Here is a 238,037-nt window from a genome sequence, read left to right as displayed (position 1 = left end):
GCGGGTAAGAAATGGGGAAATGATTGGGAGGGACCTTGTATTGTTAATGTGGTTGTCGGTAAAGTGAGTACCCATGCATTAGTGGAAAGGGTGTGAGCAGATCTTAATTCGGACAGCTTTTTAGGTGATGTGTCTTGGCAGCCACAAGGTCAGGTGGTTATCTCCTGTATCCATGGAGACATATCTACATACCCCGTTTTAAAAGCATATGTATTGGTGGGACTGATAAAGTGCCTCCTCGTAGTGGGGGTGGTGGATAGGCTATCACATCCGGTAATTCTGGGCTGGGATTGACCCAAGTATAAACGATTAATTAAAAAGGCAGTCCTGATCATACACGTAAACGTGGCAGACAAACAAGGGGAAACGATTGGTGAGATGTTCCCCTTACAAGGAAAAATGGGACGGAGCATCAATGAGATGAGGTTGGGGTCTGGTGGGAGAAAGCTCGGCTGGTATCAAACGGCAAACAAAGGGAGTCTAACGCAGTGTGATCGGGAGGGCGAGGTTACTGGGCCATCCAAGGCAGAGGTTAATCCAGCCCCTCTCAATATACCAGACATGTGGGACTGGGTACGGGACAGCCTGTAACACAATTAATGATTCCCCAGTGTTATCAGCCCGAGGTCATGAGGCTTGCGCATGATATGCCTTTTTCGGGACACCTGGGAACCTAGTTTTATCATATTGACCTGATTTTATTGAGTAGGACTTCATAAGGATGTGTCGAGATATGTAGCCAGATGCCCAGACTGCCAGCGAGTAGCGCTGGGTCTAGTGCGCCCTGCCCCTTTGGTCCCACTGCCAATTATTTTCACTCTCTTTGAAAGCATTGCAATGGACATTGTAGGACCTTTGCTACCTACTGATTCTGGGATATATGCATATTTTAGTACAGGCAGTCCTCGTACTTAAGACATAATTGGTTCCTGAAAGTCGCGTTGTAAGTCAAAGCGTCGTAAGTCGAAGCACATTTTCCCATAGGAACAATGTTATAAATTGGGGTTACATTCCTGACTCTTCAGCCAGATAATATAGTTTTACAAAAATGACCTGTTATATTGTACTCATGCAAATATTTATTTAACTGTTTACACTCAGCCCGGTGGTTACACGTATATTACTCAGACCCCTACCTGGCTTGTTTAACAGTACAGACTAGGGGCTTTCCAAAGACGTATTCAGTGTGTATGCAGTACTAGCAGAAAATACGATCGCCTGAATTTAAGCCTCTCATCATGTTTAACAGAGTTCACAGCTTAGGTTTCGTTTTGAGTCAATTGCTCTTATCAGACATTGTTAATGGCAAATAAAAAACAAAACCAAAAAAAAAACAGTTACATGCATAAAGCAAAAAAAACGCTAGACTAAGTCAGGCAGACCACGGCAGATACTGCAGTTCGGACACCAGGCATGCGCACATGACGCATGGCTCAGGTCTTGCCTTGTCGTAAATGCCGTATCGATTCCGTAAAGTTGAAGCAGGGTAAAAATGCAAAAGAGTCGTAAGTGCCGTGCATCGTAAATTGAAGCATTGTAAGTTGAGGATCACCTGTATTGGTGGATTATACAATGTGAAACCCAGAAGAAGTTCCATTGAGGTCTACTTGTGCGTCCACAATAGCCAAGGAATTAGTACAGATTATATCTAGAGTAGGGACCCCAAAAAGATATTAACTGATCATGGAACTAATTTCTTGTTTCAAAGTTTAAAGCAAGTATACAAAATACTAAAAATATGTCCCATCCGGACGTCTGTTTATCAGACGGACGGCATGGTGGAACTTTTTAATCAGACACTGAAGCAGATGCTGAGACGATTCAAAAAAATTGGGCAAAGCTTTTTATTTACCTCCTTTTTGCAGTGAAAGAGTTGCGACAGGGTTCCCTTTCAATTTGAAGACGACCACCACGACATTACGTATCGGATATGCCTGCCCATTTGGTAGGTATTGCTGAGCTCTCTATAGCGGAGCTGCCAGTAGACCCCTTGCCAGGATATTGCACTCCCAGTCCCACCCACAGAGGGCATAAAACTATCATCCAAAGGAAGCCATTTCTCTTTTTTCTTCTCAAGACAGTATGGTAAGAGTCGGGTGAAAGAAGCTTGTTTGGAGAATGCCACGAGGGCCAGATGGCCCAGGTCCTAGAGCTCTTGGCTAAACAGGCGCTGGCGGTCCAGGCCCCGTTGTAGTCCCAATTGCCATACCCCCCCCCAGGGGAGTTCAGGGTGGGTGGGAAGGGTTGTCTCAGCTGGTGCAGGATGAGACGCTCTCCATAACGGCCTCTGGGGACAGGGACTCCTTCTCCAAATTGTAGGTGGGCAAGACCCCTGCTGAGGAAGAACCTGGCTTCAAGGTAGCCTCAGAAGGCAGTGCCCCCCAACAGTTACCCAGCTTGGTTTCGGCACTCATGGATGTCTGCGACGTTCCTGCAGGTCCCAATGGACGGAACCGCCAATGACTGCCACCCAGACCCCTTGGTGCTCGCCACCGTGCAAAATGGCTATGCGCTTCAGTTACACTTAGGACTTCCTCCCTTTCGAGGCATCATGAATACTTTCATGACAGACCCTTTCCAGGCCTCAGTACTTCAGAAGGAAGTGGCCGCCTTGCTGTGCAAGCAAGCCATTCGTCTGGTAGACCCTACCTCCCATGGAGAGGGGTACTACACGAGGCATTTTCTGGTACCCACAAAGGATGTCGGCTTTCACTCCATTTTAGATCTGAGGCTCCTCAATGAGTTCTTAAAAGAAAGGTTCCAAATATTGATGCTCCGTCACATCCTTCAGTCCATCCGGCTGGGTGACTGGTACACCAACGTGGACTTAGGGAGGCGTAATTTCATGTTCCTATTCGTCCAGAGCACAGAAAGTATCTCCGCTTCTCTTTTCAAAGAAGTGTGTACGGGTTTGCTGTGGTGCCATTCGGCCTCTCCCTAGCTCCGTTTATGTTCTAAAAGTGCGTGGTTGCTTTCCTGGCTCCCCTGTGGCTGCATGGGATCAAAGTAATGAATCTCGATGACTGGTTGATCAGTTCCCAGTTGCGAGAGGGAGTACTGGCCCACACAACAGTTGTGATGGAGCATCTGGTCAGGCTGGGCCTCACCATAAACGATGCAAAGTGTCGGCTTACACCAGTGCAGTGCACTACGTACTTGGGGCTCTGGCTGGACTCCAGTACGATGCGCACATACCTGTCAGACGTCAGAGTTGTAGCTATCCAGGGTTGCCTCTCCCTGTTTCAACAGGGATCGCAGGTCACCCTCAGATTGTGCCAAAATATTGGTTCTGATGGCCGCAGCTATATCAACCATTCAGCTGGATCTATTTTGCTTGCGCCCCCTACAAACGTGGCTCAATGCGTTCCACCTCAATGCCAAACGTGACACAGTCGGCTGACTATGTCTTAAGCTTGCTCAGCAGCCCTGCGCTGGTGGAGGGTTCCCTCTCACCAGCGAAAAGGTGTGCCAATGGGAGTAGTGCTGAACCTCCAAGTGGTCTGGGAAAACAGAGGAGTACACCGGACCACTGGACATCCCTGCACATAAACATGCTGGAGTTGCAAGCAGTACCCCTTGCTCTCCACCACTTTCTCCCAGTGCTGAGTGGTACACGTGTTGACCCGGACAGACAACACGACAGTGGTGGCATATGTCAACCATCAGGGGGGCCTATGGTACCCGGAGTTGCATCGCATGGCCTTCAAGCTATTAACATGGGCCCAGAGGAACTTTCTGTCCCTACAGGCGATGCACATTTCCAGACCGGTGAACTGGGCAGAGGACCTCCTGTCCAGGAATGGTCCGCATCCATCAGAGTGGCGACTCACTCTGGCGTCAGAGTGGCAACCCTCAGATAGTGAAGCGCATTTGGGAATCATTTGGGAAGGCGCAGGTCAATCTCTTTGACACATTATCCCCTATGGTACTCCCTCCACCGCTTAGGCGGTCCACTCAGCGTAGACGCCCTAGCGCACAAATGAACCAAAGTGTTTTTGTATGCTTTCCTGCCTATACTGCTGCTCCTGGCTTTTCTCGAAAATATCTGATTAGAGAAAGAATCTGTTCTGCTAGTGGCCTCCAAGCTGAAAGGGACCGCTTGCTCGCCCTAGGGCTATCGGATGTGGTTGTGGGTATGCTGCAGAGCAATAGGGCAGACTCCACTAGGTCTTTATATACTTGTAAGTGGAAGTATCTTCAGGCTTGGTATCTGGCTAGAAGCCATGACTCCATATCTTGCCCTATGCCAGCCATCTTACAGTTTCTGCAAGAACTGCTTGATGCTGGTAGGTCACTGCGGCAAAGTGGTGAATACGTGCAGGTGAGTGCAGTGCAGAGCGGATTAATCACACAGACAAATGATTCACAGGTGCAAGGGTGTTTATTAATGATTCTAATGTCCAGAGCCTTATGGCAAAACCTGCAAACAATAACAATGATGGAAGTGGTACAGCAGCGTGTATCACTCCTGTTTGTAAATCCCACGGGTTTGACCCACAACCGAAAGTCCCGTCTTCTCTCACCCACACAAAACACAAACACAGACACAGTAACGACAGTGCGTGATTTTAGGGCTAGTGGTGCAAAGACAGTTCCTGAAGTGGAAAGGTGACTTGTGATGTCCAGGTTTTACGCTGGCCTGCGGCTGCAGCTCCGGATCATGTTTAGTATTCTTAGTGAGAAGACAAACAGCACAAGACACACAGTGTTAGTAGACAGACTGACAGAACACTCCTGGCTTTTGGTATCAACAATACTGCCTCCTTCTAGATCATTTGGTATAACTACATGCAAAAGAACAGATCACTTAAACTACGACCCCCTATTTATACCCTCGCCCATGACCCCTAGGTTAACGATCGCATCCGCTCCTCCAATCCTCAGATGCCATGCCGTCTAGCGCCCGGGTCAGTGAGCTTGGGTGCCGTACCTCTGCCCCCTTCCTAAATGGCCGACTTCCACCTACCCTACAAGAAACAAATAGTCTTGCCGTTTGCTTAAGGGTACTCTGTTCCTTCTTTCTAGTGCCCTCACAGGTCGGGAAGGAGATCTAACACCAAACATCATTCGATCTCTGTCATAGTCACCTTCCACCTTGAATGTGTATTTAGTGGCTATCTGTGCTTGCCATGCCACCATAGATTCGATATCTCCGGGTGTTTATTTTTGGGCTCCTGTTTTCTTAAAGGCGCTCGACGATTACACACTCCTAGGAAGACTGTTCTCCCCGAATGAAGCCTCAATGTTGTACTGGAGGTTCTCACAAAGGTCCTGTTTGAGCCCATACACTCCATAGAGCTGAGGTACCTGTCTATGAAGACTCCTCTTGGCTATCACCTCCGCTAAGCGGGTCAGTGAGCTGCAGGCGCTGGCTGTGCACAGCTTCTACATGCGTATTTGGGAGGATGTAGAGATTGCTTCAACAGAGGATGAGAGATTGAATTTCCTCTGCCCAGTGCGGGCATTGAGATGTTACATGCATAGGACAAGAGCTCTGCATCAATCTGACAAGCTCTTCATCTGTCAGGTAACACGGACTCCAAGACAGCCCCTCTCTAAGCAACGTCTGTCACATTGGGTTGTGGATACAGTCTCGACAGTGTATAATGGTTCTGGCTTGCCCCCACCTGATAGCCGCACACTCCACACTCTTCAGAGGTGCTTCGATGTCTGATATTTGAACTGCCGCTAGCTGGGCTACTCTGCATACTTTCTCCAGGTTCTACCGTCTTAATGTGGCAGACCCTGCCTTGCCTTCTGTAGGCACAAGGGTCCTTGAGTGTGTAAGTTCACACCGCTAACCATTGGGTTAGACAATGTTTGTTCATCCCTCATATGCTGCCATTCCTTCTCTCTCACGACGGCTCTGGTATACACTATCCCATACATAAAGTCTTGGTGCTCATCTTCGAATTGAAAGGGAATGTTAGGTTACTTACCATAACCCTGATTCCCTGAAAGAGAAGACAACCACCAACCGCAAGGTCGCTTCAGTTGCCCTCATGGGTTCGACGGAAAAAAAGAAATAGCTTCCTTAGGATGATGGTTTTATCCCCTTGGTGGGTTGGACTGAGTGCATTATCCCTGGAAGGGGCCTGCCCAATGGACAGGCATATCCCATATGTATTATCATGGTTGTTGTCTTCTCTTTCAGGGAACCAGGGTTATAGTAAGTAACCTGACATTCTCTCTCTTCGAGCTCTTGTACAGCTGACAGCCTTGATCTGGTGAGAGAGGGGTGGAAGGAGCATAAATCTTTGACCAGTAAGGAGTACCAATAAAGATTGCCTGTGCTTGGGACAGCAATAGGCAGCTGTAGAAGACAGCTGCCAAATTTATTTTAGTTGCATACCTGTACTGGGACATTGTTTAATTTAGCTTAAGGGGATCAGGGCAACCGTACAGTCCGTAGTGAGGAATAGAGGAGTCTCATTCATATTCGCACCTTGCAGAGTAGCGGAGGTAGGGACAACCTGTGCAAAGCACCATTTGTTTTGTAGTTTTGTTTAGTGTTTGGTTTTCTTTTTTTCTCTCATCATTTGTTTCTTTCACTGTTTTGTTTATTAAACTGGCACTTGCATGTGCTGAAAAGAACTGTGACAAAAGAATCAAAAGCACAAAGACTACCACTGTTGCTAAAATAAAGAAAACGGTGCCCCTGTGGGCCGTCACAAATACCATCTCCATGTGCATCAGTGATTCACCCACACACCCCCTTTCATACCTCTATATTTGACAATTTATTGAAAGTGAAACTAATGATCTCAACGCGTTACAGGAAGTTTAGTCACAAACTAAGCCACAGAGTCAGTTACTCCAGCAACAAAAACATAGAAAAATAAAGTACACATGAACCTGTACAGTAACTCTGTCAATGAAGCTGTACAGTAAATTTGTAAATTAAGATGTACAGTAAATCTGTAAGCACAGTGCCCGGAACCTACAATCTTTTGCAAAAGTGTGAATCAAGCAACAAAAGTGTTAAGTAAGTCATGAAATCTGCTGACACCTCACCCTTTTATACTCTAGTTTAATTAGGCTACTGTAGTTCAAATGTTATTTTAAATGCCTTTTCCCTTATTGTTTTACAGTGTCAATAATCATTCTGAGTGGTTGTGGGTTCTTTTACTCCAATAATGAGTCTGTATAATTTTTCTCTAAATCTGGCTGCTGAAAAGTGCCAGGACTGAACAGCCTTCCTCATGCAACTCAAGTCATGTGGTAATATGACCATGCAACTCTGCAAGTGCCACCTACTCTAAATGTATATAGACTGATAGACTATGTGGGTAAGGCAAGGTCACATAGAAACCGTATGCAAAGTGTGACATATGGACATAAGTATGTACAGATTCCACCCCTACTACTGTACTTCCCTGTTGTCAGGGGTGCTCAAGCATCTACACAGCATCCATGGAGTAGGCACCTATAATAACCTTAATCTTAACCAGGACATATATGGTTCTATTCAAGTTTGCCACCTGACTCAATATTTACCCCTAGACCAGCTTCCTGCAGATGCATCTTTATTGTATATTCTAACACATTGATTAGATGTTGATAGGAGTTTGCCTTCGACACCCTCTAGACAATCCTTTTACATTTGGTTATCACTTTTTTCCTTTTTGGTTGACCTTCATATATTCACTTTGACGCTACAATTCACATTATCTGAGTTTAGGTTTATAAATTAGCAAGAGAGTCAGGGTGGTCTCAAGTTAGTTTAATTTGGCAACTATTCAACAACTGAAAGTTACATCAACTTGTGATGAACATGGGTCATTCACTGCTACAGAGGTACAAAATGTTCAGTGTAACACACATTTAAACATTTTCTTTGTCAAATGGAATATCTTTAAACCAAGAGAAGTAAGATAAACTAATATACATATTTTGAAAAGTGTGTTTAAACTGGTATCTTTTAAACTGTGAAAGCAGTAGATTATCTTTTGACAAACCTACCTTTTATGGTCTGACGCAGCCATAACTAGAACGAATATTAAAAGTGTAAGAATTCTTAAGATGTGTACATGCATTTTTTTTTTTTTTTTACTGTTTATGGTATATTTTAATGCAAAAATGTTGCTGTTCATTTAAAGTTCTTAATAAACATATTTTTGTGTGTAAATTTGGAAAGACATGTGGTCACTCTTTTGTAGTACCTCTGAATCAGAAAATGTATGCAGCATATGGAGTTTAAAAGTGAATACTGTGTTAGGGTCCATCACAGGGTGTGGCATTCTAGAGTCTAGGGCCACTGCAACAAGCCCTGTCTCACTATAGACAGTGATCCTAAAAACTCTGTATTGGACAAACAGAACCCCAAACCACTCTGAATGACTGCAAACATCATAAAACACTATGAGAAAGTGACTGATGATACTTACCATTTAAGTCTCCGATTTTCTTAATAGTTCTTTTTTTTTTTTTTTTTAAATCATGTTAACCCTTTGATAGAGGACTACAAGTACCAGAAGGCATTGCTACGTGAGTTAAAGAATAAGTAGCGGGGTTCCGAAAATATAGCGTTACACATTCCCACATGTTGCTACAATTGCTTAAATAGCGTATCTGTAATTTTTATTTTCATTGTTAATATCCTGACAACTTTATACACTTATAACTTTAAACTCGTTTTCAAAGCTCTTTTCAAAATGTTCTTGCTATATGTAAAAGATCAACATAATCTCACAGATAAATGAGCTATCTTTTATACAAGTTTACAACAGTATTTTTTGCAGTTTAATCATACTTTTTCTATGGTTATACTACGTGTTTACCATGTCTAGTAATATGTTTTACCATAGCTTGTTATTCTTTGCAATGCTTACCTATGACTACCCTGTGGTTTCGCACATATGAAATAAAACAAAATGCAACATATAAAACTAAATAAAACTAAAAATCATTATAAAGCAAACACTGAATGACATTTTTTAAATTGGTAGGTAGATTCGAGCAAATGCTGTTTTGGTTTCAATTGAATGACTCGCCTTTGCTTAGTGTTTAAATACTGAGAAACTCCAAGCTTGTTGTGTACTGGAGCCCTGCGTCAGTGCAATGGGATTGAAATACAATTTCTATTGTTTTTTAATGGGTATATTGCTATGTGTGCAATTATTATGACAGCCCACAATAGTAGAGCTCTCTCTCTCTCTCTCTCTCTCTCTCTCTCTCTCTCTCTCTCTCTCTCTCTCTCTCTCTATATATATATCTATATATATATATATATAATATATATATATATATACGCACACACACACACACACACACTATTTTTTATCTTTATTGTATTTTTATAGAGGGCATGGGCAGTATTTACTGTAAATAGGTAGTTAATTAAAAAGAGTGCTGGACTTCGGTTACAATACCGTTAGTGCCGCTAATTTTTTCTGTGCTTGGACTATTTATTTCAAATTGTTAAAAAAAAAAAAAAAAAAAGTGAATAATTAATAAAAAAAAAAAATGTATATAGTTAAAACATGATGTATACTTTAGTTTTATTGATATACATATATTTGAGTTATTTTATTAATGTGCACTGTAATAAAACGAAATAAAGCAACATTTTTGGCAGATAAAATTAAATAAAACAAATTTGCGAAAAATAATACAAACATTTAAAAAAAATAATAACAATAATAATTGCATGGGGCTCTACCTATGACGTTTCAACTGGTTTACAACTAATAAGCTGTTATTACACCATGAGAACCGACACTATGTTAACAAAATATATCCATGGCACTCACTTGAATAACTGTTGTTTCCATTTCATATTGTCCTATATAGTATAACAATGTGATCTGTTTTAATGGTCTAGGGGTGGCTAACCCTTGTCCTGGAGCGACACAATCAAGTGTGTTTTATAGGTAACTCTTAATAATCAATTTCTGAAGAATGCAAGTTGTTGTTGATCAATTTAACAAGTGAAGTTGTTCAATTAAATCAGGAGTGGGCAGCTCTGGTCCATGAACTGCAGGGTGTTCAGGTTTTTGTTCCAAATTATGTGTAAATTACTTAATTGAACAATGTCCCTTCTTACCACAGTCAAAATGAAATTGTTCCAAGTCTTTAGAAATTGATTATTTAGGGTTACCTATAAAGCCTGCTGGATCGTGGTATTGCAGGACTTGGGTTGGCCAGTATTTTCCTGGTTTATCTTTAAAGCAACAATTTTCTATTTTTTTCCACTAATCGTACAATGCATATTTTATCACTATTTGCACACAGTGATGTTAACTGTCGAAATATTTGTGAAAATTACAATTAAACGGTATTGCAAGTATATGTTTGTATGATATTTATTACATTTTATTTATGAATATATGTGTTAGCTAAATGCTATACCAAACAAATTTCGCTTACAGGTAAAGAATAAATGTTGCGATTCATTCAATTATACTTTACGAAAATTACCATGTATGTTTTAATTTTAAGAACCATTGTGTTTCGATGTAAATTCATCGGTACATTTCCAAGAGATCTTAGTCTGCACTTGCTTTGTGTAGCCGGCGAACAAGCAGTTAAAGACTGTAGGCGGTCCCTTCCTATCAGAGATTGTGCCGTTTCATTTACCTTTCGTTTGAACTGAAGACCGGCTTCTTTGTGAACTCTTTCAAAAAAGACGAAATGGCGGCGATAAATACAAAACTACTCATCAGCCCTGTGCAGAGAGTTCGCTCCAAAAGTGACACTTCTGGATTTAGGTCCAAGATACTTCGGCTCACCACCGCAAGTTCTGGTACGATACCTTTTATTTTGTTTGTATAAACTCGAATTGAAATCTTAACTGAGAGCCGACTGTTAATGAAAAATGTACCTTTTTAATTGGTAATTGCAGTTATCTGTTTTCTTGTGTAGTTAGATAGTGTGTAATTTGTTTTTATTGAGTATGACTGCATACATTAGTGCCCTAGCAACGAAACAAACGAAATTACATGTGTTGCAAATTGAAAGGCAAAGTGCTTTGAGACAGTCATGTATTAACAGGATGAGAGTACTTTGTTTTGAAAAGTTTAATAATTTCGAAAATACTCAAGGACATTTTTTTAAAATAATTGTTAAGAGATTTTGTATGTGACTCTCAAAGGCATAAAACCATTATAAACTAATTCGTTTTTTGTACAATTTCTTAAACTTTGGATGAAATTATATTAGATTTTTTCATTAACATTATATACTAAATGTGGGTCACAAACGTGTATGCAGTTTCAGGAATACGATGCCATTTTTCAGTCCTGTAGGCTATACACTTAAGAAAATAGAGAAAGGGGTTAGCAGTTCAGTTGAATAACATTTGAATATTTCAGAAGTAAACGAAATGAGGTTTTATAACATTTTATGTGACCTGTTGTCTAGTTAACTCTTAAGGAGTGTTTTTCAGTGGGACCTTACAATACTTCCTGAAAGTTTTGTTGCAAAAACCATTGATGTTTGGGCAGAATACAGTACATTGTTTTATCTGAGTGTATTAGAGATTTTTATTTTTTACACATTTTTAGCTCTTTGTCTTTCTATCATTTGAAAGTCATCAAATGTATTTTTAGTAGTAGAGACTTGAACATTTTATTTCAGGACACTAGAGAATATTAGATCTTCCCATCTCGAAATCAAATTCTGTAGAGTGGAAACGATTGTGTGCATATACATTTCTGTACTGAAAAAGTAATCGCATACACAGAATATCTTACCATCAAAGCAGTATTTTACAAACAGCAAGAACAGAATAACGCTAAAAGTCTAACTATTATAAGCAGAAATTGCAATGCCATAAACGTTTATTCTCAGGATGATTATAAGCAATAATGGACAGTTTTCTCAAAATAATTAAGTAAAATAGTAGTTCTCATTTCATTATCAGTAATGAAAAAAAACTAATTTTGTTCAGCATTATCTGCTTATATCCACTCGTTAAGACTCTAAATAGAATATAATAGATTATATATAGTATTATATAACAATATATAATATATATATAGTATAATATATACTATATTATTATATATACACACACACATATACATATATATATATTATGTATGTATATATATATATATATATATATATATATATATATATATATATATATATAGAGATAAAAAATAAATCACAGAACCATTTTGTTTAACAAAATTCAATCTACATTTTTAACTCAAAGTAGCCACCTTTTGCCGATATAACAGCCGAACACACTTGTGGCATTCTTTCTACAATGGAAATCAAATGTTGTGCACTTGCAGGTTGCTTTGCTTTCACCCTTCTTTCCAGTTCACCCCAAACCAGCTCAATGGGGTTTAAGTCTGGAGACTGTGCTGGCCATTCCATGATTTGAAGCCTATAGTCTTGTTCTTTTCTTCTAAGGTAGTTCTGACATAGTCTGGAGGTTTGTTTTGGGTCATTATCTTGCTGTAGGATGAACCCCTGACCAACTAGACGTATACCAGAGGGTATTGCATGGCACTGCAAAATGCTGTGGTAGCCGTTTTGGTTCAGGGTGACACTCGTTGTGCAAGTCGCAGACTCTGGATCCAGCAAAAGAGCCCCAGACCATCACACTTCCTCCTCCATGTTTGACAGTTGGTGTCACACACCGAGGAACCATCCTTTCGCCTACTCGACGGCGTACAAAAACCCTGCATGATAAACTGCAGATATCAAATTTTGATTCATCAGTCCATAAGACCTTCTTCCAGTCTTCAGTAGTCCACTGGCTGTGCTTCATGGCCCAGGCAAGCCTCTTTCTTATTTTGCCATCTTAGCAATGGCTTTCTTACTGCCACTCGACCTGTCAAACCTGCAGCTCGAAGTCTTCTCTTCACAGTTGAAACTGAGACTTGCTTTCTTCGACCAGTGTTAAGCTGTGCTTGAAGCTGTTGTCCTGTGCGCCGCCTATCATGCAAGCTGTTGACTCTCAGAAACTTGTCTTCTGATTCTGTTGTGGCTTTGGATCTGCCAGACCTCTTCCTGTCAGAGTTTCCTCCAGTTTCCAAGCGCCTTTTGATGGTGTAGGAAACTGTACTCGCTGACACCTTGGCTTTCTTTGCAATTTCTCTAAAGGAAAGACCTACAATTTTAAGGGTTATAATGGTTTGACTGTCTTCTTTTGTCAATTGCCTTTTTCTCACCATTATGATAGCAATATACTACTTCCTGCCGTACAAGACTGTCCAAATAATGCTTAAGAGGGTGTAGTAACACAGTCTGTTCCAACACTGCTTTTATACAGACAGAGGGTTTGTAAGTAATCAACAAAAGTTGGGACACCTATAGGAATTGTTAGCATCAACTTTCAAGGCTTAATTTACTTCCATTGCTGCAGAACAGCTGTAAGTTGTTAACCCATTACTTGTTCCCTGAAAAAGGCCTTTTTGTATCACTCTGAAATGTACATTATTTTTCAGTTTTTGGTAACCTACACTTTTTTTTTAACCACTGGCAGTTTACCGCTTACCTTTGTACCATTTCAGGTTATTCACTGGACTTGAACTGCTTAAATTTCAATAAAAACTGGAAAAATGCAGGTGTTCTAAAACTTTTGACCAGTTTGTGTGTGTGTGTGTGTGTGTGTGTGTGTGTGTATATATATATATATATATATATTATATATATAATATATGATATATATATATATAATATTATATATATATATATATATATTATATAATATGACACTCTGTCTCATTTACAAAATTTTTCACTTTATGTAGTGATTAAAAAAACAAACAAAAAAAAAACACACAAGTAAAATATAATCCCTGCCCTGTCCAATGATATGCATTTCCAACCTGTCCGACAAAGTATGGTGCATTTTTGTCTCGTTTACTCAACGACAGGCCCACAAAGACGCTGTCCTGTCCTAAAAAATGCACCATAATTAAAATATATATCAACACTGAATTAACTGATTATTAACGATGGTGAATTACTTTGCTCAAGTACCATATTCCTGTAGCATTTACCTACGGCTGACTTGCAGCCTCCCTCAATCCCCTCCGCATTTGGGCTCCCCTGGAACATCTCCAAGATAACGGCCCCATGGTTTTCTGGCAGAGGAGGACCTCCCCCTGTCCCGCGAGCTCAAGTGAATTTCTCTTTTGCTACAAAACAAACTATTTAGTCTATTATAATTACTCTAAAATGTAAACAACAAACAATAATTTGTTGAGTAAAAAATATTTAAATCGCTGTTTTTAAGTTTTTTTTTTTTTATTTTTTTTTTATTTACTGTAGTTTTGATTTCCCCAAGAGTCCTGTTTTGTCCAAGGCTGGCAAATTGAACAATACAAAATAATGTTTTCTATCTACTATATAAAATCGTGAAATAAAACATGAGTGAAATTCACTATTTATGCTTCGGTTAATGAATTCATTTTTTGGGCTATATATCCCAGTATTTTTATGCTAATTTTATATACTAATGTTACCCAATATATTTATATACTCCATATAAAAATTAAACATTTACTTATTGACAGCTGTCAATATTTCTCCCCACGTTTTGTGTTTTAAGTAAGTGGTTAAATTTTGATTAATTCAACCAGCTATAATTTCTTCTTTTTCAAATCCGGGCACCAAGGCAGTTTCATACTCATTCATAAAACAAGAAAATAGAGTGTGCTCTGCATCACAATGATGAACAGCTGGATGCACATAATGTTAGATGTTTACATTTGATTGACTTCATATAGTTTCACACTTCTTGAAACGTACAGTTGCAAAGGATTTACAGTTTTGTTATGGTGCATTGCTGGACACTCGATTCGGGATAAAAAAGTATGCTGTTTTTAATCATACTCCAGATTCATGAAAGCACACGTTTTACTAGTTAAAAAGCAGAGCTCTGTAAGGTATTGAGAATGTACTACACAAAAAATAAATGATAAAAGAAAATCTGTGCACTTCCCAAGATTGTGTTTTGTTCATTATTATGTTATCTCTCCTATTTGTTTCATAATGCAGAGAACTGCTATTTGAACCATGTTATAGCTACATTATTATTATTATTATTATTATTATTATTATTTTTTTTTTTTTTTTTGGTGTAAGAATTTGAAACAGCAGTGGTCATTGAAATGTCTGTATAAATTAGCAATTTATACACTAAAGACATGAAAGGAGTTAGAATGTGCACCGTTGCATTTGAAAGTATTGCAATTTTAAACCTGTTCCGTCACAGTTCAGTTTCATTCTGTCTAATCTCATCCTTCCTGCTTTACTGTACTTGACAACTGTAAGTGCCCGTTCATATGAATGAGATTTGTATATTAAACATAAACGCCCTAATTAATTATGCAGTGCTTGCAGAAGCAAATTCCGCTGTAAATGTATTCTGTTTAAAAATATTGCCATTTTTGTTGCCTTGTTTTTTGCTCATGTTAACAGATCCACACTTGAGTTCACCTGTAATGATTGCACACAGCAGCTTCTGCAGCTGTTCCTAGGTGAAACAACCTCTGGGAGTATTGTACTGGAATTTGTAAACTGAAATAAAGTAGTCCTCGGACAAATATCCGAATGAAGATTTTTTTACATGTATTCTTATGCAAAAAGATAAAAGATGTCTGTGTCCATCACAGATAATTTACTGCTGCTTTGAGTGGGGGGCATGTCCTGCCGGTGCCCCATTGGCAGATGCGGTCAGGGGGGGGGGGGGGGGGGGTTCTCCTGGGGCCACCCTGACTGTCAGACCGCGCTCTGCTGAGTGTTGCTGTTCACTCTATTTGCTAAATAACAGCTATTTGTTTTTATATATATATATACCTTATATATATATATATATATATATATTATCACATTAAATATCAGTTGGGTGCTACAATGTTAAACCTCTAACTTTTTACTTTGACTTTAATCACTTTGGCAGGGATTGTCAGAATTGCTGCAAATTTGCATGTTGACATGCAATGCTGTCCAAAGTAATTACACATGTGATGTTGCATCACAATTTACGAGGCTCTAAACACCAAATACTGTTTCTTTTCTGCAAAAAACCCAAACTGGAGCGTTGAATGATGCCAGCTTGTTTGGTTAATGAGATGTGGAGATATATATATTTTTTTAAAGTTCCCTTTTTTTCCAAATAATTAACATGTGATTTTTGCTCTCATTTACAGGCTACACAGTACTGAATTTCTGCACCAAACCAAATAAGGTACAGTGCTGAGGCAGGGCCTTTCGAAGATTTTTGTAAAAAAAAAAAAAAAAAAAAAAAAAAAAAAAAGTTAATAATAATAAAGATAACAGGCTAGCATCTGGGACTTTTTAAAATCCTCTCAGCAAGGAATCCGACTCCTGAGGAGTGTGCTTTTTACACAAGCCGTGTGTGTAACTGATGTCAGGCCACTGTGGGAGCTTGTAAACAATTAAGTTCAAATTCAATAAAAAAAAAAAAAAAGGCTTTATTGGCAAGACAAAACTAAAATAAAGTTTTGCCAAAGCACTTACACAGCAAACATACATACAGATACCCGCCCCCTCTTAAATAACAAACATAACTGGAAACTCACTCTCCTAGCAGGGTTGGCAGTTTCTTTGAGTCAGGGATGTTTGGAAACTTTTACCTGAGTTGTACATTTTGGAAAATATGATTCCCTTATTTTTGAGTATTTGGTGCAGTGCAACAGGAAGTGCATCTCTGGCACAACCTCTCCCAGGCCACAGTGACGCACAACCTGTTTTCTCCGGTTGCTCTGTAATGCTTTCATATAGAAGGCATTTCTGTCAGACTGGGTGAGATGGATCCAGAATTTGGCTCTTTTTTTTATATTGGCAGCATTAGGGGGAAAACGCCCAGTAGCTATCACCGCTGTATTAATGCCGGTGGGAACTGACGTGTGGTCACATGGTCCTAGAGCAACAACCAATAAGAAGAGAGGGATTTATGATTTAGATTTTATGATTGGCTAAATAACAAAAAAAAGTAGGCGGGTGTGGAAGGGTGGGGAATTCACTGACACCGGAGACAGAAAGTTAAAGTTCTTAACACCACTTGGGTGCCCGATTTATTCTTTACCTCAAGGTGGCACTGTGGTACTGCTTCTACCAACAGTGGTATTAGCCCGAGTCTTGTTCACCTTTGGTGCACGCGCAGGTGTCAGAAATTATAATCCAAAACAGATGGTATAAAGGAAAAAGAGAAAACAAAACAAACCTACATTCCCTTGTTCCCTCAACCTGAACTATGACACAGTTCGGGGTTCTGCCCAAGTTTCTCTCCGTTTCTAAAATAAATTATTTTTGTTTGTCTTTTTGTTCTTTTCTTTATTTTGTCTTGGTCTCATTCCTCTTCAGTGGCGGTCAGACCGACAGCAGCACTAGTTTATAGGCCCAGCAATCCCCCCAAGAAGAGAGGGATTTATGATTTAGATTTTATGATTGGCTAAATAACAAAAAAAAGTAGGCGGGTGTGGAAGGGTGGGGAATTCACTGACACCGGAGACAGAAAGTTAAAGTTCTTAACACCACTTGGGTGCCCGATTTATTCTTTACCTCAAGGTTTATAGGCCCAGCAATCCCCCCAAGGGGCTGCTGCCCTCTTCCTGCAGCACCATGCATATGTCAGACGGTTAGCCCAGATCTCCCGTCACAGCGGTTTAAAGCGGCAGTTGAGCTGGTGAAAGGGGAATGAAAAATACAGTACGTACTAAAAAAAAACAAAAAAAACAAGTACTTAGAAAGGCCAAGAGAGAAATAGAAATAAACATTGCTAAGGGAGCTAAAACCAATTCCAAAATGTTTTTCCAATATTACAACAGCAAGAGAACATTCAAAGAGGAGATTAAATGTTTAAGAGATACAAATGGCAAAATCGTAGATGAAGAAAAAAAAATAGCAAATATATTAAATGATTACTTTTCACAAGTTTTTACAAAGGAAGATACTGACAACATGCCCCACATGTCATCCAGTTCCTGTCCAGTTTTAAATAACTTTAGCATAACTGAGGCAGAGGTGTTAAAGGGACTAGGAGCTCTTAAAATAAACAAATCCCCTGGGCCGGATGAGATCCTCCCAGTAGTACTCAAAGAAATGAAAGAAGTAATTTACAAACCGTTAACCAAGATCATGCAGCAGTCTCTTGACACAGGGGTGGTACCGACAGACTGGAAAATTGCAAACGTAATACCCATCCACAAAAAGGGAAACAAAACTGAACCAGGTAACTACAGACCAGTAAGCCTGACTTCTATTATATGCAAACTTATGGAAACTATAATAAGATCCAAAATGGAAAATTACCTATATGGTAACAGGGTACTGGGAGACAGTCAGCATGGTTTTAGGAAAGGGAGATCGTGCCTAACTAACTTGCTTGATTTTTTTGAGGATGCAACATCCATAATGGATAATTGCAAAGCATATGACATGGTTTATTTAGATTTCCAGAAAGCTTTTGACAAAGTCCCGCACAAAAGATTAATTCTCAAACTGAACGCAGTTGGGATTCAAGGAAACGCATGTACATGGATTAGGGAGTGGTTAACATGTAGAAAACAGAAAGTACTGATTAGAGGAGAAACCTCAGAATGGAGTGTGGTAACCAGCGGTGTACCACAGGGATCAGTATTAGGTCCTCTGCTATTCCTAATCTACATTAATGATTTAGATTCTGGTATAGTAAGCAAACTTGTTAAATTTGCAGACGACACAAAAGTAGGAGGAGTGGCAAACACTGTTGCAGCAGCAAAGGTCATTCAAAATGATCTAGACAAGATTCAGAACTGGGCAGACACATGGCAAATGACATTTAATAGAGAAAAGTGTAAGGTACTGCACGCAGGAAATAAAAATGTACATTATAAATATCATATGGGAGATATTGAAATTGGAGAAGGAATCTATGAAAAAGACCTAGGAGTTTTTGTTGACTCAGAAATGTCTTCATCTAGGCAATGTGGGGAAGCTATGAAAAAGGCTAACAAGATGCTCGGATACATTGTGAAAAGTGTTGAATTTAAATCAAGGGAAGTAATGTTAAAACTGTACAATGCACTAGTAAGACCTCATCTTGAATATTGTGTTCAGTTCTGGTCACCTCGCTATAAAAAAGATATTGCTGCTCTAGAAAGAGTGCAAAGAAGAGCGACCAGAATTATTCCGGGCTTAAAAGGCATGTCATATGCAGACAGGCTAAAAGAATTGAATCTGTTCAGTCTTGAACAAAGAAGACTACGTGGCGACCTAATTCAAGCATTCAAAATTCTAAAAGGTATTGACAGTGTCGACCCAAGGGACTTTTTCAGCCTGAAAAAAGAAACAAGGACCAGGGGTCACAAATGGAGATTAGAAAAAGGGGCATTCAGAACAGAAAATAGGAGACACTTTTTTTACACAGAGAATTGTGAGGGTCTGGAATCAACTCCCCAGTAATGTTGTTGAAGCTGACACCCTGGGGTCCTTCAAGAAGCTGCTTGATGAGATTTTGGGATCAATAAGCTACTAACAACCAAACGAGCAAGATGGGCCGAATGGCCTCCTCTCGTTTGTAAACTTTCTTATGTTCTTACTGCAATTTTATAATAAAGATATAAACAAAACACGGTGGAATTATACAGAGGCAGCTGGCGGGCCACTCCTTCGGACCCCGAAGGCCACTTTTGGCCCGTGGGACATAGAATGAGGAATGCTGGAATAAACTAAGAATAAAAAGTTTCGGATACCGGTTTACTCAACCTCTAATTACTCAATGGTGACAGGTCCTTGGAACGTATCAGCAGCAACCACACATAGGGACACACTGATAAATACAGCAACGGTAACAGCGAAGAAACATCTAAGGCAGCGTTCCAGTCAAAGTACAGTATTATTATTATAATCTGGAAAGACATTTTAAAACAGTGCACAGCGATTATTCAATCCACTTTCCGATGAGATCTACAATTACAGAATAGAAAGTAAAGAAACTGAAAACACCCCTGAGTAATCGGGAGCAGTTGTTAACTCGGGCAACTGGGCAGGAATCGGTAGTTATTAAAGAGTCTTTTCGAATGATATGGGTTTTACTCAAACATAAGAAAGCTTTGATGTGGAAATTGTAAAGGAGTGCTTCATTGAATCTGCTAAAATTATTTACACTAACTTTCCAAACAAATAAAAAATATTGAAAGAGATCAGTCTCTTGCAGCTATTGGACAGTACAGCTACAAGGCGATGCGAGGCTCTTGGTTCTGATGTATTTGAACAGCTGATAACTGACCTGAACGAGGCACCTTGCTTCAGTATAGCACTGGATGAAACAACCAATGTCTTCAGGAGGTGTTTCAGGAGGAGATGATTTGTTTACTGCCTCTTGAAGGCCACACGTGGGGGCAAGATGTATGTGTAGAAGCTGACAGATTTCTATGCTGTTGGAGAATTTTAATTTTTACACTTGCTAAAACCATGCAAGGCTTTTATTGGTTGTTTGGTAACCAAATTAATACACTTATCATATATAATCATAGACACAGGCAATTTTTCGTTAAATTTAGTAAACATACTTGTTCAATAAAATTGCTTCTGGTGAACAAGGCACACTGTCAGTCACATTCATGCTGAAATGTTGCTGCAGTTTACTTCAGTATCCAGTGCATTTTTACTACAACGAGCAGTTTAAAAGATGCCGAAAACTAGAAATCATACCTAATTATCGGGTTAATGAGTTTGACACTGTCCATCTAGGTGATAGACTAACTTGAAATAAATTTTAGCCTTTTATTTTAATTGAGTAATAACGCTGATATGAATCCGTTCCTTACAATGGCCTCCTCTATCTGTGCACTCGTCATCAGCCATTGCCTGGTATGTTGCCTGTGCTTTACCAATCAGGCATGGTCCCAATTGGCTTGCCCAAAACTGTCAGGGCCATGACACGGTGGTAGCCAGCCGCTCAAATGCCACCAAATATGCTTCTGGGTCATCCTCCACCATCATTCTATGCGTCCTCACTTTTGGGGCCATCATAACGGATGCTGCTACTGTTGTGGGCGGTATCGCTAGCCTGACTCTCTCGATCAGCGCGGTGTACCGCTCCTCTCTCCGTCTCTCCTCAGACTCCCGTCTGCTGTCCAGCTGCTCCAGCAGCACCAACAGTGCTGCATAGTCCATCCCACTTCTAAAACCATGTGTGGCAAAGTGGTGAGTGTAGTGCAGTACAAACACACAGACAATTACTTTCAGGTGCAGGGGTGTTTACTGGTAATGATAACAATGTCCAGAGCCCTAAGGCAAACACCTGTAAATAATAATAAATGCTGGAGTGATACAGCGGGTTTGACCCGTAACCAAAAGTCCAGGTTTTCACTCTCAAAGTAACACCCACACTAAACACAAAACACAAACACAAGACAGTGAGTGAAATTAAGTGCTAGTGGTGATTACATTACTGTAATGCTGGGGTGAAAAGTGTTGTCCGGGTTAATGCTGACTTGTACTCCAGCTCCGGATCGTGTTACTGTAGTCTAAAAGACAAACAACAGTTACAGCCCACACTTTACAAACACAAAACAAACACTCATGGTTCTCAGCAACTGTTACTCATTTCAAGGTTATCTCCAACCGTTTTAAAAAAAGAAAAGATCACTTACACTACGCCTCCTAATTATACCCTCGCCTATGACCCCTAGGTTAACGGCCGCATCCGCTCCTCCAATCCTCGGATGCCACGCTGTCTCCTGTCCGAGTCGTTGAGCTTGGGTGCCGTAGCTCAACCCCCTTCCTAAATGACAGACTTCCACATACCCTAGGAATAAATTGTTGTGCCACTTAGTTAAGGGTACTTGATTCCTTTTACATAGAGCCCTCACAGGTCGGGAGGGAGATGTAACACCAAGAATCGTTCGATCTCTGTCACACTGACATATCAGCAATTCAAATGGAAGGGAGGTACCTCACGCTGTCTGTGTCTGTCTCGGGCACACCTCTCCTGAGTACTCTGCAGTGGCTGTCCTCAGTCTTTTTTCGCCAGAGTATTTTTACTAGATTTTCACGTATTTCAAACCTAAAATGTTATTAGATCTAAGTCCTAATAATAGATAAAGATACTCCGATTAAACAAATTTACATTTATTTATCCACGAATGATTCAACATTCAATATCAATGTGTGAAAAAGTATGTGAACCTTTAGATTCAGTAACTGGTGGCACTCCCTCGGGCAGCAATGACTTCAACTAAGCGTTTCCTGTAACTGTTGGTCAGTCTCTCACATTGGTTTTGAGGAATTTTGGCCCATACCTCCTTACAGAACTGCTTCAACTCTGTGACATTTGAGGGCTTCCTTGCATGGGCAGCTCACTTCAGGTCCTGCCACAACATTTCAATGGGGTTTATGTCCGGACTTTGACTAGTCCATTCTAAAACGCAGAATTTCTTCTTTTGCAGCCATTCTTTTGTAGATCTGCTTGTATGTTTAGGATCATGGTCTTGTTGCATGACCCACTTTCGTTTCAGCTTCAGCTCACGGACGGATGGCCTGACATTCTCCTCTAGAATCTTCTGATACAATGCATAGGTAAGTCAAAAAGTTCTACCTTTGACAAGTCTGTCCAGAGAACATTGTTCCAGAAGTCTTGTGGAGCATCTCTGTGCTCTTTGGCGAACTTCAGATGGGCAGCAATGTTCTTTTTAGAGAGCAGTGGTTTCCTGCTGGCTATCCTTCTATGAACACCATTCTTGTTCAGTCTTTTTCTGATAGATGAGTTGTGAACACTTGCATCAGCCAAGGTGAGAGTGGCCGCAGATCCTTGGATGTTTCTCTGGGGTTCTTTGTGACTTCCTTGATGACTTTCCGGTTTGTTCTTGGAGAGATTTTGGTAGGACGACCGCTCCTGGGTAGACTGTTTGACAGTGGATTGGTGGAGCCCCAAATCCTTAGAAATGCTTTTGTAACCGTTTCTAGACTGACGAGCATGAATAACTGTTTTTCTGAGGGCCTCAGAGATTTCTTTTGATACTTATTATATATATATATATATATATATATATATATATATATATATATATATATATATCTCGCTAGTCGCGTCGCCACCCCCAAAAGTTATATATATATTATATATATATATATATATAATCGTCAATCTTTTTACAACACATGAGATCAATTAAATACCGACAGAGTAACCTTTTGAATATTCTAACGATTAATAATATCCCCATAATACCCCCTCCCATCTGCTTCCCCAAAAAAGTGAATTAAGAACTCAACATACTCATAATGGGACCGCTGAGCGAAAAATGTTTCATACAGTATAGTCACGATGCCCCCTCCGTTCCATTCTTGCATGAAATTTCAAACATATCCATGAACATTATCAGATAGCCTTAAAACATCCAATACCATCTATTTGTCCTTTAGATTAGTGTCCAGAATAATTCTGGGTTTAAAAGGCATGTTATATGCAGATATGCTAAAAGAATTTAATCTATTCAGTCTTGAACAAAGACGACTACGTGGCGACCTGATTCAAGCATTCAAAATTCTAAAAGGTATTGACAATATAGACCCAAGGGACCTTTTCAAACTGAAAAAAGAAACAAGGTTGATTAGATTCTGGGATCAATAAGCTACTAACAACCAAAAGAGCAAGGTGAGCCGAATGGCCTCCTCTCGTTTGTAAACTTTGCTTTCTTATGTTTCCTGGCTGGTCTAATTTTGTGGCCTGTATTTTGTTGCTCAGGGTCCAAAGGTGGCTGGCCATCCACCTCCGGGTTTGTTTTTTCAGCTTTTTTCGAAGTTTTGGGATCAGTCATTGCAGCTGAATTACACTACCTGTTGTATGAGATGTGCTGTTCATTTTAATTAGTTTTATTAAGATAAATACTCATAAATAAGGCTATAAATCCAAGAACAGAGAGGAGCTTACCAATAACATGTCTACTCCATGTGATGCTCACTCACGCCCCCGAGAGAACACATTTTAACCTAAATATAATTGCACATAAAAATAAATTGCACTATAAATGCATGATTAGTCACATATACAGTGTAATACATTTATTCATTTTATTTTAATATTTGTACCACGAAAAACAATAATATACAGTTTGCGGCATTTGGAAATGTAACTTTACCGTACCACCCTTTGTAAACAAGGTAGTAATAATTCACACCAAGGTGTCTCACGGTGCTGCACAATATGAAAAAACTAAACCATGAACAATAATAACAAAACAAAACCAACGATAAATAGTCAATTAAAAAAAAAACAATTCCTAAGATCATAAAAACAATAATTACAAAAACATTAAAAGTTTTAAGAATAAGTCCACAGGATCATTGTAAAAAAGCTGCAGAGAACAAATGTGTCTTAGGAGTGGATTTAAAATTCAGCACTTATGCGGCGTCTCGAATGCAGCTGGGCTGAGAGAAGGGGCAACTCCCAGAAGAGTAACACATCTTGGAATCAAAGGCTTTAGAAGTCCAGATGCATAAGGACCAGGGTGATATGTTTGGTCGTCCGTGAGTCTGTCAGATCCCTTGCCACTGCACTTTGCACCATCTTAAGATGACTCAGAGAACGAGTAGGAAGACTGGCAAAAAGAGCATTGCAATGGAGAGGCTACAAAGGCATAGCAAGGTAAAACTAACCACTATGATTAAATAATAATAGATAATAACAAAAATACAGTCTATTATATTTATTAAATTATTAAAAAGTGTTATTAGAACAATGTGATTTTCTGTCTGCAGCAAAAAAAAAAAGCTTCATCATAGCTGCTAGTTTACAATTGATTGAAAATCCTATTGTCTTACAGGTAATCCATATAAATGGAATAAAACATTCACATGTAGTTTGAAAATGCACATTGTTTATGTACATTGAATTGATGCTGCTTGTGATACTCATTGTCTTAAAACTACCTTCGAACTCCTGGCAAGCGGACAAACCTTTGAACACAGCCCTAGCATATAACAACACAAGCACGGTGCTCTCTTCTCTAAGAAAGCAAGGAGACTGTGAATAAACTTTATGAACACATTGTGAACAAGTTACTGAACAAACAGCACAGTCAGCTTTACACACATAGGCTACCAGATAGGTTTTAGTAAAATGTTTACACAATACTGGAAGCAGTACTTCTTTCTGGGGTTGTTTATGCTGTCTTTCAGTGTGGATTGCACAGACTTTAATTAGGCCAGTTGGAGTCTCACAACAGCCTGCTCTAAATTTAGTGGTTGACATTTGTGGTTTATGAAGTGGTGGTGGAGGTTGGGGGGAGGGTTAAACAATTCGCAAAAATCCAAGAGCAAAGGTATGTGATGTACTTGATGCACAATAATATATCATTCATTATAGCTTTTAATATATAGGTAGGGACATGGGGTTATGGGAGTCTTCTTTATACTAAGTCAAGAGAATCCCCATTTGGAAGATCTAGCTTTCTGTTTAAGGGGACAACCCCTTTTTGCAGGCATATGTGTCTCGTTTAAATAAAAACACAGATCAGATTCATATCTCACTTCCTGTGAATAACCTATCAAAAAAACTAGCTCTAGGCAACATTTAAAATGGTCTGAAAAGTAACTAATAAAATTAACAAACAAAAATGATATGGAAGTAAAACTTTAAAGATGTATTGGTTCTCCATCTGATACACTTTCATGGATGGACCAAATCACTGAATTATCAGTCCAAGTATGCTTTAAAATAAAATGTGTCCAACACAACATATTGAGACCTGTATGATGAATAGATGTGCATGGTGTGGTTCATTTATGGAATTCCTTTTTTAGCTACAATACCTTTTTAAGTAACAATATCCATGTTCATATTCATTTGGAATTGGAATTAACAAGATATAACCACTATCAACATCTTCCCAACTTAAATATATCTTAGCTCATCTTCTCTATTTACTAACTATAACTGTGGCCATAGGCACCGGAGGCGGGTGGGCCAATGGACCACTGCCCACACACTTTTAAAACAGGGGGGCCCTGCCCACCCACTTTTTACAGTGAGAGCGAAAAAAAAAAAAAAACTTTAAAAAATAAAATGCACTTAATCTCATTGCTCTTCCAAAACACAGTGACACAAATAAGTCAAATACATCCACAAATTAAGCATTTTAATGAATCCTATGTGACAAACTTCACGATGCCATACGTTGGGATTGATTAAACCGGCTTCTGTACTACTAGGTCTGGGTGCAAGTTAAAGCACAAGATGTTGCTTATAAATATCAATTCGAACTTCCGTATATTCGCGGGTGCTGGAAAGACAATACAATATTTTCAAAAAGGGGTGTTTAACTCTCTGACAAATGTAGTGATTTTTATAGAAATGTACTTTTTAAATGGATAAAAGTATATATATAAAAACATTTTAAAGTTGCTTTCCCTCATTTTTTTTCGAATACGCAAGCCGAGCTAACTAACAATCTTTGTTTTTTTTGTGCTGAAAGAAATGAAGAGGGTGGCATGTCTAAGAAGAAAAATCTTTGTCTGAAGAGAGTGATTCTGCTCCAGTTGAACAGAATACCATAACAAACCCTTCACTTTGTCTACCACCAAAACAGTAGGTAACCCGTTGGCTGTAGATTGTGAGCTACCTTGTTGCAGCATATCACCTGAAGCAAATAGATTACCCACAACTAATAGATTACAACAAACTGCTCACGTATATGGATCTGGCGGGAAATCAGGGTTGACATTTTTCAATTTTGACTGGTACAAACATAGATTGATGCTTGTGCTTTATGTAAACAGAAAGAAAGCCTTCTGCACTCTGTGTAGATTTGCTACAGTCAAGAAACTGAACTTTTCGAAATGCAGAGATGATGGGTTTATTTCATTTGGCATGAATAATTGGAAGGATTGTCCAGCAAGACTTAATGACCACGAGAAATCGAATTATCACAGGGAATCAGTTTATAAAGTACATGCTTACACTTGTAATGTGAATGTGGATGTTCAGTTGCAATGACAGAAAGAAGCCAAGCAAGCTACAAATCACTCTTGTTTTTTAGAACAACTGAAGTGTTTCCAGTATCTTATGAGACAAGGGCTGGCAGTTAGGGGTCATTCAGATGATCAAAGCAACTTGCAGAAGCTACACAAGCTTGTTTCAACAAACAACAAAGGAATGGAGCAATGGCTGAATAAGAAATGCCACTATAATGCACATGATATTATCAATGAGCAGATTGTAGAAATGTACCACCAGGCCTTTTCTAGCTTGTGTTTGGCGTCCGTTATGTTGATGATACAGACAAGGTTGCAGAAGAGTTTGTTGGACTCTATGATTACTCGAAGACCGATGCAATGTTTCTTGTTAACACAATAAAAGACATACTGTTAAGAATGGGGTTAGACCTGAAAAACATCCGTGGACAGACATATGATGGCACCAGTGTCCTACAAAGTAAATCGGCTGGTGTAGTTACCCTAATGAAGAAAGAAAATCCCAAAGCATTATCGATTCATTGCTTAAATCACAGCCTAAACCTTATTTTGCAAGAAGCCACAAAGAGTTGCTTAATGGTTAGAAGTGCGTTTTGAAGCAGTTCATGAAGTCCACAACACAATCAATGCCTCTTCAAAAAGAATGGCCTTATTTTAAACCATGCAGGCATCATTCCCACTAGACAGCCACGAGTCCTTGAAACCTTTGTGTCAAACCCGGTGGACAGCAAGAACACCAGCTATTAGGTCAATGCTGGAAAATTATCAAGCAATCCTCAATACTCTCGACGCTATTGTTATTGAAGGTGGAGAAGCGGAAGCAGTGAAAAAAGCTCCAGGACTGATTTCTCTTATGGAAAAATTCAACACCTTTGGTCTGAAAGTTTGCCTTCAAGTTTTTTTTGCCAGTGAGGAGGTAGCTGGAGCATTACAATCAAAGACTGTTACTGCTGAGACTGCCGTGCCTTCGAGAAAACTTAACTTAAACTTAATAGAATGCACTCTGACACCTACTTTGCTGAACTGTATGCAGATGCTTCAAAAGATCTAACCAACCCGCCATCCCTGCCAAAACAGATTCAACGGCTACCGAGACGCATTGATAATGGAAGTGTACCACATGTGTTTACATCTCCTGAAGGATACTTTCGGCAACAATTCTTTCAGCTGCTAGACATTCTTAACTGTGAGCTGGATAGGAGGTTTAATTGGGAAACTCTGAAAGTACTTAAGCAAATTGACAATATTGTGATCTCAGATGCCAATGGAGATTTTGTTGAAATTCCGAATGAAATCTGCAGTTTATCTTCTGGTGACTTTGATTTTGATTGTCTCCATATTGACCTGAGTATGCTTAAAGATTTGCTGAAAACATTCATTCAGAAGCATGAACAAAGTGACGAAACTGTCCACTATTGTGAACATGCTTGGAGCTGCTAAGGGGTCATGGCAACTCCTTGCAGAAGTTGATAAACTCATTCGCCTCTATTTGATAATCCCTACTGCAGAGCAAAGTTTTTCAGCAATGCGAGGAGTTAAAACATACCTGAGATCTACTATGACACAAAAGTGCATGAATAATTTAATGTTTCTACACATACATAAAGACATTACTGATGCTTTGGACCTTGTACAAGTTGCCAAGTCTTCTTTTGGATTTAGTGATACCAGGAATAGCTTTTTTGGAAAATGGGATTAACTGAATTGGACTGCTGAACATTTTTAAACTTTTGTTGCATGTATATAGTTCCCACTAGTTCTGCATTTTTTTGAGTGTTCTGTAAATACCGAAGATTACCCCACCTACCGACAAGACAGAAGACTAGCTGATTAAACAATGAACTAAGCTAGACTTCTGCGTTACTGTAAGCTACCTTTACAATATGTTTAATGCTTGATTTGCTTTGAAAATTACTTTGGTTAAATATAGTATTGTTTTATGTTATTAATACAAAGGGACCTCTGATGTGGACACATGCGTATTGTTTTTATTTGTTAAAAGGTGTCTAAAATAGTCTCTTGTATTTCTTTCCTAATTTAAATATAAGCTGTGCATAGATGGTTGAACTATTCGGCACAGTTTTTTTTCTTCTATTAAAACAAAACGATGTTTTTGTTATTTTGAAGAATCAATACATCGATTAGGCTACAGTTAAAAGATGACGACGTGACTAATCTAAAGAAAAAAGTTTGCCAAATACACCAGTGGTGCAAGTGAGAATGTGATTTTTCTTTCCAACGAGGTGACAGAAGTTATTTGATGTAGTAGCTATACTCAGTTCTGTCATTTTGTGTAGTAGTGAGTGCTGATCAATGATATTTTGAAGTGACACTGCAGCAGGTAGCTATTATAACGTGGTAGTTAACTCACTCAGAAATTTTTCGTTTGGTTGGCCTCCCCACTTGTGCAGTCCTTCCCGCGCCTCTGAAAAATACTTTATCATACTTAAAGTTGGTGACACCAAGTGCTGCTGGTCGAATATATGGTAAGTTTAAGTTTTGCCTCAGAGCTTCAGTTATATAGGGTGCTATGTGCAAAGATATACACACATTAAGCACACCCCTATGTACCGATTCAGCACTGAGTTGCTCATTTGATGTCACTAGGTCATGTGATTACCATTAACACCCAGAGACAATGGATCGAACCCTTAAGCAAAGCGATTTTTTTTTTTAATCAGACATTGAAATAAAATCTGACAATTAGGTGTTCTAATTAAATCTTTAAAACCACTGATCTCATCTTCCATAGTTATATAGATCCCAAATAATAATTTTACATTTTTTCAATTAATTCTGTACAACGTTAAACGGCATGTAACATTTTTGTTCGATGGCATTGGGCATACAGGTAAAGAAGCCTTTACTTACTTGCTTTACTGTATCTTATATCTAGAGGGGGGCGAGCTGCTGTTATAGGGTTAAAAAAAAAAAAAAAAAAAGGATTTAAGTTAATACTGCATCCCCTCAAAGAAAAAGACATTAAAAAATGTGAAAGTCCTAATTAAAATGAGGATACTGGCGATTCCAACTCATTGTAAAACAGTGTTATGCTGTTTGTGTTCTCTGCTTTGTACAGTATAAGTTTGGATATACTGTAAAAGTTATGCCTGTAAGTAACAAGGCCTTACCTTCCAGTGACTATCCAGCTGTGCTGAAGTAGGAGAGGGGGGAGCTCAGACTAGTAAGTTAGTTCTGTTCAATTATCTAATGTTTTGTTCTATGCATATTATTTTTATTCGTAAATTTTTGCTATAAAAGTCTGTGTAATATTTTTTGATGTTTTCAGCAGTTTATTTGAGACCATTTTTAAATTTGTGTAGGATTTCTATCTTTTCAAGGTAGGCCCTTTAGCTCCGTTGCGACCAAAGGTTATTTCAATTAGAATGTTGGTAATCATGGTTTTGTTACGTGTTGAACATAAGTGGTTTCGCTAAATTAGACATTTCTCAATGGCATAAAAAGTCTTTTTTTTTTTTTTTAAAGCATAAAGGTCAATTTTCCCCATTCTCTGCTTCAATTGAAAAAAATAAAAATAAGCTATTTTTTAAAATAAACGACGATATTCATTGTTGATTTGACAAAAAAAATTAAATCGAATAATAGCAGGCCTAATTATAAGTAAAAGCAAGCATTCATCTATATTTATTTGTCTTTCTATAATAATAGCAAGGTACTTAAATCAATAATCAAATAGTATAAATAAAACATGTAACTAGGATAACTTTTTGAAAAAAGTGTGTGTATGTATATATATATATATATATATATATATATATATATATATATATATATATATATATATATATATATATATATATATATATATTGTAAGGTAGCAGGGAGGGGGTTAAAATCCTTCCTTGCTAAAACTTGTGAGAATGCACCTTTGGGTCTAATTGTTTAATTGCTTAATGGTTTAGTAATTCCCTGCACCTGGTGGTAGTTGTAAATTATAGCCAGGTGCAGGGTATTTAAGAGAGACAGGCAGTTTGTTCGGGGCTGCTGTGTGTAGGGAGGCAGAAGTTGTGGTCTGCTTCCAAGCAGTCAAGGTAAAGTGCTGTGTTCAACTGTGTGAGTTTTGTGTTTGAGTTACAGGTAAACAGCTTAGCTGTCCTGGTTCAGTTAGGTTTCAGACTGTATAGTTGTATATAGTGCTCCAAGAAGGAGCTAGGTGTTTGTTTGTTTTGTTTAATTTTTGATTTTGTGGTTATTAAAAGTGTGCGTCAGCGCTAAGAAAATTCCATTTCTGTGTCCTGGGTCTACTTTGAAAGGGGCAACGAACATGAAAAGTGAAAGGATCTTTTACAATATATATATATATGTTCAAAATACAAAGAGTATTATGATATCACAATCAGTCATTAGCAATCGGTTTAATATATTCTCAGTGCTATGGTTAGCGCGGAATCCTGACTGAAATTTCTCGAAGATGTTACTATTTCAAAGGAAACTATTAATTTGTTTAAAAACGACTTTTTCACTTTTTCTGAACTATCCAGATTCGATTTCTTAAGTAGGTTTCACTAAGGCGTTTTTTAAAGAAGGAAACCTTCCTGATGACAAACAGCTATTAACTATACCAAGGACATAATTGGACAGCTTGCTAAACACCTCCTTCAGGAGACTGAACATAAGAACATAAGAAAGTTTACAAAAGAGAGGAGGCCATTCAGCCCATCTTGCTCGTTTGGTTGTTAGTAGCTTATTGATCCCAAAATCTCATCAAGCAGCTTCTAAACTGCTCGTTGTAGTAAAAATGCACTGGATACTGAAGTAAACTGCAGCAACATTTCAGCATGAATGTGACTGACAGTGTGCCTTGTTCACCAGAAGCAATTTTATTGAACAAGTATGTTTACTAAATTTAACGAAAAATTGCCTGTGTCTATGATTATATATGATAAGTGTATTAATTTGGTTACCAAACAACCAATAAAAGCCTTGCATGGTTTTAGCAAGTGTAAAAATTAAAATTCTCCAACAGCATAGAAATCTGTCAGCTTCTACACATACATCTTGCCCCCACGTGTGGCCTTCAAGAGGCAGTAAACAAATCATCTCCTCCTGAAACACCTCCTGAAGACATTGGTTGTTTCATCCAGTGCTATACTGAAGCAAGGTGCCTCGTTCAGGTCAGTTATCAGCTGTTCAAATACATCAGAACCAAGAGCCTCGCATCACCTTGTAGCTGTACTGTCCAATAGCTGCAAGAGACTGATCTCTTTCAATATTTTTTATTTGTTTGGAAAGTTAGTGTAAATAATTTTAGCAGATTCAATGAAGCACTCCTTTACAATTTCCACATCAAAGCTTTCTTATGTTTGAGTAAAACCCATATCATTCGAAAAGACTCTTTAATAACTACCGATTCCTGCCCAGTTGCCCGAGTTAACAACTGCTCCCGATTACTCAGGGGTGTTTTCAGTTTCTTTACTTTCTATTCTGTAATTGTAGATCTCATCGGAAAGTGGATTGAATAATCGCTGTGCACTGTTTTAAAATGTCTTTCCAGATTATAATAATAATACTGTACTTTGACTGGAACGCTGCCTTAGATGTTTCTTCGCTGTTACCGTTGCTGTATTTATCAGTGTGTCCCTATGTGTGGTTGCTGCTGATACGTTCCAAGGACCTGTCACCATTGAGTAATTAGAGGTTGAGTAAACCGGTATCCGAAACTTTTTATTCTTAGTTTATTCCAGCATTCCTCATTCTATGTCCCACGGGCCAAAAGTGGCCTTCGGGGTCCGAAGGAGTGGCCCGCCAGCTGCCTCTGTATAATTCCACCATGTTTTGTTTATATCTTTATTATAAAATTGCAGTAAGAACATAAGAAAGTTTACAAACGAGAGGAGGCCATTCGGCCCATCTTGCTCGTTTGGTTGTTAGTAGCTTATTGATCCCAAAATCTCATCAAGCAGCTTCTTGAAGGACCCCAGGGTGTCAGCTTCAACAACATTACTGGGGAGTTGATTCCAGACCCTCACAATTCTCTGTGTAAAAAAGTGTCTCCTATTTTCTGTTCTGAATGCCCCTTTTTCTAAACTCCATTTGTGACCCCTGGTCCTTGTTTCTTTTTTCAGGCTGAAAAAGTCCCTTGGGTCGACACTGTCAATACCTTTTAGAATTTTGAATGCTTGAATTAGGTCGCCACGTAGTCTTCTTTGTTCAAGACTGAACAGATTCAATTCTTTTAGCCTGTCTGCATATGACATGCCTTTTAAGCCCGGAATAATTCTGGTCGCTCTTCTTTGCACTCTTTCTAGAGCAGCAATATCTTTTTTATAGCAAGGTGACCAGAACTGCACACAGTATTCAAGATGAGGTCTTACTAGCGCATTGTACAGTTTTAACATTACTTCCCTTGATTTAAATTCAACACTTTTCACAATGTATCCGAGCATCTTGTTAGCCTTTTTTATAGCTTCCCCACATTGTCTAGATGAAGACATTTCTGAGTCAACAAAAACTCCTAGGTCTTTTTCATAGATTCCTTCTCCAATTTCAATATCTCCCATATGATATTTATAATGTACATTTTTATTTCCTGCATGCAGTACCTTACACTTTTCTCTATTAAATGTGATTTGCCATGTGTCTGCCCAGTTCTGAATCTTGTCTAGATCATTTTGAATGACCTTTGCTGCTGCAACAGTGTTTGCCACTCCTCCTACTTTTGTGTCATCTGCAAATTTAACAAGTTTGCTTACTATACCAGAATCTAAATCATTAATGTAGATTAGGAATAGCAGAGGACCTAATACTGATACCTGTGGTACTCCACTGGTTACCACACTCCATTCTGAGGTTTTTCCTCTAATCAGTACTTTTTGTTTTCTACATGTTAACCACTCCCTAATCCATGTACATGTGTTTCCTTGAATCCCAACTGCGTTCAGTTTGAGAATTAATCTTTTGTGCTGGACTTTGTCAAAAGCTTTCTGGAAATCTAAATAAACCATGTCCTATGCTTTGCAAGTTAGTTAGACACGATCTCCCTTTCCTAAAACCATGTTGACTGTCTCCCAGGACACTGTTACCATATAGGTAATTTTCCATTTTGGATCTTATTATAGTTTCCATAAGTTTGCATATAATAGAAGTCAGGCTTACTGGTCTGTAGTTACCTGGTTCAGTTTTGTTTCCCTTTTTGTGGATCGGTATTACGTTTGCAATTTTCCAGTCTGTCGGTACCACCCCTGTGTCAAGAGACTGCTGCATGATCTTGGTTAGCGGTTTGTAAATTACTTCTTTCATTTCTTTGAGTACTACTGGGAGGATCTCATCCGGCCCAGGGGATTTGTTTATTTTAAGAGCTCCTAGTCCCTTAACACTTCTGCCTCAGTTATGCTAAAGTTATTTAAAACTGGATAGGAACTGGATGACATGTGGGGCATGTTGTCCATATCTTCCTTTGTAAAAATTTGTGAAAAGTAATAATTTAATATATTTCCTATTTTTTTTCTTCATCTACGATTTTGCCATTTGTATCTCTTAAACATTTAATCTCCTCTTTGAATGTTCTCTTGCTGTTGTAATATTGGAAAAACATTTTGGAATTGGTTTTAGTTCCCTTAGCAATGTTCATTTCTATTTCTCTCTTGGCCTTTCTAACTTCCTCTTTGACTTGCGTTTGCAGTTCTGTGTACTCTTTCTGCGTACTTTCTTTTTGGTCCTTTTTTAATGCTCTGTAAAGTGCCTTTTTTCGCTGAAATATTTTTTATAATTGATCTATTAAACCATTTTAGCAATTTTAGTTTTAAATTTAGATTTGTCTACTTTAGGAATATAATTGTTTTGTGCCTCTAGTACTACATTTCTGAAGAACAACCATCCTCCTTCTGTGGGTGTTTTCTCTATTTTACTCCAATCTACTTCTGTTAGTCTCTGTTTCATACCTTCATTGTTTGCTTTTCTAAAATTGTAAACCTTAGCTTTAGTCATTACTTTTGGGGATTTAAAAAACACTTCAAATGAGACCATGTTGTGGTCTGAGTTTGCCAGTGGTTCTCTGACCTCTGTTTTAGTTATTCTATCTTCGTTATTTGAAAAGACTAAATCAAGGCATGCCTCCCCTCTAGTGGGTGCCTTGACAAATTGTGTTAGGAAGCAGTCATTTGTCATTTCCATCATTTCTATTTCATCCTTCGTGCTACCCACCGGGTTTTCCCATTTTATTTGGGGGGAAGTTGAAATCCCCCATTAGTATGGCTTCTCCTTTGCTACACACATTTCTAATGTCATTGTATATCAGATTATTGTGCTCACCGTCTGAATCTGGCGGTCTATAGCATGCTCCTATTATTATGCCCTTTGAATTTTTAGCGCTACCCCTCCTCCTCTTCTGTCTTGCCTGTCTTTCCTATACAGTGTATACCCACAAATATTATATTCGTCCCCATCACTCTCAGACAACCACGTTTATGTAACTCCTATCACATCATAGTTACCTGTTAGTGCAGTAGCTTCAAGTTCTAGAATTTTGTTTCTGATACTTCTAGCATTTAGATAATTACATTTAATGGTTGTCTTACCTGAGTTGTTGTTCTTGTTTTGATGCGGTCTCCCTTCTGTTTTTTTGTTGATTTCTCCCCCCTTCCTTTCTAGTTTAAATGCTTCTGAACCTGCTCGAGGATCTTTTCTCCGAGTAGACTGGTTCCCTTGTTATTTAAATGCAGTCCATCCCGTCTATACAGATAGTCCTCGTTGTAGAATGTGGTCCAATGATCAAGATAGGTGACGCCTTCCCGTGTGCACCACATCTTGAGCCATGCGTTTTGATTAATTATTTCCAGCTGTCCATATGGTCCTTTGCAAGGTGCCGGTAGTATACCAGAAAATACCACAGTTTTGGTTTTCTCTTTTAATTTCCTTCCTAGCTCTCTGAATTTGTTTTGCAGGGATTTTGGTCTGTCTCTTCCAATGTTGTTTGTACCGATGTGGATGACTACTACCGGGTCGTCTCCTGTTCGCTCTAGGAGTCTGTCCACGTTCTCAGTGATGTGCTTGACCGAGGCTCCCGGAAGGCAGCACACTGTTGTAGTAAGGGGGTCCAAACTGCGAACTGAACTTGCTGTGTTTCTCAATATGGAGTCCCCAACAATCATGACCTCCCTAATTTTTGCTGTCTGGTCACCACTGTCAATGGGATCCTGGATGTTGTTCCTTTCATTCTCTTGTTGTTGGTTCTGCTCATCAAAATTCTGAAGTGACTCAAATCTGTTGGTTGTTTTGATTTCTGGTGGTTGTGTTTGAGGAAGTTTCTTTTTTTCCCTGCTTCTGCCTACCTGAACCCAGCTGTTCTGACCTTCTATCTCCCTGGTGGCTTTCAGTCTGTTAGGGGTGATGCAGACTTCCCTGAATTGTGGGTGTGCCAGTTCCTCAAGATCCTGTTGCTGTCTCACTTCTTCCAGCTCCATTTCTAGCATACTTACTAGTTTATGCAAGTCCTGGATCGCGCAGCACTTTATGCACACTTGGTTTAGCTCCGCTGGGTTTTCTTGGATTTCCCACATCAAGCAGGTGTCACAGATTACTGGCTTGAAGACCATGTTGAGGGTTTTTTTTGAAGTTTAGTTTCTTCTGCAGCTGTCAAACTGCTTCTAAACTGCTCTGTACTTTTCCACGCCTGTACTTCTCCCACTCTTTGTCGCTTCCACTCGCTGTCGCTGGGAAGACTGCCTCATTTTACTGTGTTGTTCTGCTGTGCTGTTGGCTCCTCCCCTCGCCCGTGTCTCAGAATGGCGCTGAATTTGAATCAGCTGCTCCGAGTTTCAGCTTGTTTGTTATCAGAAAAACACACGCGGCTGTTTGACTTTGAGCTGCTGCTGTGTTTCCCCAATGTCCTCTGTTTTCTGATTAAAGCAATTCAAGATGCAATTTCTCCTTTCTGCTTCTAAACTGCTCGGTACTTTTCCACGCCTGTACTTCTCCCACTCGCTGTCGCTGGGAAGACTGCCTCGACTGGTTGGTTTAGGATCCAAAAGACACATAAAGGATTTAATATGCATAACTATTTTATTTAAGTCTTGTAAGTTAATCAGAGTAAAATAATGGAATTCTGTTTCGATTGTTTTTGGTGGCACACAGAGCTCAAAATCATTTTGTGGAATTCGATCCTTAATACTGTATTTTTCCATCAAAATAATTATGGAATTCTTCACACTTGATAGGTGAGGCCACAATGCAATATTCAGGGGAAGGAGGTGAGTTTATTAATCTATCAATAGTTGAGAAAATGACTCTAGCATTGTTCTTATTTTCTGCAATTAGACTGGAGAAGTAAGCACTTCTTGCTGACATTAATGCTGCATTACTTTGATAGGGAGTGCTTTAAAATATCGTAATGTATTTGTAGTTTTGTATCTCTCCATTTATAGTCTGCTTTGCGACAGTTTCTTTTTATTTGATGTATATCGTTATTCATCCACGGTGTTCTACGTTTTACAGGGACTTTTCATTTTTACATGATCATTTCTAGTCCTCGAGATATGACTAAATCTAAAGCATGACCGTGGTTATGTGTAGGCCCTGTTACATGCTGAGTAAACTCAAAAGAATCTAATAGACTTAAGTCCATAGCTGTCAAATCAGATATAATATCAGTGTGTAAATTAAAATCTCCAAGTATTAGAATCCTATCATATTTATTGGAAATTATAGACAGGAATTCTGAAAATTCTGGTAAGAAAGATTGTGTTTGTTTAGGTGGGTGATAGATATTTTCCAGAAGTACAGGGAGTTGACCATCAAGTATGAAGGATAAAGATTCAAATGATAAAAATTCCCCAAAACTATTCGGTTTACAATTGTAGATATCAAGGAAAATGCTAGCTAGTCCACCTCCCCACCCTCCAGCACGTGCTTGCTGGATAAAAGAATAGCTGGAGGGTGAGGCTGCAATTAAAGATGTATTATCATCCACACTATGCCTGGTCTCAGTCAAAAATAAAAATCCAAGTTTATAGTGAGTGATGAGATCATTAATTAAATGACTTTGTTAGATAGGGACCACACATTAAGTAGAGCTGCATGTATCAGTGGGGCCAGGATAACTTCCATGCACTTCAAGAAGGCATGGAACTGGTATGCTGTTTCCTGAAAGGCAAACCACAGGTACTTCCTGATCTTGCCTTATTCTCGCGTCAGTTTGCTGACTAGAGATGGCTTCGGCCCCTCTTTGAGATTGGCAAGCGGACATTACTCTCCTACCACTACCCCGTGTAGTTGGTTCTCTCTGTGTTTGAGCTGTTGTGGTGCTGTAGGGTGACCCTGCGGGCTCGCGGCATTGTCCTCTATGCCATTTTACTCGGCCGAAGCAACCAAAAAAAAACAAAACTGCTTGGGCCTACGCGCCTCTGTCACAAAGACGGCTGGAGTGGGGGACGTCAGACCAGAAACAGGAACCAGGAAATAAGAGATGGAGTTTTGGGGAAGCTGAGCGCTTGCTTGCTGAACAGTAAATAAAAAGGCTGTGACAAACAAAAACACAGGACACGGCACTCGTCGCCAAAACAAAAAGACAAACAAAACGGACTATATAGATAAAACACGGTGAGCCGATATTTTTAACTACTATTATTATTACCTCCATCTTCAATCCCATTCTCCACTCACCGAACACACAACCCCAAGTGAATGAAAACATGCTGCTTTTATGCAGCTGTACTGAGACTCGATTGCTAATCAGTCATTCAATTGGAGTCGAGGTACAACTGCACGTGAATTAATAAAGTGCAATTCCCGTGCTTACATATTATTACTTTTTACTTGCATGTCAAGTGCTGTGCAATTATTGTGCCTAAATACAAATATACATTTTAAACACTCATGTTACACAGACCCATTTATATCCCGTGTACCAATGACTATACACCTACATTAACACACAACACAAAATACACACAGGGGCGGGCACTTTGCCACAGCCCCTCTCAAGGCTTTCTTAGTGCAGCTGCACCGACTGAATCGGCTACATCAGCCCGGCATTGACCACGCTTATCCTCGGCACTGACTTCGACTCCGATTACTCAACACAGGCTTGCAACATCTTCGAACAGCTACACCTACATCTTGGGGCGAATCTCTCCTCCCGCTGTACCACTGGCAGTGGAAATGCAGACATGCCGACAGCTCCCAGACTGACTCCTTCAGCCCACAGAACTCCTGCAGTGAAATTGCTGCAGGGAAAGGTGGTCTCCTGACCTCTCCCCCCTTTTTCATAGCCGGCAGCTCCCTCTGGTGGGGCTCCGACCACACTGACCCCTGCGGCCAAGCAGAGCTGACTGCGACCCCAGGCGAAGCAGTTCTAGCGACCCCAGGCAGTGCGGAGTGGCTGGCATCCTTGAGTGAAGCGAGGCAGGGAGTCAGGACAAGCTGGGGTGTAGGTTTTAGCCCACTTCTCGGCCACTGTGGCCGTGCAGTTCTTCAGTGCTTCAGTGCTTCCCTTAGCAGCCTATGCACAGGCTGCTGAGGACCGACGGCATCTAGTCCTGGTCCTTCTGGTGAAGGGAGAGGCAGCTCTTGCTCCTCTCCCCCTGATGGAGGCAGGGGGGATGGTGGGGGAAGTGATACCAGCAAGCATTCTCCATCTGATGGTGGAGACGGAACCAGCAGGCACTCTTCCTCTGCTGAGACTTGGGCTGTGGACGCTCCGACTCCCCCTTTGTGGGCTGTGGAGGTGAAACCGGCAGGCATTCGTCCTCTGCTGGCAGAGGTGGCAAGAACAGTACCTTGGGCTTTGGTTTCCCGCGGACCCCCATCTGGACGCTCGATGCTCACGGCCCCTCTGACTGGGCGCTGGACGCTCACGGTCCCCCCCCATCTGGGCGCTGGATGCACAGACTCCTTCCATGCCTCTGCATATTGCCTGGGGCAGATGGCCAAGGTGTGCCCATATGCCCCACAGCTGGGGCACACCTCTGCCACGATGTTCTCTTGAAAAAAAAAAAAAACACCCAACTGTCATCCCCGACCTCCTCCGGCTGTTGCTGCTGCAGCTTTCTTCTCCCACTCCTCCTCACCTTCCTCTCCTGGGCCAGTTCCTCTTCTCCCTCTTGGTAGAGGCAGACAGCCACCACGTGCCTGTAGAGCCCGCAGGCAAGGCACCAGTCTTGGTCCTCCAGACCACTGAGGAACTCCTCCAGCCTTCCATTTTTGGTGTTTTTTTTTTGTTTGTTTTTCAAAAAAAAAAAAAAAAAAAACACTGCAGTTCCCGATCTGGTCTGCATCTAGATTGCGCTGGTAATCCCATGATGACACCACGGGTCACAAAGACGGCTGCAATGGGTGACGTCAGACCAGAAACAGGAACTAGGAAATAAACAAAGAGATAAACAACAAACAGAACAGTAATAAAAAGGCTGTAACAAACAAAAACACAGGACACGGCACTCGTCGCCAAAACAAAAAGACAAACAAAACTGACTATACAGACAAAACACTGTGAGCAGATATTTTAACTACTATTATTATTACTATTATTTCCTCCGTCTCCAATCCCATTCTCCACTCACCAAACACACAACCCTGAGTGAGTGAAAACATGCTGCTTTTATGCAGTTGTACTGAGACTCGATTGCTAATCAATTATTCAATTGGAGTCTCGGTACAACTGCACGTAATTAATAAAGTGAAACTCCCTGTGCTCACATATTAATACTTTTTACTTGCATGTAAAGTGCTGTGCAATCCTCATGCCTAAATACAAATATACGTTTTAAACACTTGAGTTACACAGACCCGTTTATATCCCGTGTATCAATGACTATACACCAACATTAACACACAACACAAAATACACACAGGGGCGGGCACTTCAGCCCCGCTCAAGGCTTTCTTAGTGCAGCTGCACCGACTGAATTGGCTACATCAGCCCGACATTGACCACGCTTATCCTCGGCACTGACTTCGACTCCGATTACTCAACACAGGCTTGGAACACCTTCGAACAGCTACACCTACATCTTCTGCACCATCTACAGCCCGGCATAGACCGCGCTCCCTCTCTCCCTCCCCTGCACACCATGGTCAACCTCCCCTCCACCACAGGTGCAGAAGCTCAGGCGCCTCTCGGGAAGCAAGATGGTCAAAGCCGAAGCGGTACCATTTGAGGGAGCGTTCACCAGGGGACAGGCAGTGACCACGCAGGTACCGCTCTCCTGCAGTGAGATGCAGGAGACCTTACTCAAATCGCAGGGTAGACTGCCACCTACCACCGGGCAGCGCCAAGTTCCCCAGTCTCGCTCCCCTTCCCCAGCGCATAGACCTCATTACTCAGACGAGCTGTCCTTTACAGCATAATGTCAGACGTGTCTGACCCAGCCACATCCATTGGGGAAGCCACAGCGGGGGGCTCCTTACCGCCCCTCGCAAAGGGAAGAGTTCCTGGCCCTTATGCAGCGTGCAGCTGCAGCCATGGATGTTCACTGGTCAGCAGAACAAGAGGGAAAGGGAAACCGTTTTCTAAAACAGAAAGGGCACCCACAGCAGGTGAAGTATTTATGAGGTGAGAAGTTACGTTTGTAAATTGGAGACCAGCATAAAATAATCTATTTATGGAAATTTGAAAGTTTTATAGAAATATTATTAATATCATAATTACATGAGTATGAAATTTAAGCCACCTAAATTATTAAAGACATGGGCAGGAATAAAGTTCCATAGGCAGGATTCTTAAAAAACTGTTTTAATCCATTTAATTTTAAAAGTTTTGTTTAGGAGTAGAAGTCTAAAAAGTTTAGACCCCCCCAGATTTATAATCATTCATTAAAACAGATTTTTTTTTTTGTATATAGTGGGTTTTGTTTTTCCAAAGGAAATTAAATAATATTCTATCAGTTTTTTTGTATATTTCATCAGAAACATCAAGCAATAGTGCCGTGTCGCTCAATCTGGATAAAGCATCCGCCTTAGTCATTATTCTACCCCTCAATGATAAATCTCTTGTTTTTGTTGTACACTGATGAGTGGGTGAAAGTTTAGGAAGATTCTTGAGAGTTGGTCTTTATTAATGTTAATTCCCAGGTACTTTACATTTTCTTTTACAGGGATGCTCAATTGCAGTACAGTCATAACAATTTACAAGTGAACTGTGACATAAGGGCCTTATCGAGCGCTATATTCTGCAATTTTTCTGACTTTGGATAACATTTTAAATCTGGAAACTCTTGTTGTTTTTTGGGTTTTTTTGCTAAATTGCTTTGCCTTTTACACAGTTCTGTGCATGGGTAACATTTTGATTTCATACTGATGTCGGGTTTTAATGGTGAGTTTTACATAGTGCTACAATACATACTGGATTTAGAAGCAGGTACTGTATTACAGTCCAGAATGATAAGTGTGAGTCGTCACTTTTTGCAAGTGACTTATCATTCTGAATTAAACTACTGCTATTGAAAATATAGTACTGTACCAACAAAACCAACTACTGTACATCTACATGGAAGCCTACATATTTTAAAACACAGTTTTAAACAGCAATGTATTTTTGAAATTGTATCTTTTTTGTGTTCCCTGAAAAAATGGACAAGGGTTGGAACCGGTCAAAATGAAATAGACAAGCCTGAATCGCACGCACACGTGCATGTCTATGCGGCGCATATGTAAACTATGGGGAGACTTGAGTCCAATGAATTAAATGAATATAATGGTAAGGATTGTGTGGTAGTGTGGAAGGGTGATGCACATATGTGTTGGTGTGGGGAATAATGGGTTAGCAGGGAGGGGGCTAAATTGCTCTTTGTCAAAACACGTGGAAATGTCACAGGTGTATAAATAGTGTGATCACGGGTGTTAGTTAAAAAGGTTAGTTAGGTGTTATTTCTAGTTAATGTTGGTGGTGGAGGGGGTGGGTGTTTGTGTGCTGTGCTCTGTGCTTTGATGTTTAAATATATGACTAATTGTCATGGGTGTTGAGGAGAGTTTTATGAAGCTATGTTTCATTGAAAGCGGCGGTTCTGCCTGAAACCATGGTAGTTATGTGTTTTGTTGAACTGTTTATTTTGACCACATGCCGGTTTTATTTTGTTCCTGTGTTTTGCTTATTGTTTGTAAATGTGCGCATTTGCACTTTACTGCAGCTCTTCTGCATCTGAGTCTCCCTTCCTGGTTGAAACAGCTTGCCAGTGATGCTGTCACAGATGGCTGTTGTAAACAAAATATAATTTTATAGTATAAAGAAAACAGATACATTTAACAACCATTTTTTTATTTGTGTGTTTAAGTTGTTAACTATTTTTTGTCTTTTTATTCCTAGTTAGTAAATTCCATTGGGAGGGATTAACTAGGGATAGTAACATATAGCAGTTGGGTAGTTGGTCTGGGAAAAGAGGCAGAAAATAGCGTTTGTTAATACATTTTACCTATTGATGCATCATGTTTTCTTTTCTTTGCTTTTGTTTTGTAAATAGTTGTTTTTATTCTGTTCTGCCACAAAAATAACACTTGTTGGTTATTTTTACATTACTGCTTGGAAATCCTTGCATATCCAGGCATATGATAGTAAACATATAAAAATGATTATGTTCAAAAAGACGTTGCAGAAATACTAACAACAAAGCAGAAAGCTAGGGAAAGTAATGCAATGTGTTTTAAACCCTACAGCCTGTTCAGTAACACTTTAATTTCAAACCAAGCAAATAGTTGGCACTCCAACACAATTTATACGAGTAGAAAAATAGTCATTGTGCATCACGTACATCAGTTAAACAGGATGCTGTCGCTAAAGGAACCTGTTTTATTTTCAATAAGGTGTACTTCAGCCTTTTGTATAATAAACGTACAGACACTCCAAGAGCAAGCCCATCAAATACTGCACTTCTGTTGCGCCCATAAAGTGAAGGGAAACAAGCTACATGGAGTACATTCAAGCAATAAAATAAAATGTCAGTCTACAAACTCGACTTCATTCTGTACGAGCACAGACCTGTGTTTTATAAGTACAACTAATCATTTAACCTAATTTCAAATATATTGAAGACAATATCACTTTTACTTACTAATTAACCATCACCCACGATTTGAGAAGTTCGTTTCTGAATGTTGAAGTAGGAGTCCAGATTGTTTTTATTACCATTAACAAACCATCACGCATTCTGTATTTATTTCAATATCCTGCATATATGTTGCCACCCTGGGAATTCAAAAGAAAAAAACCCAAACACTTTGTCACTTTATTAGTGTTGTTGAACACGTTAGCTTGACAACACAACATTATTTTTATAAAGATATAACGGAGGGCAAAAAATATATTTTAAGTAAACTGGTTAGGTAAATTCTTATGTTTAACTCATTTAAATTTAACAGCTTTCAAACATCGACACCTCCTTTTAATAAAAAACTTGAAGCAGCCAGTGATAGCACTAGCAGGAAGGGACTGTAGTTAACTTGGAACCATCATGGAGATCGTGACAGAGCCTGGGTGGTTACACAGGTATGGCTCACCTTGCAAGTGTTTTCTTGTCAAAATGTACTGATTGTACATCATGTACATCATTGCCAATGCTTGCACATTAAAATAATATTGTTATCTAAAAATAAAATTACATACAAAAATAGAAACTAGTATGAAGGTAATGGAAAGGAAGCCCATGTCATTTAAACATCAGCTTAGCCAAATCGGCAGCAGTTGCACTCCATGCCTGTATAGCTGTCAGACGTGCCTTATTAATCCTGGCTGTGGAGCATTCCAAAAAAACAATGCTTCTGAAGCCCGAAAGCCAGGTAGCAATCGTAGGAGGAGTAGGGTCTATCCAAAGCCGTAAAATGGATTTCTTGGCTGCAGTTAATCCTGCCAGGAGTATCCTGCTATGGTGTAGAGAAAGGCCCAGGGAGGAGTCATCATTCAGTAGAAATACAACCAGATTTTTTATGATCTGAACCTCCGTCAGCTCAGTAATAGTTTGAGCTACACTGTGCCAGAACGCATCCACAATCGGACATTCCCAAAACATGTGTAGGTATGTGCCCACAGCACCAGTCTGACAAACTGCACAGAGCGGACTAGGGGACCTTTTCATTTTAAAAAGTATGGTTGGAGTAGCATATGCTTTATGGATAAGTTTTAAAGTGTATTAATTGGTGAGCTGGGTTCTTGGAAGCTAAAAAAATATTGTTCCAAACATTGTCCCAATCAGGAGAAAAGCCCAGCTTTTCCATTTCATGCTCCCAAATTTTTGTAACTGGCAGAGTATTACATGCTTGTTTTAGCAAGTGTCCATAGATAGTTGAGACTGTCCCTCGTGAACAGCTGTCTGTCACCAGCCAGTGTATCAAAGGATGAGGACCTACATCTGAGTCCCAAGGAACCCCATAGGCACGTAAAGCAGACCTTAGTCTTAAATATAGAAAATAAGAGAAACCTGGGAAAGAGAAGTCTTTCTTGAGTTCCTGGAATGTTTGAAGGCCGTTACTGTTAAAATATCTTTAAAACTATGCACACCGCTATTTGACCAGACAGGGTATATAAAAAGCTTACCTCCTGTCAGTAAATGATTATTATTCCAAATAGGAGACGAATGAGAAAACTTAAATGAACCGCCCATAAATTTTTCCACATCGTACCAAGTTTTTAATGAATTTGTAACAATAGGGCCAAATTTGAAATTTAAGTTTTTCTTGGGGATGCCAGTAAATAATAAGTCCTGTAGTCTATGTGGGTGAGCTATAACTGCTTCCAAAATGCGCCAGGCGACCTTTGAGTCTATTTTCATTTTAATCGGCTATCCTGCCTTGTAAAGATAAATGTAAGGGAGACCATCTCTGCAGGTCTTGTTTAATTGTCGAATAAAGTAGTGTAATTAACTTTTTTTATACCTTGCAGAGAATGGTGAATCTGTATTCCCATATATGTAAATTTATTTATAAGTTGGGATTGTAGTAGGGAGTACTGCATTCTTTGCAGCTAGATTTAGAGGCATTAAAATTGATTTAGCCCAATTTAATTTTATAACCAGACATACTGCCAAATTTAGTAAATAGTGCTAGACAACAAGGAGTTGATTCTGAAATCTTTGAAAGATATAAAAGAATGTCATCTGCGTAAAGAGAAATGTAATGGTTTGAGCCTGCGGTTGTTATTAGAGAGATATCTGTACTTTGTCTAACAGCTTAAGCTAGCGGTACCAACAATAGAGCAAATAGCAATGGGGAGAGAGAGGACATCCTTAACATGTTCCCTGTTGAAGTTTAAAAGGGGAGGCTTGAGAGCTACTAGTTATCACAGATACCAATTAATTGTTATATAGTACTTGCACCATATGAGTAAAACCTGGACCAAATCCAAAGCATTCCAAGACCAACCAGAGGTAGTGCCACTCAATTCGATCGAATGCCTTTTCCACATCCAAGGAAAAAAACTGCACAAGATTCAGAGTGGGAGGCAGCATCACAAATGACATGTAGTAATCTGCGAATATTATCAGAAGCTAGACGCCCTCTCATGAAGCCTGTTTTATCAAAGTGGATCAAACTACCAATATATTGTTCTAATCTAGAAGCCATGACCTTAGCATATAGCTTTGCATCTGTGCATATAAGGGAAATTGAACAATAACTGGAACATTCACTTGGATCTTTATTTTTTTTTCAATAATAGTGAGATTAAGGCTGTATTTTGGTCCCTATGAAAGAGCCTGTTTCAATAGCGTAGTTTATAGAGTTCAATATAAGAGGACCAGCTATATCCCATATTGCTAGCAAGAACTCAGGGAAGAGGCCATCTAAGACTTATGCTTTTGCATAGATTTAATTCCCTGTTCTTCTAAGGTAATAGATGCATCAAGAAGTTTACTTTGATCAGGATCCAGTTTAGGTAGATTTAGTTCACTTAGAAATTTTTTACAAGCAGCGTGATCTGTAGTGGTTTCTGATGTATATAATTTGGAATAGTATTCTTGAAATGTTTTATTAATTTCTTTAAGTTTTGTAACCAATACATTATTTACAGTTTTAATCGTGCTAATTGCTGCCAAACATTCATTATGCTTTAGTCTCAGAGCCAGTAACCTACTATCCCCATGGTAATAATAATTTTGCTTGGTGCGATGAATGAGGAATTCTGCTCGCGACAACGTCAGGGCTTTAAATTCGGTTTTGAGAATATTTAATTGTTTTTCTCTGTCATCAGAAAAAGCCTGCTTCTGTCCTTTCTCTAAAATTTGAATTTGGGTTTCAAGGTCAATAATTTGTTTGTTTCTAGAGTTGTGTATATGGGAAGAAAATACAATGCAATTATCTCTCAGAAAACACTTAGTAACTTCCCATAGAACCTGAGGATTCTTAGCAGAACTGAGATTAAATTTAATAAATGTAGTTTATTATTAAGTTGTGTAATAAACTTTTGTAAAAGAGAAGAATTAAAATGCCATCTCTTTGCACGTGGAGGGTGTATTGTAGGTAATATATTACACAGTACAGGGGAATGATCCGAAATTAATATTGGCAGTATGTCAATTTTTGTCACATATTCAATAAGAAAACGGTGAATGTCCTCAGATTTAAGATGAGATTCCTGTATTAATGCAATCAATATCTTTTTACGGTGCAAAAAATCTAAACACTTTGTGCGTTTAACAGGAGTATTTAAGCCACAGACATTCCAAGACAGAATATTAATATCAATCATCATGGTGGATCAACAAACAAAAACCTCTCTCAGGAAAACAAACAAAATTAAGACAGGCCTAGGGTGTATTCTGCTAGTTGCAGCAAAGAGCACATTGTGTGAAAAGATAGTATACCAGTTAAGATAGATATCGGACAGATATGGTATGCAAAACAGTACAATATAATTGTAGGCAAGCACTGGCAAATAGAACAACAATAAAGAACAGATTCGTAGAAAGTAAACCAGTGAGACATAATAACAATAAACACAAGGCAGTCTGCAGAGAGGTAGAAATTACTCTCATCTGCCAAAATCATAAAACTTTGCTGAGTCATTACCCCTCAACACAGCAAGGTAACTCTCTGATCTCTAAACCCCCGCCCCGACTCCAAGTCAACCACAAGACAAAAAATGTCTGTATATCGGCTTATTATTTTTTTAACCTTATACACCTAGACCCGGAGGGAAAAAAAAGCACTCTACAAATGCAACCACATTAACAAATAATTTGTTAATAAGCAATGAGCAATCTGTAATGTCAATGTTGTCAAACCTTAAGTTCCGGTTAACTTCAGACATTGCTTCACAGTTCAGATCCCTTGCTGAGTTGCGTCAATTACCGAAATAGGACACGCAGACTCCAAAGAGACTGCAAAATCTTCAACTTCCATAGGTGTTTTAACAGCCAGTGTTTCCCGCATGAAACACCTTAACCAGAGCTGGATAAATCAGGAAAGACTTGATCCCCTTCTGAATCAGACATTTCCTGGCTTGTGCCATGTCTTGTCTCTTCTGAGCTGTGACATTGCTGTAATCTGGGAAAAAGTGAAGTGAACAGCCACCGTGCTGCAGGGTGGAGCTAGTCCGTGATCCAGCGAGAATGTCCTGGCGGTCGTTGTAACGCAGCAGCTTGAAAATCAAGATGCGCGGCCTATTTCTATGGCCTTCCTTTCCGCTGTAGATGCGGTGGGCTCTTTCAGTCTCAATAGATCTGCCCTCCAAAGCTGGAATCCATTTAGGAAGATTGCGTTGGAGGAATTTGATAGGGTCATTCTTCTCTTCGCCCTCGTCTAACCCAACAAGCCTTAGATTATTTTGGCGCTGTTTCTCCTTGTACTGGACCAGTTTCTCCTGCAATCTATCAACAGTGAGTCTGGTTTCAGCTGACTCCTGTTTGACCGCCCGAACAGTTACCTGCATATTGTCAAACTTTAGAAGTAAATGTTTTCAAATCCTTTTCCAAGGATCCAAGCCTCTCTGTTAAACCGTGAAGTTCTTCCTGAATCACTTGTCTCATTAGGGGCTGCAAATCCCCGAGCTGTTTCAGCAAATCCTCAACGGTAGCACGCAGCTGTGACTCGAGGAGGTCGGTACTCATATCCTTTAACTTTTTCTTTAATGGTGAGAAACTCATGTCTTTATCACGTTTCATTACCATCTCCGATATTTTAGAATAACTTTTATTGAATCAAGTGGCTGAAAAATGCCCAGATAAAGTTTAAAGGAAAAAAATAACTGTCGGGTGGTAGGGAACAGCAGACTCAGGCGTCCTTTCCTGTCTGCAGGTCACGTGATCTCCCCTGGAAGTCCGTATTTTTCTTTATTGGTTCGCATGCTTACCTGTGTACTAGTTATATGACCTCTAGTTATACCATATCTTAAAATATATACATGGTCCTATTCTTGGCTAGAGTACCTTCCATGAAGTTCTCCTGAGGTCAGTTAAAAGGAAACCATTATGTAAATTTAGTTGAATGCAAATTCACATGGGAATAGTTAACAATTAATTCCAAGAGACGGCTGCTAATGTTCAAATACTCCTGTCTCTCTAAATCACCTACTGCAAGCCCGATTTTAGAATACAGCTAACTTTACCCACAAACTCACATTCATTATTCTTTACATTCATTTTGAGTATGAGTTTTATTTACTGAAATTCAGTTCTCATCCTGTATTGGTCACTCTGCTCCCACCCAAAAATGCTCAAATGAGGATCTGGTAGTTATTTTTTTCTGCAGATTTGATATCCCTCAATGATATCATCGGTGACGCTTCGCTGTTTAACAAGCCTGTTGAGTAAGGGGTGGTGAATCAGACCCCAGCAGTCCAGCCACAGGAAGATAGTTGGATCACACCAATAAGTAGAGTGGGCAGAATAGGGCTTGATCACGTTATCCACTATGAGAAGGGCAGTGTGTGTGAATCGTGAATGCAGCAGTTTTGAAGTCAATGTAAGATTATCTCAGTAATCGCCAATTGTTAAATATATATTTATGCTGTTGTGACATGGTAGTGTTGTGGGCCTAGGTGGTATCGGCAGGCAAGGAGACTCAGGCAAGGAAGCTATGGTTTAAGCGTGGCGGCACGTTTTAATCAACAAACAAAAGTAAAAGTACAAAACCAAACACTACTGCTCACAGAGCAAAAACAGGTCATACACACAATAAACAGGAACAAAATAACCAGCTCAAGGGCCAAAACTTCATCCACCAAAATTACAAAGACAGACAGACACACCCCTTTTCTAAATGGATTTTATTGCATAACAGCTTATTTTTAAGACAAGCGGCCGTTGAATTTCCAGACTTACCGTGGGGTTTGGTTGTGCTTTGCCTACACATACAAACTGCTTTTAAAATAAACACCCAACCATTTAATCTTTCAGAATCCCTGTTTTTTTCACATTATTCTGAGAGTCCATTACATAAAAAAAAGTAATTTTAAATATTTTTAGGCGGTATTTCAAAGCCTTTACCACTTACCAATAAAAAAAAGTCCATTATTGGTTAGTGCTATCTGTCAGGAAGGCAGACCTCTTTGAATTGTTTTCCTATCCTGAGAGGTTTTATGAGATCTCAGGGTTGGATTAAGTGGTGCGCACTGGATGTATTCAGGGTGCAAATTAACCGATGGCACCGGCCGCAGTTGCCGTAGTGCCCAAGCTGCTTGCCGCAATGCCTCTCAAATAAAAAATAAAAAAAACATACTGCAATAGTTCCCTGTAAATCAAGGGAAGTAATGTTAAAACTGTACAATTCACTAGTAAGACCTCATCTTGAATATTGTGTTCAGTTCTAGTCACCTTGCTATAAAAAAGATATTGCTGCTCTAGAAAGAGTGCAAAGAAGAGCGACCAGAATTATTCCAGACTTAAAAGGCATGTCATCTGCAGACAGGCTAAAAGAATTGAATCTGTTCAGTCTTGAACAAAGAAGACTACGTGACGACCTAATTCAAGCATTCAAAATTCTAAAAGGTATTGACAGTGTCGACCCAAGGGACTTTTTCAGCCTGAAAAAAGAAACAAGGACCAGGGGTCACAAATGGAGATTAGACAAAGGGGCATTCATAAAAAATAATTTTTACACATTTTTAAAACTTTTTTATTTTAATTTCACATAGTAAAACTATTGATAATAACCTATTTGGGGTTTTATTTGTTGAAATCTAAAAATTTGTTAGACCACTCTACAATAAGTAAACATTAATGTTCATGCAAATTGCCAAAAAATATATACCAAATCAATGATTTATAAAAGAAATTGCCATTAAAAAAAAACAACAAAAAAAACACAATTGCTAAATAAGTGGTTAATCCCTGGTTTATCTGGCCATAACAAAAATACATATTCTTTTCTCAGATTTTATTACAAGCAAAGAACCAACTAGTACAAACTGTGTCTTAAACTATTTGTTATCTACTGTTTTCAGTACAGATTGTAAAACTGAGACAGAAAACATTATCGTTATACCAGATAACTGTATAACTTGAAGTTTAATGAGCAGAGTTTTTGAAACCAACTTACAGCAAATCAACATTTGTTGAATGGTGGCCAAATACTGTTATAGTAACACTTAAGACCCAAAGTAATGTGCTCTACAAGAACTACTGACTGATAACTTCTTCTAATGTCATGGGATAGCAATCCATGATGATGACATCCTTATAAAGGAGCACTTAGCATGTCCTGGAAGACACCTTGCTTTTATATTGGCAGGTGTTGACTGCAGATTTTATTCTTGGTATATTCTTGGTATAGTTACCTTCTACAGAGCTTACTTATAGCTTTTTATACTGCAGTTTGGTCATGCATAGCCCATTTACCCCATAACGCCATTAAACCAGTACTGGCAGCCTTCTTGTTGTAAGGTGTAACACAGATTGCATGGTCTCATCTTCCAACTACAGAATTACAAAGAAAAAACTGTGGAATGCTTTTCCTTTCCCCAGCTTATTATATGCACTGATTAGATACAGTATTAAAGGACTTTTTTTTTTTTTTTTTTCCCAGTCAACCTGGAAATCTGGCTGGACTACAGACAGTGTTTATTCCATCATGAACCTACACAGTGGATTGTAAAATTAAATATTTAATGTGTTTGTTTGTGTAAAAGATACACAGATAAATACATTATCTGAAAATCAAATGAACTGAAGTACGATCTTGTAAATGCATGATTTAGAGAAAAAAAAGAGAAAATGGAATTGAGATATAAAATTTATGTTTTGCAAAACTTGTTTTGCTTCTTTGTCCGTAATAACAACAAATGATTCCCACACCACAGCCTTGCATTTTTCTGTGAGCTTTTGTTCATGGAATTTGTTTTTCTTTCACGTCATTCATAAACAAATCCATTAGTCCTAATTTTAAGAATGATCTAATGAAACCCCTTCGATATGGGTCACGTATCTACTGCTGCTCTCTGCAAGCCATGTCATGTCCTACTAGGGGAAGCCAATCCACGCAACAGGAATTATAAACAGTGGGCCCGATATTTGAAAGGTTTGCGCATCGCGCAGCGGGGTATGCGTGTTGCAAATGGCTGTTGTGCCGAAATTGTGTCAAGTTGCCATATTCAAAATGTCCTTTTGCGCATCACAATCAATTCTGCGATGTGCAGAAATAAAATATATGCATCGCGCAATATGGGGGGAGTGGCCGACAATATGCGTGATCCTGGTCTATTCAAAGGTATATGCCAAGCACAAAACCAGGTTTGTGACGTGCAGAATAAGGATTGTAAAAGGACTGTGTTAACTCTGTGCACAATTCCATTCCAGCACTGACTACAAATAGGCAACAATGGGAAACGTGGGTAGCATGGAGCGTGTCCGTCGACATGTGGATGTGAATGATGCAAAAGACACCCAGCAACAGCAACCCCGACATAGGCCAAGATATGCTGAAAGGGTGTACCGGCCCTCTCACATATGAGGAGCTCAGCAATGAGCAAATCGTGTCCAGGTATCGTCTCGACTCATCTATGCCACATTCTGCATGATGACCCGGCCAGAACAGACCTGATCAGTCATGCCTTGTCTGATCAATTGGTATTGTCTGTCTGTATGTGTATCCTGGCTACCGGGACCTTCCAGAAGGTAGCAGGTGATACAGTGGGGATCACCCAGTCAGCCATGTTCTGCCACCTCGACCGATTCATAACCGCGTTGCTGCGATGTGCTGACGAACAAATTAAATTCCCCAGTACCGGAGCAAACAGTGAGGAGATAGTGCAGGGTTTTTTATGAGGTCGCGCACCTGCTACGCGTGGTAGGTGCAATTGACTGCACCCATATTGCTATGCGGGTAGCTGTTCCAGTTGTCCTGTTCTATCAGGATTCCAGTTGTATTTGGAATACTGGGAAATCTGAATAACTATTCCATGCCATGTAAACAGTGTATTCCGAATTAATCCATCCGTATTCTGGATACCAGTATTCTGAAAATGTGATATCGACTACCCACTTAGTATTAGGATACTATCAGAATACTAGCCCTTCTAGACACCTTATTCAGAAAACCAGTTTTATTTTTCTAGACACACGAGTCGTCATTTTATAATCTATAATATATGACAATGGCTTGTGTGCCCAAGAAAGCCTTTGCAAAAACTGCACAAATATTAGTGCTTGAATGACCCCAAACCATAGTCAATTTGCGGCAAAAACATACAAGCAATAAGCCTTTTTTGGTTTCCATAACATATATAACATGTGCATATCATAGTGACGTTTATAGCATATTCCCATGCCCAACAGACGAGTGTGGACATTCATATGCACATAGCGCAATCAAATTTGAATTGGGCGAAAGCCCTAATTCGTCTGAATATACCAATATCTGCGCAATAACTGCGATGTGCTAGTTCCAATAACTGAGCACCGCTGGCTCAAATAGTGTCAGAGTAACAGCCCACTCTGGAGTTGGGCACAATAGTACAAACGTACAATAGTACAGAACCCCCCCCCATCCACACACCGGATGGGTGGATCAGTTATGTGTTTTATTACTGTTTTGATTGTGATATGATGGACAGTGGTAGTGTGTTTACATATACAGTTATATGTGCTCCACAGGCATATTGGCATCCAACGTGCACCATCAAAGTATGGAAATGAAGATTGAGAGGATGATGAAGAGGGGAGGGGGGTCCTGCCTGTTATCTTTGCTGTGTGTTGCCACACATCTGTAAATTAATTGTATAAATACGTCATACACCCATCTTGTGGCCTATTGTTTTATTTGACTATTCCATGCTGTGCATTACGGGTGAGGGGTGGGCAGCTGCAGTTAACGTTTTCTTAAAATCAGACTGGTGATACGATCAACCAATCAAAGACCTGTATTTTCTCTGCAGCAGTCCAATCATAAGTTAGCTGAGGCAGGACAAACAGTTCTGTTAACTTTAATTTTGTCCAGTTTGCTTAATGTCGGTGTTGCTAATAAAGAAACAAGGACCAGGGGTCACAAATGGAGTTTAGAAAAAGGGGCATTCAGAACAGAAAATAGGAGACACTTTTTTACACAGAGAATTGTGAGGGTCTGGAATCAACTCCCCAGTAATGTTGTTGAAGCTGACACCCTGGGATCCTTCAAGAAGCTGCTTGATGAGATTTTGGGATCAATAAGCTACTAACAACCAAACGAGCAAGATGGGCCGAATGGCCTCCTCTCGTTTGTAAACTTTCTTATGTTCTTATGTTCTCATGTTCTTATTACAGAGACTGTTCATTTATTAAGAAATCATAGTAGGCTACAATTAACATTTTAGGGGCGTATTTAGAATTAATTATGATTGTTACAAAAAAAATGGCATAACGAAAAAAAATCATTCCGGCAACACTCAAAACCTTACAAACTGGGCTTAATCATGATGTTCAACTGGGCGAGTAGTATGAATAACATAACGCATTTCTGTGTATTGTGTATATAAAAATGCTTGATTGATGTTTACTTTGCAGGTGAATGACCTTGTTACCTTTATAAATCAGAGTGTGTGCTACCACAGTTAGACTTTGTCACGGCAGGACTTATATATATATATTAAAAAAAAAAAATCATTCAGAAAAAAAGACAGTATCCAAAGCCTTTTTTTAAAACATTTTACTTCACTTTTGCTGTGTTGGATCAGCTGGCCTTTAAAGAAACCTATATAGTATTTCCTTGTGATACAATACTGTCCGTGTTCAATAAAACAGTGGTGTTATTAGTTCATTCATTTGAAAACTCGGCGCCTAAGCCAATTGTGTATTTGAATGGTCCCTATGTATGTGTGCACGATATATTGTGTGGTCTCGTCTGCTGTCATATTGGTACGTACTCTGGCAACACCAGTGATAGCAGTTTGTCGCATTACTAATGGTGACTGTCCATCATTCTGCATTTGCTTGGCTGTTGTGTGCAGTTGCTATATTGGTAGTGAATGCGCAGACGGTTTTGCGAGCCACAAACAGATTTGCGAATTGCTCAAAAAACTGCTATATTCCAGTGTCTCACAACTGCTTTGTGCCGTTTTGGAATATCTCTCATTTTGTGCCAAAGCACTATTTTTTTGCAAGGCACACATTTAACGAAGGGATTGTGCGAAGATAGGGCCCAATGATTTTTACTACCAAAGAGAGCTTCTTTGATAGTAATCGACTGTGTGTGTGTGTGTGTTACCGAGTAAACAAAATCAGACCCGACCCGAGTGTTGCGTGACAGTTTTGTACCCGAAAACACTTTCACTAAGGGGTCGGGTCTCGGGTCAGGGTAGACCCTTGAGACCTCTACTCATGTACATTGTGAAACAGCAAAAGGACGTCCTTTTTGCAGTGAGATTTTAAGGGCAGGGTCAGTCGTTTTCTCACGGTAAAAATAGTTCTTAGAACCCATGTTTTCAAAGAACAGCCAAATAATGCACTGCATTGGCACTCGAGGGAGGGGCTTCCGAGTTTTTTTTTTTTTTTTTTCCCCGTAAGAAATTATCCTATTCAGGCTTTGCAGTCTTCAAGAGAAGCTGACGAATAAGAGGCTGTTTTCACACCGATGCCGGCAATAATTTCCATAGACTGTAAACCAGCATTAGATTATATGTGGACTAAACGACTTCTGTGTCAGTTTGCGCAGTGCCGCAGTCCTTCCCATTCGCGGCGAGCACAAGAGAATTCTATGCCTAACCCGACCTTGTTTAAAAGCCTGACGGTTGTGTCACCAGAGAGCAGGAAAGATTTTAATTTTGTTTTAAATGTTATTGACATCTGAGGGTTGTGGTGAGATGTATCTCTTGTGTCGAGTTTAAATATTGCATACTCACTAGTCAGTTTTATAAGGCGCTATTTAGTTTAATAAGTAGATGCCGCTGCTGCATATACAGTATATTACATTCTCAGTGAGACTTATGTGGCGATTTCTCAGATGGCTTTTGAATATTCCTACTGCGACTGCTTGTCTCGGAGTTTTCTTTGTTCCATTCTCTGACAAAATAAATACCACAGTGTAGTTGCCAATTTTTCTGTAATTAGTAAAAAAAAAACTGTTGAGCGATTTAAATACTGTTTCAGTTGTATGTTGACATTTTTACCTACAGGAGCACTGCTTAGATAATTGTTACTATTAAGGTGTAGTAATATTAATAGATCAGGTAAGTAAGTTGGTCTGTTATTTCATAGCTGTGCGGTAAGACAATTATTACCGCACGGTCATGTGCTCTTGTTCAGACAATCACAGCACTTAATTTATCCAAGCCATTTTATAAATGCATAGTAGTCATGGGAACAGTGTGAAATGATGGTGCAGATTTACCATAGTAAACTTTTACAAGGTAACTAATAAAAAAAAAATAAAAAAAAAAATAAAAAAAAAAGATTTATTGATTTAAGAGCATAGCGTAGTAAATTATAATGACTTTAGTTCCTCTGCTGCCACATCTGTGTTGTAGATTATGTCAGCTGCCATCACAGGCTCAAGTGTCACAACTTTGCCAATGGGCACAGCTTTGGGGAACACTGTTAAAACCTGTCTGAAAAGATTCATTATTTCTATTTAAATGTCTTTTCACCATTTCAGTAAAATATAGAGAAACAATTCTGTTATATATACTAAAAAGCCTGACCCGTAAAATGTTTTTAGTTTTTATTTATTTATTTTTTTTTACTGAAATTCTGGTCATTAGGGACACCTCAAATCTAGTTTAATTTATTTTCCTTTTTTATTTATTATTTAAAGCAGTATGGTTTAATTTAAAAAAAAAAAAAAAAACTCTGACAACCTTCAGAGAAGGGAGCTAAACCTATATGAAAAAAGTGTAATGTTGCTCATTCAAATAGGAATATATATTATTAGATTAAGGACAAGGAAACTGCAGCTTCAACAAAACGGAATGGAAGTGACGTCTAAGACTGAAAAGAAGTGAATTCCTTGAGGGGCTGTGCCATTTTGTGTTATAATTAAGGTGTTTTTAATAGTATTCTCAGTCAGGACAGGGAAAAGTCATTACCTTTGTTTCAGGGCATATAAAAAAATGTCATTAAGCAAATTACATACATTAGTAATCTCCCACTGAGGATATTCACAGTGAGAGTATCTGTATTGATGGTATCAGAATATGGGGGAATAAAGGGGTATGTCACACATGAATATAATGTGCAGTAGTCTTCCTTATAAAAGTTTACCACAGAAACTGTTCATGGTAATCTTCCCCTGCGTTTCCCATGGTGATACTATACATTTACCACAGTTGACCATTTTTTTAATAAGCTTTACCATACCGCTCTGTGCTTTACAGTGCAGGGAAATTGTTACTAAGATATTTTGCTCCAAGGGTAATTTTGGAACATTTGGAACATACATATTTTGTTTATGTTTTCTATTTGATATTTAGTTGGGGCCAAAGCAAATTTTATTTTAATCTTTGGCAAAAAAAAAAAAAAAAAAAAAAAAAAAGTTGTACTAGGTATTCATTAAACTTTGTGTTTTGCAAGATAACTGTTGCCTAAAAAGCATTACCAAATAGTAAAATGCACTAATGACAAAAATATTATAAAATAACACTATATCTGTATGTATTTTTAAACAACAAAATGTGAATAAATGGACAAAACCTTGGAGACAAATGCATGAAATTAGACCTGCAGTGAGTCAGTATACAGTCAACAACATAGTCAGTCTGGTCTGCTTTTCTATTTAATCAATCCTAAAACACAAATAATTATGTGTTACTGTCACAAAGACGGCCGGAGTGGGTGGCGTCAGACCAGAAGCAGGAAAATAAACAAAGACAGAGGTGGAGTTTGGTGGAGCTGAGCGAATGGTCTCGCTCAGCATTTAATGAATTAACAGACAGACAGAAAATAAACGGTTGGAACAATCAAAAACAGGACACGGCACTGGTAGCCAAAATAAACAGAAACAAAACGGACTAAACTTAATAAAACGGTGCACGGATAGACACTGACAAACACGGTGAGTTTTGAATACACTGGTCCCACCATCACGCAATAGCAATTGTAAGAAGTGAAATTCTCACTCTCCTACTCTCTCTCCCGTTCTCCACTCACCGAACACCCAACGGTGAGTATGTGAAAACGTGCATCTATATATACTGTTGTGCTGGGATTCAATTACTAATTAATTATTCACTTGAATCCCAGCATGTGAATTAATAAAGTGCAATTCACACGCAACACATAACAGATAATATACACAGGGGCGGGCACTTTGTCACAGTTACTTAGCCTACTGAAAACATCTTAATTAGTCTTAATGTTTTCCTGAAACAAAATACAGCTTGCTTGCCATTTCCAAACTTGATAAACACAAGCATACTCTTGATTGAAGACTTGATATCTTTAGAAACAAAAAATACTTAATGCTTCCGTGCTTGACACATTAATTGAAAAAAGACAACTTGAAAGGCAATTTGAACTCCTTTGCCAATAAACTAAGCGGGGATGGTAAGGATGGTATTTAGGGGGCTTGTGGATAATACAAAACACAATCCGTCAAAAGCCATTTAAGTATTATTTTCATCTCGCTATTTTTTATTTTCTTACCAAAAATAATCATTTAGAAATCATCTCTAGTTTGTGTAGTTGCTATACTTGCTGTCTGTCCCGTCTCCATTCCGCTCTGAATGACTGGGGCTCACTGTCGGTCATCTCAGTGGCCTGTAGTACTGTAGTTTTACCCTGTTGTGACAGATGTCGTTGACTGAAGCAGTGCTCGAATGCTCATTTAGTTGGTTTTAGAGATGTTTTTATATGATACATTTAATACAGTTAACAGGTTAAAATAAACACAATAAATATTTGCATGTTTATTGCTAACAAGATGCAAGGAAAAGTTAACAAAATATTGTTATTCAATACTGTAGAAAAAGAAACAGTGTAGTTTTAATATACATTTGTCCGGGTCTGTTTAGATGGTTTCTGCAGTTTTCTGGGTTGCTGGTGTTGTGATCAGGAGGTGAATCTTGACTCTCTGCATTACCTCTTCAGTTGCAGAGCTGGGAAGTGAGAGACACCAGCTGCACTGATCTGTGCAGCTCTGAAGAGACTTGAATACCACCTGTATGTTACAGACGCTTACAAGTAACTTCTATTTTTTGAAGTAAAAAAACATGTTTGCATTGTGACAAGGTGGCTGAGTAGTGACATCCCAGGACCAGGAGGCTAACAGAGAAGCAGACAGGTACTTGTGGGTGAAAAGCACAGGGGCACGTGTATTTATTGCAGCCAAAAACACTTTAATAAAAAAACACTGCCCACAGAGCAAAATAAATGGTCAAACAAAAACAAATCTCAAACACAAAACTGATACCAACAAGTACCGTGCTTGTGCTTTCCAGCACGCATATCATTTGTTTACTTTTTTAAAATTTTCATTTTAATTCTTCCCCACGCTCTCACGTACATCCTCTCTGTACAATCCCACCCTGACCAGCAAAAGCTGCTGGTTTTTATACATGTGACCATCTCTAGATTAATAATAAATTACTCCATCTGGAGATGGTCACATTCTGCACAAGTTTTTAATATCTGTGGTGGACAGCGAATGTTTTAATTAATTTGTTGCCACCCACACATTCTCACAAGATATCTGACAGAGATGAGCTGTTACCATCGCCTCTGCCAGACCACATCTAAACTAAACAATAATACATTTAAATACAACATCCGTTTAAATAAATCCCACACAGTACATTTAAAGCACCATAAACCACACAGTGATTATACCTTTCCCCATGCTTTAAACTAAACACTAATACAAATCACCATTCTTAAATAATCCAAAAATAATACGTTCAATAATAATACTACAAGCTTTTACTGTATTTAGAAATAATGAATAGTTTTAATATTAATGTGAAGGGTCAATTTTAATTATCTAAATGATGACAGATGCCAATTCTGGTGTTTTCCCCACTTATCCACTTATAAAATAAAAATAATTGTCTTAGTATACCAGAGTGATTTTTTTTTTAATGATGCTGTGGCAGGAAATGGCGTTGCAGTGACGTCAGGCCCGAAGGCGGAACAAAAGCAGACAGACAGGTACTGCAGTTCAAAAAGATGCACTGTGGCACCGTTTATTAAAGAACACAAAAAAAAAAAAAAAAACACTTGCTCACCGAGCGAAATAAAAGATTTTAATAAAACAAATCTCGAACACAAACAATAACAAAACCTAAGGTCAGGCTGGGCAAGTGCCTTCACTGTTCCTTGGTTTTTAAACATCTCTCTATCTCCTCTCACTCTTGTACTCTCCTCCATACACCCACCCCAAAGTGCAGAGAGCTGCAGGTATTTATACAGGTGACCATCTCCAGAGTAGCAACAAATTAATCACTTAATTTGGGAGATGGCCACTTTCTGCACAAGGATTAATTAACGCAAAAACAAAACATACACAAAATAATACGGGCAGAGGGGGAAACCCTGTTCTAAAATAAACAAATACCTTTAAATAGCAGGGCTTTCTTACTGCCCTGCTACAGATGCACTTTAAAAATACAGTCCAGTGCTGTTGGAAAAGTTGCACAGGCCCTGTTAAGTGGCCTCCTGCTCACCAGACTATGCTTATGGATTACTTCTTGCAAAGTCATCTGAAGACAGTAGTGTACACTGGCCAAAATTATAACAGAGTATGTAATCATCACGTCTGACATTTGTAGAAGTTCATGTCCTACAGTAGCTAAGTGGAATAAAATAATGACTACAATATGTCAAAGCTTTTTTGTTGTCTAAATCCTTGTGCAGACATTTTGTCATAGCAAGCATTTGTCTTCCCATGCAGATCTGCATGCCTGTTATGGCGTATCTGCGCACATAGATTTAAAAGTCATTCTAAGGAAATAAATTGCATACAACACTGTTTCTATGTGTGGAAATAATGAAGTATCTAAGTTTGTTTACCAGGGTTAGGCCAGTTGCAGACGGAAGCTCCAGAGGCATGCTGAACTCGATTGAAATTAAGTACGCGTTAGAGCCACACTTCATTAGATTTGATTAACCAATTGGTTTCATACTGGTGAACCAAAAGCGCATAGTACTTTTTCCAAAGATGTCTTCAATAAAAAGGCATTGTAGACAAATGAATACATATGGTTATTTAACCATTTCCCCATCAGAATCTTAGTTGTTTGGCCAGGTGGCCCCGCCTCATGACCAAAATCCTCCTTGGGGCTATCATTGGCAGGAAACCTCGGTCTCCACTTTGGAGGTGAGGAGCTCAAAGGGACAGAGAAAACTGAAGGCCTAAGCGCTGGTGAAGGTCGATGCTTCACTGGACCACTGCAGTGCGTCCTCAAAGGCCTCCGCCAGCTCGACGGCCTTGTCCATTGTCTCGGGGCTGTGGCGAGTGACCCAGGTTCAAGTCTCTGGTTCCAACACTGTCAGGAACTGGTCGACCCCCACAGACTCCATAATTTGCTGAGTGCGCCGTTCAGCAGGTCAGATGGTCCCAAAGTTGCTGGGCCACGATGCAGGGCCAGGTTCCCTCAGGCCACTTGTAGGTCTGCAAACGCCTGAAGATAGCTGTCTTCACCTGGGGATAATCCTCCACTGCCACATTGCTCAGGGCCCGGTGTGCCACCTGTGCCTCACCAATCAGACAGGGAGCGAGTTGTGCCACCCAACATCCAGCAGGCCACCCTGACACTGTAGCCACCTACTCAAATGTGGTTAGGAAGTCCTGCGGGTCATCTTCCGAGGTCATCTTTTGTAGCTGGATTTTGGGCGTCGGTGGTGCTTGTCCAGCTGCTGTGGCTGGGACTTGGGCTTGTGCCTGGGCCATTACCAGGTTCTGTCAGGCATTGCAGTCAGGTGGGTTGAACACTCAGTGTCCCTCTGAGCGTCCTGTTCTTCTCGACGCCACTTACACTATTGCTGTGTCTCTCCTGATCCTCCAGGACGGCTTGCAGGGTGTGCAGGTCCATGCTCTTCCCACTCCTGACACCACCTTATGGGAGGATAGTGGGCAGGGCTTAAGAAAGGACCAGAAATAACAGCACACAGTAGCCAGAAGTGAAATTTAGTCCTGGAGCCCTTTACCAACAATGGTATCTGGGCAGGCTTTTATTTTAACACACAACAAAAATAAACAGTCCTATATTGCAGAAAACAAGCAAGAAAACTACCTGGAATACCAGCAAACTCAGGTTTCAAATAAAAAGAGTAAACAAAAACATTGCGGTTACAAAAACAATGATAAAGGAAGTATAGGGTTTCTCTTTGCTGCTGCAGTGGGTTTCCTCTCTGCCGCTTGGCTGCCTTTCAAGGAATAAAGAATAGTCCTGAGTTTTTTCCACCGGTGTAATCCACCAGGGTGTTCCAAAGCTTCAGGATTCTGTGAATTACCACAGGTTTTGTAAAAGCAAAACAACAAAGCACATCTCTTCCATGTTTTCAGTTTAGGACAGGAGACCAAATAGCAAAACCACGCTGCTTAAATACTGCCAAGTCCCGCCCATGCAATCAGTGCAGTGCCCCACGTCAGTCAATGGACAAGAACAACACAGCTAATTGCAATGATGGGACTCGGCGGCTGTATTGTTCCACCTTGGGCCAAGATGGCCGCCCGACCCAGAACTTCCGGTCTGGTCAGAGTTTAGCCTCCTGACCTAATCACTGTCATCCCTACACAGCGCTACTGGTGGTCGGGAGGGCGAATTACAACAGGAAGTCCTTTCAATCCTGTCACAATCTGTCAAGCTTTTTTAGTACAGTAAAGTGCTGCCTTTTTTATTTAAATCAATGTGAATGGCAAGGTAACAATATGAAAACACTGATATATGGATTAGTAAGAGTGTTTTCTACAGTAATAAGCAGTAACATTTGTTATTCAAATCTATGTGAATGGCACATAACAAGATCCAAACAGTTTGCCCGAAATGCACGTATTGCTTAACACGGTAAAAGATGCCTTGGAAATCAATGAGAACGGCAAACGCTGTTTGTCCAATATAAACGGCTGCCTGAAATAACCCTGTATGGTGTAAGTGGGTGACTGTATCAGTTTTTATTGCTTTGGTGTTAAACTACAGTTACAAAGTGATTCTATTAAATGTAATCTTAAACTGCAATTAGTGTGATTCTGCATCCCCATTGAAAATGTCACAAAAAAATAAGAAAAATAAAAATAAGAGACCTACTGCTGAGGTAATAGTTTTGCTAATGGGAAAACAAAATCAATTCCTTAACACATGTAAGACCATTTTCAAATGTAAAGGATTTAACTGATGAAAAGAATGAAAAAACAAAGGCTTACAGGTTAAGGTAGACAATCAGCCCAGTGTTTTAATCTGGAATTTTCATTCATGAAACACAAGACTGTAATAAACCTTCTAATCAAAATAAATATTTTTGTTATTGATGCTCATTGAACAGAAACAAAAGCTTCATTGGAGATATCAGAGCACTAGCATTCAAGCAGGCTACAAATTTGGTTAAAAACTGTCACATCACATCGAAAAATTTTATCTGTGTAACATAATGAAACTGGAAATGCCGACCCCATATTATCAGTTAGAGCTTCTTTGAACAATCCCAAGCAAGCAGCATTCATTTAAATACACGTTTAAAGCTTGCAAAGCAGAAGTTGCTGCAATGCATTTTACACGGCCCAAACATCAAACTGCTGCTCTTTGCATACTTTTTGATTAACTAACTCTGAACTTGGTCGGCATCATCCTGGGGACAGTGGAATGAATTAAATTCTGGCAAAATGGTGTGCTTTTGTCAAACAAGATGTCCACCAGACCTACATTGTTCTTTTTAAATTTAAAACCGCTTCAGTTGAAAAATTGTTTATTTGATAAACTCCAAAGTTGACAAGCATCATCCCTGTGCCAATATAATTGACTTTTTCAAAAATGGTGTTTGTGCATAAAACAATATGGCCACCTGACACATTTCTTTAAAAATCTTTCCAAATTTTCGGTCAAATGAAAAACTAGCTCATAAGAACATAAGAAAGTTTACAAACGAGAGGAGGCCATTCGGCCCATCTTGCTCGTTTGGTTGTTAGTAGCTTATTGATCCCAGAATCTCATCAAGCAGCTTTTTGAAGGATCCCAGGGTGTCAGCTTCAACAACATTACTGGGGAGTTGATTCCAGACCCTCACAATTCTCTGTGTAAAAAAGTGCCTCCTATTTTCTGTTCTGAATGCCCCTTTGTCTAATCTCCATTTGTGACCCCTGGTCCTTGTTTCTTTTTTCAGGCTGAAAAAGTCCCTTGGGTCGACACTGTCAATACCTTTTAGAATTCTGAATGCTTGTATTAGGTCGCCACGTAGTCTTCTTTGTTCAAGACTGAACAGATTCAATTCTTTTAGCCTGTCTGCATATGACATGCCTATTAAGCCCGGAATAATTCTGGTCGCTCTTCTTTGCACTCTTTCTAGAGCAGCAATATCTTTTTATAACTTTTTTTATAACTTTTTATATCTTTTATAACTCCTTACAAAGTGCAGATAGGTTAAAGGTTACAGTGGAACAGATATAGAAAACCATATGTGCTATATCCAAAAATCACCTTACCTGTGACATTTGACCTCTCTAAGGTCAAATATAAAACTAGTTTATAACTCCTTACAATGCACATAGGGTTATGGTTACTATACAACACATTTAGTAACCCATATATGCTCTGTTCAAAATGTACCTTGTGACCTTTGACCTCTCCTTAAGGTTAAATGTAAAATTAGTATATAACTCCTTATAGCGTGTAGATAGGGTCATGGTTACTATGGTGTTTAGTTATAAAGCATGGTGGGAATGAACTAATGCAGTATTTTGAATTGAAACTGCTTCATAAATCTGATTTATAGGAGGCTGTGTGGTCCAGTGTTTAAAGAAACGGGCTTATAACCAGCAGGTCCCGGTTCAAATCCCGGTTCAGCCACTGACTCACTCGTGTGACCCTGAGCAAGTCGCTTAATCTCCTTGTGCTCTGTCTTTCGGGTGAGACGTTGTTGTAAGTGACTCTGCAGCTGATGTGTATTTTACTCACACCCTAGTCTCTTGTAAAGTGCTTTGTGATGGTGGTCCATTATGAAAGGCGCTTTATAAAAACAAAGATTATTATTAAGATTATCTGTTGCTGAATGGTGCTACAGCTACAGTTTGCCAAAAAGCTCAGCTGGTACTGAGCTTGGAAGCCGTAAAACTGCCTGGCAGTTCTAGTTACTATTATGATGATGACGATGTCTAAAAAATAAAAAGGTTTGGAAAGATGAAGAAAGTTGCTAGGAAATTGGTTTTACCATTGTAATCATCTGTGGTGATGTACTGACTAATGACAGACTAGTTGTTGTTGTTGTTTATTATTATTATTATTATTATTATTATTATTATTATAAAGGTCTGTTTACTTAAAAAAGAAAAAAAAAAAGAATTCCAGTTCTGAAATAGCTAATCTGGCTGTTTTGCATTTTTATTTTAGGATGTGTTGCGTATTTGATATGTTCATGGAATGTTCAGTAAACCACTCAACTAGCCCCGTTCGAAGCTAACACAGTTTGTTGTGAAAGTTCACCTAGTTGAACGCACCTCTGATGTCATGACAAACTCATATCAGTGGCGGCTCACGTATATGGGCGCAATTTAAATTAATAAGTTATAGTAATGATCTAAATGAAACGGTACTATTATTAACATTACGATAATTGTTACCTGCATTACAATGCATTATTTCTCACCCCTGCTGGTTCATTATTGCACACAGTATGGCTTCCCCCTGCCACGCAGTAATTCTGGTAATTACTGCCGTTAAATGAATGCGGCCCAATGTTGAAATGTTATGTCAATACAGTAATATATATGGTTAGAGCTGCTGCCACACAGTGCCAGGGTCCTGGGTTCGAATCCAGCCTAGGGGTCTGTCTGTGTGGAGTTTTGCATGTTCTCTCCCTGTTTGGGTGGGTTTTCTCCCGGTACTCCGGTTTCCTCCCACCGTCCAAAGACATGCTGTTCAGGCTGATTGGTCGCTCTAAATTGCCCTCTGTGTGAGTGAGTGAGTGAGTGTGTGTGGTGCCCTGCGATGGACTGGCGACCAGTCTAAAGTGTAGTTGCGTCCTGTGTCTTCTGGGTTAGGCTCCGGCTCACTGCGACCCTCTAAATGGATTAAGCAGTTAATGATAATGGATGGATGGATGAATTTATAATACTTTTCTCAATTTCCACATTTCAACACCTTTGCTTTTGGCCTGTCAGTATACACTTTTTATGTTATATGTAGTAACGTTAGCTGGCTTCTCAGATGCAGTACAATGAAAACATTAAATACTTCATTATCCAGTCCACTAGACTAAAGTGTAATAATCATAGCATTAATGCTGGATGAATTCTACCGACAAATCAAGCCTCCAGCATTTCTGGAATGATAATAGTATCTTTGCCAATATTTTCTTGCAAATATTCAAGGATTATTTTCTACAGGGTCTACATGGAGCCAGGCTTTTATAGCTTGATAGAGTAATATACAACAGATCTTAGGATTTACAACCTGTTGCAAAGACAGCTTTAGGATCATTGCATTGACAGGAAGCAATATACAGTCAATTCTAGTTAAAACTAGCCCAGATTAGACAAATTTCGGATTACTACACATTTTCTACATGGTCACGGAGAAATTTAGTATTGTAAATTATTACTTGCATGAATTCACTTAACAAGAATGTTCATTTATTTCAAATTATTTTGGAGCTCTAGTTCGAACAGCTGAGTGTAACTAATATTGGGAAATGTATTAACTTCCAGATTAGTGCCTTTGTAGTGTATTTTAGTGCTGTTTGAGACTACAGATCCTATCATGCACTTGGAGTTGCCATAGTGCTCACGTGGTAATGCAGGTAATGCACCACCACTCAGAAAAAAAAAATGTTGCTGCAGAGTTCAACACTAGCACAAACACATTTTCAAAAGGCAAAGAAAACCATTAGTGCTATTAGCTTTTTTTAGAGTGAAGATTTCAAAAAGTGAATTATGAATAGGTCTTGCCGTACTGTATATTTTATCTAAAATAAAATGAATACACATTGCTGTAACAACATATGTACAGGATCAGCATGAACTCTGTATGATTTTCAATAGATCTCTTGGAAATAAGGGTTAAGTGATTGAAATAAAGAGCACACCTACGGTACTAGAAATCAGCAGCTCAAAACTATGTTTAATTGTACGTGAGAGAAATGTGGGTTTGTAGGTTTGAGGTTAGAAGAACTTCCAACATTGTGATGCATCTTAATTAAGTGTGTCTCTTTATTTTCTAATGAGAGACAGAACAGTTTTTTTTTCCCCAACAGCCCTGAACTATAGGTAAAAGCACAGGTGGATTCAGGCTTCTACTTGATAGGCTTGGGCAGCCCTAATTATGGAGCTAATGGCTGTATGTCATCCTTGGAGAGCTACATTTCCTGGAGGTGTTTATTGCAGTCAATGCAAGAGGAATTCAGTCGACAGGGCTTGTTAATCAGAGGAGGGGCCCCAGGCTTCATTAGAGAGAAGGGGAGAGAGAAAGAGAACACATTGCTTTTGGGAGCATCTCTTGTGGTTTTATAACTAGAAATGGAGACTCCTGGTAAGTACACACTAAGAGCAGTGGCATTTTTTTTGTACTCTGTGATTATTGGTAGAATGTATTAGTTCATAATTCATATGAAAGGTACAATATGACAACATTTTCTTTTTAAAGTATTTTATTTTTATAAACGCTGCCTTCATTTTTTTAAAGACCAGAGGTGAAACTGCTGCATATTTTTGTTCATTTATATTTGCATATTGTACAGCATATTAATATTAAATAGTTTAATATGTGTAACCACCAGCAATTACATAATTTAAAATATGCGGTACTAAAAATAGAATTTGTTTTTGGCATTAAATCGAAAATGCTTTACAAATCTGTTTCAATATAATTTGTAATAATGGTAAACCTTGGAAATTGTAACTTTTTCATAATTAAGTTTTTCTTACCAACACGATGTCACAAAATTATTTTATTTTGCAGGCAATCATTATTAAATTCTAATTAAATATTTAGTCCTGAGATGTGAACTGGAAGAAGTTCACTACAGAGCATCCTGTTTTAGGTTTACACTGTTTAGAAGAGGACAGCTATATGAGCAAGAATGGGAGCCTTCAAGTACTTATTTGAAAATGTTACTTTAAATTAATCTAACACACGAACAGTGAGGCCATTTGTAATAGATTGGAATAACAAGATGGGAATAATCTGCTTCTACAGTACAAATTGAGTGTAAATATTGTCTGATTCTCTAAAAAGCTTTTCAAAAGGGTAATTTGCTGTCTGCTTGCCTGTAATATTTAACGTATTTAGAAGTTTTTAGGATAAAAAGGTGTGTTATAATGATTACTTTTTATTTTTTTACTATAGCGATTTTGCATAATACAATCCACTGTACATACTTTGTTGCTATACAGATATGGAAAATATGCAAAGCAGCTTCTGGATGTTTTGGTCAGAGAATGTTGAATGCTGCAGAAAAGGTGTGCAGGACTTGTGCTTGAACCTGGTTGATACTACTGAAATGCTTTGGTACAAAATTGTGATGCTGTACTGCATCATCTGGTATTGTATATTTGTATTAGAAATTTGTATTTGATTTACCCCGGATTATTTTATAATAGACAACTGTTAATTTAACGCAAAAGAACAGCACAAAACTGGTTTATATTTAAACAGTTCTGTATTAAATAAATGTTTTGAAGTTTAAAGCATTTAAAAAATGTTATTTATCTTTAAAAAAAAGCGTGCTATCAACAGTAAATGCCTTTAAAATTCCACAAACAGCAAAATTAATGCAAGAGGGTTCGAAAGAAAAACAGACCAGGTGGTGGTGAAATGGAAACAGTCCACTTCACAAGAACATGGCAAGTATATTCAGACGAACAAATAGAACAGACCCATGTGCAGCTAACTCTTAACCAGATGAAACCAGTCTCACTCCAGCTCCGACTCTCTCTCTCTCTCTCTCTCTCTCTCTCTCTGATGTCACAGATCAAAATCTCGCTTTTCATTCTGCACAGCAGATTCCCCACACTCAAGCAAATAACACTACCTAAAACTCAATAATGAAAAATAAATCTCACATTAACTACAAAAATAAGTATTACATTGTACTAGTAAACGTAACATTTACAAAATCTAGTTAAAAATAAAAAATTGTCAGTACATACCTTGTGCATAAAAAAAGCAGCTTCAATATTTTTGTTTGGGAAAAAAAAAAAAAAAAAAAAAAACAGTGCACAAGAGAACTTGTGTTCATAACAAAGAAAGATGGCTTCATCCTTCCAAAAATAAAAAAAAAAGAGAATGCCAATCCAAATAATGTCATTCTCAATAAAGTGGGGGCACATTTACTCCAAATTTCCTGTCTTCTCTCTCAAAATAATCATAGGTTTTTCAATAATGTATTGTATGAGGTAATAAGCAGCTACAGTGCTGGAAACGTATACTATAGGCTACACACAGACAGATGGTCATTCCAAGATAGGAAACCGACATACTGCAAAAAAAAATTATATATATATAATTTTAGGATTAAATCAATCATTATAGAAGTGGTACATCTTTTCTACATCTAAATTCTTATTTTTTTCAGTACTGTACTGCATCAGGTAATAAGCAGGATACTGTAAAGAATGCAGCTAGCAAATACAATGCTGGGAACAAATGTATTATGCACACATAGATAGATACACAGTTTCATGACAATGACTACTGGCTAAACAAATACATATTTACGGATAAATCAATTTTGAAAGCCGCACAACGTATTTTACAGGCACATAGCTGTACTAATATTACTAGTACAACATTAAATTGTACACCTGATCTTAAATGCCTCCTTAAAAAGGGTTAGTGGTTTAACAAAACAAGAACAGCAAGACTGAAATTAAAGACACTGTCGCACAAGAAAGAAAACACACACTAAGACACACACAAAATGGCAGGATTTGCAAGACAAAGAAAAGATCCCAAAACAGTCTGAAATCCAATTAAAAAACATTTTCAAACAAATACCAAGACATTTTTTATTTTTATGAAAACAGTTATTTGCACCGTAGAGCACACGCAAAACTGAAGGATTAGCCTTAAAAAAGTCAAGTTACCCAATATCAACTCCAATATTATTGTTATTATTATTAAAGTATGTTTTAATGAATGATATTCTTTTTGAAAAAGTGTTATAGTAATATATATCTCTGAAAAGAGCTGAAGAGGAGTTTCATACTCGTTATGAATCCTCATTTGTGCCCGGACTCGGATGTACCCGTAGTCATTTGTATCAGGGATTTTAATTTACACCTTATGTATGCATTGCCTTTAGTTGAAGTGTAGGAATCAAATATTACAAATATTATTTTTATTCTAATGTAAACATTCCCAAATAAAGGTTTCTCATAGATATTTCCTAAATAAGAAAAAGAAAATGTATGAATGTATAAGAAAGCTGGCTGTTTTAACGTTAAAATATAACAAGCCATAGAAGTAACATTTACGATTCCATATGTATTTAAATGCCAGTTAAGTACTGTATAATACAATCTTCTTGTCTTTTTGGTTTTAAGCTTAATGTTAATTTGGAAACCTAAGTACTTAAGTGAGGATAAAGTTCAAAGATCTCAGGCACAAAACAATCTTGTCTTTGCCATGCAGATAAATACATTGTTGTGGGCATTAAGCTAGTCTTTACAATATTGTCTAATGCAATGCAAGCATTAGTTCTGTTCAGGCTTTTAAATCTCTGTGCAATTTGCTATTATTAAATGCCCTACTTTTCAAATAGAAAATTAAGCGGCAGAGAAATGTCACTTAGGCTGTCAATTTACTGCCTAATCCCACGACGGGTAATATTGATAATCACTTTACATGTTCATTTAGTTGAGAAATAGCTAAACAATCTCCCCAAATACAATATGCACTGTGTCAAGTGGCATGCACTGTATTTGCACTGTTAATAGGGCTAGGGTTTATTTTTCCACCTCAGACTACAAGTAAAATTATCTGCATAGGCTACAGTGGAATAATTCTCAGTATAATTGAACCAGTAAAAAAAAAAAAAAAATCTAAAATTAGAAACTAGATTTTATAAGTAGAGGTATGGTGGGTAAGTAGAGATGGTGGGTAGCCCTTAATTTTTTTTGTGCTTTTTTGAGTTCCCAGAATGGTTTTGAGTGTGGTTCTGACTGCAGATTAGATACTGTTGTCAGCTAATACAATATGCATGTATTTCACAATGTATCTGTTTGCATAAATTACAGTACAAGTTAATGTGTGATAGTGGGGTAGCATGTTTTGTGAGACGGAACAGATTGAGACAATTTCATTTCCCATTCCGGACAGGGATCAGATTTTTTTTTTTTTTTTTTTTTTCTTTTTTCATGAGCTGTTACAGGTTTAGGATATGCTTTCAATTCTCATACATTACATGTTATTTGAAATGCTGTGAAAAAGAGGGGCCTGGTGGCACTGCAGACTCACTCATTAGCTACTTATTATTACTCATTAAATATTAATTATACTATGTAATAGAATTATATTTATAGGTAAACTGAATAATTGTAACTGCTTTAAATTTGGGGTACCGGTATAAGCATACTTTCTAGGCAGTTTTGAGATTGGGTCCTTGAAAAAATAAATAACTTAGATATTGATTTTAATTTGTAGTTGAAAACATTAAGATGTACTCTCTGATGTACTCTATTACAAAGAACTTTTAGAAGATCCTACTAAAGAATACATACTAAAACTAAACACCATCATAAAATCATTGCCAGACAACATTCAATCTACCTTGTAAAATGTCATACCTGAAACAACTAGGGCAGGTACTTTTTACTTGCTTCCCCAAATCCACAAACCCAGTAATCCTGAGCGACCCATTGTGTCTGGCATAGGAACACTCGCAGAAGGAATCTCTGAATTTATAGAATCCTTACTTAAGCCATTGGTGACAAAAACAGATAGTTTCATCCAGGACACTACACACTTCCAAAAAAAACTTAAGGACTTTGGCCAACCACCCCAAAATTCTATACTAGTCACTATGGATGTAAAGGCCCTGTATACCAACATCCCTCATCATGATGGTATTCACCCTGTCTAAGATCATTGGTCTCTTTTTCTAAGAATTTTAAAGTTCCCCCTCATATCATTGGCAAACTAATTGAATTTATTCTTACTATTTCACCTTTAACAACAGATGTTATCAACAGATCATGGGAACAGCTAAGGTGACAAAAATGGCACCACAATACGCTAACCTTTTCATGGCCAATCTGGAAAACGAATTTCTAGAACAATAGCCTTACAAACCACAATTTTACTCACGATACACAGACATCTTTATTATCTGGACAGGAAGTGAAGGCTCATTACATCAATTCCACAATGCTCTCAATAATTCCCACCCCACCATTGAACTGACAATGAATTATTCAAAAGAAATGACACAATTCTTAGACACAACAATAACCATCAAAAACGGCAATATTACTTCATCCATTTACAGAAAACCCACCGACAGCCAAAAAAACCTCCACATCTATAGTTTTGATCGACATCAAAAACATAAATTTGTCATTTACAGTCAAGCTATTCGTTACCACCGAAACTGCTCTGAAACTAGTGACAGAAACAAACATCTTTGCAGTCTTTCTGATGCTTTCATCCAACAAGGATATTCTCCAAAACAGATTGACAGAAAAATGGAACGTGTCTTCAGAATACCAAGAGAACAATTGTTGGAATACAAAGTAAAACCTGAGTCTAATAGAGTACCCTTAATTGTTACATACAATCCAACCCTACCACCCCTCTGCAAAATCATCCGAGAATTACACCCAATTTTAGCTGAAGATTTCACCCTTTCCAGTATTTTCTTGGAAACACCCCTCCTATCCTACAGACAACCACCTAACCTGTCCCAGCTTATTATCCAGAGCAAACTACCAACTGACCTAAACAATGCACACAATGGAACTTAACCCTGCAATACCAACAGATGCAAAACCGGTCCCCGTATCTCTACGCAGAATGCTATCCTCACAGCACAAGGAAACTGAGATAAAAGGATCATTCACCTGCAGATTCAAAAATGTAATCTACATGATTAAATGCAGCAAATTCTCTGGTGGTATTTACATAGGAGAAACCAAACAACAAATTCGGACAAGAATGAACCTACACAGACACACCGTCGGCAACAAAATTACCAGAACTCCTATTGGTAACCATTTTAACACGCCTAACCATTCTCTGCATGATCTGACAGTTCTTGTTTTAAAGGGCAATTTCAAAAACACACAAGACAGGAGAACTTGGGAACTTAAATTTATAAAATTCCTGGACTCAAAAAACAAAGGACTCAATCGAGATACTGGTTTTCTACCTCATTACAATCTATAGTACTTGTTTATGTATGCGTATGTATGTGTGTGTGTATATATATATATATATATATATATATATATATATATATATATATATATATATATATATATATATATATATATATATGTTTTAAATTAGTGTTGTTGTTTATTTGTGTGTGTTGTGTGTGTGTGTGTATGTATATATATATATATATATATATATATATATATATATATATATATATATATATATATATATATATATATATATATATATATATATATATATATATATGGAGCTCTGGAAAAAATTAAGAGGCCACTGCAATTTTTTCTTAAATCAGCATCTCTACATGTATGGCAGCCATTCCAACACAGGCACACCTCATTCTACTGAATGAGGTACTGATTAGGGGATCACCTGAACCAAATCTTATTTAATGAGGAAAAGTATAAAAACCACTCCTGTGGTCATCACTATCCTCTTGCAATAGGACCAGCTAGATGGCAAAACAGTGCTAGTAGTACCTCAAAAGTAATTGGAATCAAAAAATAACTATTGACCATGCCCAAAGAGTTGAAAAGGAAAGTTTTGAGTGAGGAAAAGAAGGGTTCAATTCTGGCTTTACTGGCAGAGGGATACAGTGAGCGTTGGGTTGCTTCCATCCTTAAAATTTCAAAGACGGCGGTTCGTAAGAACAAGGTCAAGCAGAACACATTGGGGACAACAAAGCTACAGACCGGCAGAGGACGAAAACGACTCTCCAGTGACCGGGATGACCGCCAACTCATTCGAATGTCTCTCAGCAACCGTAGGATGACGTCAAGTGACCTACAAAAAGAATGGCAAACGGCAGCTGGGGTGAAGTGCACGGAGAGGACAGTTCGAAACAGGCTCCTAGGGGCAGGGCTGAAGTCGTGCAAAGCTAGAAAAAAGCCCTTCATCAATGAGAAACAAAGAAGAGCCAGGCTGAGGTTTGCAAAAGACCATAAGGATTGGACTGTAGAGGACTGGAGTAAGGTCATCTTCTCTGATGAGTCCAGTTTTCAGCTTTGCCCAACACCTGGTCATCTAATGGTTAAATGGAGACCTGGAGAGGCCTACAAGCCACAGTGTCTCGCACCCACTATGAAATGTGGTGGAGGATCGGTGATGATCTGGGGGTGCTTCAGCAAGGCTGGAATCGGGCAGATTTGTCTTTATGAAGGACGCATGAATCAAGCCAAGTACAAGGTTGTCCTGGAAGAAAACTTGCTTCCTTCTGCTCTGACAATGTTCCCCAACTCTGAGGATTGGTTTTTCCAGCAGGACAATGCTCCATGCCACACAGCCAGGTCAATCAAGGTGTGGATGGAGGACCACCAGATCAAGACCGTGTCATGGCCAGCCCAATCTCCAGACCTGAACCCTATTGAAAACCTCTGGAATGTGATCAAGAGGAAGATGGATGGTCACAAGCCATCAAACAAAGCCGAGCTGCTTGAATTTTTGCGCCAGGAGTGGCATAAAGTCACCCAACATCAATGTGAAAGCCTGGCGGAGAGCATGCCAAGACGCATGAAAGCTGTGCTTGAAAATCAGGGTTATTCCACCAAATATTGATTTCTGAACTCTTCCTAAGTTAAAACATTAGTATTGTGTTGTTTAAAAATGAATATGAACTTATTTTCTTTGCATTATTCGAGGTCTGACAACACTGCATCTTTTTTGTTATTTTGACCAGTTGTCATTTTCTGCAAATAAATGCTCTAAATGACAATATTTTTATTTGAAATGTGGGAGAAATGTTGTCAGTAGTTTATAGAATAAAACAAAAATGTTCATTTTACCCAAACACATACCTATAAATAGTAAAACCAGAGAAACTGATAATTTTGCAGTGGTCTCTTAATTTTTCCAGAGCTGTATGTGTGTGTATATATATATATATATATATATATATATATATATATATATATATATATTACAAGAGCCAATCAAATCGCGTGAAAGTTGTCTAATGGTTTCTGCAGTCACAGCGTTTTAAAAGTCAAAATACAGTAGCTGACTTCAGAAAGGCTCAGGAGAGTAAGTAAAAACAAGTAGCTTTTGAGTTAAGGTAAATGAAAGCAATACATTTTAAAAACAATGATTTGATGTATTGCTTTCATTCACCTTAACTGGAAAGCTACTTGTTTTATATATATCGGGAAGGCGAAGACAAACACACGCTGTCCTCCGAAGTGGGTGCCGTTGGCCGACCGCTTCTTTTACACACTGCAGGCCCACCGTAAAGCCACCTCAGAGCTACAGCGTCGGAGGACAACGCAGCTCTGGGTAGCTTACAGGCAAGCCCTCAGGCGCCCGGCCAGTCCACAGGGGTATCCAGTGCACAGTGAGACGAGGACATCCTGGCTGACCTGTGCTGCTGTCGAATGACTTTAATAAAATGACTTTTGTTTATGTAAACAAAGCAGAAATGATGGTACTGTCCGATTTATTTTGGCTCCTGTATTTTGCAGAGAAGACCATTGTCCATGCAAGTTTAAATTTAGGTTTATCTTTGCAGTGGCTTACAGCAAACCCTTTCTTCTAGAGAATGTTTATATATTTAAGTTAAAATTATATATTTTTGTTTGCAAACTCAGTTTAAAGGAAATACTACTTTTGCCCATGCATTGGGCTTCCTTGCTTGTAAGTTGTGGACTGAAAATATTTTTCAGAAACAGTAATATATATCTTGTTGTCTCGTATTGTCCTGTTGCATTTCCATATGCCTAACCCTATACAACCGGAGCCCTGGTTACGTGTAACTTCTTTATTTACGTTCCAAGTTCACATATTCATCAAAGTTAAGCTCAAGGTTTGTTATGACGGCTTCATAGGTTCTGGTGTTTTCTCTTTTAAAGTACAAAATACTTCCAGCAATTCTTACCTAATATATTGCCATCATTTGGTAGGTCTCAAACTTTTAGATATGAAAAATGCATACATTGCGGTAAAGGTGAATTTAAAAAAAAAGTGTTATGTTGGAGTTAGTTGGAGAAGAATATTTATCAAACACTTACAGATACCTCAATTTATACAGAATAGAAAGTGCAGCGTGGAACACTGTACAAAAGAAGTTTGCCAGTTTTGTTGTTTGTAAATACTGTGAAAAAAATACTAGTAAAAATCAAATGAACATTTAACATAATTTTTTCATATAGGAAAATCTGAGATCTACGAAGTGATGCTACTGGAAATACTTTGTTAGCTGTGTGTACTTTTCAGTCTTCAAGATCAGTGCATGACAAACCCCACAGCAGCAACAGACAATGGCAAGATTGACATGTCTAGCTGTTGATTACTGTTTCTGCTCTTTGTTTTAGTTGACGGGTTGGAGAAGACATCACTTTCTAACTCTGATGTGGTAATCACAGGATCTCAGACACCTCCACTCAAAGGAAAAGGCAAGCTTTCTTCATTGGGAAACATTTTTAAGCCTTGGAAATGGAGGAAGAAGAAAATGAGTGAAAAGTTTCAAGAAACCTCAGCAGGTACCTGTATTTTTAGATTTTAATCTTGTGAGGTATATTATAAGATGCAACTTTAAATGTCTAGGGTAAGGTAAATTAGAACACAGTTATAAGTATTTTTATTATTTACTGTATCTTAATAAAAAGTGAGATTGCAGTGCTATAACGTAAAAATGTTACAGCTTTGCAATCCTATTTTACATTAAAATTAGCTGCACTTCATCAGTCCTGCCACCAGGTTGAAAGAAATTGCAGGAAGCTCTGAGGACGTAAAGACAATCGTGCATTTTTTCATATCGTTGCTAAACTGCGCAAGGTTTGGAGTTATGTAAACTGATTGTGCACACTCATTCAAATGAGAGGAGTTATTTATTGAAGTAAAATCAATAGAGCAGGCTGTATAAAAAGTGTAAATACCCCACAAAGCACTCACCCTTTTTTAAGCGCACAGGAGATGATCAGTCAGTCCAGCAAGAATCTGAAGTGATCAGCAGCGTCCTTATTATAATCTTAATGTAAATATGCATTTATACTACCGGTACAGTAATTGTACACTTCCGGCTATAATGATTCACTACTCCAGCTATAATGATTCTCTGTCAAACTATTATATAGCATTGTTAATGTTGTATTTGTTAATATATGCATCAATGTGTCAAAACACCACAGTACAGTACTGCACGTATACTATTGCTGCGTTTCTTGCAAGAGGCAGAAAACTGAGTCCTTTCCTTTTATTTTGGATGCTCTCTCAGCACTCACACAGAATCCACAGCTCTGAACAACAACACAAGATATAAATACAGGATACAGGAACCAGACAGACCAGACCCAGAATTCAAACACATGGCCTCAAAGGCTACATCCCCCCTTAAAGTTCCAACAGTCTTGCCAATAGTCCTGGGCCAGGAACGAGGTATTAATAGACCCACGTGAGGCCATGTTGTCAGCGGCAATGCTGTCCGCGGACATGCTGACCTTTGTGAGACTGGCTTCTCCAGCTGAGGCAATCCTGGCAGCTTGAAAGCTTCCATTGGCAATGCTGGCAGCAGCAATTCTGACAGACAATGCTGCCAAGGCAGGCTCCTCCAGCAAAGGCAGGTCTGGCTGCGCAAATGCTGCTAAAACACTGAATTTCAGTAGTGATCTCTAACATAGCAGTTTCTAGCCAGATAATGCCCTCTGTATGCGGAAGATGCAGGGGGCAGGTTAACTAAACTGCATATTGCATTTACTTCTATTTTGTACCATACCATATTTCAACATTTTTATAGCTGGTTTTGGCTAGAGGCCGTTGTTCACCATGTTCTGCCTACCAACGATGGTAAAAACAGAGACACGGCAATACCACAGACGGTACAGTTCAAGTGCGGACAAACCCACCGGTGTTCAGAACAATAATCCAAAAACCAAAGGCGAAAGGAAAAGAAAACACAATAATCAAAACTATAAATAAAAGGTGCTGCACTTCAGCAGCATTGCCCCAGCTGTCGCTATCGGCACAGCCCGAGTCTCCCTCCTACTCCGACCGTTCCTCATGCTTCTTTAAAAATACACAGGGGGTATGCCCACGGTTTCCCCGCTATTACTATGCTGCTTTTTCATATTTATCTTTTGGGTTTCGGTCCCGGCCTCTCTCTGTTTCGACTCGTGACCCGAGCTTCCGTAACTTCCTGGTACGTTAAAAGAGCAGACCTGAGGAAACAGTAGAGCATTATCTTATAGGGCTAACAATCTCCCCAAGACCTACCTCCCAGCCACTCAGAGAGGGGGAAAGTCCACACACACCCTTTCCCCCCTCCCCGTGTCACTGCCATGAGTCACTGGCGGGTATTGGACGACTGCTGCCCTCTTTTGCAGCACTATGAACAGGCCAGCAGAGTCAACACAGATCTCCCCCTGCTACACTTGCATAAAGAAGGAAATATAGAGAGTGAAATAGCTCACAGCACTTGATTTTCAAGGTGTGGTATCCGAAGCATAATCAGAAGTACAGAGAAACTTCATCTGTAATTGACAAACCCAGGGCTGGAAGACCCAAAAAGCTGTCTAACAAGGATGAGCAACACTTGAAGATAATATTCTTAAAGAATAGAAAGAAGACAAGTGTTGTATTGACAACAGGACTGGCAGAAGGTGTCATTGTCCATCTGTCAATAGTCCAAAACACCTTTTACCATTGTTCCATAGTCCAATTTCTGTGTTCTTGTGCATATTTGAGCCTTTTAGTCATCTTCCCCATTCTTAACAGAGGCATTCTTACTGCAACACATCCTTTAAGTCCTGATTTCAAGAGTGACCTTTGTACTGTTGATTTAATGGACAACGACAACTGTGCCTTCTGCCAGTTCTGTTATGAATTCAACGCTTGTCTTTTTTCTATTCCTTAAGGATGTTATCTTCAAGTATTGCTCCTCCTTGTTAGACAGCTTTTGAGTCTTCCAGTCCTGAGTTTGTCAATTACAGATGAAGTTTCTCTCTGCTTGTTTCACTCAATGTTTTTCCTTCTTATTCAAGTCAAGGTTGTTATAATACTCTTGGAGGCTTTGAGTAAATTGTTGATGCTCATAATGCATCAGAGTAGAAAAATGCAACATGTCTGAGACTTTTGCACATCAGTGTGTGTGTGTGTGTGTGTGTGTGTGTGTGTGTGTATATATATATATATATATATATATATATACAGTACTGTGCAAAAGTTTATACAGTACTGTGCAAAAGTTTCAGGCAGGTGTGAAAAAATGCTGTAAGGTAAGAATGCTTTCAAAAATAGACATGTTAATAGTTTATATTTATCAATTAACAAAATGCAAAGTGAGTGAACAGAAGATAAATCTACATCAAATCAATATTTGGTGTGACCACACTTTGCCTTCAAAACAGCATCAATTCTTCTAGGTACACTTGCACACAGTTTTTGAAGGAACTCGGCAGGTAGATTGGCCCAAACATCTTGGAGAACTAACCACAGTTCTTCTGTGGATTTAGGCAGCCTCAGTTGATTCTCTCTCTTCATGTAATCCCAGACAGGCTCGATGATGTTGAGATCAGGGCTCTGTGGGGGCCATACCATCACTTCCAGGACTCCTTGTTCTTCTTTACGCTGAAGATAGTTCTTAATGACTTTCGCTGTATGTTTGGGGTTGTTGTCATGCTGCAGAATAAATTTGGGGCCAATCAGATGCCTCCCTGATGGTATTGCATGATAGATAAGTATCTGCCTGTACTTCTCAGCATTGAGGATACCATTAATTCTGACCAAATCCCCAACTCCATTTGCAGAAATGCAGCCCCAAACTTACAAGGAACCTCCACCATGCTTCACTGATGCCTGCAGACACTCATTCGTGTACCGCTCTCCAGCTCTTCAAAAAAATGTTGACTCATCAGTCCAGAGCACCTGCTGCCATTTTTCTGCACCCCAGTTGCTGTGTTTTCGTGCATAGTTGAGTCACTTGGCCTTGTTTCCACGTCTGAGCACTTCTGACCAGACTTCTCCGGACAGTAGGTGGGTGTACCAGGGTCCCACTGTTTTCTGCCAATTCTGAGCTGATGGCACTGGTGGACATCTTCCGATTGCGAAGGGAAGTAAGCATGATGTGTATTATCTGCTGCAGTAAGTTTCCTTGGCCGACCACTGCGTCTACGGTCCTCAACGTTGCCCGTTTCTTTGTGCTTCATCAAAAGAGCTTGGACAGCACATCTGGAAACCCCTGTCTGCCTTGAAATTTCTGCCTGGGAGAGACCTTGCTGATGCAGTATAACTACCTTTTGTCTTGTTGCTGTGCTCAGTCTTGCCATGGTGAATGACTTTTGACAGTAAACTGTCTTCAGCAACCTCACCTTTTTAGCTGAGTTTGGCTGTTCCTCACCCAGTTTTATTCTCCTACGCAGCTGTTTCTGTTTCAGTTAATGATTGTGTTTCAACCTACATATTGAATTGATGATCATTAGCACCTATTTGGTATAATTGTTTAATCATACACCTGACTATATGCCTACAAAATCCCTGACTTTGTGCAAGTGTACCTAGAAGAATTGAGGCAAAGGGTGGTCACACCAAATATGGATTTGATTTAGATTTTTCTGTTCACTCACTTTACATTTAGTTAATTGACAAATATAATCTATTAACATGTCTATTTTTGAAAGCATTCTTACTTTACAGAATTTTTTCACACCTGCCTAAAACTTTTGCACAATACTGTGTGTTTGTCTGTATATATATATATATGTATATATATATATATATATCATATATATAGATATATATAATAGATATATATATATATATATGTATATATATATAATATATATATATATATATATATATATTAGAGTTACATCATGTTATAATGTATTTATTTATCCATCAAAGCCCACATTTTTTTTGTCTTGCAAGTCAAATCAGTCTTTATTGTGTAGTTACACAGCCCTTCCTCCAATTTGACATGACAAAAAAGCAGCAAAATCAAAGCAAACAAGACAAGCTACAGTAATGTCAAAGTTAATCATTAAACAGTTTCAGAAACTGTGATGCATTTTTTTAAATAGCAAGTTTGTTAGCAAAGTCCAAGTAGGAGCCAAGAGACCTGCACCAATGGAATACGCATCACATTCCTCCTTCTGCTGGCTCCTCCGGCACATCATTCAACCAGAACAGCAGAGTACATAGATTAGCAGCCCAATAATAATAAATCAAATATGGAACACCAAGTCCTCCCTCCTTCTTGGGTTTACAAAGGTGATTTTTATTGATCCGATGGGACTTGTAATTCCACATAAATGACTTCACAAGTGCTTAAAAAGTGCTGCTCGAAAAAGTAACTTGTTAGAAATATTGGGATATTTTGAAACAAATATAACAACTGTGAAAGGAAGACCATTTTGATTGCATTAATCCTGCCCATTAGTGAGAGAGGCAGTGTTCACCAAAACTGTATATTTGTCTTTAATTTTAAAAGTAGTGGTGAAAAGTTTGCTTTGAATAAAGATTTATAATTTTTAGTAACTTGTATGCCTAGATATGTAAATTGTTCAGAAGTGATCTTAAATGGAAAACATTGTAATAAGTTGTTATTCTGTAACCTAACTGATATAAGTTCACTTTTGGACCAATTCATTTTATATCCTGAGAGATTTTCAAATGTGTGAATTAGTTCTATAATACTAATATGAGGCTTGGTTATGTATAATAAAATCGTGGGGCCAATGTCTGATTTGTAAGAATCTTAGTAAAAATGAAATTACATGTCCTCTCAACACAGCTTTTAGTGTTTCCCAGAGTAATGATGGGGAAGTTTCTTGGTTTTCATTAGTATCGAAAAATAATTGTAATCAATTTGAGTATATAGATTGTGCACAGGTGAGTAAAATGAGTAATCATGTCCTGTTGGATTTGTGATTCTCTACACATCGAATACATTTGAGTTCTTAATGAATGCATTTAATAACTTGGCAGATTTAGAAACTGGTGCTGTACGACGAGAAGATCTGTATAAGTATAGATCAAGTACGCAGTTAAAATCACCAATTATTAAGTTAGTTTTTGACATGTCTGGAACCAAAGCCAGCACATTTTTATAGAAAAATGGATTGCCAATGTTAGGGCCATAAAAATGAGTAACATCACTGGGGTTAAGTGTATTTCGCCTATTACAACACTTTTTTGTTTATAAATGAAAAGAAAAATAATGGAATTACATCTTCTCACAAGGCGAGGCACCTGTGATATTACCTTCATATTATTTACAGGCCTATACTTGGGTGTAGCAGAAAGAAAAGGCAGTCTGTTTGCAACATCTTATGATGAACAATATTTCAGTTAAGATCCTTGAAATTCCAATTCCTAGCCAATATTAGACAATAAAACAAGGAAATGCATTAATACATTATAAAATAGTTTAATATGGTTCCAGTTGGATAGTTTCTGGACTGGGGTGTTTACCTGTGTATCGTAGAATTTGTCTTATTCTTACTGTGACTGGCTCAAAGACAACAGGGCTAGCCAGAGATTGGCTAATGTTTGTTGGGTTGTTTTTTTAGTGTACGGTTCCTTAATAACTGAAGACATTGTATTCTGGGAGATGTATTTGTTAGTGTAAGTTTTAAGGAAGACGGGAGGGGAGGCAGAACAACTGTGCAGCAAAATTGCAATGTGTATTTTTATGCATTACATTTAAATTTAGTGTGTATTTCGGATTTTTTAATGTGTAAAAACGGTAGGTACGCAGCTTGTCTGGACTGCTGACCAGACCACGTATAGTTAAAATAAACAAGTCACAACAATTGTTTCGCAGGACAAGACAAGAGAAAGAAGAGTAACTAGTAATATGTAACGACTCAGAATGCGCTACTTTTTCATTAAGTAATAAGTAAGAAACGAATAATGTTACTTTTTTTCATTACATGCCCAACTCTGCAAACCCTTGCGAAAGTATTGACCCCCCTTGGCATTTTTCGTATTTTATTGCCTTACAACCTGGAATTAAAATTGATTTTTATTTGGATTTCATATAATGGACATACACAAAATAATCCAAATTGATGAAGTGAAATGAAAAAAATAACTTGTTTAAAAAAATTCTGAAAAATAAATAACGGAAAAGTGGTGCGTGCATATGTATTCACCCCCTTTGCTATTAAACCTCTAAATAAGATCTGGTACAACCAATTACCTTCAGAAGTCACATAATTAGTTAAATAAAGTCCACCTGTGTGCAATCTAAGTGTCACATGATCTCAGTATATATACACCTGTTCTGAAAGGCCCCAGAGTCTGCAACGCCACTAAGCAAAGGGCACCACCAAGCAAGCGGCACGATGAAGACCAAGGAGCTCTCCAAACAGGTCAGGGACAAAGTTGTGCAGAAGTACAGATCAGGGTTGGGTTATAAAAAAAATATCTGAAACTTTGAACATCCTACGGAGCACCATTAAAGCCATTATTAAAAAATGGAAAGAATATGGCACCACAACAAACCTGGCAAGAGAGGGCCGCCCACCAAAACTTACAGACCAGGCAAGGAGGGCATTAATCAGAGAGGCAACAAAGAGACCAAAGATAACCCTTAAGGTGCTGCAAAGCTCCACAGCAGAGATTGGAGTATCTGTCCATAGGACCACTTTAAGCTGTGCACTCCACAGAGCTGGGCTTTACGGAAGAGTGGCCAGAAAAAAGCCATTGCTTAAAGAAAAAAATAAGCAAACACATTTGGTGTTCGCAAAAAGGCACATGGGAGACTCCTCAAACATATGGAAGAAGGTACTCTGGTCAGATGAGACAAAAATTGAGCTTTTTGGCCATCAAGGAAAACGCTATGTCTGGCACAAACCCAACACCTCTCATCACCCCGAGAACACCATCCCCACAGTGAAGCATGGTGGTGGCAGCATCATGCTGTGGGGATATTTTTCATCGGCAGGGACTGGGAAACTGGTCAGAATTGAAGGAATGATGGATGGCGCTAAATACAGGGAAATTCTTGAGGGAAACTCAAGTCTTCCAGAGATTTGATACTGGGATGGAGGTTCACCTTCCAGCAGGACAATGACCCTAAGCATACTGCTAAAGCAACACTCGAGTGGTTTAAGGTGAAACATTTAAATGTCTTGGAATGGCCTAGTCAAAGCGCAGACCTCAATCCAATTGAGAATCTGTGGTATGACTTAAAGATTGCTGTACACCAACGGAACCCATCCAACTTGAAGGAGCTGGAGCAGTTTTGCCTTGAAGAATGGGCAAAAATCCCAGTGGCTAGATGTGCCAAGCTTATAGATACATACCCCAAGAGACTTGCAGCTGTAATTGTTGCAAAAGGTGGCTCTACAAAGTATTGACTTTGGGGGGGGTGAATACTTATGCACGCTCAAGTTTTCTGGTTTTTTGTCTTATTTCTTGTTTGTTTCACAATAAAAAATATTTTGCATCTTCAAAGTGGTAGGCATGTTGTGTAAATCAAATGATACAAACCCCCAAAAAATCCATTTTAATTCCAGGTTGTAAGGCAACAAAATAGGAAAAATGCCAAGGGGGGTCAATACTTTCGCAAGCCACTGTACATTCATACTATAAGTGTTTGGTACCAACTATCTGTAAATGTTGTATTTTGCTGACAGATTGGTTCCCACCATTCCAAAAAAGACTGCAAAACACTGCTAGGAAGCTGTGGCTAACCAGCTCCATGGTTTCAGACCCAATGCGACTGACTGTGTTAACCTGCCCAGTCACCAGACAGAATGTTTCCTCTGTAGAACAGATTTTACTGCAAATATCCAACTTCCCCTTATATGCAAGCCTTGATAATATTTTGTAATGGAGAATAAACTACAGTGTTTATTGCTTCTACACAAAATAACATCTAATTTTAGAATATGTAAAATGACTTATCTCTTTTATTTTTACAAGTGTTGGAGAGAAAAATATCCACAAGGGAAAGTCGGGAAGAATTAATAAGAAGAGGTGTTCTCAGAGAAATTCCTGATCAAGGTGAGTGCTGTGCTGTGCACAACTATTTAGCCTCTTGTGGGAGGAGCTTAGCAGTATTGCAAAGTGGTCGACTGACAAAAAATAAACAACCACATTTTGAAACTTTTCAATAAACTCAGAATATTTGTGCCTAAGTTATTATCAGTGCAATGACCTATAATTGCCATAACTGTTTCTATAAGCTTAGTTTTAGCAGTGTTTCTTATATGCTTATTTAAATTATGTCTCCAGGTGAGTGCAGTTCCTTGCAAGTTTTCAACTTTGTACCAATATTAACCCCCCCTCCAAAAGGGGTTCGGACATATCCCTGGCAATAGGGATAAAGTGTTGTCATCTGTACTGTGCATCCATAATTTCATCCTTTTGCCATAAATGCATTTTTACATATATCTAGAGAACTGCTTAATCGAGATACAGCTCTGCAAGGACATTAGTTAGTAAGTGTTACTGAGAATACCACAATCTGGCGTATTATTACAATTTGACAGACCTTAGCAGGCTGTAGAATATTTTCTTGATTTAAAATTTAAATTGTGTTATGAAGGATTCAAAGAAAGACCTAGGATGTTTTCTCTTCAGGGTGTAAAGTCGCCAGGTGTTTCCAAATTGGAGAAGTTGTCTGATTGTATGAAAGTATTTTTTTGCATCCGATTCATTTTACTTTTTTGGGTGTCGTCAGTGAATGAAAATTAACTCCAAACAGCTGACTTGCTCTTTCCCTTTGTTTTGCTCCCTGTTGATATTTTTTACCAAACTAATGATGTTGTTGTTGGACCAATATTGCACAGTTAAGTCAATAGCCAAAGAGCCCCTATCATGTGAACAATTACAGCAAAGCCACTGTGGCACTGTTGAGCAAGAGGTAACTGTTACTGGTACTTCATGCAAACTAACCTATACTACTACTACTACTACTAATAATAATAATAATAATAATAATAATAATAATAATAATAATAATAATAATAATAATTAGGGATGTGATTTTGTCACTGTAAAAATATGTAAAAATCATGACACGCTCACGGCTAAAAATAGACAATTTCAAGGAATGGTCACGACTACAAAGATTTTAACTTAAATATATTTATTCATGTAATATACTGTAATATTTTAGTATTTGTGCAAAGTAAATATATATTAAATGTATTTAACATGTATTTAATGTGTTTTCTGAACATAGATTTTTTTTTTTTTAGCATTACATTTTAAAAAGCAACCGTAACAGAATATGCTTACCTTTTAATTTTACCATGTATACCTGAACATTTAAATTCTGTTTGTTTTTTTTAAATAAATGTTCTGGTTGTAAAATTGAGAATTTTGCAATATCGTTTTTGTTAATGTCTATTTAAACGCAGTACGATTTATTTGTACACCACTTCGAGCATATTTTAACGCTCAGGACTGTCTTTGCCAGAACTCATGAAGGTCTTGTCAATAGTACTCAGGGGAGACGAGACGTTCAGGAGGCAGTTTCGGACTCCTGTAGTGATTTTGTCCGTGCACTGGGGCTTGCAACATATTCCAGATGACTTTTTAATAATCAAGAAAAACAAAGATTTCCTTTCATCTGAAGTTTTCTCGAATGAAGAGACGTAGTAGAGCCAGTGCTCTTTACGTTTTTAAACCTGGGTCTTACAATGTTCTTGTAACATATATATATATATATATATATATATATATATATATATATATATATATATATATATATATATATATATATAATCACTCTCTTAAGACTAAAACATAATTTCTATAAGTTATAGCAATGCGTCAGTATAAAAGAGACATTAAATTTAAATATATGCTTTTTAGTATATGGAGGTGTAGTATTGAAAAATGAGAACTACCTTCAAAAGGCAGAAACTTGTGAATGGTTGTAAAACAGCAATCAGTTTTTCAGGCCCTCAGAGCATGGATCACACTACTTGTAGTTAGCAAGTTGAGCGATATTGAATGGGGTCTTGCTCTGGGCTTATATACGAGTTTGCCTCCATTGAATACATCAGAAGTCCCAAGTAAATCTAATCATCACTCAGCCTTGACATTTCTTATCTTTAAGTTAATTATACATTCTAGAAGGATTGGCAGATTCTTATTGTATAAAAAATATTTGCAAAATACATGTGTGTTTGCCATATTTGCTGAAACATTTTAGATGAGTTTTTGTGCCATAAGATTCAGTACGCTTCAAAAATGAAACATTGGATTTAAGTTCACACCTTTTGATTTATTGCTCTGTAAAATAAAAGTAAATATCACTAATTAATAGAATGGTTGAATCCTGAATTGCATAATTCAATTACCTGTTTAAATCTATGGTGAGTATAACACTGGATCTTTTTGTTTTTTTCTGATTTCATTGCTTTGTAATAAAAGATATATTGAGAAATTAGTTTTAATTATTACTTGTATGTTTATATGATTGTAAATTTACATTAAAAACAGCATGAGACCAATGACATGAAATAACTTATACAGTGTAATATATGTACTTATGATGATATATTCTTATTTAAATATGTAATTATCAATTTCGGTGAATGATCAGATTTCTTAGTGGGCTTCAGTTAAAAACTGGAAAAGGCAACTGTGAGCCTTTCGGAAGCTAAACATTGGAGTGCACAAGATGACTTTCTTTGGAATATATAAGATTTCCATTGCATGAGAGTAGATGTTAAAACTTCATGCTGATTTGAACTCGACTCTCGCCAAGATAAACACCAACTAAGACGTAGCTTTACAGTAAACTAATGTGATCCATCTGCATCTTCATCCATTTGTGTTTCTTTCCATCTGTCGATGTAGATATCCTTATCCCTGATGTTGATGGCTGAAGTGTAATGCTGACTCCAGGGATCAGCTTATTTTGCCTCCCCAGCGCATCAGCACACACAACGGCTGTGATGCTGGCTTTGGGGATCACCCACAGTGTGGTCTCCCCAGCGCATCAGCATGACAACCATCTGGATTGAGCTAAGTAGGGAACATCTCTGTGTTTCGTCGACTAGTCCACGACACTTCTAGAGGGCTCAACGGTGATTCTGGCATCCCAGCATCACCCCCTCCGTCCCCCACTCAGCTCAGCCCAGCTTACTTACCCGTACATCAGCGCTGCTTTCTTTCTATTGTGCTTGAAATCCCCAGCCAGAATCTTTCCGTCTCAACCACAGCCAGTTGCTGCTCCTTTCTGCTGCTTCAGGTAAGTTCTTCACTATGCAGCGCAACTCTTGGCCACTGAACCCAACATCTCTGAGAAACAGAGTTGTAGAGTGTGCCACAAATGCTCGACAGCCCACCTCCACTTGGTAAACCCATCCTCTCTGTTCCGCTTCAACAGCTAGTTGAGCATATAGAAGTTTCTTCCTCTCATACGCCTCATCCACAGCATCCTCCCATGGCACTGTTAACTACCAGATGAATAAGGCATGTCGATTTATACCACAAGACAATGTCAGGTCGAAGGTTAGTGGTGGCAATCTCAGGTAGAAAAATAAGCCGTTGACCAACATCTGCCAGCTTCCAGTTGTCCAGGGCGAGGCTTGGTTTTAACACCTTTTCTTGGTGGTTGCTGTCCTGGATGGAGTAATATTGTCTTTTGTGTGTAATGCTTTGATGGAACTAGTGGCAACTTATTGGTCAGGTTACACTTGTCTTCCAATGCTAAGGCCAAACATTGCAGCACCTGGTCATGGCGCCAAGTAAACCATCCTTGGCTAAGACCCACCTTACATCCTGTCAAAATGTGCCTTAATGTTGCAGGTAATGAACACAAAGGTTCTGTGGTGATGGGAGAACATCATATGCTGATCTGATGAGGAAACTGATCCTGCTCTGTTCCATTGTCCATAGGTTTTGCCAGCCGATCTTGCGTTGTTCCACACTCTCCCATCTCATCAGCCTTTACACACCTGATCCTCTCCTCCTGCTTTTGCATCTCACTGACTACCAGCTTCCTCCGGAGCTGGGGTTGCCTTGTGCCATGTAGGAGGAACTGAACTAAGACCAAGACCTCCTCTTCCATGCTGAACTTGTCCTATAATATCACGATTCGAAGGGCAGCCTTAGCATCTTCAATGGCTTTCTTTGCCGCCCACTTCCAGTTTTTAACCCAGGTGCTGCCTCCCTTATGCATTTGTTGTATGAGTCTACTAATGTCATTTCCAGTCGGACCTTGGCACACTTAAACTTCTCAGTTAGAGCTGAGACTAGTAGCTGCAGTATTCCTTTACCATAAAGTCCCACTCTGCTGAGGCAGCATGGAACTCCCAACAATTTCTTGACGTATGAACTAATTAAAGCTTCAAGCTTCTCAACTGTTTTCAAGGAAACTTTGCACACAGTCAGTGGCCACAGCAGCCTTGGGAGTAGACCAAACAGAAAGCACCAGAGTTTGAGTTTGCCTGGTAAAGCACTGCTGTCTGTGCTCTTCAACCATTCCACTGCTTGTTGTCTAACTTCTCCCACACAAACTGTGTCCTTTAGATCCCCGTCATACCGTCTCCCAAGACTCTTCACTGGCTTCTCAGACAGTGTTGGTATTGCCTCACCATTAATGTAGAACCTTTTATCTGCTATTTTACCATTAATTATAGAGAATTGCATTAGTGCCTGTCACAAAGACGGCCGAAGTGGGTGACTTCAGAACCAGGAAATGATGAAGACAACAGACAGGACGGATGAAATGAAACAATGGTGGCGCCTGCTTGCGCCGGTTTATTGCAAAATGGAAAAGGGTTGAACAAACAGAAACAGGACACGGCACTCTACGCCAAAATGAAAGAGACAAACAAAAACAGACTATACTTCACAAAACGGTGCACGGACAGACACTTCCAGCTGCGATGCCGAGCAACAGGCAGCCCCAGGCGATGCGGGACCCTCTGCGACCCCAGGCAAGGCGGAGGAGAGACAGGCATCCCCAGGCAAAGCAGGACCTTCTGCGACCCCAGACGAAGCGGAGGAGAGACAGGCAACCCCAGGCGAAGCAGGACCCTCAGCGACCCTAGGGGATAAAAGAGAGAGAAAAGCAGCCCCAGGCGATGCGGAGCGGCTGGCAACCCCAGGCAAAGCAGTTCCAGCGAACCCAGGCGATGCCAGGCAGGCATCCTTGGGTGAAGCGAGGCAGGCATCCTTGGGCGAAGCGAGGCAGGGAGTCGGGACAAGCTGGGGTGCGGGTGTTGGCCCTCGTCTCGGCCACTGCAGCCGGGCGGTTCTTCCCAGTGCTTCCCTCAGCAGCCAATACAGTGACTGCTGAGGAATGCCAGCAAGTCCTGGTACTCTTTCTTGTACAGGCAGAGGCAGCTCCAGCTCCTCTCCTCGTGAGGGTGGGGGAAGTGATACCAGCAGGCATTCATCCTTTGCTGGTGGGGAAAGTGATACCAGCAGGCATTCATCCTCTGCTGGTGGAAAGGGACCCAGCAGGCATTCACCCTCTGCTGGTGGGGGAAGTGATACCAGCAGGCATTTATCCTCTGCTGGTGGGGGAAGTGATACCAGCAGGCATTCACCCTCTGCTGGTACAGGGAACCAGCAGGCATTCACCCTCTGCTGGTGGACGGGGATCCAGCAGGCATTCACCCTCTGCTGGTGGACGGGGATCCAGTAGGTATTCATCCTCTGCTGGTGGAGGAGGCAGAGGCAGCTCCTACTGCTCTGCTCCTGGCGGCGGAGGTAGGAGCGGTGTGCAGTCTCCTGGCGACGGAGGTAGGAGCGACGTGCAGTCTACCCTTATTACAGGGGACTGGTGTGGCTCTCTCTGCCTCTCTTGCAGGGGACTGGTGCGGCTCTGCCTCTGCCAAGGAAGGGGAAACCAGCAGGCATTCTTCCTCTGCTGGTTGTGTCGGTGGAGGCAGAGGCAGCTCCTGCTGCTCTGGAGACAGCGGTGGGACCTCAACCTCTGGCACTGGAGATGGCTCCTCTCCCTCTGGAGGCAACACCAGCAGGCATTCTTCCCCTGCTGGTGGAGACTTGGGCGGTGGACGCTCTGCCTTCCTCTTCCCCTTTCCCCTTCTCTGCCTCCTCCTCACCTTCCTCTCCTGGGCCAGTTCCATCTCCTGCCATGGAGGGGGTCGGTCGGGTGCTTTATGCCCGACCTCGCCGACGGCAACGCACCACTCCTCTCCTTTTGAGGCAGGTTTCCTGATCCACCTGTGGCGATGGTACGGCCTTCAGGTGGATCCACTCCTCCGTGGTCTCTACCTCACCCCAATCGAAGGCCTGCACAAAAAGAGGGTCTTCATATGAGCACACATCACGGAGGTGCCCATACTCCAGACAGGCGAGGCACCATGTAGCCCCTCCTCCTTTCAGCTCCCTCTGGTGCTCATGCCACCTCTTCATGTGCTCCTCCACTTTATCCATTATTTATTTATTTATTTTTTTATAATCCACAAAAAAAAAAAAAAACTCTCCCGGTCTGACGCTTGGAGGCGCTGTTAATCCCACACAGGACACCACGTGTCACAAAGACGGCCGAATTGGGTGACGTCAGAACCAGGAAATGATGAACACAACAGACAGGACGGATTAAATGAAACAATGATGGTGCCTGCTTGCGCCGGTTTATTGCAAAATGAAAATGGTTGAACAAACAGAAACAGGACACGGCACTCTACGCCAAAATGAAAGAGACAAACAAAAACAGACTATACTTAACAAAACGGTGCACGGACAGACACACTGACAAACATGGTGAGTTTTAAATACACAAGTATCGTGCTGGTCCCACCAGCACGCAATAGCAATTGTTGTAAACGATTTCTCCTCTTCTCTCTCCCGTTCTCCACTCACCGAAAACCCAACCGCGAGTGGGTGAAAACATGCTGCTTTTATGCAGCTGTACCAAGACTCGATTGCTAATCAATCATTCAATTGGAGCCTCGGTACAACTGCACGTGAATTAATAAAGTGCAATTCCCCGTGCTCACATATTATTACTTTTTACTTGCACGTGAAGTGCTGTGCAATCCTCTTGCCTAAATACAAATATACATTTTAAACACTTGTGTTACACAGACCCGTTTTATATCCCGTGTACCAATGACTATACACCAACATTTAACACACCACACGCAACATATAACGGATAATAAACACAGGGGAGGGCACTTTGTCACAGTGCCCATTCAATGTTATTGGTTAATTTGCCCAATAACTGATTGATGCAGGCTACTGTTGTAGTCATGGTTATCATGTCATCCATGTGTGCTTGAATTGGTGGTAGCTGCATTCCAGAAGCAAAGCACTCTACTCCCACCAACCATTTTGATGCCTTAATAATTACTTCCATTGCCATGGTAAAAGCCAGTGGAGAAATGGTACATCCTGCCATTATTCCAACTTCTAGGTATTGCAATGTAGTGTTGAATTCTGAAGTTGAAAAACTAAATTGCAAATCTCCACAGTAGGCTTTCACTAAATTTGTTATTGTCATCTGTACGCTGAAAAATCAAATGCTGCCTGTGACAGGATGACAGAGGTCTGAGGCTCAGAGACAGTGTAAAGGCAAAAATAAAGTTCTTTATTAAACAAAAAATAAATAAATAGGTTCGAACAGAAATAATAAGTGAATTCACAAAGTAAATGGTCAGGTTTCAAATATTTTAAACAAAACACACCTTTCTTCCAAAGACAAAACTCTCCAACACAAAGCAAACTCCCAAACAGAAAACACACCTCCCCCAGCCAAGGCCTCTCCCCTGGCTTTTATCCCCTGTGGCTGGAGCCCAATTAATCAATAATTACTGATTATTCAATTAGGGCTCCAGCCACATTCTCACATGTTTTCCTGGCAGGGAGGAATTTAACCCCCTCCCTGCCAGTTCCAAACACACTCATATAGACGGGGTAGTCCCCCGTCACATATCCCCCTCCCCCCTTGTGCCAAGCACACATGGCCCCAACAGCCACCTCAAGTCCCAAAGTTCTTTGTCAAGGTCCTGGGATAGGAAGACATCCATGGTCCATGGGGGCGGCCAAGGTGGAATATTTTGTGCTCCATCTGGAGTCCTCCCGGTGGGACTGAATCCTAGTGACTGGCTCCATCTGGTGGCGGAGACGGGAACGGCAGCCCGGCTCCCTCTGGTGGCGGAGACGGGAACGGCGGCCCGGCTCCCTCTGGACCCCCTGGCGACGCGGGACCCCCTGGCTCTCGGGACGGTAGCTCCATCCTCTCTAACTCTCAGGATGGCAGCACCTTCCCCCTGGGCGACGGCGAGCCAACAGCCAACAGCAACCCCAGGCGACGGCGGATCAGCAGCGACCCCAGGCGACGATGGACCAGCATCCCTAGGAGAAAGCACAGTGAGAGTTTCTCTAGACGATGCGGGCAGGCAGGCAACCCCAGGCGATGCGGAGCAGTTGGCCTCCCCAGGCGATGGCGAACAAGCATCCCTGAGTGAAGTGGTCGGAGCATTCTTGGGCGGTGCTGTGCAGGCATCCTTGGGCGGTGCTGTGCCTCTTAGCCGCCGGGCAGCTTGTCTCCGCACTCCCCTCAGCAGCCGGTACAGAGGCTGGGAGGGACCTCCAGCATCTTCTGTTGGCGGCGGAGGAAGAGACAGCTCCTGCTGTTCCCCCTCTGCTGGCGGCGGAGGGAGAGACAGCTCCCGCTGTTCCCCCTCTGCTGGCGGCGGAGGGAGAGACAGCGCCCGCTGTTCCCCCTCTGCTGGCGGCGGAGGGAGAGACAGCGCCCGCTGTTCCCCCTCTGCTGGCGGTGGAGGGAGAGACAGCTCCGGCTGTTGCCCCTCTGCTGGTGGTGGACGGACAGACAGCTCCGGCTATTGCCCCTCTGCTGGCGGTGGAGGGAGAGACAGCGCCCGCTGTTCCCCCTCTGCTGGCGGCGGAGGGAGAGACAGCTCCGGCTGTTCCCCCTCTGCTGGCGGCGGAGGGAGAGACAGCTCCGGCTGTTCCCCCTCTGCTGGCGGCGGAGGGAGAGACAGCTCCGGCTGTTCCCCCTCTGCTGGAGAGATGACACCAGCAGGCGGCTGTTCCCCCTCTGCTGGTGGTGGAAGACACCAGCAGGCGCTCTTCCCCTGCTTGGTGGAGGTGGCACCAGCAGGCGCTCTTCCCCTGCTGGTGGCGGTGGGAGCAACGGGTAGTCCTCCCATGATGATGGCGGCAGGACCAGCAGGTGCTCCTCCTCTGCTGGTGGTGGTGGGAGCAAGGGTAGTCCTTCCCCAAGGGTGGAGGTAAGACCAGCAGGTAATCCTCCTCTGCTGGTGGTGGTGGTGGAAACAGCCTCTGGGAGTGGCGGCTCCTCCTCTCTGGGCTCTGGGAGCAGCGGCTCCCCCTCTCTGGGCGATGGCAGCGGCTTTCCCTCTCTGGGCGAGAGCAGCGGTTTCACCCCCATTTCTTCAAGGTGGGGGATCTCCCCCATGTCTATCGCCAGGTATGCCAGAGTGATGAGACCCCGAGTGATGTCTCTCTCCCACTCCTCCCACCTCTCCCCATCTCGATGCCACAGTGTGTTGATGGCGATGGGAAGGTCGTGGAAGAGGTCCGCTCCAGGGTGCACCAACCACTCCCAGATCTCCGATGATGGTGGTGAAGGCGGTATTGGTGGGGTGGCTGCCGAGGACTGGGTTGGTAGCTGCTCCTGGTCCGGGTTGTAGGGGCATTCTGCCCAGCTGTGGCCATCCAGCTCACAGCGCCCACACCAGTCAGCTAGTGGCCCATCCGGACAGGACCTCCTCCTTCCTGCACCAGGTGCACCACGGGAACAAGCTTGCTGGGTCCTCCCACAGGGCTTGGGTTGGTGGTGGTGGCTGCTGCCCCTGCTGCTGCTGCTGCTGCTTCCTCTGCTGCCTCTGCTTTTTGCCCATTCTGCTCTCCACTCAACAATTCTAAAAAAATAAAAATAAAAAATAATATAAATAGGCACAAGGGCCAACAGAAAGAGGTTCAAACAGAAATAATAAGTGAACTCACAAAGTAAATGGTCAGGTTTCAAATATTTTAAACAAGACACACCTTTCTTCCAAACACAAAACTCTCCAACACAAAGCAAACTCCCAAACAGAAAACACACCTCCCCCAGCCAGGGCTTCTCCCCTGGCTTTTATCCCCTAAGGCTGGAGCCCAATTAATCAATAATTACAGATTATTCAATTAGGGCTCCAGCCACATTTTCACATGTTTTCCTGGCAGGGAGGAATTTAATCCCCTTCCTGCCAGTTCCAAACACACTCATATAGACGGGGCAGTCCCCCGTCACACTGCCCAAAGAAGTTCATGTGGCACTGAACCATATGCATTAGCCAAAACCAGGAATTTTACATGGAGCTCATTCCTCTCCTTTTTTGCTGATTGAATTTGTTGCCAGATTACGCTAATGTATTCTAAGCATCCTGGGAAACCTGGAATGTCTGCTTTTTGTACTGAAGTGTCAATGAAGCAGTTCTTTAATAGGTAGGTTGACAATCTCTGAGCAATAGTGCTGAAGAAAATCTTACCTTCTACGTTTAATAGGGAAATAGGACGAAACTGACCGATGCTTGTAGAATCCTTTTCTTTTGGTGTAAAGACTCCACCTGCTCGGCGCCATGCTCTTGGTACAACCTGTTTTTCCCATGCCACTTTCATCTTTCCACAGGATTTGTAGAACTCCAGAAGCACCCTTGTATATGCACAGTCATCCATTTGGTATTCTGGTGGATTGATATGTCTGAAGGAATTGACATAGGCTCCTGCCTTTTTGAATCTGTATGTGTTTCCTCCAAATATCTCTCTAGCTCAAACTTAGATGATTTTAGTGTGCCATTTTTCTCACTGGTGAATAACTTCTTTACAAATTTGAATGGATCGTTATAAAAGTTAGCTCTCGCACGCTTCTTCTTTTTGTAGTGTTTCCGTAGGTGCTCAGCTCTGCGCAATGTTGCAAGCTTAGCTTTTATGACCCTTTGTAACAGATTGAGTCCATCCTTCTGATTTTGTTCTGCTCTTCTCCATTGATTCCTCAGATGCCTTCTTTCTTTAACTAAGTATTCAATTTCCTGCTGCCATTTAGACTTTCCAGGAATAGTTTGTACTTTGTCCTTCCTTTTTTCAACTCTCGCTTCCATATGCGTAGATGATGTCCCCAAATTTATCCAGCTTATTATTATTATTATTATTATTATGATGTTGCACTTTACTGAAAGAAGTTAGCGAAAAGGATCAATGGCGGAATTTGTAAAGAAGCACAATTGAGATTGCAATAAGTTGTATATATAAATGTATAACAAAAAAATATATATTTTGTTGAAAATATCAATTCAACCATACTGCTATTGTCCAGCTGTCTGCTGTCAAATCAGACTAGGTACCAAGAAGAAAAAAATAATAATACTAGGAGTACAACTGTACAATTACTGCTGATACAGTGCTGTCCATTTATAAGAATAAATTATAAAAGAATCAACCACATGTGATCAAAACCACTGGGGCCAAATCATTCCTATGTAAAATAGTCAACCAATGTAAAATAATCAAGCAATCCGCTTATAAGAATCATTTTGGGGCAAACTGACTACATGTAATACGGTACTTGATCAAGTGCAATGATGTGTACAGCCAATAAAAGCTGTTTTGGAATTTGATTTGGATCACATCTTGTGTGATTAGGCATGTACGCAGTGTGGATAGTGCAATGATGCAGGAAACACTGCTTTGTTTATAATCAAACGTAACTGTGCCACTGCATTGTGCAGGTATGTTTTTTGTGTTATCTGTTAGTGAATGCAATCATGTAGTCCGCTTTTAAGAATAAACCACTTATAAGAATAAAAACACATGGGACGGATGTGATTCTTATAAACGGACTGCACTGTATATGATAACGATAAAACTGTTGGATATATGGGGATGTTAAAAAAAGTCCAACCTTTATTTTACAACGGAGTTGCTGGAGATCAGGGTGGTAAGCTTTTATCAAAACAAGACCTGGTTTGTCACGGGACAGCCCATCTCTGGTATGTCCAATAGGAATGCGCGGGCAGGGTCATGTATTTACTTCCAGTCTTTTGGATCATTTCCAAGTTGAATCTGGTGTAGAGTGACATCGGCAACTTCGCTCGCATCGCTCGCGTCCAGTGTGGATGCAGCTTAAGAGCTGGTGAGCTACGCAACAAAAAAGAGACGGTGGCACCCACAGCTCCCATCAAACTGTGCTACAAAATAGATCAGCTTCAAAATGATAAATCTTAAATATAACTATACTATTAAACAATTATAAATTTAGAAAACAGTGCAAACTGCAAAAAAGTAACCATAAGACATTATTATTGTATGGGGAGTAGTTTTATTGTATAACACTAAGGGAGAATTAGCTAAGGATTAGCATATACCAGCACTGAGCTCTGAGAAAGTCTGAAATGCGAAATCTATTTTGGAATAGACATTGACCCAGTCTGGGTCATAGTTGCACACTTTTGCACGTGTCTCTGCATTGCGCTTTGTATAATTAAGCTGCCATTAGAGCCACAGCTTCCATCATAGAATCTGCTTTGTCAGATATTTCTATCATTTTTTCTCTACACAAATCCTCACAGACAGCTGCAGCAGCCACTACAATGACGTCCATCAATCAACAAAGCATTCCTAAATTCCCGCAAATGGTGACCGTTTAGTTTTTGTTGACTCAACACTGAAAACTGCCATTGAGTTTAGGTATGCACACAACCAGGGCAGAAGTGTCGGCTGCTCTGATACACTACAAGATATACTATACAGATGGAATACTTGGAATAATTAAATTAGAAATATCACATTCAGCTGTCATTAAAAATCTTCATAAAGAATACAATATCGTACATTTCCGATAAATTTCTGGTAATTATTTTTATAATGCAATTTTTTTTACCATTTGATACAATATTACAGAGTTATCATAAATTGTTCCAACCCTAGGTAATGCTAATGTTGGCTAAGTCTTAGGAACCTGAATTTATTTAAACATTGCATGGGCATTAATTTGTTTTGTTAGTGAACATACTTTCCATGTAAATCACACTGCAGTTCAGAATGGTTCAGGGACACTGGTTTGTATAATTTGTGGGAGATATGTATGTTAGTTTCATATATTTTCTGCTTTCATAGTCAAGTGTTTTTTATTGTTTTATTTGAGTTGGTATTAAAATAGCAGACAAAATGTTACTTTATCATTTTAATTATGTGATACTGTTAACACAGAAACATCAAACAGACAAACAGTGCCTATCCGCATAGAGCCAGTCACAGAAGAGATTCAAGTGGACTTTGAAATGCAGGATTTCAAAGAGGGGAAGAAAACATCACCAACGGAAGACAAAAAAGGTAATGCAATAGTAAGAATAAGAATTAAGTTTTTGTCATGACTGCCTTTGGATTAAATACATGAAATATTCCAAGGACTGCCCAGTCTTAGTGTTCAAAACAATACCAATATTGCAATCGACGAATGTTCAGATAATCAAAAAACTGGATGATGATTGACATATTTCATGACAGTGAAACAACACAGAAGAAAAAACAGTTCCACACATACAAGCTGTTGAACACGTTGCTTATTAGTTATATCTCATATTCTATATACTTTGAACCGCTAGAAGTTGGAATGAAGCAAATTAACTGTTATTTATGCTAAATCATTTTAATCTTGGTATTGCATAGAGGCTGATAATAATATAAATTAAACGTGCATTGCTTTAAAAAAGGGTATTTACAACAACTTTGTAAGATAAGCATTTTAGGCAATTCAGGAGGTCTACTTTATCAATGAAAATTGACACAATTTTGATACCACGATTTAAATGTGCATTTTCAAAATTTGGAAGAAAAAAAAATACAATGATGGTATGATGACCTCAAAGTTTTAAAAAAAGAAAAAGGTTCCATTCTGTTGTCCCAAAAATCATTGTAAACATACTCATTGTTCTCAACATAATGTTGCAGTCTTCTCCTGGTTACTCTGTGCATTTTCCCATGTTTTTAAATATGCTTTACCATACGTCTCCTGGGTTTTATAGTGTTTACCTATGCTTTACCATACTTTCACTATACCTCATTATACTTTGCTTTTACTGTGGTCAACTTTCAAAAGGGTTCCCCTATTTAGAAAACAGCACATTTTGTACGTTATCATTTTGTCAAAATCCGTATTCAATCACCAATAAGACAATAAGATGTTTGTTTAAACATTCATAGAAAACAATTATTTGAAAACCCTTGAGTAAGCAACTACACACCCCTCCTTCTAAACAAACTTAACAAATCACTAATCGTGTGAACGGTGAGTTCGAATGGGGTTCGTGTTGGTGTGTCACGTATGCAGCCTGGAATCCAACTGATCTGTGGTGGACCCCCTTTATAAACACTGACTTCTTACAAAATGTGAGGGAGAAAGTTTATGAATAAGTAAAAATCTTATGCATTTATGGGCATGTTTATCAAGGTCTTCTCTCTACTGAGTATTTTGCTAAAAAATAATAAAAAGTGAAAATATATATAATGATACAAAAATATGTTTAGCAAAAGTGTAAATATTATTATTTTTTTTACATTTCTACTTTCCTTTCATGACTATAATGCTACCAATTAAGCTAGCAAAGTAATTTTAAGAAATCCTACCCTATGTGCATTGTTTGCTTGTTTTGCATTTTTGCTTGTTTTGGGGCATTGCCAATGAGTTTGCTGCTTACATGGTTTTTCCTTCTATTGATATCCTGCTATCTTTGCAAATGAATCATGAGAACATTGCATGTTCAAGTTCTCTGAAGTGACCTAAAACATTTGTGTGGGAGTTCTGTGGTTTGTAGAATGTGCTGCAGATCGTGAAAGATGTACTTTGTTTTTTTTTTGCATGTTGTTCTTTGTCACAATAGAGAATGTTAGGTTGTTATCATAATCCCTGAAATAGAAATGTAACCATAACCAAAAGGGTATTTACCTCCTAAAGACCCAAATCCTGAATACTTCGTACCAAAGCTGGTCTTTGACCCTGTAACACAGTCGTGACCCCACCCCCGAGGGATCAAAAAGACTACAGTTACAGATCTCAGCCTCATTTTTCCTTCAAGCCTGCTGTCAATAATGGACGCAGCAACCTTGAAGGTTAATGGTTACATTTATATTTCAGGGAACCAGGGTTGTGATAATAACCTAATGTTCCCTTTCAAGAATGAAGTGTAACCATTATCGAATGGGTAAGTATAATGATTGCAGAACAACTGGAATGCTACAGGGCTAAGCCAAGAGTCTGCCCTGTGCGTTACTATTCAGAACCCCAGTAACAAGTAGCTAGGGTAACAAGTTGAGGGAGAATTTCACCTCTTTGTCTGTGTTGTAAGGGTTGATTGGAAAGCCACCCTTAACACTCTAGTTCAAAACCAGGGTTTTGAGGATACATGTAATTTAGCCTGTAGAACCTAATAAAGGTATGGGGAGTAGCCCACACTGCAGCATTGCATATGTCCTTGACAGATGCACCCTGGAATAAAGCCCACAAAGTTGCAAGGCCCCTGGTGGAATGGGCTGTGAATTTTTCTGGAGTTGGCAAGTTGGCCAGCTCACAGGATGTCTTGACTGTGTCTGCTATCCACTTGGGCAGCTGCTGCTTAGACAGGGTAGCATAGCAGACAAAACAATGTTCAGACTGCCTCAAACTCTTTGTCCTGTCAGCATAATACTCCAGGAACCAAACTGGGCAGAGTGTATGGAGCTGTCAGACTGGAAATGAGGTGAATGGAAAACCTCTAATTCCACAGAATGGTTGACATGAAAAGTCTACGGCAAGAAGGCAAGATTGGTGCGAAGCATGACGTTTGTACTGGTCTCTGTATTAAAAAAAAACAAAAAAACACAGGCTTTCGCGATAGAGAATGCCTGCATTCGCTCACCCACTTTGCGGAGGTGATAGCAAGCAAGAAAGTTGCTTAAAAGATAGCAAGTTCAGCTCAGCTGAATGTAGGGGTTCAAATGGCGGCTTCAAGAGTGCATTAAGCCCCGCATTTAGCCTTCATTGCGGGACAATGCCCTTCATAGGTGGTCGAAGCCACCGAGAAAATTGCCCCTCCAAGAAGTGAGCCCCTGGGGAGACCGAGTCAATCTTGACATGGCAAGCTGCCAGACAGACATTTAACGTGGAGGGGAAAAACTGTTATTTACTGTTGCTATTATTGAAATATGTTTGTGTTTTATTGTTATAGTTTAATAGTTTGGCAGGGACGATGTTTGCTTCTCGTCTCTACCAAACTACATCTTGTGAGAATGGTCAGCAGCTAATGATTTATTGACATACTGCTGACCACGCGTATTAGAAATCTCATGCAGAATGTGGTTGAGGGATAAACTAGGTAATTGATAGCCAGTTAATGAGAGAGAGAGAGAGAGAGAGAGAGAGAGAGAGAGGGAAAAATAACAATTGCTACTCATGGTGGATTAAAACCAGCCCAATAGCTATTTGCCTTATTGTCTGTTTTGGCCACCATGACGTTTTGTTTTGTAGAAGTCTTTTGTTTGTTTGATTTAGTATTTCATAAATATGAGTGTATTTGCATCTCAACCTGCAGTACTTTCCTGTGTCTTCCTGGTCTGATGTCACCCACATACTGGGAATGTGTGGACGCTGCTTGGCATTCTATAGGGTGTCAGTGACCCTGTTCGAAAGCTCAAATGCAGCCGTTCAGGGGCCAGACCCAGAGCTGCAGGCTTAATGGGTCAGGATGCCATAAGGTCCCGTGCCTGGCTGAGCAGGTCATGGCACTTGGGTAGTCTCCACAGCTGGCCACTCAGGAGCTAAGGTCCACCGTGGTGAACCAGTCGCCTGACCTGATTGTGAACATCTTAAACCGCCTTCGGCTCAGATACAGGTTGACCTGACTGAGGTTGAGAATCAGTCTGAGGCCACCATCCTGCTTGGGCACTAGGAAGTACCTGGAGTAGAACCCTTCCTCCAACTCGAGGGGATCTATCGTGCGAATAGCCTTTTTTTTTTTTTTTTTTTTTAGTAAAACTGCTACCTGAGACACCACAGTGAAAAGGAGGGGGAACCGGGCTTGAATTGTTGAACAGCCGATCTGAACAGTATAAAGCACCCAGATATCTGTTGTGCACTAACTCCAATAGTCCAGATGGCTCCCTGAGAAGGGGCCATGGGCCTGTGTCAGCAAACTGCTAGGGCTGTTGTTTCACCTGTGGCTTAGCCTGTACCTTCTGTCTTTGTGCAGGGTAGCAGAACCTATTATGTACTCCTCACTGAGCAGCTGCGGGCCGGTCCCAAGCATTACCTCTGTCAGCAGGTGCAGCCAGCTGTGCCAGTTTTTGGGGCTGCTGGGCCCTGAGTTGTCAGTTTGCCGCTGGTTTACCATCTCCTTCGTGGATACCCTAGCACTGCAGCAGCTTGTTAACCACGGGACCAAACATATGCCCTGCAGTGACTGGGGCATCCAACAGCTGGGCTTTGTCCCAGTCAGGCACCCATGCTAAACTGCCTGCAGGCGGCAAACAGCGCAGCCAAGTTTTTGCCTACAGTCTGTCCACTTTGGACACACAGAATAGGTTTTTGTTCACCAGGCACAACTCATCAAGCTATTGTGGTGAGGGCCTGTGGTTTGTGGAGAGGGGCCGTACCAAATGCGACTGGTAGCCCATATGGAATAAAAATATATATTTTTAACATATAATAAGAAATGTATGAATCTTACATTTTCCCAACATCATTATTGATTTAAGTAGAATGTATTACAAATATATCATCAAGATATTTTATAATTTTTTCACCAAAATTGACCTTTTTTCTGGATATGAAAAATATGAAATAATATGTTTTATGTATTTAAAATATATAAATGTGTATATATGTCAAATATATCGCTAATGCTAAAATATCATAAAATACATGATGTATGCATTTGAAATATTTAATTTAATGTACTTGTGTACGGCACATAATAAAAAACAAACAATATTTTAGCCGAGCAGGGCACTTAAAATCAACTTCATGGATTAATAAAGGATTAATACCGGTGGGTGAACGATGTGACTCCTACCCCCTTCCCTGAACAATGCTCTCCGATCAGGTCAGCCTTGAAAGGAAAAAAGGCACAGAGATCTGAGATTGCAGTACTTTTGATTATTATTATTTATTTCTTAGCAGACTCCCTTTCTTAGCAACACCCCTGGGAGACGGGGTCACAGGACACAAGAGCAGCTTTGGTATAAAGTATTCAGGATTCGGGTCTTTAGGAGGTAGATACCCATTCAGGTAAGACAACCATTAAATGTATTTATCTAAATGCTAGAAGTATCAGAAACAAAATTCTAGAACTTGAAGCTACTGCACTAACAGGTAACTATGATGTGATAGGTGTTACAGAAACGTGGTTATCTGAGAGTGATGGGGACGAATATAATATTTGTGGGTATACACTGTATAGGAAAGACAGGCAGGACAGAAGAGGAGGAGGGGTAGCGCTATACATAAGAAACAGTCTTGAAGCCCAGGTGTTAAACCTGGACAAAGAAAATAAAACCGACTCAATATGGGTCAGAATAACGGACAAAAATTCAAAAGGCATAATAATAGGAGCATGCTATAGACCGCCAGATTCAGACGGTGAGCACAATAATCTGTTATACAATGACATTAGAAATGTGTGTAGCAAAGGAGAAGCCATACTAATGGGGGATTTCAACTTCCCCCAAATAAAATGGGGAAAACCCGGTGGGTAGCGCGAAGGATGAAATAGAAATGATGGAAATGACAAATGACTGCTTCCTAACACAATTTGTGAAGGCACCCACTAGAGGGGAGGCATGCCTTGATTTAGTCTTTTCAAATAACGAAGATAGAATAACTAAAACAGAGGTCAGAGAACCACTGGCAAACTCAGACCACAACATGGTCTCATTTGAAGTGTTTTTTAAATCCCCAAAAGAAATGACTAAAGTTAAGGTTTACAATTTTAGAAAAGCAAACTATGAAGGCATGAAACAGAGACTAACAGAAGTAGATTGGAGTAAAATAGAGAAAACACCCACAGAAGAAGGATGGTTGTTCTTCAAAAATGTAGTACTAGAGGCGCAAAACAATTATATCCCTAAAGTAGACAAATCTAAATGTAAAACTAAATTGCCAAAATGGTTTAATAGATCAATTAAAAAAAAATATTCAGCGAAAAAAGGCACTTTACAGAGCATTAAAAAAGGACCAAAAAGAAAGTACGCAGAAAGAGTACACAGAACTGCAAACGCAAGTCAAAAAGGAAGTTAGAAAGGCCAAGAGAGAAATAGAAATGAACATTGCTAAGGGAGCTAAAACCAATTCCAAAATGTTTTTCCAATATTACAACAGCAAGAGAACATTCAAAGAGGAGATTAAATGTTTAAGAGATACAAATGGCAAAATCGTAGATGAAGAAAAAAAAATAGCAAATATGTTAAATGATTACTTTTCACAAGTTTTTACAAAGGAAGATACTGACAACATGCCCCACATGTCATCCAGTTCCTATCCAGTTTTAAATAACTTTAGCATAACTGAGGCAGAAGTGTTAAAGGGACTAGGAGCTCTTAAAATAAACAAATCCCCTGGGCCGGATGAGATCCTCCCAGTAGTACTCAAAGAAATGAAAGAAGTAATTTACAAACCGCTAACCAAGATCATGCAGCAGTCTCTTGACACAGGGGTGGTACCGACAGACTGGAAAATTGCAAACGTAATACCGATCCACAAAAAGGGAAACAAAACTGAACCAGGTAACTACAGACCAGTAAGCCTGACTTCTATTATATGCAAACTTATGGAAACTATAATAAGATCCAAAATGGAAAATTACCTATATGGTAACAGGGTACTGGGAGACAGTCAACATGGTTTTAGGAAAGGGAGATCGTGCCTAACTAACTTGCTTGATTTTTTTGAGGATGCAACATCCATAATGGATAATTGCAAAGCATATGACATGGTTTATTTAGATTTCCAGAAAGCTTTTGACAAAGTCCCGCACAAAAGATTAATTCTCAAACTGAACGCAGTTGGGATTCAAGGAAACACATGTACATGGATTAGGGAGTGGTTAACATGTAGAAAACAGAAAGTACTGATTAGAGGAAAAACCTCAGAATGGAGTGTGGTAACCAGCGGTGTACCACAGGGATCAGTATTAGGTCCTCTGCTATTCCTAATCTACATTAATGATTTAGATTCTGGTATAGTAAGCAAACTTGTTAAATTTGCAGACGACACAAAAGTAGGAGGAGTGGCAAACACTGTTGCAGCAGCAAAGGTCATTCAAAATGATCTAGACAAGATTCAGAACTGGGCAGACACATGGCAAATGACATTTAATAGAGAAAAGTGTAAGGTACTGCACACAGGAAATAAAAATGTACATTATAAATATCATATGGGAGATATTGAAATTGGAGAAGGAATCTATGAAAAAGACCTAGGAGTTTTTGTTGACTCAGAAATGTCTTCATCTAGACAATGTGGGGAAGCTATAAAAAAGGCTAACAAGATGCTCGGATACATTGTGAAAAGTGTTGAATTTAAATCAAGGGAAGTAATGTTAAAACTGTACAATGCACTAGTAAGACCTCATCTTGAATATTGTGTTCAGTTCTGGTCACCTCGCTATAAAAAGATATTGCTGCTCTAGAAAGAGTGCAAAGAAGAGCGACCAGAATTATTCCGGGCTTAAAAGGCATGTCATATGCAGACAGGCTAAAAGAATTGAATCTGTTCAGTCTTGAACAAAGAAGACTACGTGGCGACCTAATTCAAGCATTCAAAATTCTAAAAGGTATTGACAGTGTCGACCCAAGGGACTTTTTCAGCCTGAAAAAAGAAACAAGGACCAGGGGTCACAAATGGAGTTTAGAAAAAGGGGCATTCAGAACAGAAAATAGGAGACACTTTTTTACACAGAGAATTGTGAGGGTCTGGAATCAACTCCCCAATAATGTTGTTGAAGCTGACACCCTGGCATCCTTCAAGAAGCTGCTTGATGAGATTTTGGAATCAATAAGCTACTAACAACCAAACGAGCAAGATGGGCCGAATGGCCTCCTCTCGTTTGTAAACTTTCTTATGTTCTTATGTTCTTATTCGGTGATGGTTACATTTCGTACTTGAAAGGGAACTACTTATGCATTTGCAATAAAATTTGGTTCTAGAATTAATTAATTGATCTTATAGTATAGAGGAACCTGTCCATCAGTATTTATTTCGTTTTAGATTTTTACATGTAAATACATTGTGTAGGTCATGGTTTCTGTTTTACAAAAAAAATACTGTTTAGAGTAATATATTTGTTCTATAAAAGACTATTTTCCTCATTGAAGAAACATCATGAAGCTTAAGCACTTCAATGGGATAATGGGCAGAGATATCCAGGAAGGGATTTAACCCTAACCCATTACTCTCTCCTCCCAGGAAAAATAATCTGCATTTTGATGATCTTTCTCTGCACGGTGTACCATATGGTACATGAACGGTTGCAGTGCCAAATAACACAGAGTTATCTAGGCATTGCTATCCTCCTATTTTTCTTAACCACTTGAGTAGGGGGTGGTCTGTGACAAGATCAAATGAATGCCCCCGTAGGTAGTATAGTAAAGAGCGAGTAGCCCATTTAATGGCCAAACTCCTTTTTGACTACGGAGTAGTTGCGCTCCCATTTTTAATATGTATATTTGTATTTAGGCATGAGGATTGCACAGCACTTCACGTGCAGGTAAAATAGTATGTGAGGATGGGGAATTGGACTTTTATTAATTCACGTGCAGTTGTGCTGAGAATCCAATTTGATGACTGATTAGCAATCGAGTCTCAGTACAGCTGATAAAAGCTACATGTTTTCACGCACTTGGTGTTCGTGAACGGAGAATGGGAGCTCCAGCATGGTACTTGTTTTCTGTCCGTCCACTTTGTTTGTTTGTTTGTTTGTCATTCTCTTTACTTTGGCCAACGCGCCCTTTATTTTATCAGACCAGGAGTGTTTTTTTGTTGTGGTGTGTTTGGGAGAAAAAAAAAAAATGGGGAAAAGCAGTCGGAGAAAGTAGCAACCTCCCCAGCAGCCAAAGCAGGTGCTCTGGTTTAAGATGACTGCCTCCAGAGAAATTCCTGATGAGGACTTGGATGCATTTGCGGAGACCTGGGAGAGCCGGCGGGATGGTGCCTCCTGTGCAAACGCTATGGGCATGGAGTGGCTGACTGCCCTCTCCCAGATACAGAAGAGGGGCAGTCTCCATGTCAGCGGCTGGAGCCAGAGCACCTGGAGGCCCAGGAGAGGAAGGTAAGGAGGAGGCAGAGAGGGGAAAAGGTGAGGAGGAAGCCGAAGGAGCCAAGTTGGTGCACCCTGTGCATTGTCTATGGGCATGAGAACAAGGACTGCCTAGAGGAGGAGCCAGAGGTGGAGGAGCCCGAACAACCTACTTATGAGTGAGAGGAGCCCGAACGTCCTACGCCTGAGTGGGAGGAGCCCTAATGTCCTACGCCTGAGTAAGAGGGGGGAGTCGGTGCATCCTCAGCCCAAGAGGGAGGAGTCGGTGCCTCCACAGCCCAATAGGGAGGATTCGGTGCGTCCACAGTACAAAGAGGGGGAAGTTGGTGCTTCCACAGCCCAAAAGGGGAAGGCAGAGTGTCCACAGCCCAAGTCTCCACCAACAGAGGAAGAATACCTGCTGTTCCCACCTCCACCAGCAGAGGGAGGATGCCTGCTGGTTTCACCTCCACCGCAGTGGGAAGAGTACTTGCCATTGCCTCTCCAAGATCCCCTCCTGCCGTTGGCTCCCAAGTATCCAGCGTCGGTGGGAGAAACCCAGCCAGAGGGAGAGCTGCACCAGTCCCCTGCAAGTGAGGGAGAGCCACACCAGTCCCCTGCAAGTGAGGGAGAGACGCACCAGTCCCCTGCAAGTGAGGGAGGGCCGCACCAGTCCTCTGCAACAGGGGGAGACTACACGCCGCTCCCACCTCCGTCGCCAGGAGACTACATGCCGCTCCCACCTCCGTCGCCAGGAGACTATACACTGTCTCTGCCTCCGCCACCTCCACTGCCAGGAGTAGAGCAGCAGGAACTGCGCCTCCGCCACCTCCACAGCCAGGAGCAGAGCAGCAGGAGCTGCCTCTGCCCTGCCATCTCCACAGCTAGGAGCAGAGCAGCAGGAGTTGCCTCTGCTTCTGCCACCACCATGGAAGGACTGCTTGCAGCTCCCACCTCCAGCAGTAGAGGGTGAATTCCTGCTGGTTCCGCCTTCACTGCCGTGGGAGGCCTGCTTGCAGCTCCCACCTCCACCAGTAGAGGGTGAATTCCTGCTGGTTCCGCCCCTTCACCGCCATGGGAGGCCTGCTTGCAGGTCCCACCTCCACCAGCAGAGGGTGAATTCCTGCTGGTTCCGCCCAAGGATGACTGCCTCACTCCACCCAAGGATAAGAACATAAGAACATAAGAAAGTTTACAAACGAGAGGAGGCCATTCGGCCCATCTTGCTCATTTGGTTGTTAGTAGCTTATTGATCCCAAAATCTCATCAAGCAGCTTCTTGAAGGATCCCAGGGTGTCAGCTTCAACAACATTACTGGGGAGTTGATTCCAGACCCTCACAATTCTCTGTGTAAAAAAGTGTCTCCTATTTTCTGTTCTGAATGCCCCTTTTTCTAAACTCCATTTGTGACCCCTGGTCCTTGTTTCTTTTTTCAGGCTGAAAAAGTCCCTTGGGTCGTCACTGTCAATACCTTTTAGAATTTTGAATGCTTGAATTAGGTCGCCACGTAGTCTTCTTTGTTCAAGACTGAACAGATTCAATTCTTTTAGCCTGTCTGCATATCACATGCCTTTTAAGCCCGGAATAATTCTGGTCGCTCTTCTTTGCACTCTTTCTAGAGCAGCAATATCTTTTTTATAGCGAGGTGACCAGAACTGCACACAATATTCAAGATGAGGTCTTACTAGTGCATTGTACAGTTTTAACATTACTTCCCTTGATTTAAATTCAACACTTTTCACAATGTATCCGAGCATCTTGTTAGCCTTTTTTATAGCTTCCCCACATTGTCTAGATGAAGACATTTCTGAGTCAACAAAAACTCCTAGGTCTTTTTCATAGATTCCTTCTCCAATTTCAATATCTCCCATATGATATTTATAATGCACATTTTTGTTTCCTGCGTGCAGTACCTTACACTTTTCTCTATTAAATGTCATTTGCCATGTGTCTGCCCAGTTCTGAATCTTGTCTAGATCATTTTGAATGACCTTTGCTGCTGCAACAGTGTTTGCCACTCCTCCTACTTTTGTGTCGTCTGCAAATTTAACAAGTTTGCTTACTATACCAGAATCTAAATCATTAATGTAGATTAGGAATAGCAGAGGACCTAGTACTGATCCCTGTGGTACACCGTTGGTTACCACACTCCATTTTGAGGTTTTTCCTCTAATCAGTACTTTCTGTTTTCTACATGTTAACCACTCCCTAATCCATGTACATGTGTTTCCTTGAATCCCAACTGCGTTCAGTTTGAGAATTAATCTTTTGTGCGGGACTTTGTCAAAAGCTTTCTGGAAATCTAAATAAACCATGTCATATGCTTTGCAATTATCCATTATGGATGTTGCATCCTCAAAAAAATCAAGCAAGTTAGTTAGGCACGATCTCCCTTTCCTAAAACCATGTTGACTGTCTCCCAGTACCCTGTTACCATATAGGTAATTTTCCATTTTGGATCTTATTATAGTTTCCATAAGTTTGCATATAATAGAAGTCAGGCTTACTGGTCTGTAGTTACCTGGTTCAGTTTTGTTTCCCTTTTTGTGGATCGGTATTACGTTTGCAATTTTCCAGTCTGTCGGTACCACCCTTGTGTCAAGAGACTGCTGCATGATCTTGGTTAGCGGTTTGTAAATTACTTCTTTCATTTCTTTGAGTACTACTGGGAGGATCTCATCCGGCCCAGGGGATTTGTTTATTTTAAGAGCTCCTAGTCCCTTTAACACTTCTGCCTCAGTTATGCTAAAGTTATTTCAAACTGGATAGGAACTGGATGACATGTGGGGCATGTTGTCAGTATCTTCCTTTGTAAAAACTTGTGAAAAGTAATCATTTAACATATTTGCTATTTTTTTTTCTTCCTCTATGATTTTGCCATTTGTATCTCTTAAACATTTAATCTCCTCTTTGAATGTTCTCTTGCTGTTGTAATATTGGAAAAACATTTTGGAATTGGTTTTAGCTCCCTTAGCAATGTTTATTTCTATTTCTCTCTTGGCCTTTCTAACTTCCTTTTTGACTTGCGTTTGCAGTTCTGTGTACTCTTTCTGCGTACTTTCTTTTTGGTCCTTTTTTAATGCTCTGTAAAGTGCCTTTTTTCGCTGAATATTTTTTTTAATTGATCTATTAAACCATTTTGGCAATTTAGTTTTACATTTAGATTTGTCTACTTTAGGGATATAATTGTTTTGCGCCTCTAGTACTACATTTTTGAAGAACAACCATCCTTCTTCTGTGGGTGTTTTCTCTATTTTACTCCAATCTACTTCTGTTAGTCTCTGTTTCATACCTTCATAGTTTGCTTTTCTAAAATTGTAAACCTTAGCTTTAGTCTTTACTTTTGGGGATTTAAAAAACACTTCAAATGAGACCATGTTGTGGTCTGAGTTTGCCAGTGGTTCTCTGACCTCTGTTTTAGTTATTCTATCTTCGTTATTTGAAAAGACTAAATCAAGGCATGCCTCCCCTCTAGTGGGTGCCTTCACAAATTGTGTTAGGAAGCAGTCATTTGTCATTTCCACCATTTCTATTTCATCCTTCGTGCTACCCACCGGGTTTTCCCATTTTATTTGGGGGAAGTTGAAATCCCCCATTAGTATGGCTTCTCCTTTGCTACACACATTTCTAATGTCATTGTATAACAGATTATTGTGCTCACCGTCTGAATCTGGCGGTCTATAGCATGCTCCTATTATTATGCCTTTTGAATTTTTGTCCGTTATTCTGACCCATATTGATTCGGTTTTATTTTCTTTGTCCAGGTTTAACACCTGGGCTTCAAGACTGTTTCTTATGTATAGCGCTACCCCTCCTCCTCTTCTGTCCTGCCTGTCTTTCCTATACAGTGTATACCCACAAATATTATATTCGTCCCCATCACTCTCAGATAACCACGTTTCTGTAACACCTATCACATCATAGTTACCTGTTAGTGCAGTAGCTTCAAGTTCTAGAATTTTGTTTCTGATACTTCTAGCATTTAGATAAATACATTTAATGGTTGTCTTACCTGAGTTGTTGTTCTTGTTTTGATGCGGTCTCCCTTCTGTTTTTTTGTTGATTTCTCCCCCCTTCCTTTCTAGTTTAAATGCTTCCGAACCTGCTCGAGGATCTTTTCTCCGAGTAGACTAGTTCCCTTGTTATTTAAATGCAGTCCATCCCGTCTATACAGATAGTCCTCGTTGTAGAATGTGGTCCAATGATCAAGATAGGTGAAGCCTTCCCGTGTGCACCACGTCTTCAGCCATTCGTTTTGATTAATTATTTCCAGCTGTCCATATGGTCCTTTGCAAGGTGCGGGTAGTATACCAGAAAATACCACAGTTTTGGTTTTCTCTTTTAATTTCCTTCCTAGCTCTCTGAATTTGTTTTGCAGGGATTTTGGTCTGTCTCTTCCAATGTTGTTTGTACCGATGTGGACGACTACTACCGGGTCGTCTCCTGTTCGTTCTAGGAGCCTGTCCACGTTTTCAGTGATGTGCTTGACCGAGGCTCCCGGAAGGCAGCACACTGTTGTAGTAAGGGGGTCCAAACTGCGAATTGAACTTGCTGTGTTTCTCAATATGGAGTCCCCAACAATCATGACCTCCCTTCTTTTTGCTGTCTGGTCACCACTGTCAATAGGGTCCTGGATGTTGTTCCTTTCATTCTCTTGTTGTTGGTTCTGCTCATCAAAATTCTGAAGTGACTCAAATTTGTTGGTTGTTTTGATATCTGGTGGTTGTGTTTGACGAAGTTTCTTTTTTTCCCTGCTTCTGCCTACCTGAACCCAGCTGTTCTGACCTTCTATCTCCCTGGTGGCTTTCAGTCTGTTAGGGGTGATGCAGACTTCCATGAATTGTGGGTGTGCCAGTTCCTCAATATCCTGTTGCTGTCTCACTTCTTCCAGCTCCATTTCTAGCATACTTACTAGTTTATGCAAATCCTGGATCGCGCGGCACTTTACGCACACTTGGTTTCGCTCCGCTGGGTTTTCTCGGATTTCCCACATCAAGCAGGTGTCACAGATTACTGGCTTGAAGACCATGTTGAGGGTTTTTTTTTTGAAGTTTAGTTTCTTCTGCAGCTGTCAACCTGCTTTCAAACTGCTTCGAAACTGCTCTGTACTTTTCCACGCCTGTACGTCTCCCACTCGCAGTCGCTTCCACTCGCTGTCGCTGAGAAGACTGCCTCGTTTAACTGCGTTGTTCTGCTGTGCTGTTGGCTCCTCCCCTCGCCCGTGTCTCAGAATGGCGCTGAATTTGAATCAGCTGCTCCGAGTTTCAGCTTGTTTGTTATCAGAAAAACACACGCGGCTGTTTGACTTTGAGCTGCTGCTGTGTTTCCCCAATGTCCTCTGTTTTCTGATTAAAGCAATTCAAGATGCAATTTCTCAATTGTGGGTGTCCCAGTTCCTCAAGATCCTGTTGCTGTCTCACTTCTTTCAGCTCCATTTCTAGCATATTTACTAGTTTATGCAAATCCTGGATCGCGCTGCACTTTACGCACACTTGGTTTAGCTCCTCTGGGTTTTCTCCGATTTCCCACATCAAGCAGGTGTCACAGATTACTGGCTTGAAGACCATATTGAGCATTGACCATTGACCATGTTGACCATTTTTGAAGTTTAGTTTCTTCTGCAGCCGACAGCCTGCTTTCAAACTGCTTCTAAACTGCTCTGTACTTTTCCACGCCTGTACTTCTCCCACTCGCTGTCGCTTCCACTCACTGTCGCTGTGAAGACTGCCTCGTTTAACTGCGTTGTTCTGCTGTGCTGTTGGCTCCTCCCCTCGCCCGTGTCTCAGAACGGCGCTGAATTTGAGCTTATCAGCTGCTCCGGGTTTTCAGCTTGTTTGTTATCAGAAAAACACACATGGCTGTTTGACTTTGAGCTGCTGCTGTGTTTCCCCAATGTCCTCTGTTTTCTGATTAAAGCAATTAAAGATGCAATTTCTCCTTTCTGCTTCGAAACTGCTCTGTACTTTTCCACGCCTGTACTTCTCCCACTCGCTGTCGCTGGGAAGACTGCCTCATTTAATTATTGGTAAGAGCACATGCCTCGTTTAATCTTGGTAGGAGCACATGCTTCACTACATTTTGGGACGAGCCTTTGTGCTCCTCCCACCCTTCTCTCAACAGATCAAGGATGCCGCGAGGCTGTCACCATACAAGATCTCGAAGGGGGAGAACCCTGTCGAACTCTGGCGGTGGAGATTGGCCAGCTTGTGCAAAAACAAAGAAAGACAGGAGACTGTAATCTGTTTGGAAAAGGGAGTCTGGTGACCAAACAATACATCTCCGGCAATACACACCAATGTGTAATGCACGGAGGGTAAAACAAGGGATTGCAGCCCAAATAATAAACTTTATGCGCCCCACAATAATAATACTGGACACAGTCACCAGTGTCCAGTATTATTATCCAGATGTCATTCTTGCAATGAACAACCATCTTACTTTCTATTTCTTAAAGAATTATTGGTCGACCAGGGGAGGGTTCCGACAACATTAATATTAATATTATTATTAATCCATAGGCGGATGAGACTGACCAATTGGGTTAATAATGATTGGCACCAAAGTTCAAATAACCTCTCCTCAAGATCTTGTTGCCAAGAACTAAAGTAAATAGATCACCCATTGCCTTTGGTTAATTTCAAGAATATTTTAATGGTTGTTTAGTTTCTGTAACAAACAGGACTTTTTTCTAAAGTGGATGAAATGCATGCGTGTTGGATAAAAAGCAGATTAAATAACACCCAGTCCTGGCATTAAAATAGGTCCCATTATGGAGTACCAATGAGCACTGGCAGAATTTCACCCTGTCTTTCAGCTATTCAAAACTTAAGTTGCAGTAAACTTAAGTTATTGCAGTAGGTAGCTGAGCTACTGTGACCTGATGCACAATTAAAGATGCTAATGATGTTTCAATGAAAGGACAGCTCAAAGTAAATAATAATTCTAAAATGTGAGTAGTGATTTATGACTGTGTTCTCAAATGTTCAAATTGATGTTTCATGGTGCTGCTGGTTCTAATTTGTACGTACATTTGTGACAGGGGAGGTATGTTACTAACCTCTATATTTTAGAAATGTATTTCCTTTACTAATTGTTCTTTACTTTCCTGATTGCTGTAAACTGCAGATTGCTTTTAACCATATAGAGAAGGTAGAATGACATGTCTTCAAAAAATGTTATGGATACAACTATTAAAATTCATTTTTTTGTCTTTATCTTAGTCAAATCCTCTCAACCTAAAAAAGCTGCTTCTTCAAAGCAAGTTTCACAACCATCATCTTCAACACCATCATCATTGTTAACCTCTACAGCTCGGCAAAAAGGCTTCAAGGACAGTTCAGCAGGCAAGAAAGGCAACTCTGGAAACCCTAAGGTTCAGAAGAAACCTACAAAGCAACCAGAGCATCATGAAGTTCCAACAACGAACTCCCCGAAGATTACTCCTGGACCCACTCCCAGCAGCTGCCTTCCAGAAGCGGAAGAGGCTGGTGACTCAGTCTGTAAAGAGCCTGCCGAATCCGAACTGCTACCCAGCTCTTTACTCCGCAAACAGTCAGCTCCGGAACAGCCTTCACCTCCAGAACTGCCAGCCAATGCCCCTCTTGACATAACTGCTGAAGAGCCACCAAATGGCCAATCTGCTGTAGAAGAGAATGCTTCATTTCCGCCTCCATCTGAATCCAGTTCAAATTCCTGTGATCAGCTTCAGGTTGAAGAGGTGCAGGACAATGGAAAGGAAACCAATAGACCTCAAGCTGAAGACAAGAACATTTCTGGGAGAAATGAATCTTGGTAAGAGCACTGACATCTAGTGTTTTTTTTTTTTTTAAATAGAACTTAGCTTAAAGGTAAAGTCCTTTCTCACATCAGTTTTAGTATTCCTGTTATGCAGCATGTCTGGCATAGATGCTGCTATGTGGTGAATGCTAAAAGTCAGACGTTCTACCTTCTACACTGTGCTGAGGACCTGAGTCACTTAGAAACCTCACTAACATGGTTTGTTGTGACAGAATAGCATCATGGCCCAAGTTGTTTCCGGCAGGAATTAGAGACTCAAAGACAGAAGCTGCAGTCTAAAGCACAAAGCACACTTTCATTAAACACAAACAAAGAAAAAGGCGTAAGGGCCTTTAGCAAAGTGGTTGATGCAAAGGAGTGATGCAGTGTGCAATGAACAGACTGAAATTTGTATTCCAGTTAGAAAAGTACTTTTATTATACAATCCAGTTCTGGTGACCAAACAATGATCCCCGGCAATACACAGCAATGTGTAATGCACAGGTAAATAATAACAAGTCCCAAACAATAAACACAGGTATCCCTACCACAATGTACAAACACGTTCACCAGTCCTGGGTGCATGCAGTTTAACAATAGTGTAGTGCTGTTCCGGGTTTTGTGCTGGCCTTTAGGGACAGCTCCGGAACATGCAAGCTGTCTATTAATATACAACAAGCAACAATTGTAGACAAAACAAACACTCACAATACGTTATCACAATACTGCACAGGTCCTTCCGGGTTATTTCTCGTAACCAGCAAAGGAACACATACATCGCTTCAACCCCTATTTATACTCAATGATTGCAGACTCTCCTGTTATCCACGGCTGCCACATCATTTCCCTTTTCCAAGTCAATGAGTTAGTGTACCGAAGCTCTGTCTGTCTTCTACATGACCAACTTCCTTTTAACCCTAGGAACAAAGTGTCATGTCAAGTAGTCCAGACTATTCTGTTCCCGTTACTTAGTGCCCTCACAAGTTGGGAGGGAGATTTACCACCAAGAATCATTGTCTTTCTGTCACGGGGCCAAAACAAAAGATTAAACAATACAATACATACCTGTAGGCTGGGCCTTCGCCTCCGTCACTAATTGATATGACAAAGACCAAAATACATAATTTCTGGTAGTTTAACAAACAATATTTATAAAAAAACAAAAGCACTGAAGCAATTTCAAATATTTGTTCATGACAAAAGTATTGGCACCCCTGCTTTAGTATTTCGTGGCTCCTCCTTTTACCTTTATTATTGCTTTCAAATGTTTGTGATAACTCTTAACCAGTTTGTTACATCTTGGTGAATTATGGGCCCATTCTGTCTTACATATTGCCTTCAGCTCAGACAAACTGGATACACAGTGCTTGGCTGCACCTTTTTTCAGATCAGTCCATATATTTCCAGTGAATTGAGATCTGGGGATTGTGAAGGCCATTCCAGAACTTTTATCTTTGTTTTCTTCAAGAATGCCTTGACTTAGCCGTATGCTTTGGGTCGTTGTAGTGTTGGAAGATAAACTTTCTGCCACTCATGCTACGAGCAGATGGTATCATTGTACGTTGTAGAATGGGTGCATAGAACGCTACGTGCATAAAACTCTTGTGTTCTGTGACCTTTCGTACAATTCTTTCATGCACTTACATGTAGAAATTAGGCCTGATGCTTCTAAGTCTTTCTTTATGTCCTTTGCTTTCAATCTTGGATTTGTTAGCTGCTCGGATGATTCTTCTACCTGCTGTACCTGTAATTTTCTTTGGATGTGCACTTTTTTCAAGTTTTTCAGTTCAATTTGTTCTGTGGTATATCTTGATTATTGCTCTGATTGTGGATTTTGGTATTCCATATTCATATTGTTATGTAGCTATTTCCTTTGTTGTAGTTTGCTACAAGTGCTTTTCTCAAAGGTGAATCCAACTCCTTTGTCTTGACTATCTTCTGCTGTCTTGCCAAAACCTTCTTCTTCTTCAACAGATGTTGGAAATAAATTTTCTTTTTCTTGCTATTGACTTTATATGCAGCTTAGTTACTGTGTAATTGTTTTCAATTCATTAATATATTTTTTATGTAAAGGTGTCAATACCTGTCATGAACAAATATCTGAAATTGCTTAAATGTGTTTTTTATATAATAATAATAATAATAATAATAATAATAATAATAATAATAATAATAATAATAATAATATCTAGAATTACAGTATTGGAATTCAAGCATCCTCCTACAGAGCTTTTTTTTTTGTTTGTTTGTTTAGGTTTTTTTTTTTTGGGGCCTGCAGTTAAGAATGGTAACTTTATGTGTGCGTATGGAAATGTGTTTACCACCGTTGCCAAACAAGACCAAAATCCAAAGTATTTATTTAAAAAAAAAAAAATTCTAAATTAAGATATGTCCTGAATTTTTGGCAGACGTGATAGGGGCATCGGAATCAGGATTTGCAGACTGGCAGCTCGGGTTTCGGTAGTAGGCTGCTGTCGGCGGATTCCGTTTTTCTTTTTGTAACAGCTACCGACGCCACCTAGGGAACATTAATAATGCTGATGATGTCATCAAAAAGAGGCGTATTTTCATACAACTGAATACCCATTCATAAAGTGCTCTGCCACAGTCGCCCGTTTGCTCAGATCAGTTTATGAATAGCAATATGGACGACTTTCGTTAGTTTTAAACAAAATTTGTTTTATTACTGCAGTCAGCAAGTACTTGTATGAATAGGGCCCATAGACAGGAATACTGAACACTTAGCATGTATCTGTTTCTGGACCAAACACTTTGAAATGTTGGCTTAATAGGTTAATATCCTTATTCTCTAGATAAAGTTTAATTGTAGATATTGTACAGAAAAATGTATACTTTCACAGCAGTAATTTTACAAAGCTGCTACCACCATACTGTCAAAGCATCCTATGTCAGAAACCATTTAATATAGTGACTTCATGTTAGGTTTATATAAACCTTTGCATGCTAAATGTCCCTTATAAAAGTTTACCAGGGTAAAGTTGCACAGTAAATTCACCATGGTTATACTGTGCATTTACCATAGTTTACCATGGTTTTCTGTATTTTTTTAAATATGGTTTACCATACCTCTCATGGGTTTTACAATGCTTACCTATGGTTTACCATGCTTTCACTATGCTTTATTACACTTTGCTATGCGTTTGTGCTTGGTTCTAGTGGCAACTGTATATCAATTATATGAATACATTATTGAGAAATACAACTTTTAGTACTGCTGCAATGTGAAGGGGACATGTCCAGTTTTTGAAAAAGTGAGGGGGACATCTTTTTTACATGCAACTGAACCCATTCTATCTTGCTAAGATCTGAATTTGTAAACTCAATGGGCCGTAGCCAGCCATGAAAAATCACCCATGCACAACCCCCCCACTAAAGTTTTTGTAACGTAAGAAAAAAGATATGAGGACTTTTTATATTGTTTATTTAAATACACACCATTTAGTTAACAGGGTTTTTTCTCAATAAGTTATTATTAAAGAATGTTCTAAGTTAGCAGGACCTGTGGTTATCCTGTGAAAAGAGTAGCTACATAAAAGAAACTAAGAAATGCAGCAATGCCAGAATAAGAAAAACAACAAATCCACAACCTGTACCCTCTCTTGTGTGCTCTGCTCCCATTTCTTCACCTGTCCGATCTCACCAGCCAATCCCTTACCGGAAACTGTATGCTGTTTTCAAAGAGTGTGCGCATCAAATAATTAAGAAGCAGGACCTTCTTTTTTAAAGGGATACACACCTAAAAAAAAAAAAACACAAAAAAAACCAGGAAAATCGGCTAAAATTATTTGATATACATATATATTTTTCTTCCATTCAGAATGTGCTCGCAAGGTACCAAATGCTGTTTGTATGCTGCATTAAGCACTATTGGGATTATTGTGAGATATGCACATGCCCATGGTTCATTGCATTTTTTCCATGCGATTACTTACACTGTTGTTAATGTATTTTTAAAATGTGAACTTTAGGTATTATAAATGAGGTGTACTTTTAAAACATCAAAACTTATCTCAAAATAATGCAACATTCAGCATGATACCGTACTTAATACTTTTAGATGTGTCGTGCATTTATACGCAGAGATGATTAAATTACTTCTGGATTGGCTAGTCTGCGCAGTGAAGTATAGAAATATTTCAGTTTTGAGGTGGCTGATGATGGCATGGAATAGTAAAACAATATAGTAAGACCTTGTTTTTCTCCATGGAAATTGTGAAGCAAAGCTAAGTTAAAGTAAATTACTGCTTTTCTTATGTAAATATCTGTTAACATCTATATGTATTTTTTTTCATATTGCAATTGTGTTATTATATTTTTCTGTGTTTTGGAAGACAATATTATCAATATTGAAATATGTGCACAATATCGACCGGCTTATTGTTGATGTGTGACTCCCATCTCAGACACAGAACTTTGCAGATCTCTCAAGGTCATTGTTGGCTTCAGAGTAACATCCCAAACCAGTTTCCTGCTTGCCCGGTTGCTCAGTTTGGGAGGGCTACCTGATCTGGGTAGTGTCTGGGTGGTATGATGTCTTCCACTTCTTAATGATGGACTTCACTGTGCTGCGAGGGATAATCAGCGCCTTTGAAATTTTCTTGTACCCTTCTCCTGTTCTGTGCCTCTCTACCACTTTATCCCTGAATTGTTTTATAAGCTCCTTGGTCTTCATGGTTGCTTTGTTGGGTCACTATGTGTGCTTCAAAGTCTTTATATACCTGAGGGAAATTATCTACATGTTAAACAACTTTGAATACACACAAGCTGAAACCATTTCACTAATTTTGCAAATCATTTGCACCTTAGCTGATTTAGGGCTTCAGTAGCAAAAGGGTTGAATACTTAAGCAACTGAGATTAATCTGTTTTTCTCTGTAAATCGTACTTATTTATATTCTATTTTTTATTTTTATCAATGTGGAGTAGTTTGTTTAAGTTCTACATGTAAAGTCTAATTTGAAAATGTCGTTGAGTATGCTCAGGGGGCAAAAAAATGTGAAAACATTGCAGGGGGGATGAATATTTCTGCAAACCACACAGGACGAGGCAATTCCCACACAGGCAGAGGGCTGGCGCGAACCCGTGAACTCTTACACTAAAGCACAGCGCTGTACAAAAGCGCTGGCTCCATTGTAAGGAGCGTATATCGGGCTTATGTCTTAGTGTTTGATTGTCACCTACCAGCACTGCTGCTGCCTTCCCCAGTGCATGCTGCTATATATATATATATATATATATATATATATATATATATATATATATATATATATATATATATATATATATATATATATTAGTGCATATAGAAAGTCTACACCCCCTTGAACTTTTTTCACAGTTTCATGCATTTAAATGAGGATTTGTTCCACTTATCTACACACAATACTCCACACTGTTAAGGGGATAAAGTTTTTATTGAGAAAAAAATTGTATATTAAAAATACAAAACTGAAATATCGTAATTGGATAAGTCTCCCCTGAGTTAATACTTGGTGGAAGCACCTTTGGCAGCAATTACAGCTGTGAGTCTATTGGAATAGGTCTCTACTAACTTTGAACACCTAGATTTGGCAATATTTGACCATTCATCTTTACAAAACTGTTCAAGCTCTGTCAAGTTCCTTGGGGAGCGCTGATGGACAGCATTCTTCAAGTCATGCCACATATTTTCGATTGGATAATCGACATATTTAAGTCGGGGCTCTGACTGGGCCACTCAAGGACATTTACTTTTTTGTTCCTTAGCCACTCCAGTGTAGCTTTGGCTGTGTGCTTTGGGTCATTGTCATGCTGAAAGGTGATCTCCCATCCCATTTTCATTTTTCTTGCAGAGGGCAGCAGGTTTTCCTCAAGGACTTGTTTGTACTTTGCTCCATTCATTTTCCCTTCTATCCTGACAAGTGCCCCAGTCCCTGCCGATGAAAAACATCCCCATAACATGATGCTGCCACCACCATGCTTCACAGTAGGGATAGTTTTCTTTGGTTGATGCGCTGTGTTGGGTTTGCTCCAAACATAATGCTTTACATTTAGGCCAAAAAGTGCTATTTTAGTTTCGTCAGACCACAAAACTTTTTGCCACATGGTTACAGAATCTCCTGAGTGTTTTTTTTTTCTTACTTCAAACACGATTCATGGTGGGCTTTCTTGAGTAATGACTTCCTTCTTGCCACCCACCCTATTCGTGGAGTGCTTGGGATATTATTGTCACATGCATACCTTGACCAGTCTTGGCCATAAAAGCCTGTAGCTCTTGCAAATTTGCTGTTGGCCTCTTGGTAGCCTCTTTGATCAGTCTCCTCCTTCCTTGGTCATCCAGTTTGGAGGGATGGCCTGATCTAGGCAGAGTCTTGGTGGTGCCATACACCTTCCACTTCTTCTTAGTAATTGTCTTGACCATGCTCCAAGGGATATTCGAGACCTTTGATATTTTTTTTTTAATACCCAACGCCTGATCTGTGCCTTTCAGCAGCTTTGTCCCAGAGTTCTTTTAAGCGCCTTGGTGCACATGGTTGAGTCTTTGCTTTGAAATGCACTACCCAGCAGAGGTAACCTACAGGAACTGCTGAATTTATCCTGAAATCATGTGAATCACTACAATTTAACACAAGTGGAGGCCACTTAACTTGATGTGTGATTTTTTCTGTTTTTTTTTATATACACACATATACAATGGGCTCTGTGGAAAACCTCCAGCGCACCACAGCAAATATGTGGCACCTCGAGTAGAACGCGGTTATCGTGCGGCACAACTTCAAGTGTAAAACTAATACTCTGAACTCATTGTATTATGTATCTTGCTCTTAATTCTACTGTAATTCTTAATATGTATTTTTTTTTACGACTGTATATATATATATTATATATATATATATATATATATATATATATATATATATATAAAAGCTAGTGTGGTTTTTGGCTGATTTAAAAAAAAAAAAAAAGCATGATGTGGCTACTTTTTGGCCAAATTACTTCCAAAATGTGGTGGGGCGTTGCAAAAAAAATCTGCCAGTGCTACTCTTAATTAAAATGTACCGTGTCGTACTCAGTGTAAGCCAGTTGCAAGGTCAGTCATTCATTCCAATCCCCAGGTCTCTGCACTTACTGATTTATACAAGCAGCTTTATGTCCACAGTCGTAGAAGACTTTTCTGTCTTCTAGGTCAGCATTTTTACTAAAAACATTGTTAGCCACCTTAATGTGGCGTCTGCGACCTCCACTATCTAGAACCAGGCCGTAGTCTGTAAATAAGCCTAAGTCTCCACACTAAGCTCCTTTCAAGTAAATGAAAGTCACAAGATCAGAAATTGGTTAGTGCTCTTCCAAGAAGGAATATTTATTATATACGAATTTATTTTTAAAACAATTTATAAATAAAGATTTGGATGCCATGCTGCAAAAGAAAAACAACAATATATATTGCTAAGGTATCTTGTTAGTAAAAGTTAATATTAAATGTATTGTCCCCCAAGCGACACCTAGAGGAGAGAGAAACATCAAGCTCAATTATTAAGTATAGGTTGCTCCACCTACCAAAGCCTTAATGGACAGTCAAGCACCACCTTTGTCAAAACAAATTAAAACACTTTTTTAATCATCTGGTATAGTCTGTAAGACGTTACTCATTGATTTAGTGCCCCATCCCAGCAGCTTTGTCTGCTTTATTTGATGCATTAATTAACACTTCTGGGGGAGAGGTATGCTGTTGATGTAGAAAGTGGGGCGAGTGGGGGAGGGGAGTTGTCATTAAAAGAAACATGCTTAGTATTTGGTATTTAATGCCTTTAAACTAAGTGATCAACAAGCATGCATTAGGCCAATGTTTGCCAAAGTGAGAGTCTTGGGTCGCGGCAAGGTTTCTGGTGGGTCGCCAAACAATCTTTAAAAATATGACATTGAAATCCTCTATTAATATGGCTTCTCCGCATTTCTAATGTCATTCTGTAACAGATTATTTTGCTCGGTGTCTGAATTTGGCGGTATATAGCATGCCCCTAGTGTAATGCCCATTAAATTTTTGTTCATTATTCTGACCCATATTGATTCGGCGATGTTTTTTTCTTCCAGATTTATCACCTGGGCTTAAGACTATTTTTGATATATAGCGCTACCCTTCCACCTCTTCTGTCCTGCCTGTCTTTCCTATCAGTGTATACCCACTAGTTTTAGGACTCCATCACTTTCAGACAACCAAGTTTCTGTAACACCTATTGCATCATAGTTACTTGTTAGTGCAGTAGCTTCAAGTTCTAAAATTTTGTTTTTGAGACTTCTAGCATTTAGATAATACATTTAATGGCTCTTTTACCTGAGTTGTTGCCCTTATTTTGATGTAGTCTGTCTTCTGTTTTTTTTTTTTATTCTCCTCCTTCCTTTCTAGTTTAAATGCTTCTAAACCTCCTCGAGGATACTTTCCCTGTGTAGATTGGTTCCCTTTTTATTTAAGTGCAGTCCATCCTGCCTGTATAGATAGTCCTTGTTGTAGAATGTGTTCCAATGTTCAAGATAGGTGAAGCCTTCCTATGTGGATTTCAGCCATGCATTTAGCTTATTTATTTCCAGCTGTCCATATGGTTCTTTGCAAGGTGCCAGCAGTATCCCAGAAAATACCACAGTTTTTGTCTTTCATTTTAATTTCCTTCCTAGCTGTCTGAATTTGTTTTGCAGTGATTTTGGCCTGTCTCTTCCAATGTTGTTTATACCAATGTGGATGACTACTACTGGGTTGTCTTCTGTTCATTTTAGGAACCTGTCCAGGTTCTCAGTTCTCGTCACACTGTTGTTGTATGGGGGTCCAGCCTGCACACAGAACCTACTGTGTTTCTCAATATGGAGTCCTCGACAATCATGATCTCCTCCTTTCTTTTTGCTGTCTGTCCAGCACTGTTAATAGGGTCCTGGATGTTGTTCATTCATGCTGGTTTTAGTGGCTCAAATTTGTTTGAAGTTTTGTTTTCTGGTGGTTGTGTTTGACTACATTTCTTTTTCCCCTGTCTCTGTGTAGTGGATTTATTCTCCGCTATCCAAAGAGACTCAAGATTCAGGTTTATTATCAGCTGTAGATATTTTAATCAATGTATACAATGGAAGAGTCTACAAGAGACTGTTGTAGAAAGAACAGTTACATTAGGTTTTATACAAAGTGTTACAAGGTAGGGTGTGTCTCTAGCTAGAATGTCACAGAAGTTTGTGATAAGGCCTTTTGTTCATTACATGTGGTTCCAGCTGTGCTGGAGCCTACCAGGACCAGGTTGTCCTCGGCTGTTCTTTCTTGGGAACAGGGTGTAAATCCTTTGATGGGGTATCGACTGTGGTGTAACTTCTCTCTTGTCTCGGGCAATTCTCTGTTATTGCAGCACAAGATAAAATCAAAACAGAGACAGTCCCATAGTTATCAGAGGTGGTGGCCCAGGGATGGGGAGTACTGTTGTTCACAAACCCGAGGGCCAACTGCAGCTGATGCAATTACTGTCTACTACAATCTGGAAGGCATTCCATGCTCAATTAAATGTATGTAGAAATACAAGGTACACACGTAACACACAAGAAATAAAGTTTGTCAGAATTAATTAATTTTTCTCTTCACTCTGCCTACCTAAGTCCAGCTGTTTCGACCCTCTGAAAACTCGTGAAAACTTCCAAGAGCTCCGGGTGTGCCAGCTCCTCAAGCTCCTGTTGCTCTGTCATTTTGTACAGCTCTGTGAATTTGGTTACTACGGCAACGGGATCAAACAAAATACCAGCTTCATGATTGGTGAATTCCTCATACTGTATAATGACATTTCTACATACCACTAATGTTAGTGCATATAAAAAAAAAAAAAAACCACAAAAGCTTTGGTTTTGTCATTTCAGGTTTGCAGTTAACGTTTTTCCAGTGTTTAATATTTTGGGATTAGATGTAGCAAAATAGGCATGGGAATTACACGGTCATTGTAATATATGTGTCAACATAAGTTTTAAAGGTTTACAAAACTCGAAAACGTTGCTGAATTTGTCATTCAAGGTTATTTAAAAAAAACTATTTTGTCTGCTTTTGCAGCCAACACAGACCATTTTAAAGTTTGTTACATTTATAATCTACATGTTTAAAGAGTTGACTCAGTAGCTAGGCTAAATGTTAAAATGTTTCAGCCTTTTTTTATGTACTTGATGAACTATCAATGATAACACATTTTACGCAACTATTCTGTAGAATATAATCTAAATAGTTTTTTTTTTTTTTTAAATGTCAGTTGTCCCTTGTTTTGAGATTGTCAGTTAACCCATCTTGATAGCCTGAATGCTAAATCAAACTGCTGGTACTGTATGAACAAAGAACTTTACTTGACAATCTCGTTTTCATGGCTATGTAATTGTTTTCTCACAGCTCCTCGAGTGAAGAAGTGGAAAAATCATCTGGTCAGGTACACCAGGTGTTTATACTCACATCTTCTGGGGTTACATTGATACCGAACAAAGAACAAGAGAACAAAGAAAAGGAAGTGAGCGATTCTGAATCAGATGGTCCTGTACTCTACAGAGATGAGGAAGATGAGGATGATGAGTACACTTCAAGTACGGTTTCAGAATATTGTATTTCCAATATAAATGTCTGGTCATTTTTCAAACCCACCTACTTAAAAAATGTAGTTTTTAAAAGTGAACAAAAACAGGAGTGGTATGGTAAATAGTGAAACAGTGATGGAGAATAATGGAGATCACACATCTATTAAATAGGTAATTAATTGAATATTAAAAAGTGCATATTCATTTTTCTTTGTAGGCAAAATAAAGAATTATTTTCTGACTTATATGCAGAAAGAAAATAGGTTGCATTATGATGTGACAGTGTATTAGTGAAAAAAGCAAATCAGTAGCCATCAGATTTGTACAGCTTAAGCACTTGACCCAGTCCAGTCTCATTGCACTTCAACCAACATGCATGCATTTTAGTTTTTATATGCAACCAAAGTGCTTGAGGAAAGAAAGACCAGAGAGCAACAAGCAATAGAATTAATAACAGATGAGAATTAAATAAATAACACCACTACACCAGACCACATTTACAATCCTCATCCTTTTATCTTATTTACCTTTTGTACCAACTTTTCTAATGCTCAAGTCTTATATAAATTATTTCTACTCTTTTTCATGTATGCCTATGTAACTAACTAGCCATTCACACCACTGGTGGACTCCACACTCTAAAATGGTATAGTAGTGAATCTCAAATCATTCCGACATTAAGACACTGAAAAATACTTCTAATTGATACAGATGAGATTCGCATCTGTATGTCGCTTAGACTACTGCTCCCAGCCTCTCTCACACAGTATGCTTAAAAAAAATAAGCATGCCTACCAGGCAAAAGAAGAAATAAAATATTCTTCTGTCACAAGTATGTTCGCTTCGGAATCCTACATCCTTGTTTGTATTTCAAATGCATGTGGGTTTGAGGCAAAGTGGTTAACTGCAGGTGATCAATAAACAGACAGACAATGATAATCCAGGTGTAATGGTGTTTTATTTTATAATCCAATTGCCTGATGGTAAAACAGCAGTACATAATAACATTGATAAGCAATACAGTGGTGTGTATTGCTTTACTGTACTCCGCGGGTTGGTTCCAAAATAATAAACAGTCCCGATCTTTTACACCAACACATAACACAAACACAAGTCCACAGTGCGTGCTCTAGCGCTCATAGTGCAAATACAATTTATTGTGCAAATAAGGTGCAGTGTTGTCCAGGTTTAGTGCTGGCCTTTGGAGACAGCTCTGGATCGTGTTAGCCGTCCAAATAACAAACAAGTTAACTTTAGACACGACAAACAAAACAGTCGCGGTTCACAACACAGGTCTCCTTTTGGTTTCGCTGTAACCATTTACAAAGGAACAGATCACATCGCTCCGTCCCCTTTTTTACCATCTATCAGACCCCATGGTTATCGAGTGCAATGGCTCCTCCAATCCACGGCTGCCACAATATTTCCCTTCCGGGTCAGTGATTCAGTGTACCAGAACTCTGCCCCCTTTCTAGATGACCAACTTCCGCCTAACCCTGGGAATGAATTGTTTGGCCATTCAGTCCAGGGTAGTCTGTTCCCTTTACACAGTGGACTTACAGATCAGGAGGGAAATGTATTGTTATTATTTTACAAAATTGAAATATTTTTAACAATATATAACACCATGTGTTATGTAATCATCATTGTATGAAACACCACCCCCATATTCACAAGCTTTAACTCATTGTTATTTCAAGAGTGTTTGTAATCTTGTATGGTGAACACACACAGCCATTCAGTATTGTCAAAATTTCTCTTGCATGTGCTTGGGTACGGACTTATAGTATAGGTGTTTGCATACTTGCGTTTGGATTTGTTTTGTTGTTTTGTTTTTATATATATATATATATATATATATATATATATATATATATATATATATATATATAATATATTATTTATCCGGCACATATCAGAGACCGGCAATTATTTGAGAATGGTGTTCACGTGCTTCATGCGGTCATTGAGAAGCCACTAACACACAATCATGTAGCAACATCAGAACTCAATTTACACATTCCAACAACTTTGTTAGAAGGTTGTGTGTCATTGGGAACTAAGTAACAGTTTTGTTTTATAACAAAATGACATTTACACCCTCAACTATAAAGCAAAAGTATTATTACGTCATTTTTATATGCACTGGTTAACAAGGTTAAGAAGTCTTTTTTAAAGTCTGTTAATATGAACAGTTAGACATTCCCAGACGTTTTTATTTTTTATGAAACTGTTCTAGGCTGTTGTGAGCTTTTATAACAAACTATGTTTACAGTACTTTTAAAAACATCCTATAAGTAAGTTATATGTTGTGAATGCGCCCTATTTATTTCTGTACAAATCCTAATATGGTTTACATGTTTTTCAGGTTCACTTGCAAATAAAATTCACCGGAAAGACACTTTAGCTATTAAACTCGGCAACAGACCAAGCAAAAAAGAGCTTCAGGACAAGAACATTTTACCACAAACTTCAGAAGAGAAAAAACAGGAAATCCGACAGCAACTGGTGAGGTAAGACATTTGGAATTCTCAATAAATGTGGGATTTGTTCACTGTTTTATTTTAGTAATACATTCTCTCTCCTCAGTGAGGAGACTTAATCTTTTTAGCTGGTGCTTCAGCACAATAGAAATAGTATTCAACAAGTCTATTCAGTAGAGTTAAAAAAAGAAAAAGTTTTTTTCTGCTTTTGTTATTTTGCTAGTTGCTGTTTTTATGTTTAGTCCATTGGAAGCTTATTGATGCTGTTTTCAGATGTAAGTGTAAGTGCTTGTGACTATACTAAACAAATAAGGCTACTAAGTGAAAGGAATTAGCTTTTTGTATTTATTTATTTATTTATTTATTTTGCATTTTGTTTTGCTTTTTCACATATACCGATTTATTCTCCAAAACTAAATGTACGTGTATCGCTTTAAGTATTGAAAGGTGTCACACAAATGACGATGATGTTTTCAGTTGTGACTGGTAAAACAGGGGTGGGAAAGGATGTGGAAATTGTATATTAATATTGTGCACTTATTTCGATATCGATAATGTTGAAGTCTTTCAAAACACAGAATAATATAATAATACAATTGCACTATCAAACATAGATACGTATAGACAGATATTTACTTAAGCAAAGCAATAACGTACTTTAGCTTAGTGGTGCTTTGGTTCACAATATCCATGGAGAAAAGCAAGTTCTTGTTATATTGTTTTAGTATTCCTTCCATGCCATCATCAGCCACCCCATACCCGAAATATTTCTATAATTCACTGTGCACACACTAGCCAATCCAAGAGTAATTTAATCTTCTCTGAGTATATGCAGACTCGACGCCTCCAAAAGTATTATGTCATGCTGAATGTTGCATTATTTTGAGATATTTATAATACCTGACTTTAACGAGCCACACAATTAGTTGAAAGGCCTCTGTCTGTGCAACATTAGTTAGTTAGAGCAAGTCAGAGATAACGTCATTGAAAAGTACAGATCAAGAGAAGGGTACAAACAAATAATGAAGTCTCTGAATATCCCTGTGAGCACAGTCTACTCAATCATCAAGAAATGGAAGGTGCATTGTACCACCCAGACACTGCCTAGATCAGGCCGTCCCTCCAAACTGAGCAGCCGGGCAAGGAGGAAACTGGTGAGGGATGCCACTGTGAGGCCAACGACAACTTTGAAAGAGCTACAGAGTTCAATGGTGATATTTCAATTTTGAAAATGTGCATCAGTCAACAATATCCAGAAAACTTCACAAAAGTAGCCTGTATTGTAGGGTGGCAAGAAGGAAGCCATTACTAAAAATAAGCCATCTCAAAGCCCAGTTGGAGTTTGCAACAAAGCACTTGATTGATCCTGGAAAAATGTGGCAAAAGGTGTTGTGGTCAGGTGAGACCAAATTGGAACTTTTTGGTCTAAATGCCAAGCGTTAAGTTTGGCCCAGACCCAACACAGCATATCTCCCAATAAACACCATCCCTATAGTCAAGCATGGTGGTTGCAGCATCATGTTATGGGGATGCTTCTCCTCAGCAGGGACTGGAAAGCTTGTTAGATGGAGCAAAATACAGGCAACTACTAGAGGAAAACCTGTTTCAGTCTGCTAAATACTTAAAACTGGGATGAAAATTCACCTCAGCAGGACAATGATCCAAAGCACAAGGCTAAAGCTACACTAGAGTGGCTTAAGAATAAGAAAGTGAATGTCCTTGAGTGGCCCAGTCAAAGTCCTGACTGGAATCCTACTGAGAATCTGTGGAAAAACTTGAAAACTGCTGTCCATAAGCAATCCCCAAGCAACTTGAGAGAGTTTGAGCAAATCTGCCAAGAAGAATGGGCACAAATTGCACCATCCAGTGTGCAAATTTGGTTGAGACTTACCCAAAAAGACTTGCAGCTGTAATTTCTGCCAAAGGTGCTTCCACCAAATATTGAGTTGGTGGGTCTGAATACTTCTGCAATCAACATATTTCAGTTTTTTCTCTTTAGTTTTTGCTAACATTTACTGTTTTGTATTTGTAATTAATTTAGAACAATTTGTTGATTTTATTTTTCACTTTGACATTATGGACTTCTTTTGTGTTGATCAGTGGCAAAAACTCCTAATTAAATCCGTTTTGATTTCATGTTGTAACAGTAAAATGTGGAAAAGTCCAAGGGGGTTGAATACTTTTGAGAGCCACTGTACAGGCTTTTATGGCCAAGACCGGTCAAAGTGTGCTTGTGACAAAATATCCCAAGCACTCCACAAATCTGGCCTGTATGGTAGGGTGGCAAGAAGGAAACCATTACTCAAGAAAGCCCATCTTGAATCCTGTTCTGAAGTATGCAAAAAACACTCAGGAGATTCTGTAGCCATGTGGCAAAAAGTTTTGTGGTCTGACGAAACTAAAATAGCACTTTTTGGCCTAAATGCAAAGCGTTATGTTTGGCGCATCACCCAAAGAACACCATCCCTACTGTGAAGCATGGTGGTGGCAGCATCATGTTATGGGGATGTTTCTCATCGACAGGGACTGGGGCACTTGTCAGGATAGAAGGAAAAATGAGTGGAGCAAAGTACAGAGAAGTCCTTGAGGAAAACCTGCTGTCCTCTGCAAGAAAGCTGAAACTGGGACGGAAGTTCACCTTTCAGCATGACAACAACCCAAAGCACACAGCCAAAGCTACACTGGAGTGGCTAAACCAGCTAAACCCAACCTAAATCCAATCGAAAATTTGTGGTATGACATGCGGATTGCTGTCCATCAACGCTCCCCAAGGAACTTGACAGAGCTTGAACAGTTTTGTAAAGATGAATGGTCTAATATTGCCAAATCTAGGTGTTCAAAGTTGGTAGAGACCTGTCCCAACAGTCACAACTGTAATTTCTGCCAAAGGTGCTTCCACCAAGTATTAACTCGGGTGGGTGGAGACTTACCCAATTATGATCTTTCAGTTTTGTATTTTTAATATCTAATTTTTTTCTCAATAAAAACTTTTTTCTCCTTAACAGCGTGCAGTATGCTGTGTAGATAAGTGGGGGGAAAAAAATCCTCATTTGAATGCATGAAACTCTGAGGCACTGACGCAACAAAATGTGAAACAAGTTCAAGGGGGTGTAGACTTTCTGTAAGCACTGTATGTTTGATTGTTAAGGCTGTATTTTTTTCACTGTAAAAAATGGTTTATTTCACAGCATTTTACAATCTAAAAATAGATATGTCAAGACATTGTTTACGATTTATTAAAGCAGGAAAATGTTGTTGTCACATTAAAAATTGACCATTTTCTCTAGAGTTAATATACAACAAATGTTCCTTATAGGCTATGTGGTCAGGTGGTTAAAGAAAAGGGTTTGTAACCAGGAGGTCCTTGGTTCAAATTCTGGTACACTCACTGTGTGACCTTGAGCAAGTCACTGAACCTGCTTGTGCTCTGTGTCTCAGGTGAGACGTTGCTGTAGGTGACTCTGCAGCTGATGCATAGTTCACACACCCGAGTCAATGTAAGCCTTGGATAAAGACGTCTGCTAAATAAACTAATAATAATAATAATCTTTAAATGTTTACCTGAAAAACAGTAAGCTCTCTTGTGCAACCTGCTGAAAAAAGAAAGTATTATTATTTATTTCTTTGCAGACTACCTTACCCAGCACTTGCTTACAGTTGTATACAAAACATACATATTAAGAATTACAGTAGAATTAAGAGCAAGATACATAATACAATGAGTTCAGAGTATTAGTTTTACACTTGAAGTTGTGCCGCACAATAACCACGTTCTACTCGAGGTGCCACATATTTGCTGTGGTGCGCTGGAGGTTTTCCACAGAGCCCACTGTATATGTGGTGTGTGTGTGTGTGTGTATGTGTGTATATAAAAAAAAGCATTAAAAAATTATATATATATATATATATATAGATATATATATATATATATATATATGGATATATTTTTTTTTTTTTTTTTTTTTCAAAAAAGATGTGGGGACACACACATTTTTTTTTTTTTTTTTTTTTTCAAAAACGATCGTGTGGTGTGTGGTGTGCAGGGTAAGTCATACAGCCAGAGGAGCGCAGGTTCGGATCCTGCCAGTGGATATTCTAAATTGCGGAGAAAATCGGAGGTAAAGTACTTGAGAAAAGATTTTTTGAGGGAAAAGAAAAGCTGAGGTCTTTACGAAAGTTCTTCTAGATTGAGCCCAGAACTGTAACTGCTGGGATCAATAGCTATAGCAATGTTCAGTGTGCTGCAAGGCTGGAGTCATTCATTCAGAATGGTACTGTATTTAGCTTAATCTTCATTTTTTTGGCAGGCGTCTGAGCAAAAGACCAACACCAGAACAGTTGGAAGAGCGAAATATCCTGAAGCGTGAGTAAACTTTGGAAGAGCGAAGATCATAGGGAAGCGGTGAGGTAAGGCCTACGAAATCTGAAATTTTATACATTTTTAGCTTTGTTAATACTGTAGCCCATATGTCACGATTTGTGATTGTATGTAAATGTCACATTGTGGCAACACCTGTGTGTATATAATATATATATATATATACATATATATATATATATATATATATATATATATATATATATATATATATATATATATATATATATATATATATATATATATATATATGAAACTTGTGAGTGTGGAGATTATTAGTGAATGTGCTATACAACACAATGTACTTAATTCATAGTGTTAAGTTGTGAAAGGGTTTTTTAGTCACATTTGCATATCTGGAAGTACAGAGTTTGAATTGGAGTTTGGTATTGGTTTTATTGTATGTAATTAAAAATAGATACCACTGTAGCAAAATAATTCCACAAACGGTGCCTTTCAGGCTCTTTCATTTGGTGTGCCTCGCGTGAAGTTTTGAATAATTAATAGCTAACATGCATATTCTTTTTTTTTTATTATATGATATCATTACAATGTTAAACTTCTCAAGCTTGCATTCATTCCTTTAAGGTAGTCAGTTTATACTGTCTAACAACATTGAGGTTGTAAACAACTTTCTCCAAATCATTTTTAAGACGACGAGTTGCTTCTTGGGGGTTAAACAGCAGCTTTAATCTATTTCTGTTTCTCTAACTCATGGCAACAGTTGAATCATTCTGTACTCCTTAGTAAGGTTTTGGAAATAATGGTGTTTACATGTTACAGAGAAAAACAAAGAGGAGGAGCAAGAGGCCAAACAAGAGCTCAAAAGAAGTCTGTCTCGAAAGGTGGGCTGTATGGGAATTGGAATATTAATCTTAACTGTTGGCCCCAAACTGTTTTAAAATGACATTAATATGTTTCTCTGTTTCTGAGATCCTAAGGTATTGAGGTTAAATTGTAAGGGCTGCTGTGATGTTTTTGTTTCGATGTGTTGTGCTGTGTTGAAACCTGAAAGATGAAGCTGCAATGTTATTATTGCTAGATTCATTATCTTCACTAAATATTATTCATTGTATATGTTACAGTAAAAGTCTGAATATTGGCAAATCTCAAGATGTACTGGTAATGTCGACATTCACCAAGCGGTAAATGTCAGAAGTAAACATGATAACCCTTTACTTCGGACACTTACTGCTAAATCTCAAGAATCACTAAGTGCCATTGGCTAACGACAAAATGTATTTTTGAAATAAACATGAGAACATTCTTTGTTGCTTTTGCATTGTTGCAGGATGCTGGGTTAGGATTTGTACTTTGTATGATAGAACTTCATTAGGCCCCCTGTCATGTGTTCTTACATGACCATAAAAAGTAGTTACGAATGTATTTGTCTCACCCTGCACTGATGTCTACCCCCCCACTGATTTTTCTGTTTGTCTACAGCTTAGTTTAAGGCCAACAGCAGCTGAGCTTGTTGCACGTAGAATTCTCCGGTTTCATGAGTACGTGGAGATAACAGATGCCAAAGATTACGACCGGCGAGCTGATAAGCCATGGACAAGGCTTACACCTGCTGATAAGGCAAGGGTTCTTCATTGTTTTTGGTGCTCAGTTTATTCAGTCAACTAATTATTTGTCACGTGCAAAGCCTAGGTTATTAATAAAATGTGGAATGAAATATAACAGATTCAATTGCATATCAGTGTTGGTTATTTTTATTATTATATATATTTTTTTAAATAAACAAATTCTGGTTTATTATTTTAATCTGATTTTTTTTTTATTTAAATAGAATTTTTTAGATTTGTTTTCAAATTATAAAAAAATGAATAATACTGTAGTCGTAGCTCTACCTCCAAATATTGTAAATGGAACATTCTTAGGATGTTGAAAATGATGGTTTGTGAATAGTTACATACCAAACCAAATTACTAATAAAATCTTAAATGAATACATAAATAATTATTTATCATTGTGGCATTATCTAATTTTGAAATAGTGTTTTACCTTCTAAAAAGGCTTTCTGGAGTTTGATCATGGGCAGCAGTACTACACCATTCACATCATTATTGCATCATGCATTGTCATGTTAAATACATTTTAATGTGCATGAGTGAACATACTCTTTCACACTTAAGTAGTATTTCATCATAAAGTAGTCGTCTCGTTTTTATATATATATATATATATATATATATATATATATATATATATATATATATATATAACTTTTGCCCAATATTTCTAAGATAGTTTGGAAACACTTGCGGATTCTACATAATTCAGAAAAATTGAAAAAAGTGTTTCTTAAGGCCCCAGTTGTAGCATTCAAAAGAGAAGCTAATTTAGGTGATATTTTAGTTCACAGTAAACATAAAATAATAATTGACAGAATAGGTTCTACAAATACTTGCACTAGTACATGTCAAGTTTGTAAATACATGGACAAAAGTAAAAATATAATTAAACGTAAGAACACCACGTATCCACTAAATACCAATATCTACTGTAAAAATAGCAATGTTTATGGAATAGCCTGTGAAAAATATGATGAAATAAAATATGTTGGAGAGACTGGAACAACTTTATATAAAATAATTCAGAACCACCTTTCATTAATTAGAAATAAAAAAAATGAATGAACCAATAGTACAGCACTTCACCAGTCAAGGACATGACATAAATGATGTAAAGTTTGTAGTATTAGAACAGCTAAAATTAGACAATGCGACATATAGAAGAATAAAGTAAATGGATAAATAGACTGAACACAATTATGCCAGCGGGACTCAACAGAAAAGAATGAACTAATTAATTCCAATAAATATATAAAAGTTAAAAATAATTAAATAAACAAAATTTATTCAAAAGTTGTGCATGCTGATGCGCTGGGGAGACCATATCAAGGCTGATCCTCTGAGCCAGCATTGCATGATAATATAAATATAAGTTTATATAAAATAATGTTAATTAGAATTAATATAGATTTAAAGATAGAAGTAAAAGTGATGTCACATATAGAACACCATTACATCATGTAAGAATAAATAGTGGATTCGAGTGTAAACAATAACATATATATATATATAGGGTGCATTCCTAAACTCAGTCTGACAAATCTCAGTCTCTTTGGAGTGCTTAACAGTATGAATTTTCTCATTAGTTTTCAACCAACCTAAAATGGTTTAATACTGATAGTATTATTATTAAAAACTATGATAATTATGCAGTTGTGCCATCTACACACACACACACACACACACACACACACACATACTACCGGTCAAAAGTTTTAGAACACCTCCATTTTTCCAGTTCTTATTGAAACTAAAGTACTACAAAAATGACTACAAAAGATTTAGAAGTGAATAGTTTTTCGAGATTTACGATTATACTGTATTTACTGTATTTACAGTATAATCGTAAATCTCGAAAAACTGCTCACTTCTAAATCTTTTGTAGTCATTTTTGTATTACTTTAGTATAAATACATGTTAATTTGGATTCATATGTTGTTTTTTTCTGACTTTATGTGAATGAAAAGACACACATTTGCCCGTTTTCCCATTGGAAATAGTGATATTTTGAAATATCACTGTCCTGGTCACAAAAGCAAAGTTTGTGGGGAATAATAGCCATTTTCTATACTTTTGAGGCATAAGCAATTAGGAAATAACGCCTACTACCCAGGAACCAAAAAAAACCCATTACCGAATAGAAAGCTGTACCAAAGCTGTCGTGGCTCCAGATTACCGACAGTACAGCCCCACGGCGATAGCCACAGAGCCCACATGATGCCTAAGGGCATGCTGCCTGCAAAAGTCTAGAGCCCAGAGAGGGTCTCGTTCGGTTTGTAACATCAAGGAGGTAAAAACGCACAAATGTCTGACTACCTATCCATGTAGCAGCATTGCATAACGCATCTAAGGAGGCGCCATGAAGGAGAGCCCACGAAGTTACCTGGCCACTGGTAGAATGGGCCGTAATGTCCCCGGTAAGGGGGAGTCCGTCTGTTCATACGCCAAGCGTATCCCATCTGTCACCCAGTGCGCTAGACATTGCTTCGATAGGGCCTGACCTCTAGAGCGGGACCCATAGCAGACAAACAGCTGTTGGACTGTCTCCAGAACCGCGTCCTATCCAAATAACAGCGTGTTGTCTACGGTCCTCCTCTGACTCGTGCGGGGGAGGTCTGAAAGTTTCCAAAACCATTGATTGCTTAATATGGAATGAGGATAACACCTTTGGCAAAAAGGATGGATTTGTTCTTAATGTTACCTACAAGTTATTCCCAGTGAAAGCCATACATGTGTCATCGATGGACAGTGCATGAAGCTCACTTACTCGTCTGGCAGACGTAATGGCTATTAAAAATGCCACTTTCAATGAAACAGGGCGCAGTTCTGCTGATGCCATGGGCTCAAATGGGGGACCCATAAGGGCCTGCAGTACCAGTTCTAGATCCCACTTGGGGATCATGCTTTTCATGGGAGGATGAAGCCTCCGATCCTATTTAAGAAATTGCACTGCCAGGACATGTGCCCCAGGGGACACAGAGTCAGTTTTGTCATATCACACTAACATTTCTGCCAGGCTCAAAGTGGATGCTGATTTTCCTGTGTTGTAAGAAGGTTAATATCATTTCAATAAGGCAAGTCACAGGATCATGACTTTTGGCAAGGCACCAGTCTTGGAAAACTTTCCATTTATATGAGTACTGGGCTCTAGTGCTTGGCGCCCTAGCAGACTGTAGTGTCTCTACTACTGCATCTGGCAAACCTCATCTAAATAGACGGCTCCATTCAACGGCCAGACCCAGAGTTGGAGCTGGGCTGGGTTCGGGTGTCATAGTATCCCCTCCGTTTGGCTCAGGAGGTCCTTGCGCAGCAGGAGCTGCCACGGCTGATCTGACAACATGTCGGAGAGGAGAGCAAACCAGGGACGTCTTGGCCATCTGGGTGCAACCAGCAAAACCTGTGCTCTCTCCACCCTGATACTCTCTAGTGTCAGGGGTAATAATGGTAGCGGAGGGAATGCATACAAGAGCCCCTGTGGCTAGGGGTGAGCTAGCGCGTCTACTCCCAGGGGGCCCCTGTCTCTCTCCATGGAGAACCATAGGGGGCAATGAGTGGACTCTGCTGTGGCAAAGAGGTCGACTCTTGCTGGTCGAAACTTCTCCCAAATCTGTTTCACCACTTGAGGATGCAGCCTCCACTCTGAGCTGTCTGGAGCTCTTCTAGACAGGAGGTCTGCTGCCTTGTTGTCCGCACCGGGGAGGTGAACTGCCCTGATGGAACTCAAGTTTCTGTGTGTCCAGGGCAGGAGTCTGTGCGCTGAGTGGTGAAGGCCTGGCGAGTGCAGGCCGTCTTGGTGGTTTATGTAGGCTTGATATGTAGGCTACTAACTGCTGGCGAAAATGACATAATGCCAGGTTCACTGCTTGCAGCTCTTGGGCATTTATGTGTAATGTCCCTTCCATTGACCTCTTATTCCTCTCCCATTCCAGACCTTTTCCCGGCCCAGGCTGGAGGCATCTGTAGTGATCACTTGAGGGGATCCGAGACACTCCAGTGTCTTCCAGCATTGTCTGGACACTCTCACCAGCCGGTACCAATCTCGGACCGAGTGTACCTTGAGCATATTTACCCAGGCTTGAAGCAGGCGCATTCTCAGCAGCCCTAGTGGAAGGATTCTCGAGGCAGCTGCCATCAGCCCCAACAACCTTTGATATATTCTGACCTATCAGAGCGCTTCCTCTTTGAATAAAGGGAGAGTGTGGCTTCCAATGACCGAATCCTGTCTTCCAACAGTAGGCAAGCAGGCTCACAGAATTCATTTTGATCTCCAGGAACACTGTGGACTGAGACGGTATGAAGTTGCTCTTCTGTTGATGTAGTGAGAGCCTTAACTTCGTCACACGATCTATGCCCTGTTTTGTGTGCGCCTCTGCACGTGCTTTGGAATACGCGCAAACTAACCAATCGTCCAGATAGTTCAGGATCAGAACACCCGGCAGCCTGAGTGGAGCCAGTGCTGCGTTGATGTACTTTGAAAATGTGCGGGGTGCCAGCGAGAGGCCAAATGACAGCACACAGAAATCGTACAAGTTGCCTTGAAAAGTGAAGCGCAGATATTTTCTGTACATGGGACGGATCGGGATGTGAAAGTGGGCGTCTTGCAGGTCAATCAATGTGAACCAGTTGCCCAGCTGGACGGACTGGATGATACTGTGTGCTGTCAACATGTTGAACTTGCTCTGTTTGAGGAACAAGTTGAGGACCCTGCGGTCCATAATTGGTCTGAAAATGCCGTCCCTTTTGGGCACCAGGAAGTACCTGGAGTAAAAGCCGCTGAGGGCATCGCTTGGGCTTTCCAAGCATACAGCATTTTTCATTTGAAGATTGGAGATCTCCTGTTGAAGGAGTATCGCCCTCGCTGGTTCAACGGTGGTGGGGAGCACACCCTTGAAGGATGGCGGACCTATACGGAGTTGTACGGCCTTGCCATGGGTCATTGCCGTTGGTCAGTCCAATTGTGGTGGGACTTGGTGGCAGCCGAGGTCCCTCAGGGGTGGTCTCCCTTGGGCGTGGGAGGGTGCCGGTCTTTATTAGGCCCTGGCTTCGGTCTCCAGCCAGAAAAGCTGTTACCCCTGGCTTGCTGTGGTCCCCTGCCGCTGGCCCTGCCTCTGCCTCTGTATGCTTGTCTATTCTGGGGTGGAGGCCCATGCCACCTTGGGCGCTGACGGTAAGCCAGAAGGCATGAAAACTTGGAGGCGACCTCTGTGGCCTTTTGGAACCTCTCAAGACTCACATCAATGGTCGCCCCAAAAGTCTGCCCCTGTGTAATGGGGGCATCCAGTAGTGCCACCTTCTCGGTCTCCACAACCTTGGTTTATGTCAGCCACAAATGCTGGCAGGTGGCCACAAATGACTTCCCTGATGCCTGACCTAACCTTAGCTACCGCTTGGAGCTCCCTCGTGTCCTCCTGTATAGCTCTCTCCTGCAGCCTCTCTGCTAACTGGTTCTGGTAGAGCACCAGTGTGGCCATGGCAATTGCTGCTCGGGCCGAGAGCGCTGACGATGCATAAGCTTTTTTGAGCATCGCATCTGCTGTTCTGCAAGGCTTGGATGGACAGGTTGGGTCCTTATCCTCCTTGGTGAAGGTGGAACCTTGCACCAAAACTGTGACCGTGTCCCCGATAGTGGAGAATACGCCTAGGCCCGCTTCTTGGGCTCCTGCAGTAAGAAGCAGGGACCCTGATGTTCTGGAGGCTGAGGGTGCCGATTCTGGGTTGCTCCAGGAAGAGTGCACCAGTTCCAGGAAGTCCTGACATAGGGGGAGGGCATGCTGTGGGTGCCCTTTCTGCTGGTGGAAGCGGTTCCCCTTTCTCTCTTGTTCTGCCGGCCAGTGGACGTCTGTGGCTGCAGCTGCACTCTGCATTAGGGCCCGGAACTCTTCTCTCTGTGACATTTGTGGCAAGGGTATTAAGGACACTCCCACCGTGACCTGCCCGATGGAGATGGTTGGGTCCGAGATGTCCGATCTGGACGTGGACAAGAACAGCTCACCTGATCTAGGCAGAGGGGATGGGGCTGCCCGATGGTACGGGGCAGCCTGCCCTGAGATTTCAATAGGGTCTCCAGCATGGTCAGCTGAGCCCTTAGTCTCTGCCAGCTCCACGAAGCGCCGCTCGGCTGAGCCTGGGCGACTGTGAAGGTGAACATCTGCACCTGCACGGCGACCGCCTGTCCCCTGGTGAGTGTCCCCTCAAGTGGTACCACCTCGGCGGTGACCATCTCTCCTCCCTTGAAAGGTGTTTGTGCCTCTGGTGGTGGGGTAGGAGATGGTGACCCAGATGAGCGTGAGAGCTCCCTGGTCAGTGTAGCAGGGGGGGGTCCTGGATAACCTCTGTGGAGGTTCTTGTACCACTGATCTCATTCTCCCCTAGTTGGAGAAGAGAGACTCTGCTGTGGATAGGGCTGCTCTCCGTCACTTAGTTCTTCTCAAGAACTTTCGACATGGAGAGCACCTGCCAGTGCTTCGGCCACGCGTCAATTGCTAGGCAGGGCTGCAGTTAGTTTGCTATATATGAAACAAGCTGTGATTTAAATTAATCTATGTTTATATGCAAAATATTAGAAAGTAATAAACTCTGAGGTACACAGTATTTAATTAGATCATAAAGTTATATGTCAATTTTATAACACAAAAATAAGCTATAATTTAAAGTATAACCATGCTGCATTATCAGAGAGAGGGTGTTACTTGCAGAGAAAATAAGTATCTATTAACCTAAGCCTTATACAGATTTTTCTAAGTCCTTTTTATAGACATCTCTTCAGACAGGTACAACCAATTTCTAATAACAATAATAATAATAATAATAATAATAATAATAATAATAATAATAATAATAATAATAATAATAATAATAGACCAATTCAAAGCATTTTCTTAATGTATGAAAAGTTACATGGATAACTATCTCTTATTGGCTGAGGCATTAGGTTTGTTTACAAAATAATTTCTAAAACAATAAAACATCAAAAGGGTTTATTTTCTGTTTCTAAGTAAATCGGTTCCAGAAAGATCCTTAGCAGAGCATGGGCAACATAAAAAACTGGACAATGTGTATTCATTTTAATTACTTCATAAGAGAAGTACAAGTGCTTAATAATTTATATTAAATTAGGCCTTAATATAAACTTTGGTGCACATTTTAGTTCATAGACAGTAAGAGTTTAAGATGTTTGTGTGTTTAAAAGGTTTTTAAAAACAACAGACTTTTCTTTTCCTTGAGAAACTATATATAAAATAGGTGTGATTTAAATCGACTTGATTTAAATAAGCCATATGATAGCAAAAATATGTCTGAAACCGTCTCTTATAATTCTGACTATATTCTGACATCTGATAGTTATTTGTTTTTTTGTTTTTTTTCAGGCTGCAATCCGAAAAGAATTAAATGAGTTTAAAAGCACAGAAATGGAAGTACACAGAGACAGTAAACAATTCACAAGGTGGATTTATTTTTGTTTACCTATTTTACTACTTATTCTGTTATTTTCAGTTGTTGAAGTTTTCTTTGACTTGTTCTCTTTTTTTTATGTTTTTAAATGCATAATTTATTTTTATATACTACATAATACTGCTAAAATTGGTGGGCAATTCTTGAATATTTACTGTCTAGTGTGAAAGTACTGACACCTTACTACCTGAGATATTGAATCATGTGTCTTAGTTTTGATTAAACTATGGTTTTAATTATCTAATATTGTTTTCAATATAATCACGATTGTTTTGATATTATTATTCACATATGCTTGATCATAAATCAGTACTGGGCAGTGATGTTCGGTTGAGATCAGGCACGCGCCAGGGCTTCACGTGAATACTTGTTTTCAATGACAGAATCCTGGGTTTGGATCTAAATAAATCACCTTGCTCTCATGCGAGTGACTGTGGAAGCTGCAAGTCCTGAGCCAGGGTTTGCAATACAGTATGGATATTCACTTCTGTCAATGTCAACAAAATGTGCATATGACTTTTCTCACAGAACAATGACTGCTGTATGTGTGCAGTGATATCTGCTGCCTGGTTAAACAGTGCTGTGTGGCTTAGCAAGTAAAGTTCTTGTTTACGCATATGTGAATGTGGCAGGAAATGGCATTGCTGTGACTCAGACCAGAAGAAAGCACACACAGGTCAAGTAGCTGCAGATTACCAAAGATGCGGCGTGTGCCATTTTATTTAAAGAAAAAATAAACAAAATAGTTAAACAAAAATAAACACTGCTCACAGAGCACAAAAAAAAGTTTGAAATACAACAAATCTCAAACACAAAATAAATGCTAAGGTCAGGCAGGGCAGCTGCCTTCACTGATCCTCATATTCTTTTAAATATCTCTCTCGCCTCTCGCGCTCCCGTTCTCCACTTTCGAACACCCACCCAGAATGAAGAGAGCTGCAGATGGTGACCATCTCCCGATTAGCAACAAATTAATCAATTAATTCAGGAGATGGCCACCTTAAGCACGAGTTTTTAATGTGGATGGGGCTTCCCATCCACGCTGCAAAACAATACAAAACAAAACGCATGGCGGTTCGCCGTCATCTAGAAACAAAAGTAAACAATACATAAACACAAAACACAGTACAGGGGCGGAGGGGAAGCCCTGTTCTAAAATAAACACTGTACAGGGCTGCTCGCTCTGTTACGTATAAACCCCTTGTACAAAGCCCTGGAAGAGGAGGAGCAAGTTGTCGATGATGGCGGCCACGGTGGGAGGTCCTTTCCCCCCCACTCCTTTGTGGCTGGCAGCTCCCTCTTCCGGGGCTTCAACCACTGTTTCTCCTGCTGCGAAAGTGCGGCTGGGGGAGCTGGTCTCCTGACATCCCCCCCCCCATTCTTCATGGCCTCCCCTTGTGGGGCTCCGGCCACTGTACTTCCTGCCGCGAAAGTGCAACTGGGGGAGCTGGTTTTCTGACCTCCCCCCCCCCTTCTTTGTAGCCAGCAGCCCCCTTTTCTGAGGCGCCGGCCCCGGTGCTTCCTGCGATCCTGCAGGACTAGTACCGGCTCCAGGCGGCGCAAGTCAGACAGTGGCCCCAGGCAAAGCAGAGCCAGCAGCAGCCCCAGGTGAAGCAGAGGAGAGACAGGCAACCCCAGGTAAAGAGGGACCCTCGGCGACCTTAGGGGATAAAAGAGAGAGAGCTGCTGCTTTTTGCAGCTCCTCCTCTTTCCTCTCATCCTTCCTTCTCTTCTCCACTCCAAAAAAAAAAAAAAATTATATCAACTAAAAAAAACGAAACTGCAGTACCTCTCTGCAGTACCTCTTCTGGCCTGAGTCCAGGAGGCATTGGTGATCCCACGCTGCACACCATAAGAACATAAGAAAATTTACAAACGAGAGGAGGCCATTCGGCCCATCTTGCTCGTTTGGTTGTTAGTAGCTTATTGATCCCAAAATCTCATCAAGCAGCTTCTTGAAGGATCCCAGGGTGTCAGCTTCAACAACATTACGTGTGGTAGGAAATGGCGTTGTGGTGACTCAGACCAGAAGAAAGCACACACAGGTCAGGTAGCTGCAGTTTACCAAAGACGTGGCGTGCGCCGTTTTATTTAAAAATAAAAAAATAAAATATTTAGAAAAAAATAAACAAAATATTTAAACAAAAATGCAGTGAATGTAAATATCAAAACAGCCATGGATGTTAAAAACACTATTTTGGGAATGCCTGTAATGCAGTGAATGTAAATAATGTTTTTTTGTTGTAAACTCTATAGCCTTTTCAGTAACAATTTGATGTGGTGGTCATATTCTTGATGGGGGATAAAGGTGTTCCATACGCACATTGATAATGAGTGCTGATTCTTATAAATTAAACCTCTTTTGCATAACCAAAATGTGTATGAAATGTTTAGGAGGTGTGTTTACCTAGCATATGATAAATGATTGTAGACGGAACAAAAATCAATTGAATTTCTTCCTCCCCCTATAGGTTCCACCGTCCCTAATGCTGTGGATCAGTGTGTGTTACACGGCTCTCCAGAAAAAGGGCGCTGGAACTTCTATGTTGTGCTGCACATGATCCAGCAGGTCATTTAACTGGACATCAGTGTTACTGAAAAACAAGCTGCCTATCAGAAATGTCGGTTAGCTCCATGTTCAATGTTCAATGTTCATGAGGCCTACTTTCGGAAAATCACCAGACAAGCTCAGAACGGGGAAGAGCTGGCCTTGACAAACATTATTGTTCCAAGGTTTGATCTCAGTTAGGTCCAACTACTGAACCAATAGCATTTACCTTCAAGGTGCTATAGACAGCCATTTTAATACCATGAATTTAGGGAGACTACTGTTTTGGTTTTTTTTGTTGTTGTTTTTGGTTTTTTTTAATATAGAGGCTGTATTTCAATTATCAATGAAATTTCCCTATTTTTGTAAATCTTTGGTTTTTACTTGCAGTTAAGTTCCAGATAAAACAGTATTTACACATTATTAAAAATGCATGCAAAGTACCCAAATTATCTGCAACTAGGGTTTTCCAGACCTGCCATTAAATTTTGCATTTTGCATATGTGCATGGTATACTCATTACCATATCAGTATCCATAATATAATACTAATGATATTAGATATGCACTGTAAGTTGTTTTTTCATTGTTTATTATATATCACGTAGCACAAGCAATTCATATATCCACATAATACAGCAATAGATCATACAACACTTCAGCAGATGCTAAATTATATGGATCTTCTTTCTGAACAATTCACCCTTGATATTTGTCCCCATACCTAAATTTAAACATGGTAAATTAATGTATATGGACAGATAGGGCAGTGTTTATTAATAGGTGGTATTTGTCTTAAAAATATCATTTAAAGTGTCTGGTGGAGCTTTTTCTTAAATAACTAAATGAGGATCAATAGTTCTTCCTTTTTTTTAGCATTGTAAAAAGGAAGAATGTATCCCTTTTTAAATTATCATCTGTTTTGTTTTTTTTTACAAGCAAAGAGAAGAGAAAACACATATATTTAAGAATCATTGACCATTTCAAAGTGCATAGGGATAGACAGCGGGTCAGACAGAAAATTGATTTTGCCCAGATCTTATGTTTTTCAAGCCATTCTTCCTGAATGATATGTTTCAACCCGTACTTACTGTAAGGAAGTAAAATATATAAGAGATTATGTTTGTCTGGTGCTTCAAAGCAAAATGTTTCCAGTTTTTTTTATTTTCTTTTTAAAGAAGTCCTGGAAAAAAGTTGATGTAAAATGTTTTTATTATTATTATGTATATATTTTTTGTACAAAATCCAAATAAAATCCACCTTAATTTCCATTCCTCCACATTATTGTACTTGTAATGAAATAGGGTAGTTATATGAATTGAAAGCAGACTTTGCTTCACAATTATATTCACAACTATATTATATTTGGCGTAAAGTGGGACTTTAGCAATCACTAACATGGGTTTCACTGGCGTTCTGCACCCAATATCAACAACTACACTACTATAGTGATAGTACTTGGCCATCATTGATCCATTTAAATGATATTGAAATGTATTCAAATTAAGAAAAGAGAATTGGGCAGGGATCTGGAATACAAGCGGGTGCAAACATTCCAAGGAGATGTAAGGATTTTGCTTTGCACTAAGGCAATTGTTGAACCTCTAGATCCTGCCACCTTTTCATCACCTAACATATTGACTATCCTCCTGGTAACACTGACAGCATTGACCCATGTGGCCATATGGCCTCTTTGGTAGCATAACTGATGTTGGGTGAGGCTTTTCCAAATAACAGCATTTGATATTGAGTAGCCTCAGCTGTAAAGACTCAGTTCCTCCAAGAAAACTTTTTTTTTTTCTTTTCTGTGCGCCAAGAGGACTTTGCTGCCCTTCCTCTGACATATTTCTTTGTTTTGTTTGATTTTTGTGCTCCACAAATCTCATACAGAGCCTACTGCTGTCTGCACTCCTCTGGGCTGTAAGTGCGGCCGCTAAGTAGCCAGATGCACAGCTCATTGCGACCCTCATTATCAGGACTGCAGCTCATTATTTGTGCATGTTAAGTAATTTGCATTGCTCTTAAACTTCGATAGGCTGAAGTGCAGAATAATTGCCTGCACCCTAGAAAATTTGAATTTTGCAGCTGCAATTGTTTGCACTGCACCTGTCCTTTCATCAGACCCCATATATAATTTGACATACTTTTAAAAACATAATCGTCAAATATGTTTTCCTTTTCAATGTGGCTGTAACAAGTCTTCTGTAAACAAATCCAGAACTTCACACTCAGTATATGATACGCAGTGCTGCTCCATCTTGCACATGTAAGAGTTAAAAGTTGATTTTGAGAGGCAGATTCTCATTCATTTTCGCATTTACCCCTGATGTGTAACTAAGGTTGTCTCCTAAGTAGTCTATTTTACAATAAAGTGATACATCATAATGACAAATACAGTGGATCTCAAAAGTATTCACCCCCCTTGGACTTTTCCACATTTTATTGTGTTACAACATGGAATCAAAATGGATTTAATTAGGAATTTTTGCCACTGATCAACACAAAAAAAGTCCATAATGTCAAAGTGAAAAATAAAATCTAAAAATTGTTCTAAATTAATTACAAGTACAAAACAGAAAATGATTGCTTGCATAAGCATTTAACCCCTTGAGTCAATATTTGGTAGAGGCACCTTTAGCAGCAATTACAGCCATGAGTCTATTTGGATTATTATCTTTAAGTTCAGTTAAGAGCCAGATGAGAGACACAGTTAATATGCTGCCAAGAAAAATAAGTCAGGACTAAGGGTCCAAAGCTGACTGTCCCAAGGTCATCCGAGCCGTCTACGTTGTTCCAGGGGGTGATACATCTCCCTTCGGGCTGTAAGGCACTTTTCTGCAACTGCTGGCGTGGACCCACGTTGATCGTTCAGCGACTTTCACCACTCTCTGCATGTCAGGAGCACCTGGAACGGACCTGTCCAGCATTGTTGATGCCAATGCTTCCGGCATCAACAATGATCACCCAGTCCCCTGGCAGGAGCTTGTGGAGCGCCCCTTCCTTCATTTCGGTTAGGGCAGCTTTTATCCTGGGAAAAATAGACTTCAGAACATTGTTAAGAGAAGCACAATATTTTACCATTTCATCCTCACATCCCGTTAGGGTGAGCCTATTTTGAGGAAAAGTTGCGGTTAGCATACTTCATGGGGTGCTAGCCCTGTAGTACTGTGCATGCGTCCACACATGTACATCAGTGCCAATGGCAATACTGTAACCCAGAAGAGCCCTGTTTCAACCATGAGCTTAGTTTTGTTTTTTATTGTTTGGTTCGCTCTCTCCACCAAGCCTCCGCTTGCGGGCTGGTAGCTACAGTATGTGCGTAAATCAATTTGTAGGCTTTCAGAAATGTTCTGTACCACACTGTTCACAAAATGAGAACCATTGTCAGATGTCAATTTAGATGGCAGACCCCACCGGGGTATAATCTCTCTCATCAGGCTTTTTGCTACTGCCATAGCTGTGGCATGTCTGCAGGGGAATGCTTCAATCCATTTAGAAAAGGCATCAATCATCACAAGGCAGTACTTGTCACCTTAGCAAGGTGTCAATTCAATACAATCCATCATAACATGTTCAAAGGGGCCCTCAGGCCTCGGATGAGCTGACACGGACATGGGCTTGCTGGGGCCTACATGGTTGGTCATACAAATCACACATTTAGCACAAAATCGGTTAGCATATATAGAAAAACCTGGAGTAAACCAAAAATTGTTAACAACATTTACCACCCCTCCCTTTGACACATGATCTTGGTCGTGTGCCAACTTAGCTACTTAGAGGAAACATGAACTGGGAAGGGCAGGCAACCCAGTGGGTCCTCTCCAAATCTTATGAGTAGAATCATAAGAGCATTTGTTTTTCCACAGAGCTGTCTCAGCAGGACCCACACTGTGTTGTAAGTCAGCTACGTCCTGCAAAGAACATACAGATTCAGTGAAGGCAGGTAATGACACCACTTGGAGCACAGGGGCCTGAGTTGATGCGGCCGATGCTTTAGCAGCAGCATCTGCAACAGCATTCCCTCGAGAGACAGGATCAGAAGCGTTAGTGTGTGCCTGGCATTTACATACAGAAATAGCTTTTGGCAGCAGAAAAGCTTCCAACAAGTTGGCCACCAGTTTAGAGTGACATATGGGCTTCCCCGTTGAAGTGAGGAAACCCCCCTGTTGCCAGAGGGTGCCGAAATCGTGTACCACCCCAAAGGCATTACGGCTATCAGTATAGATGGTAACAGTTTGACTTTGAGCCAAAATACAACCACGGGTTAGGGCGAACAGTTCTGCGGTCTGAGCAGAAAGGTTGCCAGGTAGTCCAGCTCTTTCTAGTACAGCAGTCGCAGTAGTTATTGCAAATTGAACTAGTGGGTCACCCGCTGGAGAGCAATTTGCTGAGCCATCAACAAACAATTCTAAATCAGCGTTCAATAGGGGCCCATCAGTAAGATCGGGTCGTAGCTTGCAGACCTGTTCTACTAAGGCGGTGCAATCGTGAGGGTCTCCATCGGTTTCTGTGGGAAGAAGTGTAGCAGGGTTAAGCACAGTACTGAGTTTTAGCGCAACGTGTGACATGGTCATTAATACATTCTGGTAATGTAGTAGATGAGCTGGAGTCAGGTGTGCTGGCTTGGCCTGTGAAATGAGAGCATGGACTGCATGAGGAACATGTACAGTTAGAGGGCACATTGCAACTAGGTCAGCTCTAGCCAGCACAGCTTCAGTGGCAGCGGCCACCGCTCTCAAGCAACAGACTTGACCTAAGGCGCTTAGAGTAAAAAGCTACAGGACGTTGTTTTCCCCCGTGCTCTTGTGTCTGTACTGCCAACATGAATCCTCCCTTTTCACAAACAAACGGGTTAAAAGGTTTAGCGTGATCGGGTAACCCAAGACAAGAGTTGTTTAAGTTTTTTTTTAGGGCAGTCAGTCCGTCAGGAGTCCAGTCAATTGTGTCTTTCATAGTCATCTTTTGGCTATGTATCAAGTTACTTCAGCATAATCTGGAATCCAAGCTCTACAGTAGCCAGCCATACCTAGCAATGTCATCATTTGTTTTTTTGTGGCAGTCTGGGGCAGTGTCAGAATTGACACGCTCCAGGCCCAATTTCCTGCCTTCCGGTGTAATATCGTGTCCCAAGTATTTTACAGATCGTGATGCGAGCTGCAGCTTTTTTTTTGATATCTTATGGCCATTACGAGCTAGGTACTCTAAAAGAGCTCTTGTTTTGCATGCGTGCTGAGTTTCAGAACATAAAAGCAAATCATCCACATACTGTATGAGTTTGCTTCCACCAGGGGGAACAAAACCTTCCGGATTCTGCGCCAAATCGGCAGAAAAGACGACTGGTGACTCTGTGAACCCTTGAGGCATAACTGCCCAGGTCCACCGTTTCCCCATAAAGAAAGCAAACCAAAACTGTGAGTCCTTGCAACAGGGATGCTGAAGAATGCATTTGCTAAATCAATAACAGTAAACCACTTTGCACTTGGGGGAACAGCTGACAAAACACTAACTGGATTTGGCACAATAGGGGCCCTTGCATGCATCGCGTCATTTACTAACCTGAGGTCTTGCAGACCGTGAGAATCAGGGTGTTGCAAGGCGAGTCTGGGCAGGGCACAATGGCTTCTCTAGAGACCAAAGATGCATGCACAGGAGCAATGCCTTCCTCTGCATCCTTGCTGAGAGGGTACTGGGTGCGGCTAAGCCGGTATGTGCTTTTCCGGTGTGACTGTTAGAGGCTCTGCCCCTTTCATAAGGCCAATATCATACTTATCTTTTGCCCATAGAGAATCAGGGAGACCGATCAGCAAGGGTGAAAACGTGCCTCCCAGTGCCTCCCCCCGGGGCACATCTCGGTTCTCTGCCCCATGGACTCCCCATTGGACAGGCGCGACCCAAAACAAAGGAGCGTAAACATCGCGAGCACTGGGGGAGAATTTGAACCCGTTTTCACTTTGCCAGTCAGACATCTGCAACACAGACTTAAGCCAGACGCCAGTATCTTTCCACTCTACTGTTTTTGCTACACATATGTGGCACAGAGTCAGTTGTGTGGTAAAGTAAAAACTGATCGCTATTTAATTTAATGGCTGCAACACAAAAGCGTAAACCTATATACAAGGCTGTGCACATAATTGTTTCTTTAAATGGAGGTTGTGCTAACAACTTTTTCTCAAATTCATAATCTCTTGATAAAGGTGAGTACAGGGCAGTGCAATGTAAGGCATAAGGTGATATAAACCCAGTTTCATGACCCCAATGTTGTCGAGCCAATTTAAATAATTCCTCAGTTTGTTCGCCTCCATTTTGTATATCCCATGAATAGAACCAACTACGGGTCTTAATTATTTGGGCCATCATCAAGGGACACGAAATGGTAACTCCTTTAATTTCACAATTAAATTTACATAGTAGATCTCACCCCGCTAGGTTACAGGGCAGCACTCGGAGAGAATAAACAGATGCATAAACGGTTTCCCTTCATATTGTACGGGTAAAGGCATCATCATTTTCTCCCTCAATGCTACCTGAGGTTCCCACTGTTTTTACTTATTCATTTACTGATACAGTCCCTTTCCTCATCGCAATCTCTCTTTTTCTGGGTTTTTTTTCTCTTCCTCAGTACTATCTTTCTGACTTGCTTTTGCTATTATGCCTTTAGCCTGCAATGTTGTTTGTCTTTCTGCTTCTCGTTCCCATTTCCTATAACTATCCCAGTCAACTTTCTTTTTCTTTTTCTCTTTCTTTGTCTTCTCAAACTATTCTAACTTTTCTCTACATTCTTGTAACTTCCTTTCACTCAGGGTTCCTTTTAGTGGAAAATCAGCTATTTTGCCACAAAACAACCTTGACTACAACACTGCGACCCCATTTATCAATCAATTGTTCGTCCCGGTCCAACCAGCGGGTCCAGGAGACGGACTTCTTTTTTACTCTTACTTGACCCCATTGTAATCAAACCCACGTCCACACACACACACACACCAATTATTAGATAACACTCGTTCTATTGCCAAGTTCGATGTGTACCCTATGCCTCAGGTCGTCACTGACCATGCCCCACTCAAGTGGTTAAGCACAATGAAGGACAGCAATACCTGAATAACTTGGTAGTATCTGGCATTGCAGGTCTTCATGTGCCATATGGTACACTGTGCTGGGAAAGACCACCAAAATGCAGATTATTTTTCCCAGGAGGGGGGAGTAATGGGAAAGGTAGATTTAGCAGAGTGTTCCTTCGGCTCCACTCTGAGCGGTGGGATCTGTGACAGAGATCTAATGACGCTTGGTGTTAGATCTCCCTCCCAACCTGAGAGGGCACTAGATAAAGGGAACAGAGTACCCTGGACTAAAATGTATGACATTCTGTATCGATCACTCTGCACAACTGAGAAGCAGCTGTACTGTCCTCCCTAAGGAGATACTACTGGCCCAATATCTATAACTAATTAAGTCAGCAAGAGCGACAGACAGCAAAAGCAGGGACGTCAGAGGTGTCAATTTCACGAACAAATGGTTTATTGTTGTAAACTATAATGTAAGAAATGAAATATAAGGACAACAACTTATTGCAGAGAACATTTAGTTAGGTGGAAGGTACAGGTGAGTATGAAAGTAAAGGGAACTAAACAAACATCCAAACAAACTAACACTAAAGCGAAATGAATGCGGTGTCTGGTGGACCTCCAATAAACCCACACACACACACAAACACCACACCAACACAAAACCAACACACCGACAGGCAAAAAAGACAAAAGGTGAATGTTACAGGGAAACTAATTTCAAAGACAGTCTTAATGGCAATGGATGATAAATTAAATTTAGGCCCAACAAGTCCAGTGATGCAATGCACATTTAATCCAAAGTAACAAAAGAACAAAACCAAAATTACAGGAACCAAAGTATCAAAGTAAAGTAGAAAAACAGCAAACAGAAAAGGGATAATCTCACCAACAAATAATGAAGTCCCAAATAGAGTCCTGTACTGATGATGATGATGGATGAAAGTTGATGCAAAAATAGCGATCATAGAAAATGGTGAGTTTGTCCAGTAGTACCAGATTGAATTGTGAACAGCTGTTTGGAAAATATCAGGAGGATCAGAAACAAAATGGTGACTGAACACACTAACAAAAACAAACCCTAAGCAGACCTTGAACAGCAACTAAACTTAAACAAGTAACAGTGTAAACAAAAAAGAAAGGTTTAGACAAAGTACAAGATTTTATCAAAAGAGTAAATGGATGCACCTGTATTTATCTAAAATAAAGTTACACTGTAATTAAGTAATATGCTGTTTGAAAAATTGATTCCTCAAGAGAAAAGGAAGAGTTCTCCTGGCCTAGCCAGCCAGCTTTAATACCAGTACTGGCTTCCAAGTAGCTCTGAGATTGGAGGAGTGGATATCTGAATGAGCAAATGGGGGGAGAAGATGAACAGAGGGTGATAGCAAGGAACTATGAGAAACTGAGTTTTAACCTGGCCGGGCTACTGACCCTAATAAAAGGGACAGGTGGGTGAAACTTACACTCACTTTATGGAGCAAGTGAATTGCTACAACTTTATTGTACTTTATTATAATAGGTGGAAGTCAGCCAGCTACAAAAGGGGTGGAGCTACGGTACCCGAACTCAATGACCCGGACGGGAAACGGCGTGGCATCTGCGGATTGGAGAAGTGAATGCTCTGTTAACCAAGGGGTCATGAGGGAGGGTATAAAATAGAGGTGTAGCAAAGTAATCTGTTCCTTTTGTAAATGGTTAAGAATGACCTAAAAAGAGACCTGCTATTTAAAGAAATGTGAGTGTTGTGTTTGTCAGTTGTCTTATTAAAACTGTCTGTTTATTTGTTTTCTAAATAAAGATTACTAACACGATACGGAGCTGCAGCTCACTGTAGAAACTGTGTCTGTGTTTTGTGTTTTGTGTGTGAGAAGAAAGACTGGACTTTTGATTTCGGGTCAAACCTGAGGTATTTACAAAACAAAGTGATACATAAGAACATAAGAACATAAGAAAGTTTACAAACGAGAGGAGGCCATTCGGCCCATCTTGCTCGTTTGGTTGTTAGTAGCTTATTGATCCCAAAATCTCATCAAGCAGCTTCTTGAAGGATCCCAGGGTGTCAGCTTCAACAACATTACTGGGGAGTTGATTCCAGACCCTCACAATTCTCTGTGTAAAAAAGTGTCTCCTATTTTCTGTTCTGAATGCCTCTTTGTCTAAACTCCATTTGTGACCCCTGGTCCTTGTTTCTTTTTTCAGGCTGAAAAAGTCCCTTGGGTCGACACTGTCAATACCTTTTAGAATTTTGGATGCTTGAATTAGGTCGCCACGTAGTCTTCTTTGTTCAAGACTGAACAGATTCAATTCTTTTAGCCTGTCTGCATATGACATGCCTTTTAAGCCCGGAATAATTCTGGTCGCTCTTCTTTGCACTCTTTCTAGAGCAGCAATATCTTTTTTATAGCGAGGTGACCAGAACTGAACACAATATTCAAGATGAGGTCTTACTAGCGCATTGTACAGTTTTAACATTACTTCCCTTGATTTAAATTCAACACTTTTCACAATGTATCCGAGCATCTTGTTAGCCTTTTTTATAGCTTCCCCACATTGTCTAGATGAAGACATTTCTCAGTCAACAAAAACTCCTTTTTCATAGATTCCTTCTCCAATTTCAGTATCTCCCATATGATATTTATAATGCTGTATCACTTCCATCATTTGTTATTTACAGGTGTTTACCTTTAGGCTATGTACATTGCTAATCCTATCAATAAACACCCGTGCACCCGAAAATCATTGGCTGTCTGTTTTGTATCCATGCTGCATTGCACTCACCTGTATCCACTCACCACTTTGCTACAATGCAAATTTGGGAGGATGGCAGCAGGGTGTATCTGCACACCAACCCTGCTTTCCTCCCCAAGGTGATCACAGCCTTCCACATTAATCAGTCTGTGGAACTGGAATCCTTCCATCCATTTTCGTTTGCTTCAACGGAGGATGAGAGATTGAATTTCCTCTGCCCAGTGCGGGCATTGAGATGTTATGTGCATAGGACAAGAGCTCTTCATCTGGAAGGATTCCAATTCCAGGACACGGATCCTAGGACAGCCCCTCTCTAAGCAGTGTCTGTCACATTGGATTGTGGATGCAGTCTGCATATGATGGTGCTGGCTTGCCCCCACCTGGTAGGGTAGCCGCACACTCCACTAAAGGGTTGGCTACATCTTGGGCCCTCTTCAGAGGGGCCTCGATGTCTGATATTTGTAGTGCAGCTAGCTGGGCTACGCCGCATACTTTCTCCAAGTTCTACCGCCTTCATTAGGCATGAGGGTCCTTGAGGGTGTAAGTTCACATTGCTAACCTCTGGGTTAGACAGTGTTGTTCGTCCCTCATATGCTGCATTCCTTCTCCCTTGTGACAGCTCTGGTATATATTATCCCATACGTAATGTCATTGGTGATCGTCTTTGAACTGAATGGAAACTTTAGTTTACTTACTGTAACCCTAGTTTTCTGAAAGAGAAGCTGATCACCAACCGTGAGGTCGAATCGGTCGCCCTCACAGGTTCGATAGAAAAAGAGAAATGGCCTCCTTTGGATGACAGTTTTATCCCCTCTGTGGGCGGGACCAAGTGCATCACCCCAGGAAGGGGCCTATCAGCAGCTCTGGTATAGAGAGCTCAACAATACCTACCCAATGAGCCCATACATAATGTCATTGATGGTTATCTACTCTTTCAGGGAATCAGGGTTATGGTAAGTAACCCTACGTTATCTTTCCCCAGTCAAATCGTAGAGTGACTAAATAAGCACAGTAATTTACCAGAATAAAAAACAGTAATGAAAAAGAAAATGTACAACATTAAAAAGCGCAACCAGACATAGTCACCAAAAGATAACACATTGTTCAAATTCTATGTTGTATTATATATTTGAGGTAAGGCAAGTTGAATTTTCATCTCTGTGACTTTAACCACCATTTCCCCCATCCTCTGTGATTTTGAGCACATTTACCACGACTGCTCTGTGATTTTTAGTACAAATTTTCTCTTACCAAATTTGTTATTGTCAGTTTTAATGTTGTTTTTATTGCTTGATAAACCTTGTAATTTGCCTTGGATAAAGGCGTCTGCTAAATGTCTGCAGCAATAATAATAATAATAATAATAATAATAATAATAATAATAATAATAATAATATATGTCTGACTACATAATGTTTCGAACCCCTGTAAAAGTTTCATTTTATCTGAATTTGTATTCTGTGATAGGGTGACCATATCGTTCCATAAGGAATGATTTCTACTACTGTGTAATTCACGGTGCTGCACTAAAATAGGCAATGGTTGTCATCAATAGAAATGTTCATGTAAGCTAAAACTTTTTGGTCTCTTAGGGCCCCTTTATGCTTGACAATTATAGCTAGCGATACTTGTCAGTGTAGTATAGTGCAGGCAATTTTATGTCAATTCAGCATGTAATGGCCAGCTTCCTATACATCCAGAGTGGCATACTGTATGATGTATAGTTTATTTAAAAAGCATATCCTGTTCTGTTTTATGAGTACTTTATGCCCTCACGGTTTGAAAGATATTTGTTCATAAAACAAAGTTTCAACTTTATTTATTTATTTAGGCCTATGTATGCCTTTATTTATTTTTCTGATGCCAAGAACACAAACAAAAATATCAGGAACATGAAATAACAAATGATACAAAATAATTTAAAATTAATTTGAAAGATAAAAGCTCAACAAGATTAAACTTCAGCGTGTCCAAAGATATTTAAATAAACACTCCCATGTTTTATTATTGACTCTGACTCTTCCGCAAAAGGAGGGGGATGGAAAGCCTCTAGTTCCACTGATTGATTCAAGTGAAACACTGTAAACGATACCGTTTCCATCGTCCCAAACGCTTATACAGGAACTGTGCACGGACAGTGTCTGTAGCTCACTGACACGCTTAGCGGAGGTGATAGCTGACAGAAAGGGTGTCTTCATAGAGAGATATTTCAGCTCTATGGTATCTATGGGCTCAAACAGAGTCTTAGTGAGAGCATCTAGTACCACATCTAGACTCCATTCGGGGAGGACGTCCTTTATAGGGGGATGTAACCACAGCACCCTTTAGAAAACGGGTCGCCAGTATATGAAAGCCCAGGGATACTGAGTCAATGGGAATGTGGCAAGCAGATATGGCTACTAGGTACACTTTCAACGTAGAGGGGGATTTACCTGGCCCTCTCCATCAGTGCCCTAACCGACTTCAAGGGCGCTGGAATCTCACTCAAGCTCGGAGCTGTTACCTGAGTAAGGTTTGGGTCCTGAGTCTTCATCTGCAAGAAGAACTCCCAGGAAGCCGCTAGGGAGAGTGCATCCTGTTCCTCCTTGCTCATCACTATGTCTTGCTGATCACCTCTGCAGCAACCACTGGCGAAGCCAGGGTGTGCTCTGGGGCAGGAGCTGGTGGAGCTGGGGCAGGCACAAGGTGGACCTGCTGCCTGCTCAAGTGCTCCAGTATCTGGGCAATTTGGCCCTTTAACTCGGCAATATCCCTCGTCTGGTCCACATTTCTCTATCTCTTCCTGCTCCTCAATGGCGCTCTAGAGTAATTGCAGGGGTGCTGTGGAGCCTGTGCTCAAGAATTACTTTGTGTAGGGCTCGGAGGGGAGGCCTGGGATCCTAAGCTGGCACAACCAGAGGCAGCACATAGCTTGCAAAGGTGTGGAGCCTTCAGACAGTTGTAGTGCAGTCACACAACCAGTGCAGAGCGAAGCTTGCAGTGGAGTGGAGCACCCAAGATGGCTTTCCGGACCACGTGTTGCAAGCAACCAGTGCAGCGCGTAGGGGTACCATGGGGGTAGTACAGTCACGGACCTGAAGGAAGGAAAACACAAAAACTGTTTTTTGCGCGGTTGTCATTTATTTTTTAGTATTTTTTATTTTTTAAACTACAATGCAGTAGTAAAGAGACACTCACAGCAAGCTGGACTGTGTTGTTTTTTTTTGTTTTTTTTAACTGTAAACAGTAAAACCAATAGTAATCGACAACCTATAGCGGCGCTAGGCCACACACACCGAGTGGGCGTACCGAGGTGACCCAGAGCCCTCGAGTCAAAAGCGGCTGCAGAATGAGGCTGGACTCACTGGAGGGTGGTGTTCTCCCTTCTCTCTCTTTATTTACAGCTGCAAAAAAAGCTGCGGAAAATGATAGCAAGGAACAGTTAGAAAGCAGACTACAATCGCTATGCGATGTAGGCTGTTGAAGAAAGTTTTTTTTTTTTTTTTTTTTTTTTTAACGTTAGCTTAGCCTTCAGCTGCCGAGTAATGGCAGCCAACTTCCAGCAATATATTTACAAAGGAACTCCAGAAAAAAACTCAAATAAGGAGCTCTAAAAGAGTCAATCACAACTGGAAAAAAAGTTTAAAGTTATACTCGCCTTATGTTACCCAACCTGTCTGTGAAAAGCAAAAGAGGCTGACGTCTCTGTGTAGTGACTATTTATTGCCTCGGTGAGGCAGGACCAAGGATGTCACTCCACGGAGGGGCCTATCGGCAGCTTTGATATAAATGCTCAGCGAATACCTGAAAAACAGGCACATCCCCAAAGTATCATTGGCGGTCATCTTCGAATTGAAAGGGAACTGCTAGAGCGTATTTTTGAGAAGTGAAAGCATGTTCAGCACGCAGGTGGTACAGCAGACTAGATGCACTTCTGTGATACTGGAACTCAGTTTAACAGTAGATACAAGTAACCCTCTTTCTATCCAGTGAACCATCAGAAAGTTTTTACAAAAATAAACGTCCCATTCACAAGTATTTCAGTTTGACTGCTTTGCTACATAGTGTGGAATTTTATATTCAAACGATGACAACACTCATTAAATCCTGGCATGCACTAAAATTGTGCAGCTGGAAATTAATTACGGTATGCTAAGAGGGACAAAACAGGAGTGTGATTAATGTCCATTAAAAAAATCTAAAAAAAGTTAAAAGCCATTAACTGACTGCCCTAGTTGCGTTTAGGAACACACTCCCGGCCAGTGATTGTAAACAAAAACATGAAGGGAACAATAAGAAAATACAAACAAATACATGAACTATATGAAATATATGAATTCATCCCTTAGACAGTGCAGCTTTAAAAGGTGTAAGAAACAAGGCTCTAAAAACATTTACATCCCTCTATGCATAAGATTTTCAGATTTTCAACAAGTCCTAATATAATTTGAAATGTTCTACTTAAAATTGTTTTTACTGAGGTTTAAATCTGAAAATTAATCTTAAAAAAAGACTGCATTATAGGTTCAATTAAAACACACCAATTAATACCACACTAATCAGTGCTTAAAGTGGGTTGGTCTACGCTAGTATGCATACCAGTAAGAAAAAAAAAAAAGAAAAAAAAAAATCTAGGGGGAAAATAATTATATAAATGTTCTACTGCTGGAAAACACCCTATCGCACCGCCAGTGACACTTTGAACAACAAAACTTGGACTTTAGTGTCTACATAGTGCCTCAGTTCTCCAGAAGCTATTCCCCTGTAAGTCTTGTACACACAGATATTGTGCATTACAGTAATCCGTCGCATATCAGAGTAGGTGCAGACATGTAAAAATGCAGATGAATGAATCTTGTTTTAAATACCATTATACACAGCTGTAACAATAACTATATTCAATTATTGTTTTGAGAGTCAGCTTTTATTAGGGTGCTCCCCTAAATCCCTTGTTTAGAAAGATGTGGGGTATTAATGCTTGTGACAGGGTAACCATCTGCCATGTGGGTGCGTGCATTAGCTGCTGAGTGACAGGCAGGAGATCGGGACGGAGGTTGAAGTTGATACACCCTGCAGGCAACAGGATTTATTTACATATCAACACACTGAACAGCTGTTGTGACACTACCAGCAATGGCAGTGCACGGAGCACATACAACACAGTGTATGGAAACTTTGGTAGGATCTACAATATCTGAACTAATCTTTTCTGTTCAATAATAAACGAACGTTGCTGAAGAGGTCGATCATGGCGGTTAAACGGCTAAGGAGGATATGTGACAGGCGGGTATGCGACAAATGTAATTATGTATTATTGGGTTGGAAATCGTACCAGTCAAATCCTACTAATGTGTTTTGTGTTGAATTTCGTCTGTTTTATTTTTGTGTAATAGTGTTATGACTTAAAAATGAAAAGAGCAGTCTAGGCCAGCCAGAACAACCTAAAGGGGTTTTCACACTGGACACAGCTTGGCAGAGCCACGCGGCAAAAGCAATTGTTTTCAATGAAGGCGATCACAGGAAGCTGCACCGAAGTGGCTGCGCAGAGCGGCGCGCAGGAAAGGGTTAACTCTCTTTGTCTATTCCCAACAAACCAGACAAAATTCACAAAAGAAAATATCTCAATTTTTAAATGTAACAGGTTTTTATTTTATTTTAAACAACACAATTGCCTGATATTTTGGTTAATTATGGCGAGATAATGATGGTGGGTGTGGGAGGTTAAAATCAGGTTTTATAAAAAAAAAAATTATAATGTTTCGCTCCTCATTACTTGAAATATATATATTTTTTTTTACTAATCTTTGTCTCTTCTGTATAAAAAGAGTTCTCCCTTGCTGCTGGCATTTACTGTTTGCTACTTGTACATGCAGCCGTGATGTAACAACAGACCGCCCACTGACTTCCCCTGCCACGTTTGGTGTGAACAGTGGTCTGTGGCAACTGCAAAGCAGCACAAGTAGGCGGCACGTGCACCGCGTCCGGTGTGAACTCCTCTTAAGACTGAGCAATTACTGAGCGACAAATTGACACTGTGGACAACACAAAAACATCAGACCTAAAAAGAAGTCAGCACCAAGCCCAAACTAAATCAGCAAACTTCTCATCAGCCAGGATCATCACTATCTGGACATGAGCAAAGAAACTGCCCCGCAAGTATTCATTCTGTTCAACACCTGGAATACAACGAGAAATATAATTGCAGTCGAGTTCATTACATTGCTGTATTAAATCTGATATATTAAACTCAATTGTCTTTTTAAATATTTTATTATTTTTAACTAAACTTACATTGATATTTTAATTGCCCCGAATTTTTAGCTAGTGCAATGCAATTTTAAGTAGATTTTAATTAGATAAGTCCCCTTGATATTTATGGTCATTTCGACTCCTCTTCAGAGTACGAAAGAAATGCCTTTGCAAAGAACTAGTCATTAACTATTTAGGTAATCCACTGAAACAGCAATTCCTCCACCAATATGTGCACTCTTCATCAGGTTCTGTCTGGGATATTCCACCGCAAACTCCAGCACTGCTAGCTCAATAAATTGAATATACTTAAATTTATGTCGACTTCAAATGTTCATACAATTCTTTCTCCAGTGATCAATCGGGGGTAAGTTAGAGATTTGATTACAAGTACTTTCAGGATTTTAGACCTCTGACACAGCGGACTCCCACACTAAGGCAAACACTAGAATAGTTACCTCATATTAGAGTCTCCGAAAATGGTATCTCTGTTCGAGCTTGTCACAGTTCAAAGACTGGTGCGTGTATCAAAACCTTGGATTCTGTGTCGGGAGCCCTGTTTGAGTGTCGCGCTCATGCTTTTGTAATGTTCTCTTTACCCGTGATTGGATAGTTTGGTTATTTTGGGTGGTGCCTCAGTCCACGTGAACTGTTTCTCATTGGTTGTTCTCATATCAATGTGGCTCTTTGTTCTCCATTGGTCTGCTATTCCACCCCGTCGGCTGGATTTATGTGATGTCTAGGTGTCGAAGCACCCAGAACTGTCTGGCCTGCGGCACCAATGGAGTCATTCAGCAATCGTGAAGATAAGCCATGTGTCCAGTATTTAGTTTACGACTCTTTAAAAGCATTCTTTGTCAGTGGGTTACCAGAAACCAAGAAGAGAGAGATACATACACAGAATGATATTATGACCTAATCTGACGCAACAACTAAGAATTTTTTTAACCAATATTAAAGTTACGTTTTTAGTGTGAACCTCTTTAGTGTTTCAGGGATATATTGATGTGGTGGTTTTTTTTTATTAAACTTTTTACGACTGCCATATTGTACCTAGGCTCAATTGAGGCTAAATATTGGTGATAAAGTGTTGGATATATTTTTAGGATTTATTACATGTTTTCCTTGTGTTTTGTACTCCTGGGAATTTTTTGTTTGTGTATACCGGCACCTTTTTCAAACCACTTTAAACACTGACTTTAACATACCAAAGATAGCTTAATTTAGTCACATTTGCTGTTTTAACTTAGGCCTTTTCTTGTGTGTTTATGCTGTTGTTTTGCAGTACAGGCCTATTTTGTATCCCAACACCAAGCTTTTCAAATTAACCTGAACAATTTAATCTGTTATGAGATTTTATTTGGAATAATATAAAAAATAAACAAATAAATAAAAACATTTAATTAGGTATAAAATTTAAAATTGTACAACTTGCATTAAGTTAACATTGTATATGTTAATGATGAAATTCAACACAATGCACATTTACAAAAAAACATTAAAATTAATTTTGTTTATTTGTAATTTTTATTTAACTTACATTGATTTGAATAAAAAAAAAAATAGCAAAGTAAAGTTAGACGCCAATGCATTATAGGATGTTGACACATACATGGTACATGTCTTACAGAAGGAACACTAGACAGACTACACAACTACCAAGGTGTGTAGCAGTTTGTTGCTGGTATCTACTGCTCCTTCAGTAGTCTCAGGCAAGTTTACTGATGAACGCATTTGGGGTCACAGAGGAATGACAGCAAAGTTTCCATTCTTGAACAGTACTTTTTTATATAGAATGCAGTGCAACATAACTAACCTGTTTAAGGAAAGTTTATTTGGATATATTGTTAAAGGCCAGCACAGATTATTTTTGTATTTCTTTATAAGGAGGTCACAAGTATCCAGACAATCCTTTATTTGCAATAATGTTCTGTGACGGGCTGACGATCAGTAAAACTGGCATTGAACCAGCCAGTTCTTTCACAGCAGTTTGACAATCACTTTTAAACTGCCTATTTTTATTTGCTAATGTAATATGTGAAAGTTTCAAATATAAAACATCACAAGGAAAAACATATTGTATTGACATTTCAGGAAAACATTTACACTAATGGCAATGTTTGTCTTCATATAGAGCTGGTTTAAAAACAGGTCTAAAATAAAGCAGTAAGTGGGTCTCGTTTTATCATCCTCAAATATGACAAAGATAATGGTCTAAGTTTTGGGTATGACTGAAGTGCTGGGTTACCATCCACATTCACTTCCTGTATTACATGCAATAGGGTACAGCACACTCTGCTAGTCAATGTGCAGCATAGAACACAAGTGTAGGTAAGGTCCTATTAACTTGTCTAGAAAACAAATATAGAACAGCAAAACAATAAGGGAATTGTGAAACTTGGGGAAAGATAACTCCACTCAAAGCAGGAGACAGGTAAACCAGTCTTAGTTTTGCCCATATATAACATTAGAAGTGTACTACCTTTTTCAGCGTTGTGGGTTGAAATAATGATAAATATGAATAACAACCCCAATATGTGCATTACATAGACTTATGTATTGGGGTTTACAATAATAAATCAGCAGCACTTTCAATCTTGTGAATCATATCTGCTATTTAGGAATCCCTCCAATTAAATTGGATTTGGCTAAACACAAGGCATACAGCTGTCTATCACAGATAAGGGAAAGGATTTATTAAACTGGCATTTAAGTGAAAAAAAAAACAAAAAAAAAACATGATCCATGTCTCGCTTCCAAATCAGCATGACATGTACAGTGCCTGTTGTACCAACTGGAAAGATTTTATATAACATGCCCCTCAATATAAAAATTAAGAACACACTTTTTTTTTTTTAGAAAAAACAATAGAACACCTCTGTGATTAAACTCCAGCCTTATAAAATAAAACATACTATTTTAGACAAATACTATTCATATGCTCTTCATATACATTTTAAACAAGGCACATATAAAATGACTTGCCTTGCTTACCAGAAGAAAAAAAAAAATAATAGTCTGGTTCTTAATGATGTTTGCTGTGCATGGTACTCATTGTGCAAGTGTCTGGCTGTTCTGTAGAATAGCTTGCTTTTCCATGAGCTTTCTGAACAGACCTTGTGGGTTTTCTAACAACTGCTTGTGTTTTCCGCATTCCACCACTCGGCCCTGGTCCAAGACGGCTACAGCATCAGCATTCTGAATGGTGGAGAAGCGGTGGGCAATAATCAGAACTGTGCGTCCATCCATTAACCGATCCAGGGCGTCCTGTACCACGTACTCGTTCTCTGCATCCAGAGCACTGCACAACAATACAACATAACAGGATATTTAAAAATGAAGAAAACACAACAAATACAGTATATATAAGCATTTAACAATAAGGGTATGCTAAATCCTGAAGGTGACATCTAGAGGTTTTTTTTTTGGTTGTTCAATAAATACATTAAGTCTTTATAAAAAGTCTTCCTACTTTTATTTTCCTAGTACGATTGTAATGTGTCACAATTGAACATCTGTTGAAGCATTCTTAAACTGGAAAAGTTGATCAATGTTCCAGTTCTGTTAATGCAGAAAAACCCAGCTGTTTCAACGTTCTTTTCAAAATGACAGCTCTAGTGCACTGGGGTTTGAGATCACGACTGTGTTCAATAGGCAGTGGTGCTACGTAACATAAGTTAGCTCTTATTGAACTGTGTGTTATGAAGACAGAACTTTCAAGATGGCGGAAAACGCAGCACTAGCATTGTTTCTGGATGAATTTATGGAAGACTGTGCATTAAATCTGCAGTTTAATGCCTCTATTGCACTTGCATCGAGAGCCAACACCATGGCTTCAGCGGCAGAGAATTCAAACACATGCGAGAGTCTTGTACGGATTGAGAACATCATTGAGAGCACTGTTCCTCAGTACTGTGTATTGCATGTTTTACAGGTAGGTATAGTGCAGTTTAATTAAGGTGTTTCTATTACAGTGCCTATAGAATCTCTACACCCCCTTGAACTTTTTTCACATTTTGTTGTGTCAGTGCCTCAGAGTTTCATGCATTCAAATGAGGATTTTTTTCCACTTATCTACACACCATACTCCACACTGTTAAGGGGGAAAAAAGTTTTTATTGAGAAAAAAAATACAAAACTGAAAGATCATAATTGGATAAGTCTTCACCCCCCTGAGTTAATACTTGGTGGAAGCACCTTTGGCAGCAATTACAGCTGTGAGTCTGTTGGGATAAGTCTCTATCAATTTTGCACACCTAGATTTGGCAATATTTGACCATTCTTCTTTACAAATTTTCAATTGGATTTAGGTCAGGGCTCTGGCTCCGCCACTCAAGGACATTTACCTTTTTGTTCCTTAGCCACTCCAGTGTAGCTTTGGCTGTGTGCTTTGGGTCGTTGTCATGCTCAAAGGTGAACTTCTGTCCCAGTTTCAGTTTTCTTGCGAGGGCAGCAGGTTTTCCTCAAGGACTTCTTTGTACTTTGCTCCATTATTTTCCCTTCTATCCTGACAAGTGCCCCAGTCCCTGCCGATGAGAAACATCCCTATAACATGATGCTGCCACCACCATGCTTCACCGTAGGGATGGTGTTCTTTGGGTGATGAGCTGTGTTGGGTTTGCGCCAAACATAACGCTTTGCATTTAGGTCAGAAAGTTCAATTTTAGTTTCGTCAGACCACAAAACGTTTTGCCACATGGCTACAGAATCTCTTCTTTTTGCATACTTCAAACAGGATTCAAGGTTGGCTTTCTTGAGTAATGGCTTCCTTCTTGCCACCCTACCATACAGGCCAGATTTGTGGAGTGCTTGTGATATATTTGTCACATGCACACCTTGACCAGTCTTGGCCATAAAAGCCTGTAGCTCTTACAAAGTTGCCATTGGCCTCTTGGTAGCCTCTGATCAGTCTCCTTCTTGCTCGGTCATCCAGTTTGGAGGGACGGCCTGATCTAGGCAGGGTCTTGGTGGTGCCATACACCTTCCACTTCTTAATAATCGTCTTGATCATGCTCCAAGGGAACCTACAGGAACTACTGAATTTATCCTGAAATCATGTGAATCACTACGATTTAACACAGGTGGAGGCCACTTAACTTGGTGTGTGATTTTGAAGGTGATTGGTTACACCTGAGCTAATTACGCTTCCAAGCCAAAGGCTGGGAAGCCTATTGTTATTGTTAAAGTTTTTATTTATTTACTTATTTTTTTCTTCCCAAAACTTTACACTGCTGCTGCTTCAAAGCTGTGTGACTGATCAGGTTCTGACTTGGCAGTTAACAAGCTGGATACATTGGTTGTCAGATGCTGAAAAATTTTTGCTGCTGTGTCCTTGCAATTGGCGCCGTGATGCATTTTTCGATAAAACCTTTTGAAATCTTCTTGGGAACCAGTGAAGCGATTGATCTGTTTGTGAAGCAGAAGTTGTTGTGATAAATTTTCATACAAAAATGGCTACCACAAATCTTATCGAAATGCGCCCCTAAAAACTGCTGCTGTTTGAAAACTCTCCAACAAACTCTAAACTTGGTAGTTATTGTCCCAGTAACCATGGGATACAAATATGTGAAAATGGTTATGTTTTATAAAACAAGATGGCCACCAGTTATACATTTACATTTGAAATTTAAACCTGCGTTAGTTGACAAACGATTTACTTGACTAACTCCAAACCCCACAAGCATCTTCCCTGATACTGTATCAATACAACTGACTTTTAAAAAATTGTGTTGACTGGAAACGAAAATGTCCGTTTGACACATTTTTTTAGAAACCTTTTGAAATCTTCTTCCTGGGAATCGGTGAAGCCATTGACCTGACACTTGGCATATATCATCAGCATCCAAATCCGCATCAAGTTTGCGAAAAAGAAGTTTAATGAAACGCGCCCTTAACAGCAAACTGCTGCTATTTGAACACCATTTGACCAACAAACTCCAAACTTGGTAGTTATTGTCCTAGTAACAATTGAATACAAATATGTAAAAATGGTTATAAAACAAGATGGCCGCCAGGTGTACGTTTACGTCTGAAATTTAAAACTGCCTCAGTTGACAAATGGTTTACTTGACTAACCTGAAACTTCACAAGCATCATCCTTGACACTGTAGCAATACAACTGACTTAAGAAACACGCGTCAAACAAGATGGCTGCCTGGTGCATTTTTGAAAAAAAAACAACTTTCAAAATCTTCTTCTGTGGAACAGTTGAAGTTGCTGATTTTAAACTTGGCACACTGAGAACTAAACACGCTTAGACGGGTGCTGATACTGGGGCTTGGGAGCCGTAAAACTGCCTGGCAGTTTTAGTTATTATTATTATTTATTTTATTTTTTTTCCCCGCCAAAAGTTTTTCGCAGAGTCACGAAAACGCATATGTAAGTAGATGCCTATGTGTGGACAACCAGACTGTAGTCCACGAGTGGAAAAAGTTCAGTTTGGCCACTAGGCTAGATCTTGTGAAAATATTGGACAATTTTCAAAACTCTTGTCGACAAAAATGACTTAAGATGGAGATCTGACAAAGTCAGCATATAGCGCAAGAATGACCTATAAAAAGAAAACGTTGAAAAAAAATCAATTGGACAGTTCGTATGCTCGCCGCGTTAGATTTGAGCAAAATATTCAAAGATCTCCTTGTCTGAAACCGCAGTGTTGATCAGCACCAAAATTGTCACGTTTGCTCATGACAAAGTCCTTTCTAAGTTTTGTAAAATCCACGCTTTTTCATTTAAAAACATGGATGTAGCAAGCAAAATAACAATTTCACAAGTGCTATATTTACATATATTAAAGTATAAATCCATACTGCAATATACTAGAGACATGAAACTGAGTATGGTAGTAGAGGTTAATGTGAAGTACTGTCAATTTCAAAATGGCGTGTTTTGGTCACATGGTTTGGTGGCCATAGTGATAATTAAAAAACAACTTTGACCCATAACAAGAACAGTGTTTCACGTATGCTCTTCAATGTTGGCACAGTTGTGCGGCCCATAATAAAGTAATAACCACTAAACTTGAAAGCAGATTGGTCACAAGGTTTGGTGGTCATATTGGAATTAACGTTTAAATATTATCTCCTAGGACGTGGCGATGGGGTCACAGTTATAATGGAACACGTACAGGAAGACATACGTGCGCTATGAAAAATGTCATCACCCGTGTCCTTTGACCTCTCCAAAAGGTCAAGCTAAAAACTGGCTCCTTGTGCCTCCGGGATCACAGATAGGGTCATGGTTCATAAGGAACACCTATAGGAAGTCATACATGCTCTATAAATGTCATTACCTATGACCTTTGACCTCTGCTAAGGTTCAAAACCCACAAATTGGTCTATAGCTCCTCAGCTGTATCTAACACAGATCAGTGCACTTAAACTTCAGCATAAGATTATGCTCTGTACATGATACAACTTAAGTCACCCATTAACTAATTATAGGAAACGTAGCGAGCTGTATTAGCGATTATTGGTGATGACTGAACCATGTTTTCTTGGAAGCCTTTATAGTTGCTAGCAACTCTAGTTTAGGATTGCTTTTACGAGGGGGGTGGACATTTATCCAACCAAGCCATGTCAGTTTTTATTTTTAATTAACTTTCTATAGGCACTGCATATGTAAGTCTTGTTGTACAGCAAAATAAAAATAAAACTGTCTAAAAACAGAACAATTTATTTTTTCAACAATTATTCAACTCAATAGCATTTTTGTATAGCAAAAAGAAAAAACAACAACTTTCCAAATAAATTATTTCTTCAACAATTATTTGAATACATCTGTGAATTTAGCAGTTAGTCTCTTTGTTTTGCAACCTTCTGCATTCCTCTGCAAAGTCTTACAACTGAAATACTACTGTTTGTCTGTTTCTTCTCTCAAATATGATTGTGTTTATAATGTGCTCTTAACACTGCAAAAGTATCTCATTTTAGCAAAGTTCTTGTATTCTAATGTCCCTTTCTGCTATGAAAAAGGGTTTCAAGTTTTCAGCGTAGCCTATACTGCTGTGCTTTTTCAGCCACGATACACTGTGAAGCCCAATAATCTTGCAGAAATAGCAAAACTATTAAAAAAACAGTGTTCCATATAATTCACCTTTAACACATCACTATTCATCCATTAGTTTTCTTTTTAAAGGCATGTAAGAAAATATTCCTTAATGTAAGGCTGACTGAACAACCAATAACAAGCCGAGCGTTTCGAGTGTTGCGTGCGAGGCTGCAGATTCACTGCGTTTAAAAGGAAAAACTGTCAATTATATTACATTGTTAATTTAAATAAATTATTGATTTTTTTTTTACAAAAAAAAAATGCATACAGATATGTTGGTCAAAAAGTCCAATATGTGGGGAAATTACACCACAGTCGCCGCACTGGTATTGTACCTCCTCAGAATGTTAGCTAACGTTACACTCTCAGCGTGCAGGCTGTTCAACAGAAAGCATCACGTAACACTCTGGAGTGCTCTGCCTATTGAACGCACCCCTGTCCTCTAAATCACTGCAGCAAGACAGATTTAAAAAACCACCAAAAAAAAAATAAAAAAATAAATTAACATCATAACAAGTGCTCTGTCTTTTTTGTTCTGTACCACATTATGGATCATTATTGCAGTGTTAGCTGTTTGACAATGTGGGCAATAATCCTTACACTGTCAGTGCACTAGAATGGCCATTTTGAAGAGAGCTTTGAAACAGACTAAAAGTGTAAAAAGTTGTCAGGATGTTAATTAAGAAAAATGACAGGTACGTTATTTAAACAGTTGTAGCAACACATGGGGACATGCAACACCCCGCTGCTTACTCTTAATGCCTGTTTTCTCAGTGTCAAATATATTGGATATTGGCAGCAAAGGATTAAGAAGAGAAATGTCTCCATATATACTCAGAATGTAATACTATCTGTATACTATCTAAGTTATGATACAGAATGTCTCTACGAAGTTTTACCAAAATCAGATAAGCAGTTATCTAGATTTATGTAAAAATGTACAGAAATTAACACAGTGTAACAAGTGTAAGTAAATACAAACAGACAGTACAGTCACAATATATCCCCATTGCTGGGGGGTTTGCATTCCACATGGGGATTATATATTTCTATAAAATTACTTTTGGTAAAAAAAAAAACATTTGCACAGCTAAGTTTGACCCAACATGTTAAGTTGAAACATCATTTAAAATACTGTTATAGAGAATTAAAAACTTGGAACGTAAAATAGAATCTAAAAAATATGAATCTGCAACAGTAAATCTTGTAGAAATGTACCTGGTGGCTTCATCTAGCAAGAGAATTTTGGGATTCTGAAAAAAAAAAAAAAAAAAAAAAAGAATGAAACTGTAAGCTTGTCTTGTTTAATTATATTTATATTGTCAACTAAGAAACCCAAAGGTTATTTTTGCAAAATCATTTTATACTAAATAAAAACTCAGTCTTTCACAATGTTGCCCAATTGCTTATGTCTGTCCATCCATCTCTGGCTATCTATCATACTCAACAACATGATGAATACTTTTATTATACACACCTAGCCTTGTATAGACATTTTAAATTGATCTGGCTTTCACGATCTTAGCCTCTGAATAGTTACAAACACATTTGCCACAAGTAGCTTTAATCGTTAAGAACAGCTGCAACTTACAGGATAGCTTAGGCCTGTCCACATTATGCATTTAAACCATATTAGTTGCCTTTAAACACTACGCAGCGTTTAATACCGTACTCAAGACAACTTCTGGGGCTTGAATTCTAAATTAGATAGGGCTGTTTATCAGATGTATGGACTCTGTAATATCAAATTAAATTTTTTGTGTATCCTGCAATATCCCAAATGCTCTTAGACATATTTGGCGACATAACAGGTGCCTGAAGGACTTGCTATCAGTGTAGACTCCGCACTGGGTATTCATTTCTATGCTTAAAAAAAAAAAATCTGTCTGGACATCTCTGTTAAACTAGTGGGGGAAAACAACAAAAGCACACCATTAAGGTAGGCAACAGCAACAATGAAAAGAAGGATCAGTGAGGAACACATTATTTTAAAATAAAATACAGTGCATGTGGGATACCATTGTATTCATTTCTACTGTTGCACTGCTAGGAACTGTAACGGAACTATTTTAATAATGCTTATATGCATTAAGCCTGACCAAACATGAAATGGTACTTCAGTGTGGACGCTTTGAGCTGGACTTCGAGCTCGGTTACGTAGTGTGAAGAGGGCCTTAATCAGCTTTACTGATACCACTAATGAGGTTGATTAAGTTAGCCTGTTAGTCGACAAAGATGCCTGCTGGGTGTCTGAAATGCAATACAGGTGTGTCACTGTATTTTAACCTTAAGCAAAAATAATAACAATAAATTAAAAACAACAACAACTTGATTCTTCAATTTTTTTTTCCAGTTGCCAATATACAGAAAAATATATCAGTACCTTACTACAGGGAGATAATAACAAAATGGGCTAGGGAGTTATACAATTATTTTAATGTTCAAATGGCCAAAAAAGGGAGTTAATGTAGCCAAGAAAAATTGAAATGTGCACAAAACAAATGCAAGCAAAACAGTAATAACTTTTATACCCATCAATATTTACTTCAAGCATTTTTTTAAATCTTCATTGACACTGGTGAGAATCCAAAGGAAAACATGTGAAATAAATACCTTGAGTAAAGCCCGGGCAATTGCAATCCTCTGTTTCTGACCACCTATTGAAACACATTTTTAAACATATATTTCAGTTACATCAAATAAAAGTTTGCAACTAATGTCAAACTAATTAAATGAAATGATATAATTTATAAAATAAATTGAAAATATCATGCATTGTTTCTATCAAGCAAAACTTCAGTGGAAATACAGTACAATGAAATACAGTACAATGAAATACAGTTCACCGGTAGAAACAAAACTTAATTTGAAATTCGATCCTCATTTAACCAGATAACTAATGACAGAAATTTTCCTGACATCTTGAATAATCAGTTCATTTTGTGGCTGCTTATAACTATTTTTTAATTTGTAAAAACATTAAAGCTTGTATTCATTTTTTTTTTCTCATTATAAGAACTTTGTTATTATAACCCTGGTTCACTGCAATAGAAATGCACCCATTACCTGATGGGTACTTAACCTAAAGACCCTGTAACCTGAATAAGATATATCAAAGCTGCACATCAGAGCCTGTGATGCAGTTGTGCCCGCCCCCGAGGGCATAACTGGACTGCACACAGACATCATCATAATTATTCCTTCAAGACTGCTTTAATCATGCACACAGAGACTCTGAAAGTTAATGGTTACATTTCTATTTCAGGGAACCAGGGTGGGTTATGATAATAACCTAACATTCCCAATCAAGCACAAAATGTAACCATTACCTCATGGGTAGAAATACCAAAGCTGTCGGAAAGGCAAACTCCTGCCTCTTGCTCACCCGGTTTGCGAAGGTGATAGCAAGCAAACAGTCACTTGAGCAATAACATTTGAGCTCAGCTGAATGTATGGGCTCAAATGGAGGCTTCAAGAATGCATTAAACACAATGTTACACCTCGAGAGAGGAACAAAGTCTTTCATAGGAGGCAGAAGCCAATGAACCAATTCAAAAATGTTTTACATGGCAAGCCAAATGGCTGCCAGATCGACTTTTAATGTTCATCAACAGATCCTGCAAAACTGCAGTATTACTGCCATGGTTGTGGGGTCGAACCCACGAAGCAGACATCACGTCTGAAAGACACTCCACTGGTACCCATACTAGGAATGTGTGGACGCTGCTGTGGCATTTTGCAAGGTGTCAGTAACCCTATTGGACAGAGCTCAATGCAGTCGTTCAGAGGCCAGACCCAGATCTACAGGCTCGATGGGTCGGTGTCATAAGGTCCTCTGTGCCTGACTGGCAGGTTAATGGTGCTTGGGCAGTCTCCATGGCTGGCCACTCAGGAGCTGCATCAGGGTTTAAACCAGAGTCCCCTGGCCAATAAGGGGCTAGTAGGAGCACCTTGGCCACTGCCTGATTTTCTCCACACACAGCGAGAGCAAGGATAGCAGTTGGAAAGCACATAACAGTTGTATCTACCAATAGGTGATCCCCGTCTATTATGGAGCACAAAAGGGGACAGTGGGTTGGTTCCTGGGAGGCATAAGATCTATCTCTGCTCCCCCAAACTTCTCCCAAATAAAGCTACCACCTCGGGTTCACCTTCACTCTGAGGCGCTAGGACTCCTTGAGAAGAGGTCAGCTGCCCAGTTTTTTTACCCCTGGGGGAGATTAGGTTCTCCAGTGCCCAGAACAAGGCTTACAGGTCACACAATGGAGACTGAGCGACCTATGACCGCCTTTGTTGACATGCACATGCCTACCTTGAACCTTCTGCAAAAATTGCTGCAAATCTAGTTAAACTGCCTGCAGTTTCAAACCATTATGTGGAGTGCCATTCTACACAGCTCCCAAGCCTAGGCTGGACACATTTGTGGTGACGGCCTCACTTTTGGTGACACTGCCCAACGCTACGCCGAGTCGCAGATGGGCATGCTGTTTGCATGATGAAACACTGTCAATGGGCAGTTGCGGTCAATGCGGGCTGAAAAAGCCCTGCTGTTGAACCAGGCATGCACAGGGCGCGTGCGCAGGAGACCCAAAGGTAGGGTCTGAGAAGCTGCTGCCCTAAACCTGAGAAATTCTGGACCATCATTACCATGAGCGCTCTGTTGAGCTGAATAGCTCTAACAGGCGGCTATTCTCTGCACTCTGCCATCTGACAGAGTGAACAGCATGGACCCGGAGTCCAAGCACACTACTAGATAGGAGGCTGTCTGAGAAGGTGTGAGCTGGCTCGTTGCATGATACACCATAAACGCTGCAAACGAAAGGCTATTATTATTTTAGCTGCTGTGAGGCTGGCCAGCCAGATCTGTTTTTAAGTTCAAGTAAAGAGTAACCATCTAATAATGATATTTTAGGTAAACAAGGAATCTTCCTACCAAGAATGACAGCTAGGCTTGAAGAAACCTGCTTTCAAACACAACCACATCAGAGCATACCCAGACCACATGCAAACATGTACCAACAGTACCATGGGGACAGAGCATGCAGAAGGGAGTAGGGGCCAGTTTCATACACCATCGTTTGTGAGGGGTTAGACATATTCTATGAAGAAAGTTAAAATGAATCAGCTGATTGTTAGGATTCTTAGACGCTGTCCTTAAATTATTCCACACTGTGACCCAAGATATTTCCTCATCTACAAGGGATAAGTCCCTAGCAAATGGCAAAACTTTAACTTGTACGCTGTTCCCTGAAAAGCGAACCGCAGGTACTTAAGTGTGCCGGTTTTTATGGAGATATGGAAACACGCGTCTTTGAGGTCCATCGTGGTGAATCAGTCGTCTGGCCTGAATGACTGCAACAGCTGTTAGATCATCAACATTTTGAACTTACTTCGGCTCAGAAACAGGTAGATTTGCCTGAGGTCGAGGATTGGTATGAGGCCACTACCCTGCTTGGGCATAGAGTACAACTAGGGGTCTACTTAAATCGCGGTAAATTTACATATTTTTCACGGATAGGATTAGGATTAGGATTTCGTGGACATTTCGCGGACCTGCTTAAACATTAAATAAACCTAAGTAGACAGTATTTCAGAACACTATGAAGCCTAAAAATAGTGGTACTTGCTTCCTTACTAAAACAGAATGCTGTCATTTGTTAAAGGCAAGTATGCAGCATCCCCCTGCAATTGACTTGCCCATACATTGAGACTGCACGTTCTGCATCCACTGAATTGCTAAGGAAAAGCTTTGCCAAGTTATACAGATGTGGAGTTCTATTACAAACAGTCCTAAAACTCGGTTACCCAAGGGCATCTGGCATACTTTAATAAAGGAAATGTATGCAGCACGTTCGTTGTCGTGTTATTTGTGCCATCCAATAATTTATTTTATTAGTACTGAGAGAAACGTGGCTTTTCGGGTCTAAAATTCAAATTCTGAAAAAGTAAGTAGCAGGTTAAAGCGAGGTGGCTGTGCTAGATCATTTTAGTACTGATTTAACTTGCCGACAGGAATACTTTTTGTCTGGGCTGACTTTCCAGTTTGGTTTCTGAAAGCTGTTTATTTTACGTTCTGTTCAGCAGCCTCTGTAGTAGCCTTTTGTTTAATGTGTGATTCTGAATCTAAATAGCGACCGATCCTATTTTCTCCAAAGCCACATTAAGATATGCAAAACAATTACCTGAATCTGCATATACAGTTTCTTTGGGAAATATTTTGAAACGATCATCAGCCGAAATATACTTTGCTTTTTTTGTCGTCCATTTCTACTATTTTACCTCCAATGCTTCAAACTAGATTTTAGCAACCTAAATGAAAACAATGCAGCATCGATTTTGCAGTACAGACGCACTGATTGGTGATTAAAACTTTGTTCTCATTTGAATAGTAAACAACAACGTTAACCGCGTTGGAGAAATGTTTTTGTAAATGTTATTTGTGGACGTTTTTTTAAGTTTGGGCATCGAAGAAATCCTATTGGTTAAGTGAAACAGAGCTACCTAGCAATAGCCAATCGAGAGTGTTTTAAGACATGCAGTGCCAACCCACTAATCTCTCGACAAAGTGTAAAACTTAACACTGACGAGAAGATAGATGGTGCTTTCAAATCTTTTTTTTTTTAATTTTAATTTTTAAATTATTTTTATTCATTTGGACTGCATGTTAAGTTACAGCAACGAACACAAAGAAGAAGAGGCAAGCAGGTATGAGACCGTTGCAAAGTTAAGCGGTATTTTTTATTAAAAAAAAAAAAAAAAAAAAGGTAATAAATTGTATATATTTTTTTAGTACATAGAAACATAGATCTCTACAACACAAGTCACCGCACTATCTTAAAACTCGAAGAGATGGCAACAACTTTACAACACCATATAAAATAAAAAATACAAGTGCAGAAAAGTTATGTTACACTAGTATGTGGATAAGTGCATTGGTGTGTACTTCGTGCGTTTCTCTTTGATCATAGATAATACCGTATGAGTGCGATATGTTATTGCTTTGGTTTGGTAATTAATAGGAAGGCGCTGAAAGGATGGAAAGTGTGGTCAGAAATGTTAAAACTATAGTTTATTTAGAATCTTAAACATGTATCACTATTTAGTATTCAGCAAAACTGCCCATTGACAGAAAAGTAGTGCTCGAGAAGTTTGTAGTCCGCTCAGTACAAAAAAAAAAAAAAAATGGAGGGGACATTGGTGCCCACCTATACAGCTTCAGGCAACACAGCCCTAAGACCCTCCAGCCTACTGTCAGAGCCCTGACAGCCTTCGCAATGGTATTGTAAGCAGGGACCAAGGTGGCAGTCAGACCCGACACAGCTAGCCTAGCGACTGCGTAATGAATCAGAGTGGTAACCTCGTTAGTTGTACAGTACTTGTGCTGGCAGGAACGGGTTAGGCCTGGACCCACAGTTACCACAATAGCTCTTCTGGCAAATGACAATCGAAAACTGGGGAAAGCCTGCTGTCCGAGCCCTAACAGCATTCACAATAACTCACGCTGAACTAATGTGGCAACGAGACTAGGGATGGGACGGTATATATTTGCACGGTATGATAACCATTTAAAAAATACAGTCGTAACCTTAATATCACGGTATACAGTACATCATGCAAGTTATAAAATAAAGGCTTAAAAAATGAACAATGACTAATGTAAATCACTTAAATTACTGTAATTCACAAAAATAAAAACAACAAATCACACTTCCTTTCATGGAATGATTTAATGATTTTACTATGCCAAATAACTTGGTACTTTTCTTTTTTATAAAGGCAATCAGAATAATAAAAAAAAAAAAAAAAACACTAAAGTTGTACACTCAACGTTATACTACAACAGCATTAATATCTATTATTTGGTCAAAATGATGTGTTGCTGTAGTTTGTTAAAACATTTTAACGTATAAAATAAAATAAATATTATTTTAAATTTATTATTTTTAACTTTGTTTAGCTTATGGTAAATAGAATTGGGAAATGATCGGTCTTATTGCTTAAAACACAAACATGTACCACGTGTTATTGGACTTATATCTACGTCACGTCATTCCACAAGTAAGCTTCCAATGATTATTACACGTGGAGTTTGTAAAAAAAAAAAAAAAAAAAAAAAAAAAAAAAAAAAAAGATTTCTTCGCTTACCTATGAAAATTTGAACACTTATAATTTATTTAAACAAAACTATGTTGATAATATGGAGGCGATTCTGCAAATTTTAATTGAGACATTGGTCGTGTTCTTATAACGCAGATTTCCGCAGTTCTGCACAGTGCTGCACAGAATCTCGGAGATGCGCTGTAGACGTCACTCAACACCCATAGAAATCTGTGCAGATTCTGCATAGCCCAGCGCAGCTTTGAAATGTTACTGCGGGAGGCTGGCTGCGGCTGTGAATCAAAGGGATGATGCAAAGATCACGAGTGACCTGCTAATCATAATGCAAATAACCACTAAAACTACTGCTGCCACCTTGTTAGCGGAGGCTAACGACATTTTATCTTTATATAATGAAGCAGTGAACAGCCTTGTCAACGCTACATTAAATAAATAACTCAGTTATTTAAACAAACATAATGTACTAAATCCGTGATAAGTGATGTCTAATTTTACAATAAAGTTAATGTTAATCAATTACATTAAACTGACTGTTGATAATCTAGACAAATGTAAATATAACACGTTGAAAACGTCTGCTATGCTGCAAGGTTTGGGGAAGGCATTTCTGTAAAAGCTGCGTGTGAGGTCACAAAGACAGCAGCCATGAGCAGCCAGCACAGCAAGCTCTGGGTAAGAGAACGCAGGTGTTGAAACGTGTATTCTGTGTCGTTCACCGCATCCTTCAAAACCATTATCAAAATACAGTATCAGTTCACAAAAAATATCTTCCTCAGACACTTTGCTAAGGCTGGAAGTACCATTGCTTGATTTAGAAGAGTGTTTGCAGGTGAAAAATGTGTTAACCGGTGTATAAAGGAATTATGATAACTGCGGAGTAGAATAAAAAGAACGGTCTTAATTCCGTAATGTAGATGCAGTGTAGCCCGAAGCGCGAGTCTCAGTCAATGCAGGACTGCTGAGCCCAGCAGCTGTGTTCGTATTTCTGTTAAAAAAAAAAAAAGAAAACTACACAGAAAAAACAATTTCTCACACAAAACAGTAACATTAGATTACAAATCTGTTAATTTAATATAATTTTCATAACAAAAAACGAAATTATTTTTTTTTCAACTTCAAACGGAGCTAGCATCATGTGCATGCAAAAGTAGCCGACTTAAGGTTGTTCGAACCTTGGGAAGGAGCAACGGCTTCGCCCAGGGCACAAGGGCACCACGGGACTAACGAAAATCACTGCAGAGTGCACAGTATGTGTAAGTAGCAATTACTATATGAATGTAACAGTAAAATCGCATTAATCAGTGTAATAACACAAGCGAATTAGCAGATATAAGTAACTTGATACTAATCAGTTCGTAGTTTCTCCTCAGGTTCGGATGAAAGGAAAAATTATGATGATGTCTGTGTGTGCAGTCCAGTTATGCCCTCGGGGGCGGACACGACTGCGTCACAGGCTCTGACATGCAGCTTTGATATATCTTATTCAGGTTATCAGGGTCTTTAGGTTAAATACCTTTGAGATAATGGGTATATTTCGTACCTGTTAGAGAACAAACCCTTTATTCATTTTTTTCACAGTGCATTAAATCTGTGTGCCTGCAATGAAACTACCTTTAGGTAATATTTTAGGTAACCTTTAAGTAAGATTTTAGCATCACAGCAGTAACATTAGCTTTCTAGTTATGGTGTATCAACTAAAAAATAAAAAGTATCCAAACAGATCTTACCTGACAGCAGGATGCCTTTCTCTCCAACAACAGTGTCAAATCCCTTTGGAAAGTTCTGGATAAAAGTGTTGGCATTGGCAAACTCAGCTGCCCTGTAGATCTCCTCTGCAGTGACCTGAGAAGGATCCAGTGCTCCGTAGGCAATGTTTTCCGCAATAGAGCATGAGAACAGAACTGGCTCCTGATGACAGAGACAATATATACAGTACAACAGCCCATTAGTGTTTCATGCCTCAAAAAGGCACATTCTATTAAGTGAGTCGGGGGACAAATGGGATAATTGTAAACATATATTGACATTTTTAACCACTGGCTTTTTCAATATGGAACACAAAATGGTGAATTATTTTGGCACAGCCTTTGTACATTTTTTTGTTGTTGTTGTTGCTTGTGACGGGGTACACTACGCCCCTGTGTGTATTTTGTTTATTTTGTATGGTCTATTGTTGTTCTATGATTTAAATATATGTATTTATTGGTGCACGGGGTGTGGTTTTTATTAGTGTTTAAAATGTATGCATTTGTGCAGAAGTGTTTAAGGTCAGTAGAGAAGGGTTAATTGCCTTCCCTGCCAAAGCACTTAATGTGCAGACTTTGCCTGGGCCTGACTGAATGATTAACACTAGAACCGCCAAGATTTTGGACTACATACAATCATCGCACTTGCAAAAATAATTGGATACAACTTTATTTTTTTTTATGAACATCATACATAACATTTTCAGAGCAGAAACACTGTATATACATTGAAAATTAAACTTTCTTATTTAAAAAAAAAAAAAGCAAATATGCATAAACATAAAAAACTGTAACAAAATAAACTTTACGCAATAAACTTCTGTGTAAACAGGTGTAGAAAGCTGTATGCACATATACAATTATAAAACATAAATAACTAGTTATAAAAATAGCATAAAACAAAAATATAACATAACTTATGCAACGTGAAAGCGCTTTGAGTGAAACAGAGTTCAAAGGCTCTGTTTGTCTGTTCAGAGCTCTATTACATCTGTTCTGTTTTTATTGCATTTAGCAACCTAGCATTGTCTTTTATTCCAGTAGGCACAGAGCTGGCTGAAGGTTGAGAGGCATTTGCCAGCAACCTTTCGTATCTCTTATCAAAATGTTTCTGCTATAGCTCCAGGGTTAGCTGCTAAATGAAGTCCCTCCAGGAGATTGTGTTCCCGGTGCACTCCTTGTATAAAACAAAAGCCACGTCCAAAACATTATAAAAAACAGTCGCAGGCCATCTGCAAGTACCACCTTTGACAGAATACAGCCGTGCCATTGATCCAGTATATCCACACTGTATTTCGTTGTGTTTAGCATCAGTCCCGATCATCACTAATTTGTGCAGAGAGCTTAGAATAATCACATTTTTTATTTTTTTACACCTGTACGTAACGTAGCTATATCACTCTGTATTGTGAGTCAACGTGTATATTTTGTGACAACTGCTAGCTAATAATAATAATAATAACAATAATAATAATAATAATATGTGTAGAATAGCTAGTGTTTCAGCACTCGACAGGAGTACAGTGGCTTGCGAAAGTTTGACCCCCCTTGGCATTTTTCCTATTTTGTTGCCTTACAACCTGGAATTAAAATGGATTTTTATTTGGATTTCATGTAATGGACATACACAAAATAGTCCAAATTGGTGAAGTGAAATGAAAAAAATAACTTTTTTCAAAAAATTCTAAAAAATAAAAACGGAAAAGTGGTGCGTGCATATGTATTCACCCCCTTTGCTATTAAGCCTCTAAATAAGATCTGGTGCAACCAATTACCTTCAGAAGTCACATAATTAGTTAAATAAAGTCCACCTGTGTGCAGTCTAAGTGTCACATGATCTGTCACACGATCTCAGTATATATACACCTGTTCTGAAAGACCCCAGAGTCAGCAACACCACTAAGCAAGGGGCACCACCAAGCAAGCGGCACCATGAAGACCAAGGAACTCTCCAAACAGGTCAGGGACAAAGTTGTGGAGAAGTACAGATCAGGGTTGGGTTATAAAAAAATATCCGAAACGTTGAACATCCCACGGAGCACCATTAAAGCCATTATTAAAAAATGGAAAGAATATGGCACCACAACAAACCTGGCAAGAGAGGGCCGCCCACCAAAACTCATGGACCAGGCAAGGAGGGCATTAATCAGAGAGGCAACAAAGAGACCAAAGATAACCCTGAAGGAGCTGCAAAGCTCCACAGCGGAGATTGGACTATCTGTCCATAGGACCACTTTAAGCCGTACACTCCACAGAGCTGGGCTTTACGGAAGAGTGGCCAGAAAAAAGCCATTGCTTAAAGAAAAAAATAAGCAAATACATTTGGTGTTTGCCAAAAGGCATGTGGGAGACTCCCCAAACATATGGAAGAAGGTACTCTGGTCAGATGAGACTAAAACTGAGTTTTTTGGCCATCAAGGAAAACGCTATGTCTGGCGCAAACCCAACACCTCTCATCACCCCAAGAACACCATCCCCACAGAAGCATGGTGGTGGCAGCATCATGCTGTGGGGATGTTTTTCATTGGCAGGGACTGGGAAACTGGTCAGAATTGAAAGAATGATGGATGGCGCTAAATACAGGGAAATTCTTGAGGGAAACCTGTTTCAGTCTTTCAGAGATTTGAGACTGGGACGGAGGTTCACCTTCCAGCAGGACAATGACCCTAAGCATACTGCTAAAGCAACACTCGAGTGGTTTAAGGGGAAACATTTAAATGTCTTGGAATGGCCTAGTCAAAGCCCAGACCTCAATCCAATTGAGAATCTGTGGTATGACTTAAAGATTGCTGTACACCAGCGAAACCCATCCAACTTGAAGGAGCTGGAGCAGTTTTGCCTTGAAGAATGGGCAAAAATCCCAGTGGCTAGATTTGCCAAGCTTATAGATACATACCCCAAGAGACTTGCAGCTGTAATTGCTGCAAAAGGTGGCTCTACAAAGTATTGACTTTGGGGGGGTGAATACTTGTGCACGCTCAAGTTTTCTGTTTTTTTTTTTCTTTTTTCTTGTTTGTTTCACAAATAAAAATATTTTGCATCTTCAAAGTGGTAGGCATGTTGTGTAAATCAAATGATACAAACCCCCAAAAAATCCATTTTCATTCCAGGTTGTAAGGTAACAAAATAGGAAAAATGCCAAAGGGGGTCAATACTTTTGCAAGCCACTGTATATAATATAATTATGGGTCCACTTAAATCATGGTAAATGTACGTATTTTTCACGGGTAGGTTGCAAAATAAAATGAGGATTTCGCTGACATTTCATGGACCTGTTGAAACATTAAATAAACTTAAGTAGACAGTATTTCAGAACACTATAAAGCCTAAAAACAGTGGTACTTGCTTGCATGCATCTGGCACACTTTAATAAAGGCAATATATAAGAACATAAGAAAGTTTACAAATGAGAGGAGGCCATTCGGCCCATCTTGCTCGTTTGGTTATTAGTAGCTTATTGATACAGGTAGAAAAAGTCCCTTGGGTCGACATTGTCAATAGATTTTAGAATTTTGAATGCTTGAATTAGGTCGCCGCATAGTCTTCTTTGTTCAAGACTGAATAGATTCAATTCTTTTAGCCTGTCTGCATATGACACGCCTTTTAAACCTGAAATAATTCTGGTCGCTCTTCTTTGAACTCTTTCTAGAGCAGCAATATCCTTTTTGTAACAAGGTGACCAGAACTGAACACAACATTCTAGATGAGGTTTTACCAATGCATTGTACAGTTTTAACATTACTTCCCTTGATTTAAATTCAACACTTTTCACAATATAGCCGAGCATCTTGTTGGCCTTTTTTATAGTTTCCCCACATTGTCTAGCTGAAGACATTTCAAGAAGTCAACATAAACTCCTAGGTCTTTTTCATAGATTCCTTCTTCAATTTCAGTATCTCCCATATGATATTTATAATGTACATTTTTATTGCCTGCGTGCAGTACCTTACACTTTTCTCTATTAAATGTCATTTGCCAGGTGTCTGACTGCTGTCTAGATCATTTTGAATGACCTTTGCTGCTGCAACAGTGTTTGCCACTCCTCCTATTTTTGTGTCATCTTTTAACAAGATTTTTTTGTTAAATTTAACAAGTTTGTTTACTATATTTTGTTGAATTACAAATAATATATGCAGTTTATATGTACTTACTGTTTCATATTGCAATTATATTTTTCTGTTTAGGACGACTTCTAGATTATCTATATTGAAATACGTGCATGATATTGGAGAGACAGTTTTCATATCATTGCCCACCCCTAGTTATCAGTGTTTTGTCAGCCACACTAACTTTGGCTGACCGAGGACACCTACTGGACAGTTCATTCTTACTCCGTTTTTACATGTTACAAGGAAACAGTGCTTTTGACAATCTCAGGCTCACATATCCTTCTTCTGTGACTTCACCACAAGTTACATTTTATATTCAGTTGTATCGTAGTAAAGCATAGCAAAGTGTAAAAGTACCGTTCTTATAAGCAAACATCTGCAATTCCTATTTAAGCTTGTAATTACTTGGAGGTGATTCTGGTTTTGATTAATTCATCCAGAAATAACGAATATAAAATTATCACAAATATTTACAGCTCTCTATTTCTGTACACTACGATACACAATGTCCTGATGCGTCACTGGCACTGATGGGATTGTTGTCCACTATTAATACCAAAAGAAATACAAAGAAAGAAAATAGGAACTATTTTAATAAGCAGTTCTTTATGGTCCTAACGGAATATACCCCATCCCGATGTACAGAAATGGGATTGGGCTTTGGATTCATACGAAATGGTGTAGCAAAGGGAGGTCTGAGAAATGATCTTACCTGACTCACAGTCCCAATGTTGTTCCGCAGCCAGTATGGGTTCAGTTCACGCACATCTCGACCATCAATCGTAATAACACCTAGAAAATACAAAAGGGAAGTTATCTCAGGAGAACTGCACTGGGAGGCTAGACATCACATGTAAAACAAAGCATTCTTACTTTACAGCATTTTTTCACACCTGCCTAAAACTTTTGCACAGTACTATATATATATATATATATATATATATATATATATATATATATATATATATATATATATATATATATATATATATATATATTTTTTTTTAATATATATATATATATAATTTTAGAATATTATTTTTGGTTTCAATAATCACGTCCTGGTGACTATAAAACTTAAAAGTTTAAAGAATTCCTGTGGCTGCAAAAGGCTCTCAAATATGTCTTCAAATTCATCTGTTAGCTTATAACTGTCCAAAAAGAAATGCATCAGGAAGTGATAATACAAAGAACAAATGTGGTATTTCTTACATGCACTGTGTTGCAGGTGTACCAGCTGATTCTTACATGCACTGCGTATGTACCAGCTGATTCTTACTTGCACTGCGTGTGTACCAGCTGATTCTTACATGCACTGTGTGTGTACCAGCTGATTCTTACATGCACTGCGTGTGTACCAGCTGATTCTTACATGCACTGTGTTGCAGGTGTGCCAGCTGATTCTTACATGCACTGCGTATGTACCAGCTGATTCTTACATGCACTGCGTATGTACCAGCTGATTCTTACATGCACTGCGTGTGTACCAGCTGATTCTTACATGCACTGTGTGTGTACCAGCTGATTCTTACATGCACTGCGTGTGTACCAGCTGATTCTTACATGCACTGCGTGTGTACCAGCTGATTCTTACATGCACTGTGTGTGTACCAGCTGATTCTTACATGCACTGCATGTGTACCAGCTGATTCTTGCATGCACTGTGCTGCAGATGTACCAGCTGATTCTTACATGCACTGTGTGTGTACCAGCTGATTCTTACATGCACTGCATGTGTACCAGCTGAAGAAGGATGGTTGTTCTTCAAAAATGTAGTACTAGAGGCACAAAACAATTATATCCCTAAAGTAGACAAATCTAAATGTAAAACTAAATTGCCAAAATGGTTTAATAGATCAATTAAAAAAAATATTCAGCGAAAAAAGGCACTTTACAGAGCATTAAAAAAGGACCAAAAAGAAAGTACGCAGAAAGAGTACACAGAACTGCAAACGCAAGTCAAAAAGGAAGTTAGAAAGGCCAAGAGAGAAATAGAAATGAACATTGCTAAGGGAGCTAAAACCAATTCCAAAATGTTTTTCCAATATTACAACAGCAAGAGAACATTCAAAGAGGAGATTAAATGTTTAAGAGATACAAATGGCAAAATCGTAGATGAAGAAAAAAAAATAGCAAATATGTTAAATGATTACTTTTCACAAGTTTTTACAAAGGAAGATACTGACAACATGCCCCACATGTCATCCAGTTCCTGTCCAGTTTTAAATAACTTTAGCATAACTGAGGCAGAAGTGTTAAAGGGACTAGGAGCTCTTAAAATAAACAAATCCCCTGGGCCGGATGAGATCCTCCCAGTAGTACTCAAAGAAATGAAAGAAGTAATTTACAAACCGCTAACCAAGATCATGCAGCAGTCTCTTGACACAGGGGTGGTACCGACAGACTGGAAAATTGCAAACGTAATACCGATCCACAAAAAGGGAAACAAAACTGAACCAGGTAACTACAGACCAGTAAGCCTGACTTCTATTATATGCAAACTTATGGAAACTATAATAAGATCCAAAATGGAAAATTACCTATATGGTAACAGGGTACTGGGAGACAGTCAACATGGTTTTAGGAAAGGGAGATCATGCCTAACTAACTTGCTTGATTTTTTTGAGGATGCAACATCGATAATGGATAATTGCAAAGCATATGACATGGTTTATTTAGATTTCCAGAAAGCTTTTGACAAAGTCCCGCACAAAAGATTAATTCTCAAACTGAACGCAGTTGGGATTCAAGGAAACACATGTACATGGATTAGGGAGTGGTTAACATGTAGAAAACAGAAAGTACTGATTAGAGGAAAAACCTCAGAATGGAGTGTGGTAACCAGCGGTGTACCACAGGGATCAGTATTAGGTCCTCTGCTATTCCTAATCTACATTAATGATTTAGATTCTGGTATAGTAAGCAAACTTGTTAAATTTGCAGACGACACAAAAGTAGGAGGAGTGGCAAACACTGTTGCAGCAGCAAAGGTCATTCAAAATGATCTAGACAAGATTCAGAACTGGGCAGACACATGGCAAATGACATTTAATAGAGAAAAGTGTAAGGTACTGCACGCAGGAAATAAAAATATACATTATAAATATCATATGGGAGATATTGAAATTGGAGAAGGAATCTATGAAAAAGACCTAGGAGTTTTTGTTGACTCAGAAATGTCTTCATCTAGACAATGTGGGGAAGCTATAAAAAAGGCTAACAAGATGCTCGGATACATTGTGAAAAGTGTTGAATTTAAATCAAGGGAAGTAATGTTAAAACTGTACAATGCACTAGTAAGACCTCATCTTGAATATTGTGTTCAGTTCTGGTCACCTCGCTATAAAAAAGATATTGCTGCTCTAGAAAGAGTGCAAAGAAGAGCGACCAGAATTATTCCGGGCTTAAAAGGCATGTCATATGCAGACAGGCTAAAAGAATTGAATCTGTTCAGTCTTGAACAAAGAAGACTACGTGGCGACCTAATTCAAGCATTCAAAATTCTAAAAGGTATTGACAGTGTCGACCCAAGGGACTTTTTCAGCCTGAAAAAAGAAACAAGGACCAGGGGTCACAAATGGAGTTTAGAAAAAGGGGCATTCAGAACAGAAAATAGGAGACACTTTTTTACACAGAGAATTGTGAGGGTCTGGAATCAACTCCCCAGTAATGTTGTTGAAGCTGACACACTGGGATCCTTCAAGAAGCTGCTTGATGAGATTTTGGGATCAATAAGCTACTAACAACCAAACGAGCAAGATGGGCCGAATGGCCTCCTCTCGTTTGTAAACTTTCTTATGTTCTTCTTATGTTCTTATGATTCTTATATGCACTGTGTTGCAGGTGTACCAGCTGATTCTTATATGCACTGTGTTGCAGGTGTACCAGAATGATTCTTACATGCACTGTGTGTGTACCAGCTGATTCTTAAATGCACTGTGTGTCTACCAGCTGATTCTTACATGCACTGTGTTGCAGGGGTACCAGCTGAAAACCATGTCGCTCTCTCCTTCAGTGGCTTCTTAAAAGTTATTTTTAATACTAATGACGTCTCCTACTTACCAGAGTCAGGATCATACAGTCTTAACAGCAAAGATACCAGTGTTGATTTTCCTGAGCCACTGGGACCAACTACAGCCATCACAGAGCCCGCTGGAACGGACAAGCTGAGACCTTGAAAAATGGATGCATCCTTACGGGTTGGGTAAGAGAAAGTCACATCTTGGAACTCCAGTGCACCTTTCAGTTGATCTGGCCTCAAAGTAAAGCCTTCTGAAATGAGTGAAAAAACAGAACAGATAAATTAATCACAAAAGTATTGGCACCTTTACATTAAAAGCTTGTCAAAATAACAGAACTAAATTAAAACTATATTCATTGATTGAAAACTATTACACAGTAGCTTAGCTGCACAGTCAGTAGCCACAAAAGGGGTAATCTGTTGAAGAACATTTTTTGCAACAGAGCAATGATGATCAAGACAAAGGAGTTGGATTCACATTTGAGAAGAGCTCCCATAGCAGACTAGAACAGAAATGGCTACAGAACAGTATTGAAGAAATATGGAATACCAAAATCCACAATCAGAGCAATAAATCTGAAGTACCACAGAACAAATTTAACTGAAACGCTTGACAGAAGTGGACGTCCAAAGGAAATGAAGGGTAGAGCAGGTACGAGAATTGTCAGAGCAGCTAAAAATAAAATCCAAGATTAACACCCTAGGATTTAAAGAATGATTTAGAAGCATCAGGCATAATAGTGCACAAACGAACTGTACAAAGGCACCTTAACACAGAAGAGTTTAATTCACGTAGACCTCACTGCAAACCACAAAAAATTAATAAAACGTGGCTCATCCAGTTAAAGCGCTGCCACTGGGAGCGCAGGTGAGTCACACAGCTTGGACGATGCCAGTTCGCATCCAGGCTGTACAAAGAGGCTGAACTTTGCTGGGGACTCTGAAGGGAGTGTCACATTGGCTCTGGCGCTCCTGGGGTGGGGGATAGGAAACAGGCAGGGATTCCATCTCCTCATCGCACAACAGCAAACCCTACTGGCCAGACACCAAGCACATTCAGAGTGGATAAAAAGCAGGGCTGATCTTTGTTCTCCGGGATCGGTAGCCTGCCTACCTCTACTCTGGATTGTTTGGCGTAAAAGCAATTCTGGCTTTACACTTGTGAGATCGAAGGACACTCACACGCCCTCAGAACATCTGTGCTGAGTGGGAACCCGCTGCGGTGAGGAGAAAAAAACATAATTGGACATTCCAAATTGGGGGAAAATAAATTAATAATAATTTGTCACTCAAAATTTTTTTAAAAAAGAAAAATAAAAAAATATTAACAGGAATCTGAAGCATTCTTCAACAAAACTCTCTGGTCAAAACCAAAATATAACTTTTCCCCAGAAATGGACCACAATATATTTGGAGAAAAAAAGGGAAAGCCCACAATGAATAAAACCTTGTACCTACAGTTAAGCATGGAGGTGGTTCAATCATGATATGGGCGTGTTTTGGCAGTTCAGGGACTGGATACATTCATGTGATTGAAGATTAAATGAATGCAGCCATGTATCAAAACATTCTCCAAAGAACATTGATACTATCTGCTCATAAGCTGATTGGCAGACAATTTATCTTCCAACATGACAATGAGCCAAAGCATACAGCTAAGTCAACTCTGCCATTCTTGAAGAAAACAAAGATAAAAGTTTTGTAATGGCCATCAGATCTGAATCCAATAGAAATGCTGTGGACTGATCTGTAAAAAGCTGTAGCCAAGCATTGTGTATCCAATCTGTCTGAGCTGAAGGAAATATACATGACAGAATGGGTCCAAATTTCACTAACAAGATGTACTGTAACATACTACTATGTCATAATAAAATAAACTGTGTATTTTGCTTTTTGTTTTCTTAAAATGTGGTTAAAGTTTACTAAATGCTTGTCCTTAATCTGTTACCTTGAATTATGGTATAAGAAGTGTAGGTGCCAATACTTTTATCTGCGACTATCATAAAAAAAAAATGCTTAACACAATTACATAATATTTAATACCTGCCAAACCTGTAGTAGTTAGTGGACATGCTTTAAAGCTTTCTTTCAGTTTACAGTTCTGCAGCGCTGCCAAATATTGTACGCTCTTCCTCTACTATTATAACATTTAAAATTAAATACCCAAATGTTACAGTTAAAAAAGCTTTTTCATTTATTTATGTGGTGTAAATCCTATCAGAGTAACACTATGCTCAACTTCTTACATACAATAAATATTATATTTGACTGTAGACATGCATTGTTATTGGATTAAAAAAACAGTAGACAAATAACATGGATCTTCAATTAAAACCTGAGCAGCTACCACTTCCCAGGACGCGTTCTGGAATAGCCTGGAATTGTTTTCTTCTCATGCAAATATTAGCTCTCTCTGGTTTTAAAAAGTATTTAGATATAGATGGTTTTAAAAAAAGAATACTTTGTAGTTATTTAATATAAAATCATATATGTTCTCCAATAAGTATTTCACTGTATTTAATGTATTATGCATTGTTCCTCACTGTCTTGTAAAGCACTTTGTGATGGTGGTCCGCTATGAAAGGCACTATATAAAATAAAGATTGACTGATTAATCGCTGCACAAATAAATCAAATTAATCAATCTCTTTTAGTCTAGAAAACCAAGTTGCAGAAACAAATAAATAAAATGAATAAAAAGGGGAAGCACTCTGCATTTAGACTTACAATATAACACGCTATAACTTACCATTCAGTGGAAATTCAGGTTGTCTGTCTAACAGCTCCCATAATCGTGCCCCTGCTCCAAAGCCTTTCATTAACTCTGAATAAAAAGAGCTCATACCTGCAACAGAGCAAAAAAAACAGGTTTGGCAATAACATACCACCCCAGCCACTGCTGCATATTCAAAATGATTTAAAATCATTTAAAAAGTATTGTTTGGGGTTAAAACTATAAGTGAATGTACTGTAATTTAAATGTATTATTTTACAGTTAAAGGTGGTCTGGCAGAGGCGATTGTTAGCAGCTTGTTTTTTCTGCCAGACATCTCGTGAAAATGCGTGGTCAGCAGTGATTAGTGATAAATTGGCAGAGTAAAAACCTGTGTAGAATGTGCCCATCTCTGGACTGATTAATTTATTGGTAATCCAGAAATGGGCACATGTATAAAAACCTGCAGCTTTTGCTGGTGGGGGTGGGTGTTTGAGAGGAAGAATGAGAGCAGAAAGAGCAACAGCAAGGTAAAATGAAAGGAAAAGGAAAAAGAATATTACAAATGCTACGCGTGCTGGAAAGACCAGCACAGTACTTGTTGGTATCAGTTATTTGTGTTTCAAGACTGTTTTGTTTGTGTTTTTGTACAACCTTTTGTTTTATTGTTTGAATAAAATATGTGCACCAGTGCTTTTCACCCGTAGTACCTGTGTGTGTCTGTCAGCACTTTCACCTGTAGTACCTGTGTGTTTTTATATTTCCCTTCCTATTTATTTTATTTTTTTATATTTCCCTTCCTATTTTAGTTTTTTTTAACATTTCCCTTTCTATAGCATTTTTTTTAATATTTCCCTTCCTATTTAATAGTTTTTTATATTTCCCTTCCTATTTAATAGTTTGCAATCATCAAATTTAGCGAGGGGATTGGGCTAAGATCAAAGATCAGGCCCATGGAACTTAAAATTTTTTTTTTTTTTTTTTAACTTGGAAATTCAACATTTACCTAACAGAAATCTGAAAAACGTTATGGTTCAGCAATTAAATCTAAGGAAATAAACCTGAAAAAATAAATCTGTGTTTTCACAAAAAAGCATATTTATTTTGCCAGCTACCGGTATATCTGAAGCTATCATGCAAGCCCACGTCCACTGACGTGTTTGATTTGGCATGGCTGCAAAATGGGATGGGAATTTCAAAAGTTTAAAACATATAAACTCTAAATAAGTGGTTAAATGTTGAATATGCTAGACATATAATCGGTCACGTGACAAATTTCACCAAAAGCATTTTTTTTTGTATTCATTTTGGTCATTTATCATGATAAACAGTCGTCCATAGCATATCCACCTTCTCTGGTGCCACAGTACGGGGGGATATTATAAGAAGGAAGAGGTTTGGCAATTGCCTCCAAGTAGCTTTTCTAATTGGTGCAACAGAAAGATTGACACTGGGGTGGTTTTTATTCTCGGTTGATATGGCACTTCATTGGTGCACTCTGGTTTTCTGCTCTAGTGGGCGTGGTATGGTAATGACAAGCGTTTTTTTCTGTTATATATTTTTAATAAAACGGCATGAAAAAACAAAGAAAAGAAACGAAGCAAAGCCACGTTTGGAAGTAATTTGAGGAACCAGACGAGAAAACCGTGGTATGCAAATTATGACAAACAAAATTGCCGTACCACGTTCGGCAATGCTTCACCATTTGAAATGAAATGAAAACATTCAGAAATTACTGTAGAAGGAGTTACTGATGGCAGTAAAAATCAAATATCCATATGTGACGAACTGCCCGTCCCTGTGTGTATTTTCTGTTATATGTTGCATGTGATGTGTTAAATGTTGGTGTATAGTCATTGGTACACAGGATATAAACTGGTCTAGCACGAGTGTTTAAAATGTATATTTGTATTTAGGCACAAGGATTGCACAGCACTTCACGTGCAAGTAAAAAGTAATATGTGAGCATGGGGAATTGCACTTTATTAATTCACGTGCAGTTGTACCGAGACTCCAACTGAATGACTGATTAGCAATCGAGTCTTGGTACAGCTACATAAAAACAGCATGTTTTCACCCACTCGGGGTTGTGTGTTCGGTGAGTGGAGAACGGGAGAGAGAGTAGGAGAGTTATAATTTCAATTGCTATTGCGTGCTGGTGGGACCAGCACGATACTTGTTTATTTAACTCACCGTGTTTGTTTGTCGATCTGCTCACCATTTGTAAAGTGTTAGTCCGTTTTTGTTTGTCTTTTTATTTTGGCATAGAGTGCCATGTCCTGTGTTTTCTGTTTGTTTAAACCCTTTTATTTTGCAATAAACCGGCGCAAGCAAGCGCCATCATCGTTTCACATCATCTGTCTTTGTGTTCATTCCTTTTCCTGGTTCTGACGCCGCCCACTTCGGCCGTCTTTGTGACACCATAATAAACAGAACACTCCAGATGGCAATATAATTTTATTCACTTTGTGCCCACAGGGCCAGCACAGGTAGTGCAGTACAAATACAAAGAGAGTCATTTACTAAGATACAAATAATAATACAGTAAGCTTTTAAAAAGACCAAATTCCCGTTGGGCTTTTTCTTTTTTTTTAGATTCTATTGATTTAAGTATCACATGTAGTACAGCCGCTATAAGATCGTTATCTTTATTAAAAATGTGCACAGATGAATCTCCCGCTTAAATCAACGAATGCCCAAAAATCTGAATCGAGTGACAGCACTAATTTCAGTATATACTTTGGAGTGTAATGTGTATTTTTTTTTTTTTTTTAGTTTGTAGTTGTCTTTTAAGTGATAAAACATTATTTGCTTATTAGGGGTTCTTTGCTTGGACAATACTAACCAGGGCTGTCAGTATTCAACATACTGTAATATAAAGAGTGTGTGTGTGTGTATGTAGATATGGTTTAAACGTTTACACCTGCACGGCACTTAAACGTTCATAAAAACTTACAAAAGCACACCCCTACTGCAGAGCTGCTTACACTCTGACTTTTACTGATGTGTTTGTTAACATTTATTTATTAAGCTAAATCTGGACTTTTTTTTGGTTAAACCAAGGAAAAAAAACACGATTTTCTTTCAATCCAGGAAAAAACACTTCAACTGTAGCGTTTCTGTTATTGTCAGCAGACACCTGGACTGAACTGACCTTATATAAATTTTGAGAGAGAGAGAGAGAGAGACAGAGAGAGTAGGTGATGCCGATAGAGCTTTAGGTCACATTGTCATATGATCTGAATGGATTGTGTAACTCTGTGCAGTGATAACACTAAGGAATTTCCAACTCAAACCAACCAGAAACTGCAATCATCATAAAATAGAAAGTTAATATAAAATATATTAAAATGATATTTAAAGTAATTTATTGTAAATGTTTAATATTCTATTATATGCCTTATGTATGACTCTCTATTCTCTTTTTTGCTTTAATCATTATTTGCCATTGCTTAACGATTAGCATTGTGCTAAAAGTTTACTGTGCAACTTATATGCTTACCAACCTCACCTTCAGAAAATCAACCTTTTCAGAAACAATGTTTGTAGACATGTGTACTTCAGTGCTTTAATATTCAGTTTAAAAGAGCTACAGAGCACTGAGGGACACATTTTTTTTAAAAAGTCACATACCTCCAATGCTCACTCCCACCCAGAAGGCATAAAGTAAAAAGGAGGAGAGTTCCCCAACTGTCATTTGGTCACTGCCCATGAGCAGCCCCCCTTTGTACAGCACAGTGAGCACAATCAGGTTCCCACACAGTCCCGTCTAAGAAAAACAGAAAAGTCTTACTACTGTAGGTCTATATTAAAATGGGCTATTTAAAACCATGTTTAAGATTCATACCAGTGAATTGAGATATGTTAAATATATGATATTTATATGACTTAATATAAAGAGTGTCCCTCTCTCTTATGGTGCACAGTTTTAAAAATGTATAACAAAGATATTTATCAAGTGTTCTTATTTGGAAAGAAATGACTTTTTTATTATTATAATTTGTGTGTCTGTCTTGCAGCTCCCATAAATTGTGAAAAAATAAGACCTGTAGAAATACGTTTGTATATAGAATCTGGCTGCAATGTCTTAGTTTAACAAAGTGCATGCCAAATCAAATATATTGTCAAAGGAATGGTACAATGTTTGATGCAGAAGACAACTGACATTTTGCTAAACATTTTGGGCCCATTACTTAGTAAACAACCCTGTTAGCAAACTTTAAAATCAAAGACGCAGTTTAAATGTATTCTCAGGAAGTACAGCCGGTGCTGTGGTCAAATGTTTTCAACAAGGTGCACTGTAGATGATGCCTAAATGGATATATACTCACGGCTCCAAAGAAGCCTGCCCGGACAAGTGCTTCTTTTTTTGCCAGCTGAAAGACATAGTTGATCTTGCTGATGTATTTCTCCACTTCAGTGAATTCTTTTCCAAAAGCCCGGACAGTTCTTATATTTCCAATCCGTTCCTCAGCCAGCTGAATGAAACAGAGGCAGATTTTTACTAGGTCCCTTTCTATTTATATATTCATTTTTTCCTGTTATTGATTACTTTTCAATTTGACGGACAGGAGGATATTTTTCACATTGCATCCTTCTGACACATGGAGAAGGGCAAAGAATTAGACAACAACATCAGTTTTATTTTATATAATTCATAATAAGTCAATACACACAGTTCAGGAATAGATTGGCAGAGTAGTACAAAACATGTATGTCAGCCCAGACTGAGCAGGGCTGTATTCCCAGTATAACTGCAAACGACCACTAGAGGGAGTGCTTGGGTACTGTAAAACTGGATTTTTTTGCAGCAACTTAATTTCAGGTGAGGAAATTAAGCTTACCTGATTGGGCTTACTAATTAGTAGGTGCTTATAAAGGGTGTGTTGTTAAATTCATCAGTGCTCTGTATCGCGAGTCGGAAGTGACATCACTTGGTACTCATCGGTGAGATGAATTTAACAGTTTGGTGAATCAATATAGCTGATAATAATAATAGAAAGGCTGCTGCTGTGGCATGCAAGGCTGTGGTTGACCTGTGCGAGCGGACAGCTTATTGGGACAAAGGTTTAGTTATCTTTAACCGACTAATTGGGAACTAGTTTGTTGACACGATCAATCACCGAAATATACTTTGCTTTTTTTTGCTTTGTCATCCATTTCTGCTATTTTAACTCCAATAAAACTAGATTTTAGCAACCTAAATCAAAACAATGCAGCACGTCCCACCCCCTACTGTAGTCACAGAAAGGCCAGTGCAGACCCACTGATAGGCTGATTAAAACATTGTTGTCATTTGAACAGTTAACAAGAATGTTAACCGCTTTGGAGAATTTTTTAGTAAATGTTATTTGTCTAAGGAGGTTTTTTTTTTTGTCTAAGGGCAATGCACACAGGATGGCAAAGGAATAAAAATAAAAGGCCATCTACAGAAGGAAGATACGAAGTTTGTGTTGTGCAGTAGTTCAGCTAGACAAGTTTTGTTTTGTTTTTTCATCTCCTACCCCTAAAAGAGGTGAATTTCGCAGTGACCCCTCAATTTCATGATTTACGTGAAATCACGATTTAGGTACACCCCTAGTTGTGGTTCAGTAGTGAAAATGTTTTCTCGCAGACATACATGCTGCCAGCAGCGATTGCAATTCAGATGGCATGACCTCAAAGATGCAGGAAAGATGCCGCTGGAAGGCTGGCATAGAACTGAGCCAAATTCTGGCTTCCATACTCAGCTTTGAAGTGTGAGCTTTCTTGAAATTCAATCAGCTCCAGCCGCATGACACCGGAGCATGTCTATGTCAAAACCGAAGGGGTCAGAAAATAGAACAAGCTCGTTGTCATGGGATCAAAAATCTTGGAACCTCAAACTCTTCCTGAAGGCGCTCCAAGAGAGATTTAGAACTATACCACCAGCCTCTTGGAGATCTTCAGACAGGTCTTTGCAGGCAAGGAAGTGTGTGAAGTTTTCCTCTCTCAAATGCTTTTACAATAGTTAAATTTTTCGTTCAAAGGCTTTTATGTAGTCAAACACAGCAGTGCAAAATTTCCTTGAGATTGAGGTCACTGAGATGCCCAAGGAAGCTAAGATTCCATAGCCATGTTAATTGTGGTAAGTGGCGACTTTTCCTCTACACAAACTCATCGATTTATTTTTGCAATTCAAAGAAGCGCTTCAATGTCATCCCTCTAGTAAGCCACCGTACTGCCGAAATATAAAGGGCATCTCCCTGTTGTGCATCTGTTCCCTCTAGAAAGGCTCTGAACTGAAGGTTGTTCAATCTTGAAGGTCCACTACACCTTCAAGATTGATGACAGATGACACAATAGCTTCCTGGTGTATGATGCAGTGGTAATTGAGAATCTATGAACAACCCTTCTTTTTCCATATTCTTCATAAGACCAATAGTCCTGACACTACTCCAGTGTTCCTGCTCCAGCACCTCTGCACTTAAGCATTTGTATGTCAGTTGACAAGTGTTCAGCTGATATCCCATCATGCCTTTCTTCTTAAAGGCGTACATATTGTTACGATATCACAACAAAAGGAATACGCTTTTTTGGTGCATATGTATAGCTATTATATATTATATATCACCTTACAGTACAATAATACAACAAAAAATTTACTTAATGACAATACCCGAAAATAATCTTAATATTTTTTTTAATAAAGTAATAATCTTAATTTTTTTTTTAATAATATAGTATTAGGTGGTGGATTGCAAACGAACGCCGGCTTACTTTGGCCCCCTGCATTCATTGTCACTTTTTGCTATGTTTAGCCTCTCAAAGTGCTTAACACAGAAAATCTGCCCCTTCAACTCTCTGATTGATAAAATGTTGTGTCAAGACGTAACACAGCGGTCATGTGGTTCCAAGAGTTTTTTTTCACCCAGCAACGCACAACTGATCTAGCTTGATCTGATCTAGTCTCGAAATCAATCCTTAGTGTTAAAGGCACAGTAGCACCTACAAGTCGGGCAGACGGGGTTTTTTCAGTTGTGCTGCGACAGGCACTTTGAAAAGACCTGGGCAGAACCCTGATCACTTGACGTGCATATTAAAGTGAGTACAATATGTTCACGTGCAGTCTGCCAAGATTCAATTGAAACTCTTCTTGCACTTTTACCCAAGCCACAGAAAGAAAGTGAAGTGAGCTTAATTACACTGTTGGCTCGACTTTAGAAAACCCTAGCCAGCAATTAAGATGAGAGGTCGGGGAATTACAGGGTGCGAGATAAGATAGCTCACATGACAACTGTGCTGCATATCGGTTTCAGTCACAATGGGCCAGACAGCAGATCTAACAGGCTGATAGCAGGTGCTAAATTTCCTGGTAATAAGCTATTATGTTCAAGGATTCTGTTACCTGTGTTGCTTCTGCCAATGAATCTTGGGTCATTCGGGACAATTTCCGCAGGTACCTTCCATAGACCACAGCCAGGACGGCAAAAGGGGGGACGATGCAAAGGACCAACGTAGCAAGAGCAGGTGAAACATAAAACTTTACAAAGGAAAGAAAATGGTTATTAAGAGAGAATATTAAGTGAAAAGAAATCCACATTCAGCATGTACATCCATGGTGAAGGACAAAATTACCACACACTCGTGCTAAATTGGTAGTAGATGGATAACATTTGGGGTACCATAGCTCCTGTTAGACAAGTGTGTAAACCATGTAGAGGAGCTACAGTATATTAAACCAGCAGGCACTTACCATCATGCCAACCCCGGCTGTTGCCTGAGCCAGAGCTCTGAGTCCATCTGAGAGGTTCTCGGTAATTGAGCGCCCTATAAGGGCCGTGTCTGAGGACAGGCGATTAATGAGCTCTCCAGTACGGGTCTTGTCAAAGAATCCCACCTCCTGCCTCAAAATTGAGGAAAAAAGGGATTCTCGTAAATTTCTCACAATCTGTTGTCCTGCAAGAATTATCACAGACAAAATATTACGTTTTTATCAGTTATTACTTGACAAAATAATCATTACGCAAGAAGATTTTTTTTTTTTTTTTTTAAATAAAAAAAGTGGTATTAAAAACCAAATGGACACTGGACACTAGTTTACAACATTTGGATGTGTATTTTTTTTTTTTTTTTAAACCTTTACCTTTAAAAATGATAAACAAACAATATGAGAGCTCTTAACTGTCTTCAAATAAATGTACTTAGTGGTTCTAGTTTTTTTTTAAATGCCAGTAGACTTTCGCTAATCTAAACCCCAGTCATCTGAACTGACCTATAATCCAAACCATGCTATCATAGAAAAAAGTTTCAGCAGTCTGTGTTTTTTTTAAATGGCTGTTGCTTATTTTTAAAAGATAGAAGTTAAACAAAAAAATAGAACAGGACAATAATAATAATAATAATAATAATAATAATAATAATAATAATAATAATAATAATAATAAGGCCAATTCAAAGCATTTTCTTAATGTATGAAAAGTTACATGGATAAATATCTCTTATTGGCTGAGGTATTGTTTTGTTTACAAAATTATTTCTAAAACAATAAAACATCAAAAGAGTTTATTTTCTGTTTCTAAGTAAATCGGTTCCAGAAAGATCCTTAGTAGACAGGGGTAACATACAAAACTGGACAACGTGTATTCATTTTAATTACTTCATAAGAGAACTACAACTGCTTAATAATTTATATTAAATTAGGCCTTAATATAAACTTTGGTGAACATTTAATAATAAATACCAAGTGAATCTATGAAGATGTACAGATGGCCTTGAAAACTATATTATTATTATTATTATTATTATTATTATTATTATTAATTATTATATTATATATTGAAAACAAGGTGTTTGTTTATAGCAAAAATGTATGAACAATTTTAATTGTATTTCCATGTACATTTTATTTCTCTGAACTCTGGAAGTTTACAACATATTATAAGCGTACAGTGACATCTTACATTCAGACATGGATCCTCACTTACAAAGGATGTGGTACAACATGGGACAGCCTTGGTTTGTCTATTAACAAGGCACAAACGTGTAAAACTAAAGGCTGAACATTACAACCACCTATTTAGTATAATGTTTTGATGGCACATACTGGCATCATTTTTATTTGATCCAATAAGCCTTAATAATGGCACTCTTTAGCTCTGAGTCACACTGGTATTGTAGCTTGGTTGTTTTAATAATCAAATTATGTATATAACTTAATACAAAACACATTGTCATAATACAGTTTTAGGACAGAGTTGCTAAGGTGAATCTGTTGCATTCTTAAACTAGAACATCTATACAATAATAATACTGGCTAGACATGCCCCTATTTTACCTGAGATTTGCATGAGGTAGACCCTGGCAGCGTTAGCAGTAGCACCACAGAGGAACACTCCGGACAGCATTGCACACAGGGAGGTCAGTGTGGCGCTTGTGTCCCCTACGGGATTGGCACAGATGACATCAATGACTCTTCCCAAGTAGAAAGGTGCGGCCATCGTGACCATACTCGAAACACCCAGGAAACCCACAGCAGCTGTTGGGAAACAAAACTGTGAGCTGTGCGCTTCAAACCATACCTGACTAGGATATATTAAAGGTAGTTGCTTCACAGGCCCATGTTGAAAATATTAGCTTTATAGGATAACTGTTTAATTCACATAGACTACATTAACAATGAAAATTAGCTATGATTGTAGTGCTATTACTCCCAAAAAAAAGGACAGGGTCAAGGGATCTTTTCATTCTGACAAAGGTTTACAACAAACTTCTAAGTGCCGCACCAGTGGATGCTATTTGATGGTAATTGGTAACATATCGACAGATATGCTTGCATTACTCCTTTTTTAAACAATCAATATAGTTTCCAGCATTGTTGCAACATAACAAAGCATGAGCTTTTTATTAAGACAAAAGAGTTGACTTCATTGCAGAGGTGGCATCCAGTGTGTACAGACTGGGATGTTGACAGTGTGTGTTTATATTGAATTTCTTTGTTTTTTTTAATCTGGGGTCCAGGGGCCAGGTTCGTTATAGCCGAAGGTTTGTTATAATGAAGGGCATTATAGCGAGGGTGTACTGTGTAGTGTGCAAGGTATATTTGTATTTTGACTAGTTTAAATTGTAATAATTGAATACCTTGTTTTGAATTCAAATCATGTAGAACCCGACCCTTATTGAAATAATCAGACTAGACCACGTTTCTAGTGAATACAAAGTAACAGTTTTATTAGAAATAAAACTACATAAAGGAAAAATGAAAGGTGCAACAACTAAACTAATTTAATACAGAAAGGAAGAATTAACTAAACAGTACAGAAAATAAGGTTCAAACAACAACACCCCACTCCCGCTGGTTGATTAGCGATTCAACGCAATCTATGGGAGATTCCCTTAAGGTTACAACTTTACAAAACTTTTCAAGCTTTGTCAAGTTCCATGGGGAGCGTTGATGGACAGCAATCTTCAAGTCATGCCACAAATTTTTGATTGGATCTAGCTCGGGGCTCTGACTGGGCCACTCAAGGAGGTTTACCTTTTTGTTCCTTAGCCACTCCAGTGTAACTTTGGCTGTGTGCTTTGGGTCATTGTCATGCAAAAAGGTGAACTTCTGTCCCAATTTCAGCTTTATTGCAGAGGGCAGGTTTTCCTGAAGGACTTCTCCATACTTTGCTCCATTCATTTTCCCTTCTGTCCTGACAAATGCCCCAGCTCCTGCAGATGAGAAACATCCCCATAACATGATGCTGCCACCACCATGCTTCACAGTAGGGATGGTGTTCTTTGGGTGATGGATCAAGGCAGAAAAGACTAGAAATATCAAGGAGCTTCATGAAGAACTAGAAAAAGAAGTGAAACCACTGGATCTGCACCTTCATTGTGCTTCATGGCAAAGTGATCAATACAGAATTTTGAGGAACAAGTTACCTTCAAACTGGGTATTAATGGTTCTGGATTGTGCTGAGAATTATGCATGCTTGGCCCAGGATGAAATTCAAAGTGTGCACTGGCACCACAAGTCTGCTACAGTGCATCCTATAGTAACACACTACAACTGTGCTGTTTGTATGGATCTTTTTACAGTAAGTGTGTTTTTTATTTCAGAAGATAACACCCATGACTTTCTGTCCATCATTTTGTTTCTTTAGCTAATCAGCATTTGGAAAATCAGCGGCAAATCAAAATTGATTATGGGTTCCCAGTGCAAAGGTGTTTTTTTGGATCTCGACACGGAAAAGGTCCAGCAGATGGGGAAAGTGCAGTCATAAAACGAAGTGCTTCAGCTGCAGTAGCCACAAAGAAAGCCGTCATTGGCAATGCCTATGAAATGTTCCAGTTCTGCAGAGAGAACCTTTCAAAAGATGTAAGCAAAGACGACTGTAGCCATTTCAGATGGACTTTCTTTTGGGTGCCTATGGGGGACATATCCAGGAATAGGAATCAGCGTGGTGAAAGAGTCCTTCTTCACAGCATTAGCGGCGTAAAGGAAAGTGGAAATGCCTCTGTAGTGGAGAAAAATAATTTGTCTTGCTTTTGGCAATCCTGCATGGTTGGCAGTGGCCAATGTGACAACATGTCGATCCCTGGAAAAAGTTCATTTTATCCAAAGGTTGGCTGACGCACACAAACACTGCTGAACCTCCACATCTTCCTAGGCACCATCTTCAAGAGGCTCTGCTCAATATGCACAGGTAAACACTGCAAGCCCTGCGCAAGATGCACAGATGAACACTGCAAACCCTGCGCAAGATGCACAGATGAACACTGCAAACCCTGCGCAAGATGCACAGATGAACACTGCAAACCCTGCGCAAGATGCACAGATGAACACTGCAAACCCTGCGCAAGATGCACAGATGAACACTGCAAACCCTGCGCAAGATGCACAGATGAACACTGCAAACCATGAGCAAGATGCACAGATGAACACTGCAAACCCTGCGCAAGATGCACAGATGAACACTGCAAACCCTGCGCAAGATGCACAGATGAACACTGCAAACCCTGCGCAAGATGCACAGATGAACACTGCAAACCCTGCGCAAGATGCACAGATGAACACTGCAAACCCTGCGCAAGATGCACAGATGAACACTGCAAACCCTGCGCAAGATGCACAGATGAACACTGCAAACCCTGCGCAAGATGCACAGATGAACACTGCAAACCATGAGCAAGATGCACAGATGAACACTGCAAACCCTGTGCAAGATGCACAGATGAACACTGCAAACCCTTGGCATATATTTTGCCTATTCAGTCTGGCACTGTGAAGCAATATTTTTTGCCTAATGTGACATCGTATTAAAGTACAGGTATGCACTGCTTATTGTTGATAGCAAGGTTTGGATTTTAAAAATAAATACATATTTTAAAAAATATTAAGCATATCAAAAGTAACATTTATTCAATAAATAATTGTTTGAACAATAATTCAAACCAGCTATCTGTGATGTTTTTAATAAGTTAACCATGTTATGTGTGTTGGATGCATTTGCACATCTTTCCACATTGCTTATACCCATCAGGGTTACTGACTGTGTTACTGAATGAGCTTTACCATACACTTCCAACAAAGTTGTGGAGATTTGTCTTTCAACAAGCAATTGTTTGGCTCTTAAGGTCTGTCATTTTTAAAGCATGTGTATGTCAAATCAGGCCCGATACTGGTATTGTAGCATTTTGGTATGGTGGTATATCGTAGGTACAGGTATATCCACCAACACTACTTCAAATGTTACAGTATCAGCCCTTCTAGAAAGTTAACTTAGTGTCACTTTAACTTTTTTATGTTGGTATTAAAATTTTGCAAAATTATCAGTATCAGTTTGATTTAGGCTAACTGTTCTCTGTAAGTCTTTAATTTTTGTAAATTGCATCACTTTGCAAAATTGTACTAGGGGTTTATCTTAAAATATGCAAGGCCACTGGACTAATCCAAATTAATGAAATAGTGTTCTTTCCCAGGGCTAATGATGATATAAAATAAGCATGAGGCCTGTACTTACCACAAAACTATTACAAAAAATTAAATATTGTGGTGAATCTCTCACGTTTACCTTTTCATAATTTGAATAATGTTTGCTAGGAGGTCCTAAAAAGAATAAATAAATAAATACTGCAATGACTCACATTCTAAATCTAATTGTTTAATTGAACCCTGTAAGGTCTGAACATGGACTTTACATGTAGAATATAAACCTTAATTATCACTGGGCAGGGTCTCTCAGTATATCTCAATCTACCACAGAATGAGAGGGGAGCGCTCCGAGGAGCAAGAACTAAGTGGCTGAATGGCAACAATCAGTCTGGCCTGGTGAAGCACAATAACAGGGGCTATGTGGGGGAGATGCAGCGAAGCTGCCGAGATGCTGTGAAGCAGGGATTAATTGCAGGACAAACTGATGCTTCTTTTGTTATTTCCACAGCTACTTGGACTATGGTCAATAATTGTTTTGATTTGGACTCATTTAAACTGGCAGAACGAGACTATTTCAAAACTCTCCTCCATGTTTTTATATTCCTCTTTTATACTCTTATAGTCTGTTTTTTAGCATTCTTGTCTTATCATTTCATTGTATATTTTCGTTATAAATGGTGTTATTTTAATAGGCTGCTATAAATCTGAAGACCACTACTTGCTTGGAAATTAAGGAATCACTGTTTTAGATATTGTTATAAATCAGGGTTAATTTAGAATAGTTGGGTGTTGTTATTTTATTCTCTTTCTACACAAAGCTAAGGCCAGCTGTCCTGGGCAGTTCCTCCAAAATAGTGGAAACTTACTGAAGGAGCAACCTGTTCAAAGAACACAAGGTGCAGGGGTTCTATTTATTTATTTATTTTACATTATTGTTCCTTTATTGATTTTTTGTTTTATACTGATTTACTTAAATTGATTTGCATTTAAAAATCAGTTTCATTTGATTGTGTTTGTATGTCACTGTTTTGGGGTGTGTAGTTTAAATTATTTATGGTTCTTTTTGGAACTTTGGTGGTTACAACTAGTTGCCAGATCGCAATCCCCAGTGACCACAAAGGGGTTTAAAATCCAAATAACGGAATTTTTCAAACTCACACACATTTGTATTAACAAATTATTTTTTATTTGAATGGATGACATAAACAGAGGAAAGGGAAAACGAACAAAATCGGTGGGGGTGACGTGTACGCTACTGAGGGTGTGACGACTTAAACTCATGAACTGCTGATGAATTTGAGTACTGACGAGAATGAAAGGAATGTAGCGAATATCTCATTAAAAGTTAATTATATATATATATATATATATATATATATATATATATATATATATATATATATATATATATATATATATATACACACATACACACTAAAAAAATCCAACACAGTTCTTCGAACTGTAATGTACATTGGTCCAGAATTAAAGTTTGGCTTAATTGCTTCTTTTTTTTATTAAATAGATATGTTTAATACGTAGAGAACTAAATATAATTATTTTGCTTGTCATTTATTTAAGTTTAGCAAATGAAGTCGATAGGATTTGCTGATTTTTGCCTGCCTTTCCCCTGTCTTAAACACACGCTAAGAAGGCGTCAGTAGAATACTGAATATCTAGGGCTATGGTATTAATGAAAACAAACTTCTATGTATGTTTATTGTTTCCATTTTCAAGGTTAAATTATACATGACTGGCTAAAAATGGCCTTGTTTGTATTGCCTGAAGAAAAAAATAATAACACTTACTTCATTTTGCTTTACTACATTTTGGGTTAACTTTTTTTTTTTTTTTTTTTTTTTAATTGTGTGGTTGCATACATTTATGATATTTTGCCTTTATGCACAAGCCCAGTTAAAATTGTTTTTAATAATTCTGAAAATATGGGAGGAAATATATAAGTGTTATACACACCAGTGCCTGCAAATTTACCCAATTGCAAGGGATAATAAATAGCAATCACCTCTATATAACTTCTGCTACAAGTCTGTCCCGCAGTGTTGTCTTTCCTTACATCGTACTAGGATAAATATTTGAATATCTGCTTGGAAACTTATTTGGAGACAATATTTATTTGAATATTGTTTGTATTCGTTTTCATAATTTATAAATTATCAAACCGCTATAATTCAATGGAAGCCAATGCATGAATGACTTTTTGATAAACATAACACATCTTACTGTACCGAAGCCTGTTTCTCTCCTGGTTTAGTTAATTTAAAACGGACTTATCCTACTGTAAATCAGGCATAGATCAAGTACTGTACTAAATGCTTTCATTTATACTCTTGTTTCCAATACCTTTTGGCTCTGAATTCCTCGAATGTGAGGGAGGGTCCTACTTTAATGAAGTGACTATGATATTTAAATCCATTAAAATATCCCATTCTTTATTTGGGTTTAGAACACTTATAAAAAGCAATAGTGAGGTTGAGACGTCACACTGGATCAGTGTTCATAAACTTTGCTGAGAATTTAACTCTGTTGACTTTCCAGTTGATTATCATTCCTGGAGGGCAGTGTCAACAGCACTCTTCATACATAGAACAAGGAAGTTAGTTACCCCTGTTAAATTAACAATTTCCTGTACAATTATACAAGTAAACCACTTAGAACAGGATAGGCCCTTTTTAATGAATGTGTCGTTTCCTGATATATTATCATGTTGAAGAAACTATGTCTATTTGACTCAGAGTTTTTCAAGGTAGGCTTACGTCCCGCCAATTAATTCTGGAGAATGTAAATCAATGGGTCTAAGGTGAGGTTGACCCAAACTGTTTAGCTACATAGAGAGCCCCATGATAACACACATTATATTGTTAAGCAACATTTTACCTGCCAGTCGCCACCGTTCTGGGTGAGCCAGTTGTAGAAGCTTTCTGCTGTCTTCAGAAAATAGCCGATTGAGTCGCTTCTCATTTCCCCTGATTGGTTCTTTTCCTTTCTTGTCCTCACTGTCTATATCTGCTACTTGTTGTCTTTCTGCAGATGACGTACACTCAGTTTTTGTCGGACCTAACCTTTTCCAGGGTCTGTTAGCCACACTGAATGAGTTACTCTCATAGCACCTTGATAAAGCAAATGGTGAACTTGTCCTTATTGACAGCGGACATACCGTGTTTCCAAGGATTCCCAATCGAATTCGGACTCGCTTTAAATGACCCCGATGTATTTCTTCACGACACTCAAGCAATCCATTTTTACCAGTACCAGTGCACAAACTGAACCGGTTTGTTCGAATGCACCTCATCCATATCCCGATTTTTTTTTTAGGAAGGCAAACTGTGATGATACGTGAACTCATTTTCACTGAGTTGGGTTATTCGTTTATAAATGTCAAATCTTCATAGCACCGGAGCTTCCTGTAACATTTCTTCTCCGCTTCATTTGAATGAAGGCAGCATACAATCATTGTAGCTTTTTTTTTTTTTTTTTTTTTTTTTTTTTTTTTAATCAGTTATACAATTATGTGTCGGGTCCCAAGCACGTCTGCAGTCTGAGATCAGGAAAGGTCTTTTTTTGATACTGGCGTTTACAGCATACCAAAATCTAATCAAAGCAAACCAGATCTAGTTGTACTGCATAGAACACATTTTATCAGATCTGAACACAAAACGAAACGCCCAAAACACACCCTTCGAAACCGCCTTTTACTGTACTGTAAGGTCACTTACAGTTCCTATCTGACTTTCACCCGTAGTGCTACTCAGTCAGTCAGTAGTCCCTTCATCAATGGCCGAAAAAAAACATAGGCATAACCAAATGATCTCCAAACATCGATCGCGCACAACAGACGACTTCCCAAGTGCTGTAGCACCACCATGTGACACAGCTGAAACTGTCTTGTCATCATGAATTTGTCTTAAGTTTTTGTTTAGTTTTTTTTAGCTGTTTGGCTCTATTTAAAAGACTGCACCCGCGAAAGTATTCATTGTTTGCATGTACACTTGCTTACACGGCAAAAAAAAAAAAAAAAAAGAAAAAACATGAAATATTTTATATGGAACGTTGTTTCACCTTTAATGAAACTACCACAGGGTATTGTAGAAATGGATTTGTCTATTGCCACATCTTTTTCCCCATGTGCATAGAATCCGGTTCCACTTGAGCATTTTTATACTTTGCCTCCATGTTTTAATGTGAGCCGGGGCCCTGTCTTCAGTCTTCCGTGTGTTGTTTAGGGTTATAAGATGTACATATTTAAATAAACAGTTTTATTGTTTAAATATAGCGCGCCCACTTCAAAAACGTAATTACAAGCAGTAGAAATGCACTTGCACAAGTGGGACTCTAGGAGTCGATATACGTGGATATAGGCAAGTTTATTGTTTATTGCAATGGGGGGCTAGTAATCTTTTTTTTTATCTTATAAGAAAATAGATTGTAATCAATAGGTTGTCACTCTTTTAAATTATCGATATTTTGCAGTATGTCTACAACAAAGTTACTGCATCTAAAATTATTTCTGCACTTTGACTATCAAAAAGTTCCATTTAATGTTAAACCGGGGGGAAAAAGTGCGCTGCGCCGATACAGAACCTTGCAGAACAACCAGTGGCTGTACAGGAGTTCAAAGTTACATTGCAGTTAAAATGGAAGGCTCTTTTTTAATGCCTACCCCCTTACCATCAAAGATTGTACAGTATCTATCAAGATTACTCGTGACTTCAAGGTAATGTTGCATTTCACTCTTAGTGTTAAAATGACAGGGTAAGTTACTCCCAGACCCAAACCCTTATCTGAAGCGCTGTCTGCATCCAAACTTTTTGGAAAACTTTGCATTGACCTTTTATTGTCATCTGTTTTTGCAGATATCACAACTTTATACAGCTTTATATTAGCTTTAGTTTAATATGAAATGTGTGGTCAGAATTGAATAGGTGTAATATATCCTAGATTTATCATCACCTAGAATTTCAGGATTGAGATAAATATTATATATATATATATATATATATATATATATATATATATATATATATATATATATATATATATAGATATATAGATAGGTGAATGAACATAATTTAGATATTTTATTTAACATCATGTCATCAAATAAACTTCAAAATGATATCACAAAAGTCTACCAGAAGCCATCTTAGTAGTATAGTAGTACAGTGTTTCATGTCACATTTTTTAAATTTATGTCAGTTTTTTAAAGTATATTGAAAACTACAAAGCTGTATGTAAATCACTATATTAATATAACATTATTTAGCAGGTTTCAGTCGACTTTATGAAGCAAAATTAGTTAATTCTACAGGGATAGAAAGATAGAAAAAACACTCTGACCCACTTACTAAAATCTTGGTTTTGCTGATAGTTGTCACCTCTTTAAATAAAAGCAGAATAGCACGTTCATTGAAAATCCACAATATGTGATTATCTATTTTCTAAGAATGCAGAATGACAAGGGTTGGGACATGTGCCCATTACCCCACTTAAAACACAATGTATTGGCCAATGAAAATAAAAAAAAAAACTTGTGTGGTATATTTGTTCTTCATTTTCTCCAAAGACTTTAGTTTCTGCCAATACTGGTGCAACGCTCTGTGTTTTATCTGTCTTAGCAGTCACCATGGCAGAAAGTCTTTTTGGGGTTAAAAGAAGTACAAACACCCCACCCAGTTATTCTGCATTGGTAGTAAATAGATAACAACATAGTGAGGAATCTAAAGTTTCCAGACCAGGAGCTAAACGTATTAACAGAAGTGGTGGGGATTTGTGAAAGGTTTTTTGGTACTGAATCAGAGAGAACATTAACTTCAATGAACAGGAACATTTATGTTTAACTCTGCAAATCAAATAAATAGTTGTTTGTTCAACTTGATCTCCCTCTGATTTATTTTATAACACTAATCAAAAGTTAGTGAAGCACTTGCTCAGTCAATTAAAAGCTCACTATTAACGTTGGACCTTTACAGTTTCCATAATTTTATTTTGTATATTTTAAAGCTATTTTAAGCATAGCCTACTTAAATATGACACATACATTATATAAATTTATTAACATAGCCAAAATTCTGCCTGAGGATGTACAAGTCGTGTTGTGCCAGGTTAGCTTAAGAATCCTCAATTTCGCTTCACACACTATTTGTACATTAATGGAGTGGTAATGCATCTTATTATGAAAGATATGTTCTATATCCTGGGGTGGTGACAGAGCTACATGGTTGCAATCAATAGCCTCCAATGCACTTGGAAAGCCAGTCACTTTGTAAAAGGCCACTTTTATAGCATGGAGAGCATCTGTCTCTCTGGGTTTATATACTTCCCATGTGTTTCAACAGGGCATTCAGTACCTACTGTAAACACTGGGAAACATGGGTTGCAATATCCCACCAATTGCTGACACAGTTGTATGAAATGACCCAGATGCTAAATAATGTAGTGTGCACAGCAATTTCACTAGACCTGGCACTGCATGACTCCTATCTGTAGTGGCTGTAGATCACATTTGATCTCCTCATATACTGTAAGGCTAGTATTAGCTCTGTGCTCAGTCTATATCTAGATATTACTTTCTTCTCACATCCTAGTGATGTCTGTCTGGTCTGAAATACTCTCTGACCCCCTTCTTGCTCTCCTGTGCAGCTCTTCTGCTCTCGTTTGCGCTTTTCTCCTGCTCTGTGACACACACAGTACCAACTCCATGTTTCACACACACTGTACTGCCAGTGGTCTGCCCGTATGTTGCAATTTAGTACTTACACCACCTGGTTTCAATAAGCAGTACTTTTAACACACGCTGAGGCACCCTTAAGTGAATATAGTTTGCATACCAAATACCTCCCTCATGGTATTTTGTGATGTCATTTGAGTACATTTCCCCCCATTAACATTATTCATTATATAAATTTAAATGACCCGAACACAGTACTTTTTTCACGCACTAGGTTGCCACCACTGGTGGGTGAATACAGCAGGTGTACAAAGCATGCAGTAAAGGGTCTTACTGCTGCAAAACACGTTACTGCTGTTTACTGAATGAAGCACTTTGATGCAATAGCATTCAAACATTTTACAAGAGCAATGACACTTTCCAGGCAGAGTGGTTTTTTGTCTTATTTATCGAGCACACTTCTCCGTGTGCTGAAGGCCCTGACAAGTGTTGATGTCTATTTCACTTAATTTCCCTGAGGATTTCCATGCCGCTCTTTCTTTTTTAAAGTTGCAACACTGTCCACCAATCCATGATAATTCCCCAGTGCTCAAATTTCGGAGGGCCTGAGGGGCCAGGACCCCTTACTTCTGTCTTATTCTAAGGTGTTGACGGGGAGGGGGAGACGGGGGAAGACGTGTGTTGCCCCACTTACTCCTCACTAGAGATGCTAGAAATCTGTTTGCTGTGGGAGTCTTGTTTTAATATTTTCTAGATAAAAGCCGGTTTCTTGTAACCTTACCTTTGAATTAGCTTTACATTTTCATCATACTTTATATTTAAAATATTTGCGGATGGATGTTAGAGAAGCAAACACTGTTTTCTGCAGTGTACATGGCAGCATAGACATCCTCTTACTACCAACCAAACTGCTGTTTCAGCCTGTGAACAGGATGGCTGGGTGGTGAGACCAGGAAGAGCCAGACACTGATACTGCGGGTTGAAGCGCTGATGAACATTTATTATAAATAAAAGGTGTAAACATAAAACACTTCACACAAAACAAAACAGCACAGTGGCCAAAATAAACTGATAGACACAAAACACAGTAAACAAACAAATATCTTGCTGGTCCAAATGCAGCACAAGTAGCAATTGTTTATATTTATATTTTCACTCACATCTCTCTCTTGTTCTTATTCCCTGAACATTCCACTCAGTGAGCAAAAGCTGCTGGTTTTTATAACGTGGTTGAGGGATAACTGGCCATCAATTACCTAGTATGCGTGGCTGACAGCCAATTTGTCAATAAATCATCAGCTGCTGACCATGCATTCTCACGAGAGGTTGTCTGGCAGAGAGATGAGAAGCAATCATCGTCTCTGCCAAACTACACCAAACTAAATGAACAAAAAATAGCACACATGGCCTTAAAGGCCACCTCCTCCCTTAAAGGTCCAAAAGTGTTGGTCCTGGTCCTGGCACCTGCACAGAGCTACTAGCATCCTGGCGGGCGGTAATGTTGTGAGGCTCTCCTCCAATGACCATGCTGGCAGCGGTGCAGCACACTCCGGCAGAGGAAATGCTGTCTCCTCTGGATGTGTAGCCAGCAGTGGCAACACTGGCAGAGGTAATGCTGAAATAGCAGCAAGGCTAGCAGAAATGCTGACAGCACCAAGGCTGGCTCATCCAGCTGGGGCACTCCTGGCAGTGGCAATGCTAACAGCAGTAAGGCTGGCATAGGCAGTTCTGGCAGCGGAAATACTACCAATGGCAACGCTGGCAGCGCCAAAGCTGAGAGCGGCCATGCAGTCAGCGGCAATACTGACAGCGCCAAGGCTGGCTCCTCCAGCAAAGGTAGTTGTGGCAGCAGACATGCTGCCAGTGGCAACACTGGCAGCAGAAAGTCTGACAGCGGTGTAGCATGCTGCACCAGCAACTACAGAAAATCCTCGGGGGTTAGCAGCAAACGATCCCCAGGTGGTGGAGAAAAAGCCGCCCTGGCGATGGCAAACAGACGATGGCAGTGACGCTGGCAGCGGGACACTCAGGCAGTGACAGCGGTGCTGTGTCCTCCAAATACTGTGGGTGAAGGTGGCCTCCTCACCTCTCCCCCTTCTCTGTAGCCGGTGGCTCCCTTTTCTTGGGCTCCGGCCCCAGAATTTCTGGCAGCACAACTGCTGCTGCTGGTTACAACAAAGCCACGGGTCATGACAAGCAGGCATCCCCTGGCGGTGACGTGCAGGTATAACCCTCCCTACCAAGGAACAAGGTACATGTTATTAGGCAAGTTAGGTTCCTTACTAGATAATGATAAATAAAAGCTGCTTATGGCTACCTAATTCGTTGCAGAACATTTATTACAAAAAAAACCAAAAAACACTTAAGAACATAAGAACATAAGAAAGTTTACAAACGAGAGGAGGCCATTCGGCCCATCTTGCTCGTTTGGTTGTTAGTAGCTTATTGATCCCAAAATCTCATCAAGCAGCTTCTTGAAGGATCCCAGGGTGTCAGCTTCAACAACATTACTGGGGAGTTGATTCCAGACCCTCACAATTCTCTGTGTAAAAAAGTGTCTCCTATTTTCTGTTCTGAATGCCCCTTTTTCTAAACTCCATTTGTGACCCCTGGTCCTTGTTTCTTTTTTCAGGCTGAAAAAGTCCCTTGGGTCGACACTGTCAATACCTTTTAGAATTTTGAATGCTTGAATTAGGTCGCCACGTAGTCTTCTTTGTTCAAGACTGAACAGATTCAATTCTTTTAGCCTGTCTGCATATGACATGCCTTTTAAGCCCGGAATAATTCTGGTCGCTCTTCTTTGCACTCTTTCTAGAGCAGCAATATCTTTTTTTATAGCGAGGTGACCAGAACTGAACACAATATTCAAGATGAGGTCTTACTAGTGCATTGTACAGTTTTAACATTACTTCCCTTGATTTAAATTCAACACTTTTCACAATGTATCCGAGCATCTTGTTAGCCTTTTTTATAGCTTCCCCACATTGTCTAGGTGAAGACATTTCTGAGTCAACAAAAACTCCTAGGTCTTTTTCATAGATTCCTTCTCCAATTTCAATATCTCCCATATGATATTTATAATGTACATTTTTATTTCCTGCGTGCAGTACCTTACACTTTTCTCTATTAAATGTCATTTGCCATGTGTCTGCCCAGTTCTGAATCTTGTCTAGATCATTTTGAATGACCTTTGCTGCTGCAACAGTGTTTGCCACTCCTCCTACTTTTGTGTCGTCTGCAAATTTAACAAGTTTGCTTACTATACCAGAATCTAAATCATTAATGTAGATTAGGAATAGCAGAGGACCTAATACTGATCCCTGTGGTACACCGCTGGTTACCACACTCCATTCTGAGGTTTTTCCTCTAATCAGTACTTTCTGTTTTCTACATGTTAACCACTCCCTAATCCATGTACATGTGTTTCCTTGAATCCCAACTGCGTTCAGTTTGAGAATTAATCTTTTGTGCGGGACTTTGTCAAAAGCTTTCTGGAAATCTAAATAAACCATGTCATATGCTTTGCAATTATCCATTATCGATGTTGCATCCTCAAAAAAATCAAGCAAGTTAGTTAGGCACGATCTCCCTTTCCTAAAACCATGTTGACTGTCTCCCAGTACCCTGTTACCATATAGGTAATTTTCCATTTTGGATCTTATTATAGTTTCCATAAGTTTGCATATAATAGAAGTCAGGCTTACTGGTCTGTAGTTACCTGGTTCAGTTTTGTTTCCCTTTTTGTGGATCGGTATTACGTTTGCAATTGTCCAGTCTGTCGGTACCACCCCTGTGTCAAGAGACTGCTGCATGATCTTGGTTAGCGGTTTGTAAATTACTTCTTTCATTTCTTTGAGTACTACTGGGAGGATCTCATCCGGCCCAGGGGATTTGTTTATTTTAAGAGCTCCTAGTCCCTTTAACACTTCTGCCTCAGTTATGCTAAAGTTATTTAAAACTGGATAGGAACTGGATGACATGTGGGGCATGTTGTCAGTATCTTCCTTTGTAAAAACTTGTGAAAAGTAATCATTTAACATATTTGCTATTTTTTTTTCTTCCTCTACGATTTTGCCATTTGTATCTCTTAAACATTTAATCTCCTCTTTGAATGTTCTCTTGCTGTTGTAATATTGGAAAAACATTTTGGAATTGGTTTTAGCTCCCTTAGCAATGTTTATTTCTATTTCTCTCTTGGCCTTTCTAACTTCCTTTTTGACTTGCGTTTGCAGTTCTGTGTACTCTTTCTGCGTACTTTCTTTTTGGTCCTTTTTTAATGCTCTGTAAAGTGCCTTTTTTCGCTGAATATTTTTTTTTAATTGATCTGTTAAACCATTTTGGCAATTTAGTTTTACATTTAGATTTGTCTACTTTAGGGATATAATTGTTTTGCGCCTCTAGTACTACAACATAGAGCTCTACTGTCGCTGGGAAGAAGTTTATGCAAATCCTGGATCGCGCGGCACTTTACGCACACTTGGTTTAGCTCCACTGGGTTTTCTCGGATTTCCCACATCAAGCAGGTGTCACAGATTACTGGCTTGAAGACCATGTTGAGGTTTTTTTTTTTTTTTTTTTTGAAGTATAGTTTCTTCTGCAGCTGTCAGCCTGCTTTCAAACTGCTTCGAAACTGCTCTGTACTTTTCCACGCCTGTACTTCTCCCGCTCGCTGTCGCTTCCACTCGCTGTCGCTGGGAAGACTGCCTCGTTTCCTTCCTAGGGTCAACAAAATTGACACAGGTTTTTCTTCTAAAGGTCCTAAATTGTGGAATGCTCTACCTGCACCTACCAGTGAAGCTGGGACCATTACAGTTTCTGTCAAGCCTGAAAACTTACTTTTATAAAAAATGTCTTTCTTGTCTTAGTGGGTTTTTAATGTAACTTTTACATCACATTATTATTTATTATTATTATTATTATTATTATTATTATTATTATGTAAATATTTTCCAGTAATCATTGAGGATCATTAAGTAACAGAGCACAGATGTTAAGATATGTTTGAATTTGGTGACACTCACTCAGCCCTCAACTCGCAAGTGAAACAAAATAAGCATTCCTGAAATAGCAGTTTGAATTTGGGCAATATATCGTTTACCCACTTCTCATATAAGGGATACAGAGTTTACTCACTTCTATTCTCCTGTGCACAGTCAGAGTCTACTTTCTGATGTTCAGTGTCATTTATCCTTAAAACACTATATACACCCCGTTAAATACAACTCAGATTATCGTTTCTTTCCATAACTGGCTATACACCAGGCTTCTAATTTAGCAAAATCCGACATATCCACTGAGCCAATCGGCGTGTAGTATCACAGTGCAGTGACCCTATCATGGCAGCGCCCAGGAGGAGAATAGAAGCGATTTTAATCTATTAATTGTTTAAATGATTTTTTTTAATGCAAGGAGGTCAGTTTTCTAACAGGGTGTATAACGGTGAATAAGCATTCAAAAAATAATGCTTAGAAAACTCACTCGATCGGAACTGTGAAACCTCCCTTCATCTCTTGCAATGCCAACCCCACTTAATGTGTTTTACGTTTGTGTTCTCCTGCGTGGGATGTGAAGTTTATGACCTTGACTAAAGATGTCGTTAGCAAAGGGGGCCGGTTGTACTAACGAGGTAAACAAAAAATAGGTCACGTTTTACTAAACATTTTAAAACTAATAAACAAACAATTACCATAATGAACACTGTCTTAATATGTTGCTTAAAACATAATAACACAATATTCATAATAAAGCTGAGTTCTTATTTATAAACAGTAACACGTTTAAAGCTTGGGACTCCCTGTCTGTAGCTTGGTGTTGTTTACATTATCTTCAGCACTTTTTAAGTGAATTGTGGGAACAATCCAATAATTGATAATTCATTATCTGGGTTGATTAGATTAGTTCTCTCAATAATATTTAAATTGACGTGTTTCAAAGATCGAGGATTTACTATCAACACACATTCACGCGGAGACACAAGGAATGGTTAATCAATAGTATATTTTATTAAGCACACAAATAATAAACAGAAATCAGAAAAGTCAGAAAGTAAATCTTAGTCTCTAAGCATGAAACACAATCAAAAAACCTCTCACTGCACTCAAGCTTGACTAGAAAGCAGTTGAAACATGACACCGCCTTTTCTCTAGAACATCAGCAGCAGGCAGCAGCCTGTGACGTAGCTAGTTTCTCACTCACACACACGCCCACATCCACTGCATAGATTACATCGGAGATAATGCAGACAATCTTAAGAATATATCACATTAAGTTTATTAATGTTAGATAGATTAAGTAAATGGCAAGTTTACTTTTAAATAAATTCTTCATATAACAAAATGAGGTAGATTATTTATCTCTTATCACTATTATTACTTCATCAAGTTTCACTAAGTTATTTCGCACGCAATGTGTGCAAACTTAATAATTAATAGTTCAATTCTATGTGAATGTGTTACAGTTAATTAATTTAGTTCCATGAAAGGCAAATGCAACTGGAATTATACTCAACGGTTCCTTTAAACTCAGGCTTTTGGACCGCTGGTTTGGAAATTCAGTCTGTTGAAGTGTCCAGTACAACACTCCTCTCGGCAACAAAGTCTTCAATCCCACTTTGGATCAAACTGTGCAACAAAGTTTCAGTTCTCGATAGAATCAACAAACAGCTGCAACAAAGTCTCCAGTCCTTGGATCCACAACAGCGCCCGTCCGCTCTGTTCACTTCGTTGAATGTTTAGCCAGCAGGTAGCAGGGCACAGTTTCTTTGGATACTGAGGGGTTAGGTGTACAGCAGACCGGACTGGTTTGTCTGATAACAGTCGCTCTAAGTTTTAGGGCAGTCTTCTCGCCGGGCCTCAGCCTCGTTGCTTGTGGTCGTTGACTCGATTGCAGCTTACTTCCTCGTCTTGGGTCCATTCCAGGCAGAGTCCCGGGGTTGCAGCTTTGTAGCAGAGTGATAGCACCTTGTGGAGCACAAAATGTTCAATTTCGCTTTGATTTTTATAGTCTTTTTCACTCTGCTGATTAGCTATTTCCTAATTGCTTATGCCTCAAAAGTATAGAAAATGGCTATTATTCCCCACAAACTTTGCTTTTGTGACCAGGACAGTGATATTTTGAAATTTACCTATTTTCCAGAACATTCCAGATAGATTCAGTGCTGAGTAAACTTGAAGTAACTTCTAGAACTTTCTAGAACTTTCCAGTAATATAAATAGTAATATAAATACAGGGGCCTTAAGCCCACCAGTTCAGTTTAGTTCCAGCTGCCTAAGTGGATACATATCTGCATTTTTCTGAGATGGCATCAAGAGGCTGCAAGCATCTGGCAGACGCATTTTGCTATGTCTGCGGCCAATTTATCAAGACAAGAGTGAAAAAGTACTCTGTGGAAGCATCTGCTAAGATGTGTGAGGCTACAAGGCATATTTCGGGCATGCCGGTCGGGGATCAAGACGAACCCTGGACACCTCATTTCACCTGCGAGCACTGCAAAAGAAAACTCTAGAAGGTAAGATGGACAATTGTTCCTCCGAATTTTATGTTATAAAATTTGTTAAAATTTTTAAAATTGTAAAAGTTTTTAATTTTAAAATGTTTTACAATTTTCAATGTTATTCAAAAAATATATCATATATGAAAAATGTTGCGAGAATCTCTTACACATTAGTCAAGGGTGAAATAAATGTATTTTTGTAGGATGGTACAGAGGGGAAAAGAGAGCCATGAAGTTCTCTATCTCATGAATTTGGCGGGAACCCACTGACCACTCAAGCAACTGCTACTTCTGCATGGTGGACCCTTCCAAACGTCGGACTGGCAAGAATGCACCTGCTGTCACCTATCCGGACCTTCCTTCATCCATCGCCCCGGTGTCACACTGCCAAGAGCTCCCCGTACCCACTCCTCCGGAGAGAGAGCAGCCGTCTTTAGAAGAGAGCAGCAAGTCAGAGAGCGAGGATGACATTGTAGATCCAGATGACAATTTCAAGGTGGAGCTGAGGAGAGAAACCCATACTACCATAACCAAAAAGACCTCAACGACTTGATTAGAGATCTTAGTCTCACCAAGTCCAATACCGAGCTTTTGACGTCTAGGCTCAAGCAGTGGAACTTGTTGGATGAAAGTGTGCAAGTCGCAGATCAGAGGAAGTGTCACCAACCTTTTTCCAGCTTCTTCACCCGTCAAGATGGGCTCTGCTTCTGCCACAATGTGACCAGTCTGTTCGAGGCAATCGGAATCGCCTGTAACCAGAATGAGTGGCGCCTCTTCATTGACAGCTCAGCCAGGAGCCTCAAAGCCGTGCTGCTCCGTAATGGTAACAAGTACCCGTCTCTTCCCCTGGCTCACTTGGTGCACCTCAAAGAGGATTTCAACAGCATCAAGACCTTGCTGGACGCTTTGAAGTATGAGGAGTACGGCTGGGAGGTCATAGGAGACTTCAAAATGGTAGCATTCCTGATGGGTCTCCAAGGCAGTTTTACCAAGTTTCCCTGCTATCTTTACCTTTGGGACAACAGGGACACCAAGGTGCACTACCAGGCGGGACTGGCCACAGGAGTTCTCTGGGGAGGAACAACGTCAAGTGGGAGCCACTGGTGGAGTTCTCTGTGCTGATGCCACCACTGCACATCAAATTGGGCCTTATGTAACAATTTGTCAGAGCTCTAGATAAGGAGTCGACAGCCTTCAAGTACCTTCAAGACTTCTTCCCTAAGCTGTCTGAGGCGAAGGTCAAAACCGGTGTCTTCGTCGGACCACAGATAAAGAAGATCCTGGAGTGCAATGAATTCCCCAAGAAGCTCACTAGTAAGGAGAAAGCGGCTTGGAACAGCTTTGTCGCAGTGGTTCAGGGCTTCCTGGGCAATCACAAGGCCGAAAACTATGTGGACTTGGTTGAGACTCTGGTGAAGAACTATGGCACAATGGGCTGTAGGATGTCCCTCAAAGTCCATATCCTTGATGCTCATCTTGATAAATTCAAGGAGAACATGGGAGCGTACTCGGAGGAGCAAGGCGAGCGCTTCCGCCAGGATATACTGGACTTTGAACACCGCTACCAAGGACAGTATAACGAGAACATGATGGGAGACTACATTTTGGTGGCTAATTCGTGAAAGTGATTTGCAGTATAATCATAAATCTCGAAAAACTACTCACTTCTAAATCTTTTGTAGTCATTTTTTGTATTACTTTAGTATAAAATGTTAATTTGGATTCATATGTTGTTTTTTTCTGACTTTATGTGAACGAAAAGACACACATTCACCTGTTTTCTCATTGGAAATAGGTCAATTTCAAAATATCACTGTCCTGGTCACAAAAGCAAAGTTTGTGGGGAATAATAGCCATTTTCTATACTTTTGAGGCATAAGCAATTAGGAAATAACACTTACTACCCAGGAACAAAAATGGTGTTACATAGTGTACTCAGACACTCTACACACACTCTCAGTCACAGTGCAGTCCTGTCAGGTGCGTCATTCCTTTTACACCGCCCCGTTCAATCCCGCTGTTGCCCAGCTAAACCAGTCAGGACCCTGCTGTGCACCCCCCGTACCCCCCTTTACTGCCACTGACGGGGAGCGCGAAAGCAGCAGGACACATTCACTCACTTATTCAACCCCATCCCATTTAACTACTGGAGTGGTGCAAACGCAGAATAACACACAGACCCTATGAGACAGGCAAAACAAACAAACTGGGCAGACAACAGGTCATGCATTGCTGCAATTGTCCATGTAATTATTATTATTATTATTATTATTATTATTATTATTATTATTATTAATAAACAACACACTTTACTGAATCTTGATAACCTATCTAGAGATATCCCTAAGTTAGGTAAATGGGGCATCAAAAGACGTGCCCCCATGCGTTCTATATCGGTTATAATGGGCTACATTTTGGGGTGCTGCTGTTCGTGGAGCATGGTTTAATCGCTAAATCCTTAGTGTTTTTCCAAAGAGAAGACGATAAACTATCTAGTGATACTTTGATATTTAATTTAGTGAGCAAGGCGTCTAAGGTGGGTAAATGAGGCTAAACACGCGGGTAATATAGGGTACCGCTAAGCTGATACAGATGTATTATTATTTATTTATTTATTTAAAGGGGCGATTATTTTTTAAATAGTAGCAATATATTAATTGAGCATGACGTGTATATGAGTTAAAACACACAGAAAAAGAACATGCTGCTTTGTCAACTACACCGCGAATACGGAACCGGTAATAAGTAAGCAACTTCCAGATGGTTCAAAAGAGGAGGAGCGGGTGTTAATTTACTATTACTATTTTATATCGATTAATTAATTAATTTATTTATATGAGTAATACTTTTAAATAAGTGTGTAATCCAATTAAAATAGGAATCCATGATGAATACACTTCTAATTCTAATCATTTATTTCTGTCTGCAATTCATCATGAATTATATATGAACAGCCACTCATTTTAAGTGTTACCGTTTATTTAATATAGCGTTGACAAGGCTGTTCACCCTGCTTTGAATAAAGATAACATGTCGTTCCTCTCCACTTACAAAGTGGCAGCAGTAGTTTTAGTAGCTATTTGAATTACGATGGGCAGCAGGTCACTCGTGGTCTCTACTTTGTTTTTGGTTCACAGCCGCAGCCAGCCAGCCAGCCTCCCGCAGCTACTTTTCAAAGCCGCGCCGTGCTGTGCTGGATCTGCACAGATTTTTGAAGGTGGAGCTTCGTGATGTCATGCAACATCCCTCGCAGAACAGGATTCTGTGCATAACTGCGGAAATCTATGCTACAAGAACGCACCCAAACATTCCCTACGTAGATATATGAGACAACTTCAACTTCCGCTATGACAAGCAGCTGCAGGCTGCAACGTAAAGGAATATCCGCTGGAAAGTGTCTAGACTCACTTCCAGAGCTCGGTAACTCTACGAAATCAACCCATCCCTAAAACCTAACCATAACCGAACAGCTAACCCTAAACATAACCATTAAAAATCGTCGTCCGGCCACTTTCTAGTGGATATTCATTTCTGCAGGCTACAGTAATAATACCATTTTCGTTGGGGGAACAATCTGTTGTTGCGTTCTTGTAGCACATATTTCCGGTTCTGGTACAATTCCGGTACTAGTAGCGCCATATCACCGTGAGACAGCAGACTTCTGGAGATAAACTGAAAGCACTTATCATTTCTCCTGTAGTTTTTGTAAACACAAGTTAATAAATAAATAAAGTAAAAAAGATGCTGTCTGCAGCAACTTATGGAGAGAATGGAAAGATGAATGACTATCATTATAGTGGACCTGTGGAACACAGATTCTCACCTTACACGTTTAACGGAGGGTATGTTTTTAATAATATAAATATCAATAACTTTCGTTGATGAATGTTACTGTCTGAATTGTGTATGGATTTGATAATCGTTTTTACTAACTCATCATATGCATAATTAATTGAATTTAAGTAGTATATTACTACAATATTTGAATTTTAAATGTTTTGTATATGAAATTGCCGTAGTTTTGTTGACAGTTTATAAAGTACTGTACAAACAAAGGTACAGTGTTTTTTTTTTTACTTTTTTTTATCTGTAGCTATTAATTGTATTTGTATGTCTGAGTCATATTAAATTAGAGGTGTAGTAAGAAGATAATTGTTATAGAAACACGGAAGTGACTACGTAAGTTCTGGTCGAAATGCATCTCTAGTGATGGTCTCGCATTCATTTTGCACCTCGACGCTTATTTTTCCAAGAACACGTATAAAGTACTCAGAATGAATACTTTAAGTAACATTGGAACTTTACTCCCATGTCTTTAGTTTACTTTTCAATAATATGGTGATTGTTCAAGTGTTTCTAAAAAGAATTATCACACTCATACAAGACGTTCTTTGTGGATGTCCTTCCTGCGTTAACTGAACAAGTCTGAATAAATCTGTCGTGTAATTTATTTAAAACAATACGAATCAATCCTTTGAGAGACTGAATTGTAGATTGGACCATCTTCAATGTAGCATCATGCCCCTTGTGAAGTCATGGAGATCTTTATGGTGTCACATGGTTCTTGTTAAATTGTTCACGCAGCTAATAAAGGTTTAGTGGATCCCTCTTATATTGCAAGTTAGATTTTTTTTTTTTTTTTTTGCTCTAGTCACTTTATTTTACTATTGTAGACTACAATGCAAAAGGAGCCTCAGAGCCACAAACAATTAATTGAAACCATTATTGTTGAAAGCAGAGGGAAAAATGAATTTGAATATTGGTAAAGACTAGGACTGAAAGTATACCTGTTTGTTAAAAGCCATGGGATAAAATGTATTTGTTGTCTGTCTGAAACAGATTTGTTGCTGGTATTTAAGCAAATACAGTAAAGTGAAATTGTGATCTTTTTTCTCAATCTCCAAGGACTGTACTGGCTGTTGCTGGTGAAGACTTTGCTATCGTTGCCTCTGACACTCGATTGAGTGAAGGTTACTCTATTCACAGCAGAGACTCCCCTAAATGCTACAAACTGTAAGTTGTGTAATGAAATCTACATCTTCATTAACAAAAGTCACCCCACATGAAAATCTATGCATTATGATGTTGGTAACCCAAGTTTAATTTCTTTCATAGGGAAATAAAAAATGATTGTAGACATATGATTAATGCACTTATTTATATAATGTAAGCTTTAAACTATTAACATCCCTACCCAGTACCTCATGAGAAATTATACAATGCACTGCAGTGGTGATATAGCATTCTTTGAAGAAATTAATCAGCCAATAAGATAATGCACGTCACTTGGCTTTATTACACAATTTATTTTAAAGCAGTATGTTAAGTAACAAGTCAGTCTTTGATCTTACCAGTTTTTTTTTTTTTTTAATTATTTTACAGAACAGACAGAACTGTAATTGGATGCAGTGGATTTCATGGAGACTGTCTGACATTGACCAAAATAATTGATGCTCGGTTGAAGGTATTTTTAAGCATTTTATAGTGCTTTTAAAGTTCATGGTGTATTAATAGTGGTACAAAAGCAATGTGATGTCTTTTAAAGCATATACATTGGTTTGCTGTATAGCACAGAAACTGACTGTCATAAGAGAACATTTTACATAGAATAACGTAAGGGTTCGAATATACAGTTGTAGTCAAGTTTACATACCCCAATGGAAATTTACAATTTCTAGAAATTTTAGATTTAAAATTTTAGAAGTTTTAGGAAAAGTCTTTTGTAGCAAAAGGTTTGCTTTTGTGGATGAGGCACAAAATTACAAGAAATAGATGTCTACAATTATTTATTTCAGCCATGTTTTTATAAAACTCCGAAATTACTAATTCAAAAGTTTTCATACCCTTCGATGCTATGGTAGTATTGTCTTCAAGGTTCTAGAAATTTCAATATGATGATGCAGAACCCAATTCTAGAAAAGTCTAGAAAATGCGGGATTGTAGGTGAAAGGGTTAGGCATAGAATGATTGCTGTCATTACCAATAAGTCAATATGGGAAAAAGTAAAGAGCTATCTGAAGACCTTAGGCAGAATATTATTTATTGTCATAAAGCCGGAGAAGGATACATTTCCAAGCATTTGAGTATCCCAATTTCAAATATTGCTTCTATTATCAAGAAGTACAAGACTGATGGTACCGTCACGCTCCCTCTGTCTGGAAGAAAGAAGGATCTTTCACAAAGTAGAAGTAGAAGAATTGTAAGGAAGGTTAATAACAATCCGAGATTGACTGCCAAAGAATTTCTAAGTGAATTGGCTGCAGGTGGGACTGGGGTTTCCATTTCAATCACAGGTCGAGTATTGCATGATGAAGGTCTCAATGGTCGCAGGCCAAGGAAAAAGCCACTCTTGGGTAAACAAGGACAATCAGTTAAAGTTTGCAGAATGGCATTTGAATGATGGATGTGAGTTCTGGGCAAAGGTGTTATGGAGTGATGGAAAGAAAATGAAGCTATTTTGTCACACTGACAGTCATTACGTGAAAGTCTGGTGAAGCGTACAAAAAAAAGAACACCATACCTACTGCCAAGCATGGAGGTAGTAATATCCTTCTATGAGTCTGTTTTTCCTCTAATGGCACAGGAAATTTAGTTCCATTACATGGTAAAATGGATTCCAAAGCATACCAAAAGATATTGGCCTATCATCTGAAACAACTTCTGCTACAAAACTTGGTTTAAAGTGCAACTGAACGTTCCAACACGACAGCAATCCAAAGCACACATCAAGATCTATTTCTGAATGGTTAAAGAATAAAAAAATGAATATTCTGGAATGGTCTCATCAAAGTCCCAATCTAAATCTGATTGAGAATCTTTTGTATGAGTTGATGAAGGATATGCACAAGAGAAGTCCTCGGAATTGGAATGAACTGGAAAAATTTTGCATTAAAGAATTGTCAAAAATCACTAAAGAATCTTGCCAAAAGCTCACTGACAAATATCCTAATCATTTAAAATAGGTTATTATTGCTAAAGATGCCTCAACTAGCTATTAATTTATTTCTTGTAACATTTTTTCCTCATCCACAAAAGCAAAACTTTTTTTGAGAATTTTCTAGAAATTGTGAATTTCCATTGGGGTACAATAATGTATGTATCAAGTTTGTTTTGAGCAATAATGCACAAGCGAAACCCCCACTATCTGAACCCATTATATAGACATGGGAAACCGAGGGACTCTCCATGCTTGGACCACACAGCTATACTGTAACAGGCACTCGGTGATGGTAGAACAAAAGTGGGTTTATAGTAAAACTCGTATCAACATGTGTGTTTGATATTTTGTGTTGTATTTTTTTTCTCCCACTGAACACAAATACGACTTTAACCCGATTCGCACGGGACCAAAAATCACAAAGGTTGTTTTGTAATTTTTACAGACATATGTGAAATTTAGTCCCGTGTGAACTGTCCTTTTCTTTTTATCCCAGGTAATTGTCAGGTAATTGACATTGGGACCTTCTGTAAATTTTCAAACTCAAGCATCCTGTGAATTTGTACTCCCGTGCAAATTGACCATATCACTGTTATGTTAGAATTGATCCAGCATTTCCAGGGTATTTGCCTCAAAGCAATACCAGCCTTCACACTAAACCATAATATAATATTACAATTGGTACGATTTATCGTGACGTTCTCCCGTTCAGTAAAACACTACAGGTGTACATAACCAATCTTGATATCAAGCGAAAATACAAAACATAATTGGAGACTCTTAAATGGATGCTTTGAACTGTGCATTTGAAAATATGTATGCAAATACATACCACTCAAAGGACCGAGTGGTTATTTTAGCCTTTGGAAAAGAAGGTACAGCTAAATTAGTTATTTACACCTGGTTTACTGTTTACAAATCATGCACAAAAGCTCCTTCTCTTGCCACAACATCGCATTTCATTTTGAATTCACTGACTTTTCTTGATGAAAACTAATCCACGTCTGGGAGGTTACTACACATTCACCGCTTGTGACCAGCTCTGAGGAGGCCTGGTTTATAAACCTGTGCCAATCATGCTTTTGTGAAGTTTATATCAAGTGTTTTTTTCCATGTATTTAAAATGTCTTAAATTCTGTTATTGGTCTGAACTCCAAAGTTTTAGTCGTCGTTTGGTTGAAAGACCATGCGTTTTTTTTTTTATTTTGAATGTATTATATCTTCACAGTTGTATGATTATTCTAGTGAGAGTGATAATATTTCTTCACAGTTGTATGATTATTCTAGTGAGTGATAATATTTCTTCACAGTTGTATGCTTATTCTAGTGAGAGTGATAATGGCGATGGTTTGTTTTTAAATGAGGGTCAAGGAGCATGTTTATTGTAGGAATGTATTTTACACATACCTACGTATGTAATAAAGATTACAGTGATATATTTTTCAATATAGCATTGTTTCCTTGGCAGCATAAAATATAAAGAGGTAGTATCTAGGTGTGTGCTTATTATTCAGTTCGCTTGGTGAACCGTGATATCGATACAGGTTTCATATTATTGGTACAGTGACATACTACATTGGTACTGTAAGTGATACTTTGTTAAATGTAAGACTGCATACAAACAGTATTGTTCATGCATAGATCTAGTTTGTGTCTATTGAAAATATGAGAACAGCGTTTATTAGGAATATTTTTGTTAAGCACAACGGAAGGGGACCTGTTTAAACATTAAATAAACCTTAATAGTTTCAGAACACTATTTTCTAAAAATAGAGGTACTTGCTTCCTTACTAAAACATAATGCTGTCATTTGTTAAAGGCAAGCATGCTGCAGCCCCCTACAGTTGACTTGCCTATACATGAGACTGCACGATCTGCATCCACTGAATTGGTTGAAAGTGTAAGGCAAAGCTTTGCTAAGTTATACAGATGTGGAAATCGATTAGAAACAGTCCTAAAACTCGGTTACCCAAGGGCATCTGGCATACTTTAATAAAGGCAATGTGTGCAGCACGTTCGTTGTCGTGTTATTTGTCCCATCCGATAATTTATTTTATTCGTACCTAGTCGAAACAAAGAAAACGTGGCTATTTGGGTCCAAAATTCCAACTGCGAAAAAGTAAGCAGCTGGTTGAAGCGAGGTGGCTGTGCTAGATCGTTTTAGTACTGATTTAACTTGCAGACAGGAATACCTTTTGTCTGGTCTTACTTTCCAGTTTGGTTTCTGAAAGCTGTTTATTTTACGTTCTGTTCAGCAGACTCTAGTAGCCTTCTGTTGTGAATCTGAAGCTACATAGTGATCGATCGTATTTTCTCCTGACACATTAAAATATGCAAAACAATTGCCTCAATCTGCATGTACAGTTTCCTTGGGAAATATCTTGAAACTATCATTAGCCAAAATATACTTTGCTTTTTCTGTCGTCCATTTCTACTATTTTACCTCCAATGCTGAAAACTAGATTTTAGCAACCCAAATGAAAATATTTCAGCAATAGCTTTGGCCCCACCCCTACTGCATAGTAGGTCACAGAAAAGCAGTAAAGACACACTGATAGGCTGATTGAAACTTGGTTCTCATTTGAATAGTAAACAACAACGCTAACCGCTTTTTGTAAATGTTATTTGTGGATGGGTTTTTTTTGGTTTGTTTTTTGCTTAAGTGAACCATCTGGTGGGTGTTTTGACCTACATCCAAGGTAGTTGGCATGATGGTGCTGCTCGCATTTAAATTTTAACGTTATACACCTGATAAATTCTAGACTGAAGATCAATTACTGAGAATATACCTGGGTATATCAAAATGGTGCCAAAGTGCCCCAACACTAGTCATTTAGATTAACACTAGTTAATTTTCTAAACATTTAAACTTAAGGTTAGTGAATTAGATTTAGTCATAAGAAACATTTTGGAGACTTAACATTTTATGAATAGCATGAAATATCTGCATTTGTAATTTCACTATTTAAATCTGCTATGTCATTCTATTTCATTCAAATGAATGTGCAAAAAAAAAAAATAGTTTGCACTGAAAACCCTCGGAGGTCCTCTTTTCATAAGAAATAACCTAATTTTTTAATGTTTCAAGCGTGGAAAATGTGGAGATGGTATTTAACTTATTTAAGAGCAAGGCAACATAACTGTACAGAAGGATGTTTTTTACCCATCAGTGTATAAACTAAATAAAATAAATAAAAAAAAATGTAAATAAAAAAACGAGGACTACAATTGGCTGTCTTCAGATAGTATTGAATAGTTGTATGCTGAGTTATCAGAAAACATGATCCTTAACAAAATAAACAAAATCAGCATTTACACTAAAGTAGGGCTCTGTTCAAAGGTTTGTTCGCTAGCCAGGAATTCGTAGGAAGCTAACCCTTCGAAGGTTCGTCAGGTGACATTCATGCGAGGTCAGATTGTTTTCTTCTTCTCTGTTAACAGTAACCATTTGACAGTGAGTGTGAATACTATAAATCACACATTAAATGTCTCTTGCTTGTAAAATTCAATCTTTTCATTTGTATAATGCCTATTATTAAACAATAGTTTTTGAATTAAAACCACTACCAAATTGCTATATGTAGCACCACTCTATCAGTGCCGCTGTGCACTGGCGGAGTACCTGTATCGGTTGTATTGCATCGAAATAAAACATGTACTGAATACCTAGTGTACAAGACGTGTTGTGGTAGAATAAGTGTGAAACATAAAATATACGCTAGCACTCAATTTTAATTTCAAAGAGCTCTGAGTAGACCCTGCACCTTTTTTAAAAGAACACAGCAGAGGCAGGCACCAGTGTCGAAGAAACATGTTTCCGAACGATAGAAGACAAAAAACCTCTTGTTTATCTACAGTTTACAAAAAGATGTTCACCCAGTCTGAAGTATTTCTTTGAGTTATGTTTCGTTTGAGAGAATGACCATTTATTTTCAATGGACTAGGGTGGGACCCTGTATTATGCAAAAAAAGTTGCAAGTAATAAAGTATTTATTCATCATTATTTTATAAAGCTTGCAATCCTACTTTCTGGGTTCAAAGATAAATTACTAAAAGCTTCACTTGTCCTTTTGTGGTTTCAGATGTATAAGCACTCGAATAACAAGACAATGACGAGCGGTGCAATAGCAGCTATGCTATCCACCATCCTGTACTCGCGACGATTCTTCCCTTACTACGTTTACAACATCATTGGGGGTCTAGATGAAGAAGGTATGTATCACTTATTTCTACAGAATATCTTTTGGAGATTATAGTTAGTCCAACAAAACTTGCAGCATTCCATTGCTGTCAATTAGTTGTAAATTAGTAACTAATAAAAAGTTAGTGATTGTATTCAAAATACATCTTGCACAAGAAACCAACACATAAACAATAAATACATGACATTTGAAATACATAACACACATTCTGCTTTACAGAAGTTTTTTTCTTTCCTTAATAGGTTATTTGGTGGGTTACCAGGTTTCTCTTGACCAACAGTGTTTTTGTTTTTGTTTTTTTACTGTGATATGATGCAAATGTATACTTTTTGTATTTCAGCTGAGCTGAAATATTAGAGTATTTGTTTCAATTTTTAAAAAAAATAGAACATTTTTGTAGGTGATGTATTTAAGTTTGTTCATTTGTAAAGTATTTTTTATTATTATTTTTTTAAACAAGAGAAACACAAAAGGCAACACAGTATTGGTATGAGGCTTCTCTTGCATAAAAGGAGGCTGCTATGTGACGTTGACTTTCAAAAAAAAGTTTCCCTAAATAATAACTAAGCAATAGCCTTCTGTTTTTTTTTTTTTTTTTTTTTTAATATTTACTTTCAACTATTAATTGATTGTTTTCTCACCAGGAAAGGGAGCAGTGTACAGTTTTGATCCAGTTGGATCATACCAGAGAGATACTTACAAAGCAGGAGGCTCTGCAAGTGCCATGCTGCAGCCCCTCCTCGACAACCAGGTATAGTGTCTACTGTTGGTCAAGATTCTTATTGTAGCCAGGTACAGATACACTAGATTAGAGCCTTGATTTTAAAGTACATTGTGCTAATAATATAATTCCAGTAAATCTTACCTAACATACAGTTGCAGACAAAAGTATTGGCACCCTACAAATTCAAGGTAACCAATTAAGGACAAGAATTTTTAATAAACTTTTACCACATTATACCACATATATATAATGTATAATTCATGGCAGAAGTATTGGCACCCCTGCTTTGGTTTTCCATTTGCTATTGTAGCTTTCAGACGTTTATGGTAATTCTTAACCAGTAGGTTAAATCTAGGACCATTCTGTCCTTCAGCGCAGACAAGTTGCGTACACAGTGCTTGCTGCTGCTTTTCTCAGATTGGTCAAAGGCATTTCTATTGGATTGAGATCTTGTAGTCACTCAAGAACTGTTTCATAGTTTTCAAAAATTCCAGAGCCGTATGCCTTGAGTCGTTGTAGGGCTGTAACAAAGGGCACATTTTGACCTTCAAAGGTTCAGAACACATTACTGAATAAAGTGCGAACCTTCAATAGTACTAATTTGCATAATTTACTGGTGACTGTCACCATAGCTACTAGTTTATAGTTGATTGAAAATCCTATTATTTTACAGGTAATCCATATAAATGTAATAACACATTCACATGTAGTTTAAAAATAAGTTATCTAGAACAATAATCATGTTTTTATAATTTAAATAAAAATACACATTTATGTACTCGTAATTAATGCTGCTTGCGATACTCATACATATACAGTAGTGTTGGATGATAATGCAATTTTCCGTTATCGATTTATATCGGCTGTAAAGGATCATGGTTTGGGCTAGGTGTTTGTCACAGAAAATTTGGACGTAAATCACAGAGAAGTCACCGTCAATGCGTTCAAAATCACGGAGAAAGTGACAAAGAGAATATTCACGGGGATAAAAAAAAAACAAAAAACTGGCTTTTAATAAAAGCTTATTGTGACGCCCAGTGCACAGCAAAGCAAAGAAGCACGAGACAAGCAAATGGAATTTCAATGTGTTGCCCTGCAGTGGTGACTACTAACTAACAGTAGCATTTCTAAGTGCTGAATTAAGCACACAATAAAGACTCAAACGGGAAAGGGTAAGCAGACGGGAACTATAGATAAACGAGAAGTTTCACTTGTTTATTTTTTCTAAAACCCTTATTGGACTGTAGAGGTGCTTCCTGGGAAATGTATTTATTATTATTTTTGTAGTAGGTTTTATTTTCTAATGGGAAAAGCATAAACTTAACGTGAATTGATTAGCCATTTCCACAGTTTTTCCGGTGTTTAGTGACTATCCACCTATTTCGTTTTTTTTTTTTTTTTATCAGGAGTGTTTTATCGGTTAAAATTCAAAATCGAGGTCCTGCTTATAATTTACAAGGTCATACAATGCAGGATTCAGTGATAATGTGGCACATGTTACTTTTGTTATTTATTTTTTATTTTTAAATAACTATCTTTATAGGTGTGTATGATTTGTTACCAAAATCTCTGTCGAGGATAATTTCGTACCACTTAATTTGCATCAATGCAACATAACCTGGTTAACCATACTGGTGGCAAATATCAAGTGCTTAGATGACAGATATGGTTGTGCTCTTGTAGAACTTCCAGATAAAACAAAATACGTTGACAAGAAATTGCATTAGTTCCATTACCTACTTGAGTATAAGGCGGTTTAATAAATACTTTCTGATTTTAAATATAGGCCTACTGTGTGATAGTTTGGGGTAGTCAGTCTATTTAAAACATTAGGTAGTGTGTGTATATATATATATATATATATATATATATATATATATATATATATATAATATATATATATATATATATATATATATATATATATATATATATATATATATATATATATATATATATATATATATATATATATATATATATATATATATATATATATAATATATATATAATTATTAGAATAAACCTCTACCGAATAAGACCATTCTTGAAATGCCTGGAAGGTAGGTAGCAAATCCTCACTACTAATGTATATACCAAAGGTAAGTAGCCTAAATTCTAGCATTCAAATCATGTTTGAGAATTAAGAGCTGACTGAGTATGTTGTCTTTGGCTGAGCACATTGGGATATACAAAACAAAACCTTGTTTTCTACATTCCGGAACCTAAATGAAGCACTCGGCTGTATATCCTGCTTAGTTGTATAAAAGTTCACAATCTAAAGTCATTACCAATGCTGCCTCATTAAATTGACCATGTTTAAATGTAGTAGTGCAAGTGTTTATTCCTGTTTTACTGTATAGAGGTGATTTTATACAGTTAACTGAGCATGTGCGTTGTAAACTGACGTAAATGGCCATGGGCCCAATGACAGGATTGTAAACAGGTTTGATATTCCTGCACTAAATTGGCTGCAAAAAAGGAAACTGAAAGACTTTATTAAAAGACTGTAAAGGACTGATGTGCTACAATGACCACAAGGTATGTCTAACGAGTTCTATTCAGCCTATTGCTTTATGAGAATGGATCAGTGATAAACCTGAAGAACTTTGAAGTCACAAGTTGGGAACGTGGGGGAAGGAGAGTTGTAAATGTTTCTGTCATGTAAGAATATGTAAACTGTAAGTGATCAACGACCTTTCACCCCGACTCAAACAGATGCATACATTAGCCAATGCATTTCTAGTTATTTTGCATTGGCCAATGTGCAATTACAAAACCTCGTCAATGTGTGGGTTCACAAAAATGTATCTCTTGATTTGTTTGTATATATCTTTTTTTGATATAGCAAATCTTGTGGACTGTCCTTAGACTACACTATTTTACAGCATGTGCATTGTGATCAAGTAAACTGTGATTAAAGATGTTAAGGTCAATTATTTATTTCTTGATGTGGACTTAGCAGTTGCACTAGCAATAATGTATCTATTTAATATGTATGTAATTTGCTAAAAATTTAATTTATTGGTTAGTTACAAATGCCAAAAGAAGCCATGATGCGAAGAGAGTGTTAAATACAGGCTGATGGTTTTATCATTGTTGAGAACAGGATGAAAAATAAATAGCATCTGTACTTTTTTTTAAAAACTTGTATCAAGTGTTATAATTTGAATTGGTAGTTTACAAATCTGTTTAAATTAAGTATGATATTCTGTGTAAGGGTATTGCTGATACTGTTATTGTAATCAATACTTGCAGCGGTATCATTGCACTATAGTTTAAATAACAAAGAACATAATACACATTACGTAATAAATACAAATTTAGCTAACACACGCCCACTTTGATCCAGGTCAATCAAATTCAATTAAAACAAGTACTGATATTTAAATGATTTATTTTTTGTACCAATCTCACAGCTATAACATGTGTCTATCTAGTTTTCTAGCCATGTAGCACTCTCTAGCATGCAAAACACATAATGACTGGTTAAATAAAATTTAAATAAAGTTGCACCAACTTCAATTGTGCTGCAAATCCTGACAAAATTTTGCATCTCTGCTGTCTGAACGTGCAGCTCTTAGTGTACTTCCAGTCTAACAGACCACTGCAGACATGTTATCAGAAGCATGACTTTTTAAAAAAGAAATGGCATTTCTATTCCTAATTTTTATATTTCTTATAGCTATTGTGGTGGATTCACTGTTCTTACTGCTCTTTTTTGTAATTTTGAAGTTTGTTAGTAACATTATTGCTATATACTGGTAGTTTTGTGCACTTTATTATATTAAGAATTGCTTTTTTCGCTTTAGATTGGGTTTAAGAACATGGAGAATGTAGAGCATTTGCCTCTGTCCCAAGAAAAGGCAGTTCAGCTGGTCAAGGATGTCTTTATTTCTGCTGCTGAAAGAGATGTCTACACTGGTGATGCACTCCGAATCTGCATTGTTACAAAGGACGGCATCAAGGAAGATACTATTCCACTCCGAAAGGATTAAGCAATTTTCTCTGCTGTGCAAATCAGAATTAACTTGTACTATTTCCTTCAATACATGATTTTAGTGTAACTTGCCCAATATTTTCTTCATACACTCATTTTTGTAACAGAATAAAGGAATCAAAAACAGAACCATTTGCAAAATGTGTTTGTCTGCCAAAAGCTTCGAAAAGAGTGGAAATATAGCCTGGTATATTTATTTGTCTTTGCTTTTGGACTAATTTATAAATGTGTACTGTAGATGAGCTACTAAAGCATAAACAATTGATAGTTATCCAAACCAACACAAGTTCTGATATTCTGTTTTTGATAGCTTGTACTTAATATCCTTACTCTGTTTGGATTGGTAGCTGTAATCCGCTTTGCAATTTTTACTTTAGAGGTTTTAATCTTGACACTTTCTATTGATTGATTGATTAATCATCTGATCATATAATCACTTAATCACACCTCTTTGCTAGTGATAGGAAATTACATGAAATTAAGAAAAAAAAAAAACCCAGACAGGTATTTGTGAAAGCACCGGGTAACATTTATTCTTGTGTCTCCTGGGTATCCAGACACTTGATGATAACACCGTGTAACAATTTTTATTTATTTTTTTTTGTTCCTGGGTAGTAAGTATTTACAGTATAATCGTAAATCTCGAAAAACTACTCGCTTCTAAATCTTTTGTAGTCATTTTTGTTAGTATAAATACATGTTAATTTGGATTCATATGTTGTTTTTTTCTGACTTTATGTGAACGAAAAGACACATATTTGCCTGTTTTCTCATTGGAAATAGTGATATTTTGAAATATCACTGTCCTGGTCACAAAAGCAAAGTTTGTGGGGAATAATAGCCATTTTCTATACTTTTGAGGCATAAGCAATTAGGAAATAACACTTACTACCCAGGAACAAAAATTGTGTTACATAGTGTATTTTGAAATGTACCTATTTCCAATGAGAAAATGGGCAAATTTGTGTCTTTTCGTTCACATAAAGTCAGATATGTATGACTATTCAACATCTGAATCCAAATTAACATGTATTTATACTAAAGTAATACAAAAATGACTACAAAAGATTTAGAAATGAGTAGTTTTTTGAGATTTACGATTATACTGTAAATCACTTTCACGAATCAGCTCCCAAATGTAGTCTTCCATCATGTTCTCGTTATACTGTCCTTGGTAGCAGGGTTCAAAGTCCAGTATATCCTGGTGGAAGCGCTCGCCTTGCTCCTCCGAGTACGCTCCCATGTTCTCCTTGAATTTATCAAGAAGAGTATCAAGAATATGGACTTTGAGGGACATCCAACAGCCCATTGTGCCGTAATTCTTCACCAGTCTCAACCAGCTCCACGTAGTTTTCGGCCTTGTGATTGCCCAGGAAGCCCCGAACCACTGCGACAAAACTGTTCCAAGCTGCTTTCTCCTTACTAGTGAGCTTCTTGGGGAATTCATTGCACTCCAGGATCTTCTTTATCTGTGGTCTGACGAAGACAATGGCTTTGACCTTTGCCTCAGACAGCTTAGGGAAGAAGTCTTGAAGGTACTTGAAGGCTGCCGACTCCTTATCTAGAGCTCTGACAAATTGTTTCATGAGGCCCAATTTGATGTGTAGTGGTGGCATCAGCACCTTCCGGGGGTCCACCAGTGGCTCCCACTTGACGTTGTTCCTCCCCACAGAGAACTCGGTTCGCTGTGGCCAGTCCCGCCTGTGGTAGTGCGCCTTGGTGTCCCTGTTGTCCCAAAGGTAAAGATAGCAGGGAAACTTGGTAAAACTGCCTTGGAGACCCATCAGCAACGCCACCATTGCAGCCTCTTGATGCCATCTCAGAAAAATGCAGATATGTATCACTGTCCTGGTCACAAAAGCAAAGTTTGTGGGGAATGATAGCCATTTTCTATACTTTTGAGGCATAAGCAATTAGGAAATAACACTTACTATCCAGGAACCAAAAAAAAAAAAAAATTGTTACACGGTGTAATGTGTTGTCTTTAGTTGACTATATCTAGTTGTGCTTTTTTATGTTCTACATTTGCTTTTTCATTAGTGTTTTTTTTTTTTTTTTTTTTCATTATTATTATGGTAAAGTACCGTGTTTATTTAAACACTGTAGGATTTGACTGGGGTAAGATAACGTTAAAAAAACAAAACAACTTTAACCTCTTTACTTCCTTTTTTAGCTTCATTTTTGAGCTTATTGCTTCATTTAAATAGTTTTCTTTAAATATTCACACGTACTCCACACGTTAGGTCACCATCATAACTGTTGCATGAAACCGCAGTGTAGTAATGCAGCACCTCTGCACTTAAGCATTTGTATATCAGCTGACAACAGCTGATATCCCATCACGCCTTTCTTCTTAAAGGCGTACAGCCTCTATAGATAAAGCCCCTATATCTCACACGTGGGTAGATATTTTTACAATAACACAACAAAAGGAATATGCTTTTTTTGTGTGCATATGTATAGCTGTAATGTACGATATATCACCTTACAGTACATTAATATTTTTTTTTAAAATGTACTGCATGATAATACCCCAAAATAATCTAAATATTTTTAATAAAGTAGCAGGCGCAAATATAGTATTAGGCGGTGAATTATTTTGAAAACCCTGCATTCATTGTCACTATTTTTGAAAATAATCAGCTTTTCTTTTTTAGCAGTCATTTTAAGGTTTTAGCCTGGGCTTAACACTGAAAACCCTCCCCTTCAGCTTTCTGATTTGTTAAATATTGTGTCAAGACGTAACACAGCTGTCATGTGGTTGCAAGATTTATTTATTTTTTCTCTCAACAACGCCAAGTGATCTAGACTGCTAGAAGCGCAATCAATCATTATTGTTAAAGGCACAGTAGCATCTGCAAGACAGGCAGATCCGGTTTTATCAGCCGGGTGGTCCGCTGACTGAAAAGGCCTGGGATGAACCCTGTGATTGTCACAATAACTAAATCTTCCATGTACAGTAGAACCCAGATTATCCAAACTATTATTATCTGAGTCTCCTTATTAACTGAACCAACACTTTTCACCTTGCCACAAAAACAGTGCATGCCCGGAAATCCAGTAAATGTTTCTGTGTATCTCCCTGTTATTGGTTTAGCTTTGCATTGCAATGAGGTTGGCCCTTTTCAGTGCTACAAAATTACTTCAGCTGCCTCAACAAACAACCAAAACATGTGTTACACTACGTTTACAAATTAAGGTAGAGATTTTAGATAAAATAATAATGGGGTCACTCATACGGTCTGGGGAAGAGCATTGTTTCTGACATTAATGCAATGCTGAGCAGACTGTGAACTATAATACGACTACCAGTGAGGTAGCTAGACCCCTTCTGCTAACAAACTGTAATTCAATCGCTCGTCTGACACTGTGATACTATGCTATTGTGTCGACTAACAAATTTACTCTGCAAATGAAGCCATCATCACGAGACCATCAGGGTCCCAAGACATATAATATATATATATATATATATATATATATATATATATATATATATATATATATATATATATATATATACAGTGGCTTGCAAAAGTATTGACCCCCCCCTTGGCATTTTTCCTATTTTGTGCTGTACAACGTGGAATTAAAATTGATTTTTTGGGGGTTTGTATCAATTGATTTACACAACATGCCTACCACTTTGAAGATGCAAAATATTTTTTATTGTGAAACAAACAAGAAATAAGACAAAAAAACAGAAAACTTGAGCGTGCATAAGTATTCACCCCCCCAAAGTCAATACTTTGTGGAGCCACCTTTTGCAGCAATTACAGCTACAAGTCTCTTGGGGTATGTATCTATAAGCTTGGCACATCTAGCCACTGGGATTTTTGCCCATTCTTCAAGGCAAAACTGCTCCTTCAAGTTGGATGGGTTCCTCTGGTGTACAGCAATCTTTAAGTCATACCACAAATTCTCAATTGGATTGAGGTCTGGGCTTTGACTAGGCCATTCCAAGACATTTAAATGTTTCCCCTTAAACCACTCGAGTGTTGCTTTAGCAGTATGCTTAGGGTCATTGTCCTGCTGGAAGGTGAACCTCCGTCCCAGTCTCAAATCTCTGGAAGACTGAAACAGGTTTCCCTCAAGAATTTCCCTGTATTTAGCGCCATCCATCATTCCTTCAATTCTGACCAGTTTCCCAGTCCCTGCCGATGAAAAACATCCCCACAGCGTGATGCTGCCACCACCATGCTTCACTGTGGGGATGGTGTTCTCGGGGTGATGAGAGGTGTTGGGTTTGCGCCAGACATAATGTTTTCCTTGATGGCCAAAAAGCTCAATTTTAGTCTCATCTGACCAGAGTACCTTCTTCCATATGTTTGGGGAGTCTCCCACATGCCTTTTGGTGAACACCAAACGTGTTTGCTTATTTTTTTCTTTAAGCAATGGCTTTTTTCTGGCCACTCTTCCGTAAAGCCCAGCTCTGTGGAGTGTACGGCTTAAAGTGGTCCTATGGACAGATACTCCAATCTCTGCTGTGGAGTTTTGTAGCTCCTTCAGGGTTATCTTTGGTCTCTTTGTTGCCTCTCTGATTAATGCCCTCCTTGCCTGGTCCGTGAGTTTTGGTGGGCGGCCCTCTCTTGCCAGGTTTGTTGTGGTGCCATATTCTTTCCATTTTTTAATAATGGCTTTAATGGTGCTCTGTGGGATGTTCAAAGTTTCGGATATTTTTTTATAACCCAACCCTGATCTGTACTTCTCCACAACTTTGTCCCTGACCTGTTTGGAGAGCTCCTTGGTCTTCATGGTGCCACTTGCTTGGTGGTGTTGCAGACTCTGGGGCCTTTCAGAACAGGTGTATATATACTGAGCTTCGATATATATATATCATATACATAAGAACATAAGAACATAAGAAAGTTTACAAACGAGAGGAGGCCATTCGGCCCATCTTGCTCGTTTGGTTGTTAGTAGCTTATTGATCCCAAAATCTCATCAAGCAGCTTCTTGAAGGATCCCAGGGTGTCAGCTTCAACAACATTACTGGGGAGTTGATTCCAGACCCTCACAATTCTCTGTGTAAAAAAGTGTCTCCTATTTTCTGTTCTGAATGCCCCTTTTTCTAAACTCCATTTGTGACCCCTGGTCCTTGTTTCTTTTTTCAGGCTGAAAAAGTCCCTTGCGTCGACACTGTCAATACCTTTTAGAATTTTGAATGCTTGAATTAGGTCGCCACGTAGTCTTCTTTGTTCAAGACTGAACAGATTCAATTCTTTTAGCCTGTCTGCATATGACATGCCTTTTAAGCCCGGAATAATTCTGGTCGCTCTTCTTTGCACTCTTTCTAGAGCAGCAATATCTTTTTTATAGCGAGGTGACCAGAACTGCACACAATATTCAAGATGAGGTCTTACTAGTGCATTGTACAGTTTTAACATTACTTCCCTTGATTTAAATTCAACACTTTTCACAATGTATCCGAGCATCTTGTTAGCCTTTTTTATAGCTTCCCCACATTGCCTAGATGAAGACATTTCTGAGTCAACAAAAACTCCTAGGTCTTTTTCATAGATTCCTTCTCCAATTTCAATATCTCCCATATGATATTTATAATGTACATTTTTATTTCCTGCGTGCAGTACCTTACACTTTTCTCTATTAAATGTCATTTGCCATGTGTCTGCCCAGTTCTGAATCTTGTCTAGATCATTTTGAATGACCTTTGCT

The 238,037-nt window shown here is 39.1% G+C and overlaps 3 protein-coding genes across 4 annotated transcripts; 2 read left to right on the top strand and 1 right to left on the bottom strand.

Annotated features, from left to right (window-relative positions):
• Positions 1–10,597: 10,597 nt before the first annotated feature.
• On the top strand, positions 10,598–140,785 carry LOC121317672 (phosphatase and actin regulator 2-like). Its single transcript, XM_041253835.1, has 11 exons — positions 10,598–10,744; positions 77,005–77,172; positions 85,559–85,639; positions 98,810–98,932; positions 115,083–115,653; positions 126,031–126,218; positions 128,578–128,722; positions 133,000–133,055; positions 133,854–133,915; positions 134,514–134,651; positions 140,552–140,785. Exons 1-11 carry the CDS (start codon positions 10,633–10,635, stop codon positions 140,783–140,785), a joined length of 1,878 nt encoding a protein of 625 aa, XP_041109769.1. The 5' UTR covers positions 10,598–10,632.
• Positions 140,786–162,196: 21,411 nt separating this feature from the next.
• Positions 162,197–205,790, bottom strand: abcb10 (ATP-binding cassette, sub-family B (MDR/TAP), member 10). 2 transcript variants are annotated; one of them, XM_041252803.1, is made up of 13 exons: positions 205,217–205,790; positions 198,737–198,937; positions 197,156–197,358; positions 196,808–196,942; positions 193,773–193,919; positions 193,075–193,210; positions 189,478–189,573; positions 186,770–186,979; positions 183,420–183,499; positions 178,581–178,761; positions 171,349–171,392; positions 169,954–169,988; positions 162,197–163,987 (listed from the first exon to the last, which is right to left on the bottom strand). In XM_041252803.1, exons 1-13 carry the CDS (start codon positions 205,683–205,685, stop codon positions 163,738–163,740), a joined length of 2,187 nt encoding a protein of 728 aa, XP_041108737.1. In that variant the 5' UTR covers positions 205,686–205,790; the 3' UTR covers positions 162,197–163,737. The 2 variants fall into 2 exon arrangements, with proteins under 2 accessions (XP_041108737.1, XP_041108738.1); XM_041252804.1 differs by lacking the exon at positions 205,217–205,790 and having other exon boundaries at positions 162,198–163,987; positions 197,156–197,306; positions 198,737–198,823.
• Positions 205,791–219,805: 14,015 nt separating this feature from the next.
• LOC121317155 (proteasome subunit beta type-1-B) lies at positions 219,806–232,490 on the top strand. The gene is made up of 6 exons (XM_041252801.1): positions 219,806–220,340; positions 221,404–221,511; positions 221,881–221,962; positions 227,518–227,647; positions 228,282–228,388; positions 232,174–232,490. The coding sequence occupies exons 1-6, from the start codon at positions 220,240–220,242 to the stop codon at positions 232,357–232,359; spliced, it is 714 nt and encodes a 237-aa protein (XP_041108735.1). The 5' UTR covers positions 219,806–220,239; the 3' UTR covers positions 232,360–232,490.
• The last annotated feature ends 5,547 nt before the right edge of the window (positions 232,491–238,037 follow it).

Source organism: Polyodon spathula, chromosome 6, assembly GCF_017654505.1.
Source record: "Polyodon spathula isolate WHYD16114869_AA chromosome 6, ASM1765450v1, whole genome shotgun sequence".
NCBI lineage: Eukaryota > Metazoa > Chordata > Actinopteri > Acipenseriformes > Polyodontidae > Polyodon > Polyodon spathula.
This window is presented reverse-complemented; position numbering and strand designations above follow the sequence as displayed.

Excerpts from the sequence above, each read along its gene's own strand:
- LOC121317672 (XM_041253835.1), top strand. The coding sequence starts at position 10,633 with ATGGCGGCGATAAATACAAAACTACTCATCAGCCCTGTGCAGAGAGTT. Across the intron at positions 133,916-134,513 it reads AAAGAAGTCTGTCTCGAAAG|CTTAGTTTAAGGCCAACAGC; the intron begins GTGGGCTGTATG and ends GTTTGTCTACAG. Across the intron at positions 134,652-140,551 it reads GGCTTACACCTGCTGATAAG|GGTATTAAGGACACTCCCAC; the intron begins GCAAGGGTTCTT and ends ATTTGTGGCAAG.
- abcb10 (XM_041252803.1), bottom strand. The coding sequence starts at position 205,685 with ATGAGTTCACGTATCATCACAGTTTGCCTTCCTAAAAAAAAAATCGGG. Across the intron at positions 198,938-205,216 it reads AGAACGGTGGCGACTGGCAG|CTGCTGTGGGTTTCCTGGGT; the intron begins GTAAAATGTTGC and ends GTTTCCCAACAG. Across the intron at positions 186,980-189,477 it reads ACCTGAATTTCCACTGAATG|AAGGCTTTACTTTGAGGCCA; the intron begins GTAAGTTATAGC and ends CACTCATTTCAG.
- LOC121317155 (XM_041252801.1), top strand. The coding sequence starts at position 220,240 with ATGCTGTCTGCAGCAACTTATGGAGAGAATGGAAAGATGAATGACTAT. Across the intron at positions 221,512-221,880 it reads TCCCCTAAATGCTACAAACT|AACAGACAGAACTGTAATTG; the intron begins GTAAGTTGTGTA and ends ATTATTTTACAG. Across the intron at positions 227,648-228,281 it reads TGGGGGTCTAGATGAAGAAG|GAAAGGGAGCAGTGTACAGT; the intron begins GTATGTATCACT and ends TTTTCTCACCAG.